We start from the raw sequence: 288,358 nt of genomic DNA on the forward strand, positions 1-288,358 counted from the left end.
GGGAATCATCAACGTTAAACAAGTGAAAAAAAAGCAGTTTACAAAACAGAGAACTGTTAAAATAAAGAAAGAAACACAGTGAATGTGTTTTAGGATTATCTGGATGGTGAAAAGCAGGAAATGCAACTTCTAGGACTGAACTTTAGATGTGGAAAAACATCCCGGCAGATTTCTGTGAAAAACTGAAAGTTTCTCGGAAAAGAAAAACGCTTTAATAAAGAAAACCGGTGCCGTTGAGGCTTCTGTAGTTTTTACTGTTGAATGTTTTTTCCCTGACAGTGGAAAAAAAAAACAACAAAATCACACTTAAAATAAATGAAATGAAATCAAATGAATGAAGTTTTTGGGCCTCAAGCATTCAGTCTTGTCCCAACTTCTGCTTTACACCAAAACAAACCAGATAACACTCTTTACCACTTAAAATGAGAACCTTAAATTAGCATATCACATGCTCCATGCAAATCCAAGCAACAGAAAGCACTCACCTCCATCCCTGCTGCTCAGCAAGCGTCTGCCGCCAGAGCAGCGAAGCTTTTTAAACAGAAGCACGACTCTTCCAAACACTGCCCCATATCTGCACAGCCCGTCCTCACCCTGCATTAATGCAGGTTAATTAGCCCTGCACTTGGCAGACTGTAAAGGCGCTTAAGTGCTTTGTGCTCATTGTGACGGAACTGAAGTTAAACTGAAGGTTAACAGGTCACTCGAGTCGCAAGGCTCTTACACTTTGGTTGACTGTAATCTTTATTTGAGTAGAAAAAAGTATCGCTGAATAAACGTCTGTGTAGTCGAACCGTGTCATAATATCTCATGTTTTCTGTAATTACTGTAAAATTGATTGTTTTACCTCTGACCATGCGTTTCATTTGTTCCCCAAGTTCTGCTGAGCCACGAGGCTTTGGGAGGCAGCCTTGCATGACCTTCAGCGTCTCTGTGGATACATTATGAAAAGGGAATTAAGGGCATAAAACCATAAACTCGGATGCTTTAATTAAGTGAGTTCCTCACGGGAAACCATCCAAGAGTAAAATGACTGGATGAAGGAATGTCATGGTTCGTTTCCGCCGCTACAGCTGGATCAAAAGGACAGGCCAGAAGGAACATTATGTGAAGAGCTCTACGACAAAATCAAACTTGGTCCGGGTTTCATCTCCAAGTGCCCGTAGTTAAATGGATTTTATGACGTTTTGGACGGTTCTTTTTTTTTTTTTTTAATGCAATAAAACATCAAATTCAAAAAAGCTGTTTAGATCTCAGCACTTTTAAAACTGCTGCACTGGGGATACAACCAAAGGCCAAAGCCTCTGAGCAACACCTGCCACACACTGAGTCACCACCGCTCCATCTCTGTTGACCGATCTGCTCCTCGCCTGCATGAACTGACCCTCTTGATGCTGCTGCTGCTGCATGAACTCAAACTATCTGATGAACCACTGCTCCACCCTAACACTAACGCTGTTTGCCATCTGGTGCTGACCAGAGGAGGATGGGTTCCCCTTTCGAGTCTTGGTTCCTCTCAAGGTTCCTTCCTCTTGCCTTTGGCTCATGGGGGCTTGGACCTGGATTCTTCTGTAAAGCTGCTTTGTGAGAACACATGTGGTAAAAAGTGCTATATAAATAAACACAGAGGCCAAAAAACTTCAAGTGCTTTTAACAATCTTCTGTCTTAGCATAACGAGACCTGCGCTGCAAGAAGACGCTTTAATGAGCATGAAGCCGAGTAATAAAAGCTGGGTTTCTTTGCTCGCTTGCCATGTTGCCAGTTTTTTTCTTGTTAAACTCTGGAGTTTGTCTCTGAAAAACCCTCCGTTTAGAGGGTGGTGTAGCCCTAACACTTCGCCTTACCCCTCTATTTTAACAAAAAACGGGACACCCTACTGGTAAGTGTGAACGCGCCAAACTGAGGGGTAAGGGCTAAGTGGATTGGGGAAAAGGCTGAAATGGGATTGGGCCTTTGATGGACGTGAAGCTAAATACGCCCAGAGGGTCAGCAAGTAGCTGCCTCATGTCAATAAATCTTTTGCAGGTATGTATTACATGGGCTCTACCAGTCTGTGTCTCTCTACGCACTAGCATAATTCTCCACAAGGGGGCGCTCTACAGCTTTTCGTGCATTATAAGAACAGCGCGTCACATTTCTGACACCGTGTGCATTTTTAGATCAAAATTAAGACTGAAAATCTCTCTTTTAATAATTTAGCTGTAAATCACCTCAAGCTGTGTTCAAGAACAAGCAGGAGCTCCACTCAATGCACTGATGGAAGCAGTCTTGGCTCGTCCCTGACCCGACCCGACCTGACGCAGCAACACATCAGAAACAGGTTTTCACAAAGTTTTATACATTTATTACAAGTTAAAAAAGAAAAGTGAAATGAGAAGGACAAACTGCTCTGCAGCGCACCACCAATCAGGGCTTCATGGAAGAGTGGCTAAATGTAAAAAGCCACTTATCAGCAAAAGACACATAACCAGCCACTTAAAAACGCAAAAAGGCACCTAAAAAGTACACGATTCGGTCATCTGACACCAGATCTGAACTCCTGGACCTGAATGGAAAGTTCTGCATCTACAGGAAACCAGGCCCATTCAATTTCTACAACGAAGCATGGTGGTGGTAGCACTGTGCTATGAGGTTGTTTTTAACAGCAGCAATAGGGAAGCTCGTCACGGTCAAGGGAATTCATCTTGAATGCAATAATAATAATAAAAGTACAAAGAAACCTTTGAGAGAGAGAGAGAAAAAAACTAAACGTATTAATAGTGATCCTGCATAAAAGATTTTGAGGGGTTCTGTAGAAAGACAGAAAGAAAATGGGAGAAGATTCCTAAACCCTTTTGTGTCAGGGTCTCATAGCAAAAATGCTGTAAGTGCTGCCAAGGGTGCTTCAGCAATGTACTGGGTCAATTTAATATCAGTTTTTTTACTGTTAAACTCTGTGAAAGCACTTTTATTCTTTTTTATTAGAGGCGTTTTTGCCGATCAATGAGAAATAGAGCGATAGCAGGAAAATATTTAAGGTTCTGAACACTTTCTGAATGTACTGTATACACAAAAAGCATCTCAACTGGTTTATACTATTATTTAAATGCATGTCATCTGTGGGCCAATATCACATGACTGCCATGTCTCTCACTCTATGTGCTTCCAATGTGTCCCAAACGCAATCTTTTCATTTCAGGAGACCAAGCCATCAGCAAAACACTGCCTTACCCATAGCGCTCCTCTGGGTGCGCCTGTGGTAAACAAAACCGTACCATAAAACACTAGGAAAAACAATTAGAGTTGACAACCCTTGATTTATTTGCAGATATGAGATATTCTATGCTTTTAGCTTTGACCTGTATCCAACAATTATGGACAACAAGAGAGGTTTTTCTAAAACGGCCAGCAATGCAATTCACTGCATACCACGCACACATCAACATGTATCAAAAAGGAGCACTCGAAATTCCCACCGAATGTTAAGATTTAAGAGTGAATATATATAATAATTTGTTTATATATATATATTTGTTTATTAATACGTATTGTAATTATACATCCAATGTACTATACGGTTAAAATGGACAGCATTGTCCTACCCAGCTCGAATTCTTTTCCTGTTGTCTATTTCCCAACCCTTCACAAAAGAAAAGGAAAAAAGAGCCTGGTAAAATAACATTTCAAGGCCTTTCTGAAGCAAAGGCACATTTGTCAAACATTTAAAAAGGAAAGAAAAACCAAAAAACAAAAGGCAGGCAGAAGGTCAACTGTCGCGGAGGCAGCGCGTGGAAGAGAAAATCCTCCGTGATGACCGAAACCAGCCTTTCTTTCCATGCCTTCCCAGAATTCCTCGGTCCCAAGCAGAAGAGGAAGCTGAGGAGTTGGCGATCAGCAGGAAGCTAACCAGCACTTGGAGAAACGGAGGAGTAGGCAGCACTTGGGGCTGACAGGGTAGGGAAGACTGGGAAAGACAGAAGTGATGCTTGTTCTACACAACAGCCACAGCCCGAGAAAACCATTCTGGCCCAAAACGAGCTTGGGCCCCGGCATCACACTGTTTGTGTACACACTGTGGTTGGCTATGGATCCCGGCTATGGAAGTGTCTGCTTTACAGTTGATTTTGTGGCACAAAGGCCACAAGCACCCAGGCCTGCCTGGATTGTTGTAGAGGAGGTAACTGGGGAACCCAATCACCCTGGACAATGCCCTCTCCTGTCTGGTTGTCCAAAGAGGACTGCCCCATGGTCCATACAGTCTCATCAGTCTCAGAAAGCCTCTCAGCTGAACCATTTGAAAAACAGGAGAGGAGTGGAGATTAGGGGGCTTGGCGTCCACCCACCCTGGCCCAAACGCCAGCTCTCTGCCATTGGCCAGTCCGTTCTGCTGGGGGCAGGGCTAGCGCGAGGCAGGCCGTTCAGTGCTCATACGAAGACTTTAGCGAGGGAGTCGGCTCCGGCACTGGCGATGTAGCACTTAGACGGGTGAAACGCCACATCGTGGATAGACTCATCGAACTTCTTACGGTGTGCCGTGAACTCCTGGATGCACGTCTTGTTCTCCAGGTTCCACAGCCTGATGGAGCAGTCATGGCCTGTGAGGGGGAAGTCAGACGAATTCATTTAACTTTTCATGGATTTTCATGACTAAATGACAAATTATCTACTGTTATTTTCTATCTGCAATATTTCTGGCAAACTCATCTGCCTTGAGATGTGAATGCAAGGCATTTTAAATATTAATTTTATTACAAAATTATTTTCAATGCTCTACAGCTCTTCAATTATTTTGGGGCCAGCCATACAGCTCTATAGCTTTGTTTATCAATTTGGAGCACAGCAGCACTCAGTGAGGATGAGGATACTTCTGCAATCGTCTAACATCCTGGCTCACAGCTGCATTCAAGGGAAAACACTACTGAACACTAAAAAAAGATTGTAGTAGCTATTTTATCAGCCAAGCTTGGTAATAATTCACACTCAAATTCTCTCTCTGTCTGGCCCACTTAAAATCCCATAAAACGGAAGAGATGCGGTGTCCTAGCACTTACTTCCAGACATCAAATACAGTCCATTTGGATCCACAGCAAGGCTTGTAACAGCATCCAAATGGGCCACCATGGAGTGGATCAATTTTCCTGTTAGAACAATGAACGCAGAATCAAACATTTCAGCTCACGCCCAGTTTGGCTCTAATCAGGAACATGAACCAAACCTCAGACACTGCAGCTAAACACAAAGCTTTGCTAGACATATTTAAGAGGCTTAAACAGACTTATTATTATATATTTTCTCCTAAAATTGACCCTCTCTTCATGCCTTAACATTGAACCATTATGTTACTGTTATTTTATTATAGGCAATGCCAGCTCTATGAGCAGCTGCTTAGGTGGCCCGCAACACTGGGGAACCGTAACAACTTCTGAGAATTTACTATACAACTATGTTGTCTAAGATGCCTGAATAGCAGGGAAAAAATTGGCAACAGGGTAGTCATGTCTCAGAAAACAACGTTACGCTATTCGGTGTTAACATTTGGGTGTGGAGCTGGACTCGCTGACGGCCGCGTCGGAGAGGAGGACGCTGTCTAAGCTGAAGGCCATTATGAACAATGGCTCCCACCCACTCTACGACACGGTGGTGAGACACAGGAGCTCATTCAGCTCAAGACTCACTCTACAAAAATGCACCACAGAGCGCCACAGGAGGTCATTCGTACCTCTGGCCATCAAACTCTATAACTCCTCCCTCAGTGTGTGATTCACAAAACTCAATACCAAACTGTTCATATGTGCAATAATAACAATTGTGTGTGCAATAACTCAGAGGGACACTAACTTCATTTAAATAATTTAAATAATTGTAACTGCTTTATACCTGATGTTTCATATTACTATCACAATCACCGCCACCTTACTATATTCTTAAGTACTTAAATCTGGTGTACATACTGTAAATTTCTCTATATTGTCTTAAATTATTAGTAAAGTGTTTATTTTTACATAAATGGCTGCAACTGTAACAACTGCAATTTCCCCCTGGGATCAATAAAGGAATCTGAATCTGTGAATCTGAATGTGAATCTGAATTATGCCATTTGTTTTGGCTTCTGGTGGTCACTGCCACCAGGCTTAGATCCAGCCAAGTTTAAAGTTAGCTGCGTAAGCAAGAACTCGTGGCGTGAGGTGAGGCAGACACCTAGGTCAAGGATGCTGAGATTATCAGTAACTTTAACTGTAATTTGTTAGAACCCCAAACAAGCATCTAATCATCATCATCATCATCATCATCATCATCATCATCATCAATACGCAAAGTTATACGTCAGTTATAAACGTACATACTCTACATCAACTAGAGCGATGCGGGTGTCCCAAAAAATTCTGCTTAGGGCCCTCAAAAGTCTACAGCCGGCTTGGATACATGAGATGGTTTACATGATGTGTCAGTGACATCACAAACACAAATTCCAGATTTTTTTGGCTACAATCCAGGGATGCGCTACTGAGAATCAACCTCGTGTTCTAGCTATACGGCACAGTCAACGTGGCCCAGAAAACCCTGTACCTGTGTTGTTGTCAAAGAACTTGATGTGGCGGTCCTCCTGAGCAGTGATTGTGATGGGGAGAGTGGGGTGACTCAGAACTTTATTAATCTGACAGGATGCACCTAGAGAACAACAAAAGATCAAAAATAGATACACAAACAAAATGTCCTTTTCTGCTTGCACGCTTTAGTTACTGCAACTAAGCCCGAGATACTGTAATTCTCCTTCATACAGGATGCTTCCACATGCAGTACAAATGCAATATAATGGGTTTTTTGTGTTTTTTCCTGAACAAAACCACAAACAGTAAACGTAGCCTTCAACAACTTTTCAATAAGATACTGGACAAACTGGTCCTTCTCAGAGGTTCTGCTTCTCCCTTTACATCCATTATGCTGCATCTTTTAGACACCAATAATTCTGAGTGTCTCCACTGCTTAACATGCATTGTTTCTGCATTGTTAGACAGAGAGAGTCCTTCACTGCATTATGCCGAGTGATCTAATGACAGGCTTAATATCACATGAATACAATTCACTCAAAATCGGGAACTGGTAGAGCATGAATGCCAAGAAAAGCCATTATCCAGTTCGGATTCTAATGAATGCCCTGGTGCCCCTCCACTGTGTGTATGTGTGAGATTTTACCGGGTTCAACAGTAGACTCCAGGTTGAGGACTAGCTGGCGGGTCTCCATGTTGAAGAGGCCTATTCGGCCGCTGGTGAATGAAGTGACCATGTAGGCAGGCTCGCTGGAGACCAGATCTACTGAAGAGGGCAGGCCCAATTCTGGACGCAGACACAGAGGGCACCAAACAGCATATAATGACAATAACAAACAAATATTCTAAAATAAGTGGTCTCAAAGAAAACTTGCTAACTTTATATCAGCTATGTTATTACTTATACTACTACTACTACTACTACTACTACTACTACTACTACTACTACTACTACTACTACTACTACTACTTATACTATATATTACTATATATATCAAACATTACTCACTGCTGCCCTCTGAAGGTCTTATCACACCAATCAGAGATAAAACCTTTGTTTTCATACAACCCATGACGTGTCTCAATAAATGCAGTTTCAACCTTCTTCTACTGTATTTGCCTCAACCAAATTGAGACATGCACCCACATTGGTGAAAAAAGCCTTAATGACTGCAATCAGCTCAAATAATTGTGATCAGATTGTAATTGGCCTAGTAACAAAGTATATACAATGAAATCATGTAATTGTAATGCTTGTGATTGGCCTAGTAACAAAGTACATACAATGAAAAAGTTCATTCCAGATATAAAAGGAGGGGCCTTGAATTAAAGACCTGGCTAAGCGATAACAAGGAATAAATGGAAGAAGAAAGAATTTAAGCTGGTCATTACAAATTAGTTCTCATTTCCATATCTAATAAGACTGGACTACTGTAACATATAAACACTTGCTTGCTCAGCTGATTCTCTAAACAGGCTCCGGTACAGGAGGCAGCAGCTCATGTGCTCACCAGTCAAAGAAAGCTTGAGCATATTTCTACACCATTCTTATTCAGTCTACACTGGCTTCCCGTCACATTCTGCAATGACCACAAGGTCTTGCGTATGACGGTTAAAACTCTCATGGCCTAGTTTTGGTATATCATACTGATTTGTTGAAACGAGGCAGACTTACTGCAACCCCTAGAATCACGTACAGCTCGGCTGGTGGAAGGTCTTTTTGTTAGGTAGCTCCTAAACTGAAGTGGAGTAACTTCAAATAGCCACCAGTCAAACTCCATTCGCTTTCATGCACTGTCAGCATCAGTTGCATTTCTGACTGAGCTATTCTTTAAACACACTAAACGCAGTACAGCACTGCATTAGCTGCTCTTTTACCCTTGTTCTCATTGAAAACGGCAAGAGCCGCCTGAGGGTTAGAAGCGTTCCACAACCGCACGGTGCCGTCAGCTGAGCAGGACAGGAGGCGCTGGTGAGCACTACTGTGGACCAACCCCCACACTGCGTCTGCGTGTCCGCACAGCGCCCCACGCAGGACCGACGGCTCTAAAACAAAGACGACAAGTAGTTTAGCTATTTACCATCCTTTGCATTACCTATAAGACTATAAAACCACTGAGCTGTGAAAAAATTCGCTTTAACTGCAAAATGCCTTAAAACGTTGAGTTCACTGAACATCTAATAATAAGTTTACACAACGTAAGACCCAGATTACTCAACAGACTTAGTGTTAGGGCAGCCTGGTATCTTATATTTATAAATATAAAGTATCTTATCTTTAAATATATTTGCAGTACAATGGAAGGCTGTCACATTAATAACATTTACATCAATTCCAAAAGAGGTGAATGCTCTTCCCATATAATGTGCTAGAGAAAAATGTACAATCACCTTTATTTCTGGCACTTTGGTTAAATTAGATGTCCGTCGTACTGTGAATTGTCAGCTTTAAAATATTTCCAGAGCATACTGCTCAGCTCAAGACTTTTGGCCTGTTGTATATGGCTATACATAACTACAAGACTGGCTAAGTGACTTAATGTTGCAGCTGTTATGAAAGAGAAGCGCCACAGAGAAACACAATGACCAAAAAAAAGACAGATGGATAAAAAAGGCTGCAAGGAGAGAGCAGTAATTAAAGAGGAGAGTTACCGTAGGAGTCATAGGGGTCAATGTTGGGGCTTGGTGTGTTCCAGCACTGGATGGTGCCGTCCTCTCCACCGCTGTAGCACTGCTCTCCTGTGTTACTCATCACCACACACAGCACGGCGCCCCTGCAGACACATTTCAGATGAGAAAAATTTGGATCATTTGTAAATCTACACCTCAATTATTTTTATTTTATTAAAACAAAGGACTGAACAATTTTATCGCTGAAAAACAATCACAACACCACCAAAACTTTACCAAATGTTTTAGAAGTGTCTTTTGTTTTGAAAACTTGGACCATAACTCAAAAACGCTAGCCAGTGCATGACAAAATTTTTTATAAAAACACAAAGGCTTTGGGACAGTCGCTCCCAATAGAAAGTAAGCTATGAATAACGCTTTTGTGTATATTTGAATTATTACTATATCAATTAATGCCTTGGACTTAAATACACCATAATCTTTGTAACTATCTAAGGTCTGACTAGTTACAGTTTTTAATTAGCTTTTTTTTCAGTTAACCAGACAACTTCATTCTAAACCCAGTTAAGATACAGCACCTTACCTATGAGCCCTGAAGGTATAAATAGGTTCCACATCCAACGATGCATTCCTGTTAAGAGAAGAGTGTGTGAAACTCTAAATCACATTAACATGGCAATAAAACAGCACAAACAAGTACAGCTACTGAATATCTAAAGGGACCTTTGCAAATCCTAAGATTTAACGTGTAGATCTGCAGGTAGTAGATAATATTTTCACCTAAGCACCTGAAAGCATCGCATGCGCATATATAGGTATATAAAAAAACCTATATCATAATGTCACTGTTGGGGCAAAAATGTTATATGTCTATTTTATTGGTATTTTTATTATTGTATTACTTTTTCCATTTAGCTAGTTTTAAAACTTTACAATGTGTTAAAATAAAACACTGCGGTTAATCGTTGGATTCATCATGAAGTGACCCAAATTTATTTGGGGGGGGGGAAGAAAAAAAAAAAAAAAACACTCCTCATATTTAATATTGAATATTTTAAAAGCTATACATTAAAAAATTCCTTCTCCTGTAAATTTACCATTTTGGAGATTCAATGCCTTATTAATGTAGATGTAAACAGCTACAGTCTGTAAAATTGTTTTATTTCTCTGTAAAATCTTAAGTTAGTATCCAACCAGTAGAGGGTGCGCATACTTTTTGGCAGGGGTTGTTTTCTGCAGGTTCCACATCTTCAGCGTGTGATCTTCAGAGGCCGTGATGAGGACGGGATCTACAGGGTGGAACGCCAGGCTGCGGATACTGTCGAAGTGGCTGCGCAGAGTGAACTTGGGGTTCCATGTCTTCCGCAGAGCGTCCTTGTTATTGGTGATCTGAAGGCGTACAGATGTTGGGGGTACAATTTTAGCAAAAGCAGTTTATTTCTGAAACTGACTCTGCGTTGTGTTGCGTGTCGGCTACAAGCACATGCTTTGTTCTTTCTCTTCTTTAATTTGTTTACGTCAGAGTCTCTTCCTCTGGTTTGGAAAACTCAGAATTATGGAGTTGTTATTGTCATCGTTATATTTTGCTATTCTATTCAAATATCAGATATAATGCTTTTAGTCACATTATTAATGTTTACATTTTCTGTATTGACAGCTTAAAGCTTCACTTCTGAATCTTTGCCAAATGCTGCAATGTCAAAACAAATGACAACAAAAAGATAAAGGGTTTCTAATGACTACAGGCACAACATCAAATTCAAAAGCTGTCAGAAACCACAGTGAGGACAAATTACTGCTAAGAGTCATTAGTGCTTCAATTAAGGACATGTTCCAGTTAATTATACATAGTTAGCAGATTATGCTAATGCTGCTGAGTCTGCTATAAACAGTGTGTTAATTTGCAGTCGTGGGCTGGAGGTTAGGGAACTGGCCCTGTGACCGGAAGGTTGCCGGTTTGATCCCCAGTGCCGACAGTCCATGACTGAGGTGTCCTTGAGCAAGACACCTAACCCTCAACTGCTCCCCGGGCACCGTGGATAGGGCTGCCCACCGCTCCGGGCAAGTGTGCTCACTGCCCCCTAGTGTGTGTGTATTCACTAGTGTGTATGTGGTTAAATGCGGAGGTGGGATTTCCCAGTTTGTGGGATTAAAAAGTGTCACTTAATTCTTAACTGTGCCCTCTATAAACAAGTCTCCTCTTGCCAGCTTTAAATCGTTCTCTGAAACTCACATCATACGTGAGGTTATCAGCCTCGTTGGCAACAGTCAGCCCAGCCAGCTCGCCCAGCCCCAGCTCCCCCGTCTCCATGGCCTCATCCGTCCCGATGATGAAGGCTTTGCCTGAGGAAGGGGGAAAGGTGATGGCCTCCACTGAAACGTAAACACACATTCTTCATTAAAAACATTTTTCTCCTCCTTTCAAGTTTTCTCTGCAAGTGAAGTCATCACTTGATGAACTGTGCTGTCAATTTCAGAGACGAAGGGAGTTGCATAAGCCATGAAGCCCAAGTTCAAGTCCAGACTCTTCTCTCTTAGACAGCTTTGCTTTACCCAGACACATCTGAGCAAATGTGGGCTGATAAACTGCATAGCAACACTGTCTGACACATTATCAGCATTAATTAATGTCAGGCTTACGATTTAGTTATTAACCATTATTAATCATTAATCTCATTATTAAGGGACTACTATGAATTTAGTAACCACTATGAATTATTCAGTAAATAATAGGAATTATTCAGTAAATGCTATGAATTATTTCTGAATTGCTATCAACTATTCCGTAATCACTATAGATTATTCAGTAATCACTATGAACTGTTAATGAAATACTGTGAATTATTCCTGAACTGCTATGAATTATTCAGTAATCATGATGAATTATTCAGACACTACTAGGAAAATATTCAGTAACTGCTAGGAAGTGTTCAGGAAATGTTGTGAATTATGCCAGAACCACTATGATTTACATTCTACACTGCTCAAAAAAATAAAGGGAACACTCAAATAACACATCCTAGATCTGAATGAATGAAATATTCTCATTGAATTCTTTGTTCTGTACAAAGTTGAATGTGCTGACAACAAAATCACACAGAAATCAACAATGGAAATCAAATTTATTAACCAATGGAGGCCTGAATTTGGAGTCACACACAAAATTAAAGTGGAAAAACACACGACAGGCTGATCCAACTTTGATGTAATGTCCTTAAAACAAGTCAAAATGAGGCCCAGTATTGTGTGTGGCCTCCACGTGCCTGTATGACCTCCCTACAACGCCTGGGCATGCTCCTGATGAGGTGGCGGATGGTCTCCTGAGGGATCTCCTCCCAGACCTGGACTAAAGCATCCACCAACTCCTGGGCAGTCTGTGGTGCAACGTGGCGTTGGTGGATGGAGCGAGACATGATGTCCCAGATGTGCTCAATTGGATTCAGGTCTGGGGAATGGGCGGGCCAGTCCATAGCTTCAATGCCTTCATCTTGCAGGAACTGCTGACACACTCCAGCCACATGAGGTCTAGCATTGTCCTGCATTAGGAGGAACCCAGGGCCAACCGCACCAGCATATGGTCTCACAAGGGGTCTGAGGATCTCATCTCGGTACCTAATGGCAGTCAGGCTACCTCTGGCGAGCACATGGAGGGCTGTGCGGAAATTCCACCCCACACCATTACTGACCCACTGCCAGACTGGTCATGCTGAAGGATGTTGCAGGCAGCAGATCGCTCTCCACGGCGTCTCCAGACTCTGTCACGTCTGTCACATGTGCTCAGTGTGAACCTGCTTTCATCTGTGAAGATCACAGGGCGCCAGTGGCGAATTTGCCAATCCTGGTGTTCTCTGGCAAATGCCAAGCATCCTGCACTGTGTTGGGCTGTGAGCACAACCCCCATCTGTGGACGTCGGGCCCTCATACCATCGTCATGGAGTCGGTTTCTAACCGTTTGTGCAGACACATGCACATTTGTGGCCTGCTGGAGGTCATTCTGCAGGGCTCTGGCAGCTCCTCCTGTTCCTCCTTGCACAAAGGCGGAGGTAGCGGTCCTGCTGCTGGGTTGTTGCCCTCTTACGGCCTCCTCCACGTCTCCTGGTGTACTGGCCTGTCTCCTGGTAGCGCCTCCAGCCTCTGGACACTGTGCTGACAGACACAGCAAACCTTCTTGCTACAGCTCACATTGATGTGCCATCCTGGATGAGCTGCACTGCCTGAGCCACTTGTGTGGGTGGTAGAGTCCGTCTCCTGCTACCACGAGTGTGAAAGCACCACCAACATTCAAAAGTGACCAAAACATCAGCCAGAAAGCAGAAAGGTACTGAGAAGTGGTCTGTGCTCCCCACCTGCAGAACCACTCCTTTATTGAGTGTGTCTTGCTAATTGCCAATGATTTCCACCTGTTGTCTGTTCCATTTACACAACAGCTGTGAAATTGATTGTCAATCAGTGTTGCTTCCTAAGTGGACAGTTTGATTTCACAGAAGTTTGATTTACTTGGAGTTATATTGTGTTGTTTAAGTGTTCCCTTTATTTTTTTGAGCAGTGTATATGCTATGAATTATTCAAAAACTACTATGAATTATTCAGTAACCATTATGAATTGTTCAGTAAGTGCTAGAAATATTGTGAATTATTCCAGAACCACTATGAATTATATTGTAAATACTATGAATTATTCAGAAACTACTACGAATTATTCAATAACTAATAAGAATTATCCCTGAACTGCAATGAATTATTCTTTAACCGCTGCTGCACAGTATCCCAAAATAAACAGAAATATTAGTGACTCCTACACTCCAAGTTGCAATGAAGTGCACTTCTCAGGACTTGTGCTTGAATTACTTTATACATTTGGCCAAGTACTTCCATCTGAGACGTATCTCCACTAAAATTCATTAAGATTACTTAGGGTTTTGAGACTGTTGTGTTCTGGGACTCACTTGTCAGTGAGAAGTGTTTTGTACGTGCTAAAGCTCGTCTGACGGTCAATGAAATTTAATGGAAGTGTACTTTCACAAGAATGCTTCTCTTGTGGGTCACAGTAAGTGAAATGCTTTTAACAGGCGCATTTCTATGAAACTATAAGGTGGTAACTGAGCACAATGCTGTGAAATTACACATTTATGTAGAAATACTGATTCTGTTCTATGAGACTGTGAAAATTGAATCCAATGGACCCAAGTTCTGCCTTTACATTCAAGACCTCAGTGTTGGATAAAGGAATAATTTAGTGTCTGAGCTGGAGGTACAGCACCTTCATCAGTGTTGCTGCTGTCATGTTCGTTGAAGCGGTTAGCATTAGGCCTAGGCGGGGGTGCGATGGACGGCTGCAGTGAAGACGGCTCCTCAGTGTCCCGCAAATTAGCCAACATATCCTGAAGCTTAGTGCGGTTCGGTCCTGAGAGAGAGAGCGAGAGATAGAGAGAGCGAGAGATAGAGATAGATAGTGAGAGAGAGGGAGGGAGGGAGGGAGGGAGAGAGAGGAAGATGGGGGGGACAGAGAGAGATGGGGGATAGAGAGATAGAGAGAGAGAGAGAGAGAGAGAGAGAGAGAGAGAGAAGAGAGAGAGAGAGGAGAGAGAGGAGAGAGAGAGGAGAGGAGAGAGAGAGAGAGAGAGAGAGAGAGAGAGAGAGAGAGAGAGAGAGAGAGGAGAGAGAGAGAGAGAGAGAGAGAGAGAGGAGAGAGAGAGAAGAGAGAGAGAGAGGAGAGAGAGAGAAGAGAGAGAAGAGAGAGAGAGAGAGGAGAGAGAGGAGAGAGAGAGAGAGAGAGAGGAGAGAGAGAGATAGAGAGATAGAGAGAGAGAGAGAGAGAGAGAGAGAGAGAGAGAGAGAGAGAGAGAGAGAGAGAGAGAGAGAGAGAGGGAGAGAGAGAGAGAGAGAGAGAGAGAGAGAGAGAGAGAGAGAGAGAGAGAGAGAGAGAGAGAGAGAGAGAGAGAGAGAGAGAGAGATAGAGAGAGAGACAGAGAGAGATAGAGAGAGAGACAGAGAGAGAGACAGAGAGAGAGAGAGAGAGAGACAGAGAGAGAGGGAGAGAGAGAGAGACAGAGACAGAGAGAGATAGAGAGAGAGAGAGAGACAGAGACAGAGACATAGAGAGAGAGAGAGAGAGAGAGAGAGAGAGAGAGAGAGAGAGAGAGAGAGAGAGAGAGAGAGAGAGAGAGAGAGAGAGAGAGAGAGAGAGAGAGATTAGTCGGTCACTGAATGAACAGCTATTAAGGGGAAAAAAGAAAGCAACAATCATCTACACAGAGCGAAGGAAAGAGAAAGTTCTGTGTGGCAGAAGTTTTCTCTGGAAGAACAAGGCAAAGCACAGCTCTTTCAGCAAAAAGAACATCACTTGTTTTCACCTTTTTCCCTCACTTTTCCTTCCCCTACACAATCTTTAGGCTGTAGAAGCTCTTCTAACAGGACAACTCCACTCTAGTCACTAGTTAACTTTTAAAAACCTGGCTGCAGAGGCGGTCCTGCTAGGACGTCTCCAAGATCGTCTTCTGGAAAGAGAATAATCCTCATCTGTGGTCATTCGGATTGGCTTGTGTCTGAAACATGCTCTTTCCCAAAAGGATTAATGCTCAGACTTTACTGTTGTATACTAAACAATACTAGCGGTTCCACCCTCAATTCTCAAGAGTGTCAATCACATTATGTTTCTTCAACGAGACACATTTACATAAGCAACAACCCAAACACACTACAGCTGCCTTAAGATTTATTTTTAGTATAAATCTAAAATGGTTACAGGAGATCTTTCTCAGGAGATTGGACATACGGTCCTATCTTAAGGGAGATCAAATTCAATAACAAGTGCAAGAAAAGTGAGTTTGCAAAACTGGAGTTAAAATGTGTTAAAAGCTACAGAGAAAAATGGGACCCCTAACAACCAAGCAAGACCACCAAACTGTCACCATCAGATAAACAGAACCTAAAGCTTTCGTCTTTGGGAAAATTGTAGCCGTCAAGAAGCCATCTGACATCTGAGTTATGGAATAAGGTGCACATTCGCCAATGGGATTATTTGGGATTATTTGGATCAGGAGAAGCAGAAAGTGCAACCAACTTCTAAGACTGAACTTGGAAGGTGCTGAAGAATATCCCTGCAGATTTCTTGGAAAGCTTAAAGCAAGTCTCTTGAAAAGAACGGTAGCTGTAATAAAGGTAAAGAGTGCTGAAAATACTACATTTAGTTGTAGCTTTTGTGCCATTTTTTGTTAATTATATTTTCTGCTTCTTGTCCTGATGCTGAAAAATGAATAACTCGTGCTTAGCATCCATTTGGGCTGGAAATGAAATGCATTAGGGGTGGTCTCTGACTTTTTCACAGTTTTATACGTCTCTGGGGGCTGAAACTGAAAAATGGGCCAAATGTGAAGCTACAGGGAAGAAAGCAATGAGCCTGTCCAAAAGAAATAAGTCAAACTGTCTGGAAAACCACAGAGATAAATAAACCACAAACTCTCACTGGCTCCTACAAGCCCTTCGGGGTAAATAGCTTGACCGTCAAGGAGTTTCGCAAAACATAAGTGTTCTATTTGTTGTAAAAGCTGTGCTTAATCAAGTAGCTGATCTGAGAACATGTGGAGCATCAATACTGAGTTCTAAGAAAACTGCAGAGTCCACAAAAGTGCTTCCAGTTCTACTGTGTAGTTCACCTGCACTGCACAATTTCATGGTTTTCCTTGTTAACACACCTGATTTAGCTCATGAAGGCCATACTCAGCTACCTAAATGACTGAAGTTGGATAAATGCAGGAATCTGTAATGTTACCACAGGTTTCTGACCAGTGCACACAGAGTAAGAGATAACTGTACAAACAATAGAGGTGGGTTCCATGAGTTCCATGAGTAGTACGCAGGTTCTGCTGCTCACGAGTAGACACATCCTAAAGTCAACCTGATATCAAAATGGACAGTTTTTCACTATGTTAGCTCATGTCCCTGGTCATATAAATCATATTATTAAAAGGACAAAATCTCCCATAAACCTGTACTGATGTTGTTCTACCACTAAAATCCCTTATTCTTGATTGTCACTGTGCACCAGTGGGCAGGGAATATAGTTAACTAACGATATCACCTCCATACCCACATACTATTCAGAGAAAATCAGTTTCACATTAACGTTAATCATAATTTTTACATATTAACATATATACAATACATCACCCTTTCATTCCAGAAAAATGAGCCAACAACAGGGCAACATCGCAATTTAAAAAAGCTGAAATCTTAATTACATTATTAATTACACTACATTATTTACAGTTATATTAAGCTGTAGGTGGAGAACATAACGCAGAGCTTGTGAACTGTTGGTTTGGAACTACTTTCTTCTTAATTTGAAGACAATAATGACATTTAAATTGCAATATACACTAGAAAACCATTAAGGTTGTACAGAAAGTCTAATGATAATTAGTGTTGTCATTAGGTAGGGAGGTTAAAGCCCCCAGTCAAAACAGTTTCAAAATCAAATGTTTTTTACGTTGTAAATTTGCGGCAGAATATTTACCCAAATGGAAATCCACCCATTTCAAACAACCAAGAGTTATTCTACAGTTCATTTAATATTAGGTGCTGCCATAATCTGTAAAGATGTGGCTTTTAAAACGTAGCTGACATGACAGGGACGGGACTAAAACGACGACGATAATCTGGTAATAATTATTTTACTGGAGAAACCATAAAACTGTGCACTACAGGGAGGCGTCAGGCCTGACATTGGGGGGAAAGCGCTGAATGTTCCAACCCTACAAACCTGATTTCACTAATAAAATCCCCTCTTTTTTTTAGAAAAAGGAAGGTAATTAGCAAAATCAGTTGTTGTGAGGAACATAGCTGTAGTCAGTGCAGCCACTGGTTTATGTATGAGCCTCAGCATCAGCCTCAGTCAACCTCAAGGCAAAGTGAAGGAGGAGAATCAGCATTCAAAGAAACCTTAACAAAAGAGCCGGTATAAGCAACCTGATCATACAACAATCAGTACAGAGGGCCTGACCGATATCAACATTTTGTGCCAGATACTGATTATTTTTCTAGATTTTAAGGTGCTAAAAATTCCAATAACCAATCATAATGGACAACACAAGTTTATCCTGGTAAGTTTTTGATTTTGTAACGCTAGATTTAGGTAAACAGCGCTTTGCTGGCAGATACGAATATCAGTTCTTAACCGTCACCCTTCTTAAACTCTGGATGCTGGTAGAACTTGAACCTTTTTCCAAAGCACTGGGAGCAGAACTAGAAGGTTCTAGTTTCTGTTAGCTCCCCCTTCTTTCAAGTTAAGTGATACTTTGTTTAATCCCACAAATGGGGAAATTCCACCTCCGCATTTAACCCATCCGTGAAGTGAAACACCACATACACACTAATGAATGCACTAGGGGGCAGTGAGCACACTTGCCCGGAGCGGTGGGCAGCCCTATCTACGGCGCTCGGGGAGCAGTTGGGGGTTAGGTGTCTTGCTCAAGGACACCTCAGTCATGGACTGTCGGCTCTGGGGTTCGAACCGGCGACCTTCCGGTCACGAGGCTGGTTCCCTAACCTCCAGCTCATGACTGCCCCGAATTTGATTTATCTTATTAACATTAGCTCAATAAGAGACTGGTGTATATTATTCTCATCCTTAAGGCTTGGATACATTTTAGATGTTTTTTTACACTAATCATGATGATCATGATGTTTTTTTTTATTATTATTGTTATAAATCTGCTCAGTCTGTTTTGCTGTCTTATAGTTAAACAGGTGCTTCACACTGGTTTACCACATGCTACAAACTATCTAAGATTTTGCCCTTATATGTTAATAATGTATTTTCAGCAGATTTTATTGGCCAACTGATATATCGGTCGGGTCCTCACAGAAAGCGAGCCAAGGCCCAGAAGAAGATAGGAAGAAACAGCACATAACTCTAAATTCACCAGCAGCACAGAGAAAAGAAGCTTTAAAAGATACCTCGCAGCAAAATGAATCATCAAGAAAGAGTAGTGTACAGAACAAGCGAAGGCAGGAGGCAGTAAAAAAGCCAACGAGAGAGAAAAGAAAGACAGGAAAAAAAATCAAGTGGAGTGAAAAATGGCAGGATGAGACCAACGCTCTGAGAAGAACCGTCAAAGGACATAAAAGCCATAGGAGAAAAGATGGATGAAGAGATGAAGGTAACGTTGTGATTAGAGAAGCACGGACAGACAGAAACACAGACAAAAGACAAACACGCACGCCGACGTTCCCCACGCATACAGAGCTAACTCAGGAAAAAGAAGCACCAGCAAAGAAATCCAGCCGACAGCGAGAAAAAGGCTAAAAACATTTTCCGGTTTAAAGCACCGCATTCTTGATCTTTTTCAGATTCAGAGAGAGAGAAGAAGAGAAAGGAGAGGACAGAGGTGGCCAGGTCCACTTACTCTTCACCCCCTTTTTGCCTTTGCGCTCCTTTCTGTATTGCTCCTTGAGTTTGGTTATCAGGCTCTGGTCCACGTCCCAGGCCTGCCTGTCCTTCTCTACACGGGGAGGAGACACACCACAGCAGGCGCTTTTAGCCAGTGACCGGTTGCCGTCTACATACATGAGCAAACAGTAGCCTCCAAAAGAGGACTGGTGTTGTCCAGGCCTATAGAGCATGCTGGGAAATCTATGCTATGGGATTTCTGATTAGGGTTGGGCGATGCAATCAAAAAAAGTCTTGCGATATCAATACGGAACAGATAGTTATCAATAATGAAATGAAACGCTGTTTATTGTACAAGAAAATCTCATTTTGAGACTTTGAGTATGATCATACTGGCTCAGCCCCAAGGAATCCAGAGTAAATACATTAATCACAGGGTTCATCATAACAATACATTGTAATTATAAAGCCTAGCATCAAAACACGTCTTCAGCTCTAATAATTCTGGAAGTGATTCTTACAGTGAGGCTATTCTAATAATCTTATACCACCTGATATAAATTACTTATTATGTATTTTGTAACGATCAGTTTTAAAAGGCCCATATAATGAAAAACTACATTTTTGCTCTGGAAGTATGTAAACTGTGGGTGTTATGCTTCTGAAGCAGAGACCAAAACCTCAAAACAAACGTCCACAGCCTTGTGTTGCGATTCTGGAAGATGAAGATTTGGACAATTGATGCAGCCGAATGTATACGATACTGCAAACACTGCTTAAGCTTCAAAACGCATCACTGACCCTGCGGTCCTGTCTGGACAAACAACAGCCTGTTTTTGAATGAACTGCTTTTGCGATGTTATACATGCACCTAATAAGCCTAGAACAGTTTAACTCCTCCCATGCATACTTTTAAATTAGGCCCTGTACAGGGGCGGTTAAACAGTCACGTACTGACATTCATCAGACTTTTATATTAAAAAAAAAAAAACAAAAACACAGTAATAATAATAATAATAATAATAATAAAAAGTCTGGTTAAAACTAAAGGATGAAGAGAGATTGACATATAGTTGCATTTAATTATTATTAAAGTAATTACAACTTAAAACATCACAAGAAAAGAAAAACAGTAAAAATGTAGGATATGGGCCCTTTAAGACTTTTTGAAAGAATTTTGAATTGTGAATAAAACAAAAATGAAATATTTATATTTACTGAAAACAATAACAGTATTTACTAAATAATGTTATTATTTTATTGCCCAGGCCCATTTCTGTCTGACCTTTATTTTTATTTATTTATTTATTTTACAGATTTTGATCCAGTTTAAGCTTAAAACAGAAAACCAGAGGCCAGCAACCTTTTGTGATCAGTGTGGACTGAGGCTTGAAAGATCGACAGTAAAAACAATTAGGAAGAAAATCAATTTCTGGCAGATATAAACACACAAGTGGGTCAGTGGGAGGTGTACGGCTAACACAGAGACGCAGGACAGGGCAATGACAACAAACATGGACACAAATCAAACAAATAACAGTCAAACTAAAACACAGGTGATTAACAATTCAGTTGAAATGTCTTATCTTCTTGTGGATGACGGGTGTCTGTGGACATCTGTGGAAGCTGGAAATTATACACCATTGTTCTTCCAAGTCCAGCAGTGGAACTATACTGCAGTTTCCCTGCCCATTCAGCTCATAAAGGACTAGATAACTGGCTGATAATATTTCTCTGGAGTGCTAAGGCAGACATAGCAAAACTAATGCAGTAGAGCATCCAGGACGAAGACTAAGGAAACACTGCTGTACACATCACTGAAGGTTCAATGAGATGAATGAAGCTTATTTCTTGGATCACTGACAGCCAAATATAGACAGACAAAAATATATAGATATATTTTCCCCTTCATATATAATATAAGTATAACCCCCAACATGACATAATGACACATCTGGGTACTTCTTCCTTTTTGCTGCTCTGTTATGATGTGAAAGAGAAGTTTATCACTTTTGCTCTTATTATTAACCTCATGACTTTTTATTCTATAACTAATGCGAAAGTAATATGTGCACAGTCATATGCAGATGTTTTGCCATCCCTGTCTGTTCTAAGTGAAAATAAATGATCCCCTGAAAATAAAAAGAAAATAAAAACTTTTACATTTTAATACATAATTACTGTTTATTTGCTGAATTTGACACAATAAAAAAATCCAAAAGTTAAAATGTTGTCTATATGTGTATTTTCAGTATGTTGTGTTCAAAAACTTGTGCAGCCAAATTTAAGCCATAATTAAGTTGGCAGAGGATGTGCTCACTTATTTTCCCTTAGAAAATCAACAAAACATGTTGTCTGGCCAAGTTAGCACCTACAGTGTGTAATATACAACTTAAGTAGGACTTAAGTACTCAAGTACACTTTAGTACTTAAAGGGACTAAGAGGTATAAAGTATGGTATGAAGGTATTATTCTCAATGTAACAGAACAGCTTCCATCATAATAATCCATCATATTATATTCTATCTCCTCGTGTGTAAACATGGCTGTTCTGAGTTTCTCACCCCAGTCTGTGCCGTCCCCTGCGCTCCTGGACTCAGGGGAGGTGTCCATGTCCTCAGGGTTGGACAGGAAGTCGAAGCCCTTCAGAGCGTCCTCCGTGTCAGGGTCGTCGCTTGCATGTGTAGGAGAAAACGACGAAGGCTTCTTCCTCACAATCTGCGCAAGAAACAGAAGGTGTTGGACAGAATAGAAGTGTGGACCCACATATGGACCCTCAGGCCATAAAGGGTCAAAAGTAGCACTGTATCATGATTCAGCTGCAGGTGAGCTGATCATGGGTATGGATAACAAGCCAGACATCTCAAAGATGCACTGCAAGCACTCCAAGGGCCAACTGCTCTCACTGAATAACACAGTAATGAATAACCTGACCGTCTGAAATACGCTGTGAGCTCACCGTTCTAGAATCGATGATGGACTTCTCTTTCCCTTCGCTGTCCTCTTCGTCGTCTTCATCGCTGAATTCAGCCGCGGCGCTCTCAATAAATTTAAACACCTCCAGCACAGTGCTCGAGTCAGACAGCTCCACCTTCCTACAGAATGCATACAGTCAGAAAGAAAAGAGAGAAAATATTTCATAAAGGTCAGAAATGTGCTGACAGTGTCTTTCATCTGCTGACAGTATTATTACTGCTAGAACTTTATTATATAATTAAGACAATTTTGAATAATTGGTAATTATTACTAGGGCTCTGTGATACTTTTATGCCAATAATCAATCAGAAAACTGATTGTGTGCTGTGAGCAAATTCAGATATTCCTTGATTCAGGCAAAGGAAATCATTTCAGTCAAAGTAATCCAGGTCCTTCTATAACCTTTGTGTCTTTAACCATAGTACTGAGTTATTACTATAGTTATTACTATAGGCACGCTGCAATCAAACTGAATTACAGTGCAACACCATCTCGTCCAAGTCACACAGCTCTGACTATGACCGTCCTTATCAGGGCCTGACCAATATACAGGTCATAAGCGAGAGCCCAGCAAATCTCCACATCTTGTTGATTTTCTAAGTTAAAAAATAAGTTAACTCATCCTGTACAGAGAGGATGGACAACAAACGAATTAAAAATGGGAATGCACAATGTCGATCCTATTTCTATTTAACATATTGGAAAAAATGAAACCTAAAATATACACCCCCCCCAAACAGATTAAATTCAGCAAATAAATTATTTTCTATGAAATTATACAAAAATGTGTTCTCTGTAGAGTGTGTGTTCACTTATTTTCACTTCTTGTTGAAAAAGCCACAGTTGCTGGGGATGAAGGTAACACGTTATGACAAAAAAAGTCTTTCTATAATGAGAACTGATGAAAAATGAGAAGAGTCCAAGTATTGCACAACTATATGGCCATAAACTGATTAGGCCAGAATCCAGGCGTCTAATTCTGGAATATTTTCTAACGAGTATTTAAATATTCGCTCACAAAATCAACTTTAATGATAACATTTATCTTCCATAATTTAATGTTACTTCTGTTAATTATTCTGTTAACATAATTTAATGTTGCTTCTGTTACTTATTGCTGCTGAGCGAATCATTTATTTCTCATTCTGGCCGACTGCCTCTGACTCACCCTGCTGTGTTGGCTCCCTTGGGTGCAGTGTCTGTTCCATTAAGCAGCGGCTCCTGACTGGACCGGTCACCTGAGCCGTCACCTGCCAAGCCCAGCAGGGCCTTCACTCTCTGAGACTTGACGTCCAGAATGGTGTCCGTATAGCCCACCTCCTGCAGGTACCTGAACAGACAGACAGAGGGTGCTGTGTGAGAGAAAAAGTAAGCATGCCTCACTCGCTGCATTGCTTCTACCAAAATCTCTGAAATTATTACAGCAGGAGAAAGATAAGTATTCAGATTTGTTTTTTTTTTTTTTTCTGAAACATATTTCATATGCAGCTATTCGCTGAGTCTCCTTCGCAGTACGTTTTGGATTATTGTCCTGCTGGAACGTCCAGGCACATTTTATCCTCATAGTCCCGGTGGATGGCAACAGACCCTCCTAATTCATTTCCCGGTACATAGCTCCATATGTCTTCCTTTCGATATATCTTTCCAGTTCACAGCCCCATACCACTTTGCTGCCAGCTCGGAAATGTAGGTATGGTATTTTCAGGTTCATATGCAGAGCCATTTACATTTACAGGCTCTGTATCAAACCTCACATGAGCTAAATGCCTTTTGCGTAGTAAAGGAGTCTTCCAGTGTGATCTTCAATGTTTTTCTCAATATTTTAAATCCAGAAAATCTACAAAACATGTCAAGTGACCAGATGATGACACTCCGTGAACTTATAGAATTTTTATTATTTGGATATCTGAATATCACCACAATAACAGGACCTCCCCCAGCCCTCTACCATGCACATGACTGTAAATACAAGGTATATACAATAAACAGTTTAGCCCAGCCCACTTATGCTGAAGTTATAAGCAGTGTTTCTACTTTTTGAATGAGGCGCAATGCAGTACATCCAATCAAAACATACCTCATTTCTATATACCAGTACAGTATATATACCAGTACACAGTAACAAAAACAATCTGTTTATTTCTAAGGAATAAAGAGAGGTTGGAAAGTGGTCATGTGAAAATGAGCTGTTTTTGGTACATAAAAACCCCTTAAATGGTCAAAATCAGATCTCAACTGGTGGCAGAAAAATGTAAGACATGGGCCCTTTAATTAATTCCAGCTAGAGGTGTGATCCGAGTGCTCACTGTCCGCGTGTATCCAAGCTGTGAGAATGTGGGGGTGGATTACTTTAACAGTCACACTCGCACACAGATCAATGAGCCTCCCGCTGCCCGAGTTCCCCACTCAGCTGACGCCTGCAATGCTGTAGGGGGGGTGGGGGGTAACACGTACTTGTGAATGAAAGGTTAAAGCTGTGTGTTAAGGACGGGGTGAGAGGTGAGAGCAGCACGGCCTGCATCTTCTCATTAACACTGCGGCTCTGTGCCTGACGTGTGTATGTGAGGAATGCGTGCGAGCTATGCTGACTGTGGAACGAATGTGACGTGAAATGTCCAGGAGAGGGCACCGATGAACCATTCAGTACATTTCAGGAGGTCTACAGGTCACGATAGCGGTGTTTAGGCTGGCAGAACATACAGCACACCTCCACACAACTTACTGCAAAACATCTGAGGGACAGCAGTTCTGACATGGCCTTAGCAAATAACAAGGGTACGAAATTAACGCTCGGTTAAGCTCGGAGATGAATTCGTCTCTACTAGGGCTTTTCGCATAATTTATGGGATTTTACCAGCCTACTGATACAGAATAAAGCAGGCTTTATTTTTCCTAGAGTGCGATATACACTCACCAGCCACTTTATTAGGTACAATAAAGTGCAACTCAATGCATTTAGGCCTGTAGAGGTGGTCAAGACGACTTGCTGAAGTGCAGACCGAGCATCAGAACGGGGAAGAAAGGGGATTTAAGGGACTTTGAACGTGGCGTGGTTGTTGGTGCCAGACGTGCTGGTCTGAGTATTTCAGAAACTGCTGATCTACTGGGATTTTCACGCACAACCATCTCTAGGGTTTACAGAGAACGAAAAAGAGGAGATATCCAGTGAGCGGTCAGTTGTGTGGACGAAAATGCCTTGTTGATGTGAGAGGTCAGAGGAGAATGGGCAGACTGGTTCCAGATGATAGAAAGACAACAGGAACTCAAATAACCAACCAAACTCTCTGAGGAACGTTTCCAACACCTTGTTGAAAGTCTGCCATGAAGAATTAAGGCAGTTCTGAAGGCGAAAGGGGGTCCAGCCTTTTACTAGCAGGGGTGTATATGATATATGTGTGGGCCAATAACGATGTATCTGGCAGATATCGCCAAAATACGGGTTTATTGCCAAATACAAAAACACTGCTAAAAATGAGAAACTTTTTTGGTCATAGCATCGCTGAGATTCGAACTGATGAGAGATGAAACAAACAAACTCTCTCCTCATCTATATTATACAATAATAATAATAACAATAATAATAATAAATGTTAAACTGATGAATCTGAGCAGAAAATAGAATAATACAAAATGTAAAGTCTGATTTCACACTCACAACTGACCACTATCTCTCAAAAAATACATATCAAAAACTGATGAAGTATGAAATTCAAATCTAATATTTAAACAAATAAACACAGCTGCTTAAAATCACTACTGGTCAAGTTGGTCGAGCCCTGGTTATTTCCTCAAATTCCTGCAGAGAGCGCAGGGGTCTTATTTTGGATGTTCACGTCTGTGCCACATTCAATAACAATAAAAACACTGCATGTCTAAATCCATTAGCAGGCTTTGCCGTTTTATTAGTAGGGTGTAAGAATACAACATATCATACTGCACTGTACGGTGCCCTACAATGTGTCGTGGCTAAAGCTTTATATCGGAGCACCACATAGTGCAGACCTTATGTTCTTCTGTGCTGCCACGACACCTGTTTCTCCCAAGTCTCAGTGTTAGAACGTTTAAAAAGGTAAATGCTCATAAACTAAAAATGTAAACATGAACATACTAACATAACATTTTACAGCACTTCTTATTTTTGCTGTATCAAAAGACGCACTGAATGAAGACACCATCGCATCGTACTGGACCAAACTACGAAACCTGTGAATTACATACTATGACGGGGTCTGACGTACACTGGAACAGGACTACGTTCATTGAGAGAACTCTGGATTTAACCAGCTACACAAAAAGACCACAATTACTCCACAAATAGCCTACATAATAAAACGACATGCTGCAGATTCACACTGGATAATTGCCCATAACTGTTCCAGTCAGGGGATCTGATCAGCAATAACTGGTCAGTGCCGTTTCAAGTAAAACTAACCCAGTCATCAAACAGGGTTTTCAAGGAAGTTAATGCAGGAGGTGTTGTTTTTGACAGTCACGTTTCCCCGCCTCCTCTCTGGCTACCTCCTTCCTTTTACACAACAGTGACCGGCTTCTGGTCAAGACGACTTGAACTGTACTACAGACACCAGGGCAGCACGTCATGCTTGCTTACTGAAAAGGTCAGTGGAGCCTGCATTCCCTCCGAGGTCTCGGGATTATTAAAAGCGGTCAGTCTGACACAATGACGGACCGCCTCACCACTTTACTGGAACAAGACACGGTTACTGCTTGAAGGTAGCCAGAGGGTGGTTCCACTGACCAGAACATGGGGGAGTAGGCCTTTCGCAATATTTCAGAATCACCTGACCACAACTGTTTGAGCTGACCAATATCATATTCAAGAGTCATTTGATTTCACAATATGCTTATGTAGCAACCAGCAGAATGTGAATTATGGGCAACGTTTGCTTTAGAGCTATGAAACTAACACGCTAAACCATACCAGTCACAGTGGTGAACACTGCACCTCTAAAACCATCACACACTCACCTCAAACCAGGCAGGGCTGTTATTAATCTCAAATGGACACTGTATGACCTACTGTTATCAGCAGAAATGGACAGAAGTACAGACAAAATTCCCACTTCAGATGTTTTCTACTGTTTTAAGCCACGCAATGTACTGTTGTCCACCACGTTTACATAAAAAACTTGTTTCTTGTCCACGGAGGCAGCAAGGAGCACAGCTGTTTTAGCTATACTACATTGTAGGCTGGTTAAAAAAAAAAAAAAAAATTACTATAACTATCTGTACTGTACCCCCCCCAAAAAAAGGACATATACTGCACTGTATCATATAATCATCATGAACATGCAGCATCAGCCATTATACAAAGTGTTTAACATGTATGGATACCTGTAGTTTATTACTAGTATCTGTTTGTAAATAAATAAATAAATAAACAAATAAATAAATAAATACACACATACAACCCCAATTCCAATGAAGTTGGGACTTATTATTATGTTTTACACAATGATTTGCAAATCCTTTTCAACCTATATTCAATGGAATACACTACAAAGACAGTCCAGACCGTCTCCCATTGAAAATGTGTGGCGCATTATGAAGCGCAAAATACGACAGCGGAGCCCCCGGACCGCTGAGCAGCTGAAGCTGTACATCAAGCAAGAATGGGAAAGAATTCCACCTACAAAGCTTCAACAATTAGTGTCCTCAGTTGCCAAACGCTTATTGAGTGTTAAAGGAAAGGTGATGTAACACAGTGGTAAACACGCCCCTGTCCCAACTTCTTTGGAACGTGTTGCAGGCATCAAATTCAAAATGAGTGAATATTTGCAAAAAAACAATAAAGTTTATCCGTTTGAACATTAAATATCGTGTCTTTGTAGTGTATTCAATTGAATATGGGTTGAAAAGGATTTGCAAATCATCGTATTCTGTTTTTATTTATGTTTTACACAACGTCCCAACTTCATTGGAATTGGGGTTGTACATAACAAATCCCACCTGCAATAATAATGCTAAATTCTTCTAGCAGGAATATGAAACGTTCCCTTATATGGTAGCATAAGGGTTCCCCAATACACTGGGTTTGAGTGTACACAGACTACAGACAAATGAAGCTGGAAACGTTACATGATCCAGTGTGAATATCTGGATTTGGAACAGCGATTTATATCACTTACAAGCTCAGTGGATTAAATGTTATGTAAATGGCTCTTCTTTGTCCTAAAGTGTGCATGTGTACAAAACTAATACAACTATTGTATTATGCCTATAATACCACAACAGTGGCTTAAAATGAACAAACAAAGCTATCTGCATTTGTTTGACATCAAATAGGCAGCTAAAACATAAATGTGAAGGGACGGGGTAGAGCTGTACTCACTGTCTGAGCAGCTGCCGGCCTTGCTTCCAAGACAGCTGATTGTTGAGGGAGCCGGAAGTCTCCTTCTCATTCCCCTCATCTGTAAACAAAGAAGGAGAACAAAGGTGGACAGAGAGGGTTAGAAAGTGACATGTATGTGAAAGTGAGTCTATGAAAAAGATCAGTTTCCGTAATCGTGTATGGACAAGAGACGAGGACACAGCGGAGACATTTTATGGAAATATGTTTCTAAAATTCACGAATTTTAAAATGTAAAATAGTTGACGTATCGAAAGTTCAAGGTCACTTTTCAGCACTACAACATCCAATGCTTATTCCTATAGATGAATCAAACTGCATATGCTAATTGTACTTGGATGGGCAGAGAAGCGTACAAGCGCAAGAGGTGTAGGAAAGCATCTCTGCAGATTCGCTTTGAAAAACTGAAAGCGGGTCTCCTGAAATGAGTAGACACACTAAATAATAAACCTCTGACATTCCTGTTAAATTCCTCTTTCTTTTTTTGATTTGAAATTCTGGACTACATGACTGTTTTCGCTGTAAATCGAACTAAAAGAGCTCCTTAAAAGGAGGTCTCGGACTTTACCACAGTACTGCGATACTTCACTATAGAGGATAAGCATTGTTTTTATAGGAAAAAAAGAAAAGAAAAAACAAAAACAATGGTTCAGTGCTGTGCAGTGTTTTGAGTCACTCAAAATCACAACAAATTCCTGGACACAAAATCACACAAGCAATAACAATAACAGAACATGCTGTGGGAAAATACCACACTACCATACATAAAAGACGACTTGAGAGCCTCTATGTGTGGAGATGACAAAGCCCTGCTGCGTCACAAGGCAACACACACACACACACACACACACACACACACACAGGCTTTGATATCTCAATTAATGAGCCGAGCTCAGGGTGAGACTGACGGCTCTCTGAGGGCTTCTGCGGTTTTATGAGGTGAAGTGTGTTCTCTGTAGAGATTCAACAAAACATACTGTAACCAGGGGTACCCAAACTTTTGCAAACAACTATACATGAACATTCATGAAGTCTTATTCAAAAGTGCATAAGCCGTCATAAAACTTTCCAGGTTTCAAGTGATTTATGAGCGTTAATTTAGGTTTACGTCAGCTGGTGTAGGAGTCATTTAGCCTTAAGAGCGTTATAAAAAAGTTTGATATTATTCCAATAAAGGATCTGTGGGGTGTAAGATGCAGCTTACTTCACTGCGTAGTGCTAGCCTCAAAGTTAGTCCACACTAATAATTCACATGACTAGTGATTTCATATGGAAAGGCATTTTTGCTAATCAAATATTAGAATTTTCAAAGATGAAAATTTGCGACGTTCAACATTCGTTTATTTTGTGTGGCCTGCATAAGAAGTTTAACTCACTGCCAGCTGACCCACAGAAGGACTCACTCACAAAACTAACACTTTTATTATGTTTTTGTTTGCGATATTTCCATATGCAGTGGACATCTTACTTAACAGACAATATTTCATCATATATCATGATCTATATCTTCTTAAATCAAACACCACATGCCTTACTCTAGGTACACGCTTAAGTAAACAAATATTAAGATGAATCTAGATATTCAAATATTCATATAACCAAGTCAATAACTTCTAAAAAGTAGCAATCACAGCAGCAGTCCAACAAACAAGACTGAATAATTTAATATGATAAATTTCTACTAAGAACACTAATTTATACGCTACACCATCAGATGACATTACATAACTAAAGAATAGAGCCTGAGCAATACATAGGATGCTGACGATACAGTATCGTCCAATACTGACATACACAACAACATCATGGTTTAAATAACAAAGATGTATGTATTAAAATGAAAGAAAACGAATTAAGAAAAAGTCATTTTCAGAAACCACAGAGAATTCTAACACTTGGCATACCTACAGTATGTACATTATGACTTTGGAAGCTTCTGCTGTTTATAGGGGTAAAAACAGTGTGTAAGCAAAACTCTTAGGTAACTATTTAAAACTACACAATAGTATCAGTTAGTATTATCAATTGAAATTTTTAATATCTTAATATTAAAATATCTTAACCCCTTAATATCGGTATCGGTCACAAAATGTTCATATCAGTCGAGCCCCAACAGAGCAGAGCACTTCCTCTGCAATGTACTTGCTTGAAAACACTTGGAGATCATTTGATCCTCCTTTCTTGGAGTTATGCTTACCTTACCTTTATACGACAGTTCTAGCTGAGCTGCTATTTCGCCAGATTTTTCATAAACACTGTATCACTCCAATGAGATGCTGTTGCTAAGCAGCGAGTTTGACAGCTGTAGGAGACGCTCAAGCCAATTGAACGTTTTTACTTCTTATTTTGCGACAAAACAGAAAACGGACACTTAAGATCACATCTGACCGACATCCGATTTGGTCCGACTCTGAAGACGAGACGACACTAAATTCCCAAACTGCCGTCACCACTGAGCAGCTTTTCAGTCGGCAGCTGTGACAGAAGAACAGCTGAACAACCTGGAATCCCCGAATACCGTCGTCAAACGTGTCTGATCTTCAGAGTCTGACCAAATCGGACTGAGCCATAAAACTGCAGCAGTAAAAAACAGAAAAGCTGCTCAGTGGAGACGACAGTTTGGGAATTTAGTGTAAGGAGCTGGAGAACGAACTGCCGGCTGAGCAGCGAGTGGGCGGAGCTCGTTACTCTGACGTAGCAACAAGCTGCTCGTTAAGGAGCTCTAATTAGGAGGAAGGAACTGAACATTAAACCATATTAAACGCAGTTTATTCATTTCTCACTGTATTTATTTAACTGCTGTATTAAAGCAGTAGAGCACTCGAGGTCATGTGTTATCGCTATAACATCACAGACTCGCCTTCGACTTGCGCCTGCGACCAAATCACAGCCGTGATGTTATTTCTCAACAACACAGTCCCTCTTGTGCTCTATTGCTTAAATACAGCACTGTACGCTCCTTCATACAGACCTACATAAATGTAACCTACACTGTGCAAACAAGATAAAGTTGGACTTACCAGAGTCATAGCTGGGTGGCTTCATGTCACCTTGATTCAAATCTGTTCCATATTTTAACTTGTGGTACTTCGCCCTGAAAGAGAACAACAAACCAGCAATACATGAATCAATAAACCAATGTGCATTATTTTTGTTTACATCACTTATGAAAAAAAAACACCCAAGGCCCCACCATCAAACATTTAGATCACCCAATTTCCCTGACTGCAGAATTCAGGTCATGAGCTGCATGTTTTCAGCATGTCTCCTGAGCATTCGGAATAAGAGATCAGACACAGCGTGAGGGACTTTGCCACCATTAAACTACATTAAATTCCATTCAAGTGAAAAACACTGTGCGTTCCACCCGAGCCTGGCGCTCCTCGCCAAGGCCTTAAGACGAAAGAGCATGTTGCTAGGCAACCCAACACCTCTGTCATCATCTTTGGGTGGTTTTAACAAGGTCACAAGTAAAAAAAAAACAAAAAAAAAACCCAACAAAAAACAAAAAACCCAAGTGCCTGGCCCCCTCGGATAGGTGAGCCCAAAAAAAAAAAAAAAAAAAAAAAGCAAAGAGAATGCCGGATTTAATCAGCCCTCACGGTCATAATGAGAACTCACTCTATTCTGAGCAGTCACACGTCACACTGACGTCAGCAGCATCAATACAACCGAGGTGGCTGCCAGTTCCAGTAGCTCCGTGTCTGCGGCTTCGATTTTTCTTGTTTCTCTTGTACTTTAACTTCTGTCTAGATCGACTCCTCTTTGGAATTGTTCTGCATTAGTTTATGTGTAATTACATGTCTTGCTACTAAAACACTGCAATTTCCCTCTGGGATCAATAAAGTCCTATCTATCCTTCTCTCTATCCATCTAGCTCTGTCTTTCCATCTAGCTCTATCCATCTATCTATCCTTCTCTGTAGCTCTCCATCCTTCTCTCTAGCTTTAGCTCTCCATCCTTCTCTCTAGCTCTATCTTTCTATCTACCTTTCTCTCTCCCTTCCCATGTCTCCCCAACTAGCTCTCTCTCTCTCTCTTCATCTAGCTCTCTCTCTCTCTCTCTCTTTTCATCTAGCTCTCTCTCTCTCTTTTCATCTAGCGCTCTCTCTCTCTCTTTTCATCTAGCTCTCTCTCTCTCTCTCTTTTCATCTAGCTCTCTCTCTCTCTTTTCATCTAGCTCTCTCTCTCTCTTTTCATCTAGCTCTCTCTCTCTTCATCTAGCTCTCTCTCTCTTCATCTAGCTCTCTCTCTCTCTCTCTTCATCTAGCTCTCTCTCTCTCTCTCTTCATCTAGCTCTCTCTCTCTCTCTCTTTTCATCTAGCTCTCTCTCTCTCTCTCTTTTCATCTAGCTCTCTCTCTCTCTCTCTTCATCTAGCTCTCTCTCTCTCTCTTTTCATCTAGCTCTCTCTCTCTTCATCTAGCTCTCTCTCTCTTCATCTAGCTCTCTCTCTCTCTCTCTCTCTCTTCATCTAGCTCTCTCTCTCTTCATCTAGCTCTCTCTCTCTTCATCTAGCTCTCTCTCTCTCTCTCTCTTCATCTAGCTCTCTCTCTCTTCATCTAGCTCTCTCTTCATCTAGCTCTCTCTCTCTCTCTCTTCATCTAGCTCTCTCTCTCTCTCTCTTCATCTAGCTCTCTCTCTCTCTCTCTTCATCTAGCTCTCTCTCTCTCTCTCTTTTCATCTAGCTCTCTCTCTCTTCATCTAGCTCTCTCTCTCTTCATCTAGCTCTCTCTCTCTCTCTCTTCATCTAGCTCTCTCTCTCTCTCTCTTCATCTAGCTCTCTCTCTCTCTCTCTTTTCATCTAGCTCTCTCTCTCTCTCTCTTTTCATCTAGCTCTCTCTCTCTCTCTTTTCATCTAGCTCTCTCTCTCTCTCTCTTCATCTAGCTCTCTCTCTCTCTCTTTTCATCTAGCTCTCTCTCTCTTCATCTAGCTCTCTCTCTCTTCATCTAGCTCTCTCTCTCTTCATCTAGCTCTCTCTCTCTCTCTCTCTCTCTTCATCTAGCTCTCTCTCTCTTCATCTAGCTCTCTCTCTCTTCATCTAGCTCTCTCTCTCTCTCTCTCTTCATCTAGCTCTCTCTCTCTTCATCTAGCTCTCTCTTCATCTAGCTCTCTCTCTCTCTCTCTTCATCTAGCTCTCTCTCTCTCTCTCTTCATCTAGCTCTCTCTCTCTCTCTCTTCATCTAGCTCTCTCTCTCTCTCTCTTTTCATCTAGCTCTCTCTCTCTCTTTTCATCTAGCTCTCTCTCTCTCTTCATCTAGCTCTCTCTCTCTCTCTCTTTTCATCTAGCTCTCTCTCTCTTCATCTAGCTCTCTCTCTCTCCATCTAGCTCTCTCTCTCTTCATCTAGCTCTCTCTCTCTTCATCTAGCTCTCTCTCTCTCTCGCTTCATCTAGCTCTCTCTCTCTTCATCTAACTCTCTCTCTCTTCATCTAGCTCTCTCTCTCTTCATCTAGCTCTCTCTCTCTCCATCTAGCTCTCTCTCTCTCCATCTAGCTCTCTCTCTCTTCATCTAGCTCTCTCTCTCTTCATCTAGCTCTCTCTCTCTTCATCTAACTCTCTCTCTCTTCATCTAGCTCTCTCTCTCTCCATCTAGCTCTCTCTCTCTCCATCTAGCTCTCTCTCTCTTCATCTAGCTCTCTCTCTCTTCATCTAGCTCTCTCTCTCTCCATCTAGCTCTCTCTCTCTCCATCTAGCTCTCTCTCTCTTCATCTAGCTCTCTCTCTCTTCATCTAGCTCTCTCTCTCTTCATCTAGCTCTCTCTCTCTCTCTCCATCTAGCTCTCTCTCTCTCTTTTCATCTAGCTCTCTCTCTCTTCATCTAGCTCTCTCTCTCTCTTCATCTAGCTCTCTCTCTCTCTCCTCATCTAGCTCTCTCTCTCTCTCTCTCTCTCTCTTCATCTAGCTCTCTCTCTCTCTCTTTTCATCTAGCTCTCTCTCTCTCTCTTTTCATCTAGCTCTCTCTCTCTCTCTCTTTTCATCTAGCTCTCTCTCTCTCTTTTCATCTAGCTCTCTCTCTCTCTCTTCATCTAGCTCTCTCTCTCTTCATCTAGCTCTCTCTCTCTCTTTTCATCTAGCTCTCTCTCTCTTCATCTAGCTCTCTCTCTCTCTTTTCATCTAGCTCTCTCTCTCTCTTTTCATCTAGCTCTCTCTCTCTCTCTTTTCATCTAGCTCTCTCTCTCTCTCTTTTCATCTAGCTCTCTCTCTCTCTTTTCATCTAGCTCTCTCTCTCTCTTTTCATCTAGCTCTCTCTCTCTCTCTCTTCATCTAGCTCTCTCTCTCTCTCTCTTCATCTAGCTCTCTCTCTCTCTCTCTTCATCTAGCTCTCTCTCTTTTCATCTAGCTCTCTCTCTCTCTCTCTCTTTTCATCTAGCTCTCTCTCTCTCTTTTCATCTAGCTCTCATCTCTAGAGGATGCTCTCCTGAGGACGCACAGCAGCCAGAAAAAAAGAGCCTTGATTGTTTTTTTTCTCAAACAAAAAAAAAAACAAAACATGAACACTAAAAAAAAAAACCAAAAAAAAAAAAAAAAACCCAACATGATAAATAAGAGACAAGTTTGTGCAGGCCTACTAGAACAGTCTGAATTAGCACGCAAGCTCCACTGAATTACCTGACTTTTTTACTCGTTTACTTTTTTTATTAGTCAAACTCAAATATACTGAAAGAGTTCAATAAACGGCTTGCGCAATACACTGTTAACTGAAATCGCAGCTGACTACAGCTCCACAGGGAGATGAAAGGCATGACATGTGATGAGGAAGTACAAAGTTTTTCCAAAAAAATTCAATAAAATTTTGGGGTCATCCAACAGTTTTTTGTTACTGTTCAGAACCCCTTTGGCTAAGAGCCCTCTACACGGGTTATAGCTCATAAATATAGTTCATATTTATTTTAAAAGCCGTTTGAATGCACACAGTGTTTGGGTTCAGGTATTCTAAGTTGCTCGATCAGAAATTCCAGCAGGGCTTTGGGAACGTATAGGAATGCCACTTCCAGGATTACCAACAGGTCTCAACTAGCGTTAAACCAAACTGCCCGTGTGAATGATGATAGGGATGCGCCTTAGCCACAGACAGCAGCAGCTGTTAGCTGCACCATGCAGTGAAAGAAAAAGGCAGGAAGTCGTAAAGTTTGCTTTTTTGGTAGATCTGACTCATGGCTAAGGATGTGATGTCTGATGTCACCAGACTAAGGGACACCATTTGTTGCCATGGCAATCAGTGGGATCAAGGTCAAAGCAGAATCCCTTTAAAGACAGAATGGGCTCTTATCTGAGAAGACGCACACAAAAAAGCCGTAGACGAGCACAAAGAGGGCGGCTCACTGCGGAAAGCATGTCTGATTCACAGCTGGGGTTGTGGCCAAGCCTAACTTAAAAAAGAAACTAATATTAAGGCAGAAACACGCTAAGGAGTCATATTAGTTATTGTGACAACAACAAATGACAAGTTTGATGACAAATATGATGAACAAGCTCCTTATACTGTCATATACACTGTTTACACCCAGCATCAACTTGTGTTTTTGGTGATCGGATCATGTTCGGGAGTCACTTGATCGCATAAAAAAAATATAAAACACCGTCGGGAGGCACTGCAGGCAGATTACCCTCAGATCACTCAAGCTACATTCAGTCTGACCTCTAGTCAGTCCATAAGCTCCATGACATCAGGTTAAATTTCCCCACTTAACCCCTGTGGGCTTTGAATCTTTCAGCCTTATTATACAGCTACTAAACATAACAATACATTAATATAAAACTAATTTAAGCTCCTAACTTGACTGAGTCTGTTAGAACAAAACCAGGGCAAAGCTACCTTCCCTCAACTGCACTCCACACTCAGTTCCCTCAGTCTCTACTTGGATTCTCTATTCAGTCTCTAAAGCTAAACTGCCCACACTCAGCTCCCAGCTCCCTAGCAGTCTGGCTTCCCGGCCCAAAACATTCAAGTTGCCCTCCATACGGTTCTGAGACATCCACTTCTGCACCCTCTTAATCTCCAGCACCTCCTGCATCTCTACTCTGACAAGGACAGAGCGGTCCCTGGATGTTGCTGCTCATCATCACTTTAATCCCACAAACGGGGAAATTCCACCTCGCATTTAACCCATCCGTGAAGTGAAACACCACATACACACTAGTGAATACACTCACACTAGGGGGCAGTGAGCACACTTGCCCAGAGTGGTGGGCAGCCCTATCCACGGCACCCAGGGAGCAGTTGGGGGTTAGGTGTCACCTCAGTCATGGACTGTCGGCGCTGGGGATCGAACCGGCGACCTTCCGGTCACAGGGCCAGTTCCCTAACCTCCAGCCCACGACTGCCCCAAGTATGCTTGAGGTATGTAGTAAGCCAATTAGCATGCCAGTCCCAAAAACCCAGACTGCTGATTGGCTAAATTACATTCCACATGCAACTGTATTAATGTGAGTGCTTTCTGATGAGTGTGCAACCTAAACACACCCTGGTTTAACTCCTCATGCTCATTTCCAATTTGAGCCATTCACAAAACACAAAAAACAAACGTACCACAGGAATCAGTATCAGAGTATTAGTCCCTGTATTATTCATTATTTAGATAATATTCAAGTGTGCATTAGTAACATTACTGAACTTGCGCTGCTTGACTAGTGGTACTTCACACTAAAAGCCTATCTTGAGTGTTCAGCTCTATTTCCAGCTCTTAATATTATATATTATAATATAAAGAGGACGTAGAAATCGCACTGAGAGAATATTTCGCTACAAACTGGCAGCTTTTCACGTCTGGACCCATCCGTTACGAATACGATAAAAGCTCTAAGTTTGCCTGTGTTCAACAAGCAGCCCGCCGCACATGCGCCCCTTTGCCATTTTCTCCACTTTTCTAGGTCTCTCATTGGCTGTTGCTCAATTCACTCATTCAGCAACACTGCTGACCACCTCACATTGCAGGACATGTGAATGTTCTGAACCAAAAATATCAAACACGTCTGAAAATGCCCCACGTCTGGGGGCAGTCATGGGCTGGAGGTTAGGGAACCAGCCTCGTGGCCAGAAGGTCGCCGGTTTGATCGCCAGAGCCGACAGCACATGACCGAGGTGTCCTTGAGCAAGACACCTAACCCCCAACTGCTCCCTGGGCGCTGCGGATTGGGCTGCTCACTGCCTCCTAGTGTGTGTGTGTGCTCACTAGAGTGTATGTGGTGTTTCACTTCACGGATGGGTTAAATGCTGAGCTGAAATTTCCCCGTTGTGGGACTAATAAGGGTCATGTAATCTTAATCTTAATCTTAAATACCGGAACGCCCCTTGATCACTCCAGAACTTGACCAGAAGGCTAAAGAGGACTCGTTTTCCCTGATCATCCACGCTTTCAGTTGCTTCTAAATGAGCTTGAAAACACCTTCAGATTGGGAGGCTTTTGATCGTGTGGTGCTAAACTAGTCTTTAGTTAAGAGAAAATACAGTTCAATGTTATCTACAGCAGTAGGTCTGCTGTGAGGACGACAGAGGCACGCCAGTGACATCCTTTCTCGCTTTAGGGGGCCATGGCCTTAAAGTGAGGAAAGTTGACTCTAGTCATGTTGTTGCCATGGAAACACTGGATTCAGACCCATATATTACATATATATACTCCACATACTCTTCCATATGATGAAAAATCCAGTATCTCTAGAAAACAGCCATGTATAAATAAGAATCTACACTGGTTGTATTTTCTGCATCCCATACAAAAATCCCAGGAGCATGACCGTTCCTGTTTCTGACATGATTCTGACATGATTCTGACTCATATCCGCGCCGTTTGGGCTGCAGCAATAATAAACCTCAACCCTGGGCTATCGTTTGAATACGTGGGCAAGAAAAGCATCTCCGTAAACCGGAACAAATAAGATCAAATTCAGATGCATAATAACGGCCGTTTTAGTACAAAATCCAAGGTGTCATTGACTGTAAAGCTACAGCTAAACATCTGTCGCATCTGCTATTATCTTGAAAAACAGCCCGTCTACAGAAACTCAAATAACCCAAAGAAGGACCCGGTCTGGCTAAACGCTGTAATTATACCTTTATATCCCTCTTAACTTTCGCACCTGTAGCTTCAAATCCCTGCTGATAATCCTTCGGCTGAGGGAGACTCTAAATGAACCCGAGAGAGGAACGACTCCCCCACCAGCGCAGAGAATGACTGAGACTGATCACACTGCAAACAAGCCTGCCTTCCCCGTCCATTCAGCAGCTAAAATCACATGAAAAACTACCGAAGCCTCACAAAAAAATCTCAAACTATGCACCACAGCACGCTCGACACCCACTACGTAAGAGCATACGAATCCAGAGCTATAATGAGAACTGTGCACATCCTTTCCATATGGTTCGCTCACCTTTCCAAAGAAAAGAACTCAGGAAAAAATTCCCAGATCAACGTTAAAAAAAAGTGTGGTGCAAATATGAAATTGGTGACATTTTATAGGGATGTGCACTCACTAATGCTGTTATTCTTTATCTGCAAGAGTGAAAGAGAGGATATTATGCCTGATATGCATCATAATACACAAATATGGAAAACGCAGTATCAGCAGGTTCAGCAGCACAGCGGAAAACTGAGCGGCTCAGAGGGACGAACATCTGAAAACAGGTCATCTCATTCAAAAAAAGCCAAGAAGAATCTTTCTGGTGACTGCCTCTTCAGATGAGCTGATAAACTGTAACAACAGAGCTAAGCATTGCAATGACAGATGGAATCGACATGTGAGCTTCTGCATGAGGTTTGTTGCTTCTAGCCAAAGCAGCCAGCCTAACTAACAAGCTTTACTAGCTCAAGTTTAATAGCGGCAAAGCGGAACTTAATATTTTTAGTCAATCTTGAAATTGAGCAAAGCTGTCGGACAACACAGCCCCATCAATGACGGTCAGTCAACAGAGTCTGAAACTGAACTGCTTAACCAAATTTTCTCAGTGACTTTCAATGATGCAGTTTAATGAACACCTACATACTCATTTCAGTGTTCAACTGCTGGCAGCTGAACGATAAACTGAGCACTTGAGTGCCTGCGGACGTTTCCAGTGTTACGCTCACTTCTAACTTCAACCTGGAGGACACGGAGAACAACAGCAGAATGATGGGATTTGCTAAAGCAGCCGATCTCAAACATATTACTAAACACTGTGTGGCCTACAGACGTAAAACAACATTAAAGAAACGAGAAAATAAAATTAACTGACTTTTCCAGGAGTGAGGGATCCTTCATTTTAATGAATGCAAGTAAAGGAAGGAGAGAAATAGAGTGTAGGTTTATACCTCTCCTGCTTCAGCGCATACTCCAGCATCTTTATCCTCCTCACAAGGTCCTTCTTCAGGTTCTCCTGCCCCTTCCTCTCACCATGCAGGAAGGCAACCTGAGCCTGTGGGCAGAAAACGTAGTGCAATGAGTTCCCTCAGCAACAAGTACTGTTCACGTCGTCCTCAGGGCTCTTAGCACAACCGTGTCCTTCAAATTCATTAAAACGAGCATATGGCGAAACGCAGCTTCACTCTTACTTTGTTCTGAATGATCATCACAATTTGTTTGAGAAACAAACGAAAACTACCAAGAATTGTATTTTGCTAGTACCCAGCACCAGAGGCATTAGGCAGCGCGTTAGATGCAGGTTGGAACCGAAACCTCCGGGTGGAGGGCTGGTTACGACCAGTGATCCGTGCCATCATAAGCCAATCAGACAGTTCGTCTGTTTCTCTGAGTAATTTGTTAAGCCCCTTTATATCCTGTTCTTCAATGGCCAAGACCACTGAATTTTAAACGCTGTGTCCATTCACTGTCCACTCAATTAGACCTATCTTCTTGGTCCACCTTGTAGATTTAAAGTCAGAGACAGCAGCTCATCTTTTCTTGCACAGTTTGTGTTGGTCATCTTCTAGTCCTGCATGAATGGTCACAGGACGCTGTTGGCTGGTGGACTATTCTCAGCCCAGCAGTGACACCGAGATGTTTAAACACCCCAGCAGCACTGCCTGATCCACTCAGACCAGCGCAACACACACCAACACGTCACTGCAGCGCTGAGAATGATCCACCACCAAAATAAAACTTGCTCTGTAGGGGTCCTGACCGCTAAAGAACAGGCTAAAAGCCTACTTTTGGTGTGGCTTGTCCAAGTTTGCCAATTGGTAAATAAATGTGGAGGATAAAACAGCCCTCAAAAAAGAAATGTACTGACACTCCAGGCTAGTAATGGAAATATCTTCATGCAGTCCTCACACACTTGACTAAAACTGTGTCAAGTTGCTAATTAACCTTAAATAGACTTTATATTTGCCTCTGACCTTGCATGACAAACCAAAACAGGTTTCTATTATTCAGGTTTTGAGTACCAGAGAAAACGTCATCTCTCAGTGTAGACTAGACTGTCTAGTCTAGACTAAACCTAAAACTGGTGATTGTGTAGCTCACAGACTGTTACAGGAGGCAGTGTAATTGCTGGGCCTAAATCCCAACGCTACGCGGAAATAGCCCACCTCTGACCCTTATGATAACTCCGTAATGGTGCAGTTCTTTTACTGTAGCTCGTCCTAAACGTCCTCCACCGCTGGCTTCCCTCATTACTGTGTCTCCCCCTCTTCTCTTAGTACTGTTCTCTCAGCGTGGAGAGGCTGCAGCTGACGCACACAGACTGAGTCACAAATATCACACAAACCCACACACGGACGGCTCAGCTCTCACTGAGAACATGATGGGGTACATCTCAGCCAGGACAGCACGAACAGCAGTAGAAGAGCTCGGTGCCGCTTTCGGAGCAGGTACTCATCTGCTGTTTTCACAGACAGCGGAGGTGTGGGTAACTTCACCTTCAGGTGATCTGTTTTAGTGATGACAGACAAAACCTTATGGCATCATTTGAGAACACAGAATGACAGCAGGGCTAGACTGATTTACATTTATGGCATTTGGCTGATGCTCTTATCCAGAGCGACTTACAATTTGATCATTTTTAGGAAGGTCAAGGCGGTGTTAGGAGTCTTGCCCAAGGACTCGTATTGGTACAGTGTAGGGCGCTTGCCCTGGTGGGGGATTGAACCCCAGTCTACAGTGTAGAAGGCAGAGGTGTTAACCACTACACTATCCAACCACTACGACTGATATCCATCTGGCCAATATTAAGGTCCCATGAATGTACAGGTATCTGTAAAAGGTGCATTAAATGGTGCCTCTACAGTGACTGCAGTCAACAATCACTCACTGCTTACCATCGTCACAAATCTATACTGAAAACAACATATTCTGAAGAAAAAACACAGTCAGGCCGGGGAAGCAGAACGCTGTCCAACAAGGTCTAGCGAATGACCACAACAGATGATGCTCATTTCATTATTCATATTTCGTAAAGCTTATTACGATAAACCCATACCCACAGCCACAGAGCTACAATGCTGCTCACAGACAGCACGGATCCTGAAGTCTGAGAGCCTATCGACACCCCTGGAATGATGAATTCAAACTGTTTTTCCTCCTTAAAATTTAAATGACGTTATTTTTTGTTTGTTTTTAGATCTAAGCCAACTTTCTCCCAATTTAGGCAAGGCCAATTCCACACGCTAGCTTGGTCTCATTCCACCACATAACAGCTACTGACCCAGGAATGTGAGGCCCAGCACACGGTTCCTCCGTATTTTTAAAGCTCCAGCTTGCGCAATCATGAAAATGCTTGGAATGCATTACAGAACATCAGACGAAGAGAATTACAGTGCTATCATTTTGTCAAAAATCAATAATTAGCTGACGCTGCCCAAAGTTTGTGTGTCCCAGCATTTGTCCGTGATTGGCCAACAACACTCTTAGCCGTCTGCTTCACCCCATAACAATCCTGCAAAGGTTGTGAGATTGCTGGGTACCAATGGTGGGACAAGAACCCTTTAAAACAGTCCTAGTGAGTTTTGCATTGACCCTAGAACCCCAGCCACTGTGCCAGCAAATCAACTGTGCGGAATATGGAGAGCAGCGCAAACCAAAACATCAGCAAGCAAGGATGCAGCAAGGTACGACCGCAGCACCGTATCCTCAAAATGACTCACAACCCACCTTTAATATCCCTCATTTAAATAACACAGGCTTTACCCCCCCCTCCCCCCAGTCATCCTACCATCCTTTCTGCAACCTACGCACGAACACCACCACCTCTCATGAGGCCTTGTGAACCATTTTCTTCCCTCCCTTCTCTTTCAGTCCCTCCCATTCGAAACGGAACACATGAATCAGTGCTGCGCATTCACCATCTGAGACGGAGTCCTACAAGTGAAGCTTGCCGGTTTAAGCTGAATGCTCCGGTGGAGTCTCAAACGAACAAAAAGCAGTTAATTAACTCTCGTATTGTGCCACAGCAAAATAGAGCACACTAAAGCATGAACTGCATGTCGAGAGAGGAGAACCTCCCAGAGGCCTGAGCCATTCTTTCAGCGAGCTGGAGTCATTGAGAGAAGTATAAGCTCCTAATAAACCTCCAACTAGTTGAGCATTTAACAGCATCAACCAGCAGCCTCACACAACACTCGTATAGAAACCAAGCAAACGAATCAGACTTAACAGTAGTAAAAGGTCGGACCCCCTTTTGCTTTCAGAGCCCCCTTAATTCTTCATGGCAGGCTTTCAACAAGGTGTTGGAAACGTTCCTCAGAGATTTTGGTTGGTTATTTGAGTTCCTGCTGCCTTTCTATCATCTGGAACCAGTCTGCCCATTCTCCTCTGACCTCTCACATCAACAAGGCATTTTCATCCACACACCTGCCGCTCACTGGATATTTCCTCTTTTTCGGACCGTTCTCTGTAAACCCTAGAGATGGTTGTGCGTGAAAATCCCAGTAGATCAGCAGTTTCTGAAATACTCAGACCAGCCCGTCTGGCACCAACAACCACACCACGTTCAAAGTCCCTTAAATCCCCTTTCTTCCCCGTTCTGATGCTCGGTCTGCACTTCAGCAAGTTGTCTTGACCACCTCTACATGCCTAAATGCACTGAGTTGCGGCCGTGTGATTGGCTGATTAGCTATGTGTGTTAACAAGCAATTGAATTACCTAATAAAGTGGCCGGTGAGTGTATATCTATTCTTTTACTCATCAGCCCATTTCTCAGATGTTCAGTTTTGGCAGCTGAATGAAAGTTTTCCTCGTCCACGTCCTTTCAGACTCAGTGCAGTTGAATCATCACCTGATGCATCACAATATTTTTACATCCCTGACACGAGCACACAATATTTCTAGAGCAGTTTAAAAAAGAACTACTGATATCTTCTAAACAGATTTGGGTAGCTTATGAATAGGAACATCCTAACACACCACGCAACACTTCTATTGGGAAAACTCGTGATTTGGCAGCGGCGCATAATTCATCATGCAGCATGCATTCAGCAGTTGCAGTGCCATGTGCACTAGAGCCCTGGCCATAAACAGAGCGCCCTCAGTTATCTTCTTCCGCTAACGGTCACGTATTAAACAGAGCGAAGAATGTCTCCGCAAGAGGCAAGGACAGGACATGTTCTATTCCAGGCAGACACTGACTGCATTATTGGAGGAGAGCGCATAAGGGGCTCCTCAGTCTCTCTCTCTGGCCTCACTCGGGAACTGACTGCCTATTAACAGCAAATTAGGCCAGTTAGGCTGCAAGCAAAAGTTCAGAGACACCAGCAGGGGGTGGAAGCACTCAACCAAATGCTCGTGTACAACCTGCCTATGTCACCTATTTCCAGACATTCTGATCACTCACACTGAGGAATGTGTGTATTTGGCTGATTTACGCTGCAGTTTCATGATGTAAATGACGTGAGCCGGGCTTCTGTATTTGAATGCTGCTGCTGCTGCTACAGCTCAATTCAATAAGGCATGAATGTATGTTTAAAACGGGCAACTGATTTTTCATTTACTAACATAAAACTCTAGATTGGCCCTTTAAACAGTAAGTAATTTAACTCATATTGTGACCTTTGCTAGCTACAAGAACTGGAAATGTAGTGTTCAATTAAAAAAAAAAGATAAATAATTGCCACGGATCAATTTGACCGTCAAGAAATCAGAACTTGCATTAGCCATAATAACTCCTGCGCGGCGCATCTATGGATAAAAGGACTGCACTTTTAATATACTGCGTTCAATGCAATAAACACTGTGCCTTCAGACTGTGAAGTGGTTTTCCTTTTTTCTGCCAGTAGCGCTTCGTTATGGAGCATCGTGACATTTTACCATCAATACTGTCAACATTTTGCTACCGTGCCAAGCTCGTCTGTACCTGTCGAGCACAGCAGGTGTGAACTGCTCCTGAAGATTCCTACACAGCCTCAGGATGTGACCAACCACACTGTCCTCTGGATCGGCCAACCAGCAAAACCTAACGTGGGGGGGTAATAATCTCCTACAAAGCACCATTTACAATGCAAAAAAGCCGCCTGCTCCACAAACAAGGCCCGTTCTCTCACTGTTACTGCAAACACGCAAGTGCCCAGATGACTGGCTTTGATAAGCAGCCAAGAGGATTCCACGCATTCCAGCGTACAGGCACATACGCAGAGAGACGAGTGGGTGTGTGGTGAAGCCACAGATAGTGTATCTCCGAGTGCGGCCTGTCCTTATCCACGCGCAGGCAAAAGAGGCAAACCGCCAGACAGAGGAACTCTAGTCACACTCTGAGCTTTGATGGAGCACATGCAAAGCACACGCTGATGCGGATTCACCCTGTACTGGAAGACAAACTCCGAGGTGAAACAAGCCTCAAACAAACTTCCAATGCGGGCATCCTGATCAACCTCACACTTTCTAGAAGAGCCGTGTGTAGATTATTAAGATAATCTCATAAATTAGTGTGTTTAAAAGTAAAGCCGGTCAATTTTTGACATAATACAGCGACGGCATTAAAGCGAAATGGTTTAACTAAAGTGAAAACGCCGACTGTATGGTGGTGACGGAAACCAGTGGTTTCAAAGTTTGCAGCACAAAAATAGGCATTTTATTTACCATCAAAACTGACCATCTCAAAACAATGTCTGCGGCATCAGGAGGTGGTTGGTTAGTGTAGTGGTTAACACCTTTGCCTTCTATGCTGTAGACTGGGGTTCAATCACCCACCCAGGTAACCGCCCTACACTGTACCAATAAGAGTCCTTGGGCAAGACTCCTAACACCACCTTGGCCTCCCTGTGTAAAATGATCAAATTGTAAGTCGCTCTGGAGAAGAGCGTCAGCCAAATGCTGTAAATGTAAATCAGGCAGTGTATTCTTAAGCCTTCCTCTTCACAAGCAACTACTGTTGTACGAACAATTCTCACTCCAAGTTTCCATAGGACAGAGAATTTCTCACCAAACCCGTCGGAATTACTTTATTTATTTATGTCTTAATAATTTAATTATGCAGAAATCCTGAAAAAAAGTGGACATCCACTTTAAACATGCCACACAGGGTCATCGATTGGTTTTTAAAACACTGCACAACATATCACAACTGCAACATATGCAATATAATAACCGCGGTTGTGATATAACGGCAACGACATGACAAAGAAAGGAACAAAGTCAGTAACTTAGAGGGGATTTCCATCAATCTTCCTAAATTTCTTACACACTCCGATTCTTCACAGCGGCGGTGACGGGAAACGGGAAAACAACGTCTGCAGCACAAATACAGTCGTTCTACCCACTACCCAGAACCATTAATGAACCTGAGTTTTTATATGTAATGTTAATATTGGGGAAATACTGATGAATCTGAAAAGTTTTCTTAGGAAAACCTCACAAAGTCCTGCATGTAGAATTCTGCCACGAGCGCACTTTAAAAGCACACTTCAGACCATCAAAAACAATCAAGAAACGATGTTTCAGGCACCAGGCAGTGCTACCATAACGGTTTCATGTAATACATTTCTGCGAGGGAGCTTTGAGAGCCATTATCTCAGAGTCTGGAATAGAGCGTTCCAGATCAAACCCCTCCGAATAACTCGCATCTTATCCATTTAATTCCACAGAAATTGTGAAAACACACTGCAACTCCCCATGAAAACCGCTACTTATGAGGACAGAAAGAAAGAAACATCTAGAACGGTTCTTGACATTCTTTCATATATTCGGCCAATCAACGCCGTCATGGAAGCAGGAGGATTGGTGAGACATTGGCCTTGGAAGTGGAGTTGAGGGAAACAAGGCAGGGAGAGGGAGAAAAATGCAGGACTCGACATTCCGTTTCCACCGTGCTCAACTCCTCAAACTCCCACAGCTGACCATCAATAAAGCTCACCCTATTTCACTTCCCCACCTCCCGGCATTCCAGCAGCTAAGCAACAGGCGTGCATGTTAATTCCCCCTTTCAGAGATTCTAAAATCTGATTCGCTGTTCAAAATTATACGTTCCAAACTTATTTATGTATTAATGCGGCAAGTTATGATGCCACCTGGCAACCACAGCCGGCGAACTACACTGGGTGGTGGAAGAACAATTTGAATAATTGAAATAATTTGCATAATTAGGGAACACTGGTGTATTTAGTCACCACTGGCGAGGAGTGTTTTGGGTACGATGTGAAGAGGCAACGTCACCGTTCATCACCTGCTTTATGCTCAGCGTTTTCCACTCCTGACCACCAGTACACACATTCATCCTGTTAGGTTAAAGGTTAAGCAATGCAGCACATTTTTCTTTTCCACTGGTCATTAAGAAGAAACCTGGCACGCTAGGATGTGAAGAGCACATTCAGAAGGCAACAAAACTATAATTTCACAATTCACACGTACAGATCATTTCTCAGCTGCTATCCTGACAGACTGTCATCCTGCTTTTCAGATGGAGACATTTTTCAGTAGGGCTGGGCAACGGGACACTTATTTTCATAAATTATGCCACAATATAATATAATATGCTTTTCTGAATACACTCACCGGCCTGTTCAGTTGCTTGTTAACACAAATAGCTAATCAGCCAATCACATGGCAGCAACTCACTGCATTTAGGCATGTAGAGGTGGTCAAGACGACTTGCTGAAGTGCAGACCGAGCATCAGAACGGGGAAGAAAGGGGATTTAAGGGACTTTGAACGTGGCGTGGTTGTTGGTGTCAGACGGGCTGGTCTGAGTATTTCAGAATCTGCTGATCTACTGGGATTTTCACGCACAACCATCTCTAGGGTTTACAGAGAACGGTCCAAAAAAGAGGAAATATCCAGTGAGCGGTCAGTTGTGTGGACGAAAATGCCTTGTTGATGTGAGAGGTCAGAGGAGAATGGGCAGACTGGTTCCAGATGATAGAAAGGCAGCAGGATCTCAAATAACCAACCAGAATCTCTGAGGAACGTTTCCAACACCTTGTTGAAAGCAGGGGTCCAACCTTTTACTAGCAGGGTGCACCTAATAAAGTGGCCAGTGAATGCAGAACACTGACCAACTGCAAGTTTCATTATAAAGAAAGCAAAATTAGTCCCATTTAACTGGATTTAGTGCAACACACACACACACACACGCACAATTTCTAAGCTGCATCTCCTTCTGGGTCGCGGGGGGATGCTGAAGCCTATCCCAGCAATCATTGGGCAGAAGGCAGGATACACCCTGGACAGGTCGCCAGTCCATCGCAGGGCAGACGGACAGACAGACAGAAACAGGGGCAATTTAGCATCTCCAATTGGCCTGACTACACATCTTTGGATTGTGGGAGGAAACCGGAGAACCCAGAGGAAACCCACACAGACACGGGGAGAACATGCAAACTCCACACAGAGACCCCGGTAGTGCAACACAGTGTGTCAAATATTTAATAAAAATCATTGTGTGCAGGTTTTTATAGTATTTTTATTTTTAATGTAGCAGTAGTGGCTCTTTTCTTCTGTGCCAACTGATCAGATGTCTTGAAAAAGTAAACACCGACGTACTCTAGCTCGAGAAAATTTCCTCAAGTATCGCAATACTATATTTTTGCCGTACTGCCCACCGCTGTTTTTTTTTGTTTTGATATATATCTGATATATAGAACTGCACAAACGCCAGACCACAGTCAATTTATTTTATTTCCAATCAAAAAGGCCATTATGTAAAAATGATTGTCAGGTAAAAAGAAAAACTAATACAGAAGCTTCAACAATGAAATGTATTTTTAACCCTGTGGTTTATTTTTTGGCTTTTTGCCGCTTGCATTCTTTTCAGAGATTGGCTTACGGTGTTTCAAAGGATATCTCCAAAGTTCAGTCTTAGAAGTTGGTTGCATTTTCTGCTTCTCACAATCCAAACAATGGCAAACGCATTGCTATCGTGACGCTGAGGTCTGGACTCTGTGGCGGTCAGTTCATTGTTCTGAGAACACCAGCAGCTTCTCAGTGAGGGCTTCCTGACAGCTACACGTCCTTTCAGACCCAGGTTGTGAAGTTGTCTTCTCACAGTGGAAGGATGGACAGAAACAACCGTGGAGCTTCATTTTCTCCCATTTCTCAAAGATGAACGTTTTAAGTGCCGTTTCTCTGATGGGGACCGTATCGGTGGTTCACCAGGTCTTGCACAGTTTCCCCGGTTCTGCCCTCTGGCTCTTCCACTTATTTTATTCCTGCTTTTCACTTATTTTCTTTTGCCTTTTTCCTTCCTTATACACGTCAGTGGATTATCTTAGACCATACGACCTATGGCGTTTGCACAGTACCGTGACTGGTTGATAGCCGAAATCGTGATTAATAATAATGAACATGATATCTTCTGCAGTCTAACTCAACATTTTCCACAAAAATCAAACGCTCAATTTCTGTACTACGAACCTTAAACTCACACTTCTAAAAAAAAGGGTGAGGAAACATACAAGTACTTGAAGAACTGCCTGCAAAGAGCATCAACAAATCGATTCTTAAAATCGTGACTTCAAGTTGTTCCTGATGCACTAATGAGGTGTAAGACCTGGGGAATTACAAACAATTACAAACAGCTTAAAGGGGAAAACACTCTGGATGGCATCCAACAGGCTCGCTCAGAGTCTGGCATGAGGTACAAGCCGCCAGACAATAAGTCAGCCTGCCTGGATTGTAGAAAAATCAATCTTCACGCCGCTGCAGGGCAGCTTTCAGCATCCTGCAGAGCCTTTGAGAGACAACAGGCAAAAGGGGGACGAGGGACAAAGCCCGGGAGAGCGGAAGGGAAACGGGAAACGGCCTCGTTTACATACATTCAATTCAGTATCAATAAGAAAAATGATGCAGAGCCACATTAACTGCTCAGTGTAGCTCAAACACACCTGATTCAAATCAGGTAATTATGGAGCTTCTCATCAGCAGAGCCACACGTGACGGAGCCTAACTACACCCTCCCAAGGAGGCATTAGTGTGGCATTAGTGATGGGGAAAAAACATCAATCTGAAGGCAGATTAACTGCAACGCTGGAATGTTAAAATGGATTAATACTGATATTAAATCAATTAATAGAATTCGGTTGCATTTTCTGCTCCTCACAATACAAGTAATTCCAAAGATTCAGTGATGCTGAGGTCTAAACTCCGGGGCAGACGTTGTTGGGGGTGGCCTGTTTTTCAGCAGCTATTTTTATTGGCATTTTTGGTCCATTTCCTTTCCTCAGTAAAAGGTTCTTGACCACCTCATGTCCTTTCAGACTCCGAGTTTTCTCACAGCACAAGGATGAACAGAAACACCTGAGGATTTCTTTTGATCTGAATCAAGAGTGGAGCTTGATTTTCTCCTCTCTCTCTCTCAAATTCGACTGTACTGCTTCTCCGATGGTGACAGCTCTGGTGGTCTGTCAGGTCTTGCACGGTTCTTAGGGGTCCTATTTTCTAACCTTAACTCCTCAGAAATATCCACTGAAAAATCAATAACTTCAATAAATGAATAAACTAATTTTGTGTACTGTTTTTATTGTTTGGACTCTACTACTGCACAAACGGGTCCTTCAGCTAATAATCATATGAATCATTTCCTAAAGAATCATCATCAAACCAAATCTTCAAATCTTCAAAAATTCACACCCCTGTTAGATGTAGGCCTACTGGTCAAACTGTAGGAGCCGTGAAGACCACCCAGCAGTGTTATATCTTGGGAAAGACCACTTTTCTGCTGAGCTCAGCCCACGACAACCATCCCAGCTGTCACCGTCTAACCTTAGTATGACCTCGGAGTCACCAGATTGGCTCCAGGTCAGGCCACCAGCTGGGGAACACACTCAAACATCATGCTGGTTGCCCCAGACGATGGAAGCAGTCCAGACAGTCAGAGCCACACCTCCGGGATAAAGGCTGTCAATAGCAATTTCCCTTCAAACAAACGGCTGCGTGACAACAGAAAAGACATCAGCTACCTTCAAAACAACTGCACAAACATACATTAGTGATCAGAAGTTCAGGGTCCAGGTTTACAACCACACTGAACTGATTCTTTTGCAGAAAAACGTATAAGATGATTCTAAAATATCACGACTTCACAGCATCAAGGGTTTCAAACCATTTATAGGAAGCTGTAAATTAAGATTGATTATGATATTGATGACCACTGATGACGACGATTGATGACGATTGATATTGACTATGATGATGATGATGATGATTATTATGATGATTAATGATGGATAATGATGGATATTGTTGATGAATATTGACGACTGACGATGACGATTGACTGCAGATGATTCTAAATGACTTGAGAAAACTGTACATCAGTAATTAAGTCATTATAAAACGAATATCCAGAATGGCCAGTATTTCAAAAGAAATCAGATCTCTAGAGAGACAACCTGACGGATGAAACCCCAAACTGTACATATACACAATTACAGTGTATTATTGATAACCAATTTATCAATAGCTTTACAGGGATGCAATAATAACAATAATAATAATAAATAAAATATCTAAAAATAAAATAACCTAATACTTTAATACATTGTTTAGGTTGCAATTGTGAAAAAATATTATTTAATTATTAATAAAAGACAAAAACAAATGAATATGATTCCAAATTTCTGAATAGCACAAACGCACCTTTAACAACACTTCATCTTGCTCGGAACTGAACTGCTCGTTGTTCATCAGTGGGTCTGCTCCTCATTTTTCGGATTATTCTGTGATTTCATTGCGACGATCTACACTTTTTATCTGCTTTGCTTTCAACTCATTACCGATGAGCACAGAGACTGAGGTCTGAAAGATCAAACTCCGCCTATACTCTCATAAAACAAAGGCTGACCAGGCTGCGCCAGGCTTCTGCCCCCGGCTGTAAGCAGCTAGGTGCTAATGGATGCTACACTGATGGAGCCATTACTGAGATTGAGGGACTCCACCTTCCTCCAGAACGGCACTGTCTGCCTGACCTGTAGCACCTACAGGATTAAGGAAACCGGAGTGAAAGGAGACACAAGAGATTTAAGACTTGTAACCAGAAACGACTGAAACGGCACAATGTCCAGCACAGCGCCCTGATTCCAGTTCCTGGGCGTCTTTCGGGCCAGACATCTCTTTCGCTGTGCTCAAAATAGCAGACTACATACAGCCTGTGAGCTGATCATGCCTAAAAGTAGTAAGTGGTACACAGTCTGTGATCAACACGGATGTCTCCAGCGCGCTAAACATACCCAGATGACGAAGTACTCCGGCAAAATACTCCAGGATGCGTGCGGAGCTATTTTTGTGCTATGCATCATCCTAAAATGCCATGCAGCCGTTTCAGTTCGATGGAACCACTGGCGTAACCCTCGTGGTCCGCTCAGATCAGCTCAGCCCGGGTTCGGTCTTATACACTCTCAGAAAAAAAAAGGTACGACACGGTCACGGGGGCAGTTCCCCTCTTGTCACTGTGGTGGTACCCTCAGGGGTACAAATGTCTACTTTACCACTAGAAAAAATGATTTAAGGTTCACAATTGGACCTTAAAACTGCTGCTGTACCTTTGAGGGAACGTTTACATTGTTTGTAACTTGATGAACGAATCATGTGCCTGCAGAGAAGCTTTACTTAGAACAGTGCATGGATATTTATACAGTACTGTGTGAACGTTTTAGGCATCCAAGCTCATTTTTAAACAGTTAATTAATTGAGTTAATTCAAATAAACAAAAACAATAAAAGGTAACAAGAATTTCTCTGGTCCATATTTTTCCTTGACACCTTCACAGCCGCCACAGAGACTCGTTAATATCATCAATGACATCATGAGCTCAATTTACTGAGCACTGATTGGTCAAACCAGGAGCTGCTTTTTAACTACATATAATACTGGGCTTCCTCGAGGAGCGGCTTGGAGATGGTTAAACACACACAATAACATCCAGAACGTCACTATTTATACATATACATTATTTTATATATATATATATATATATATATATATATATATATATATATATATATATATATATATATATATATATATATATATATATATATATATAATAGGAAGGCCTTTTTCCCGCTACTGCTTCTCTGCTGGTCTTGAAGTATGTTGTTTAATTTGTCTACTTAATAAGTAAGTAACTCACTAAAGCTGGTCTCAACCAAACGCTCCCCTCAGCACCAGCTTTTCAGGCTGCTGCGTGGAGTCACACACTGTATTATTCAGCCAAACTAGCTCATAATACCGACTATGGCTATAATGAAAACGAAAAGACTCGCAAGCGGCGGAAAACAGGCGTGCCTGAAATCCACACAGGTCAACCCCGCAGACGAACAAAAGCGGACACTGTTGAAGTTTATTTGCGGCTTTGGAGAGGAGCGGACAACAAACTCATGTACTCCGTCACAGTCCTTTAGGAAATAACCACTTCTTAAAACTAAAGGCTCCTTAAAAGGGCTTACATGACCAAAATGTAGTCAGACCAGTGCTGAAGTATTTGGACAGTGACAATTACTGCAATTTCGTCTCTACACCACCACGATGGATTTGTGAAGCTGAAGTGTTCAGCTTTAATTCAAGAAGTTCAACGAAAAAATTGCACACGGATGCGATTTGATGATGATGATGATGATGACGACACGTCAATCTCCTCTCAACAGCTTCACTTCAACTTCACTGTGCACAGGGGCAAAATTACAAAAAACTGTCTAAATACTAATGGACCCGACTACATCTACAGGTGTCACAAACCTGGAAAAGAGCTGAAAAGCAGCCAGGATCAGATGCTAAGGGGTTATGGGATAGCTGAGAAAAGCAGGGTGGGTTTTGAGATCAGGCAGACTGATGTTGGCAGATGTTCCAGTTCCCAGGTTTCAGCAGGGAAGGTGGAACTTTGGGGGAGTCGTGGGCTGGAGGTTAGGGAGCTGGCCCTGTGACCAGAAGGTCGCCGGTTTGATCCCCAGCACCGACAGTCCATGACTGAGGTGTCCCTGAGCAAGACACCTAACCCCCAAGGCGCCGTGGACAGGGCTGCCCACCGCTCTGGGCAAGTGTGTGTATTCACTAGTGTGTATGTGGTGTTTCACTTCACGAATGGGTTAAATGCGGATGTGAAATTTCCCCGTTTGTGGGATTAAAAAAGTCTCGCTTAACAGCACACAGATGTTGTCTTATACTGGATGCTGTACCGTTTACCACTGTGAAGAATAGCTATTCTGAATGCAGACACTCTGTATGATACCACACACTAATGTGTATAAAAACAAAAGTCCAGACACGGCTGCAACTAAATGTGGGTAATATGATAAATTTTTATCAATAACTTTTGTTGGTATCAAAATAAACAATATGCAGATCACAGATATTTTAAGCACTTAAAGAACACTGAATAACTACACATCACTGTGCTGAAAAGAAAACCTTATTCAGTCCGTTTTACTATATATATATATATATATATATATATATATATATATATATATATATATATATATATATATATACACACACACACATACATACACATATATATACACACATATACACACACATATATATATATACACACATTATATACACACACACACACACACACACACACACACAGAGTGCATCGTGACAATGTACATTTCAGACTACCCACCCTAAACTACTACTGTTCTTAGTTATGCATAAAGCATTTTCTCATTTATTAAGACAGCTGGAAATCATAGTGTCAGAACCCACTGCTGCAGACAAGGCCACGTCCCCTCGAACAGCCGCCCCACTTCGACATGCTCAAAGGGAATTACTGGGGAACTTTTCAGCTGCACTTCACATCCATGTGCTAACGACGGGGATGGTGTCCGTCAGATAATGTTAACGAGCCCACCATCACCTCCACTCGGCGCTGTGCCTTCCCAGGGCGTTTCGAAATTTCACACCCCGTTTGTTCTCACCCACATTCAGCTCTACATTTCTCACGGCTGGCCCGAGACGTTCCTCTTACAATCCTTCCATACATACAATCCTTGCTCTGGCACTTCTTGTGTTCGTGTAATTCGTTTCATTCACGTGCAACCACTTGACACGTTTAATTCCTAGTCAGTCAAGAGTACCGGGATAGGTTCAGGATACACACAGAGCAATACCGCCATGCTGACCAAGACTCAATAGATCGTGTTGCTCTAGCATCAGGAGAAGTGCACTGCAATCCGGTTTGGCTCTCATGGAGACAAGTGCAAGAAGACTTTCCATCCAAAAAAATAAAGAAAACAAAAGGGGGGAAAAAATAGTTAAAGCTTTAAAAAGTGGGTTTACTGTAAGAAGACGGCAGCTAGAGTCAGACAGCGAGGTCAGACCCAGTCAAACTGGGTAACCCACTTACTGACCAGTCACATCCGCTTTATCATCCAGGCAGGGGGCTGCTTTATCTGGACCTTTAATGAAGGCTGGAATTTGGAGCGGTCTGTCCATCTGGCAGAGAGAGAGAGTGAGCGAGCGAGACCACGAGAGAAAAAGCAAGAGAGATAGAGCGCACACATTTAGGACAGCGTGTGCACGGAAGTGTGCACAGGAGAGATACAGTAGCAGTAACTGGACGGTGACAGTTTGGGAATTTTGGCTCAGCGGTCAAGCATATCGGGTGTCAAATGACACAGTGACTACAATCAACGTGTAAAGAGTCAAACTTCAATTACAGGGCCTTTTCAGGCTGAAGCATTATTATATTAGTATATAGCACCGTATTAGTATCTTATTATTCCTGCCTCTGGGCGGATCTAGACCCAAGTCATCATTTAGAAGACAGAACTCACGTTCACCGTGATCTTCCATGACAACGTAAAGTCTTTTCCCCACCTATTAAACATCCTCGCCACCGTGCACCAGTGGGAAGGGAATATAACATTCCCTAATAACGCGTTTCACCTCCACCTCCCACTTCTCGTGATAAAAGCTGAGCTGGGTCAGAGACTCTCCCTGATACTGTGTTCCGCTTGGGAATATGTCACATTGCTGGGGTGGGGGGAGTAAATCCCCTTCACTTTGGCTGGAACACTGCAGGCCTATACATATGGTCTATATACATATAATAATATATAATAATAATAATAATAATAATAATAATAATAACATTTCAGGGTATTAAAGTCTGTTCTGATTAAAAGACAAAGCCCATGCCACAATAAAAACCTCTTTTCATCACTCTGGCACGTTACTCTGCATCTCAGCTCTCCAGTAGACTCTACAAGCTTGTTTACGTACATTTTGGCGAACTGTAACGTGGCCTTCTGGGTTTTGAGGTTTATCAGCCCTCTGAGGTCATGCTGGTGCATTTCTCTCTTTATGGGAGCTTTACGCATCTGTGTCTACATCCTGGAGAGCGATCTTGAACTGACTAGCAGTTTTTCTTCTGTACTGAATGCATTCTCCTGACGTTTACTGCTAGATGATGATTTGTGCATGGCGTATGAATATCATCCTGTAGGGCCGACAGTCCAAGAGCAAGACGCCTAACCCCCAATTGCTCCCCGGGCGCCGTGGATAGGGCTGCCCACCGCTCCAGGCAAGTGTGCTCACTGCCCCCTAGTGTGTGTGTATCCACTAGTGTGTATGTGGTGTTTCACTTCACGAATGGGTTAAATGCAGAGGTGGAATTTCCCCATTTGTGGGATTAAAAAAGTATCACTTACTTAAATCGTTCATCCCTAGAAACCACCGCCAGAGCGACCAAAATGATACATGCTATCACGTAACAGTGGATCAGAAGGAGGCCGGGTTCATATTAAGCAAGTACGCAGGTTTAAATGACTGGATTTTTTTATCCCAGGTGTCTCCAAGGCCTGTCTGAGAAGTCACAGAACTGTTTACACTGATTTGAAACATTTTAAATGCTTAAATTATCAGAAAATCTAACCATCACATATCAAACTGAAGGCATGTTTACCGCTAAACCCTTGGGTCTAAAAAAAACAAGCAGGGTTACACTTTCTGTATTACCTACACACTGCACTGTAACACACATCACTCCCAGGGCTCATCCTCCAACCCATATGCCCACTCTCCACCACATGACCTCAGCATCACTAGCACAATGACTCAGCCCCGTTCTTCAGGCATGGATCCCCTCCTGTGTGAGAGCTGTTGCAAAACGTTTGTCGTGAAGGCAAAGTCTTGCGTCTGATGACTCTACAGTCCATCCTTAGTCCATCTACAAGCTCTCCGCCTCCAAGCCAAAACTGCTGGTCAATCATGCTTAAGGGGGCCACCCGGGACTTTCCAGACAGTCAGACATTTAAAGGCTAATGAAAAAATAATCAGTCTGCTTCGCAGTCAGTCATAAGCGGCTCCGGTGCTGCTGATGAACCTCCACTGCTTGATCACAGCCGAGACACTGATCATCAGACCACGAAAAAAAGCTTTAAATCATTTCTGCTTTTTAAGTATATACATACAGGAAAATATTACATTGTCAAAAATATTTTAAAATGTATTCTTATAAAAACAAAAGTGTTTTGTTACAAATTAAAAATAAATAAAATTTAAATAAATAAAAATGAAGAGTCATTTAGTAGCCTCGTAAACTCCAGTGGTTCCAAAACGCACTTCATCACATTCTTTATAACTTTTATATTCCATAAGCTCCATTCAGAAGCTGGGCGTCGTGTGAGGCTGTAGCTCTTCTCTCCAGTCTAATAGACGGTGACGTCATTTTAAACCCTTATAATAAAAGAAGCTGAACTCATAAGTTCTTTTGTACTGAAAGTCGACCCGTTTTCCCCCAAATCTGGGCTCTAAACTATAAACAGACGGCGTCTCTTCAGTGAGCCGCTCTGTAAACATTACTTATATAAAATAAAGCATCGAGCGTCTGAGATTTTTGGCTTATAGCAGTAAACTGTACACATAACAATATATGTAATATATTAATTAAGAAGAATAAGAGGTTAAAAGCAAGTATAAGAGGTGGCCCATCTCGGATTGCTAGACTGATTTAGTGATTTATCTTTATATCTCATATGCAAATCACAAACGCTGGCCTTCCATGTAAGATTTTGTTATAGGAACGCTAGTTATGACTATTGTTTTCCAATGAATGGGAAATAAATGGGAAAAAAAAAAAAGATGGAATCAGAGTCATAAATTACTATACCCTGCAATCACTACTACGGGATATGAGCTTCTACTAGCCATGCAGATGCAAACACTTGTGATGCGCATCATGTTTGATTTAGCGTCGCAAATTTTATCACATATTTCATGTACAGTGTTTCGACATGGCTTATGCTCAATATACACTATACTTCCAAAAGTATTCGCTTGTCTGCGTTCACACACATCTGAACTTGAGGGACATCCCATTCTTAATCCATAGGGTTTAATATGATGTCGGCCCACCCTTTGCAGCTATAACAGCTTCAGCTCTTCTGGGAAGGCTTTCCACAAGGGTTAGGAGTGTGTTTATGGGAATTTTTGACCGTTCTTCCAGAAGCGCATTTGTGAGGTCAGACACTGATGTTGGACGAGAAGGCCTGGCTCACAGTCGTCGCTCTAGTTCATCCCAAAGGTGTTCTATCAGGTTGAGGTCAGGACTCCAAACTGGCTCATCCATGTCTTTATGGACCTGCTTTGTGTCATGTTGGAACAGGAAGGGGCCGTCCCCAAACTGTTCCCACAAAGTTGGGAGCATGAAATTGTCCAAAATCTCTGGACTGGTCTCTGGTCCTGAAGCATTAAGTGTTCCTTTCACTGGAACTAAGGGGCCGAGCCCAATGCCTGAAAAACAACCCCACACCATAATCCCCCCTCCACCAAACTTTACAGCTGGCATAATTCAGTCAGACAAGTACCGTCTCCTGGCAACCGCCAAACCCAGACTCGCGCTTTACACCACTGCATTCCACGCTTTGCATTGCGCTTGGTGATGTAAGGCTTGGATGCAGCTGCTCAGCCATGGAAACCCATTCCATGAAGCTCTCTATGCTGTTCTTGAGCTGGTCTGAAGGCCACATGAAGTTTGGAGGTCTGTAGTGATTGAAAGTCGGTGACCTCTGCGCACTATGCCCCTCAGCATCCGCTGACCCCGCTCTGTCATTTTATGTGGCCGACCACTTCGTGGCTGAGCTGCTGTCGTTCCCAATCGCTTCCACTTTGTTATAATCCCACTGACAGTCGACTGTGGAATATTTAGTAGTGAGGAAATTTCACGACTGGACTTGTTCCACAGGTGTGCTGTGGCCATGGAAGTGATTGGAACACCTGAACTCAATGATTTGGATGGCTAAGTGAATACCTTTGGAAATATAGTGTCCTAAATATATGGACTGTATGTAAAGAAGTAAGTTTTTTGTTTCTTAGCATTAATATAAACAAAGAAATTCCACATCAATACAGTCCTACACCACAGAATCGGTGCACTTTGAAGCCGAGGGAAAACGCTGATCAACAGGGGCTGTGCTGTACATGACTGAGCGCTAAAAATCATTCACAGCCTCTTTGGCTGGGAAAGAAGGCAGTCGCTAATTAGCCCTTGTTGGCCTTTGAGAACCGAGAGGCTTTGGCTGTGTCTCATCTTTGACACCTTCCACAAAGTTCGGCCTAGTTAAGATACCACTTCACCCACGCTGCCTCTCACCACACACACACACACACACACACACACACACACACACACACACACACCCCAAAGATTCAGGACTTCATACAGACAAAAACACACTGACTATGTTGAGATGTGATGTAATTACTATACGAGTTTTGCTTTATACACCTGAGGAAACCTTGCTGATTATTAGTGCTGGTCTTATTTTAGCAGTACTGTAAAATCCTCTGATTCTGTAATACATACGAAAAATATCCCGTTATTGAATTTTATCAATTAGCACCAAGCTCTGAAGATCAGCCTCAAAATAAATTCTGAGTAAGAATGGCTTAGCCTGGCCTGGACATTCTTTCCATATTTGTATTCTTTAAGAATTATTTTTAAAGACACTCATATTTCATAGCTCATATTTTTCCTTGTTTGTTTTTATTGTTTTTTTTCCAGTATTGTGGAATGTCTTGAGGTTTGTTGAACAATAAGTATTTCTTTATTGCTTGTCTGCTTTAAAAACTCAATGGACTGCCAAATAATTAGTGGATCATATTATATGTTGGGATTTATATTATTAATCAATAACAATAGGCCTACATAAAATCCGAGTCCTAGCATTCAGAGTAAGTAGAACAGTTGTCGTGGGAAAAGAAGTGCGTCTAAAAGTCTGAAACGTGAAACGAAGCATGTCTCCGTGAGTGACGCAGTGCGTGTGAAAGGCTTCTGACGAGCCTGTCACAGCTCCCTTTGCTGCATTTCATAATAAGCCTGAGTGCTAACCGAGCTCATTTCCTGTACAGCACACTACGCCTTTACACACAGCACAATGAACGCGCCCAGTCTTACGTAACTGGCTTGTTATTTTCAGCACCTGCTGCTACACACACACACACACACACACGGCTCATCTCACAGGTTTGGGTGGAGGATCCCTGACACCTTGGGAAGTTTAAACATGGGCTTGCTGGGTTTGGGGTTACGCAGGAAGGGGGTGTGGTGGGTCTGAATTGATCACGTGACCTTCAGCCTTCTCTACTTTCAGCTTGTGGCTGCTCTGTCGTGCAGACTGGGGGTTAATGATTCAGAGCTCACTGCCTACAGCATAATAGGCAACTTAGCAAGATTGTTTTCATTCCCGTCGTAAGAAAACGGCGCCAACACGGTTGACATTTAATTTGCTTTTATTTTTGAATTTGCCCTCACCAGTTGTCCTTCACATTGCGTGACCTGTTCAGTACCCTGATCAGCGTTGTTACGTGCAACGCTGGCATGTAACAACAGCGCTATAACAAATTGTAAAGCAAACCATACAGGCCTTGTTAAAAGATGTAAAGGATGCTTTTGTTCCATTTTTGGGTTATTATTTTGGAGATAGGTAAGGTAATAACATGTGTGAAAGATAAATAGATTTTCTAAATCTATTTATTTGTGTAGTTTGTGTTTATTTGCTGAGAAGAGTTAAATATTTGCATAAAACAAAATTTATAGAATATTAATTAATAATGATATATACACACACACTTTCTAAGCCGCTCCTCCCTCACACACACACACACACACACATTTTATATATATATATATATATATAAAAATATAAAAGCACTGTCAACAAAATGAGATGCTCTTGAGCAGTTATGAATGAACGTCAGATCCAGAACTATTGGGCAGTCGTGGGCTGGACGTTAGGGAGCTGGCCCTGTGACCGGAAGGTCGCCGGTTCGACCCCTAGTGCCGACAGTTCATGACTGATGTCCTTGAGCAAGACACCTAACCCCCAACTGCTCCCCGGGTGCTGTGGATTGGGCTGCCCACCGCTCCAGGCAAGTGTGCTCACTGCCCCCTAGTGTGTGTGTGCTCATTAGTGTGTATGTGGTCTTTCACTTCACGGATGGGTTAAATGCGGAGGTGGAATTTCCCCGTTTGTGGGATTAAAGAGTGCCTGACCTCACTAATGCTCTTGTGCCTGAATGCAATCGGATCATCACAACAATGTTTTACTGTAGTAAAAAGAGGACAGTGCTTTAGCCACAAACACATCAATGGGTTTTTTTTAGGAAACCCAGTCTAGCGAAACGCTGGCCGAGCGGTCGGGTTTCCTTCATATCCCTCTGGCTGCAGCTGCTCCTGGCTGCGTGACATCACCCCAGCAATAATGGGCTCCAGGAAATCCATCCTGCCCATGACAGAGCAGAAGGAAGCAGGAAGTGTGTCACTAAAAGGGTCCTGTAGATCTTAAAGGGAAGAGTGAGGGAAGGACAGGATGAGGGGACACAAGACTGGACTGAAGGAATCTCCATTAGAGTCCAGGAAGTCCAGAGCACGCAGAATAAAAGATCAGCCAAGCAAATCCGCCTCCGTTATTAAAGACGTGAAGTCCAGCCTAACTGAATGAAGACGTCAGCTCAGTCTGAGTGCAGCTCAAGCTGTGATTATCCGTCTGGACGGAAGATCAAACCTGATTAAACATTTGGCAGTTTCTTCTATTACAACCCGTCCGTCAACGGCATCACATGTAAGCGTTTAGTCCAATTCAGGTGGACTATGGACGGAGAGACAGAGAAAGACAGAGAGAGAGAGAGAGAGAGAGAGAGAGAGAGAGAGAGAGAGAGAGAGAGAGAGAGAGAGAGAGAGAGAGACACAGACACAGACACAGACAGAGACAGAGACAGAGACAGAGAGAGAGAGAGAGAGAGAGAGAGAGCGAGAGAGCGAGAGAGCGAGAGAGAGAGAGAGCGAGAGAGCGAGAGAGCGAGAGAGAGAGAGAGCGAGAGAGAGAGAGAGAGAGAGAGAGAGAGAGAGAGAGAGAGAGAGAGAGAGAGAGAGACAGAGAGACAGAGAGACAGAGAGACAGAGAGCGAGAGAGACAGAGAGCGAGAGAGACAGAGAGAGAGAGGAGAGAGACAGAAGAGAGACAGAGAAAGACAGAGAGAGAGAGAGACAGAGAAAGACAGAGACAGAGAGAAAGACAGAGACAGAGAGGAGAGAGACAGAGAGGAGAGGAGAGAGACAGAGAGAGAGAGGAGAGAGACAGAAGAGAGACAGAGAGAGAGGAGAGACAGAGAGACAGAGAAAGACAGAGAGAGAGAGAGACAGAGAAAGACAGAGACAGAGAGACAGACACAGACAGAGAGTCAGAGAGAGAGTCAGAGAGAGAGACAGAGAGAATGAGGGAGACACAAAAGAGAGCAGAGACACAAAAAGAGCACAGACAATTAGAGAAAAGAGGAAAAAAAAGGAGAGAGAATGAGAGAAAGAACAACAGTGAGAGACTGAAAGAATAAGAAAAGACAAACAGAAAGAGAGAATGAAGGAGCAAGTGAGAGAAAAAAGAAAAAAGACAGAGACAAAGAATGTGGTAAAGAGAGAATTACACCGAGCAAGCGAGAGGGAGAGAAAGACAGACAGATGAAAGAGAAAGACAGATAAAAGAGAGAGGAGGAGAAGAGAGTCAGAGAAAGTGAGAGAAACTGAAACAGAAACTAAAACATGAAGAAAGAGCAGAGAAGCTTAAACAGCACTGGGAGATGAGCCGTAACGTACTGAGTGAGACTCAAAGCTGAGCACTCAGTTCAGTAATAATAACTCCAGCTGTTTGGTTCAAACTGACAGAGAGCGAGACAGAGAGCGAGACAGAGAGCGAGACAGAGAGCGAGACAGAGAGCGAGACAGAGAGCGAGACAGAGAGCGAGACGGTTTCTGAATCCTGTGGTTTACTATGAGAGGAAGTGTTTGAGCAGCGAGCGCCGCTCAGTTTTTGGCGCCACAAATGTACGAGCCAATCAGTGATGAGCATTCAGGTGCGGTTCTTTTTGTATTTTGGCTGAGGGAAGAGAGAAAACACAGACACACACAGACACACACAGACACACACAGACACACACAGACACCTGTCTGTAGTGACTCTGTTCAAAGCATCTCAGGAGCTTCTAGACCTGCGCAGTCAAACCGAGACATTTTCTCACATAATGTTCACAAAAAACACAAAAGGCAGAGCCCATGTCACATTTCTGCACTTTTAAGTGAATTTAAGCTTAAAACTTATTTCAACTTAATTCTGGATTTTCTGTCTCGGGAACACTTTTTACCAACATGCATCACCATGGCTACTTGTGTGCACGCCTACACTGCTCTTTCGGAAAGCAGTACGATCTCCCTTCTACTGCCTACTCGTCATAAACATTAGGCTCGCCTGTGAACACAAACATAAGGATTAATCATAGTCTGAGCATCTAATCTTAGGCTAACAGAGAAAGTTGTTAACCACTGCCATACACCTAGATAGGAACCAGGCATCTGAAGAGAGTTTACAGCCTTTAAAAGCTTCCTTAAAGAAAGTAAATCACATGAAATAGTCAGAAATATGCTTCTGATATTTGTGCTGCTTCCCATCGTCATTGTAAAGAAATACAAATCAGTACGTTTCTCTAACGTGACACGTTTCACGTCAAGCCACTCTGAACGAGTGTGTTTAAATCTCACCCGCTGAACTACACAGCAACGCTGAGACACCAGTGGAACTCTGCTGTAATGCCTATGAGCTGCAACACTTCAGTGCAAATGAGCTACAATATCTACACCAGGAGTCATTAAAATAGTGCCGGGTGCTGTCAGCACAACATTTTCATATCAGAGCCTCCCTTCTGCAAAAGAGAAGTGGCTAGAAATGCAATGGGTGCTGCAACAGCGACTTGACGAAACACTTTCGCTGCACATGCGCTACTCAAAACGCAGCGAACCATCTCTGGTGTGGAATCAAGCGTAACATCAGGACCCGTCCGATCAGAAACCACGCTGGATTTAACATCTGAGCATCAGAGCCAGCGCAGGACGGCTTTTTAAAAAAGCAAACAGAGCCAGTTTGCATGATGCCAGCTGGTGGGATGTGAGCTTCCACTGTCTTTTAGCTATGGAGGCAAATTTCAGACATTAGAAACATCCTGAGAAACAACATTCATAGAAAAAAAATGAATTCATACTTAACATATACATCGCTGTTTCAGGGCACTGTGACTGCGAGGTGCACCGAGTAATGTGTGGGTGTCATTCTGGGGATTCAAGCACTCAGTCAACGTTCAATGTTTGGCTCCATTAGTGTTTTTCACCAGCCTACCACTGAATAAAATCCATTTCCATTCATTATGTTGCATGAAATGAGATACTTAATGTCTCTATATATTATATTATATTATATTATATTATATTATATTATATTATATTATATTATATTATATATGTACACACACACACACACACAGGCCACTTCATTAGGTACACCTGTTCATTGCTTGTTAACCCTAATAGCTGATCAGCCAATCACACGGCCGCAGCTCACTGCATTTAGGCATGTAGAGGTGGTCAAGACACCTTTCTGAAGTGCAGACCGAGCATCAGAACGGGGAAGAAAGGGGATTTAAGGGGCTTTGAACGTGGCGTGGTTGTTGGTGCCAGACGGGCTGGTCTGAGTATTTCAGAAACTGCTGATCTGCTGGGATTTTCACGCTCAACCATCTCTAGGGTTTACAGAGAACTGGCTGGTCCAGGTCTTAAGAGGAAAACTAACCAACACGTATCAGAGCAGAGCTCCTCAAAGGAGCAACTACATCAGCATCTTCCAAGTTTCTCAGATAGACGTGAAAAGCCTCTGAGCTCCACTCACTAAGCCTTCACGCTGTAGTTCATCTTGGAGGCCAATCATGTTGATCTCAACCAGCATTTAACAAATCAATGAGTATCTTGGGGGAGAAAATGAACATGCAGAACATGCAGACTGACCAAACACCGTCAAGTTATGCCACTGTGACGGGGGTCTTTTTGTTTGGCCAAAACAACAAAATTCCAACACCAAACGTCTCCTACCCCAACAAATACATTTGGGATAAACTTCCTTCTAAATTTGCTTCTTTTATTTTGACTTCTGTCTAAACTTTCCCTTTAAGCAAAGTGGTGGAGGCTTCTGAGGTCAGGACATTACGCAGTACAGAAAGTGGGCTGCCTGTGAAGATCTCTGAAGCTCAGATAGGCTCTCGCCTGCTGATACGCCTAGGCTGCCACCATAGGTGTTCCTGTCTTTCTATTTTTTTCCTGCTAACAACTCCCACTCGCAGGTATTTTTAACCTGTCTCAAAGGAAAGCAGCACTTTCATCCAGTTTTCTCCCTCATGGAATGAGTGTGTTCCTGATCTCCATCCACCTAAAGGAGACGTTTCAGGATATCCAAGGACCTATTTTAGAGTCACATACACAAGCCGCTGCACCAATGGTGATCAAGTACGACATGATCAGAAATCAACACTGAAGTATGAAAAAACAACAACATATAAACACAAACAGCCACTTCATTTACCAAACCTTTTTACAAATTGTTTATTTTCTTTGGGGACTATTTTGCCTCACAACCCCCTCGTCATAAAACAACGTCTCCGGCGTCAGGCAGCATGAAATAACTTTGACATAACTTTTAGAGGCATTAAACTTTTTCAGTCGTCTGGTTCCCATCAACACCACAGTAGACAATCCTGAGTCAGAAAGTTTCTCAAGATCGCAGCATTTCACACCAAACCATCTTAATGACTTGCGTCTTAGCCATTTACTCATTAAGAAATAATAAACAATACATGGAGAACCTCAACTGTCTGGGTCAGTTACCAGGTTAGGTTTAGTTTTTTTACTCTTTACACGATTTTCCTTCCAATTCAGGCGTGTCCCATTTATATCCACTATCTAGCTCTCCCAGATCACTCAACGTTCCTAAGCTGGGAGTGTGGAGGCTTGCGCAAGCCACATACACACTAGTGAATACACACACACTAGGGGGCAGTGAGCACACTTGCCCGGAGCGGTGGGCAGCCCTATCCATGGCGCCCGGGGAGCAAGTGGGGGTTAAGTGTCTTGCTCAAGGACACCTCAGTCATGGACTGTCGGCGCTGGGGATCGAACCGGCGACCTTCCGGTCACAAGGCCAGGTCCCTAACCTTCAGCCAGGGAAGCACCGATACGGAAATTCCGGGGCAATGCTGATTTCCTGGTTCAATCCCCACCTGGGTAAGCACCCTACACTACACCAATAAGAGTCCTTGGGCAAGACTCCTAACACCACCTTCACCTGCCTGTGTAAAATAATCAAACTAAGTTGCTCTGGATAAGAGCGTCAGCCAAAATGCCATAAATGTTTAGCCTTTCCCAGCTCCAGTCTTTCAGCTTGAACTGACAGGAACGCCGGACGCATCATTTCATTCAATTAATACAAGCAGAGTGTAAAAATGGGCCCAAACCAAACTCCCAGCTCTCCCTGCCAGTAATTCAAGATCCACAATGCAGCTGTTGCGCTGTTTAAGGTGGAACAGGAACGTTTGAAGAAGCTTGCGAGTTAGAAGCCAACTTCAGTTCTTAAAGCCATCAAGGCCTTATGTACAGAGCTCTCTAGCCAAGCGGCTGCAGGTTTTGCTTGTGTGTGCAGTGCTGTGCGAGACATTTTAGCTGTGCTGATGTAGCACAGCCAGCTTTGTCTAAACATCATGGTGCTCTCCCGGCATACAGTAAATGCATCATTAATGAATGGCTTGAAACGTCAGCTGAACCTAAGTATCGGCAAATATCACTGGACAGCTCAACATGCTTGGAGAAGCACATTGTCAACTCTGCCATGTCAGATAACAGATGTCTAAGCATCCTGCTGAGTGACTGGGGGAAAGGTGGGACCTTCCTGCCCACCCAGAGAGTTACGCTCTCTTGGACTCCCAGTTACGGATGGCTGTGGCATTGCCACGCACAAACTCCTGACAACAGGGCCGATGCTTAGACAGGAGCCTCTGGATTAGCTACATTTAAAAATGACTACAAATGATTCGCCATTTATTTTTCTAGTGGAACTGATCATTTTGCAGTGCTTTTTTGACAACATATGATTACATACACACAGTGTGTTTAAGCACTAAAGCTACACAGGGTACAGAGCGGTCTTATTCTCTGGCTTATTGGCACATATAACAGTCAAATAAGGAACAGAATAGAAATGAAAACGCAGCGCAGGGAAAAGTCCGCTGAATGCGCTTAAACGGTCAGATTCAGTCGAGTGCCGTTTGAACGGTCATTAAGAAAGCTGTGTGAAAGAGAAGGCTTTCAGTTGGTCTGACCAGGGTCATAAAAACATTAAAACACAATAAAAACATGTTAAAAGGACCACTGGGCATCAGCCCTCGGCAAACTGCTCATACTGAGAACTAACCATCATTTTTGTGAGGCCGAGGATCTGGTACAAAAGAAAAGATCAAAGCAACAGCAGCAACTTCACACGAATTATTATACAGTTCCCAAGCATGTCACAATGTTTACAAACTACTGAACAGTTCTTTTTTAATGTGTTCAGCCAACCTCTGAATTCTGGGACCCATACTGTCTCAGAGGCAATTCCACTATTTTGCATATCTACCGTCTCATTTGAATATCCTCTTGTTAGTTTTACCATCTTGTGATTTATGTACATAAATGCTGGCCTGTGTTACTCGAACACCTCCTGGTTGATTCATGCATGGCCCGGTCACTTCGCCTGCGCTCCGATTAGTTAACACCTGCGCCCGTTACTTCGGACATCGACTGACCAATGTTGATCAACCGTCTGATCAGCGGAGACATCTATTCCCAACTGGAAACCTCCTGCTTAATTTACATATCTGCTAGTCAAGTCCTTCGTTCAATGTTCTGGTTAATTTGCATATCTACCGGCCCGGCCAATCTGAATATGCAACAGCTATTTCGAATACTGGGTCGTTCAAGGTTCTGTTTAATTTGCATATCGACCGGTCCAGCCAATCCGAATATCGAACTATTTCGAATACTGGTTCAGTCAAGGTTCTGGATAATTTGCATATCTACCGGTCCAGCCAATCCGAATATCGAACAGCTATTTCGAAGACTGGTTTATTTGAATATCGAAGATATTACAATATGCACCGGTTCTCCGACCTACTGCAGCCTTCCAAGCACCTCGGCTTCGCGCACAGCTGATGGACTTCCGTCCGTAACGTCCTTTCACGCCACAAACTTTGTTCACTCACTAACGCACAGCCGATATTTACAGCCGGCCTCCGCTTCATTACCCCGAGAACGTCGTACCCGGACCCCGCAGTTGCTCCTCTGATAACCGATCAGCAGCCGACTGTAGTTGTAGCTTCGCTATCAAGTGACGTTAGCATTATGCTAACCAGTGCGAGCTAGCCCGCTCCGTACATGGACACCTTTAAAACCCTTTTTTAAAACAAACCCGCGGTTTATGAGCAGCTCCCGGCTTTCACTGACCTGTAATTCGGCCCTTTCGACCTCCCACTGCGCCCTCTCCACCTCGAAACGGGCCCATTCGTGCTGGAGGAAGTGCAGGATCCCCGGGATGCTGTACTGGGCTCTGCCCGCCTCCCCGCCGTCGCTCTCGGCCGCCGCTCCTTTCGCTCCCGCCTGCAGCAGCGAGTTGTTGTTGTTGTTGAAAAACACGCCGGGCCCTGCATGTTCGTCCATGGCCGGGCTCGGTCGCCGAGAAAGAGCTCTCTCCAGCCCCTGAATCGCTCTTTTAGCCGGAGGGTTTGCTCGCTACAGGCCAGCCAAGGCTTCTAGAGCAGCGCTCCGCCGACACCTCACACCACAGACGGCGGTGAGCGAACTCATTTTCTGACAGCCAGCTGTCACTCAGGCCGTGGAGTCGCCGTAGCCACGCCCACCGCTACTGTCGGAAGGGCACGATGGGATTTGTAGTTCAGTAAGATCTGACGAGGCAATTAACAGATTTACAACAACAATAATAATAATAATAATAATAAGTTATACATTTACTTTGCTTTATTAGATGTATGTGCATACAGATAACACTGACCCCCACTTCTTGTTCTGTTTTGTTCTTGTTTAGTTTTGCTGAAAGCCTCAAAATCAGTAACAAAGCAAACAAAACTCATAAGAACGCGGTGAACTACACGGTACTTGATTATAGTTTCATTCATACTTTCGTTTCTTTTACTAAAGCAACCAGGCTCTCCTCAAATTTTCACCTACATTCTGTACATCTGGGGAAAATAACACTAGGGCTCCGCAATGACCGGCCCCCTAAAATCTTTCCTGGGCTCCTCATACAGCTACAGACTCAATTGTACCCTAAAGACTCCCAGAAAAAAAATTTATTATTTATAACTTATAATTATTTATAAGTCTAAAATCCAATATAGGTTGTCTAATGTAAACATAAATGAGAGCCTCAAGTTGTTTGACACATAAAAGCGAGTAAACAAATTACACTAGCCCATATTCACAAAGCTTCTGAGATCAGAAGTTCCGATCCAAGACCTGCTCCTATCCATAAGATCATCGCAAGCGAGAGAGAGGGAGAGATCTGATCCTAGATCAGCACTTCTACTCTGAAAAGCTTTATCCGTACCGTCATATTTTTGTTCACTACAACCAGTTTTCCTTTGATTGGGTTGGGCTGGAGGTTAGGGAACGGGTCCTGTAACCGGAAGGTCGCCGGTTCGATCCCCAGTGCCGATAGTCCATGACTGAGGTGTCCCTGAGCAAGACGCCTAACCCCCAACTGCTGTGCTGTGGATTAAAATAGTATCACTCAACTAGCCTACAATGTATACGCTCACAAATAAGAAGACATTCATGGGTAAAACTTCCTCTTTATTTGGATGATCAGGTCAAACAATATGATTTAACATACAGTTTGTTTACACGGGTCCAGAAAAGACTTCGCCTTGTGATCAGTGTCTTAGTTGTTGCTGCGCAGTACCGTACTTAACATAAAACAACAGCACAACAAAAGCATGTTTACCAGACTTAGTGCAAACCAACCATTCGTGTTGCGACATCGGTGGACATCGGTGCTGCTGCACGGCGGCCACTTAATGCAGAGCGTTTTTAAAACAGGTGTGAATAAATAAATCAGTTGGTCTGTTATTTACATAAACTGTTTAAACGATGAACGTGAACAAAGGCAAAAAGTAAAGACAAGTTACTAAGAGGTAAAAGATGCTTAGAATACATCATCAGAGACCAGGACGAATGTTGAAAAGAGCAGAGCTAATTTCAAGCTGCATGTCGCTGCTGTCGGAACAAAACCTCGTATCTCCAAAATGGTAACTTTCAATGTAAGTCAATGGAACCAGAATTTTTGTACAAGTCATTTTTTGCCCGTTTCTTTCGGTCCAACCTTCATAACATTTACACACATTATAAAAACCAATACGCATTTCCAAATGATGTCAAAAACCGGAAAACGACAAAAATGGAGATACGAGGTTTTGTTCCAACAACAGCGATACGCAGGCTGTGTATATCCACATGTGAATTTACGCAAGGTGGGAAGAAAACAAAAACATTTCGCAGTATATCACAGCTTTCGTTTTTCATAAGTGTGTTTCTTTGTACAGTGTGGGTGATGAACGACACAGAATGCATTATTTCACTTATTTCAATGTTTTGGGTCCAAAAGTAAGTTATATAATACCCACGTTTGGAGCCAGATAATATACATAATAATGCTTAACTTAAAGGAGTGCAACTGTGAGAGAAAATACATGAAGCAACAGACGGGACAAGACTGTGACATTAGACGTATGCTGTACACAGCTGTGCATGTTTTTGGTCTTTACAGGATCAGGCAGCAACAAACACGCTTAGAGAAAGCAGATCGAAAATCAAGAATGTTATGAGAACTGCTGGAAATGACATCGATGCAATGTGACTTTACAAAAAGTGCTTCCATGACCATCTTTTCAGATTAAGGTGCATTTTACAAGCGTCAGACAAAAACCGTGGAAAAATCTAATTATGACAGCAGTAACCGCGTCCCTTTACCAGCGTCTGAAGCTTCTTAAAGCGACAATTTCACTCGGACATCCACCATCAAGCATGATCGACATGATGAAACGTAAACCCTGGAATCCATATTTACAGAAGCAAACCTTCACCAGAAGAGTCCAACACTAACTAAACAACTTCAGTTGATAAATAGCAGTAACTGAGGTTATCAATAAAAACGTATCAGCTGAACTTTCTGTGCTCCGCCCACAAATACGTACTTCTTCAACTGACCACTGGCAAAAAAAAATAAATAAAATAAAAAATAAATAAATAAAACAAATCACATTTGACTTAACAAGTAGTTGCAGCAAACCCAGTTTCTGTCAAAACATGTCAATTATTCACAACAGACTGTTTGCTGACGGTCGTTACAGTCGCTATAGTTACGTTACTGTCGAGTGAGACGGCCTCTGAAAATGTTTTGACAAAAAGCGGTCAAAAATTTCACTTTCTGTTTTTGAGCAAAAGACAAAATCAAACGAAAAAAATAAATCTAAATATAATTTGAATGCTCAGCAATGAAAACCGGGCATTAAAAATGACGTTCGCTGCTTTTACTCTGCAAATCCAAACAATGTGGGCAGCAGCTGACAAAAGAGTGAAAATATCAACCATGTAAAACTATCTCCTGGTTTCAATGAGGAACATTAGAAAAGCAACTTATAATTATTAATTATTGTCCACGTCAAGTATCAAGAGAGGGCACAACGACCAACAACGTTTCCATTACAGGTTTGATGTCACACAAAAACATGCCATCCCACTCCATACTCTTAATTATGCTGAATGGCACTTTTACCCAAATGCTTCACACTTTGTGAAACCTAGAAACATTTCCTTCAAAAGAACACATTTGTGAGTGGAGCATGGAGAGGTCAGTCGAGAACTGATCTTAGAAAAAGCTGGTTTTGAGTTTGATGGTGGGTGTGGCTTGCACAGTGGGTTGGGCCTGCCTGGCCGCGGCCTTGGCTTTGTTGCTTGCCTGATTGGCTCGGATGGCCGTCTCAAGGCGTGTCTTCAGCTCTGGCGCTGCTCCCATCACTGTCTTGAAGGCGGCGGGGTACAGGGGGCCAATACGCATCAGATTCTGAAGGGCAAAATCATGCAGGCCCTTTGAAGAAGGAGGGGCAGTGGAGAAGGCATTTTCATCCAGCAGGTAGGAGATCAGTGTGGGGACCAGGAGAGCCAGCAGCTGAACACCTGAAGAGAAAGCAAGACAGACATTAGAGAAAATAAGATCATTATTTCATCGTCATGTTTCAGCAACACCAAGAATGAATCAGTATCTCTTACCAAGCTCTTCGCTGGGATTTTCAGTTTATATTCGGTTATATTCATTGATCACGATCAAGTGCTTGCTGACTTCATCTATCAATACTTAATGTATAAAAGTTTATTTATACAGAACATCCAGTTTATGAGATCGACTCTGCTCTTTTTTTACGACAGCAAGGTATTTCCAACAGGATTAAAGTCTCTGAGAACATCCCCTCTCTCTCTATTTGGGGCAGGGCGATTAAGCGTAAAAAGTAGACTTCCACAAACTCTTCATGAGACTGGGGGTTGGTGGCGGAGACTGACAGAGCACTCAAATAAAATCATCATTCCTGCACACCCTGGCCTCCTGACTCGCTGCCATGGCAAGATCAAAGATTTACATCAATCTCTATAAGAAAAAACTCTGCTGCGGAAATAAAGGCAGGACCAGCGACTTTGTCCATTTCTGTAGAAAACAAATCAGAGGAAGCAGGTTGGGAATATGCCGGCCAGTTGTGTTTAAAGCTACTCACGATTCTGCTCCTCCCCCAGGGCCACCAGGCCCTCCAGCACTTTGACTCCTTCCTGCACAGCCTGGAGCTCCGCGGGGGTCCCGGGCCGCGCACGCTCCACCCCCTTTAGCTTCTCCACCAGCAGAGGAGCCAGAGCGTGGATGTAGGGAGTGGAGAGAGCGCGGCTAGAGTGCTGGAACACCGACAGCAGCAGCTGATAACACCGAGCTTGTACCTGCAGAGAGAGAGAGAGAGATAGGAACTCATGAACGAGCACATGAGCACGGAAGAGCACCAGTTATATCACAGGTTGGAACTCATAGAGCTTTAATTCCTATGACTAAATCTTCAAGCAGTCCAAATGTTCTCAAAAGCCTAGAAGGACGCCTACACTCTCTGCCTTTAGTTGCTGTGTTCACTCCTCAGAGGCACTGAGTCAAGCAATCCCAACGTCCTCCCTTAGGCCCTATAAATTGAATAGGTTTTAAAGTGGAGTTTAAAGCCTATACTATGATGAAAAATCTGCTCTTCTTCTCCAAATGTATTTGCCCAGCCAAGCAATGAAGGCTAATGTAACTAACAAGTAACAGAAGCCCATTGCGAGTGACGCACCGATATAATGGTCTACTTTCAGTACCGAGCTTTTAGACACAGTCGCTCGAAAATGAGGTACGTCAGTCCAAAGCACAAAATCAATTTCTCACTTTTTTAATAAATGGAAGTGAACGCTCTGCAATACAGTTAATAATTAGAAATGATCACATTACAGGAAAAACTGTTTGAGATCAGAAATGAGTGTCTTTGTAAAGCACAGCTGCCTGTTAAAATAAAAGCAGCTATTAATAAAGCATGACAGCACGTTAGAATACGAGCCTGTTGCGCTTTACACCGGCTTTGTCAGCTAATAACCATTTCAGACTTGAGATTTTTATGAGTTTAATGCAAGCTAGAATAATTAAACTGGGAGATTTCGGGTGATTTTGCTGTAATTAGGTGATAAAATTAAGATAACTACAAAATAAATTAGAAAAAATTAGTTAAACATGAAAAATTTGTCCAGTGTGCCTTCATTTAAAAACTCCTAATAAACAAAAGTTGTTTTTTTTTGAATAACCTCTTTAATTATAACAGTACATTATTTAAGGTAAGAGATTTAGGGAAAAGTATGAAGACATAAAATACAGAATCGTATAAAACTGAACATCAAATAGCTAAAAACAGTAGTTGTCCTCTTGAGCTCTGTACTTTTGTGTCTTTTATACGTAACAGTGCGTCATACAGGGCTAGAAAGATTCCGTAACAGCTCAACAGAGTTTAAGGAAAACATGATGATTCAGGAACGCTAACAATTTAAGCTTCCGTTACTTGTTATGTTATTGTTCTTATGGCTCAAGTGTAAAAGTAAAGAAGCAAACATCTTGTCTGATCAGCTACATTTAGGGCAAAGGAGAAATCATGAACACTTTTAACCAAATGACCCCTTTAAGCCTCCTCTGCTAGATAGTGCATGCCTTTTCCTACGTTGTCAGTGAAAATCTCTGAACATCCAGCTAGTTCAGAAGTCAGCATGACTGAATATGGTTTCAAGAATGCGTGTGGTGTCACCTACCCATGGGTCGCTGGAATTGAGGGCGTTACGGAAGCGCTCCATGCAGCCTTTCTGTAAGGCAGTGACCCCCACTAGCTCAGCGCTGGCGGACACCAGAAAGAGGGTAATGGCTGTGAGCATGCTCACCACATCCATATTGGGCCTGGACTCGTCTGGAGGGGGACAGAGACATTGGTGTGATAGAAAGAAAATCTTACAAGCTTGTTTTGTTTTTACCAAAGTATTTTCATAATGTCATAACACAGAGAGAAGATGTGAGGACATGGTTACTGTTCAAATGCTCTGTTTCCTCAAAACAATCTAATGACAAACAAAACAAACTGAATGGTACTAAAAACCATTTGGGAAAGCAGTGCGTTTTCAAACCTTTGCGAGTAAAGGAATGTGCTGCGTGTTACACGCTTGTGCTACTGCATTACCCGCTTGTGCTGCTGCGTGTTACACGCTTGTGCTGCTGCGTGTTACACGCTTGTGCTGCTGCGTGTTACACGCTTGTGCTGCTGCGCGTTACACTCTTGTGCTGCTGCGCGTTACACTCTTGTGCTGCTGCGCGTTACACTCTTGTGCTGCTGCGCGTTACACTCTTGTGCTGCTGCGTGTTACACTCTTGTGCTGCTGCGTGTTACACTCTTGTGCTGCTGCGTGTTACACTCTTGTGCTGCTGCGTGTTACACACTTGTGCTGCTGCGTTTTACACGCTTGGGCTGCTGTGTTTTGCATGCTTGTGCTGCTGCGTTATACGCTGTTATATTCAGCATTGTTTGTGTTGTATCATGCATGTGATTAGAAATAAAGATTGATTCCCTAGACATAAGTCTGCTCTCTGGTTTGACCAGGGTTTCTTAACATGGCAGTGTCATTTTAGAAAACTATATAGTTGTCAAATGATTTAAATGAAAAAAAATTGTGATTAATTACATTATTTTGTGTCGTTAATCACAATTTACTGCATATGTCTTCTTTGCTCATTTCCTAATTTGATTGTAAAGTATTTTTTTCTCTACTTAAAAAAGATGTGCATATTGTTATGGCTACATAAGCAGAGAAAGCAAAGCTTCATCAGATTTTTATTACTTGTTCTGTTATGCTGTTTACCTACATGGCTGCCTAACTATGTCTAATCTGAGAGATGTGATCAAGATTTTGCACATGACTATATACACCCAGCTCCTCTGTGGTTGTAGCCTCTCCATCTGATAGCACTGATACGTCCTGCTCTCAGAAGAACTTTGCCGTCAGTTTTGTTATTTAGCTGCTCATCGGTTCCCCTACGAGCACTCTCAGCAGACTCTGAGGAATTACCGTTATTGCTGTGGCGAGTTTTGCTTGTAAATGACACTTCAGACTCAATGAACTTTGGTGATGGGAACATTTACAGCATTACAGTGGCTGTGAAAAACTTTGTTGGATCAAGACAGCTGTAAATGGAATTTACCATTTAAAAGCTGTATTTGAGTGTGGGTGCTGCAATCACTGAACCAGTTAAAGTAACATACAGCAGCTGGGCTTCAGGGTGGTACTATGGATGGCTTAATGGGTCAAACTATGAAATGTGAAAAGAACGAGTGGTTTTGATCACTTATTGCCTCAATACTAATATGAGAAAATTACAGAATACTACTAGAAAAAAACTGAATATTTATGACTGCCCGTCATCTCAGGCAGACTATACATCAATAAGTAGCTCAGACTGCTTCTTGTGCATATATGTATGTGCTATCTCACCAGGCTGGGAGTACTCCAGCACAGAGGCCAGGCTGCTCCTAACCAAGCTGGTCCACTGTTGCTGTGTTTTCTCCACACGGCCCAGCGGGGACGTGATGATGGTCTTAATGCCCTGCAGGGCGGCCGACACGGGCAGAGGCACTGAACCCTCAGGCGTCTTCACCGCAGTCTCCTTCAGCACCCCACAAATTAGGAACAGCACCGTGGGCAGGATGGTCATGCTCCCTAAATGAGTTAAAATCATTATAGAAGGCCATCAGTGCCAGGCAATTGATACGATTAGCATCGTTATAAAACCCACGATAAGGAGAGAGACCAAACTTGGAGAAGAAATATGAAATAGCATGGCACACCACATGCTGAAATTAGCGGACTGTCTTTCCAAGCTACTGTCCAAGCTAAAGTCAAAGCTATATGGTTGTATTTTGTAAATATTTCTTTTAAAAAAAAGCTAAGAAATTCTGTCACAAGTATGAATTCTAAACCTTTAATCTAGGCCACATTTGTGTTCACATTTCTGTTTATTTTCAAGAATAAAATAATACATTTTCAGTTTTTATAAAATCTAATACATATTTTATAACAAATTAAATACTTATTACAAAATAAATAAAATGATAGAATAAAAAAATTATATAATTAAAAAAAATTTAATTTCTGTGTATTTTCAAGAATATAATAATAAAATGTTTATTTTCGGTTTTTATAAAATCTAAATATTTTATAACAAATTAAATACTTAGTATAAAATAATAAAATAAAAATGAATAATAATAATAATATTTTAAAAGTAATAAAATAATAAAGTTTACATTTCTGTGTATTTTCAAGAATAAAATAATAATAATTGTTTTTCCAAACAATCTGCAGGGATATTTTTCCAAACCTCTAAAATTTAGTCTGAGAAGTAGGTTGCATTTTCTGCTTCTTAACACATTCAAAGTTTGGACTCTTGTCCTCAGAACTCCAGCAGCTTCATTCTTAGATTTTTTTTTCTCATTATCATCTTCCTGGGACCTACTCATCCTTTCAGACCCATGGGAGTTTTCTGATGGACAGAACATTTTTTCTCCCCTCTCTCACAGATCAAAGCTTAAAGTGCTGTTTATGTAATCAGCAGTCAGTTTTGGTTGTCTACCAGTCCTGCATGGTTGCTAAGGGTCCCACTTTCTCTGTATCTTCTAATAAGTTTCTGAACTACAGTTTTGAAAACTCCTTATTTCCCCTTATTCCTTTCACTTTCTCTTTCAGTACGCAAATGCATCATCTTACTTCTAATCTCTTCAGAAATAACTCCTGAAAAAGAAATCACTGTCAAATATAAGATTATTACGCAATGTAAATCAGATGCATGCATAATTCTAATAACTAGGTTTCTAAGGGTTAGGATGCTGCTCAGATTAACAGAGTGTGAGTGAGCGTGTGTGTTCTGTGGGTGTGTGAATCCAGGATGTGACAGGCCTGAGTGGGAATGTGTGAATCAGTATGCGTTGAAATGTGAGTGCGATTGTGTGCAAGTATGTGTGTACCTGCTGGAGAACACAGCGCAGGCAGTTCGGCCAGGATGCTGACGGTGACGGCCACCAGGCGGTTACTGTGCTCGGGCAGCTGCTGGGGTTTGGTGGGCAGGTGGCTGGGCGAGTCACTCGCCTTGGTGTTGACCTGAGGGAGGTGGCGCACCAGCAGAAACACCAGCAGCTCCATGGCGGCAAACACCAGAGACTTGCCTGGCTGAAGCTCCCCCGTGTCCCCTCCTTCTTCCACTACACAGGCCGACTCCTTCTCCCCACCATCTTCCACGCCTGAGAAACAAAGAGCAGTTTACGCCTGAGCCCAGAGCTTCTGAGGTTGGGATTAATAATCAAGGCAGTCTGTGTAACTGAGTGGATAATGCCTATAACTGGTTATGTAATCAATTAAGATACAAAAGCACACTGTGGTCTATAGACCCTTCCGGCTCTGGAATAACAATGCCTCAAGAAAGTACAAATTAATAGTGAGGAATCAGGAATTCCTAAAAATAATGAGTGAAAAAATGACATTTACACAATTTCTCCCTTACCCCACTTTACAAACTGCTGTACAACTTGTAAATTATTTTAAAATCCATTTTAAATTGCAATTGAAGAAAACATTTATCATCTCAATTGCACAACACACTCAAATACCTCAAATCTATTAATCACTATTTAATCCAATCGGGTTAAAATTAAACATGCATACGCTCTTTGAGACATGGTCCTTGGGTTCTGCTGTCCTTTCTCAGGACCACAGGATCACTAATAGCAAGTTAATTTTATTTGGTGGACTATTCAGAATTAATTGAATACACAAGGCAGCACTTTCGGCCCCATCTTAACAGTTAATCTTAACATTTAATACCAGTAATAGAAATAATATAATAGCAAAACAAAAGAAGGATTATGACCTTGAAATATATCATAAGACTTTATAAGACTTTTCGAAGTCACGTGGGAACCCTGAATTAATGCATCAGCAGAGCTGAGTAATAACAGAACACATCGATCACATAATAGTCATAATCAGATTACATGTACATTATAAAGTAGGGTGCTCACTCATGATTTTCTTGCCTGTGTGCTGCTATTTCTCAACCAAATGCAGATTTTGTGAGTTCATGTGAAGATCACTCTTCATCTACGGTTTCTTTTGCTGTTGTCCAGGCGTTTTAGAGACACTAAACTGTCGGGACATGCAGTAGAAACTGTAGAGTGACCGTGTAATGTCTGCTCACCCTTGGAGCTTCTAAGCTGGTCCAGATGGTCATGGGCTGATCGGATGGTTTCCTGCACCACAGCGGTCACCTGCAGCTGGACACTGGGAGGGTCCCGCGTTAACAACAGTCTGTGCAGCACGTTCAGCAACTCCACGGCAAGCAACTGCAATGCACACACGCACACACACACAAATATATACATTAATACATCATACACATACAGTTATAAACTACACAAACTCATTATGTCCTGTGCCATGTCCATGCCAGCTTTGCTATGCTTGAATCAGGTTTGATTCTTTAGTTTTACATTGAGCTGCAAGGCTAATGTTGCATAGAAAATAATACCAATTTAAAATGTGTGTATTACGAGTATAAATCATCAAACTTGCCTCTCAAAGCACCTCGAGCTGTAAGGTAATTTCAGAACTGTTTTTTTTTAAATTGCTGAGCATGAATACTGTCTGCACTTCAATCAGCTTTATAGAGAGAACAGCAGGCTTTGTCATACACTGTCAGAAATCACAAACTAGTGTAAACTGAGTGAGCCAGTCTGAGGCAACACTAATGATATAAGGTGATTAAACAAGTAACGAGTAAAAACACACTCACTGCTAAGATACACATTTTTAAACAAAGTGCGATGACATATGTCAGATTTTTACACACGTCTATGCACACATACCCTGCATTTAATTATTTTTTACTATTCTAATGTATTTATCAACCCATGTTTGTTGCCTAGTACCCGCACTATACAGTCCCAATTGAGGTGTCTATCCGTACCATGTTGTTTTGGTTTACATGCCATGACATAAGTGACTGTCATTTATGAAAAAAAGGAAAAAGGCACAGGCATGTCTTGGCTGACTGAGCATTATTCTGGTTAAAGGGAAAATCACTTTTATCAAAGGCTTTAATAGTCGTCCTGATCACCTGGTCCTCCGCGATGTGTTTTCGAGCCCGTGGGGATTCCAGCAGAGTGCAGAGGGCCTGCAGGCAGGACATCACTCGCTCAATAGGCTCCTCAGGCCGAGGAAAGCAGAGGAACTCAATACTGATGCCTGAAAAACAGGAGGAAAGCAGACTTTCACAATACATTGCTAAAAACAAGACCAAAACAGAATCAGGTCGACCTCCTCAGCTGTACAGTTAATAATCGTCACTTGACCCTCATTAAACCCTGACCTTTGATGAAAGGTAGGGATGGACCTTTTAATCGTTTTGTTATTTGAATATTCACTTGTCTTTTTTTCATTTGAATTAATTCCATACAGTCACTTTTGCACATTTTAATGCACAATTACTTTTATTTATTGAGTTTAGCATACTGGAAAAAATAAAAACACAATTTATATTCCACTATGTTAAATAAAGTAATACAGTACATAGCACGAACAGTACATAGAAACTGTGCACTAAAATTTGCAGAAAAGTTCTAAAAAAGCCATACTTCTCATTTCATGTTTCTCCATAGAGGATACAGTTCAACCAGGGGTGTTCAAACATTTGCATACGACAGTATGCAGCTTCTCTCCATGTCATAATTTGGACTAATTAGAGATGCAATATATAATATTACACAGTTCCGGCCACGCGATCTGATTGGTTGAGAGGCGTTCTAACCGTGCTGATATTTCACCATAACATCTCGGTTTTTTAACAAACGCTATATCACTCGCCTAAGACGGCGTTGTTAAGCAACGAATTTGACGAGTTTGTACTTCTTACTTTGCACACAAACAGAAAATGAATACTTTAAACATCACATTTGGCCGACAGCCGATTTGGTCCGACTCTGAAGACGAGACGACACTAAATTCCCAAACTGTCGTCACCACTGAGCAGCTTTTCAGTCGGCAGCTGTGACAGAAGATCAGCTAAACGAGCAGGAATCCCTGATTCTGTGGTCTGATCTACAGATTCTGACCAAATCGGACTAAAACATAAAACTGCAGCAGTAAAAAAAAAAACAGAAAAGCTGCTCAGTGGAGACGACAGTTTAGTGTAAGGAGCTGGAGAACGAACTGCCGGCTGAGCAGCGAGTGGGCGGAGCTCGTTACTCTGACGTAGCGACAAGCTGCTCGTTAAGGAGCTCTAATTAGGAGGAAGGAACTGAACATTAAACCATATTAAACGCCAGTTTATTCATTCCTTACAGTATTTATTTAACTGCTGTATTAAAGTAGTAGAGACACTCGAGGAGCGAGTTGTCACCAATAACATCACGGCTGTGATGAAGCAAACAATTACCAAGACAAGTTTGGATCTCCGTATATTCAAATCACAAAGGGCATGCTTCTTGAAAAGTATGTGAAAGTAAATAAAGGGTTAAACAGTATTCAATAATGGATGTACCTAGCAGCAGGTGCATTCTGTCTTTGACCAGCTCATCATGGCTCTTGCTTGGAGCGGGAGGCCCTTGAGGATACACAGCCCCCGCAGGCCCAGTTGTGCTGGTGGCAGTTTGGGGTTCCTCTGGGCCCTCAGAGGCCCCAAAGTCTGTGTTGCTGAGCCACAGAGCCACAGCGTGCAGGACAGGAGCCCAAGAGTTGCGGTAGTGCAGACGTGCCGTGTCTATTGTCTCTGGAGTGTAGAAGGCTCCACCTGCACGCAGACACAGGTTTGATTTAGACTTTATGAGCTCAGTCCTGTCAAATGCTCTTTATGACACAGTCACTCAGGAATGATACTATGAGGCACAAGCTTATTTTACAAGTCTTGACGCGACAGTCCAGCCAAAACGTTTCTCTTCCCTTCAGGCAAGACATGTTTGGTGTCCACTTTTATAACGGTGAGTCATACTGTGCTAGAAACCACACAAGCAAGTCTATTTAAGATCGCTAAACAGCCACACGTCTATTAGGCGTGCAGCTTTTTACATTATTCCAAAAATCAAGGAACGTTCGTTTTTACACAATGTGTGTCCTTTAAACACAACGCATGATCGCTGATCGCTCATTCAACAGCGTCGTTACTACAACAAATGGCAGCATTAATTAACCACAAGCCTAAAGGGACGTTTTACAGCCCTAGGAGCAGATGTCTGAGCCAAATGATCAAAGACTGTGGTTTTCCCACTGCTTTTTTCTTTAGTTGGGGCCACTTTACTACATGACCACTCTCAAGCTGGGTTAGTATCAGCTTACATTATGACGATCTCTGTATCGTTGAGTTCAGGCTGTGTTAAGAGCACAAGATAACTTGCATTTTGTAACATTTCAACTGTCACTAAATGACTTTCTTTTCAGCAGTCAGAAATCCAGCGGGGCCTGGCTTCCAAGTGAGAGCGCCTAGGCGCCCCCTAGGCACCCCTGTAGCTACACCGCTGATCTACATTAGCCTTGTGGCTTCAGTTCAAAACCAACATGCCTCGGCTGGGATGAAGGGAAACCTGTGCCAGTTTGATTTTTCTCCAAATCGTCACTTTAAATAATCCACTCAGAGTGAATTACATTAAAACAATGAAAATCTCCAGGAACCAGAGAAACGTTCTATATATCTCGGCATGTTTTGTGAACTTGTGGTTGCATAGTATGTGCATTAAAGTAAACCCACCTCTGCAAATGTATATTTAACCAATCACGGTCACTTTCCATATTAACCTGTTGGCTCAAGTAAGGGCTTGCTATTTTAAACAGCTGCTGCACCGTTGCCATGGAGAACTCTTTAACGCCAACTGGCTGGTAAAAAGGTAAAGAGTCTCATTTGTCATCTCAACTACAGCCAAAGAGTGTGTCAAACACTCTGATTGTCATGCAGCACATAAAGAACACTGGCCTTATAGAGAAAACAAAGTAGAGAGGCAGCCAATGGATCAAGTCTCATTCCCATATAAAAATGCAATATATTTAAAAGACTATTCTATTCTAGGGAGTTTATGGAATATATCACTGGCATACTGCACTATATTCTACTTCTATATATGTGGGACAGTACGATGCTGAAAAATCAGGTAGAAATGTGAGGATTCTACAAACAGCTTGCAGAAAATGACATTGAGTCGTACCTTCGGGGGGCAGCTGGCTGGCAAACTCAGGTGGCAGGGTCAGCAGAGCGTAGTCTCTCAGAGCAGCCAGCCACAGCCGGCTGAGAGAGGGCAGCTCTGGCTGCACCAGCATAATCAGGCTGTCTGGAGGCAGGATGTCTCCTTCATCACCCATGTCTTCATCATCATCCTCACTGCTCCGCACAGGACGCGCCGGCCTGGACTCTGCTTCTTTCTTTATTTTCATAGCCACCACATAGACCTTAGCGGCAGAGCAGGGGGTACATGAAAAGGTTATAAAGCACATCAGTGAACATACAGCTCTTTAAAAGATATCTTTGTTGTGATGTCAGCACTCATTAGCACTCAAAACTATCATGCCTCGGGCCCAAGAGCATTTCAGTAAGCGCTTTTAATGATAGTTTAAAAAAAAAAAAAGTCACATCACTAGCTAGAGAAACAAATCTGGTGTTTCTATCAAGGAAAACACTGACACAAAGCTGAGTGTTTAATATCAACATGCCTAAAATGCTAACACGTTTAATTTGAATCATTTTTTTCATGCTTAATTAAAAGGTAGTGGCGACCAGTGAGAAAATTTCAAAAGACAGTAAGGTGTCCTCGTTTTACCTCTGCCCAGGCTTTGAGTACAGCCAGCTTCTCCATGGTGGTGGCGCTCTCGCTGTACAGCTGGCTAGACGAGCCCCTGCCTGCCTGCACCTTGTCCAGAGAGGACACCAGCAGGTTGTGGACACGGCGCAGGTCATTGAGATCACTGACCACTCCGCTGCCTATCCACGCACTGCACACCTGGATAGAAGATAAAGGGGGAGTCAAAGAAATGTCTTCAATGACAGTGGACTGCAGAAGGAGTGGGCAAGATGATGATTACTATGGAGATAATATTCATCACAATAAACCTTCCTGAGCAGCAGCTGATACTGCCTACTGCGCGGTGCTTTTCATATGACAACAGTCCCACAGTTGTCTTAAACTGTAAGTACTGACAGGGTCTTAAACTGTAACTTTTAAAGAGCTATCCAACATATAATTGTTCAAATCAACCAAGGAGGTTTTTTATTATTTTTACAGGCGGCTAATATCTCTTCTATCATTTGTTTTACTTTCATTTTACTGTCTTTGGGCACTGATGTGATTACAGTGAACACCTGTTTAATAACAGTAACATCTGTAAAAGATCTTTTTATAATGAGAACTGCATTTCAGAACATTCTTAACTCCTACACTCCTTAGTGCTTATCCTAAGATCACAAACTCGTAAATGTTTCCTAGCAAAACGTTTGTGAAATCGGCCCCAGGCGGCGTCAGAATTTGCCGGACGTAACATGAGAATCATCACCGAGCCAACGTGACGTAAATCACAGCTTTTTTTCTAGAACTCTTTGTACTCTATGACAATAGCTGGTTATTAAACTATAGTTTTACTGTCTGTGACAATGCTGACGACCAAATTAATTGGATCATAAAAAAATTAACTGAATAAAAGATAATGATTTGAAAGATTAGGACGTGCAGAAACAAGTGGGCCGAACAGCCACAGCTTTCAACATGAGCGCGGTCACGGCTAAACCGAACCAGGATGATATCAAATATTAAAAATACACCGTCTTGTCTTTTCACACACTTTTAAATATTGATACCGTCTCAAATTAGTTTTTTTTTTCATATGTATTGGTATCACACACTTGACAGCTGGGATAGGCAACCCTGAGGGAGAAGCAGCTTAGAAGGTGTGTGTGTGTGTGTGTGTGTGTGTGTGTGTGTGTGTGTGTGTGTGGTATCACACACTTTGTAGTTACAAACCCAGGCACAAGATATGTTAAGCAAAATCAGACAAGTCAAGGACTTTTACTGAAATTTTTTAGGTGACTCAAAAGTGAACTTCTCCAACAGCAAGCAGAGGCACACCAAATCAGCAAAGGAGAAAACGTCTCCAGCCCACATGCGACGTGTCCTTACACAGCTACAGAAACCCACAAGCATTCTCTGGCCACTCTACATGTGTATTCACTCCACATTGTGCAAAGATTAACAGCGGTATAAAAAATGCCCTCATGATGAGCAATGCTTCTTCAAAGAGTTACTCAGGTAATATTTCCTGCCTCACCGAGTGCAGACATAAATCACAGACCCTTCTCTCAGGACCGTTTAGCTCAATAAGAAGTTGTTGTTCAATGAAAGAAATGCGGCTAGTTTTAGCTTCTGGCAGATGCTGAAAGAGTGGAGGAACAGCACTGCAGAAAGACACACAGCGGAACCTGTCGGGATGTGAGAGGAATGTGGGAGGTGGGATCTGCTGATTTGGCTTTACCTGGCATGCTTTGGCTGTGATGTCAGAGGGAGTGTCGGGGGAGAAGGCTGGTCGCAGCGCGGCTCCAACCTGAGGGGGTGAAAAGTAAAAGAACAAAAATTAACTTTCCTAATAAAAAAAGGTTCTTCGGCTCTGTTCAGATTGATTTTATTTAGCAGGGGTGGCGTCAGTAATACAGTGTTCACAGTGTATTACCAGAAGGTCGTGCCAAATGTTACCATTTGACCTAAAAAAACTAAAATAAAACACTGATGATCTTGAGCACATCTGCGGATATAAAGTAAGCAACTTTATTTCTGTAGCTGCCGTTATAATCTGCCTTTCAATCAAGTCTCATCAGTTTCAGACTAACTCTGATTTCCTCCTGCTAATGCTCTCCCAGTATTCAGTCAAAGATCTACCACCAAGAACATGTAAATGAAATACTTTTCCAAAGAATCCACTGTTTCTCAGACATTTGTCCAATTAATCCATCATTTTGCAGTTATAGACGTAACACAGTGAATAGCAGCAGCCAAAAAATGTGAGGTGACATCTGTATGAAACATCATGATGACGTGCATCTGAACAGAACTGAAATGATCAGACCACCGAATTCAGTGAAACGCAGTAGGTAATTCAAGCTGTAATGAGAAGAGTGAGGAAAACAACATAGTTTGGACAGAAATAAAATCACAGAGCAGGATGTGTAAAATAATATACTGACCGTGACCCTTATTACATTTAACCCTGTCCGAACTGTCACCTTGAAAGATACATGACGGCTCAAGAAATTACTGAAACATTAGATCATGCTGTTCCCCAGTTATACAACTTATTCAAGGAACAGTTTGGGGAAAAATTAACTTTACACAGTTTTCACCTCAAATGTAAGATCAGCTAAGATTTGTTTGCCTAAAGTTGGCATTTAAGATTTACACTGGAGCGGCGGGGCTAAAGAAACGGTGGCTTACGCCCCACCAGTCAACATGTAAAGTACCTGCCTGAATCATCTCACCAACTGTGTCAAGTAAACTCAAACAGACTTACCTTAGTGTTTTCTGGCACAGGATGACACTGTTATTTATAAAAAAGTACATCGCTAAACCACCAAAAGGCATTCTGAAGCCTTTTTCTTACTTTTACACATTTTTAGATAACTGTAACATACACTCACTGGCCACTTTATTAGCTAAACCTGCTCAATTGCTTGTTAACACTAATAGCTAATCAGCCAATCACACGGCTGCAACTCAGTGCATTTAGGCATGTAGAGGTGGTCAAGACGACTTGCTGAAGTGCAGACCGAGCATCAGAACGGGGAAGAAATGGGATTTACGTGACTTTGAACGTGGCGTGGTTGTTGGTGCCAGACGGGCTGGTCTGAGTATTTCAGAAACTGCTGATCTGCTGGGATTTTCACACACAACCATTTCTAGGGTTTACAGAGAACGGTCAGAAAAAGAGGAAATATCCAGTGAGCGGTCAGTTGTGTGGACGAAAATGCCTTGTTGATGTGAGAGGTCAGAGGAGAATGGGCAGACTGGTTCCAGATGATAGAAAGGCAACAGGAACTCAAATAACCAACCAAAATCTCTGAGGAACGTTTCCAACACCTTGTAGAAAGACTGACACGAAGAATTAAGGCAGTTCTGAAGGCAGAAGGGGGTCCAACCTTTTACTAGCAAGGTGTACCTAATAAAGTGGCCGGTGCGTGTAGTGTCCAAGTGCGAGGGAATTGTGTAATAACTTGGGCAAACAGTTTGCACAGTGCAAATTGATGTACATAAAATTTTATTACTTGTTAGTGACATTAGTCCCGTAGCTCGCCAGACACGTCTTGGCTAATCACCAACATTTGTGGTAAGAGGAAAAATCCAGTAATTTTCTGACCTGCCCCTGTTTATGATTTATTTTTTTTCAATGTGGCAATAATAATCATGAATTAATCCAAGTGAACATAAATTCACAGCTTCCACAAACATGGAGGCTACTTACATTGGCCTGGTACTGCTCCAGGATCACATGACCAGGAAACTCGGGCTCCGGCACGGAGGCAAACTTCTTAATGATGTCTTCCAGGGCCTGTAGGCCGGCCATCCGCAGCTGATTACTGTGGTCGGTGGCGGCCATGAAGGCCATGCGGATCAGGTCCGAGAGATGCAACACCAGCAGATCACCTGAAACACAATTAAATCAAACAGATCGTGAGATTACTAGAAGATCAATCATTTAAAAACTCCCTCACAAGAAGATTTTATGCAGCCAACTTAATGAAAAGTGAGAAACCGATGGCCAAAAGACGGCTTTAAAACAACTCACTGAAGGAATTTAAAAGCATTATTAAGCAGAGGGAGCTGAAAAACAAATGAATATAACTTTATACGCAACGTTTAACAGTAATTATGCAAATTTTAATCAGCAATTGTGCATAACAGAACCATAATTTTGGTCATGATACTCCATGAGTTGTTCAGCCAAGCTTACCTTTGGGGTTTTTGGCTTTGGCAGTACGGGCAGCTGCCAGATCAAAGTGGGTCTTGTCCGCGTTTTCACATAGATGAATGATGCGGCAGAGGCAGTCAGCTGCGAACACCCGTGTCACCCACCGGGGAGCGACAGAGGGCTTCGATTTATCGTCCTCGCCCAGGCCTGTGAACATGATGTCATCGTCCATTTCGTCCTTCTTCTCCGAGTCTTCCTCCTCTTTCTCCACTTCAAATGCCATGGCGCCTCCAACCTCTACAGTGCAAATTAGTGTAATAATAAAAAAACAAATAAATAAATGAAGGAATTCCATCCATTTTTTTTCTAAATCTCCGCTTAATAAAATGGTAAAATGCACATTTCTTTAAATCCATTCACGGTGAAGAGGTACAACTCCATACGGCAAAAACCTCAGCATTACATACAAAAGCTCAGAAGACACATGTAGGTCCACTGGTCATTTCAGACAGCAAACGAAACTTGCATTGTAAACATGGGGACACCAGGTTCCTATGACCACCACTGCCAAGCAATCTCAGTCAGTCATTTCACATTAAACCACTCTGACTGACTTTCTTAACATCTCAACATTATCCACACAATTCATGTAGCCACTCTGATTAGAAAGCCAAGGTTAAGCCTATTATCTAAACTAAGGATTAAACCTCAAGACTGAAGAAAGCGTTTACATTTTCACCAACGTCAGAGGACGAAAGCTTAATCCTGACCCCAGACACTAATTCTCAAGACTCACAGACTAGGTTTACAACCTATTGAATGGATTATAATGACAGGTGATGGAATTTTACATAATAGGAACTGATAAAACAAAACAACAGTTACTGTGTTAAGGCATGATGTACAGTTGATACCTGTGCTGGCAGCCAGTACGTCTTTGCAGAGTTTGAGCCAGTGAGAGAGCTTTTCCACAGCCAGAGAGGAGAGCATGTGGCCCAGTGTGTCATGGATGTCTGAACACAGTTTCCTGTCCGTTTCCCGATCCAGCATGCCAAAGAGCACGCCCTCCAAACCCGTCTCGGTGATGTTCAGGTCTAAAACGAGCAGAAATCATTATCTAATACTTATGTACAAAGACACGGCAAACACACTCAAGCTCTATCCAGATGTTCAGAAGCAGCACTCTGTAAAAATAAATGTGGTTTATTTTTCAAGAGTAAAACAATTACAGAGCTAAAAGGCTTTGACTAAATATCTGAAGCAATGGTACAACTGTGATAATGCCCACTGAATATCCACTGTGCTCTGGTCTACCTGAGCTTGTACTAGTAATAGTATAAAAGTATGTTGTCGTTGAAAGCACCTCAGCCACGTTTTAATACGGAAACTATCCATTCAATAATTCAGAGTTCTTAAATGAATCATGAAATACATGCACCTGTCGAAAGAGCTTGAGAAATGTGTCTGTTGCAAAGAAGCAAAAGAGACGATTCATTCTGTGTTTGGCCCATTTAAACACTGACTGGCTGCGTTTCTATCAAACCACTTTTTATAAAAAGCTTTAAATTTGTTCATTAATGCTTATTAATCACGTCAACACCCTAAAAATCTTTAATATGTAGTTATAACACACTGTCTGATAATTATGCAATTATGAACATCTGATGAATTAAATAATAACCACCAATAATCAAAATTTTAACTATTCCAAAACCTTTATTCAGTCTTACTGTAAAGCGATACCAACCACACCACCAGAGCGATCACTCTAGGGTTCATTTTTAAATCAAAGTGTGAACAAACTTTTATAGCAGCCCCACACAGATTCACATGAGTTTCACTTTCTGAACCGAGTTAGATGCGGTAAATTATAATTACAAAGCATAATGTAAAGGCTGTAAGCCTGACCTGTAATGCTTATTCACTGCCCTGAGGTGACTGGAAGAACTCGACTGATTTTCCGTACGATTGGTCTTTGAGTGCTTTGATGTAAAATGGTTAACTGTAACTGACTGACTCCTACTTCTTTATAGTGGTGGTGATAGGAACCAGACGTCACAATGCTGGCAACACTAACCGAGTCATTTTACTTTCTAGCCAAAACCACCAGCCAACCTACATGTTTCTTCTGAGTTTTTATATGAAATGTTAATGATGGTGCCTCTCTGTCATGAATGGTCTTTCAAGTATCCTTTCAGGCCAAAACCGTCTTCTAACTATGTCAAAACAATGTCTTAAGCATCAGGCAGTGTTTTCATAACCCTAATAAATTTCATATTATAACTTCTGAGTGAGGGTTTAGAGGCATTAAACCACTCAGATATCTGGTTTCCATCATCACCACTGTGAACAACTCTGACTTAAGTTTCTCTAGAATGGAACGTTTCACATCAAACCACTCTGAATGATCGTTTATGACACCTTAATGATTTAATTGTGCAGAATTTCTGAAAACTTTGTGCAATCTGTAAGCGTATGCAGTACGACACATACTGATGGTGGTGCTTTCCTTGCTGTCTCCAGCTTTCTTGGCAAGGCTCATGGCATATGCACACACCTCTGCAGCCTCTCTCTGAGCCAGCTGCCGCAAACAAGCCACTGCAGCCCGCCGCAAAAGGAGATGAGAACTGCACAGGTGCACCTGGGTCAGGCAAACACACACACACACACACACACACACACACACACACACACAATTGTCATTTCTTATATCAAGGAAAAAAAAAAAAAACAGATGTTTAAACATATGCAGACAAAAACAACATGATAGTCAATAAAACCTTAGTAAGGGAAAAAAGTGTAAAGACACTTTAGTTTTTTGCTATTTAATATTCTTCCAGTGCATCTATCCACTTTAAATGTACACACAAACACAGATGTGTTTAAAAACAAAATAATAGAGAAAAAAAATATTCATACACTATATTAAAGCTTTCTAAATTTCCTAGTGACAATATCATTGAACGACACTCAAATGGAAAAGGCTACACAGCCAGAGCAAAGGGCTTAGACATCCCTGTTATTACAACCACTTTATAGGGTTGTTATTACATCCACAAAATATCCACCACGAATTATCCCAAGCCTTGCAAGTGCGTGCCATGCAAGACTTCACATCACGTTCTCAGATGAATGATTATGAAGGTAAAAGAGAAGCCCAGCAGTCACTCAAAGAGCAGGAACATTGGTTATACAGAGAACAATAAGCAGTGTGCTGAACTGCAATCACCTCCGTTCCCACATCCCACACAGAACTCCAAGTCTAAAAAAGAAGCACAGAGCTGCAGATCAACTGCTGCCCTCTAGTGAGATGAAAGATCCCTCTCTAGTCAGAGGAAACAAAATTAGAACTCATCATTTTTGGAGAAAGGAGGTTAAGATCCTGAGAACGTCATACCCACAGCGAAGTATGCAGGTCATGACATGGGGCTGCTGCTCTGCCCTGGGGCAATATACGTTATTAAAAGAGTCGTGAGTGGAGTGATGCACCGGGAGATGTTAGAGGAGAATTTAATCTAATCAGCCAAGAAATGGAATTTGGGGAGAAGATGGACATTTCCAAGATCACGACCCTGAAGACATCAATCTCCTGAATTTCACGGAAAATCTACTGAGGGTTTTGAAATTGTGAGTCTATGAGAGGGACCTTCGTATCCTCGGGAACCTGAAGACAGTTTGAAAAGAGGAATGGACAAAAACTGAACTGAGCAGCCACACGCTTCCTACTGCAGCTCTAATTACCAACATTGGTACCGACTGCAAAAAAAGCTGCTATTATTTATATGTGCTGTCTGTCTTATCTTTGTTTGACTACATGCTTTCGTGAAAAGTTTAAGGACACTAGGTGTGTAAATGTGAAGTGGATTGGGCTGCATTGTGAAGAAATAGAAATAAAAAGTTCCAAAATCAGCATTTAATCGGCGTAGCACAGACACACACACACACACACACACACACACACACACACACACACTCTGATTGCAAACAATGAAAACATATTTTCGCTCCAAACACACATACGCATGCAATCAGCCCAGTGCAATTAGCAACGAGCCTGCACTCCAATCAGCATCAGCAATGCTTAAAATGAGCAGAAGGCTTACACAGAGACAGGGCACCAGGCTGGACAAGTTGACGTGGCGCGGGGCGAACATGTGCAGCTGCTGCAGGCAGGAGATGGCCGCTGCCTGTACCAGAGAGTCCGAGTGGTCCTGCATGATGGCACAGCCTACCAGGCACGAAGATCGGATGGTGGAGATTGTGGCACTGTTGCCTAGAGACCAATAAACACACATCAACAGGCATCGATAACTGACTGTTACTGCAAATAAAAGCGCTGGTTTGGCATCTCATTCAAATGGTTAACACTCTTCTGAGTTGCTTTCAAACTATTTGTGTTTTACTGCATGAAGCCTTCAACTTGAGGGAGGCTCAAGTTCAGTAGAAGTAAGGGTGACCAGTCTGCACAAGGTGGCTGCTGATCCATTAATACATCATTTAATTTCTTTTTATCCATTTTCTTTTTTGTTTTGCGGACAACAAAAAAGGCACTTCATCAAGTACAGTCCAATGTTGAGCAGAGATCTCAAAGTTTATTCTTTTATAAATTTAAAAGCCACAAAATCCTACTAGATTTTACTTCATACAGGCTCTTGAAAAATACCACAACTTATTTATAAATACAGTGTTATAAATAAATACAATACTCATCTCCTTATGATTTACTCGTAACATATAGTAAACTGGATTTACAATAAGATCTACATGTAGCAATACACTTAACTACATCTCACTTAACTACATCTCACTACAAATGATGAATCAGCATTGGTGCGTGAAATGAAGTGCCAGCCTACAAGCACCTCACTTACATATCGTTTAAAGAAGTACTCCCTATGGTCAATGGCTGGGCTCATAGGCAGCTTTGAGGTTGAGCAGCATGTGCAGCTCCTCCTACTAACCAAACATTACAGTATTTAAAATCATGATGACTGCAAAGAATCAAATGTAAAAGACACAAAGTGTCTAGCTTTCATAATAAGGAAGAATGATGTGATGTGTAGTGCAGTTATTTTCCATAAGTAACGTGTCCAAATGCTGTATTATTGTAGTCTGCGTGATACTTCTGCACCAGCTGTGCATTACTGGACAGCCTCTGAAGTATAAAACCAAAGCACAGTGTAATATGCCTTTAAATGGAACATGTAATAGTTCCAGCATTTGTTTATACCAATGTGCATGCCATCTACCCAAACTATGAGTACTACCGGTATCAAAGATGATACTGATCATTTTGGCTAGTTAGGTTTTAGGTTGTTAAACCATTATGCTCAAATTTACAGGCTATCCTACCAGACAAGTGTTTGATTGTACACATATGCCAAAGGTGAGATTGAAGAACAACAAAACAGTGAAATCTCATGTTATGTAGTGACCGCACTGTTAACCAACAAGGGCCTTTGACTCTAAACACACTTAAAACAGAAGCCAGTAGGCAGGTGGTGAAGCAAAAGTTTACTGCTTCTATTATAACTATAAAGTTTTTAGGAAACTTCTATGTGCAGTGAATTACTGGCCAAGGTTATCGACAATATGATGCCAGACAGAGATCAGGCTGAAAAGTGCTGGAGAATTCTTTGGGAATTAAATTCTACTCCAGCCATCTGCAAAATGAAATGTAGAAAAAACTTGTTCTGAAACTTGCACAGATCATTGGTAAAAGCTTTCCCACGAAAGCTCACACCACTGCTCAAAACCACTGATAATGGCCATCATTGGTTATCTGTGCTAGTGTGTAGTACTGATGGTCTCTGAGACGGCGATTTGGCACTGGTACTACAGATGAATGAATGCGAGTAAGTCCGATACCCTGCAGCTCTGGTCCCACGGTGGTGATGAGGGCCCCCAGGCATCGGCCCAGACACTGGTGGACCTCTGTGTGGGATGGGGGTACGGTCAGGAGGAGGGTCAGCACTAGGGACAGAGTGGGCTCTACATAACCCCGGTACATCGGACCACTGGAGTCCACTATTAGAGCCAGAGAGTGCAGAGCCCATGTCTGTGGTAACACACATAAAAACAAGCTTATGAGGCCATGAAAACACAATGTATCATAAAGTTTATTATAAAGGTGGGCAGTGTAACGATATGTAATTCGTATCGTAATAAATTACATCACAACACTCTTTTCTGAGTGGAGCTTGGATTTTGACAGTAGTAGTAAAGCCATGTAAAATAAACAAATACAGATTTAGACAAAATAAAAAGAGCCTTTAAACAACAACAACAACAACAACAACCAGCGTATACTGACTGCATGAACTGCATAGTAACATTTTGTCATTTATTTTATTAATTCATTCCTGGCATTGTTGGTTTTTTCCCCATTTAAATTAATACTAAATTCACATACACCAGTTTTCTCTTTTTTGCTGTTTGCATTGTGTACATTTTAACTTCGGAAAAACAAAATAATGCAATACATACTGTGAATCACAAAGTATGGTAATGTTATAATTTTACTACATCTCCCAGTTCTACTTCATTATGGCTCACTGGTAACGTATGAAACTCTGTTTGTCTTGATCTCTAATGAAAAGATCCTCATGACAACAAACTGGGAAGAATATTTAGGTAAAGTAGAGAATTTTTAGAAAAATTAAAGGAAGTGACCTGCTAAGAAGAGTGGTCAAAACCAAAGGTCTATAAAGCACAACACTTGCTCTGCTATGGATAAAACACAACGGAAAAGTCTGCAAAACATCCTTGCAAGATCTCACCTGAACCTCATGGGAGGTGCCGTCCTGAGCAAGGGCCAGCAGAATGCTCACACTGGTCTTGAGGTGCTGACCTGAACCGATGCCACCCACGTACCGGTGCAGACAGCCCAGAGCCAGAGAGTGGCCCGTTCTGGACACCACATCCCGTGCTGACTTCAGCCTGATCAATACGGCAGATAATCAGACAACTTGTTAACAATTACGCGGCAAAACCTTCAACTTCCCTTTATTTTGTAATGCAAACATACGAGAGACAAGGAATCTAGTGGTATAAGCCACACTGCACTCAGGAACAGCAACAATGAAATGACGTTGAAACTCTGCAGTGCCACCTGCTGTCTGCACGTATTTCGATCTGGCCATTGGATTATGTGGTTTCTGATATCGTATGTCAGACTGTTATCTATAAAAATGGAAAATAGTCAGACAAAATTCAGAGATTCACTTTTATTAGGTGACAGTTTTGTTCATTTTTATAGATAACATTTTTTTTTATATCCATGCCCCCATTCCAGTATTAAAAATCAGATTTTTTTGCGTGAACTGTTGCTCGTAGTGTTTATAAATGCTTCTGTTAAATTAATAAAAAAAACAAAGTACATGTAAACGTATAGCAATCAACACAGCAAGACATCAGATGGAATGTGATCAGACACAATCCATTACAGCGCTTTATCCCAAGCCAGACATTGCCTGAACAGCGGCTGATGCTCTTACTTGTCAAAGCTGTGCTGGGCCATGCTGGCTATGAAGGTGGCTTCTCCCACAACCTGAGCCATGCGGCCCAGAGCTTCTCCAGCAGCGCAGCGCAGGATGGGGTTCGGGTTATCCAGAGCGCCCATCACCAGAGCGAGAGCTGACTTCCGCACCTCCTCTGGGCCCAGCGTGCTCTTATTCTCAGCTAGACCCTACGCACACAGACAGTGGAAGAAATGGCACACCATGAACACAGCCCAGTTTAACCTTTAAAGGGCCCATATCCTACACTTTTCTTGTATTTTATTGTGTCCCACATATGGTTTTGTGTGGTTTAATGTACTAAAACAGTCATAATTTATTTCTACATGACCATTCTCTAACCTCTCTTTATCCCTTTTTACTGTGCCTTCAAGAGTGTGTGGTGCTTTTTTTTGGGCTGTAAAGGCGGATATTTGTAAGTGTGCTGGGTTTCGTGACATCACAAAAAACAAAACAGCTGTTTTCGCAGTTTCATTTCCATAAATGGACTATATAGACTCAAAGTGAACGATATGTTTTGATATGTGGACTTTAACAATGTTTACATGCCACATTAAACTCTTAGCAAAAAGCTAAGAGCTAAATCTGATTTTCTATGACATTGGCCCTTTAACACGTTTGAGCTAAAAACAGATCTCTAAAATAGAGAGCATAGCACACTTGATATTTCTTTTTTTTTTGTTGTGAACACACAAAGACGATAAGAGGGTGTGGCAGACGTACTCAAATCTCCCGTTTTCACATCATACAAACAAAACTAAACTGAACCAGACATGTTTGTGCTTTTATATATTTTATATTTATATAATTTGGAAAATACAGAAATCTCAGGAGAAATATTTTACCATAAATTGGCAGCCGACTTGGAATTGTTAAGAGTGGTTTGATGTCTGGGTCCATAATAATAAATGCTATAAAGGCCGAAGCCCACATTTTTTCACGGGCGCCTTGATTATGAATTAGACTGGCAGATTTGCCTTAAAAGTACAGTTCAGCAAAACATCGAATACACAAAAATCGCCCCCTTTAACTCAAAATATAGGCCATCAGTCAAGTGTCTGAAGTCTGCTTCTTTAGTTTTGCACTGGAGCTATGAGGCCTAATGTCATAAATAATGGAAAATTATACCCTACCCGTTAGCGCTGCACACACACTTGCCTCAAAGTAAGTCAATCTGTTCAATAATCTCAACGTGGTTTTGATCACTGTTTGACATATTGTTAGCTATAAAATCAGAAAAATGTATGTCCATAAACACGCACAAAAGGGCATAAAAACAGCATTATGTCTTAGATTGCACACAACAGTACGAGGTAAGCGGAAAACTGAGCAAATTAGGTTTTTGTCAATCTATTTTCTTATATCTGTGCATTCTGCCAAACGTGGGTTGAGTTTTAAAAGCTCACCTTCAAAGCACTCAGGACAGCGGTAAAGATATTAAGCTGAACAGCCTGCTGTCGGACTCCTTTAGCCTGTTTGATGCACTCAGCAAAGTGATCCAGCATTTGGAGCCTGAAAAACACAGCAGCCAGGTAAACAGGCAGCTCACACAGAAATTCTGACCTCAATTATTTCACATTGGGCTGAAACAATTTGCTCTTAGAAATAGTGTATAGTGTAATATAATCTCTGGGAATCAAATCCCTGTAAACACAGACTGTTATGTCCCTCTATACAGAAAACACTTTATTTTATTCACCTCACCTGTGTTTAAAAGAGACATGGGGGAAGACCACGCCAAAAAGTGCCACAGAGGCATCGATGACAGACACACCCAGAGGCAATGGTCCAGGAATGGCTTCTCCCACAGGAACCCGCAGGTATATCGAGGACGGGTCGTGCTCCAGAGCGCCGCTGCCTGACGCACTATTAGGCTGCAGCTGTTTAAAAAGACACGCTCATTAAACAGCAGGTCAATATTACCAGACAGGTCCAGCCAGTTAAAGGACTGGTTTAATTAAAAGCAATGAGTTTGTTAGCAGCTAATGAGGTCAATAAACATTCAACCTCAACGGTCAAACAAATCTTTTTATGCTGTGCCATATTCCTCCTCAGCTTGACACTTCAAGATTAACCAAGATTTCTAAAAACAAACAACAGAAATCACAGAAGTCTGTAGCGTCCGTCCGTCTAGGTGGAGCCAGAATCCGGCACCACGCCTATTGTTTATAGGGCTCCCCACTGTGTTCAGCTACATGCAGTTTTCACAGTAAGCCATACTGCGTCCTTAACCACACTGACAAGTCTGTGTGACCCTAATGAAGGCATGGATGTGATCTGAGTGGGTAGATTCATTTAAAAGATTTGCGTGCCTATTGCTTGAGTACTATATTAAAGAAGCAAAATTTGGACAACAACATGTCCAGGCAGACCTACTACAGTTTGGGAAAGTGGAAAATCGTGCAATGCTTTTATTAAACTGTAGCTAGGAGAACATCTAATGCCGTGTTTCATGATATTTAATGGTCCAGGTTATAGGCTAGTTTTGATTTTAAAAAATAAATACATAAATAAATAACAAAAAAATAAGTAGGTCCCACATACTAAGTTGGATTTGACAACAACAGCAAAATGATTTTATACACTTGCCAACAACTCTAAATGAACAATTTACATTTACAACATTTAGCAGACGCTCTTATCCAGAGCGACTTACAAGAAGTGCTTTGTCTATCTAGAGAAAGTATCTTTGCTGGTTACCAATAGGTTAGAGAAAAAGACGGTCCTGAGCTCAGATACTGCTAGAAACAAAAGTCAGTGTAGATACCCAGAAAAAAGGAGCTGAGTTGAGCACAGAACTCTGTGCCATACAGTACAAAAAAAAAACCAATGATGCAGATAATTAAGTAGATGCTTCGTGAACTATTATGTCAATGTACTGCTACAGAGAAACGTCACCTGGTCTTCAATAGACTTGTGGTCAGTTTCCTGCAGCCAAGACCCCATGAGGACACTGTCGTCATAGTGACAGAGAGAACGAAGCAAGGAGGTGGTTGTGTTGGCTGAATTATCCGTCAGAGTGAACTCAGCCACCAGCTCCCTCAGCAGAGCACTGAAACTGCCTGTGGATAGCAGGATTCAGATGTAAGTGCAATAATAATACTAGAGACCATCAATGATTACTAAGATATTTCAGACCATTAAAGTATATTACAACATACTTTAAACCATTCATAGTTCAAAGGGTTCTGCAATGGGGTTAAAATAAGACATTTAAAAAAAAAAAAAAAATCAATTGGCGGTCCCCATGGCGCACAATCATTGAATTAAATATGAGAAATACACTTTGCAGTACTTGCCTTCATATGTCTTGGGAGGAAGGAGGGCCAGTATGTCGTAAAGTCTCAGACGCACCATGGCAGCACTGGCCTTCAGGTGAGCCCCATGTACCTTTATAACTGCAGGAATACTGCAAACACAGCAACAATCAGCTTGACCATCCACTGACCTCAAACAGCAACCAGTACAGCCGTCTACTTTATTGATATGTAGAACTTTAGCCCCTGTTCCTTTTCATCCTCTCCAAGCAGACAGTTTAGGTATATAAATCAGGCTAAGGCTAAAAAGTTGAAGGAGGCTTAGTCGAAGCGAGTTCAATGCTTCATAAAATCTGATTTGACAACATTTTAAAAGAACCATTACTTACTGAGACATCATGGTCATGGCACATTCAATAGGAGTCATCAGTCTGCGGATCACATCCTCGGTGAGCAGCTCCGGACAATGAGCCACGAAGCTCCGCATGGCTGCCAAGAGAGGAGCACAGATTGTCATCTTGCTTAAAAAAAACAACAACTGCTCTCGGAAACGCTAATGTAGCTAACATTCAGTAAAAGCTCTTCTCAGTTAAACAATGTCAGCTGGTTTTATTTATTATTTATTAATTAGTTTGGGGAAAAATCTAAATTACTGACAATCAATGACTGATATTTCAAAGCGATATATGATGCATTTGTTGTAGTGCAGAAGAGCAGAATGTAACCCTTGGCTACTGTGCTACAGTTGTCACACAGAGCGAGAAAGAAAGAAAGAAAGAAAGAAAGAAAGAAAGAAAGAAAGAAAGAAAGAAAGAAAGAAAGAAAGAAAGAAAGAAAGAAAGAAAGAAAGAAAGAAAGAAAGAAAGAAAGAAAGAAAGAAAGAAAGAAAGAAAGAAAGAAAGAAAGAAAGAAAGAAAGAAAGAAAGAAAGAAAGAAAGAAAGAAAGAAAGAAAGAAAGAAACTTTTGCACAGATCCTGTTTGTTTTATTACTTTTCCCCAATGCATTAAATGCAGCAAATAAACACAAACTGTGCATAAAAATGTGTAAGAACTGTTTGAGCTTCCTCACTTTTGCTTTTTTGCCTCATTTATTCTTACCCATTTTACTGTGATTGTAATCCTACAGAAATAAATGTTTTGTGCTAATGCAAATTCAGGTAGATGTAGTCCCAAGTTCCCTGTTTTATAAACATCTACACATCGGCTTCTGTTCCCATACAGAATTAAACACCCCACATATACTGACCCATCAGCTACATTTGGAGTAAAGGCACAATTTGTGCAAATAGGATTTTTCGCCAAACTGTCACTTTAAAGTGTTAAACATAGACATTTACTGCGAAGAAGGGCAAGGCAGAGACGCCAAACTCCAGCTCTGAATGACCATAGCAATGCATAGTTTTATTCCATGAAGTAATACACATAATTCACATCAGCGGCTAATTACCAATGTCTTCATTAGACATAAATGAGTGTATTAGAGAACAGTAAACGCTGATGTGCTCAAGCTCCTGAGTTTGACACTTTTCCAGGCTAAGTGTACTGAAGAGGTTTATATAAGCAGAATTACCACACAGCGCCCCAGCTCGGCCTTCCAGGGTAACCTGCCAGGTGAAGGAGTCTCCTCTGGCTTTCTCTGCCTCCAGCTCTTTCTGTGAGCGGGGAAACACGTTTCTCCACAATAGCAGCATCTTCGGCAGATGGTAGCGCACCAGAGACGAGCCTGAACAGACGGGGATGATGTTGGAAGAGTGGGTAGCGTTGCCGTTTAAAGTCTATAAGCTCTTCAGTACGACCCATGCCTATAGAGAATGCATGGCTGTGTGTGCAATGACTATATATGTATGTATATATGTGTGTGTGTGTGTATATATGTGTATATATCATATTTTATACACACACACACACACACACACACACACACACACGAAAGCACAAAAACAATATGACACGTGATTACAAACATTTGAACTCACCTAAAGTCATGAGGGCTCCCAGGAGCAGCCAGCCAGCCTGCGTGCGGTGCAGAGACAGGCGACTGTTCTGAGCTGCAGAACGCAGCAGATCCTCCGCTATACTCACTACCATCTAAAGCAATGACACAGTACAATATTACAGTGAGGAACAATTAACAGCCTGATATTTTTGCAATGCTGCTTTATAGTGATATTTACTGCAAAGATCAATAAGAAAATAAATGAATTCATCAATAATCACATAACATGATACATGAACATGAACATGACACATGCAGTGCTGCAATGCCTCACTGACAAATAAAAGGTGCTACTGCGTGAGTGTAAGTGTAGAGTCTGATAAAGAGGAAATAAAAACTAATTTATTAGCCATTAATCAATTCATTAAACACTGCACACCAGGAGAGGGCATTACAATCAGCAAACTGTGCCAAGTCATCGCAAAAAAAAGACAGCAATAATTAATTACATCTGATTTAAAAGCATATACGATCTGCCATTAGACCTGTTTTTACATTACACAAGCCACAGTATATAATACTATAGCAAAACAAAATCATGTGAGACGTCTGTGAGAAAAGGGCTTTATGGTGATCTTTCTTTAAGACCAGATATACACAAACCCCCCCCCCTCCAAATGTAGCTGATGGACGAGCACAAGCTTGGTGCCTGGTTTGCTTCTGTAGTTTGCCGCTCTGAGGGCTCGTCTAGCTATGGACGTATAAATGGATGTAATTAGAATTGCATACCTAAACTGTCACACACTTGCCCCAAGAGATGTGTTTATGTAGTTTTTGATACTGAAAGAAATGCTGATGTCTTCAGAAACAGAAATGATCAGTTTAAGTGCCAGAAAGAGACCAGTGAATGAAGGGAAGCAGACCTTGCCCTTGGAATGAGGGATACCCAGCGGGCACTGGTGCACTCCGCCCAGCAGAGCGGCCATGGCAAAGCTGTAGCCGCTGACAGCCTCAGGCGAGCTCTTCAGAGTGTTGATGCGTTCAGCACACCGGTCCAGTAGAGGGGTCAGCTGATAGGGCAACGCCACAGCGACACAGCGCAGGCACCAGGCTGCCGCCAGACGGGCCGCCATGCTGGGGTGGAGCAAGACTGATGTCACAGTCTCGAGCAGACCTGAGGTAAACATGGTAGACAGGAGTACAATATATACACGAAATATACATACAAACTAATTCTCAAAATGTTCTGTAACTTTTGCACGTATTTATTCATTTGCTGAATTTAGTAGATTAGGAAAACTATACAATATAAAATGTGCCATATCCTTTGTACATGCCTTATTTTATGTTTCATTTTTTTAATTCAGCAAAACCACAACATCTCTCCACATTAATAAGCAGAAGTGTTCTCTGTAGCATGTGTGTGTGTGTGTGTGTGTGTGTGTGTGTGTGTATATATATATATATATATATATATATATATATATATATATATAATTTTATAGATATATTTCCAAGCCTCTCCTCGAGGAAGCCCAGTATTATATGTAGTTAAAAAGCAGCTCCTGGTTTGACCAATCAGTGCTTCAGTAAATTGAGCTCATGATGTCATTGATGATATTAACGAGTCTCTGTGGCGGCTGTGAAGGTGTCAGGGAAAAATATGGACCCAAGAAATTCTTGTTACTTTTTATTGTTTTTCTGTTTATTTGAATTATGAATACGACTTCATTCTAATGTATATCATGATAAACTCACTGCTGAGGTCAACTGTTTAAAAATTTGCTTAGACGCCTAAAACTTCTGTGCAGTAATGTACGTACAGTACTGCTGAACACATACATATTCTACCATATATAATGTTGCGCAGACGTTTTAGGTACCTGAAAAAATTAGATTATCATTATGCATTTATTTTCACAAACACTAATATTACAATAAATATAAATGACTTTTTAAATAAGTGATTTTATTAAAGAATAATAAAGACCTGTGTTTGATAAACGGTGGGGTTTATACTCGTTTATATATTATGTTCCGTCTATACATTTTCTGAACTGAAGCGAACTCTTGTTGATTGAAGTTAACAGCCGCTGAGCACCCACACCTTACTTATCACATACTTATCACGTTGTAGTGAATGTCATGTACATTCCGCTTAAAAATTCTGCACCCCCAATTTAAAACCTCGTCCTGCATCCCTGCTATCACTATTTATGAGTTGTGTGCATATAGTTATGTTACCGATAGAAGGCTCCTGTATGAGAGGAGAGGCCGTGGCGCTGAGGCTCTGGACCAGACTGCCCAGCTCTTTCAGAGCACACACCATCACATGCTGACTAGCCGAAACGTCCGCTGCCCCGCCTTTATTCTCCCCGCTGCTGTCACTCACTACCGCCTCTGTAATCGCAGCAACAGGACAAAGAGATGAAAAGAGAGAAGATGGCTCTTGAGTTTCTTCAATGAGACCAATTTAGGTTCAGTGGGTTCAAGCAAAGAGGACTCAGAATTAGCATACACTTATGAATAATCTGATTATGTATATGAGTTCCTTGAGATTGGGACTGATTATTCCGGCATTCACTGTCATTGTGGATGTCTTGTGTCTCTCACAAAGTTATAGCTTAAACATATCTGGTCAGATGGTGGGGCAATATTAAAAGAACTATTAAAATATCTCAAAACAGACAAATGTTTCTGATTTAGACTTCTAACATGTCATGGCGTAATGGTAATATTGTGATTTAGGCTTAAACAATTGGACTTTGTTATATATAGACACCACTGAAACACGAAACAGCAATTGTGCATAAAGTGTCAAAGTCATAAGCAACCAGTGAACAGCAGAATAGTACTAAATAACACAGATAAGAGAAAGAGGTGATCAACATGGCAGATTTTTTCAGGTTCAAAGCAAATCACAGAGTAAGAGCCTATAAACAAAAATGTGAAATCACTCAAAATATGTCAAAACAGCAAAAACAGCGAAGAAGACACAAAAGACGTGGTCATGACACGTAAAAAACTAGGCTCGTTTTGGGTCAATACCAAATATGTCAGACGAGACGACGTGCTGGCACTAGTTATGTTGCATGAAATTAGAAGTTAAACGAGACAGAATTGCTTTACTTGGCCCCAAATGTAACATAATCGGTCCTACTGAATGATTTCAGAGCATGACACTGTGCTCAAAGGATTTTCCCATAACTATGTGGCATTAATTATAATACAGATTGATAAAACAGACTATAGAGGCTTCCATTTCTGACATAGTACAAAACTGTATCGTATCTCTATATAGGACGTATTTAACCCCTTAAATGGGACCCATTTCGGATTGAGAATAACATGTAGTTACTGAATACCCAGTCTGGGATTTTAAGGGATTCAGGGAGAATTCTGAACACTAAAATCTACTAATGTATAGGAAGACATGCAGGTTCTGGTTTCAGATAAAATGGGCATATTTGTGTTATAGACATGACCACTGGTTCCTATCACCACCACTGTAAAGAAATCTGGGTCAGTAAGTTTCTCTAGAATTAACCATTTCATACCAAACCACTCTGAACGACTGCATCTCAGCAAATGAATTATAGGAATTTTGAAAATTTGGTGGAAGTCCAGGTATCGATATGAGCTAAATGCTATTGGTACCGACACGATTTGAATGCTCTCAACCTAAAACTAAGAAAGCATTGCACAAAAATGTGAGCATACAGTTTGCCCCAGTTTAGCTGGCTGGGCCAGCTTTTAAAACACTTCAGCGGCAAAACAACGCTCCTATTGGTGACAGCACGACACAGAAAAGTAGAGATCAGTGAGACAGAGAAAAATAAAAATAGAACGAACTGAAGAAAGCAAAAAAAGCAGCACCACACCACCTCAACGCAGCTTAAATCAGGAGATTTAATTCCAAAAAGAGGAACACACAAAATAAAAAACAAACCTAGAAACCCACAGTACTTACTCTGCAATGCTCTGAAACCGGATATTTCCCCCCTATTTTCCTCCTTACCCACTGCCCTCATCTGCTTGCTGATGGCCTGGCAGATCTCCTTGGCGGCAGCAATTTGGGCTTTTTCCCCCAGAAGGCCGCCCAGCGTGGCACGCAGGGCAAAAGAGACGCAGCGGCGCGAATACACTGCCTCTACGTGTGTCTGCGTGGCCCGTGGGTGAGCCACCAGCTCCAGCACGTGAGAGAGGAAGGTGGCGAAGTTCCGCTCCAGCCACTGTCCGCCTAGAGTGGTCACAAACACCACATATGCCTGCGGGGACAGAGACAGCCGCACGATGAGCACATTTTCGCTCTATTTAACCTTTATCAATCAAAAAAACGGCAGAACAAAAGCACGCTGTATTTTAATTTGAAGTAATTCTCGCTTGCCATAAGCAGGAACAATTCTGTCGAACGTGCAGATTCTGAACTTTCTATCAACACCACATTTGTGTTTGTAGGTGAAATAATTATCATGACTTGAATTTTATCGTTCTTTCCTGCTGAAACCAATGGAAAAGTCAGAAAAGCAGATTTGAATTTCAATAAAATGTAAATGCAATGATTTATTAATATAGTAATTATCTAACAACTTTTTTCTAATTCTTCTTCATTTACAGAAGACTCTTCTGATTTCTTTAACTTAAAACTTTAGATTAACCATAAGTTTAATTTTTAAACAGAAAACACATTAATAAAAATAAAAATAAAAAATACCGTCAATGCATGTCAATACCAAAACATGGAGTTTTAGTCCATAGGCAGCCCCCTTGTTTCACCCACACCCCTGCATTTCAGAGCACGAAGTGAGGCTGCATTGCTGTCACTCAAGCCACATGGTGAGCAGTTAGACTCTGTTTTGAAACTACTGTGTCAAAAAAATACAAGTGCTCAAAGCTGCGTTTGCTCAGCATGTGCTGACTGCCGTTTTGAGTTTGAGTCTTCTGGCTTTAGGCTGGAATTTAGGTGCCTTTATGCACAAGAAATTTCCAACATGATGAAACATCAACCCCTCACGTGAAGAACTGAGGTTCCTCAGCTGTGGTCTGCTGTCTCACCTGAGTGACCCCCACTCGAACCTCTCTGCTGACCGAGCCTCCTCCTTTCAGCATCTCTCCGCCACTCTTCAGGAAGCCTGAGCCACCCCGCAGGAAGCCCGTGGCCATCAGCTCCAGTACTTCCTCCAGTGTGGCTCTCTTCACATTCTGACGCATTACTGACACACAACAAACACAATATAGTTAATGCCTTCAAATAACTTATTTAAACACTTTAAAACACTGAAAGCTCTACAACAGTTCTACAACGATTAGTTGACAAGATCAACAATGCATGTGGTTAAAAAAAAAAAGCCACTATAAGAACACACTGTTGACTGAAAAACAAACGCACTCTACAATGGACCATGACGTCCAGGACAGATAGCAGTAAATTATGGGGATGATGGTCAAAATGCCACATCACAGAAAAGTCCTATCTTAAGTTCTTAGCTTAATACAAAAGACTGGGCAAAATTAATAAAGGTCCTCCAACTAATTAAACACTGAGCATCTATATACACTCACCGGCCACTTTATTAGGTACATTATGCTAGTAAAAGTTTGGACCCCCTTTTGCCTTCAGAACTGCCTTAATTCTTCATGGCAGACTTTCAACAAGGTGCTGGAAACGTTCCTCAGAGATTTTGGTTGGTTATTTGAGTTCCTGTTGCCTTTCTATCATCTGGAACCAGTCTGCCCATTCTCCTCTGACCTCTCACATCAACAAGGCGTTTTCGTCCACACAACTGACCGCTCACTGGATATTTCCTCTTTTTCGGATCGTTCTCTGTGAACCCTAGAGATGGTTGAGCGTGAAAATCCCAGCAGATCAGCAGTTTCTGAAATACTCAGACCAGCCCGTCTGGCACCAACAACCACGCCACGTTCAAAGCCCCTTAAATCCCCTTTCTTCCCCGTTCTGATGCTCGGTCTGCACTTCAGTAAGTTGTCTTGACCACCTCTACATGCCTAAATGCACTGAGTTGTGGGCGTGTCATTGGCTGATTAGCTATTTGTGTTAACAAGCAACTGTACCTAATAAAGTGGCCAGTGTGTATGTGTCAGACAAAAAGAAATAATCATTATAATTCAACCATCATTTGATTCGGATAAAAGAGAAAACATACTGTGCGCTCACCTGCAGCTTGTTTGGGCATGAGTGCAGTAGCCATTACCGTCCCCAGCAGATTGGACACAGCCACGCGGACACCGTATGTGGAGCCTTCCAGAGCTTTGAAACACAGTGTGGCCACGTTCTCCAGTTCAGTGGTCCACATGAACACAGCCTCGTTCTGCAGCTCGAGTAAACACTGCAAGGAAAAAAAACAAAACCATGACCAGTCGGTCCTGCTCGGTCTCAATGAACGTATAATAGCTTTTCTGATTTCCCCCTTTCCTTTAGTGTGTCATGTAGCGTTCTGTGCATGTAAACGGTTGATCTGTGATGGACAGAAGCTATTAATCCCTCCTCCATTACAGCTGAAGGCTCACCTTCATATATACAAACATTACTGATGCAGGCTTCCTGAGCGCATTGAAGTGAGTTATATCTGGCAATCTAATTGCCAATCAAAGCAATTTGTTGGTGAGTGTTCAAACTTTCCATCACACTAAAGAAAACAAACCTTAATGCAAGCAGTGGGCTCTCTCTAAAGGAACGATAAATGATCCTAAAAGCTGTAACTGACCTTAGCCACAGCACAGCGTACAGCCATTGACCGGTCAGTGAGTAAAGAACGGGCATTTTTATAGATGTCTCTGTGGCAGGACGCAGCAGCACCGCCCAGGCCGCTCAGAACCTTCTGGAGGCTAAGGAGGATCTCACCACGACCCTGAGACTGAAACAATACAAAAAAAAACAACAGAAGACTTTAGCATTAAGGCATTCAGAGAAGACACTGCCTGTAATAAGTAATTTTCAAGTCATTTTGCATAAAATATTTCTCGCTGATTTTTGAATGTCTTTGAAACAAGCAGAATACCACTCTATATGTCTATACTTTATTATGATTTGAATTTGATAAACTATTGTAAAATTTGGTTGGTGGAAAGAAAAGCCATGGTTTTGTGGCAATGTTGGAGATACAGCTGTATGAGGCTGGGATTATTGAAGTATAGTCTAAGACAGGTTCCCCACAAACTGGGCTGGAGGTTAGGGAACTGTCCCTGTGACCAGATGGTCGCCGGTTCGATCCCCAGGCCCGACAGCACATGACTGAGGTGTCCTTGAGCAAGACACCTAACCCCCAATTGCTCCCCGGGCGCCGTGGATAGGGCAGCCCACGGCTCCGGGCAAGTGTGCTCAATGCCTCCTAGTGTGTGTGTGTATTCACTAGTGTGTATGTGGTGTTTCACTTTACGGATGGGTTAAATGCGGAGGTGGAATTTCCCCGTTTGTGGGATTAATAAAGTATCACTTAACTGTCATAGTCAGATTTATTTTATTTATTTATTTATTTTTAATGTGCACTAGCAGAGCACACTGTGATCAGCCTCTCAGACTTTTTTTCCTCATGTAACATCATGCCTGGCTTTAGTTTTGTTTGTATAGATTACTTCCAGTGATGTAGCAAAGTCCTTGGCATGACATATTTTTCCAGCATGTCACTGTGGACATGCAAATAAACACCTTATTTATTCTTACTGGTGTAAAGAGTTATTTGTACTCAAGTATATTATCACTACAATAACAACAATACAGTAACAATACTCTTACTTCAGTAGGGGTTTTCAGTACTCTTTCCATGCCTGTTTGCTGTGTAATTACGCTTAAATAATTGCTTTAATGAGTATATCCCAGCTGACAGTGTTGAACTGCTGTCATGACAAAATCTGTTGTAAGCTTCATGAATTGAAAGCACATTTTCCCTTTTGATATTTTTAATAGCACTCCTGTAAACAGCTCCTTCTCCACTCCAACATGTCTGATCGACCTCGGGAGCTAATCATTAGGTTCGTTATGAGTCATGAGCTCATGGAGATTCAGTAAGATATGCATACATACCTCTGCATTCTTCAGGGCTTTTAGAAGGTTGTTGATGGTTTCAGGGAAAGAGCTGCCCAACATGCGGCCCATTCGCTCGTAGAAGGCACCAACACAAGCCACTGCAGCGCTGCAACAAGAAAACGCACGGAAATAAACAGGAAAAAATGACATTAGGATAGCTGGTCATGACGATAACTAATATTAAAGTGAAACTAGATTGTTCCAACATCAATATCAACACAGAAATCACAACTATCCGTTTTATTTCCGAACCTTGACGTAAACAGTTTTAGTGAGCCTACTTTCTTTTGAATTTCACCTTTGTTTCTTTTGCTACTGGGCAGTATTGTGGTCAAAAAACTGTCAAGTTGTGTTCATGCACAACACTTTCTGGGAATGGAGAATTGAAAGGGCTACAGGTTTGCTTATGTACTAAAATAGCAGCCATGAACCAATACTAGAAAGCAGCCTCTACTAGTACTGGTCCAATATGAAAATGCTGTGATCTGTGCTGATTTTAGGGAGCTAAACATTCCAACAACTGATCGATTTGGCTGCTATAATGCCGCATCTAAATTTTAGATTCTACTTTTTGCAGTCTACAAGTTTCATTTGAACAGTCCTTCACTGACACATTGGGCTGACCACTCAAAATGTCAAAAAGGCTTGCTGGACTCAAGGTGGAGATCCCTATTATTCTTCGCTGTGTTGGTTTCTGTGTTTTTACATCTTTATTTCATCAGTTCTCTGAAGAAAGAACTTATTTGTGCTATTGCATGTTAGTTTGGATACATTTTGCATCATTTTGTGATTTTAACCATTGTGGTGTTCTGTGTTCAAATTCACCAGATCAGTTTGTATTGCTGTCATGTGGTTAAACAGGGGATGAGATTTAATGGGCTCTGCCCCGTCATCAACAGATAGCAAGTTTCAATTCTGGTGATATCAGTGTTATTCCCAAGTTATCGGCAACATTTCCCTCAACGGAAGCAAAACCGCAAGTCATCAATGAAGATATTATTAGCCACAAGACATATTGGTTGGACCTCAACTTCTACATGACCCTGTCAAAAAGCCAACTGCTGAAATTCTGCAGTATAAATGCAATAAGATTGTGCAGCTGCCCACATACGCAGAAGTAACCGGAAGGAAACAACAAGTGACTTACCGCACCACACTAACAGTCTATTTAAGAAGTAAAGAAGCAGTAGTGGCAGGAAAGTGCAAACATATGTTCGTGTGGCAACAGGAAGGCACAAGCTGCAAACTCACAGCTTGGTGGGCAGATATGCCGGAGTGTCATCCTTGTTCTTGATGATGTCATTGCACTTGTCCAGAGTCTGGAAGACAGTGAAGGTGTCGCCGATGCTGTAGAGAGTAGCAAGATTCTTAGCCAGGAGCTTCCGCGTCGGAGGACCAGGGTTGCTGCTGATCAACCCAGTGAGCTGCTCCACCAGCTTCTTCTGCTTCTCCTTCACATCAACCTGTTCAAAGAGAGTTTTCCTAGAGAGTTTAGATAAACACTAAAATGTGTCCACTACCAAGAACGGCTTTCATTGTTTTCCTTATTTACTAAAAACTATTTTGTCTGGCTGATATTCATTATTCAAGAACGCATTGTTTAAAGCAAATTAGGGCAAAGTAAACTGCTTTTCTGCCGTTTTGCTGTTTAAGAAACATTCTTAAAGAACTGAAACTGAAACAGTTTGTGTATCACTTGCTTCACTTATTTAAATCGTTGTGATGCCAAATGTTCCATTTAAACCTGGGCGGCCCAAAATACAGCAAGCAGGCCTAATTGGCTATGATGATGTTTGATATGGCCCACCAGAAAATTACCCTAAGCCCCTTGCCTCGTTCAATAAGGGAACACATATACACTCGCCTGCCACTTTATTAGGTACATTATGCTAGTAAAAGTTTGGACCCTCTTTTGCCTTCAGAACCGCCTTAATTCTTCATGGCAGACTTTCAACAAGGTTTTGGAAACGTTCCTCAGAGATTCTGGTTGGTTATTTGAGTTCCTGCTGCCTTTCTATCATCTGGAACCAGTCTGCCCATTCTCCTCTGACCTCTCACATCAACAAGGCATTTTCGTCCACACAACTGACCGCTCACTGGAGTACCTAATAAAGTGGCCGGTGAATGTACATATGTACATACCACCCCCCCCCCCCAAACAAAAGCTCAGGACAGTCCTGATTTAAATGGTACCAGTGTTAACTTGTCATCTACCTTCTTCTAACAAATAAGACCTGATAAAGGTGGTATTCATCATAATATGGCGATGATATTTCTTCTCTGTGTAAAGCCCAATCCCAACAACGTATATGGTGAACAAATAAAATGAGGACACGCTAGTGAAGAGTGACAGTGATGCTCTAAACTCCTGACTAGTGTCCACTATTCACCGCTTGTGAAAAGCACAATCTCACCTTGTTGGCAGCTACAAGAACCTTATTGAGGAACCGCAGCCACTCAAATATGAAGACTGGCCTCTTGGCTTCTGTGATCTGGGCCAAGGCATCTTCGTTGAGCAGCAGACTGTGTGCCAGCTCCATCGGCAGGCACTAAAAGTAGTTAAGGGATCTCCCGAATAAGGCAGGACTCAAATACACTGGAAAAAATGATAAAGACAGAAAACACTGGAGTGATGAAGAGGTTCCCTCAGAGAATAAAGGATGATGCTGCTGGATCAGCTGGCAGCGTGACAGGGTCATACAAGTAAGATTTCATTTAGAAGAAAGACAGAACAACATACCCTGTCCACTGCAAGCTACTTCCATCTGACATTACTAACGTTACATGGAAAATGAACGGGAGCGTCGGCACAGAGTAAACCCGAACCGAAGATGGTTAATAAGAGGCGAACCGACGGATTTGTCCGCGCTGAAAGAACAAGGCGTTAGCTTAGCTTAGTTTGTTATCGCTCTCTAATGTCAGGTAACGTTAGCTGGCCAGCTGTTCACCGTCCTTTGTCGAAAGTTTCCGACCCGTTTCTCTTCGTATGATCACGTCTCGAGTCACATATGAGACCAGTGTCAGCCTGAATGACTGGAGCTGTCAAACGGACCAGAACGGTGGGCAGCCAGGTGGCGTCAGGTCAGCCACGAAGCTGCTTCTTTTCACCAGCTTCTTGCTCGAACTTTCCCGTTCCACCTTAAAACGGTGCTGCAGTTCCGCTGCAGCCATGGGCCCCGGAACGTAGGTTCACTGCTGGTCCATTTAAGGTGGAACGGGACAGTTCGAGAAAGCAACTGGCGAATAGCACCGACTTCAGCCTCGTCAGTTAGCGTTAGCTAAGCTAAGCTAAGCTAACAGTAAACGCAGCACCCCAAATAAAACTGACTAGATTAATAATCTGAGTTTATCAACGCCGCTAATCTGCTGAATGGTCGATTTCCGAATTAATACAGAGGCTGTTATGTTAAACTGTACCGTAAATGGCTGAGAAATGACCCAGAGCTGTTCGTTGTTATTACCTGATGTTGCCCTGCAGCGTCTTGGTTAACTTACCTCAGCTAACGCTAGCTGGCCATGTAACTGTGGAACAGGCGTCATTTGGTTGTAGACGCACTTCAAAGTAAAGGCTTCAGCCTAAAATACGGTTATTTGCTTTTTTGAACATGTTTCGTTCACATTTGACACATTTCGAAGTAAATGACTTGTAGAAAACTCGGTTTTCGACAATGAAAGTCTAATGTAACGTAGCTAATGTAGCGTTAATAAAACTCGTCTTTAAAGGGGAATTCCACCAACTTTTCAAAATTTCGGAATAATCCAGTCCTTTTGATGTGAACAAATTCATTCAGAGTGGTTTCTCTGAAGAGCTCACCTGTAGAGAAACTCCCTGGCTCTGATATCTTTACTGTGACGGTGATAGGAACCAGGGATCAAGATGTCTGCAAGACAAATAAAAGTACATTTTATTCACTATACAAAACCACCAGTTTCACATCAAACCACTGACTTTGCTTAAATTTTGACCACTTATTATGCATAAATGTAGATAAATTGGTGGAATTCCCCTTTGAAGGTGCAATGTTCTGGTACACATGGTGTAAATGCTTTTTTCTAAAGCTGAAATGTATTTACACCATGAAAAATGTCTTACCCTCTTAAAGTAGTAGTAGTAATAATAATAGCAATAGTTCCAGGTGACACACACTCAGATGAATGACATAATTTATTACTATTTTATTACACAATGCATCACAAGGTAAGTTCAACAGGCCAAGCAGGCTCAGGTTCTCATAATGCGATCCTTGAGGGCACAGCACGGTTTAAGGAATTCCCTCTTTCTGCACACCTGAGCAAGCGTGTTGATGAACGGAGTTGCATCAGGTGTGATGGAGGACGGAGAGCAATAACCTGCACTATGGACTACATAAAAGAACTGAAGATTAAGCATTAGGTCCAAACTAATGATCTTCTGGAAGTCATCTGCTAACTGGAGCTGGAGCTTTTTGGAGCCATTTACACCCCACCCCCCACCCCATCCATAAATTGAAAACAAAACAGCCCATTTTGAATGATTTGTTTTTGTGATGTCACAAAAAGCAGCACATACCCACCTGTGTAGCCAACAACATTCGCATTCAAATCATTAGGAGTATATCAGCTCAGCTGCTTTCTGAATGAGCCACAATACAAGGCGGCCAATCAGAACAGGGGGCTGGAGGTTAGGGAACCTGACTGAAGTGCCCTTGAGCAAGGCACCCTAACACCCAATTGCTTCCCGGGTGCAGTGGATAGGGCTGCCCAATGCAATGGGCAAGTGTGCTCACTGCCCTCTAGTGTGTGTGTTCACTAGTGTGTGTGTGTATGTGGGTGTTTCACTGCACGGATGGGTTAAATGCGGAGGTCTAATTCCACAGTGTGTAAAACGCAGTTGGCATAAATGATTCAAAATTTTTTAAAAATTGACCTCCGTCTTACTGCCACAGCAACAAAAAACAGTCCGTTTAGCTGGAAAGGTGGAAAGCGGAGCTGGAAAATGCTTGTGTAGAAATGATTTGCAAGTGTGTTTGGTACATGAACTACAGAGGTGGACTTAAAATGTGAGAGGAACGTGGGACACGGCACCTTTAAACATTCACCGTATTGTAAACTGTCTCTGGGTTCATGATACAGATTAGTTATAGCCATAAAAATGTTAACGTCTTTTAAAATTGCTGATTGTGATACTGAAATCTGATTAATTTAATCATGCGCTGTTCTGTTTCTGTAGATCCAGTAAACATGACCTACATAACGTACACCAGCAGATGGAGACTCTAGTAGGCAATGTGATCTATCTAATTAACTCTACGCTGTTACATGCTGTTTGCTCCTGGGAGCACACGCTGTTTAGATTAATCAAATATTTTGCTCTAATCAAACAGCATTAACTTTCTGCATGGTACCAAAGTAATCTACAGGATACATATAAGCAGGGCTGGGATGTAACGCAATGCACGTATCAGGAATACATATCATATTCATAGTCATGGTGGTTACCTGTAAATTATGTGACTGTTTTTTTGATAACCCTATGTTATGATTGCTCAGCGTGTGTATTGGTGTTATCGTCCTAGTCATTTTGCCAACATTGTGGCATCGGCGTAGCAGTGCGGGAGAATTGCCGCACTTCTAACCACACAGCTCTCCTGCAAGGTAAACAATTAACCCACCAAACTACCCCACAACCCAGCACAACCAACAAGCAAACAAGCATCAACAAATAGACAACACTAAATGTCTTTAGGCGCTTCCTGATGGAGTCCTGTTCATTCAGAGCAGATTAAATTATGGAATGACTTAAGTCCCGGTGCTTTTGGACTAAACTGGTCACTTAGTATTGACTTATTGAGAGAATGTAACGCAAGGATGAAAGGTAAGAAAGACCCTTCTTTAATTAATGATGAGGGCATTGAACAGGCTCTGGGGTTTGGTCCCGCTGACGCAATACCCCTCCCTGCTCCTGCGTATTGCTGCTGTCAGAACAAAACCTTGCATCTCGAAAATGTTCTGAAAACTCGTTTTCAAGCCATTTTTGTGCTTTTATTTTTAAAGCCCATTCATCATAAAATTTTAGCATGTTTTAAAGAGCTGCTAATATTTTCAAATTCTGGAAAAAAAGTCCAAAATGTCAAAAACGGAGATGCAAAGCTTTGCTCCGACAGCGAATACAGCTGTTGAAGGGGTCTCTGGGCTGGAACCAGGAGCAGAACCAAGGTTCCACCTGTAGACGTTCATGCTCTTTTCCCAATGGTGGCCATGCCAACCCCAAAGCTTGATGGCACCAAAACCATCCAGGTTTAGCGACCATGGGACATGTCCGAAATGCTGTCTTTGGCACAGTGTATGACCTCCTGAAAAGAACATTTCCAAGTTTCTAGTGAGCAGTGGGCAGATGTCAAGCGCACCTTCGACCCAAACACTTGCCGATGCTTTCTCAGTAAATAGCGGAGTGAAGAAGTAAAGACTGGATGAAATGCTGTAGAATTGTACAGTGGACTTGAAACTCATACTACCAAAGACCAAGGGTCCAAGCAACACTGTTTACAGACTGCTATCTAAAGTAGAAGAGAAAGTCTAATTAACCAGCATAACGTGAGAGAGCAGTGAGATTTTCACCATTCTGGTATGTGGTCTAAACGAGGAAACAAGTCAGCAGAGCAGGAAGAAGAAGGAAAGTGCTTAACCCTTATCTACTGCAAGGGTGAAAAGTGTGAAACCACCACATGGATGGCCTGAACAACTGAAGGAAGTGGAGGAGGAGCAAAGCCAAGGCAGAAGAGTCCTGAAAGAAATAAAGGGGTCTGCTATGCATTGAGCACGAATGGACATATCTGATGCAATGCCAACACCCCGACCTGAGTGGTTCACAGCTGGGGCCTGTCAGATTAGGTAGGAAAGTTAGGCCTAACGCTTTCAGGCGAGGGGCGTTCATGCCAGACACTGCTTAGAAAGCTCTGAGAGATAAGCAGAAATTGGCATGTAAGAAATACGGCCTGTTCTCTAAAAGCAAGCTAGCTTTGGTCATAACTCTTAAATAATTAAAACGGCCCGTTATGGAGAGCCGTAAAAACGGTCATTGTCAGACAAAGCATAGAGGGGTCAAAAAGTAAATTTAACATAGCGAATATAATGATAGCCAATGGGAACCCTAGGATGGTCGGAGAGGAGGAGTGAAGAGAGTGCCCCGGGGAGGAGCACTGACCATATTCAAAAAACATTATAAAAACTGATGTATTGTGTTGGAACTTTCCGGAAGCCGACTTGTCACCTGAAACTTAATAAAAGCCTTTTTCTTTTCCATTCTTGCAACAAAACTGTTAAACTTTTCGGCGGTGTTGCTTTTTATGCTATGCAAGAACGTTTTTAATCTTTTGATTTAATAACCTTTTTAATATTAGAAAACAGATTAAATTAAAATAAGAATATTAATGTAAAAATTAATTAGTTGTAACGTAATACCACGTCCGAGACCCAGGGTGGAGGTTGGACTATGGATCCCGACAGGCCCTAGGCCCGAACTACTGCCTGGACCATTGTGGCTGCTGACCAGAGTGACGACAATGCAGCGTAGGATGAGACGAAGAGGGATGGATCTGAATCTGGGCTTGTTTTAGAAATACTGAATGCATCCAAAACACTTAGGGGAAGTGCACATGTTGTCTTGATAGTCATGGGTGAGAATGTTTCCTATGAACATTGATTAATTTATGATTTAATTTAATCATGAAGTCGACCAGCCAAGGCGTCCTTAGGTTACAACGGGAGATACTAGACTAAGGTTGCTAACAGACACTGTGCTTAGATTGTCACCAGTCTCCATAAATACAAGCCCAAACTCCTTCAAAATGCATCTAGACCTTCACTTGTTTTATGCAGACAGATTGATCTGGTTTAGAACTCAGTCTGTATTACTGTAGTCTAGAAAAACAAAAGTGAGTCCTCCGAACTGAAAATGGTGAATGGTGTTGCTGCGGTTATAGCTAACTTTCACCTCCGCACACTATGTGGTATTATTCCACATAAGATGAGCAAACCATCAGTGTAAGTTTGACCACAATTTCAGTAGTATTGAACCTGAACTGTCTGGGTTTGAACCTGAGTGACACTTGAAGAAATGTGTGAAGTGAACAATAGACCCACAAGTGACTTGCTGGGCATACCTGCGACTCCTCGTAAGGCAGGAATTCCCCCAATAGAGTCGAAGTGCAATGAAAGGTGTTTCTGTAAAACAAGAACGCCCACCTCAGGAATGCCCACTTATCATTCATTCATCTCCCTAATGAGAACATAGAAACCATTAAGAGTTTCTGTTGGTTCTTGGGGGTTTTTTGTAATGCGTTTTGGCTTTTCTATTGCCTTAGTCACAACTCTGACTGGCTGAAGACTACAGTCTTAACAAGCAGTTCCTATGCCGATAAATGCTGGATGTACTAAGAAGTTCCACTGCGGTTCTATAGGGAACCCAGTGCTTCAGTATTTTTTTCTACATCTGTACTTCCACTCAAGTTCTTTTTTTAGAAAGGTACTTCTACTTTTACTTCAGTCATTATTTCATAATAATAACTAGGAGTCTGTGCACAAGTACATGCCCAACATGCTCGACATGTATTCGCCATTCCGGTTGAAAACATGACTTTTTAATAAATGAAATTTTGATTTAACTATGAAAAACACCTATGTTCAGTTATTCATTTGAAATAAAAACAAATAATGGAGCCAAAAACGTTTGCAGCGACACTGTAACCTAACTTAGTTCTTTAAAGGCTAACGACTAGGGCTAGCATTAGCTAGAAAATAGGCGTTCCTTGACCGTTTGAGCAATTTAAGCTCTGTTTAATAAAATGAAAATGAAAGTTCTAAAGAGAAAAGTTAAATATGCTGTTCTGGCTCTCTAGCATGCCCGTGCTCAGCCTGAGAATCCTGTCTGCATTAATCAGGAAACAAACCTGGGCGATGGCAACCCGCACCTTTAAAACCAAGTACCTACCTAACCGGCTCAACAGTTCACATAACAACTAAGCATTAAGATGCAAACTGAGCGCAACCCTGAAAAGCTTTTTAACTAGATACAATCCTATTAAGCTTGCAAAAACATTATGGGAACCATGGCAGGTCATGGCATATCAGTCTTACCTGACAAAGTCTTTGAAGTGTCTAGGAGTCCATCGCCCCTTTTTGAAGGCTACCAGCCCAAGGGCATCTCACAGACTCAACCAGTGAGTTCTCCACTGATACCATCAGGGTGTTGTGATCTTCCTCGACCTGCGAGCCCTGATCCTTAATGTTTCCACATCCCTTGTGGCGTCGCTGGGATCGTCTCTTCGTTGCCACTTTCTCCACCAATTCTGACACCATTGTAACGTAGGGGTATGCAGAAAAACCTTAAATAACTCAAAGTTCGTGCACAGAATAAAGCTTATTATAACTCAGCAGTCAGGGCAGAGGAGAGAATAACTGCTTTATTTTCCGAGAGAAAGATATGCTCTTTTAGCCCTCGAGCACAGCTGTGCTCAGCCACAGAATTTCACCTGGGGTTATTAATGAAGAAACAAAGCTGGGTGTTTTTATCTAACACTGCCAAAAACCACTACCTGCTGAACAGTTCACATAATCTGTGGACTTTATTATGCATACTGAACATGCAACCGAAAGCAGTTACTTGCTTTTTTAATTAAATATAGACCGGCTAAGCATGCACAAAGCATCATGGGAACTGTGTGTGTATTAGTAGAATACTACATTGGTTTGCTTTAATGTGAAAGTTCACACGTTAGACCTGCCTCTTCTGAAGTGCTGCTTAGCCAGTTGACTGTAACATAACAATTGGCATGTCTCTCAACCAATTATTGCTTATCAATCTTGAGCGCATCATTTAAATTAGTCCAAAAAAAAAAAGATATGTGGAAATATAAAAGATGCTACTGAGGAACGTTTCAGACACACAATATTATCATAATCTGACGAATGATATTGTTTTTATTTCATTCCTGTAGCTGGAAACAATTTGGACTGAATTGTCTTTTTAGTAAAAATACTTTTACTTTAGTCATTATTTCACCAAACTGGAAAAAAGCATTATTTACAAAGACAAGTAAGTACCCTGGAATGTGTGCCTTCCTTTGCACTAACAAACTGAGGTTTGTGCACAATACTTAGTATGACGTTGCTTCAGATAGCTCTAGTGTTAGCTTTAGAGTTAGATTATCTGAAGAAACTCTCCATCACTCAAATCTTCCTTATAAGACTGTGCTAAAGAGGAATTTCTCTGGTTTTCCAGTTGACTGTACAATTCAATAATTGCATGTAGACAAAGTAATTCTGAGTGGTTTGATGTGAAATTCTCCGTTCCAATGAGTCAGAATTCACAGTGGTGGGTGATGGGAACCAGGCATCAATGTAAAGCTACCATTCACAGAATGTTGTTACATGAAATGGTTACAAGTACGCTGCTGCCTGATGCTGCAGACGTTGTTTTTCATATTACTAATAATAAACAATATAATAATAATAATAATTATGATTATTATAATATATATAATAATAATAATAATAATAAATAATGTATAATATGTTTGCCTGCTGAAAAAAATCCCAGTCAATTAGTTTCAGGAACCTTTTCCCATTAAAGTGCCCAGAATGACTTTATTTACATCTCAATGATTGGGTTCTGTAGAAATGTGGAACACGTTTTATGAATTGTGTAGAAAAAGTCCGAATTCCCTGTTAGAATCCAGCTAAAAGATCTTATCTGGTTGTTGTTAATATGGATTACAGAAATATTCTTGCTTTAAACGGACCTAAAAGTGGAGTACATTCCTATATTCTCAGTGTATGTCGGCACTGAAAGTCTTTTGAATGAATTTTGAAGGAACACTAACCTTTTAAAACGGACTCCTTTTCCCTTTTGAGCTACTTGTTCCATGTTCCACGGCCTCATGCTTATACGCATATTTTGTCCCTGCCATAGTACTTAATACTCAAACTTGACTACCAAGATAAAAACAGTAGCCACTGTAAGTTAAGTATAAGAGCCTTAACCTACGCTCTCTAAATATTACTTTAGCCTAGCATCTCCCATCGTAAACTAAAGAAGCACAGGTGACCGACCACATCTGGGGTAAGCGATTAATCATGTTAATTTGATTTTTAGACCAACAATTCCTTTTACAAAGTGAGAGAAGTACTTTACCCTCCAAATCCCTCCAACTGACTTTATGGAAAGCGTTCATGTACAGATTAATGACGGCTGTACTGTGGACGCCATGCCAGTAACATATATTTTAGTCGATTGTTGCTTGTCTAATTTGTGGACAAGACAAATTTGCTGGTGATTTATTTTGATGCCTTTTTTATGTATCCAGGTTAGAATAACATAGAATTGTATTTCATTACTGGACTTTAGTTTGTTAGAAAAACTCCTATGGATGTTCCAGGGCCTCATACTTTGCTTATTTTGTCCCTGCCATAGTACGTAATACTCAAACTTGACCACCAGTTGCCACTGCAAAGTGAAAACACCAGTTAAGTATAAGAGCCTTATCTACAATTGATGGTGCTGGATAAAAGCAGCATGACATCAGACCCACGTATCAGAGAGAAGTTTAAACAGTGATTTAACGGCTGTGCCGCATGAGCACCTCACAAACTACAACAGCTTCCCAACAGCTACGGATTTGGATGCTTTTCCTGCAAGCTGCTCAAAACTACCTGAAAAATGAATAATTCTACACTCACCAGCCACTTTATTAGGTACACCATGGTAGTAAAAGTTTGGACCCTCTTTTGCCTTCAGAACTGCTTTATTCTTCGTGGCAGACGTTCAACAAGGTGTTGGAAACGTTCCTCAGAGATTTTGGTTGGTTATTTGAGTTCCTGTTGTCTTTCTATCCTCTGGAACCAGTCTGCCCGTTCTCCTCTGACCTCTCACATCAACAAGGCATTTTCGTCCACACAACTGACCGCTCACTGGATATTTCCTCTTTTTCGGACCGTTCTCTGTAAACGCTAGAGATGGTTGTGTGTGAAAATCCCAGTAGATCAGCAGTTTCTGAAATACTCAGACCAGCCCGTCTGGCACCAACAACCACGCCACGTTCAAAGTCCCTTAAATCCCCTTTCTTCCCCGTTCTGATGCTCGGTCTGCACTTCAGCAAGTTGTCTTGACCACCTCTACACTCCTAAATGGACTGAGTTGCGGCCATTTGATTGGCTGATTAGCTATTTGTGTTAACAAGCAATTGAACATATGTGCCTAATAAAGTGGCTGGTGAGTGTACATCCCATTCATCCTGGCTGGGAATGAAATAAATGAAGGATGGTATCTGGCTTTGGCGTGGTACTTGCACTTAGATGCAAGTATGTGAGTGTATGCGTTTATCAGTATTAACCAGCTCTTGTGTTGATAGACATCTCTGTTAAACATTTTCCCCGTTTGATCCGGTCATCGAGGCCGGAAGTTGATTGAGAAATTTGAGGGGAACATGAACTGGTGCGGAGGTGAATCACTTGGAAAATGTGGTGCTCATGTGTGCGTAATCTTTACTATGAGGTTCCTCGTGGTGTAAGCAGCAAGTAGAGTCACGCTCGTGCACTGATAAGATGCGAAGGCAGCAGATAAGGGCAGATAAGAAGAAAGAGGGAGGAGACAAGGGAGGAGCCTCCCCTCTCTTGAAACACACCACAGTAATTCTGACAGCTACAGAAAGGAGGGCGGAGGACAGAGAGAGAGAGGAATGCGAGACATGAAGGAATACCGAATGTAGAAGACTTTTTTTCAGCGAGGAAAAAGTCCCATGTAGAAGAAACTCCAGAGGAAATAAGAAAACCACCAGCTGTCACCGAGAAGACGAAGCATCGGACCCTGCTAACGTGACATTCCTTCGTTGTCAGTGTATCTCTGTCCTTCATTCTTTCACCCAGCGCTACTACTGACCAGGTGAGAACCAGAACCAGGGTTTCATATTCATTCCCTCATTTAAGCTTTAAGAGACTCCACTCTCCGGTTCACCATCATCATAACATATTTTGCATATTACATAGGAGTCGTTGAACAACTCATAGCAGTTAGGAAATAGTGAGCTCTAAGTTCTGGTCTAATCTCTAGCCACCACATCTGTAGCATATGATCCATTAGCATGAGCTATATTTTCTCTGTACTTAATGAAAGAGCAGTGATGTCACTGACCCGTCTGCCCACTGACTTCTCTTATGCGAAGCAGGTTCTCTGTTCTTGTATGAAGTGCTGGGGTATGTGTCAAAATATGGTCAAATTAGGTATCATACATAGCATTGCCAGTGTAGGAGGTGCCGTTGGTCTTTATTGAAACACTGGTTCTTAATGGGTTCTTTAGAAAATGCCTTAGTTATATAGAACTATAACATCTCAATGAATCATTTGTGTGGTTCTGCTGTAGTTACAAGTCATGTAAATGTTTTTGGCGCGATATAGAACCCTGCTTAAAGGTACATAAGGGTAGCAAATAAAAAAGGAGATTTTGGTTTGGGGGCTCATAAGAAATGTTGGAAAAAAGTGGACAGTACTTGGTTTATCCGTGATCAAGGCTACGTGCAGGAGAACATAGTGTTTGAGAACTCTTTCTAAATGGTACGAGTGATGTAATCATTTTAAATGACATGGTTGGAAGCAATTAGCATCAAATAAATTCCTCTTATAATTCAGGGGCGGGCTGGTTCTGCAAGGAAGCAAGCGGTGTTTTTCTACGGTCAAACCAGTTTAGAAACAACTTGTGTATTGACATCAAAGAAGCTTTCTTAGAGGATTCTCTTATGTCACACTGCTGTACTCTGTTATAATAGCCTTTATACTGTTTGTAATAATAGTTAATAGTTACGTTCAGCAAGTTTAAAATCTTCACGTATTGCCGATTGAGATGATCACGTCATCAGGAGCATCTGAACAAGGAAATCAGGCTGAGGGTCAATAATGTGTCAAAATCAATTGATTTCCTATTGAAAAAATATACATTTTCATTCATTCATTCATTCTGTGATATCTTCTTTATGAAATTTTTTTTCCACCACAGTGCATCAAAATTAAATTGATTTTAGGTATATTTGTCTCCCAAAGTCTGAAAATGTCAGGTGGTACGAGTGTCCAAGTATAAACGCAGATAATTAATCACATAAAATTCTAATTTTCACACTTCACACTTCATTTGTTACAATGTTTGTTTAATTGAAAAAATAGATGTAAAAATATTATTATTATATAATATTAATATTATAAAAGTTTACACGGGTGTCTAAGTACAAAGATTATATACATTTTCAGTAATGGTAAATAACTGGTGATAAAATTGATATTCCTGTTTCAATAGGAATGAATACCAAGTACAACCCCATTTCCAAAAAAGTTGGGATGCTCTGCAAATTTTAAGTACAAACAAAATGTAATGATGTGCTAATCATTTAAACCCTCTATTCAAATGCAAAGAGTACAAAGACAACATATTAGATGTTTATACTGAGACAGTGTATTGTCTTTTGAAAAATGAATGTCCACAGATGTGTTAAAACTCCAAAACATAAAGAAGAAACCAAATATTAACAGGATCCAGAGATGCTGCCACCTTCTCTGGGCCCAATATCGTTTAAGATGGACTGTGGTCAAACAACTTAACATTTTAAATTCTTTTTGGAGATCAGGGACGATGCACAGCATTATTACGAGGTCACAGAGGAATCAACCAATCATGTTTCAAAAATGTATTTATTTATTTTTTTTATGTGTGATTATGCAACCTGACATTTTTTGGATCCTGTTTGAAAATGAGTAAATGCCACGCATATTCTAAGGTGAACTCTGAGGGCCTTCTATGCCTTCAGAGGGTGCATTTACAATTTTATATGATTAAAATCAGTGGGTGTTTAGAAATGACAAACAGTGGCAGCAGCAGCTTTATACTTAGTGTCTCGCGGCGCTTCCCAAGCTGCCAGTGTATACAAGAATAGGGTTCTTAATGGCTTGCCTGGTTAAATGAAAGGCTAAATTGAAAAATGTATAATATATTATTGCTCTGTACTCAACACACAATGAAACAGCTATGAGATCAACTAGATCGTTGCTGTCAGAACAAAATCTTGTATCTCCAAAATGGTCACTTTACAGGAGAAGGAAAAACATACTTTACTTTTAATGTAAGTCAATGGAACCAGACTTTTGTGCAAGTTGTTTTTAGTCATTGCTGTTTGTCTATTCATCATGAAATTTCAAATTTCAAAAACTGAAAAACGTCAAAAAATGGGCATACGAGGTTTTGTTCCGACAGCAGCGAAATGCTGCTTTTTTGTTCCCACAAACGGGGAAATTCCACCTCCACATTTAACCCATCCGTGAAGTGAAACACAAAATACACACCAGTGAACACACACACTAGGGGGCAGTGAGCACACTTGCCCGGAGCGGTGGGCAGCCCTATCCACGGCGCCCGGGGAGCAGTTGGGGGTTAGGTGTCTTGCTCAAGGACACCTCAGTCATGGACTGTCAGCCCTGGGGATCGAGCCAGCAACCTTCCGGTCACAGGGCCAGATCCCTAACCTCCAGCCCACGACTGCCCCATGGCTGTCATGTGTAATATGGCTGTCACAAGCTTTTAGAAGCTTTAGGCGCCCGCGTCTGGAACTGCCAAAAAATCTTAATGTGAAGCGCTGTTATCTTAGCACTAACCAATTGCCAGAGTCCCGTAGGGACAGCATCGTTTTCCTCATCTTTTGACTGAGTTTTCACATTTAAGGCCCAAATTGGAGGTTTAACTCTAAGAGCCATGATTCACCACTGCAAACATCAATATATTAAATATATTCTTACTCACACAGCAATGCGCATCGTATCTTTTTTAAATAAGATGCATTAGAATGATTATTTTTCAATGAGTTGAATGTAGAATTGCATCAAAAGCATGCAGAATCAATCAATTGTACATCACAGTTCTGTTTAATAGCACATACACTGCTGTCAACTGTCTCTTAAACATTCTGAAGTTAATACAGTACTGTGCGCAAAACCTGCTTTTCATCGAGTCGTCCTGACTTGTCCCAGTATGCGCTATATGTTTTGGCAGAGCAGCATCACTGCTGTGCTGCTGAAGGTTGGCAGGGAAGTCCCTGCTAGAGGCTGCTGTTTCAGTCAAGGATTTAGCTTTTTAGTGTTTGTTTACTCTAGTTTTGATGAATTACTGTTGAGGAAGTGCTTTCTGGGCCATTCACCGCCACACACATCCACCCTCTCAGAAGTTTAATGAGATTATTGCACCTTCCTCACAAATACGCTGCATATTGTCTATATTGTGTATGTGCAGTACTCACTTTATTGTGTGAGATTAGTGTAACATCTTCATAAATAGCCTGCATATTGTCGTGTATGTGTGTGTGTGTGTGTGTGTGTGTGTGTGTGTGCGTTAGCAGTGTAGTCATGTTTTTGTACTGTTATTATAGAGGGTGCGCGTGTCAAAGGGTGTGGCGAGTCTGTATTAAGCTGTCAACCACATACTGTGAGGGGAAGCAAGTTTTAGACACTTTTGTTCTTGTTACTTACTGTGCTTCTGGTGCCCTATATCCCCTACACATTTACCCACAATATCTTTGAGCTCTTAGCTGTTCTTACAAATATGAGCAACATGTATTAGCAAGCTCTAACAAAGGAGAAAAAGTATTCAGAAACTATATTAAAAATGTCCATAAATGTGACATAAAGACAAACTGAGCTCTAGATATTGACCACTTAAAATCCCAGCCCTGTTATCTACTAGGGCTAAATACAGGGGCTTCAGTGTAAACTGGCTAGTGAGCGCTGGCCCATTAAACAGTTAATACTGCAAAATGTAGGTCTTATTCAGATCCTTTATAACAGGTATCGCCGTTGCCAGTTGAGTAAGTTAAAACAGATTTGTAGGAAGACCTGAAAGCAGCAGGAACAGCAGTTACACAAAAAACAATAAGCAAAAAAACTGCACTGTAATCATCTCTGTTCCTGCACATGAAAAAGGTTTGCAATTTTCCACACAAATTTGCACACAAACATTTAACCCCTTAGGCGTATTACATACTGAGGCTTCTAGTTCAGTATCTACAGGGACTTGAGCTATTCTTAGGTTGGAGAAGTATGTAATAAAATAAAATGGCCAAATAAAGGGTAAACTGATCCGAACTCTTTCGGAACAATTTACTCTGGTCAGATAAAACAAAATTCAGCTCATCATGTTTGGAGAAAGAAGGTTAAGATCCTGAGAAGATCATACCCACAGTGAAGTATGAAGGTGGGAGCAGCATAACATGGGGATGTTGCTCTGCAAACTGTTCTGGGGCAATATATGTTATTGAAAGTGGTTGGTTAGTGTAGTGGTTAACACCTCTGCCTTCTACGCTGTAGACTAGGGTTCAGTCCCCTGCCTGGGTAAACACCCTACACTATACCAATAAGAGTCCTTGGGCAAGACTCCTAACACCGCTTTCACCTACTTGTGTAAAATGATCAAACTGTAAGTCGCTATGGATAAGAGCGTCAGCCAAATACCATAAATGTAAAATGAAAGAAATATGAAGGATGTACCAGTAGATATTAGAGGAAATTTTAATCTAATCGGCTAAGAAATTGAATTTATGGAGAAGATGGACATTTCCACAAGATCATGACCTTGAACATACAGCCAAAATAACTCCAGAAGGTTCCTAAAGAAAAAAGAAGGTGCTTGCTTACATAGCCTAGCCCAGGGTTCAGCACCATGCAGCTTTTACTGCCCTGTGGAGGCTCAACAGTAGAATTACTCAAATAAAAATGAGTTAAAATTAGATAAATTAGTTAAAATAAAATAATCCTCCTTTGCAGAAAAATCAAGCTTGGCTGACCGTTGTAACATACAGGTCTACCACAGTTTTAGCAATAAATGGTCTTAAATGCTGGAGATAATGTAGCCTATAACTGTTGATTCATCCTTTAACCCTGAAGGTTGGCATGCAGATAATGTAGACAACAGTCTCGCCTAGCTAGTGTCTCATGAAAAGGCAAAGAGAAAGATTTAAGATGAACATGGATCATTTGGAGATGAATGGATTTGCATTCATAATCACTCCAGCTGGTTTTCTGAAACATTTCATCTGCAACGAAAAACTGTCAAACGCTAAAAAGTCGTGAAGTTGAAGTCAAATTCTCATTCGCCAGATTTTTGTATGAATTGTCCAGTTCCACCTTAAACGGTGCAGCAGTTACATTTTGGTGCCTCAGGCATCGTTTAAGCTGGAAGGGGAGAATTTGAACAAGAAGCCGGCCAATGAGAACCTGACTTTAGCCTCATGAAAACGGCGAACGTTGAGAGACATTTTACAGGAACTTTACTACTTTTGGGGAAAAGTTTCCTGCTGGAGATACAAGAAAAGCAGTTATAGCTGAGCTAAAGCTTAAAGGAGAGCAAGGTAAGTCTGCATTGTCCTCACATACTACAATTTTTAGACTGTGCTAGTACATCAGCAGGTACTGAGACATATTTACAGCCAAGATGTTAAAACTGACATAAAACGTTGTGGCTGCCAAGGTAGTTTGGTTTTTGTTCAAAGGGCAAAATGTCTCTTCTTTACATTTGGGCTGCCAGTCGTGGGCTGGAGATTAGGGAACTGGCCCTGTGACCGGAACGTTGCTGGTTCGATCCCCAGTGCCGAAAGTACATGACTGAGATGTCCTTGAGCAAGACACCTAACCCCCAATTGCTCCCTGGGCGCCGTGGATAGGGCTGCCCACCGCTCACTGCCCCCTAGTGTTTGTGTGCTCACTGGTGTGTATGTGGTGTTTCACTTCACGGATGGGTTAAATGCGGAGGTGAAATTTCCCCGTTTGTGGGAGTAATAAGTATCACAAATAAATAAATAAATCCCTTGGAAAATGTATGGAGGATTTAGAAATTGGAAGGGCATCTGCAATTTTGCGGATTTTGAGGAGAGGAACGGGGCTATTTACTCCTTACCATAGATGCTTCAAAGCTGCAGTAGCCAACAATGGCTACTAATGTCGTCAGTATGCAGTGTCTGAAAACTTTTTTCCCTTAACAATTTTGAGAACAAAACCTTTTTATCTCCAAAAAGTAACATTTACAGTAAAGTAACAAGTTTCTTCATCATAAACTTGCATATCAAATTATGTGAAAGTCCCAAAATGAGGAAGATACAAAGAGAGATACAAGGTTTTGTCCTGGCAGCAATAATATCTTTGTTTATGCTTATAAATCACACATATTTATTGTTAAAAGGCATTGCGTGTGTAAATTTGAAGTGGGCATAAGACGTCTAAAAACACTGCGTTCCAGTAGTTTGCTGGGATTATTGTAACATCTTCATAAATACACCGCGTAGTGTTGTGTATGTGTGTGTATTAGCAGCATAATCATGTTTTGTACCGTTACTATAGAGGGTGTATGTGTGTCAAAGGGTGTGTACGAGAAGGAAGACAACATGTAAGAGTTTTCTCAGGTTAAAAGAGCCAAAAAAAAGAAAAAAAGAAAAAGAAACATCTGTTTGCTCTGCTGGGCTCAAGTCTGGTCTCGCCCTGAGGGAGTGGATCACAGCAGGGAAAACTTGTTTCCGTGATGAATGACTCCTCTGTGTGCACTCACACATGAATCTCTGCACTGATTAGTCAGGGTGTCAATCACTGACCTCACACCAATTCGATCTGATTATGATTAATTCGTGGTTCACTTTCGCGATCGGGCTGCAGAAAAAACCATTAGGGCCCAGAATTTGAACGGCTCTGTGATTTCGCCATGATTTCGTTTGCTTTGAGATGATTCGCTTTAACAATATTCTGAATACAAGAGTGTAGACAGGTTTCATTTATCTATATATTACTGCATTATGACATCACGCTATATTTTGTTAAGATAACACTTTGAAAATCCAATTTTAAAAGGGAAACAAGAATTTACCAAGGCATGTATAGTACAGTCCAAAAATGTTTGATTCTTAAACTGAGTAATGGGCTTGGATTAGGGTCACTTTTGGGTGGGCCAAAGAAACACCCCCATGGACTAGCCAGTGGCCACGTTTTGGGCAGTGCTGATTTATACAGAAGTAAAATGTCATCACTGAGATCACAGAAATTCTTTCTGTATATATTTTCTTATAATGTTTGAATGTTTGAACGTAGCGCTATTCCGTCACTGATAAGCAAGAATTTTCTTTTGGCTGAAAAGAGCACAGAAGCGCTCATTGTAAGGAATTCTCAAAGGAGTTCTGATTTGGCACCTTCGGCTAGACACACTTTTATAAGCAGATCGTGGGTATCGCCAGTGCTTAATCATTTTTGATTAGAATGTGAGCCTCATTAATCCTGTTCAATTGCATGTAGTGCAACAAAGTGTGTGAAATGTTAAATAGAAATAACTGGATTCATAGTTTTTGGTAGTATATTTCAAACTTCGTCTGCTGTAATTCAGCACGTCAGAAGAAAACAAATATTCTGGCTTATTGTGTTTAGTGAAAACTTCCTGTATCGTGATATTGCATTTCACCCACCACTATACCCACCTGACACTATATCAAGCACTCTAATAAAAGATTTTATTAATTTAGTCTTATTATTAGCTGGACGAATTGCATTGTGCAAAAGTAAAACCTGGCGGCTTTGACATGGCTCCAAATAAACCCTTCTATATAGAAAGACCTTCAGTGCCATACGCAGTAACTGAGATATTTAAAGGATGGGGGCAAACAACATGAAATGGTCGGTTAGTCTGTAGTGTGCAGGTTAGGTAATAGCTAATCTAGGTTTTCATTTGATGTGTAATTCATTAAAATTAAAGCTAGACCTGATGACCATCATTGTATTCAGGTGTTCCAGTCACTTCCATGGCCACAGGTGTATAAAGCCGAGCCCCTAGGCCTGCAGACTGCTTCTACAGACATTAGTGAAAGAATGGGGCTCTCAGGAGCTCAGTGAATTCCAGCGTGGTACCGTGATCGGACGCCACCTGTGCAGCAAGTCCAGTCGTGAAATTTCCTCACTACTAAATATTCCACAGTCGACTGTCAGTGGGATTATAACAAAGTGGAAGCGATTGGGAACGACAGCAACTCAGCCACAAAGTGGTCGACCAAGTAAAATGACAGCGGGGTCAGCGGATGCTGAGGGGCATAGTGCGCAGAGGTCACCAACTTTCTGCAGAGTCAATCACTACAGACCTCCAAACTTCATGTGGCCTTCAGACCAGCTCAAGAACAGCGTAGAGAGCTTCATGGAATGGGTTTCCATGGCCGAGCAGCTGCATCCAAGCCTTACATCACTAAGTGCAATGCAAAGCGTGGAATGCAGTGGTGTAAAGCGCCGCCACTGGACTCTAGAGCAGTGGAGACCCGTTCTGTGGAATGACGTCTGGCAATCTGGGTTTGGTGGTTCCCAGGAGAACGGTACTTGTCTGTCTGCAGGGGGGGATTATGGTGTGAGGTTGTTTTTCAGGAGTTGGACTCGGCCCCTTAGTTCTAGTGAAAGGAACTCTTAATGCTTCAGCACCAAGAGATTTTGGACAATTTCATGCTCCCAACTTTGTGGGAACAGTTTGGGGACGGCCCCTTCCTGTTCCAACATGACTGCACACCAGTCCACAATGCAGGTCCATAAAGACCTGAGCGAGTTTGGTGTGGAAGAACTTGAGTCCTGACCTCAATCCGATAGAACACCTTTGGGATGAATTAGAGCGGAGACTGTGAGCCAGGCCTTCCAGCATCAGTGTCTGACCTCGCAAATGTGCTTCTGGAAGAACGGTCAAAAAATTCCATAAACACACTCCTAACCCTTGTGGAAAGGCTTCCCAGAAGAGCTGAAGCTGTTATAGCTGCAAAGGGTGGGCCGACATCATATTAAACCCTATGGATTAAGAATGGGACGTCACTCAAGTTCATATACATGTGAAGGGAGACGAGCGAATGCTTTTGGAAATACAAAGTTGCTCACAAAGTTTTTGAGTAGCTACAGACTATAAAAATCATCATTATACCAAATAATATCAGGTAGCCTGACAAATGATTACAGCGAGGGGAAACTCTGAGTCATGTACTGAGAAAATCAGTACTGTAGTCATAAATCCTTGAAAAGGAAACAGATGTGAATTCTTTTCGGTGAAGCTGAAGTTGGCTTGTTGTTTGAATGTTCAGTTCCACCTCAAATGATGTACCAGTTACCTTTAATGGTGATCCGGAACGTATCTGCACCAGCAGTTAAAGTGGAATGAAAAATGGAAAAAAGCATTGTTTGCTTTTGGTTTCCTTTTTTGGTTGTACTGTTTCTAATAGTTGTTTTTTTGCCAGTGTGATCATGAAGCAAATGCAGGGTGGGGTGCAGAGCGATGCTGGACACATCAAAAATAAGCAGTGTCGCTGAGCAGCGCGAGCTCATTTGTGTGTTGTTTCTTCTCTCGGCCTGCAAATCTGTTTGTCTGTGACATCTTTAATCCAGTTACCGTCACAAAGAAGCTGGATAATGAGTTTAATTCTGTATGAGGGGCAGAGCAGGCTAGGCGTGTTGGACACAGAGCTGTCAGTCAAGCTGCTCATTAGCCACACCCACACAGTTCTCAAGCCTGATCAGCTGTTTTTAAGCCATGCTTTAACATATTTATATCTTATATTTTCTATTTAAGCCTTGCTGGATGTTTAATATAGCTTTTAGCATCTTAAGAATATTTTTAATATTTGAACTGTGTTCCCTGGCACTTCCGAGTCGGGTCATAAGTCAGTCAGCCTGAGAACTGAATGCCCATCTCTTAGAAACCCCTTTTACATTTTCAAATCTCTCACAAATATTAGCTGCTAAAATCGTCCAGCTGAACTGCAGCTAAACCCGTTGCATTGAAAAGTGCTGTTCATGTTCATTCATGAGCTCACTTTTTCTGCTATGACTGCAGTGTTACAGTAAATCAGACACGTTTCTCTCGGTTAGCCAAACAGCCAAATCTCTCCTTTTTTTTAGCAACTCTCTTTCCTCAAATGGCCATTGAAGATTGATCCAAGATCAAAACTTGACTGTCACTGCAGGGAAGTATAAGCACAGATGTTTCTCGGGAACGTCTGTTTAGTCTAGTCTGCTGGCTGGAAGATAAGGTCAAAGCTAATATGCCCTGATGACTAAGCAGATTAATAAAGGGAGCTGCGCCTTTACACAGCGAGGCTTCTCGGCTGAAAGACTTCTCCCATTGGCTTCACTTACCGTTTCATGTGTTCAGGGGAAGTAGATGATGTGGTGAAATAGGGACCTATTTTTTAATAATTGAGAATAATCTGATTTTGTATTATGTAGTTTTCCAAGATTTTTAACGGCACAAATGCACATAAGTTTTCTTACAGTACAAACGTTTGAATGAAACTGTATGCAGCCGCTGTATATGGTACTGTGCAGTCAGAGACCACCCAAACCACTCAAAACAGCCACGAAGAACAAGTTATTCATTTCTCAGGACGTACTTCTTAGATTACATATAAGACAACCCACATAAAAACACGAGTTTCAAAAATGGTTAGGTGTTTAGTGATAAATTCACTAAAAGATGTTTAACCCTTTCAAATCTCTGGCTTATTGCAAACTAAGGTGTATTATTCAGTTACTACAGGGACTTCAGTGCAAACCGGCTGAGCTATTCTCAGCTTATAGAAGTGTATAATAAAACCTTGGGCCTACCGGTGGACCCAGGTCATTTAAGGGGTTAACAACCATGCTCGACCTGGTAGACCACCAAAACTGTGTAACGCCAGGGAACGAGGAGGCGGACGCATATGTGGAGATAAGCCTGATTTATTATGGGCAAATCCAGGGTCGTGGTCAAGACAGTCCAGGTTCATGTTGCCAGCACGGATAGATTTGGGTACAGACATGACGCAATAAACACAGACTGAAATCTACAACGGAGAAACAGATCAAGCAAATGAAACAGCGCGAGCTTACAGCCAAACAATTCAAGCACACATGGACCAGACTGGGAGGGACCAATCGTGACAAACTGTCCCCCTCTGATTCGCAGTGGTTTAGTCAGAAGAAAACCACAGGTGTTTCCGTCCGTCTTTCACAAGGAAGATTTGCAAATGAAAGAAGCTGCTGGTGTTCTCAGAAAAACAGACCGTCCACCCCAGAGTCCAGACCTCAACATCCCTGAATATTTTGGGATAACTTGAAATGTGAGAAGCAGAAAATGCAACCAACTTCTGAGACTGAACTCGGCGTAGAAAAATATCCCTGCAGATTCCTCCAAAAAACCGAAAGCACATCTTTGGAAAATAAAGCTGTTATAAAAGTTGGACACACCACACCAAGCTTCTGTGGAAATTCCTATAAGTGTACTTTTGCTTTTTTCCAGATGGCAAAAGGGAATAACTTGCTTTGACTGGGAATTTAATAAATGTAGGACGGTTTCTGAATTTTTTTCTGACACACCAACGAAAGGAGTTTGTAATAGAGTGGAATTTATAATAAAGACCAAGAGTGGACGCACTAAAAAAATCTGACCTTAAAAATGAATGACTTATACTACTTTTAAGCCTGGCTTACTGGCCTAAAACTCCTTCCTGCTTTCCTGAAGTGTTTATTACAAAGGCATCTTGTACTGCATTACAGAGCGCAGTGTACACCAAGAGGCTTAAACCATTCGTGATCTTCACAGTGTGACTGTTCACGTCAATGTGTGACAACAGTGGGCTGTGTTACTTGTCTGTTGTCCATGCTGTAGATGTAGTAGCTGTAGCAGACGTGACAGGATGGCTTTGTAGCAGGCCTGGCATAAGGAAGTCATTTAGTGGGGCAGTGCCCAACTAACCATTCTTCATGGCTCAGTAAACCCACCATGCTATGTACACACCTTTATAGTGGCACGCTGCAAAAAACAAAGTGAAAGTAAACTTCTGCTGACCACACACACCTCATATAAAAGATAAGGAGGATCTGCATGCATCATTTACATTGCCTGCATTTGGGGATGTGCTGTATGATATTTTCCTAAATGGGCAGATCATATGATCTGCTGTAAATGTGGCTCTGTTAATGGTGAGATGAGACAATAAAATGCCTCTCACACCACAGAGAAAAGAGCTTTTTCTTTACAGCTTTTCTGGCCTTGGATTTGTCCATATTGTTTCGAATTCGATGAATACTTAAACATATAAATGCACACTTAAATGCAGAAAGTCAAGTATGCAAAACTTCCATTGATAAGTGAGTTAATTTTATTAATTACCCCCAATAGCCAGACATAATACCTTTTTCAGGACTGAATGTGTCCACTCCTTATCTTTCAGTCTTTCAAAGACATTTGCTGGGATGTCTTTGTCTTAGACGTTGCTTCTCACAATTCAAGCATTAAAATATACACTCACCGGCCACTTTATTAGTACTGTTCAGTTGCTTGTTGACACAAATAGCTCATCAGCCAATCACATGGCCACAACTCAGTGCATTTAGGCATGTAGAGGTGGTCAAGACGACTTGCTGAAGTGCAGACCGAGCATCAGAACGGGGAAGAAAGGGGATTTAAGGGACTTTGAACTCAGAAAGTGTAATATGCTTCTGAGTTATTTAAGTGTGTGTAAATATTAGTAACCTCTGCAGCTCGCTAAACAACTGTAATAGGAGTTCCTCAAAAGCCCTCGGCTCTACAGGGACTGACCTCCTTTAACCCTTTTAATCTCATTGGACACAACTGTGAACGAAATGTTGCTTTCAGTTTACAGTGACTGACCTTCTCAAAGGAAAAGAAAATATATACAGAAGAAATCGGAGCATGGATGTACAGGAAACATCACTTGGTGCAGATTCCAATAAGATAACGATGGCATTACACGCCGCTTATTCGGAAACCTTCTTAAAGTTGTGTTAGGTCTTGCTGTAATGGGGCTAGTAGGTCTTTCAAAGTCAGCCTAATAGAAGTTAAACCTCTCTTGCGCTTTTGAATCCAATGAGCAGTGAACTGCTTCTCTGGTAACGTTTCAGGGTGCTTTCAGTGTTTCAAAGAAATCTGCAGGGATATTTATCCACACCTCTGCAGTTCAGTCTCAGACCTGGCATTTTCTGCCGGAAACAGTTCATTCTTCATTCGATATTGGAGACATGCGAAGAGTTTAGCCACAGCCGCTGAAGTTGCTTCTGGAAGGTAGCGATGAAGATCACGCATTTTGATATGAATCGTGAGTGTGATGGGAGATACAAGCGTAAACTTTAAGCAGATATGTATAAATCAGGAAAACGCCCTGAGACCCCAGAGAGGTAAACATCAAAATGAATCTAATTCAGGGAGATTTTTCTTCACTTGCCAGTGCGTGATGATCCAAAACCACTGATACTGCAAACTGCTCTACATTTCCTTTCTTCAGACTTCTTCTGTTGCGTATGCTCTGACCACAACCTCACAAACCAGTGTGTGTGTGTGTGTGTGTGTGTGTGTGTGTGTGCACTGCAGGCAAGGGGCTCTCTAGACTTTCTTTTTTCTTTCCTCTTTCCTCTTTTCTCTGTGACTTATTTATTTCCCGTCAACTCATTTATCAGCTCTTTTGCCATGCTGACTGCTCATCTTTTATCTCATACACACACTTTTTCACCCTTCATCTTTCCCCCCTTTTGTTCTCTGTTACCACAAATGACCCGGTTGAGGAGTAGTCTGCTTCCTTTCTCTGTCAAATCATGCCACGCTAATGTCTTGTGGCCTCATTTGGTTTATTTCATTTTGTAAAGACCCTGATTGGATGGCTATTTAAGCGGAGTTAAGCAGGTTATGGTGTTCCAACAAAGCAACATTCTGTAATTAGGTTTTTCTTCAGAAGGTCCCACAGGCTGCTGCTGCACATAACAGTGATTGAGTGCTAATGACTATCCATTAGCATCGTTGCCAGTGTCTAAGCAACTTAAAAAAAGAACAAACACCATAATCTGGCTGTTCAAACAAGGAGAAACCATTATGCAGATATTCAGTCTTCCCTGCCTGACTTTGAACAATAATTGCTCATAGAGTTTTGGCTTTAGGAGCTAATGCTTCATTGCTGGCTTTAAATGGGACTACAAAAAAGTACTACAAAAATGTACTAATAAAAATGTACTAATAAAATTGTACTACAAAAAATACTACTAAAAATGTACTACTAAAACTGTACTACAAAAAAGTACAAATAAAAAATGTACTACTAAAAGTACTACAAAAATGTACTACTAAAAATACTACTAAAACTGTACTGCAAAAAATACTACTAAAAATGTACTATTAAAAAAGTACTACAAAACAATACTACTAAAAATGTATAACAAAAATGTACTACTAAAATATACTACAAAAAATGTACTACTAAAAATGTACTACAACAAATTCACTACTAAAAATGTACTAGTAAAAATGTACTACAAAAAAGGCACTACTAAAATGTACTAATAAATAATGTACTATTAAAAGTACTGCAAAAAATTTACTACTAAATATGTACTACTAAAATTACTACTAAAAATGTATTAATACAAATGTACTACAAAAAAATACTACTAAAAATGTACTACTAAAATGGTACACTAAAAATGTTCTACAAAAAAATATTACTAAAAATGTACTACTAAAACTACTACTAAAAGTACTACAAAAATGTACTACTAAAAATACTACTAAAACTGTACTGCAAAAAAAATACTACTAAAAATTTACTATTAAAAAAGTACTACAAAACAATACTACTAAAAATGTATAACAAAAATGTACTACTAAAATATACTACAAAAAATGTACTACTAAAAATGTACTACAAGAAAATTCACTACTAAAAATGTACTATTAAAAATGTACTACAAAAAAGGCACTACTAAAATGTACTAATAAATAATGTACTATTAAAAGTACTGCAAAACATATACTACTAAATATGTACTACTAAAATTACTACTAAAAATGTATTAATAGAAATGTACTACAAAAAATACTACTAAAATGTACTACAAAAAAGGTACTACTAAAAATGTTCTACAAAAAATATTACTAAAAATGTACTACTAAAACTACTACTAAAATGTACTACAAAAACGTACTACAAAAAATGTACTACTAAAAATTCACTAATAAAACATGTAGTACAAAAAAATACTGCTAAAATATACTACAAAAATGTATTACTAAAATGTGTACTATTTAAAATGTACTACTAAAAATACTACTAAAAATGTACTTATAAAATATGTACTACAAAAAATACTACTAAAAATTTACTACTAAAATGTGCTACTAAAAATTTACTACTAAAAATGTACTATTAAAAAATGGGCATAATTAAATCTTTGAGATGTAAACAGTCAGTCAGAGTATGCGTTGTACAGAGGGTGCGTTGTAAAGAGGCTTACAGATATTCTTCACAGTAGAGTCTTGAAGTGATGTCAAAATTCTGTAGCCAGCATCTTGCCCGTTTTAGGAGCTCCTGGCTTGGCCAGATTTCCTTACAGGAAAAATGAAAAGTATTGTCTGAAAATCTGTTGCACCCTAGGATAGAAATGTTCTGAACCCAATATATTTTGTCATACACTGTTAAAAATGAATGTATTATGCAGGTACATGATTCGTTCATCAAGGTACAAACAGTGTAAACGTTCCCTCAAAGGTGCAACAGTGGTTTTAAGGTCCAATTGTGAACCTTAAATAAGTTTTTCTTGTGGAAAAGTAGATATTTGTATCTTTATGTAAAATAAAAGCCTGGAGGTGAGGCGGGGAGTGTGGAGTCAATACAGCTTAGAAAACATCATTTCAGTGGATTACAGTTCAGTTATGTTCCCTGAATTAAGGTACTGGGATGTACCCCTGAAGGTACCACCACAGTGACAAGAAGGGCACTGCCCCAGTGACAGTGTCGTACCTTTTTTTCTGAGAGTGTACATACACTTTTTCTTCAAATGTCACTGGGATCCTCTGAGTTACAAGCTTATAAAAGAGCTGAAATGTATAGGTATATGAAAGCTAAGACTGCTGTGCACTGATACGGATATCATAAGACTGAAAACCTCACCAAAAATATCCAACAAAAATCAGTGAGTGCCAATAAGTCCCAGGGAACATCTAGCCAGGTTCGATTGAAAATTGTACGGTTTTGCTAAATATGATATGATATGCGCTTAAAAACTGCTGATCTGACACAGTTATCCGATAACTGTGTGGGCGTGGCTAACGAGCAGCTTGATTGACAGCTCTCTGTCCAACACTAACCTGCTCTGCCCCTCATACACTATTATACACATACTAAAATCATTACCCAGCTTTTATGTGACCGTAACTGGAGGGAAAAAGTGATGGACAAACAGATGTGTGGATAGACAGATGAACAGACAGACAGATGAAGTGAATGGAATGAAACAGGCGGATGATGTCGGGATAAACAGCTACAAACAGGTGGTCAAGCTTGCTCGCTGTTGGTTTGCTGGGTTAGCTTTAGCTCATTACGTTTCACTGAGTGGAGGTGTTTGTGTGGATGGGGCAGGAGAGGTCAGTGTGATTGTTCAGGGAAAGCTTAGGGAAGCATTACCCAGAATTAGGACCTGCCCGGTTTACATGAGAGAAATATGCTAAAATATATTGGTCATTTATTAGTCACTGGAATATTATTCAAAGGTTACATGTTTACTTCTTACCTGCGAGTAGCAGATTAACCTAATTAGAAAGAAAACACAGATGTAAGTGTTTCATTGTGGCGTGATGATGCTTTGGCAGTTTTATGGCTGCCGTTTGAGCAGCTAGTGTTATATAAGTAGTGTTTAATATTAGACTTAGAAGTTTTAAGCTTACTTGTCATGTTTTTACTACTTAACAACCTTTTAATTCAGAGTTTTCAGTCACATTCAGGGAAAAACATACACATTGTGAAACATATCAGCCTTGGAGATTTTCGAAATCGGCATTCTTCCAGTAGACAATACCAGCTGATACCTGGACCTCCTAATACCTGCATGTTGATGACTACCAAATGAGTGAGGTCTGTAGTGGTGATAGGAACTCACGTCTGGTTCTTCTCACCAATTTGTGAACAATTCTGACTCATCAGGTTTCTCTAGAAACCATTTCACATCAACTCTTAACCCACTTTGTTTTCTTATTAAGACTCAGAAGTTGTTGAAAATCAGCGGCATTCCCATTTAAGATGGTCCTTAAAACTTAAGGAATTGCCGTAGGCTGAGATTTGTAAGTATTCCGGTGAAGATATGTCAGTTACCTTACTGCTGGAGTGAAAAGGAACCAGGAAAATGTCACTGACCACACATAATTACATACTCTCTTAGTCACATAATTATGTGACCACACATAATTACATACTCATGTAGTCACATCCTACTTATTTCTTTGGGCTGAATGCTCACCAGACCTTCTGACACATCTGCAGTTGTAGCTAAACAGTGATGTCTTTAACAGAAATTACCTGTTGTAGTAACATGAGTAGAGGTGGCTCAGTGCTTTGACTAAATCATGACTAGTGGATGGTAATTGGTCTTTGATAATGGCATTATGTGAAGAGAGACAACAATGCAGCTTGGTCATTGTAAACAGTGCATGACTGTGCCTTTAAGTACAAGGTCGTTACATACAAGGTTCAAAATGATAGAAAGAGATAACGAGACCCTTAGAAAAAGCTAATAGACCACCAGCACTCCATCTCCATCAGATAAACAGTATTTAAAGTTTGTATTTTTGAGAGAGAGGAGAAAATCAAGCTTACTGAACCATGAGAAAAAAGGTGCAACCAACTTCTCAGGCTGAACTTTGGAGGTGTGGAAAGAAATCGCTGCAGATTTCTTTGAAAAACTCAATCGAGTCTCCTGAAAAAGACGGGACGCTTTCGGAAAGGTAAAGATAAAGCATCAAAGAGCTGTTGGGTTCAATCCCAGAACAGTCTTTTTTTCTTCTTTGCATTGCGTCCTGCCTCAGGCCACCCGAATCAGCTCATGGCTAATTATTGAGCAGTTCATGTACTGAATTCGGTGTGTCACCGCTGTGTTAGTGGGAGCTGTCCAGCCTGTCCTGCCAGCGAAGTGACATTCTATAAGACACAGCAATAAGGGTAGCACGTTATTTGGTTGGTCCACAGCAGATATCCATCATGTCCTGATGCGTTCATACATATCTCGGCTAAGTATCTGCTAGATTCCCGATACTCTCCTCTAAATCCAAACTTTATACCCATTAAAGCCTAGCCTTAAAGGAGAATTCCACTGTTTCTTCACAAAGTCAATAAATACAAAGCTAACAAAGTAATTCTGAGTGAATTAATGTGAAATGTGTTATACACTCACGCTTGATTACACTCATCTGTTAATTGCAAGGTTTAGCGGATGTGTTTAAGTAGGGAAACCTCCAAACTGTGTTGGACACCAGCCCTCCAGAACTTACTGAGTCGGAATTGTTCACAGTGGTGGTGATAGGAACCAGACGTCTGACGCATTTAGCACCTCTGAAAGCTTCTTCGCAGAAGGTTATTACATGCAATGTTTGCAAGTACGCTGATATAGTTTTGGTGATAAAGTTGATGCCTGAAATATATTTTCTAAAACCACTTAGGCTCTCGACCATGAAGCTTTCACATCAAACCACTCAGAATGACTTCCTTCACTTTAACGATAAAGAAGCAGAAATTATGACCCTTATCTCCCCGTAAACTTCAACCTCAACCATAGAGGATTATTGAAAAGAGAGCTGAGAACAACAGAACCTGAATAACAGTGCCTACGTCATCGCTCCGACGCAGGGGCATCCCGGCTTGATCGAAGCTCCATATACTGAGGAGCACATAGCACATTGTTTCGTGCGGTTTGCTTCATTATAGCCACAGTTATTACAGAATATTCGGGGCCTCTTTCGAGTGAATCTCCCTGTATCTTCTTCTTCTTCTTTCGGCTGCTCCATTTAGGGATCGCCACAGCGGATCATCTGCCTCCATCTTGCCCTATCCACTGCCTCCTCTACTTTCACACCAACCATCTCCATGTCCACCTTCACTACATCCATAAACCTTCTCTGAGGTCTACCTCTTCTCCTTCTACCCAGCAGCTCAATCTCCAACATTCTTTGCCCAAAATATCCACTATTCCTCCTCAACACATGTCCAAACCATCTCAACCTGGCCTCTCTGGCTTTATCTCCAAACTGCTCCACCTTCACTGTCCCTCTGATCTGCTCATTTCTAATCTTGTCCAGCCTCGTCACTCCCAACGAAAATCTCAGCATCTTCATCTCCGCCACCTCCAGCTCAGCCTCCTGTCTTTTAGACAGAGCCACAGTCTCCAAACCACACATCATAGCAGGACGCACTACTGGCTTGTAAAGCTTCCCTTTCACTCTTGCTGCTATCCTTCTGTCACACATCAGCCCTGACACCCGTCTCCACCCACTCCATCCTACCTGCACCCTCTTACTCACCTTGCTGTACCTGCTAAACTCATATACCTGTAGCTTTTTGTACAGACTTAGCGTTACAGTACATAGACATTGTTCTTAAGGGGGACTCCTTCTCCTAGTTTTCCATAATATGGATTTTTTTAACTTTAACTTTACCATATGCCAGTTGTTAAATATTATTTTATTTTATTATTGCTTTATTTGCTTTTATTAACTTTGTATCTTTTCTTGAGCATTCTTTTGTATATCTCTCTTGGGCCTGTAGAGAGCAGTCACTTTTGTTATGTAACGACCCCCAATGGTTAGCCTATTTCACATCTGGTTATCTATAGCTCCCCAAATAGCATTGCCTTTTGTTGAAGAGATGTCTTGAAGACATCCCAGTTTCTCGATGGGGGAGACTGTAAATTCCTAGGTGGTTAGGAAGACGTGCGTTCATTAAACTTCTTTTTCCTCGAGTGTCCACTCCTGCTTTTCTTCAAGAAAAAAAAGCTTGCCAGCAGAAGTCCACTCAGTGATGAAATCATTGTCAAATTATTAAGATAGCTTGATTTTTGACAGTGTGAGAGTTTAAGGCTACGTCAAAAGTCCTTGTCGTCTTTTTCATGCCACCCAAAAACTGCGGACAAAGCTATTTATAAGCCATATCGGTAAACTACTTTAAAATGCTTAACATGTCAAAATCCTGACTTCTAACTCTTTCCTTTAATGCTCCATCTGTTAAACATGATTGCGCTACAAATGCTCACATGGCAAGCTGGCTATCACACTGAGGCCGACCTAGCTAAGGTGGATCATATATATGGTAAAACAAATATATATGTGTTGCATGCCTATGCAAGTCATCGGAACAAAAAGTGATATACAGGGATATTCAGCCAGGTTGAGGACATGTGTTGAGGAGGAATAGTGGATATATTGGGCAAAGAATGTTGGCGATGGAGCTGCTGGGTAGAAGGAGAAGAGGTAGACCTCAGAGAAGGTTTATGGATGTAGTGAAGGTGGACATGGAGATGGTTGGTGTGAAAGTAGAGGAGGCAATGGATAGGGCCAGATGGAGGCAGATGATTATATTACAAAGCACAAAAATAACACCTTTTGCTTCCTTAAAGAAGCTTTTAACCTTAAAAGAAAAGGGATGAGTATGAAGAACCTCACTAACACTTTACTACAACATTAACATTGGCATAACAGTGCCGTAAACATGCCATGCCAGATATCACAGTGTTTCATTAGTTGTCAAGCACAGTGTTAGTTCAGGCAGGCCACAATCACCTGCTGTTATCGACTGATCTGATTTCCAGCTATGCGTACAATTGGCTAAATTCATCAGTATGCTTTTTTAAGCTGCTTTAGCCCGCCCATCCTTGCCACTTACTCCACAACTACCTGCAGCTTGCCTCCACCCCATCTCCTCTCTGCTGTTTTTGACTTGTACAGTATCATGTTTGTTGTTATTGATGCCTGCTCTGTACCTAAGAGGGGTTCATTTTGCTGCTCCTAATGCCATAGGCTTTACCTGTATGTATGTCCATGAATGTAGATAGAAGGGCAGGGAGGTCCCAGAACAGAGCTATAACATTCCCTGTGATAGTAACACGAAATTTATGACAGAATTTATGTAGCAAAATAGACATAAAATGTTACCAGAACCTCTTTAAAGTTTAAGAAACCTACATTAACAAGCAGGTTCTGTTCCAACCCTACAGCCACATATCCAAGCCAGGAACCAATCGGGAACCTTCACTTTTAAGGGCATTGATAAGCTTTGATGGACCATCATGATAGAAAGTAACCCTGATCAGTAATGAAACTTTCTGTGTTGTTTTTCCAGGTCATCATGGCCTTGAACCACGCAACCCTCACTTCAGCCCCTCACTTCAACATCAGCCCTCCTTCGCACGCCGTCTCACACACTCTGGTATCATCCAGCCCCCTCATGTCCTCTACCCCCTTTCCCAACTCCCTCACTTCCTTCAGTCCTATAGAGACCATCATGAGTAACAATAGTGGAACCATAGGGGGTGCCCTTATCCTCACCATCGTCTTCCTCCTTGGTGTTCCTGGCAACCTGTTTGTCATCTGGAGCATCATGGCCCGGGCACGCCGCCGCTCCGTCACCACCCTCCTAATCCTCAACCTGGCCTGTGCAGATGGAATGCTCATGGTGCTGACGCCCTTCTTCATCGTCTACCTGGTCAAGAGAGGCTGGGTCTTCGGCCTTCCCATGTGCAAGGTGACTTTCTACCTCTGCTGTGCCAACATGTATGCTTCCATATTCCTGATCACACTGATGAGCCTGTACAGGCTGGTGGCGGTGGTGTGGCCGCGGCACCTCAGGGGATTGACCTCTCGGAGGATGATGGTACGGGTACTGCTGGTGATTTGGTTTCTGGCCCTAGCTCTGGCTGTACCTGTTTTGATCTTTAGAGAACTGACCCCGAGGACAACTGAGGAGACTCAAAACAGTGGGGTGAAGAGCCTGGTGTGTGACTGCAAGCACAGTCATATGGGATATGTGAGTTGAAATATGTTTTTTTGTGTACTTTTGAGAGAAATAAAACACAAAGCCAAAAACAGCAATTTGTGGGGTCCAAGCACTTATGAACAGTATGAAACATTTTAGCAGATAAAAAACTTCTGGGCATCCTTTTGATAACATTTGTCAAGCTCAATCTGTATATCGTCTAGCACAAATTTGGCAATGATTGGAACACTGCCTTACAAGCTAACACAGAGACACAGGATTCCAAACTACGGTTTAATTGATTGATGCTAAGAAAACCCTGCTTGCGTGTTATAGCAGCTTCTATTGAGAAACATGCACCAGAATGGTAGGCCATCTGAAATTCATGTATAGGCAAGTAAAGTTTTGGCAGAATTAAACTCATGAACTATTGAACTCATAGTCAGCTGTGCAGTGGCTATATTGTGAGCCTGGGCTGAAAAACCCCTGACTACACTTAAAAATGTCTGCTTGCTATAGAAGTAGGCTTCACATATTATGCAATTTTGCTCAAAAGCAAAATAGATGAAGCTTATAGAATGTTGAGGCTTGCTCTACTAAAAGTATAGGGATGTGTTTTTTTAATTGCGTGTAAAAAGAAGTTTCTTAAAATCTTACAATTAAGCTGGCTGTTGTTGTGAATGTGCATTCTTTTGCATTACAATAGTAGAAATTGGTGCAGGATGGCCAAAACAAATGGCGACATTTGAGCCATTAAGGAGTCATATCCTATTTTAATTTTTCGTTATTACCCAGATCCAAAAGCAGCAGTCCAGGAGATCCAAGCATTTGTGTGGGACTGTGTGCCAAAATGGCCATAATTAATTTTGCTTGACTAATATATGTAAATGACCTCAGCTGTGTTTGGCTATTTAGAAGTGTGAATCATTTGAAAAAGCACTGTTTATAACTTCAGTTTGAATGGGTGTAGCTACACTGCTGTAAGCTGTTAACATAGATAACGATAATGACTTCTGAACAACATGAATGGTACATTTTTGAACCTTTAACAGTGTTTTGAACGTTTAACCGTGTTTATGTGCTACACCAAACTCCATGTGTTCCATGATTTCCCTTTAATGAAAAGGGGAGTGGATATGGATAGCTGTCCTACCTTCGTATTGCCAGTGATTAGCGTGGATCCTTCTGTAACACTTTAAGAGGTTCTGCAAACTAAACATTTTCCAGTAATAGTATGTTTGTACTAGACTATATGTGTCCCAAAGCCTTTAGCAGAAGGTGTTTCTATATCAAAGCTCTGATCTTTACATATCATTTCAGCTTTAACCCAGTAAGCTCTCTGTTATGTGTGCTTAAGGTTATAATGCAGTACGGTATGGAGACATTGCTGGGGTTCTTGCTGCCGTATGCGTTGGTCCTGGGCAGTTACCTGTGCATCCTCCGCAAAATTCGCAAGACAAAGTTCCAGAGGCGCATACGCAGCGAGAAACTAATTCTGGCCATCGTCATCACCTTCTGCCTCTTCTGGCTGCCCTACCATATTATCAACATGGTGCAGGTGTGTGCATTTTGGTGTATGTATATGTATATGTATATATATATATATATATATATATATATATATATATATATGAAAAATGATGATTAAATGTGTGAAGCTATATAGGATGAGTTGGATTACAGAGGAGATGTTTCAATAAGGCTCAGAAAAAAAGAGCATAAGACTGGTTCTAACATACTAACATGGCATGAACATGAAAATGTTAAGCCTGTTATTGCTGGTATATGATTGCTTCATTAATGATGAATGTTAGTGCTGACCATGACGAAATATGTTCCACATGCACAGGTCGCGGAGGCGTTATCCCCAGCAAACTCTCCTTTAAAAAAAAAGTAAGTGACACACCCGCTTGCACACACACACACACACACACACACACACACACACACACACACACATACATATTCATGTGGGGATAAATATACATTACAAACAGTACTGTGCAAAAGCCAGAGATCACCCTGCTATTACTTAATTAAAGGTCAAAACAGCCATTAAATGTACATTATCGATTTTCAGGAGAAGATCAGATAAGCTCTGAAAGGATGTGTAGCCGTCAAGAAGCTGTTACAGAGAAAAGTAAATAGATAAAAAGAACATTTGCTTATATCTAGAAAACGGTGTTTTGTGAAGAAAATGCGGGAGTCCTAGAGAGCACAACTGGCCTCGCTCTCTATGGGTGAGTAGGATGCCCCCCCCCCCTCCCCCCCCATCACTCAAGCCAGCACAGGCGTCTGTTAGCTGATGTAACAGATCTGGCGGTTGGCACTTTCCTCCAAGCGTGTTCAACTGTCCAATGATGTTGCATGAGCGGCAGTTCGAAAAGAAGCGGCGTCTGGCTTCACAGGTCTCGTGCGGTCTCTGGCCTTGGTAGCATCATATGATCAGGAGTCCTAACTAGTGGGTGGATTTGGAGACGACTAAATTGGGGAGAAAATTGGGTAAAAATTAAAAAAAAAAGAAAGAAAGAAAAACATTGGACCGACCACTCCAAAGACCTCAACATCATTGATTGTGTTCTTGATTATGAGAAGTATACTTGGATACTTGAAAAGGAGATTTCAGGAAGATTGCATCCAACATCTAAGACTGAACTTTGGAAGTGTGGAAAAATACGCCTGCAGAGTTCAAATCAAGTCTCATGAAAGAATGGAAGCTGTAATAAAGGTAAGAAAAGGAAAGATGTGATATAATCTTTAGTAATTTAGGTTTCTCTGTAATTTCTCTGTAATTGTGGTCCTGACATTTTGCACAGTGCTGTATTTAGGTTTCGTAAGCCAGTTCAACTTTTTTTATGCAAGCAACTTGTGTAAAGTGTACAGGTTTATTTTAATCTCCACATGAATTATACAGAATGGGTTCATGTAAGATAAGACAACACACAGTAATTTATCAGCTAGAATTGAGCCAGTGATGTCTTATAACGCTTAAACCAGCTTAAACTGCTTAAACTGAAAATCGTAAGGAACACAGTTTCAAAATAATATCAACATTTTGTCACAGTCCCTTTAACTGGAAAGCTAAGCGATGGATTTTACAGAGCTTTTCATTTATAAGATGAACATGGCTAAACAGGATAAAACCAGTCAACTTTAAGATGGCCTCATTATGCCTTGGCATTATGACTAACTCGCTTGTTCAAGTTTGAGCAGAGTCCAGCTGCTTACTAGACTGTATGTTGAAATCAGTGTTGATGAATCAAAGGGATATGCCCCCAACACCACTGAAAGGATCAAAATCCAATAGGATATATGAGCTAGACCACCGTTTTGTTTATTTAATTTAACAGCCATTAAGTAAAAGATAATATAGGTAGGTCTATAGTTTGATAGTTCCCAGGGATCGAGCTTCGCTTTCTTAATCAGCGGTCTAATTACTGCAAGTTTAAAAGTTTTTGGGATGTATCCAAGGCTAAGAGGGGAGTTTATCATTGACAGAATAGGCTTGGTTATTTCTGGTAAGATTTCCTTGAGTAGAACTGAAGTGATTGGGTCCAAAATACAGGTAGATGATTTTGCAGAAGAGACTATTTTAACTAGTTCATTTTTCTTGAAGTACGGTAAACGATTCCAGCCTATCTGGAGTGACTCTAATATTCTCAGGGTCTAGACTGGCATTAGAAGACAGCAGGTTTGTGGAATTTAACTGTGTGATCAGAATTTTCTGTCTAATTTTTTCGATTTCATCACTAAAGAAATTCATAAAATCATTGCTGCTATAGGCTGATGGCATCTGGGGTTCAGTGACTCTTTTGTTCCGTGTTATTTTAGAAATTGTGCTAAATATTAATCTAGGATTGTTCTTATTGTTTTCTATGAGAGAGGAGAGATAGGCTGAGCGTGCTGCAGTAAGAGCTCTTCTATAGTCTATAAGGTACATAAAAAGTGCCTTAACTTTCCAAAACTGGACTTCAAAAAAAAGATTGAAACAATATGCAAAAGCTGGCAGACCACCAAACCGGTCCCCTTCAGATAAACAGAACTTATACTTTCATGTTTGTGAGAGGGGAGAAAATCAAGCTCTACTCTTCAGATCTGAAAAAGGGTGTTTTTGTCCATCCTTCCACTGAATAATAAGCCTTAATATGTCATAAGCCTATGATTTTTAGGGGTTGATGGCCAATTTGACTGGAGAAGAAAACAAATGAAGGGGGTACATATACAGAATGTATACATATGTATACATATACAGAAACCAGCGAACCAAAGTAAACCAGACTCACAATTTGGAGCGTTTTGTCCCATTTGAACTACCTCTTACCCTTATCCCCATCCCTTCTACATCTGTCTTATGCGTCAGACCAGACTGCCAAGCCTCCCTCTCTCATTCTGCTCTTCCCTGCATTCTTTCATCCCTTCTCCAGGCTAAATCATTTCTGGACGTCTCTGCGGGCGCTTACTTCCACAGTGGCCTTCGTCAGCAGCTGTTTTAACCCTGTCCTCTATACCCTGGTGGGGAAGGCCTACATCCGATCTGCAGGACTGGCCTTCATGGCACGTCTCTTTGAGGCTACAGGCCTTGACCCAACATCCCGCAAAGCCCGACAGAGCAGCCAGAACAGCCGGGATCGCAACGCGGACAAAGAAGAGAACGAGGAGCTCCGCAATAAAGAAACTGATTCCACCACGAGCGGCAACGCCAGCTCCAGTGTCAAAGTCGTACCCATAAAAAATGGGAAGTAGCTGTATTTAGGACTGGACTGGACTAATGTTCATTCATTGGACTGTAGTGCATACGGTTCACTTTAGTTTTCCTGCCGCCAAACCAGCCAGTTTTCTCTGGCCATTGTTGCACTGTTTTGCAGGAACTGCTGTGAGATTAGACAGACTTTGTAGAATGCTGGCAAAAATCCCGTTCAATCTAATGACAGATCGTAGCACTCAATTATTACAAATAATTGGAGTGATGTCATAGAGAAACCACTTAGAGGTTCACTAAAGCGTCTTTCAGTGAATGATTCTCCATTAAGGAATCAAGAGTGGTTTTTGAGTGGCTGCAACAAAACAGACTGGCTTAGTAGTGTAGAGTTTGAGTGGCAAGTGTGCTACAATCTCTGGCTTTGCAGGGGATTTCCACCATTTTCTGCGTAATTAAATTAAGAGAGGTTTGACGTGAAATCTTCTAGGGAAACCTTTTAAGTCAGGCATTCTCAGATAAGTAGTGTAGCATTTTAGGTAGCATCTCTAAATTTCTGATTTGGTTGAATGAGATTTTTGCCTCAGGTCAATTAGAGTTGTCACTTTAGCTGGTCTCCCTATTGGGTAACATGATGCAACTGTTCTGGCCAGAAAAACATGAATATGCCTGGACATGGATTCTACAGGATGTGGGATGCCAGAAATATTGTACCGTGTAGAAATATTTGCATAACTCAATTGCTGCAAATTGGATGACTCTACAGCCTCCCTGAGGACATTTTCTTCTCAAAGATGTGCCAGAAAAAACACCCACATCTCCAGGCCTGTGCTGTTCACCAAAGAGGACGCTTGCACTGACTCATGTTGCTCTAATTTCCGATCTTTCCATCATCATGATGCACACGGACCCAGGATATGTCAGACCAGACAGTGCTTTCCACTCCTCTGTGGTCCATTTTTGATGCCCTTTAGCCCACTGGAGATGCTGTTTTGCCTTCTTTGGTTCTTAGCATCAACATACAACACTGTATTCGGCTGTTTTAGCCCAATCAGGCCAAACTCTGATATGTGATCAAAGTGCCGTGATGATGTTCTGAACAGGTTGAATGATGTTATTTGCCTGACTGTGGTCCATCTGTTTCATTGCTCAATTCTTTACTACCGTTCTTTGATCCCACTGATCCTCAAGCTGGTAAGTTTGGTAGTTCTAGTAGCTTTTCATGACGTTCTTGGTAAACCATTGAAATGGTTTTGTGTGAAAAGCCCAGACTGGCAGTTTGGAGAATGCTAGAACTGGTATGCCTAGTGTTACCTAGCTAAGGTCACTTGCTTTGCCCGTTTCAATGTTCGGTTGAACACTAACCGATGCCAGAAACACTGGTTTGCCATATTTATACAATATTGCAATCATCATGACTTGTTTAAATGTATATTTTGTACAGTTTTACATGTAGGGTGTGACAAATAAAAGGACATCTCAATTTAGGGTGGGTTTTTTTTTTTCAAAATTGCAGCATCATTATATTGTTCAGATGTAAAAGTCACTCAGATTGGTTTGACCTGAATTGGGTCTTTCTAGAGAAACATTCTTTCACCATAATTTGAGCTTTTCTTTAATACATCTATGGTGCAGAGGTACATGGAAGGTGTTGTACCTTAGGTGAGTCCTTTGGTTTCCATAGGTCCGTAGGTTTCTCTACAATTAAGCTTTCCACATCAAGCCTTCCCTCTTTATTTGCAATATTCAAGCTTGTGCTCTGCCATATAAGCACGACTGGTGGTCTAAAATGCTTTCAACCCTGACTAGCCAAACTATTTATAATTTATTAGACTTATGCATTGGAAATGAGTAAATTGTGAGAGGTTCACAGCTTTGTGGAGGTGCAGTCTGACTGGAACAGGCCAAGGCTGCCCCCTGGTGGATTTTTACACGTATTTGGCCACAAGATGGCACAAATTCCGAACAAACTCTTCTTGCCATTAGAATTTTAACTGAACTGAAATGGAAGTGAAAACAGTGTAAACAAGCAAAGCAACTGCTAAAACAGGCCTTTTTGAGTGCAGCTGTAAAGGGAAATTCCACCGATTTGTGAAAAATTGCTGAATAGGTCAATGGTTGAAACATAAACAAAGTCATTCGGAGTTGTTTGAGGTGAAATGGCGCATTGCAGAGAAAACCTACTGACTCAGATTTATTTACAGTGGTGCAGACACCCTCAGTGAACCGAAACATGCCTTCTGATTTTCTACAACCTTGTTTCCGGAAAGGTTGGCCACTGTGCAGAATGTAAATAAATGTAGAATGCAATGCTGTGCAAACTGTTTAAACCCTGTATTTAATTGAAAAGAGTACAAAGACAACATATCAAATGTTGAAACTGAGAAATGGGATTATTTAAAAAAAAAAAAAGTGTGCCCATCTTTAATTTGATGCCAACCAAAGACTGGTAAAGTCGTGTGATGCTGAAAAACACCTGGTGGAGCAACTAATTAGGTTAATTAGCAACAGCTCATGTGACATGGTTTGATATGTGTTTCAGATGGGAAGGGGTGCAAGACTCTGAAAGACTGTGCGAACAAATAGTGCAACGATTGAAGAAAACCACTTCTCAGGTTGAAATAGCAAAGAACTTGAGGATTTCATCAGCATGTCATGCACAAAATCAATGAAAGCTTCAGAGAATCTCGAGAAATCTCTGTATGCAAGGAAGAAGGCTGAAAACCAGCATTCGCTGGCTGTGATCTTTGGGCCCTCAGACAGCCCTGCGTTAATAACAGGCGCAGTTCTGTGGTGGAAATCAATGCATGGGCTCAGGAAAACCATGTTGTGTGAATAGTTTGTTGCTGCATCCAATTACAGGTTAAAACACTACCATGCAAAGAAGAAGCCACACATGAACAGGATCTATAAATTAAGTAAGTATCTATGTTCTCTCGGCCTGATCTCAATTAAGAAGGACCGAGGTGAAATGAAAAAGTGTCCTGTGGTCTAACAAATCAAAATTTGAAATTTATTTCGGAAATTATGGATGCTGTGTCTTCTGAGCAACAGAGGAGAGGGACCTTCCAGCTTGTTATCAGCACAGCATTGCCTTCTGTGTACATTTATGTTTTGTGCAGCAACTTTTTTGGAAAGGGGGTTGTGTATGTAATGTTGATGATGTAAATTTATGGCAAATCAAAAAGAAAAACAGTTTTCTTTGGGCACTATTTTGCCTAAGAATGTCCTGCATGTACCCCTCCACCATGAATAGATTGAACAAAATATCTTTCACGCCAAAAATCTAATCGCAAGACTATGGTACAACAATGTCTCAGTCACTACGGAGCATATTCATAACCGTTTCATGTAATGACTTTCTGTGAGGGAGCTTTTAGAGGCATAAATGGTTTGGACGTCTGGTTCCAATCACCACCACTATGAATAATTTCACACTAAACCAGTCTAACAATCTAACAGTGCAGAAATGTTGAAAAAGAAGTGGAATTCCCTTTCCAGAGGCATGTTATGTGATGGTCGGGGTTGGGCAATATATAACATCCTATGTAATTTTCCTTACGTTACATGTAAAGACATGACATCTACATAAATATATAACATCCCAACAATATGTGGCCAATATCAGTTGGCCACATACCCCCCACCCCTTATCTTATATCTTATAATGTATCAAAAGTTGTGGTGACGCTTTGTGCCCTATGCTACCTCACCCATCCTACCCACCCAATTGAGGAAACCATAAGTGGTGAAGAAAAAAGAAAGAACAAAATAGCAACAATAAAAACAACAACAGCAGACAGCAGAGCAGATAGGGCAGAAAGAAACACAGACAGCAGAAAAAACTGGACAGATTTAACAGAGAGATGAAAACATTGAATGGGGTATTAGGTGTTGCATTACTGTTCACTTTACACTCGTGTCCAACTTTCAGCATCATTCAGTGAATGTATAACGTTTGCCGTCAGCTGACCAGCTCTTCACAAACTCCCTGTTTTGGAGCTAAACGATACCGGGAGACCGGCTGTCTCTGTCCTTTAAAAAAGATGGCTCTTTAAAGGTTCTCTAGTAGGAATATGGTTTAACCCTAGACTACTTATAGGTAAAACCCCATTATTTTGGAAAGAATGTAAAGAGGCACTAAACGAATAGGTGATCTATACTGCAGTGACTCACAACAGTTTAATCTGACGCCAAACCAGTTCTGGAGATGCTGTCAGATAAGACATCTATTGAAGCAAACCTTCTGACCACATCCTGGAACGCTTTGCTAAAGGCCATGAGGCCACTACGTATTATACCATTCTTAATCCTCTCTTAAGTCAACCTGAGAAACAGGTCATAATGCCAGAGTGGCCTACTGGGACAAGACCCCGGGGTCGTCCTAGGACCCGCTGGAGGGATTATATCTCCAAGTTGGCCTGGGAGCGGCTTGGGGTCTCTGGGAATGAGCTGGAGGAAGTTGCGGAGGACAGGGTTGTCTAGGATTCTCTGCTCTCTCAACTGCTGCCGTGACCTTATCTGGACAAAGCGGTTAACGATGATGATGGTGATGATGATGAGTGGGATAGGATTCTGAGGCTCCCAAAGAAGATGTCTAGAGAGCTGAAGAGACGACTCATTCAGTTTATATATCATTCAGCATATTGGACTTCATCTAGACTGTGTGGAACTGGCCTACTAAATAGGTCCACTTGTTGGCATTGTGGAACCGAGCCAGGCACGCTGATGCACATGATGCAGGAATGCCCTGATATACAGGTTTTCTGGTCTGACATTCAACAGTCTATGGAGGAAATTTGGGGGCAGTCATGGGCTGGAGGTTAGGGGTCCAGCCTTGTGACCGGAAGGTCACCAGTTTGATCCCCAGAGCTGACAGCACATGACTGAGGTGTCCTTGAGCAAGACACCTAACCCCCAACTGCTCCCCGGGCGCTGCGGATTGGGCTGCCCACCGCTCCAGGCAAGTGTTCTCACTGCCCCCTAGTGTGTGTGTGTGCTCACTAGAGTGTATGTGGTGTTTCACTTCATGGATGGGTTAAATGCGGAGGTGGAATTTCCCTATTGTGGGACTAATAAGGGTCACTTAATCTTAATCTTGAATTGATTGTTAGAGAGTAGAGGGCCTCTGCAGCACTGTCTGCATCTCACTGGTATGCAGAAATGGGCAGCTTGGCTGTATTGGAAAATCTATCATTCAGGCTTCACATAAATTTGGAGGTGTTTCACACTAAAACGATTAAAACAGTGTCTTATCTGGACGCAGGAGCACAACATGTGGCTCTGGATGTCAATTAAGTATTACTCTGTGTTTTTTCCTTTGTTTTTACTACCTAACTGTCAAATAGTTTAAATGAAAGTTCCTTCCTATGTTATACCCGTTTCAAAAGTTTAACGTAATAAAAAGTAAACCTTAAAAAAAGTTCTTTAGTAAAGGGAATGGTTCTATTTAGAACCATTATGTCTTTGTAGAGTCATCTCAAGCTTAAATGGCTGTTTGCATGGTGAGATGGTTCTTTAAATTGATTGAGAATGTGCTCTATGGGTTTCCGTATAGAAGCTTTTTGAAAATGGGTTCATCTGCTGTTACAAAGTAAGTAAGTGATACTTTTTTAATCCCCCAATGGGGAAATTTCACCTCCACATTTAACCCATCCGTGAAGTGAAACACCACATACACACTGGTGAATAAACACACTTGCCTGGAGCGGTGAGCAGCCCTATCCACAGCACCCGGGGGGCAATTGGGCGTTAGGTGTCTTGCTCAAGGACACCTCAGTCATGTGCTGTCAGCACAGGGGATTGAACCGGCGACCTTCACAGGGCCAGTTCCCTAACCTCCAGCCCACGACTGCCCAAAGGCATCATCAAAGAACCATTTTCAAAAAGCTTCTATTTAAACCATCTACAATACACTCATCAATCTAAAGAATGGCTTTACCTTGCAAAAAGGTTTTAAGCCTGAAATGGCTCTATGTTGAGCTCATGGTTCTAAACAGAATTCCCTTTACTAAAGCAGTGATTTTCAACCAATGTGCCGCGATAGATCGTTAGGTGTGCCGTAGGAAATTGTACAGTTTCACTTAATTGGTCAAAAAATATTTAGTCACTATAAATGATTTGGCGTTGTTGAGTGTCTGCGCCTGTGCCAAAGTGTTGACTAATTGACTAATTGGCTGACTAATTAATTAAACACCCATCTTTGCCAGCGGGTGGCAGTAGGTAGCGCAATAATAATGACTGACAGTAAGGAAGCCAGGTGCCCTGAAAACAAAAGAAGTGATGCGCGGGACAGCTAACGGTGGCTTGACGTACAACAGCGATGGACAAATTTTTGAAGAGGAAAAATTCAGACTCTGAATTGGCCCCTGGACAAAATTCTAACCCAGAAGAAGAGCCTAGTATTGTTGTTGGTTAAAAGAAAGAAAAAACGATCCGCTCGAGACAATACAACGAAAGTTATATTTCATTTGGATTTACATCCACTGGGAATCCAGCAGCACCCATTCCGTTATGCTTAGTGTGTGGGGAAAAGCTGTCCAATAGTGCCACGGTCCCAAGCAAGCTTCAAAGACATCTCCCAACGAAACACCCTTCCCTTCAAAACAAGAACACTGACTATTTTGTTCGCCTGCGTGAATACAACGAGAAACAGGTAACTTCCATGAGAAAAACCACAAAGGTGTCGGAGAGAGCTCTCAAAGCTATAGCTTAGTGGCTGAATCAAAAAAGCCGCACACTGCGGCAGAGACATTAATACCACCTGCCTGCAAAGCCGTTGTGAACGAGATGCTCGGCCCTGATGCGGTTAAAGAAGTAGCTCAAATCCCTCTCTCAGACAGTACAACTGCCAGACGTATTGATGCCATGTCTGCAGACATCTAAAATGTTGTGGAAAAGATGTGCATCAGCGGGAAACTTGCATTGCAACTTGATGAGTGTACAGACATTAGTGGACCTGCTCAACTTTTGGCCAATGTGCGTTTTGTGAATGGAAACGCAATCGGAGAAAACTTTCTATTTTGCAAAGCACTGCCAGAAAAAAACAACAGGAGAGGAAATTTTTCGGGTCACATCAGAATATCTCGAACGAAAAGGACTTCAGTGGGAAAGATGGAGATGGGAGCAGAGCATACAACCTTATTGCTCCACACAGAAGTCCGATGGCTGTCGCGTGGCAAAGAGCTGGCCCGTGTGTATGTTTCTGACTGATGAGAGGTGGGATAATGCAAAACTGCTTGCAAGCGATGAGTGGTGTGCAAAGCTGGCATACCTGGCAGAGCATTTGAATGAACTTAACACACGGATGCAAAGCCAGAATGAAAGCCTGCTCACAAGCACAGACAAAATAAATGGATTCCGTTCAAAGGTGCACCTCTGGCAACAACATCTTGCAAGTGCCAACCTTGGCATGTTCCCCCTCACCCAAAAATGGCAAGGTGTTGTCAACACTGCTGCACTGTGTGAGGTAAAAGGCAAACATTTGAAAATTCCTGAGAAGTTATTTTATTTCCCCTCAACCTTGACTGGGTTAGGGACCCACACAACTCAGCTGCAGTCAGGGCTTTTCAAGCATGACTGCTATAAAACCTAAAAGCAGAGAGAGACTGAAAGCAGTTGAGGAAGAGCTTCGTGTGACTTCAAGCCCTGCCAGGATATCAGCTTTGTGTTCATCTAAACAGGCACAGGTTTCACACTAAGTGAGTAATTCAGAAATTATATGTGCTGCATTAAGTTACAATGTGTCATTTAGTACCTTTTGTGAGTTGTGGTGTGCCGCAGGATTTTTTTAATGTAAAAAATGTGCCGTGGCTCAAAAAAGGTTGAAAAACACTGCACTAAAGGACACTTGAAGAGCCATCGTTTTAAGAGTGTGAGCTTGTAATGTTAGCTAAGGTAACAGCAGACAGTTAGTGTCTCTGTTTATCTTAAAGACTTTCGACTGGCTGCTGTTCTCTGGGTAAATTTCAAGCCACGTTATCTCCAGCGATGGTCTCGTTTTGGATTTAATTTAATGCGGTAACAATAATCTTGCTGTGGCACTGGGAGAGACTGAGCAGTGCTTGGAATATCAGCAGGGGTGCCTGTATCTTCATCAAAAATAATGTTTTTCAGCTTTACAAGCTGCATGTTGAAGCATGAGTGAAACTTGTTTTTCTCATATATGAAAGCTGCAAGTGCTGTTTATCTGATAACAGGTGCTGGTTTCGGTGGTCTACCCGAACTTGCAGGTACTTGCGAAGAGTCTCATTTTCTATGTAGCTCTTAATCTTTTTTTGAACTTTACTCTTGAAATATAATCTAACATCCTCAGAAATGTCTCCTAAACATGGCCTTTTTGACTAGATGCAATAGAAATGAAAGGAGGCCTCTGATGTTTGCACAGCAATGTACACTCACCAGCAACTTTACTAGGTACACCTTGCTAGTAAAAGGTTGGACCCCCTTTCACCTTCATGGCTGCCTTTCTATCATCTGGAACTAGTCTGCCCGTTCTCCTGAACTGAACAACTGAACAACTGTACCTAATAAAGTGGCCAGTGAGTGTAGGTCCCTGCTTTGCTCACACGGATACTTTCCATGTCCTTAAGGACTTGAATTGCTATATTGCCTACCCCTATTTTGGCATTCAAACCTGAGTGTATGGGTGAAGGCTTAAGAAGCCAGATTGAGGATGTGAGGTTGAAATGAATCGGGCCTTCGGTTTACAGGATGTGGCGAATTGCGGGACCAAAGACAGAACACTTTCTTCTGCTAACATTTCAGTTACTTTCATGCATGTTTGTATTAAACACACTGGGCCACACTGCACATTTGGCTCTCTATTACCTGTTACGTGTACGCTCCTTAGGAAGAAGTGACCGATTCAGATGACCCATGACCCAGAATCACTAATGATGTTAAATTGAAAAAACCATAAAAATGTCCAGAATTCAGTTTTAGTAGAATTCAATTTTAGTGTGAGTAAACAGGATTAAAAGCAGCCCTGCTACTGTGTTTCATGATTTTTAGAAACTGCGACTGCCCAGACAAAACATTGATTAATCTGTGTTATATTTGGTACAATCGTGAAAGTAAGGGGGAGGGGATTAATGCGCGCTCTGTGGTCAAGCCTGAAAGACAGATTGCTGCAGAACATAAAAGGGTTGCAAAAGAATCTGCATTAGCCGTGTGATGGAAAGGAAATGCAAATTACCACATGAATATTCAACACTGCTCTACTGTGCTGGCTTATACTCCATTCATGTAGTGTGAGTGTAAGAGAGAGAGAGAGAGAGAGGTAGGGTGAGTGAGGCTGACCTAAAGGCAGACCTGTTGAGTTTAAGGCTTAAGACATTAACACCAATGCAACCGGTACCACAACTGATACGCAATCAAAACACAATCCTGTGACTTTTACTATTACACCATCTACTGTTCCTCTTTTTTTCCCTGTTGCTGGCAAGAGCACGCTGTGTTCCCCAGCCATATTTGTAGAGGAAGAGAGGGATGACGTAGAAAAGAGCTTGGAAACTCTATGAGACACACCCACAGCTGCTGATCATCCAGAACGAGACCGGCTTCACTCTACAGAGCGCCTTTTGTTCGTCCAGGTAAGCCTTTTATGCTTTTAAATGTATGCATTTGCATGCGTGTATGTGCTTGTGTTTTGATGTAAAGCACTGTGTCAACAAATCATTGTCTTCGCCTTAGAAACTTCTTTCTCTTGTTGTTTTTCTTTGTTTTGACATAAACTTGCATGCTCACACACTTACTGGGATGTTTCATTGGCTAATTCATATAATGCAGCATGTAAAAATAACAGTAGTTCGCTGAATTGTGTAACGTGACATGCAAAACCACCGAAGCGCTTCTTATCTGATCAGCTCAATACAGAACGGCAGCAGCAGATGCTTCAGATACATTAGTCTCTTCACTGTTATGAGGATCAGAATGTTGGGTTATTAGACTTTCATCAAAATAAGACAATGCTGTCATATCCTTCAACAAAAAGTAACATAGATTATCTCAGATTAGTAGACATTACTGCAGTCTACTTGAACAGTGAACAGATAACTTTACAGGAAAGGGGAAAAAAACATTCTTAACTTTGGCTGTTAATCAACATGAAGAGTTTGTATTCTAAATGGTTTGCAGTCATTTTTATTGGTTTTTGACAAATTGACAAACAATGGAATACAACTTATAAAATATATATTATTTATATATGTTATATACTTACACACACACACACACACACACACACACACACACACACACACACACATATATATATATATATATATATATATATATATATATATTTACATTATATAATGTAAATAGATAGATGTATACAGTATCTCACAAAAGTGAGTACACCCCTGACATTTCTGCATATCTTTTCATGGGATAACACTATAGAAATGAATCTTGGATATAACTTAACATTCACCAGCTCCATGATGTCCTCATGTAGGAGAGGAAGAGGATTCCAGAAGCAGCCTGTGAAGCTCTTGGGAATTCCTTGCCCAAGAGGGTTCAGGCAGTGCTAGATAATAATGGTGGTCACACAAAATATTGACTCTTTGAGCACAATCTGGGCATGATCACTGTGAGGTGGACTCACTTGTTTTGCCAGCTGTTTAGACATTAATGGCTGTGTGTTTTCTTTTCAGAGGACATTAAATCTGCACTGCTATATATATAAATATATAATTTCTTAAATTCTCCTTTAAAGGCATAAGATCAGACTCATACGTTTCATGTCAAAATGCTGAGTTATTGCTACATTCCGACAGCAACTTCAGCAGCTGTCTTCTCATGTCCAAAGTATGGTAGAATGGTTTTCAAAGTGATGGGTCACTCCTTAGCGATTTCCTGAGTGTCCATTGGTCAGTTTGACACCAAATGTAGACGGACAAACGACACCACCAATTATACACACTGAGAGGCAGATGACCTGTATCTTAACCCCTCTTCATCACCTTATAACTCCATTTATGAGTCACTAACAACCTCAAAACAACCTCTGCAATTTCTGCACTGTATTGTCACAAACAGAGAAACATATCGCTGAAATGTTTTTCTGTTTTTGACATAATTTAAAAAGGCCTTGTGTGTAAATGTCATGATGAATGGTCATTGAAAATGACTTGGAAAAAAGTCTGGTTCCATGGACTTACATTAAAAGTAAAGTACATTCTTCTGTCTCCTGTAAAGTTCTCAGTTTTGACATGCGAGGTTGTGTTGCAACAACAGCAATATATGGAACAGCAAATCTGACATGCGGGTGTGTTCGTGGACCACAGTGGGTTAAACATAACCGCCATGGGCACATGTAAGCAGCTGATGGAGTATCTGAAACTAAAGATAATTGACTCTTACTAAGCAAGATAAGACTAAAAAAAGAAATAAACACACACACACATACATACACACACACACACACACACATACATACACACACTGGCTGCTTTATTAGGTGACTACATTTATAATAATGTAATGAAAAATTAAATAATGTAACAATATATTGGTTGCTAACTGATGCTTGCTAAAATCAAACACAAGGCCACCGAGATTTTCCTTCCGTCGTTAAAATATCTCATCTTTTCACTACTGAGATCAGCTAACAACTTCCCTGAATCTGAAAATGAATGAAAAGTTCAGAGGGCATGGGTGGATAACTGTGCAGAAAGTGCTGTTTGATTTAGGAAAGAGCAAACTTCTCCTCCATATGGTGTCATAATGGCATGAGTCAAAAGCTGTTGTGTAGATTTTATGCTGTAATGTGGTTTGGTATAGGGTTATGACTCTCAGTGGGGTCACGTTATTGACACTGGATATGTGTCCATACCCATTTCCACACTTTTGCAGTAACCTTGCCTTACGGTAATTATTTAAGCAATAGAGCATGAGAGAGTGTGTTATTGCAAAATAACTTCACGGCTGTGATTTGGTCGCAGACATGATGATGGAAGTAGATCACATTAGTGATCATAACCATTAGATTAAGAGACCCTTATTAGTCCCACAACGGGGAAATTTCACCTCTGCATTTAACCCATCCATGAAGTGAAACACCACATACACACTAGTGAGCACACACACACTAGTGGCAGTGAGCACACTTGCCTGGAGCGGTGAGCAGCCCAATCCGCAGCGCCCGGGGAGCAGTTGGGGGTTAGGTGTCTTGCTCAAGGACACCTCAGTCATGCTGTCGGCTCTGGGGATCGAACCGGCGACCTTTCAGTCACAAGGCTGGTTCCCTAACCTCCAGCCCATGACTGCCCCCTAGCAGACAAAACAAAAGGGCTAGGCAGAAGACGTCGTCAAAAGACAGGCAAAAGGTTCCAAAACAGAGGTCAAAAAGCCCAAGGCAACAGTACAAAAGGGCAAAAACGAAAAACAGGCAAAGGTCAGATAAACAGCAATAACAATCAGAAACAACACTCGGCAAAGTCTACAAAGAAACAACACCTTGTACTGACTACTTCTAAAGCCCGGGCTTATATACTATCTAGCACAAGACATGTGATATGTGAACACAGGTGATCCCTCTCAATCAGGGGATTGTGAACGCTGATAGGTTTTCAACCGAGTGTTAGAAGTCACGTGATCCCCTGTAGCATTCTGGGTAGTGTAGTCAGTCTCAGAGTCTGAATCCGGAGGAAACTGAGAGGTCACATGATCTTCCAAAGTATTCTGGGAAATGTAGTCCGTTACCATTTTGGAATCTGTCTGAGGCGTGACACTTGTTTTCTACTGCTTTTATACACCAGTTAAATGAATAAAGTAAGAAATGAATAAACTGGCCATGAATGTGGCATTTAATATGTTTTAATGTTCAGTTCTTTCCACCAAATTCTTGTTCCTTAATGAACAGTTTGTTGCTACGTTGGAGTATTGAGCTCCGCCCACTCGCTGCACAGCCAGCAGTTTGTATTAGACACAGGATGTACTAAATGCCAATAAAACATAGAGCAGTGATTAGTAACCTCTGTTTGACCTGTGTTAACTGAAACGAGTACAAACGCATAGAATTTGATATTTTATCTTTTGGACTTTATTGGGTTTCTTGTGGTTTCTTTAGTAGCGATGCTGTGAAGGTGTAGGAACAAACTCTTCGGTGACACCCGTCTCTTGCATATAAAGATGTTTATTAGCATTGAGAGGTCGAAGTCACAGACAAGCCTTCACGAAACAGCTTGGAGAGAACAGCCAAAATTCTCTGACACATACGTTTACAACTCCAGGTTTTATACCTGGTGTGGACATCTGGTTTCTGTCAAAATAGCCTCAATTTCAATGTATGGATCTTCTTCAGCCAAATTTGGTATAAACATACGTTCTTGTCCAGAGTAGCCCTAGTCGCCTAACCCCCATATATAGCATTGTTGACGTTCAGGGGGCCCCTTTCCTGTTCAGATGCCTCCTGCATCAGCTCCACCATTTCAGTCAGAGGCCCACAGGATAAACTCAACCAGAATCTACACAGTAATAACCAATATGATAGAAAATAATGTTACGACTATAGAATTAATAAGATCAAATTCACCACAGGTTATTTTTGTAAATATACACCCATTCCAAATTTGATGCCACCAACATGTTCCAAATATGTGCTACATCACATTTCCTTTTAACAAAACTCAATAAAGACAGAAGATGATGCAATTTTCAAATTGGATTTTTTTTTATTGCAATTCTCTTGTTTTACGTCTTCAGTTGTGCAACAGTCCAGGACGTTCATTGCTGTAATCTGCGCTGCATAAAGTGACACACGTTTCCAGGGGGAAGCAGGTCTACACTGCAGACAGGCGGTTCAACCATTTGCACTAGCATTACACAACCATGCTGTTATAATGTGCAGAATGTGGCTCGGCGCTGTCATGTTGAAAAAGCATGGGCGTCTTTAAGAAAGATGACGCTGCATATGTTGCTCCAGAATGTGTCTTTATCTTTTAGCAGTAAAAGAGCAATGAGCACTAATACCCCCATGACAGGCCCTGGCTTTTGAACTTTATGCTGCTAAGAATCTGGACAGTCCTTTCATGTTCACCTGAAATGTTGACTTGGCGGACTACAGTATGTATTCATAGTGTGCCGGTTCATTTCAGATGAGCTCAAGCCCAGAGAAGTGGGTGGACATTGTTTATATATGGCTTCTACAGTCTTAATTTTCATCGAAAATGAGTCAGTATTTTGAGGAAAGAAGTAATTACAAGGTACTGAGTCAGTGATTATGTTGAGATTAAGTCGATATTTTGAGATCATCTTTACTTGGTGAGAAAAATAACATTCTCCTGTGCTTGGTGGAAATCAGCGTCATTGAGTGTTTTATTTCAAATTTCCTTGCAGTGGTGGTGATAAACACCAGAGGTCACAATGTTTACAATGCCATATTATCGAAATGAGAGATGCTATGCATAGTAAGTAAAATGGCTTAACATAAATGAAGACATCAGTGAATCTACACATGTCCTCTGAGTTTTTATGTGTAATGTCGATTGTAAAATTGTGGTAAATTTGTGAAAATGGGTTTGGGTCTTTGAATGACAAAATCGTATCTCTCATCTATTATCTGAAATGTCTTAGACGTTTGGTTCCTATCACCACCACTGTGAACAGTTCTGACTCAGTAAGTTTCTCCTGAACGGTGCATTTCACATCGAATAACTCTCAACGACTTTGTTGCCATCTTTGCGATTTAATTATGCAGAAACTTTAAAATGATGGAATTCCCAAGTATGCGTCACTGTCCTGCACTAGTGTTGGTCCACACTGCTCTAACCCACCCTTTTGTATTGTTGTGTGTATCACACAGTGAGAAATCCTTTTGTTATGCTTTGTTATGGTCCTTATGTTATGGTACAGCTGAATGGTACTGAATTGAATTTCGTTTAATTGAACTTTGTCCTTTTGTTTCTTCTCTTCAGCGTACATATCGGCCAGATCAACCCCCATCCTTCACGCAATCCACGAAACCAATCCATATGGCCAGTCTAGCACTGAACACGCCCATCTCAGAGCCACCTAACTCCTCCATTACATCAACCAATGCCTTTACTATGTCCCAGCAGATCGGCATAGCCATTTTAGTGCTAGCCTTTATGTTTGGTTTCCCCGGCAACGTCTTTGTGGTGTGGTCAGTCCTGTGTCGGGTCCAGCAGCGCTCCGTCACTTGCCTCCTGGTTCTGAACCTGGCAGCGGCTGATGCTTTTGTGCTCCTCAGCGCCCCCTTTTTTCTGCGCCTGCTGGCTGGTGGACAGGGGTGGGAGTTTGGGGATGTCATGTGCAAGACAGTGCACTACCTGTGCTGTGTCAACATGTACGTGTCCATTTACCTCATTTGCCTGATGAGCCTGGACCGCTGGCTGGCTGTCACCAGACCTTTCCTCTCTCAGAGGCTGAGGAACAAAAGGACCATCTATGTGGCCATGCTGTGCATCTGGGTATTGGCCTTTTTACTGGCCCTGCCTATGCCCTTCTACCGCAGGTATGTGCATGTGTAGGTTTTATTCCATGCTATGTATTCTAATGTATGTAAATGTAAGAAAGCAGAAAGGCATTTACTTTATGGATACATTATGGATTTTATGGAAATTATGGAAAAGTTCTGATTTCTTACTACAACCCCAATTCCAATGAAGTTGGGACGTTGTGTAAATCATAAATAAAAACAGAATACGATGATTTGCAAATCCTTTTCAACCTATATTCAATTGAATACACTACAAAGACAAGATATTTAATGTTCAAACGGATAAACTTTATAGTTTTTTTGCAAATATTCACTCATTTTGAATTTAATGCCTGCAACACGTTCCAAAGAAGTTGGGACAGGGGTGTGTTTACCACTGTGTTACATCACCTTTCCTTTTAACAACACTCAATAAGCGTTTGGGAACTGAGGACACTGATTGTTGAAGCTTTGTAGGTGGAATTCTTTCCCATTCTTGCTTGATGTACAACTTCAGCTGCTCAGCAGTCCGGGGTCTCCGCTGTCGTATTTTGTGCTTCATAATGCGCCACACATTTTCAATGGGAGACGGTCTGGACTGCAGGCAGGCCAGTCTAGTACCCGCACTCTTTTACTACGAAGCCACGCTGTTGTAACACGTGCAGAATGTGGCTTGGCGTTGTCTTGCTGAAATAAGCAGGACGTCCCTGAAAAAGACGTTGCTTGGATGGCAGCAGATGTTGCTCCAAAACCTGTATGTACCTTTCAGCATTAATGGGGCCTTCACAGATGTGCAAGTTACCCCTGCCATGGGCACTAACACCCCCCCACACCATCAGAGATGCTGGCTTTTGAAATTTGCGCTGATAACAATCCGGACAGTCCTTTTCCTCTTTGGCCCAGAGGATACGACGTTCATGATTTCCAAAAACAATCTGAAATGTGGACTCGTCAGACCACAGGACACTTCCACTTTGTGTCAGTCCATCTCAGATGAGCTCGGGCCCAGAGAAGCCAGCGGCGTTTCTGGGTGTTGTTGATATCTGGCTTTCGCTTTGCATGGCAGAGTTTTAACTTGCACTTGTAGATGGAGTGACGAACTGTGTTCACTGACAGTGGTTTTCTGAAGTGTCCTGAGCCCATGTGGGAATAGCCGTTACAGAATGATGTGGGTTTTTAATGCAGTGCCACCTGAGGGATCGAAGGTCACGGGCATTCAGTGTTGGTTTTCTGCCTTGCGACTTACTTGCAGATTCTCTGAATCTTTTGATGATATTATGGACTATAGAAGATGAAATCCCTAAATTCCTTGCAATTGAGAAACATTGATCTTAAACTGTTGGACTATTTGCTCACGCAGTTGTTCACAAAGTGGTGAACCTCGCCCGTCCTTGCTTGTGAACGAACCTTTCAGGGATGCTCCCTTTATACCCAATCACGACACTCACCTGTTTCCAATGAACTTGTTCACCTGTGGAATGTTCCAAACAGGTGTTTTTTGAGCATTCCTCAACTTTCCCAGTCTTTTGTTGCCCCTGTCCCAACTTCTTTGGTACGTGTTGCAGGCATCAAATTCAAAATGAGTGAATATAACTATAAAGTTTATCTGTTTGAACATATCTTGTCTTTGTAGTGTATTCAATTGAATATGATGATTTGCAAATCATCGTACTCTGTTTTTATTTATGTTTTACACAACGTCTCAACTTCAATGGAATTGGGATTGTATAACAGTCGTAACACCTTTAGAGGGCCAAGGTGAGCAATGCTTGTTTTATTGAGCTTAACCTGCATTAATCTTCAGTTGAGAGCTCCTGGTACTGACAGCCAAAAAAACAAGTCAGGTTATCAGCCTAGGGTTGTATGTTCACCCCTTAAATGGCCCAACGTTTCATTATACACTTCTATAACCTAAAAATAGCAGTAAGTCTGGGACTTTAAATGGTTAAAGGCTGCATACAATGAACAAAAATGACAAACTGTTCATCACAATTATCTTCATGGCATTTCATTGTCCGCTAAAGTTTCAGGCATAGTTAGCTGTCTAAAGAACACATCATGCCTTAAAAGTGCAGGTCTGGAATTAGTTCTTTTGATGGTATTAATATCAACTTATCTTGCTTGATAATAAACCAAATGTTAAAACCAGTTTTTGTAAAGCACAGGATTACTCAGTGAGACCTAGCAAGCAAAATATTGAGCAATCAGTCTTATTCTAATCTCTCCATCCCCATAGTGTCCTTGTACACAATGGCATGACTCACTGTTTGCCGTACCACTTTAACAAGGGACATAAAGTCTTCCAGTACTTGTTTGAGACTCTGATGGGCTTTGTGGTCCCTTTCACCTTCATCCTGGCATGCTACACCTCCGTCATTTGCCGCCTACGCAGCGCTATGTTTCACGGCCGTGTGAAGGGCAGCCTCCTCATCCTCCTCATCATCATCACCTTTGCTGTCTTCTGGTTGCCCTACCACCTGATAAACGTATTACAGGTAAATTCTACATGTCCTAAGAACAGCAAATGTGTTTCATTAAAGGGGTTGCTTGGTCAATAATGTAGCACAGCTGAAAATGAAAGGAAACTAGGAGGTTATGTCTCATTTTGGCTTAATTAAAACATTAATAGCATCTAAACATCTTAATTAATACATGTTATGAGCGTACAGTGAGGATGCTGAATTCAGGTCATGGCTCTGGTCTAAAATTGCCATTGCATGAAGGCTGGTGTTTTATTGCAGCTCAATAAAACCAATATAGCTACAGAGTGCTGATTGTGAGTTATAAAGCATGGAAAGTAGTCCTGAAAATGTCTGCTAGGATCAGGTTCTAAAGGTTAATATAGATGTTCTTTAACACAGCCATCATAAATGAAAGCATAAAACTACTGAAAACATTACAGGACAGTAATAATCTAACTTGTTAGGGGCCACAGCTGCTTATGTCGCTTATTAGGTAGAGCTGGCTCTGTCTGCTATTAGCGTTGCACTGTTTGATTCCAGCACAAGTGTGATGATGACCACTGATCTATCACTGTACTTATGCACTATGTCAGTGGTTAGCAACCCTTCTCCTGGACACGGATGTACCCTGCAGAGTTCATTTCAAACCACGATCTGCCACATGTGATCCAGTTAAACAGTCTCTTCAGAAGAATCTTGACCAGCTGGGTCAGATTCGGATTTGAATGACCAGCTTTCTAGGGTTTTATGATTACTACACAACATAAACAGTATTTGTCAATTCCTCCCGCTTTCCTCTGTCCTTGTGCAGGTGATTGGTGAGCTGCAGAACAACCAAACTCTTTCCAATCTTGTGATGGTCGCTCGGCCCAACGTGACCGCGTTTGCCTTCCTGAGCAGCAGTGTGAACCCCATACTCTACGTGTTCGCTGGCAGCTCCTACATCCGCCGCGCTGGCCTCAGCTTCATGGCCAAACTTTTTGAAGGCACCCACTCTGACCACTCCGTCCTCAGCAGGCGCGGCACCTCCACAGACAACTCCAACTTTGCAAAGCTGACAATTAAATCGCTCCAGAACAGAGAGCGGGTAAGGAGCAAGAGCTGTGGAGAAGAGGAGAATAAAAAGATGGAGAAGAGCTGTGTGGAGGAGCTTAAGACTCTAACCACAGTGCAGTAACCTCAGACTGACAATGGCAAAGATAAACATTGTGCAGCAGCATAAGGCAGACTGCATCCTGTTCATTCTTAACTACACTGGCGATCTAAAAGAGCAACTGTTTTTGAGGTGTTTATCCTGTCTGTTTACATATGGATACAATTCAATGCAAGATGCCACACAATTCATTCCGTTTTTCATCATTTCTGCATAGTTATCGAAGATGTAAACAGAAAAAAGTGGTGTGATGTGACATGCTGCATTCTAGGCAGAATTGTTCACAGTGGTGGTGATAGAAATCAGACATCTGAAGAGTTTAACGCCTCTAAAAGCCCCCTCACAGAAAGCTATTGCGTGAAATGAGTCACAGATACACCGCCTCCTGATGCTTGAAACATTGTTTTTCAGTAATTTTGAGATGAAGGTGGGCTGATGTTTTTTTCTTACAGGACAGAGAGGCACATGCTGTGCATGTAAAGCAATTTCAGCATATAAAAACTGAAAACATGTGTAGGTTCACAGCTCGTTTTGTTAATAAACGTTATGCCTATATTTCCGTTGTGGACATTGCACCCCCTGATTCTTATCAGTACCACTCGTACTGTACGGTCTGTACTTTTCTCTGTAATGAACTATTTAACTATGAATATGAATGACTTTGTTCACTATGAATGACTTTGTTTACATCTTAATGGTTTAATCATGCAGAAATGTTGAAAAATGTAATTCTGCTTTAGGTGTAATTCCTGTAAGATTTGAAATTCATTAAGATATTCAAACTAATATTGTTAATGGACAGGAGCGAAGAAGGTATGGAAGCGGATAAATTATTTTGAATATCCTTAAGAACGTATAGATTTTTCTCTTCATACATCGACCCACAAGATCTCAAAGGGTTTAAAATGATGCCTGATTTTGACTTAATGAAGAGCGTGGCATCTTGCATGATCTTACCGCATATATCTTATTTACTCCAGTGTCCTTCAAATAGGTGAAGAGACAGGACAAACGTTTCAATAGAAGTTGCTCAACTTTGATGTATGAACATGCATATATGCAATTTGTTTCAACCGCCGGTGTATTTTTGCTTCAGGATGGAGGGTCTTTGTAATGTTCCTGATGCATTTCTAGGTTGAAAGGAAAGAAACCTTGCAGGAATAAGCTGGACCTTCCGAAAAATGGCTTTAAGTGGAGCTTGCAATTTATCTTGATTCTCCGTTTTCTGAGCTTCGGACCCTTGACTGCATTATCGCACTGCGTATTTTTTTATATTCAGAGAATTTTATGTGCTGTGAGTTTTGTTTTCGAAAATGGTATTTAAGTATGTGCTTTCAAAGAGACTGAATACGCACACAGTTACGTAGATTATGTGCAGATGAAAGCTCAGAGCCAGTCGACCTTTAGCAGGTGGTCAACATCTGATTATAGACCCTTTCATTCACATCTATTAGTTCACAGTTCCACAGTCTCCTTTTCTTAGATATAATGTAAAAAGGAAAAACCTTCATTCTTACAGAGGCTTTATATGAAGAGGAGATCTTCAAACTTTAAAAAGGTTCTTTGTACACTTCGTTTGATTCTTTAAAGAATCATCCGCTGAAAAGTCACTGTCCTTTATTTTTAAGAGTGTAATTAAGGTTAACATTTACCCTGTTCAACTCCCACCCTCAACAAACGACTAAGTAGCAGTATTTCTGTTCAAATGCACTGTATGTCCAAAAGTTTGTAGACACCTGCTTAACCAATGTTTTTTTCCTGTGATCAAGGGTATTAATAAGAAGTTTGTCCCTCTTTGCTGCAGTAACAGCCTCTACTCTTTTGGGAATCCTTTACACTGGATTTTGGAATATTTTTGTAGGGATTTGATTGCATTCAGACACAAGAACATTAGTGAGGTCAGGTACTGATGTTTGTCCAACTCGTTCCAAAAGCACTGGATGGAGATCCATCACTTGCGTTGCATCATAGCCCAATGCTGGGGGCTTCACACCCATGTCACTTATCATTGGGCATGGTGACCGTAGGCTGTCCAGAGTGTCCCATTCTATTGGTGATCCTTTTGTATGGAGATTAAACAAGCTGCTTGTGTGCTATTGCAGCAGATGTGGCAACTTCAAGTGTAATGGCAACAGAGTTGCCATTACATCTTAAAAGATGTAAGGGTGTAGAATGAGTGAAACAATGAAGGAAAAGAAAGCTGAAAACGTCTCATTCTCATCTGTACAGCATCTAGCTGAATCTTAGCCGGATCAAAACTGCCACTATGCATTCAACTGTTGTCAGTAATACAATAAAGAGTGTAAAAAACATTAGCTCTGTTGTTTATGTGTGTAAGGAGCAGAGAGGCATATTCAAGGCTTTCTAGGCATTGAGAAGGCCTATTGATTTCTGGAAGTCAGTGACTCTGAATATGAGTCAGGTTTCATTCAGTTGTTAGTAATAGAAAACAGTGGCAGCAGCTCTCCACCAGGGCTCTGTACTGAAATAACCTGTGAAACCGATACATACATACGAGGCATAATGTTAAGGTGGGTTAGAAGCTAGATAGATAAATAGAAACGTCTTCTGCACGTTCAAGACATCTGTGTTTAAAATGTTTTGTGCTGTGAGCTTAGTGATAGCATGCAACTAGAGACCCACAGGGTTGCTCTTAGAAATTGGCATTAGCATAAAGAGTTTTCCCCTTATTTTTTGTCATCAATTTGACATTTATGACATGAACTGAAGGCCCGAACTCATAGCTGTGGTTCACCACTGGTAAGGAGTTACACATAGAACCTCACTGTTGAATAAAACAGCATGTTCAGATGAGCGTCACTAAAATCAACTCGCCAGACGTTAAAGTCCAGGAATATCTCTTGCCTGGGTTTTGTACAGGCAGGCTTTTTGGTAGCTTGAGTTTGGGGTGTAACTTGAAAACAACCATCAATACGGCTGATTCAGAGGAAATGATTTGCATCAAATGAGCAGATATGTTACAAAGAAACCACAAGGGAGAAAGCAAGCACTGTTCACAAAGCAAAGGGCTTTCTGAAAAAAAAATTCAGTTTTCATACAATGCACAATTTGATTATGCCACTTACATGTCACAACTGTTCATAGGAGTGCACTTTCGTGACTTTTTATTCCCAAAGAACAACACTAAAAATAGCCTAGAGCTGAAGCGAGATTTCAGAGGGTTTGAAACTTCTGTATGTTCTTTAAAATGAAGTAAGAGCCGTACAGAGAGCTGCTAAAGGCTTTAACTTTACATCTGTACTGTAACAATTACAGCCCTTAATTTACAGAGACACTCATTTCAGGGTAGCATAAGTATTGGACAGATGAATATATTAATAATAAAAAAATGGATGTGTTTTTTATGGCCAAAATCAGCTCAGCCAGTGAGTCGGTTTGGGTTTCACAAGCATCATTGCTTTCTGGTGCACTACTGAACACCTATAACTCTCATCTGTACTTGCCGCCACAAAACAGGAAGCACTGCTGATCCTATTAAAGACAAGGATTTCGGCAAAGCTCAGTGTCACATTCAGGTTACCCTTTTTCCACTTCAGCTCCTGGCCCCTAAAATGTATTGATACACGCCTGTTGGTCGTTGTTGTGATGCAAGGTGGTCTGTAATGCAGTTTGGACTTCTGAGAAAAGACTCTTTGGTAAATGTATGTATTCTTTTGATCAGAGAAATGCACCAACCAGCTACATCCTAGTCCAGCTACAACAAGCATCAGCTTTACAGTAAAGGGCCTATCAACGCCACATGGTTGTGAATACTGCTTATACACTATCCACTGAGTTTTAAAGGTATACTCTTGAAATGTCCAAACTAATCTCTGTCTCCAGTGATTATCCATTGACTCTAAACACATAAGCCAGTGGTGAACTCTGACTGTTCAAGCTAGGAGTTCAATTCACACAGGCCACGATCACAAACCTAGGCCAAAACCTAAGGAGAAGAACAGCTCTAGGATAAAGCAAATTTCTGCCATTAGCAGTTTCACAATCATTCCTTAGATAGACAGACTTGGTGTAGAGATGCTGCTGCTGTTTACATTTCAAACAGCCCACTGATTCAGTCATTGACGTGTGGTGGACTTCCAGATGGCCTAGAGTGACATTTTTTTCTCACAAAATTGGACCCAACTATTTGAAATCAAAACACGACTGGTTGATTTTTCCGTCACTTTCTAATCATGCTGATAGTTGTTTAAAAACCAAAGCTTTCGCCTGAGCTCTTGAAGTCCTAACCAGTACTTGCTTGGCTGTATCTACTTAGACACCATGGAGAAACATTCTGTGATTGGTCTGTGAATTATCTGCTGGGCTTTATTAGACTTTTGTTTCCATCCAGAACTTAACTATGAAACAAGAGTAATACATGCAGAGTTTATATACAAGCATGATTCTATCAAATAAAATTGATCTGATAGTTACAGATATGCATGTTTTACTTCCCCGAAAGGTATCCTGCTCTGGAGGCCTTGAAAGCCTTAAAGTACCCCCTGATAGAAACCAAGGGTGAAGCAACTTCCCATTGGCTAAAGCACCAGTTCACTGCCTTCTACTTTAAGAGTATTTGGAGGTGACAGTTTTTTGTTCTTTTGCTAAGCGCAGGAAACATGTTGAAATTCCCATTTGTGGTTATTGATCGTATGGTACTAATGGAGCAGACAGAGATTAGGTTAGAAACTGAAGGACTATCCCTTTAAGCCACTTGTTTGGATCTGAGCAGCTGCTATCTTTCTGTCCACGTGGCCTTTCTGCTCTTGAGGTTCACCACTGATTTGCATTTTCTCTATATGGTGTTTTTGGTGCATCCTAAACAACGTTCTTGATGTGTTAGCAGTTTTTCCTCACGACTGAAAGGATTGTTATTTTCAACTGCTGTGGTTTTCTGGCATCTACCAGATTGTTCTGTTTTGCTCACTGGAAATTCTTGCTTCTTAACAAAAGAAAAAAAATGTTTTTTGGTACATCTAATGTTTTTGGCTTACTGTGAGTGATTTGTACTGATTCTTCAGTTTCAGTGGCATTCAATGACACTTCTTTGGTCACCGTGTTGCGAGAAACATCATCGAACTCCAGATGTAAATGCCACATCTGGAAACAACCCTAAACTTTAATTGTTTTTTTGTGCATAAACTAATGATGCATATCGTTTGCCAAGAAACGACTGAGAGGTTCTTTTTCTTGTGCATAAACTTTATGATGCACACAGATTGCAAAGAAACATCTGAGAGGTCTGGTGTTTAATTACAGTCAACACTGCAATTTATTGCCATGCACAGAATGCACGGAAATGAACATCATTAAAGAATCACATATGCTGTAGGTGACTTTTCAGACTGAAACATTTAGTGAATGCTGTATACTTTCACTTTAACACAATGTTCTTTCAAAACATAAGATGTTTTACAATGCCTGCCTGTTTTGGGTGGTTCCTCACATTAGAGGCCCTATGCCTTTTTCCCCCTGGAATATATTTATACGCAAAGGTGTGATTGACAAAAAGCGGTTTACAAATAGATGAGCAAGCAAGTCAACATTTATAAATGTTTCCTTATTGTGTTTAAACGCTGTTTTTTTACTGTGGCAGTTGTACACAATTTTCTGAAATCAGGAAAGTGGCAGCTCTACTGTCCGTTTCCTCTCGGGAGGGCCATCTTTGTGGAGAGGTGTGGAAAGTTTTTACAGCATGGGGTTCTCACCCCTCCCCTTTCCTCCCCCTTGCTCACTAGCAGCTCAACACAGAGTCACAACCTTTCCCACACAGAGCCACCAGTGTCGTAGTTCCTCTAATAACAGAGTTAGAGGGGCAAATATTTTATTTGACAATATTAATTAAAATCAGGGTCAATTTCCATTCCACCAGCGGAACGGCCACTAGGAGGCCTGTTGAAAGACACTGTGAAAAGAGTGGTTTCTCCAAATATCTGAGTGGAACATTTATACACATTATGTATCATCTGCACTGACTGGCCACTTTATTAGGTTATGTTCAGTTGCTTGTTAACACAAATAGCTCATCAGCCAATCACATGGCCGCAACTCAGTGCATTTAGGCATGTAGAGGTGGTCAAGACAACTTGCTGAAGTGCAGACCGAGCATCAGAACGGGGAAGAAAGGGGATTTAAGGGACTTTGAACGTGGCGTGGTTGTTGGTGCCAGACGGGCTGGTCTGAGTATTTCAGAAACTGCTGATCTACTGGGATTTTCACGCACAACCATCTCTAGGGTTTACAGAGAACGGTCCGACAAAGAGGAAATATCCAGTGAGCGGTCAGTGGTGTGGACGAAAATGCCTTGTTGATGTGAGAGGTCAGAGGAGAATGGGCAGACTGGTTCCAGATGATAGAAAGGCAACAGTAACTCAAATAACCAACCAAAATCTCTGAGGAACGTTTCCAACACCTTGTTGAAAGTCTGCCACGAAGAATTAAAGCAGTTCTGAAGGCGAAAGGGGGTCCAACCTTTTACTAGCATAATGTACCTAATAAAGTGGCTGGTGAGTGTATTTTATACAGTCCTTATTTGCCTATTGTTTGAAGGGTCCCAATGGATACCAAAGTGCTAGAGCAGACAGCTAAAGCAACACATACTGTGTTACTGTCTATGTTTAATCTTACATTTTAGCTGCAGAAATGGATCAGATAGACTTCCTCTGATTCCTGTGTTGAGGCATTTCTATTCATCCTAATTTAAAACCCTAATTTCTCAGCCATCAGTCTGCACAAATTCCTCAAATATATCACCAGCAGGTTTAGAGCATCATTTGAGCTAAGCCAGGATCGGCCCTAGGCCAGTTTAGATATTTGTGTCCAGTGATTAGATCACATCAACAACTCATTCCACAATTGCTTAACAGGAAGGCTGGAGCATCTGATTCTGTTTGGGGTATTTTGGCTGACTGAGGGGCAATGGACTGATAAGAAATACCATGAAATAATGTGTTCAGAAGTTGAAGATCAAGGTTAAGGTAAAGTCTTATGTCTCTCAGGCTAGGAAAATTCATGTGGTCATGGTGAATCTCGGTTAACCTGCCTTTGACTATGTTCCTATTTTCCCGACTCCACTAGTGCACAGAAAGAGCATTACACTTAGTGCACAGCTTGAACCTATGAGTTCAACTGTCACTGAGGCACGCAGTTCCTTAACTGGAAAAACAGAGGATCTGCCAGATTTCACGAATGCTTATTTGCACTGGATGAAAAGCTACAAAGGTAATAAGTTCAGCATTGTTAGTTCTTGAGAATACCATAATATGATTATGCACCAGTTCTTTAAAGTTCTACTGAAAATTACAGCCCTCATTTATTCCCCACAGACATATCCTGAAATTTCCTGCTACTATAAATATTGCCGTTTCCATTGAAAGCAGCCTGTGAGTGTATCTGCGTGCTGAAACATGAGACAAAAGCTTACATTGTCAGCTACAACACTGTTAGGAACAGACTTGACTCTTGTAGCTGGATATTTTTACCACAGCAAGGTTTGTTCTTCTTTTGAGAACTGTTCTGTAAACGTACCCAATGCTTTTGAAAACGTGGACTAAAAACAAGCTCATGTAACCGATGTTCAATGTATTGTATAGTTGTATTGTATAGTTATCTTGTTCCCCTTAATACTTTAAAGCAGTGTAAAGCTGCTTTGCAGAACTTTACAGTTCCCAGTTTACAGTATAGCTACCTTGTTATGTTATACAGTTCACAGTGCTGTATCCTTGTTTCTGTTTAACCTACAGTTTACAGTAGCATATAGCTGCTTTATACAACTTTACAGTTCACCCCTGTTGAAAAAAACAGTGCTGGTTTAGCTGGTCAACATACAAAACACGACACATGCTGGTTTAACTGGTTAACAGCCTCAAATATTCAGAATACCAGCATCCAAAACACAACACGCTGGTCTGGACTGGCTTCTCCAGGGACAATACTGCTGATACGTACCGCTTTACAGTATAGCTGCTTGCTCTGCTTTACAGTTCACAGAACAGCTAACATGACTGCAGTCTGCTATACAGTTTACAACTTTACAGTTCACAATATGGCCATTTTGTTCTACTTTAAAGAAGATGGCTCTTCAAGGGTTCTATAGGGAAGGGAATGATTCTATTTAGAACCAGTTCTACGGAGAACCAACCAACCAACCAAACAAAAGCCCTGGCGGTTGTGCATCAGCGCTGCTGAGGGGCTCCTTCTGCCGGGGTTTATACCCACAGCTCCCCAGAGGACCAAAGGTTAGCTAAGCTAACGATTCTCCTGCGTGAGTCTCCTCACGGGTGAGCGCTCTGGGTTACTTATTTTAGGGGTGTTCGTGAAGCACAACGGCTATTTAGACCATTATTAGTGCGAATAATTCAGCACTGAACTAAACAAGGCTCTAAATATTTCACCCAGTGTTAACGTTAGCTAGCTAATTAGTTAGCGTTAGCTAGCTACAGCAGCGAAAACACCAGTTAGACGGTTTCCCCGCCTCTGACACGCTTTCTCCGCGTCTGGTGACTGGATATCTGTTCATTTGTATGAGGCAGTGGATACAGACGTTTTAATCTTGTTCTTATTCAGCCATGTTGGGTTTACATCGCCCTAAACGTAAGCTGGCTAAAGCTCTGAGATAGCACGGCGCTAGCTGATAGCAGTGACAGTTGAAGACGGACGAAGCCGAGTTTCACTTTCCGTTATGGAGCCTGAGGACGAGTCCGCGAGAAAGCGCCCCACAGTTTAAGGTGGAATGTACGGAGCCCCGCGGATGATGTCCTGTATAAATAAAAACAATGCGTGGGAACGAGATCCTAATGCGTGGCCACAACTTAGTAAGGCGTGCGAATGAGATGACTGAGTCATGGCCACGACTTAGTAAAGCATGGGAACGAGATCCCAATGCGTGGCCACAACTTAGTAAGGCGGGTGAATGAGATGATTTAGTTGTGGCCACGACTTAGTAAAGCGTGGGAACGAGATCCCAATGCGTGGCTACAACTTAGTAAGCTGTGATCTCGTGGGAACGAGATCCTAATGTGTGGCGACGACTTAGTAAGGCGGGTGAATGAGATGATTTAGTTGTGGCCACGACTTAGTAAAGCGTGGGAACGAGATCCCAATGCGTGGCTACAACTTAGTAAGCTGTGATCTCGTGGGAACGAGATCCTAATGTGTGGCGACGACTTAGTAAGGCATGTGAATGAGATGATTAAGTCGTGGCCATGACTTAGTAAAGCGTGGGAACGAGATCCCAATGCGTGGCCACAACTTAGTAAGCTGTGAGCTCGTTCCCACGCTTTACTAAGTTATGGCCACAACTTAATCATCTCATTCCAACACCTTACTAAGTTATGGCCACACATTATTTTTATTTATACAGGATGTCACCAGCGGGGCTCCGTAGGGAACAGAAAACTGAGGAATAGGAAGCCAGTTTAATCCTCATACAAAACAAACAGGAAATTATTATTATTATTATTATTATTATTGTATTACTTTAAATAGGCTATAAGACTCACTGGTTAAATGCCTGAAGATTACAAAGGTACTTTTCTGTCCAAGACACCAGCTTTTGGAGTTGGTTAGCTGATACTTCTGTAAGAGGGGGATGGACATCATCTCCGTCACAGGTCACAGGAGATAAAGGGCAGGTCATTCACAGGCTGACCCTGCTGGCTTCTAAGCCCTATTGGATTATATTTAGTAGGAGAGCCACACTGCCCCAGCAGTCCCACCTGGCAGCAGGTAGTGAAGAAATGTCACTTGTCACTGACAAAACGTCAGTTTACTGATGCCGTGTTGATAACCTTATGTTTTGTTTCATATCTGTGCTCCAGAAGAGCTTCCGCCAGTGTTACTGGTCCAGATCTTAAGGACCTCTGAGCCACTTTTCATTTACGCTCCTCAGGCAGGCAGGTAAAGACTGTGGAGTACTGGATGCTGGAGTACTTAGATCTCTTGGCAACAGGGATGCGCTAATATATAATTATATGCTTTATGCATAATCGATATGTGACATCATACTGTGGCAAATATGGACACCAGTAACGGATATTTTTCTTGAGTTTTTGAACTGTTTACATTCTAAGCCGTTTTGTTTTCTTTTTAAAACAAGTTCACGCTATAATTTGTACGTGAAGTGAGCGAGCGTATAATGATATAAGTACCTGTGTCGTTTGTCCTTCAAAACAGTTTGAAAACATGCCAGAGAACATCTGTCTGTTCCGCTCACAGCCGTTTGGCCCGGGCCATTCGTGCTGATGTGTTAGCTCAGACTGGTTTTTGAACGAGGCGCAATACATAGCAGCGAATCAGAACAGAGCTCATTTAAATACCATGACAACACAGAGGTTATAAGTGGACAAAAAAAAATACGTGTTGTTTTTGTTGTGTGTTGTGTTTGTTTTTTAAAACTCTTAAGGTGGTTCATTGGTTAATTTTACATAGTGAAACCACACGATATTTACTGTAAACATTTGAATATTTAATAGACTTGGGACTTTTGTTGTCGCTGGCTAATGCCACATTCAAAAGATGTTACAGTTATAGGAAGTGATGCGCTTATATATATCAACATTTTTTAAAATGCCATTAAAAACTATGATAAGAATGATATTTCATCAATGTTTACATGCTGCACGATAGTAAATCAAGTTAAAAATGATTCAATTATACTATTTTCTCAATAATCATCAATTTGCCCATCAGAGGCAGGACTGATTCCTCTCTAGGTCTCCTGAAAAGGAGCTGTGGGAAAGCCGTTCAAGATTTGATTCCAAGAAATTTGGAAACGCAGCTCAGTTCCTCTACGCATTAACAAATGAGATGTGCTGGTGGGTTGAGTTTTTGTTGTGGAATTGCAGTGTCCAACATTGCCATTTTAGGTCATGAAATCAGGCCAAAAGAACTAGAGCTTTCTTTCTGTAGCAAATAAATAATGCGATCGAATATATTCAAATGATTGTGACCCTCTAGAGAGAGGTTCAACTTTTTTCCACCTTTTTATTCAGATGTTTTATTCATAAGCTGTTACATAAACACATATCTAATATCATTACACATGTTTTACTCCAGATGTGAGTAATCTTCATCCTGGAGATAAACCCCTCTGGAGAGATCAAATCCAGCACACATGGCTGTTTGCCCCTGAAGGTTTGTAATACCTGATGACCTGTTAGTGTAGGTTTGGAGTTAAACTGGGCAGGGTGATAGATCATCAGATTCAGAGTCAGATTTAGGCCCCCTGTTCTAGTCCACTGGAGCCAGACCATGAGCAGGTGTGGTCTTGTCCTTTTCTAAAGAATCAAATCCCACAAAAAGATGTCATCTTTAATGAGAATAAAAACAGTGTCACCGTATGTCACAGAACAGTCAATGTATATTTACATGCATGAGGTTGTATGTAAAAGTTTAGGCATGCGTGGTCAAATTACACGTTTTGCTGATGATTTTCTAAGTACTAATTTAACACACCCTCTACAGAGAAGAACACACTTCTGCACATTTTAATGCACAATTACAGTTTATGTGCTGAATTTAACATCTTAAAACAAATATATATAGTGTAGTGGGATAGTGTAGTGGTTAACACCTCTGCCTTCTACACTGTAGACTGGGGTTCAGTCCCCACCTGGGCAAACACCCTACACTACACCAATAAGAGTCCTTGGGCAAGACTCCTAACACCGCCTTGGCCTACCTGTGTAAAATGATCAAATTGTAAGTCACTCTGGATAAGAGCGTCAGCCAAATGCCATAAATGTAAGGTATAAATGTAAATATATATATATATCGCTGCTGTCAGAAGAAAACCTCGTAGCTCCATGGACCAAAAGAAACGGCCCAAAATTACTTGGAAAGACATCTGGTTCCACTGACTAACATTAAAACTACAGTAAGTTTTTTCCTTCTCCTGTAAAGTTACCATTTTGGAGAAACGAGGCTTTGTTTTGTTGCTAATCAACCACCAGGAGTTTTTTTAACATTACTCAACTTTACCAGCCTTTTGTTGCCCCCATCCACACTTTTTTGGACTGTGTTGTTGGCATCAAATTCAAATGGGCAAATATTTTTTGATACTTCTCAGTTTCAACACTTGATATGTTGCCTTCGTACTATTTTCAATGAAATATAGGGTTTAAATGATTTGCACATTGTGGCATATTATTTACATTTTGCACAGCGTCACAACTTTTTTGGAAATGGGGTTGTATTTTGAATGAGCTTCTATATGAGACGATTCAGGCCTGTGTTTCTTCTCATATACATTCCCCAGTGAATCAGGGAAGCCATGGCTGACCATTCACATGTTCCTAATCGCTCAGACGAACTTACTGAAAGTAAGAATGAGAATAAACGTCAGTTCTTTTTACTTAAAACTTTCTGGGGTGCCAAAAATTGTGGCACACAGATTTAAAAAAAAAAAAAAATTATTTTATGAAAATATTTAGTTTTATTCTTTGTCATTTTAAATGAAGTGAAGTAAATTAAAGTATTAACGGTATTAAAGTAAAGGAATAAAAATATAAAAATAAGAATATTTTTACAGCTCATGGTAACCAGGGGTGCCAGTATTTGTGGAGGGCACTGTATTTGTAATTTTGTATTATTTAATTCAAAAATATTGAAAATGAAATAGAATTTAGACTTCAGAACCTCTAGGGGTAGGACGCACAAAAGGTTTGAGTGAGTGCCCACTCAGCCTCAGACCAAACAAAACACAAAAAACTAAGTAGAGCAGATTGTTTTATTATTCTGAACAGTTCTCGAGATTCACCGATTTCTGAAACAAATAACCAAAAATAGCAGGATTTTAAAAGCTTCAGGATGACCCCAGGCCAAAACAAACAAATCACCTAAAAGAAAGAGATGTTTAACTTACCCTGAAACCAAACCAAAAGAAAATAAATTACAAGGAAACTACCCTGCCTACTCTTTTCCAAAAAACAGAGGCAAAAGTCCCAAAAAAAAAAAAAAAAAAGGCAGGTCACCCCTAAGAATCCTGCTACTAAACAAAACATAAGAAATTTGGTCTGTGCTGGTGGGCATCCACTGGAGCAGCACATGTCGGCTCGACAGGAAAAAGAATCTGTGCAGCTCGCCGACTGCAAGACAAAGGACCCTTTTGAATTTTCACGCCATCAGATCCAGCCAATAGAAACTGCACAACTGGGCGGAGCAACAAGCAACCAATTTAGCAGAGCAGCCAATCACCACCACAACACCTGACCTGAAACAGAACAGAAACAAAACAAACAGACCTACAAGACACAGAACGTAACACCCCCACCACCAAAAATCAACATACCATGTGATTCAAACATAACACATTAAACTCGAGAAAGAGCATCTGCCAGAACATTGTCGGAACCCTTTTTATAGCAAATTTCAAGGTTATACTCTTTAACAATTAACGCCCATCTCATAATGCGCTGATTTGAATTTCTCATCCGAGAACCAACGGGTTATGGTCAGTAAACACCACAAGGGGCAATGGACTAGACCCCACGTACACCTCAAAATGCTGTAAAGCCAGCAGTAAGGCCAGGGCCTCCTTCTCAATTGTGCTATAATTAAGCTGATGTTTTACAAACTTCTTCGAATAATAGCACACAGGATGGTCAATACCGCTCGAATCCTCTTGTAGTAGGACCGCACCAGCACCCGTTGCACTGGCATCCACTTCCAACTTGAAAGGATGTGAGAAGTCTGGAGCAGAAAGCACAGGAGCATTACAGAGCAACATTTTCACCGACTCAAATGAGGTTTGACAGGACATGGACCATACAAATTCACAGGAGGAACGAAGTAAGTTTGTCAAGGGTAAAACGACATCTGAAAAATTTCTGCAGAAGCCACGATAGTACCCCACTACCCCAAGGAACCTCCTGAGTTCCCGCTTGGTGCGTGGCACAGGAAAATCCAGAATAGCCTGCACTTTTGCAGCAACAGGACAAACTTGCCCTTGGCCAACCTGCTTCCCTAGGTAAGTAAATGTAGCCTTACCAAACTCACACTTTACAAGGTTTAGAGTCAAAGACGCTTGATGCAGTCTATTAAATACGGTATGAAGAGTCTTTAAATGCTCAAACCAGCTAGATGAATGAACCACGATATCATCTAAATAAACCTCACAGTCAAACTCCCATCAACACCCGACTCATGAGTCATTGAAATGTGGCTGGGGCATTTCGAAGTCCAAATGCCATGACAGTATACTGCAGAAAACTGTCCGGTGTAACAAAGGCAGACACTTCAGCTGCACGAGGGGTGAAAGGCACCTGCCAGTAGCCTTTAAGCAGATCTAACTTAGACACATATAAAGCAGACCCCACCTTGTCAACACAATCCTCCATTCGAGGTAGAGGAAATGAGTCTGGTTTTGTGACGGCATTGACTTTCCGGTAATCAGTGCAAAATCGAACAGTGCCATCTGGCTTTGGCACAAGAAGGCAAGGAGAACTCCATGCACTGCAACTTGGAACAGCCAAACCATTATCAAGGAGGTAATCAACCTCTCTGCTCATTTGGTGTCGTTTAACAGGATGTACACGATATGGATGTTGCTTTATTGGAACACTTTGTCCCACATCTATATCATGTGACAAAACATCAGTGCGTGAGGGTATATCAGAAAATAAAGCAGGATAAAACTGTATCAACTCAATATCTCTACGAAAATCTTCTGATAAATGAGACAAAAGCGAATCCAGATCTGCCAAAATCTCAGAATTTTGCAAACGAGCACCAGCCACAGGAATGCTACGCATGCCTAGACCATCCTCATCAACGTCTGAACCATCTGTAGACGACAACACAGAGAGTGTAGCAAGAGGGGTGACTGGGTTTTGACTCTGGGATGTCCTCCACCCTACTAACATAAGGCTTGAGCATATTAATATGGCACACTCTAGTCTTACGTTTTCTGTCAGGGGTGCTAATGACATAGACTCACTGAGTTTACCACGAACTTCATAAGGGCCAGAAAAACGAGCTTCTAAAGCAGAGCCAGAAACAGGCAACAAAGAAAGCACCTTATCACCTTGTTGGAATGAACGAGAAACTGCTTTGTTATCAAAAAGCGTTTTCATTTTTGTCTGAGCAGAAGTCAGGGAGGCACGAGCCAACTCACACACGTGATGCAAGCGCTCACGGAATGAACTGACATAATCCAGTAAGTTACCATGTGAAGTGGCGTTATCACCTTTGGAAGTCCACTGCTCTTGCAACAATTTAAGTGGGCCTCGAACTGTATGTGCAAACACCAAGTCTGCAGCACTAAAACCTAGAGACTCTTGAGGTGTCTCACGAACAGCAAACAACAACAGTGGAAGGCCCTCATCCCAGTCTTTATCTGATTCCAAGCAATAGGCACGGAGCATTGACTTCAATGTTTGATGAAATCTCTCTAACATGCCTTGACTTTCAGGATGATATGCAGTAGAAATTTGATGTTTTATCTTAAGTTGGGACAACACTTGTTCAAACAGTCGAGACATAAAGTTTGAACCTTGGTCAGATTGCACTATTCGTGGAAGTCCAAAAGTAGAAAAAACTTAATAAGGGCTTTAACAATGACCTTAGCAGTCAAAGAGCGCAAAGGCACTGCCTCTGGAAAACGTGTTGCTACACACATTATTGTTAGTAAATACCTATAACCAGATTTCGTTTTAGGCAACGGGCCTACACAATCCAAAATCACATGTTCGAAAGGCTCACCCATTACAGGAATGGGTCGGAGAGGAGCTGGAGGAATAACCTGATTTGGCTTTCCTATCAGTTGACATTTATGACAGGATCGACTGTATCTTGCTACATCAGACTTTAAGCCAGGCCAGAAAAAATGACGCAAGATACGATTGTAAGTCTTGGTCACACCAAGATGGCCAGCAAAAGCGTGATCATGAGCAAGACCCAAAACCTGCCTGCGAAACTTCTGGGGAACAACTAGCTGATAAACTGATCCCCATCCGACTTCACTCAGCACCGCCATCCCAAAAATAGGCAACTGGTTTCTTGGGCAAACCTTCCTTATTTACTACAGTAGCCCTGCAGCGAGCCAGAGAGGAATCTCTTTGCTGTTCAGTGACAATCTGTGCTCTGTCAACTGACAGTGTCAGGTCAGAATCGGCAGCACAAGCTGCAGACAGCGGAGGCCCCACCTTAGCAATACGAACAGTAGACCGGATCTGAGGTTCTTTACGAGACCCATGAAGACCTGCCGAAAGAGCACAAGAGTCAGTTTTCACATCAGACTTCTGCTGGTTATCACCAGCGGGGTCAGTATGGGTAAGAAAGCTATCAGAAAGATCGATTACATCCGCAAGCTTACGTGACCGCGCTCGGGTTACAACACAAGCAGGAAAAACTGATGGAAATTCTGAAGCTAGATCCACGGACTCCTTTGTTTGAATCTGTGGTTCAGACACAGGATCATTAACGACCTCAGGAAAAGGTAACACTTTTCCACCAGCCAAATCATTCCCCAATATGAAGTCTACCCCTTTTACAGGTAGCTGAGATCGAACAGCAATTTTACCGTATCCCGTTACCAACCTGGATTGAATGTACAAATTATGTAGCGGAGCTCTCACTATACCCAATTCAATACCTTGAACCAACACGTCTGCACCACTAAATGTGTCACCAGACAGTGGCAAAACACCCTCACGAACAAATGACTGAGCAGCTCCTGTGTCCCGCAGAATTGTTACTGGGACTTGGTCTCCCTCCTGACCAGTCAACGATACTGAACCCTTTAAAATGAAAGGTTCATACACAGAATCAACATCCTGTCTGTCTGCAACAGAATCATGAGTAACCTGAACAAAACCAACCACTTTTGGAGTGTGCTCTTTAGAAAGACGAGCTTTTTTCTTCAACACAGGACAAACTGCAATAAGATGACCAGACTCATGACAGTAAAAACATTCCCGGTTTTCGGACCGAGGAGTCACATTAGCTGTTCTAAGTCTGTGTACGCTTCTCTCTGGACTAAACTTATCACCACCAGGAGATGAAACAAAGCTTCTGAAACAGAACAGAAACAAAACAAACAGACCTACAAGACACAGAACGTAACACCTAATAAACATCAAACAAATAGAAAATTTCATAGAAACTTGCAAACAGTGTTTCTTGAAAATGCCAAAAGAATTTCAAAGAAAGCAAAAAGAGAATATACTCCATTTCTGTGGAATGAGGAAGTCCAGGAGAGTATTCAGAAGAAGAAGGCAGCTAAGAATAAGTGGGATAACCAGAGAGATGAAGGAAGTAGGCAGGAATACTGTGAGGCTAGTCGCATAACAAAAAGAATGGTGGCAAAGGCAAAGGCTCAGGCCTATGAGGAGCTGTATGAGAGGCTGGACAGTAAAGAAGGAGTAAAGGACTTGTATCATTTGGCTAAACAGTGAGATAGAGCTGGAAAGGATGTACAGCAGGTTATGCTGATAAAGGATAGAGAGGGAAATGTACTAGTGAGTGAACAGAGAGTGTTGAGTAGATGGAAGGAGTACTTTGAAGAACTAATGAATGAGGAAAACGAGAGAGAGAGGAGGACAACGGGGGGAGAGATAGTGGATCAGGAAGTGCAGAGAATTAGTAAAGTGGAAGTGAGGGCAGCTTTAAAAAGGATGAAGAATGGAAAGGCAGTTGGTCCAGATGACATACCTGTGGAGGTATGGAGATGTTTAGGAGAGAAGGCAGTGGACTTTTTAACCAGGTTGTTTAACAAAATCCTGGAGAGTGAGAGGATGCCTGATGAGTGGAGAAGCAGTGTACTGGTCCCCATTTTTAAGAACAAGGGTGATGTGCAGAGCTGCAGTAACTACAGAGGTATAAAGTTGATGAGCCACACCATGAAGGTATGGGAAAGAGTTGTTGAAGCAAGGCTAAGGCGAGAGGTCCAGATCAGTGAGCAGCAGTTTGGTTTCATGCCCAGAAAGAGCACCACAGATGCAATTTGTGCATTGAGAGTGTTGGTAGAGAAGTACAGAGAAGGTCAGAAGGAGCTACATTGAGTCTTTGTGGATCTAGAGAAGGCATATGATTTGGTGCCCAGAGAGGAACTGTGGTACTGTATGAGGAAGTCAGGTGTAGCTGAAAAGTATGTTAGGGTGGTGCAGGACATGTATGAGGATAGTGAGACAGTGGTGAGGTGTGCAGTTGGAGTGACAAATGGTTTCAAGGTGAAGGTGGGGTTACATCAGGGATCAGCTTTGAGCCCCTTCTTGTTTGCAATGGTGATGGACAGGTTGACAGATGAGGTCAGGCAGGAGGCTCCATGGACCATGATGTTTGCAGATGACATTGTAATCTGTGATGAGAGTAGAGAGCAGGTGGAAGAGAATCTGGAGAGGTGGAGGTTTGCACTGGAGAGGAGAGGAATGAAGGTCAGTAGAGACAAGACGGAATACATGTGTGTGAATGAGAGGGAGGCAGGTGGAAAGGTGAAGATGCAAGGATTAGAGGTCGTAAAGGTGGATGACTTCAAATATCTCGGGTCAACCATCCAGAGCAATGGACAGTGTAGAAAAGAGGTGAAGAAGAGGGTGCAGTCAGGATGGAGTGGGTGGAGACGGGTGTCAGGGCTGATGTGTGACAGAAGGATAGCAGCAAGTGTGAAAGGGAAGGTTTACAAGACAGTAGTGCGTCCTGCTATGATGTATGGTTTGGAGACTGTGGCTCTGTCTAAAAGACAGGAGGCTGAGCTGGAGGTGGCGGAGATGAAGACGCTGAGATTTTCGTTGGGAGTGACAAGGATGGACAAGATTAGAAATGAGCAGATCAGAGGGACAGTGAAGGTGGAGCAGTTTGGAGATAAAGCCAGAGAGGCCAGGTTGAGATGGTTTGGACATGTGCTGAGGAGGAATAATGGATATACAGGTATTGGTCAAAGAATGTTGGAGATGGAGCTGCCGGGCAGAAGGAGAAGAGATAGACCTCAGAGAAGGTTTATGGATGTAGTGAAGGTGGACATGGAGATGGTTGGCGTGAAAGTAGAGGAGGCAGTGGATAGGGCAAGATGGAGGCAGATGATCCGCTGTGGCGACCCCTAAAGGGAGTAGCCGAAAGAAGAATAAGAAGATTTGATGCGGTTGAACAAAGAAAGAAAAAAAGGATTATTACATTATTAGATCTTTTTAGATCAGTAACATGAGTTTATCGTTATGTTGCTCATTGTTTTGGCGCTAGTCTCAGAACTTCGAATCTAAATCCAGACTAGCAAGCCAGTCTTTAATGCAACCACCAGAAATGACAAAGATATTGAAAAGTGTGCGCCGATATTACTGGAACAATTAGAGAAGTCACTTAGATAACCACTTTGTGCATTTTGTGGTTTGACAGCTCAGTCTGAGTGCTGCACGGTCTGATATGTTTGGTAACTTGAATTTGTGGACGTCGAAGTGCATAAATTAAGCTGCGTGGAAAACATATCAAAGCTTAGGGGCTCAGCAGAGCTGAAGCAAAAACAAGTTTTGTGCACTGGATGATGTGCACAATCATCAGCTGTATATATTTCCTTATCAAAGATAGGCTTACTTGTGTTAAGGGATATAAGATACATTCAGTACTTTCTTACTTTTCACAAGGTTTTTGATTATGTCTGAGGGAATCTGTGCCCATCTAGTCAAAAGAGGTCAGACGCTGATGTTAAGACAAGAAGGTCTGGGCGTTCCAGTCAGTTCGTCCCAAAGGTGTTCAGTGGTGTCACTGGAGTTCCTCAACACCAAACTTGTCAAACTATAACTGAACTCTTTGTGGAGCGCACAGGGACTTAGTCATACTAGAATGGGGAATGGCCTTCTGCACACTGTTGCCACAAAATTGGAAGCATTTACATTTACGGCATTTGGCTGACGCTCTTATCCAGAGTGATTTACAACTTGATCATTTTACACAGGTAGGCGAAGGTAGTGTTAGGAGTCTTGCCCAAGGACTCTTATTGGTATAGTGTAGGGTGCTTACCCAGGCAGGGGGATTGAACCCTAGTCTACAACATAGAAGGCGGAGCTGTTACCCACTACACTACACCACCATTTAATTGTTTAAAATGTCTTTTTACTCAAATTAAGGACCCAAACCATGAAAAATAGCCACAACCTCCTCCACCAAGGTTTACTCTGTATTATGCATTACTGTAGGTATCATTCTTCTGGCATCTGCCAGACCTAGATTTGTTTATTAGGCTGCCAGATAATAAAGTGAGAATACCTTACTCCGTAATATGCCAGATAATAAAGTGAGAATACCTTACTCCGTAACATGCCAGATAATAAATTGAGAATACTCCGTAGGCCTGCTCTGTGAGTTTGTGTGGTCTGCTGCTCCATAGTTGAGTTGTTTTAGCCCCTAGATGCTTCCGTTTCTCAATGATAGCACTTAGAGTTGACCAGGGCAGAAATTTCACAGACTGCCTTGTGACAGGAGCACATAAAACAGCTGACTGAGCAAAGGTCCAATTCATCCAATCAAAGCAGAACATAGAAGCATAATAAATAGAGAAACACAATAAATAACTGACCATCTTCAAAGTCAGCACTATTAGATGGATGACCCCGATAATACAAGTGCTATAATGTAATGTAATTTAAAGGGGGATAATACAGCAGCTGCTGAGTTAAGTTCAGTTCAGTTAAGTATGCTTCAACCACAAAAGACAACAACATGAGTAGGAGTTATTTTTAAAGAAGGTTTTTTTATAAATGAGAGGTGCCAATGTGAACAACCTTTTAAAGTTTAAAGAACAAACCACAGACTGTCGTGAATATTCTGTTCCACTTGGTGTTTTCTTCGAAGCATCCGTTCAAGCTAACTATTTAGGAATCTTTATGTTCAAGAGTGTAGGTGAACTCAACATGGTACGTTTTTTAAAACGCACCCTGATATTACAATGTTTATCTTTATGGTCCTCCTCATGCGAAGTACAGTGCGTGATGTCATTTAAAACACATAATTCAAAATGATGAACTATCCTGCCTCTGAAACATCTTCTGATGTCACTGTGCACTAGCAGGTTCACAAAAATATTACCCAATAATGCTATGTTTTACCTTCTCCTCCCAACACCTCCTCCTATTATTATATCCCTAATATCGCATTTCACTCATGGATAATGTGTCAAAGTTACGCTGACTTTTTATATTTTCTATTAGAGTTTTACAATGACATGCAGTTTTTTTTAAACAGCGCTCAATATATTTTAGATTTGACTGTTTGAGAGATCTAATTTATTTTACTAAACTTGAAAAAGGCCTACAGAAAGTAATGTTATACTTCTCTGTAATCCAAGTGCTGTAGATCTAGTCTCAGTTTCTACATTTCAAGAGTATTGACAAGAAAAATGCCAGATTTGCCCACAGTTCCCACATTTAATTATTATTTAAGCGATTGCACAGTTCTGAAAGTTCATTATTACTTCCCATGTGTCTTACAGTTGGCTAAAAACCTTTTCACAAATTGGTCTTCAGACTAATAGATTAGAGGACCTAGTGCAACTTTCCATTCCCCATGTCTTTGCCAAAGAACTGCATTTTTTTCTTGTTTTTCTTGGGTTGCACCATTTGTCTGATCTGAGTCCCATTGCCTGAATGAGGAATTACTCTGATCAGACCACTCCCAGGAGGCTTTAAACAGGCAGATCCAAACAGTTCCACCTTCTGGATCTGTTTATTTACGCACTGACCAGGTCTGCGATTGTTTCTGCAGCCTGTTCTTTTAGGCTGTGGCCTACTTCACAGAATCATCCTGGTCAACTCTAAGTGCCACATCCGTTGTGGACTGCAAAGTAGTAGTAAAGTAGATAACTAAGTCAGTTAGTCACTGGTGACATCAGTTTTGGAAGGGGCTGACATGTCAGCAAGCACTTAATTCAATTCATTATCTCAGACAGAAGAGAAAAGCATGGGATTGCAGTATCTGCAATTATTCAACAAAGCCATTTAATGAAGTGGGACATAAAAAATGATGTATAATGATATATATGAAAATAATGTTCATATAAAACGCATTCATTCAGACAGATTGTGAAACACTCCTGGAAGCATAGTGGGGGGGGGCTGCATGGCTTGTGTTGTTTTTGTTTCACTGTAAAAGAAGAAATCGCCTGTTGCACAGAGGGATGTCTGAATAATGGTGGATTTGGGTTTCCTCCGGGTTCACCGGTTTCCTCCCACAGTCCACAGACATGCAGTCAGGCCAATTACCCCTGGGTGTGAGTGTGTGAGTGACTGTCTGTGTCTGTCTATCTGCCCTGCGATGGACTGGCGACCTGTCCAGGGTGTCCCTGCCTTCCGCCCGATGACCGCTGGGATAGGCTCCAGCACCTCCCCGCGACCCTGAGGGAGAAGCGGCTTAGAAAATGTGTGTGTGTGTTGGCAGAATGAGAGGAAACAACAGACAGTATCTGCCTGTTATAAGACCATTGGGAGTGGTTTGATCAGAGTCATTCCTCTTTCAAGAACTGGGCTTCAGATCAGACAGACTAACTTAGGTTAGTCCAGCACTCTGATAAAAAGGTAATAAAACAAATTTTTGCTTGCTACAGGTTTTTTTTTTGCACATGCAGGTCCTGCCATCATATTATCTGCAATTTCCCTCTGGGATCAATAAAGGATTCTGATTCTGATTCTGATCTTGTGACCTATGGTAAAGTATGGCCTTCCACCAGCCAGTTTCATCCCTTTCAACATGACTGTCACTGTTATTTGCTTTTCTTTTGCACCAATTTATGTATGTCTGTCATTTTCCAAACATCTTAAAGCCTAATAGACACCATCACTGCTGCCCTGGCTTACTTGACTTCCTCATGCAAGCTGATCTAAAGAGCTCGAGTTTTGCCTTTTACCATCTTGGTAAGTATCTTCATCTGCTTTGTGCTATCCAAGTCAGCGTAGAACAGTAGAAGAGTAACTCTTCATACTAGGACGACTTCTCCATAACAAAGTTATGCTGGTGAGGTGGACAGTGGAGAGTTATATTGCTGTATTTAAGGTTAAGCAAATCAGGAATAGCAGAGATTAGGAATACCTCTGCGTGTTTTAACCTAATCTCTATTTGCCACATCTATACCAGTACTTTTTGACCTACCCAGTACCCAGCAGGCCTTCCCTGAAAATTTCATTATAACACAGCAATGAAATGGTTAATAACGTGCCTGTATTGATCATCACTCGTACTGCAATTCAGTATTTTTAGTGATTACAAAGTGTGAAATTACTACTGCCACTGCACTCTGGCGCTGCTTGTTTATTTAACCTGAGCTGCATCTGCCAGACAGTATAGTCTGCCTGAATGTGTTTGTGGAAGCCAGTAGAAGCACTTCTACTGTGGCCAGGCTTTAATGTGAGTTAATGGCAGATGCTAATACAAGCTGTTTTAATGGAGCAAAGATGAGAGCTTGTTGAACAACAGGCTTTTACAGCGTCATTTTGGGTCCCGCTCGGACACAAATGAGGCTATTGTGACTGCTTTTTGCATATGAAAATCATCTCAGTATTTATAGACGTTATGCCCATGACATAACAGTTGACGGGAGTCACTGCAGTCACACCCATTGAGTGGCATCTTTAGCATTCAGTGTGAATGCCATGTATAAAAATAACATCTACAATGTACAGATTCAGCAAAAACTCAGAGCTATGTTTTTACAGATTGCCAAAAGCTAAAGAAATGAGTGGATTGATCACATAAGGCTAAATTAAGCTTCCTATTTGTCAGCTTCTTGTTAAAATTTTCCCATTAAACCTTAAATAGTGCAACAGTTACATTCAGTTACAGGAATCCAGGTTTCCTTACAAGGGGGTACTCCACAAGGCAAGTTTAGGAGAAACCCTAACGACCACAATGACCACAAGAATTTATATTTTACTGTCGAGTCCAGCTGCCTGCCTCGGCCTGCCGTTTCCCCCAGTAAACACAGCCTTATTGCAGAATGTTTTGGTACTCAGTTCAACTGAGGGGGTGTATTATGGTGAGAAGTGACATCTATGAGACAGCAGGCTTTTACGAATGAACTTCCTTTCTTGCCTGGAAGCTCGCTTCTTGAAACAAACTGTCCAGACTGATTAATTAGATAAAGTGACCCTTATTAGTCCCACAACGGGGAAATTTCACCTCCGCATTTAACCCATCTGGGAAGTGAAACACCACATACACACTAGTGAGCGCGCACACACACACTAGGGGGCAGTGAGCAGTGAGCACACTTGCCCGGAGCGGTGGGCAGCCCAATCCGCAGTGCCCGGGGAGCAGTTGGGGGTTAGGTGTCTTGCTCAAGAACACCTCAGTCGTGTGCTCTCGGCACTGGGGATCGAACCGGCGACCTTCCAGTCACAAGGCTGGATCCCTAACCTCCAGCCCATGACTGCCCCAATGTATGATGTAATCTCAAACTAAAAATAGTCTGCTGTAGAAGATGTGGGAGAGTAGTTTCGAAACTACTAAGACAGGTCAAACTTATTGGCTAATGAATTATATGCATGTCACTGAGGTTGACTGAGAAATTGTAAATGTTAAACATATAGAAACAAACATGCTGTTGTGGTACAGTAACCGTTTGATCCATTTCTGTGGGAGATATAAAATAGAAAGATCAGACATAAAATCACGTAAGTCAAGCACCTCGATAATAATTACGATAATGGCAGTGGTGGTATTTGGTACTGCCTTTTAGCTATTTAATAATAGTAATATAATGGTATTATGTATAAAAAGTTCCATGCTTTGCTTTAATGTAGGCTGATGAGAACAAGTCTCTGGGTATGTTCATGTATCTCATTCTCCGCTTCCTACTGCTGCAGTTTCTTGTAAACTTAATTCTTTATAACAGGATTATTGCCTTCTGAAAGAAAGTTTTGTGCACAAGTTTCTATAAGGAGTTGTTTGGTTTTCATGTATGCAAAAGACCTCATACACTAGTCAGATAACTGTTTTGCATAATTTTACATTTGCCTTCTCAGATGAAATATGCTCTCTCAAATTTAATATAGGTGTTTTTATTAGGCTCTCTCCTCATACATTAACATTATGGTATAAAATATGATTTTTGGTATAGCCTTTATGATCTGTTAATTGTAATTCATGTTGTTTCAAATGCTGATGCTTAGTAGCACCCAACTCATGATAGACACAGTTTCAGCTCTAAAGGGGTTATTAACAAACATCAAATAAGCAAACATTACTCACCGCCCTCTAAAGGAGTTAACATCAAATAAACATTACTTATTACTGTCCTCTAAAAGACGTAAATAACATCAAAGAAACATTACCCAATGCCGCCCTCTAAAGGTATTAATAACAAACATCAAATAAACAAAAACTACTCATTACTGCCCTCTAAAGGAGTACCAACCATCAAATAAACATCATCACCTCCCTCTTAAGGTTTGTACAGACATCGAGTAAACAAACATTACTCACGCTCCCCTTTAGAGATGCTATTAACAAACACCAAATAAATAAACATTACTCATCACTGCTCTCTAAAGGCATTATTAACACACTCTTCTGGGTTGCAGGGGGTGCTGGAGCCTATCCTAGCTGTCATCAGGCGGAAGGCCGGATACACCCTGGACAGGTCGTCAGTCCATCGAGGGGCAGACGGACACATTCACTCACAACTAGGGGCAGTTTACCATGTCCAATTGGCCTGACTGGACTGTGGGGGGGAACCCAGAGGAAGGAAACCCGGAGGAAACCCACACAGACATGGGGAGAACATGCAAACTCCACACAGAGAGGACCCTGGTCGCCCGGCTGGGGAAGCGAACCCAGGCCCTACTTGCTGTGAGGCTACCCACCACGCCACCGTGCCGCCATGCATTATTAACAAACAAATGTTTTCTGCTGTGCCTTTGATGTTAACACATGTCAAAAAGTCAAACAAGCAATCTAACAGCAAGGAGGGCCTGGGTTCGATTCCCCAGCCGGGTGACTGGGGTCCTCTCTGTGTGGAGTTTGCATGTTCTCCCCATGTCTGTGTGGGTTTCCTCCAGGTTCTCCGGTTTCCTCCCACAGTCCAAAGACATGCAGTCAGGCTGATTGGTGCTACATTTCCCCTGGGTGTGAGTGACTGTCTGTGTCTGTCTGCCCTGCGATGGACTGGCGACCTGTCCAGGGTGTAACCTGCCTTCTGCCCGATGACCGCTGGGATAGGCTCCAGCAGCCCCACGCGACCCTGACAGAGAAGCGGCTTAGAAAATGGATGGATGGATGGAAAAATCAAACATCTAGTCACACAAATAAGTTAATGCTGGAGCTCATCGCCACGCTCTAAAGGGGTTCTTTTTTTTACATTGTGTGTGTAAACGGGATGACTATGGTGTGTTTAAACAATACAGTGCTGATTTGTTGAATGTTTGCTGAAATTTTGATAATCAGTGATTATTTAGCAGCATAATGGCTGGTGGAAAAGAGTGGAAGGGACTATCAGAGATGGAGTTTGTGTTCTGCTGAAATTGACCTGTTTTAAATTTATTTCAAAGCCAAACTTGGTTAGAGTGCTGATTTACATATTCGTATCATATGCAGCCAAAAGTCAATGACCCTTTTATAAGCCTCATGATGTGACTAGTGTTCTGCATCACTACCGCAAAGGAGACCAACATGAGTTGATTACTGTCTTTATGTTTAACATTTTTTTAAAGAGCTCCCACAGCAGTCTTTGGTTCTACAGTCTTGATTATACTTGTTTGCTCTCCTCTAGGGTGAGCTGTTCTACTCTCCTTCAAGCCTAAGGTGTCTTCTAACATCTGACCTTGCACAACCCAATAAGAAAAACGGATGCAAGGAGAAAGAGAGGCAGAAAATTTGGGTTCAGTTGGCTCGACATTAAGCTTCGGGATCTAGGTCTGAACAGTTCTCTGCGCAGCTGGATCTTGAACTTCCTGACGGGCTGACGGCAGGCGGCGACATCGGGCGACATCACCCTCTCCTCGCGGACCCTTAACACTGGTCCTCGGGGCTGTGTGCTCGGCCCTCTCGTATTCCCTGTTCTGTGTTTAGAAAATGAATTCTTTCATCTTCAAAATGTTTAAGCACTTATAAGCTTTGAACGCCCTCTAGCTTTGGAGAAACCCTGAAGACGTTACAGGGTGTAACTCTCCCCTCTACAAGGTCTCTGCTGCCCTGGGCTGCTTGGAGAACGACCTGCCATCCATAACTGGTAACGAGTGGCCCCTGCCGTCCCTCTCAAAGCAACCGCGGACGAAGAGCTCCTGAGGGGAAAGCAGTAGCGCCAGAGGGTGATTTTAATCAGAAAAACACTCGTTTAATCACTAGACAGTCTTGACTGACTGTGCTGACCAGTCGACATCCAGGAGAAGCAGTTGGACGGCTGCAGTAAGACCACACACCCAGTGAAGCTTTAAAGGACTAACTTTAATCACTGAAGCAGGTGTAACCCACCCAAGAGAAGGAGAAGAAAAAAAATATATAGCAGATTTATTTTTATATATATATATATATATATATATATATATATATATATATATATATATATATATATATATATATAAATATAAATGTTTTTTTCATTCGTTTTTTTATTATGTTAAATTCTTAATGAAGAAATGGTCTGTCAACTTTACTGAAAAAGGGCTAAGATAAGAGATCTGTTGCAACACACATGGTTACAGTGAGCCTGGTTGTGAAGGCAGCACGTTCATTCCTTCAGACTCACTTATTCTTTCGTTTTGTAATAGGTGAAGGTGCGTGTTATGGGACTGCCCTCCTGGGCTTATGGTGCTGGCAGGTGCTGATGGCATATGGCTGGACTGCTACGGATTGCTTGTTCAGAAGGATTCAAGTAAGAAGGGACATCATCTGCATTCTGTGATTTTGTTTTTTTTTTTTGAAGGCCTTCAGAAATTTTTTTTCCCCTATACAAGGCAGATCACGAGACTAAAGGACAGCACCACTGTGCTATACACACACACACACACACACACACACACACACACAGAACATTGAGTAATAATCAGTTGAGCTTTAAGGTGTACATTCAGAGTTTTATGGTTGAATGAATTTGGTCAGTGATTGTGTACTGATTGATGTATTTTTGCAACACGTTGTTAAGATGGAAAAAAAAGAGAAGGTTATTCAATGTGCTACTAAAAGAAAAGGAAAAAAAAGAGTAAAACTCCTGTTACTGTATGCACTGGCCTGCTTTTTGTTCGGACAGTAAGGTAGTATACTGCAACCTGACCCACAAAGTTCTCTGATTTTCTTCTTTTGTTATGTACGGGGGAGAAAAAGGAGATTTGAAAGGTTTTCCTAGTGTACCAGGTTACAAACACACCCAGGAAAAGTCACTGTTTGGGATGTTTATTGTTAGACTTTTTAAAGGCTGGGAGGTTTATTGTTAGACTTTTTAAAGGCTTTTTAAAGACACAGTGCTGCATGTACTGGGGCTGGTAGAACTAAAGAAAAGTGCTTTTGGTCCAGAAAGACTCTCATTTATTTCATGCTGAAACCAGAAGAAAAGGTAGACGGCACTGAAATCATCAGTTTTCTCTTTTTTACTTTAGTTACAAATACAAATCAGTAGATGTTCAGTCCACACAACAAATGGCTGGAGTTGTTTGAGATGTTTACACAACAAAAAAAAGAGAGAAAATATTAGACATGTAAAAATACATTTTATGCATTTAATTTAGTTTTTAAAAAATTCTATGTACAATTTTAATGCACAGTTACTGTTTACTAGCTGTATTTAATATATAGGAAATAAAAAAGAAACATGTGGCCTGTTCGAAAGTGATGGCACATTTAGTTTTTTACATTTAAATCCGGATGGAAAAAAAAACTGTATAAAATTGCCATATTTTAGTTTGTTCTGTTTAGAGGATGTGTTGACATTTTATACTTTTACATACAAACTTTTGCACATGATTACACATCAAGACAACTTGTGGTGCCCTGACTTTATAGACATGGTCAACTGACTTCACAGCACATCAGCTGCACTGTCATTGCATTCTTTATTGTACTTTCCCACTGTTTCAGATGACAGAGTTGGGCCCTGTGTGTGTTACAGGCTAAGCTGGGAGCACCTTTTTGCACACCAACACGCAGCAGTGTGTCAGAGATCAGTCTCAAACTTGGCAGGCTGGGGGTCACATGCTGTGCAGCCCCCACACTAATACAATTAAATTGGCCACTAAGTAAATGTAAGTACAGGATCACCGAACTAGGCAAATAGAGAACAATCACTGTACCCATGGCGACAGCATGCGCCCACTGTCCTGGCCTTTGGCCTGTCACTGTGTCGTGATGTGAAGGAGAGGCTTTAATGGTGAGAATGAACTTCACCATTAATACTCCAATTGATGGCAGACAGACAATAAACGCTTCAACAATAACAGTCCAGGCAAAAACAAAGAGGTAAACAGAGATAGAAAGAGTGACTGAACATGAACAGAACAGAAAAGGTCTGCAGTGTAGACTGGATGTCTCAGATATAATACGCTCTCTAGCGCCACAAGCTGGTGCAGATAGAGGTCAGTCACACCACAGAGAATAAAGGTGCAGTAACAGTGTCTTGAAGTAAAACTGGGAGGTGTTACAACCTTCCCTGCTCAGTATTTCCATATAAGATATATTAAGAAATCTCTGACTGTATCTGAACTAAAACAGATAAGACAAGTGATAATGAAATGAATGTGGGTGGTGTGGAAGATAGTAGTTATATGGAAGCACAGTCTTATACTAAAAAGGACAAAATCTCCATAGAATGATGCTCATTAACTGTTATAAACTCTTCTCTACTGCGATATGAAGAATTTGACAAACAGCATAATTCCAGGGAATAAATCCTGGCTTATTACATGCCAAGGCTTATTATTCAGTAACTAAAGGGACTTCACTGACTAAGTAAGGTGTAGGAACAAGATTCTAATGTGTGGCTATGACATAGTAAGGCCTGGGAATGATATCCTAAAGTCTTGGCCACGGTTTAATAATCTCAGTCCCGTGACTAAGTTGTGACCACGCATTAGGATCTCATTCTCATGTGTTAATAAGGTGTGGCCACACATTATTTTAATTTAAATGGGATGTTGCCAGCAGTTACCAGTAATATTACTTGCCTATAGTGGGCACATCAGTCAAATATTTAGTTGCCAAATATTAGTTTTCTTGTTTCTTAGCACAAAGATATTACTGAGCCAGCATTCCCAAAACAAAACCCTACATATAGGGGTTCAGTGAATGTAGAGTAGAAAGTGTGTATGTGGGTCAGTGCATGTGTGTCCGAGGAGACGCTGTAGAAGGACAGAATGCCAGCTGGCCAGTCCAGATATACTCCTACTCTGTTTGAATAAAAGGAAAGGGCAGGAATCTCAGTTCTATTGTTATTATGAAATGCACAGTAAGTGGACCCACTACCAAAACATACCAACTGCCAAGACATTCTATTGTTTCCAAAAGTACTGTCATCACCCCTTCCATTTCTTTCAATTCCTTTATATGTCAGTGCTACGCCTGCCAAGTCTTCGCTAAACTGAACCTCCCAATAACAGCGATCAGACAGGCTTTCTCTACACAACACGTAAATACACTGATCGAATCTTTCTGGATTTGGCTCATAACCCTGTAGTTCTAACACACGAGTTGCCGTTTGGTTTCTTTCTGATAGACGAAGATTTCGGTGAGCTGTATTTGGGTCTAGAGTGATCTCACAGGTATCTGCAAAGAGAAAGGATATGACAATAGAGGTGAACACAACAGCACATTTGTTCAAGTTTATGGGCATCGTCAGTTCCAACATACGGTGCTCTCAGTAATGTCTGGGACAAAAGTATATGTTTTTTTGCCTCTGTACTCTGCAGTTTTTAATTTGTGCTCAAAACGTTTACACATGGACAAAGTGCACATTCACACATTTTAATAAAGCACATGTTTATACATTTTGGTATAGACGTGTAGAAATGAGATAGAATACCTACATTTTCTTGGTCCTGATTTGATCCTACACTCTCCTCCTGAATCTATACTATTGGAAAAAAAATAGATACATCTATTAACCATGTATTTTTTTACCTGGGATTTTCTTCATATCTTGTAGTAGATGATAGAATATTGCATAATGTTAGTCCTTATAATAATACATCACGAATGTATGACAATTTGTGAGTATTAGTGCAAATGCACTAATTATAGACATAATGAACATTGTTAAGTGGACTAAATGTGTAGGATTTAAGTTTAATACCTACACATTCTGAAACTTACTTTAGTATCTGCAGTCTACACTGTGGACCTTCCAGTTTGCCAGTGAGCAGTTTTGTTCCCAAGTGTCCTGGGTGGTTATAGCTCAGATCCAACTCTCTCAGGAAGGCGGGGTTTGAAATAAGAGCTGAAGCCAGATGTGAACAGCCTTTCTCTGTGACTAAACACCCAGACAACCTTTAAAAACCAAAGACGATAGAGCATGATTAACATTCCCGAGTATCACCAGCTTTGCAAATTCTACGTTATATGGGTGATTTAAGTGTGAATCTCTCTGGTCTGAATTCAGCATTGTAGACAAGTTAAGTGATACTTTTTTAATCCCACAAACGGGGAAATTCCACCTCCGCATTTAACCCTTCCGTGAAGTGAAACACCACGTACACACTAGTGAATACACACACACTAGGGGGCAGTGAGCACACTTGCCCGGAGCGGTGGGCAGCCCTATCCATGGCACCCGGGAAGCAATTGGGGGTTAGGTGTCTTGCTCAAGAACACCTCAGTCATGGACTGTCAGCACTGGGGATCGAACCGGCAACCTTCCGGTCACAGAGCTAGTTCCCTAACCTCCAGCCCACGACTGCCCGTGGAAAAAGCTTTAGGGAATAAAAATATTTTATTATCTTAAATAATACAAGGTAAAAAGAGTGTATGAGATATAATTTCTGTCACTGTGATCAAATTAGTAAACAAAAATGGGGGTAGATTTTGTGTCACATTGAGGTTTGCAGATGTTCATGTAATAACTCAGATGGTGGATAATTAGTGCAGTGGCTTTAATGAACACAAACTGATAAAGTCAGTGTTAGGCAGGTAGATATGCACACACACACACACACACACACACACACACACACACACACTATAAGACTTCTAGCCACAGGTGATAAAATCTTCCCAATGATCAGGCAAATGCTTAGACAGTTGTACCATTCAGTATTCATACCTACTTTGTATCCAAAGGAAAATATTATTTTTTGAGATTTTAGTATATTATTCTATTACTGACCTCAGTACTTCCAGTTTACAGTTTGGATTCTCCAGTCCAGCAGAGAGGAATTTCACTCCTGAATCCTGCACGTCATTGTTACTCAGATCCAGCTCTGTCAGTGGTGAACTGGAGCTGAATACTGAAGTCAGTGTCTTACAACTGTCTGCAGACAGTTTACACCAGCCCAATCTGTGTGGCAACATTACAGTAAAAGATAAATCTCATTACTTCATTGCTCTTATTGAGCCATTTAGGTATAAGGATTCTTGTATGTATTATTATTATTATTATTATTATGTTGTCATTCTCCACAATTAAATCAAACGTTCAAGCATTTTTCATGATGCTAAAATATTGCACTGTTTTACAAAATAGTTTTGTTTTCCAAATACTAAAACACTTTATTTGTGTTCAAACCAAACATCACCTTAATTTCTCAAGTTTACTGTCAGAGGTTTTGAGCCCATCTGATAGCAGCTTCACTCCTGAGTCCTGCAGGTCATTATAGCTCAGGTCCAGTTCTCTCAGGGGTGACGAGGCAGAGTTTACAGCCAATGCAATAACTTCACACTGTTCTTTGCTGAAATGGCAACTCGCCAAGCTTTAAAAATAATAGAATCGAAAAGTCATGTTAGTTCATTTAAGAAACTAAATCACATGATACAAATGGGTGGCAAATTGAAGGAAAGACCTGCAAAAATGAGAGGGGAAATCAAATTTGTGCACATCCTAGGATGTTAAGCACTTAAACAACAATGTAAACATGCTGCAGGCCCAGCTAGCTTCAATTTCAAATCAAAATGGCAAGGGAAAAAGATCTAGGTCACTTTAAGTGTTTATAATTTGGGCATGAGCAGGCAGGAGCATTTAGATCTGTGGGAAATCAGTAGATAGGTTTAGAAGTGTGGTCAAAAGTGCAAATTCATTGACAGCGATACTTGTGCACTAGTGAGATATAGAAGGAAAAACAGAAGAGCAGCTGTTCATCAGGTGACTGAGAATGTCAGTGCAGCACAAAATCAGACTGTCAGCAAGAACACACCATCCACAACTGTAGACACTGTAGTAGAGCTACACTGCATAAGACCCTCATTACAAGACAAATGCACACTTGAGAGTTCAGTGGTGCATAAAACACAGGCACTGCTCCACAGAGAAATAAGTCAGATACTGTACAGTGACATGACCAAGTGACTCTGTTATGCGGGTGAAGGGCAGACACTAGATGTCAACTCAATAGAGATTTACCACCATCATCAAAACCTTTTAGAGGAATGCTGTTCCATTCACCTGCTTTGTTTGTTTTGTATACCAGGACAACAGCACTTTCAAGCAAACCTACTACAATACACAGTAGATATGATTCAAATGTGCAATGACAGATTGAGACAAATTTTAAGTAAATGTCCTTGTGGAGACACATTTATAGATATTCGTTCTGAATAAAAATCTTTCAGTATATATGCTAACCTCAGTTTCTCCAGCTTACACTGTGGGCTCATTAATCCTTCGGACAGCAGCTTTGCTCCTGCATCCATCTGTGAGTTGTTACTGAGGTCCAGCTCTCGGAGAGGGGAGTTTGGTAACTGCAGGGCTGACGCCACAGTCTCACAGCACTGTTCAGTGAGTCCACAGCTATTAAACCTGATAAGTTACAGAATTGCATTTAAGCATATCATCATAAAAGTAAAGCTCTTTCATGCACGGACAGAGTATGTGATGTCACAGTATTTTTGCATATTCACTACACTTGCAGCCAAAAAGATATCATAATAGTAGTCTTCAGTCATAGACAAGAACCATTTCATCATGCAAAGAACCATTTATGCCTGTGTTTTTAGTTGTCATGGTGAATTGAAATGATTAAAGAATCATTTTAAGGGTAGAGAGAATCTTTGCTTAAATGTCTTTGGCCATTTTCCCAGAACGAGAATTAAGCATAGTTCCATTCAATGTTAAATTTAGAATGCTGTGTAGTCCAGGAATAGGCTTAATCCCTGTCTGTAAAACGGACTGTTATAATTTTTAAATTCCTGAGTTTATGTTTAATCACTCACAGAGCTTTTCTGCAGCATCTCACTGCTGGGACCAGCCTCCTGCAGCCTGCATTTGATGTATTGTACATCTTTGGGTTGAACTCATCCAGTATCTCCTCTGACATTTGAAGTATGTAGACCAAAGCTGAGCAGACTGAAAGTGAGAGTTCTGTTTCTGGAGTCTCCTCTGAACTAAGGTATGTTTGGATTTGTTTGAATAAGGTGCGGTCCTTTAGTTCAAGCAAGCAGAACAGGAGGTTGATGGATGCCTCAGCCGAAATATCTTTCCTTTGTATTTTTGTAATGTATCTAATCGATTTCTCGACAGTCTCTTTGCTATCCTCTGTTTGTGCTAGCAAGCCTTTGAGGAGTTTCTGATTGGAGTCTAGTGTGATGCCCAGCAGAAAGCGCAGGAAAAGATGCAGATATCCTCTCTGACTCCGCCAAGATTTGTCAACTGCCTTGACCAGTAGGTAATATAAGGACAAAGTTTTTGGAGAATCTACAATGAAAGTAAAGCCTTCTGGAAGTGGACCCTCAAGCAGAAACTGCAGCTCGTCCCTGTCCTTGTTCAGGTAGCAGTAGAACACATGGAGTGAGGCAAGGAACTCTTGAATGCTCAGATGTACAAAGCAGTAGACCTTCTTCTCATGAAGTACAGATTCCTGCTTGAAGATCTCTGTGCACATCCCGGTGTACTCAGAGTCTCCCCTGACATCAATACCACACTCCCTCAGATCATCTTCGTAGAACATTATGTTCTCCCTTTTCAGTTGCTCAAACGCCAGTTTTGCCAGTTTGAAGATTATTCCTCTGTTTGATTCCAGGAGCTTTTTCAAGTCTCGCTCAACTTTCTGATCATACTTTTGGTTCTTCATGTTCATCTGTATGAGCAGGAAGTGAATGTACATTTCAGTCAGCGTGGTGGGAATATTTTCTCCGTGGTTTTCCACCAGCATTGCCTGAAGCACAGTGGCAGTGATCCAACAGAAGACAGGAATGTGGCACATAATGTACAGGCTCCGAGAGGTCTTAATATGGGAGATGATTTTAAGGGCTTCAGTCTCATCTGCTATTCTCTTTTTGAAGTATTCCTCTTTCTGTTTATCAGTGAACCCTCGCACCTCTGTGAATAAGCTCACATACTGTGAAGGGATTTTATTGGCGGCTGCTGGCCGGGAGGTGATCCAGATTACAGAAGACGGAAGTAAGTTTCCCTTAATGAGATTCGTGATCAGTGCATCCACAGTTGCTTTCTTTTTTATGCTTCTTACATTTCTGCTGTCAAAATCCAGCGGAAGTCGACTTTCATCAAGCCCATCAAAAACAAACCCAAGCTTGCAGGCCTCATACATTTTTGTTGCATTTAGTTCTTCCAGTTCAGGGTGGAATTCTTGGAGTAGCTCATGAAGACTGTACTCTCCAGGTTTAATTAAATTAATCTCTCGAAATGGAAGCAAAAATATGCAGTCTATATCCTGGTTTGCTTCTCCTTCTACCCAATCAAGAATGAATTTATGTACAGAGACTGTTTTTCCAATGCCAGCGATGCCTTTGGTCAGCACAACCTTGTTCTCTTCATTTTTCCATGGTAAACTGAAGATGTCGTTACAGTTGATTGGAGTGTCCTGACATTTTTGCATCCTGAAAGCTTTGTCAATTCTCAAAATCTCGTGTTCATGGTTGACTTCTTTGAGTTCCCCTTCTGTGATGAAGAGCTCTGTGTACACCTTTTTCAGACGTGTCTTATTTTTTACACCAATTTTACCCTCAAAAATATACTCTATTTTCTTCCTTAGGTTGGCTTTGTGAGTCTCCAGAATTTGTTTGAGTACACTTGCTTCTGTTTGATTGGAGAGAGAATTCAAGCAGACAAGCATTACCTTTGTTGTATATGCACTGCTACTCAGTCAATTAACATTTTATTATAAAATAAAATGCCCAGACAGTGCATGTCATTTTTATGTCACTATGCCTCGTACATCAAATGTGATCATAATCTTTTTAGGTTATTTAACATCAAATTTGAAGATTAGCATTAATATATTATAATATACTCAGAAGTCAATTTCTAGGAGTCAGAGAATTTAAGAGCTTAAGACTGTTAAAGTGCAATGTTACTGTTTTTTGATTTACATTAGACCGATTTGTTGTTTGTTTGCTTGCTTGTTTAAAGCGCTAAACCAGTCTCATATTTACCTGAACATTTCTCTGATTTACTTGCTTCTGTTAAATCTGTAAACCAAAATAATGTATGTTATTTGACTAATCATCTAAATTTTTAACAACATAATCAATAGATGATTCAATTTTATGTTTTTTTTTTATGTCCAGATGGTGAATTTAGTATGATAAGGAAAACTCCCATGGAGCTTGTTCTGATTAGTCTGAGGTGATGAAATTTTGTACACATATACCAAAATTACCCAATTACATTTTTTGATTACACATAATTGCCATAATGTACAATTAAAATAGATTTCTCTCTCTTTTAAAAAAAAAATCAGTAGTCCCATGTGACCAAATAATTTAATAGAGTAAGTTAATGATAAATACTTGCTTTTTAGCCACATGGATTGAAAAATCATACAGAAAAAATCATATTTAAAGTTTCAGATATAGGCGTTAATGGGTTAATCATAGCATACCAGTGTCAGCAGCATTCGTGCTGAAGTTAAAAACAGATGGGCCATAGAAGTTGTTGCTGTTGAGTGTAGGAGCGGTTACACTGGAGCCATGATCTGCATTCAAAACAACAGAGCATCCAGCAGAAGGAGTGGCAGGTGATCTCTGATCCAGCACTCGCTGCACTGAAAGGGAACCATTCCTAAGCAGTGCTGTTAGACAATGAGATCGAGCTGTAGGCAAATTAGAAGCTTAGTAGTTTCTACAGGTTTCTACAGTTTTACCATGATTAACCTGCAAGCTCAGTTTTATAAAATGAAACAGTTCATTTGCAACAGTCATACAATGTGATGTTTCATTTCACTGTTTGCCGAAGCACAAATGAGCAGAGCATGCAACCTTGATTTTACTTTGCCTGATAATCAAAGCAGCCAACAAATAATAACACGCTGGTTTCACTGTTCTGCTGAGAGTGGTTTACCACCCAAGTAATATCTAGTCAATAGTGGTCCAACGGTGGTCCCTTTCCATTGTTGTACAGGGCAATGGCCAATAAAAGTAGATGCAAGGAAGGTGTCAGCACTATCAAATCATTTCCATTTCACAAGTGCAGTTGCTCTATCATGAGCTTCCTCTGTATTAATCGCTCAAGTTTATCTTGATAGCCCACCCTTACCTGTCAAAAACTAGGTGGCGTGCTGTCTTCCCCACTTGCACTATTCTTCTTTTATCTTCACTTTTCTGAAAGACTGAGTTTTTTTTATATATTTAAAATTACATTTTCAATCTTGTCACTGAACGTTACCAGATAGGGTTGGACGATGTCTTCAGCAGACATTAGACTATGGCTTCATAACCACTTATAATAAAGTAAGAAAGACCAGGGGTTAGGGTTAAAATCTCTGTCTATTAAATTATTAAATGCAAACATGATAAACTGTCAGGTCCTAACAGACTCACATTAATTTCTTTATATGTTATATTCTCTTTAGAACTGGCTGCATTTTGCCCTCACTAGCAGGCTGGACAGCAGAAATACTCCAAAAATAAAAAGCAGACTTCAAGTTTAAGCCTTTAAATAAAGTGTTTCTGAAAAACAGACACTAGCAAAGCAAGGGATGTTACTTACACACTTGTTACAAGCTAAAAATATCTGTATTTAAACTACAGCTGGCATAAAAATCCCAAATAGCACAGCTTGATGCCTATATAGGTAGCTAGCACAGTAAAAGGAGCATTTCTATGAAACACTGGTTTAAAAAACTGTTTTCTATATTAGACATTGCTGCAAAGAGGAAATACACTATGGCTCTATGCCTGTACCTGACACTTAGAGTAACCACAGTTGAAAAGTTGAAATGAAATGACTTTATTAGCGTGAATAATACAGATTAAACTTTAGGCTGTAAATAGGATTCTCTGACTAAAGCGTCCTACCGCCAGTAGGGATTGGGGGGGGTTGCAACACAACGATGGCTCAACATCATGATGTCCATCAGCCATCGATGAAGAACGATGCCTTTGTCTATTGGCCCAAACTTGTGAACGGATTAAACCACTTAATGTTCACACTGAAGAAGCAATGCAAGATGCGATGTTGAAAACTAATCTTTAATTAGCACTTAATGAATGAAGAATCTTTCAGTTAGCCTTGGACCTTGGAACTGTCCTAATCTCCGCCCCTTGCAGTGTCCTGGAAGGCTCACCTGCATTGTGTTGAGTGCTTGAAGGCTGATTTAGGCCTCTCCTTCTCCAGATCCAGGTGGAAAGAGCAATCAGCAGAGCAGCCAGCAGCAGCTCCATCACAAACTCCATGTTCAGTCACTGGGGAAAGAGATGATGCTAACGGAGGTGACGAGTGACCTTACGAATTTTACTAACAGGCAAAGGTGCGTCTAAGGTGCTGTAATTACTTCAGCTTGTTCCAGTGCTCAGCTTAAGGGAATGTAGTTGTTTGAAATGGTGCTAATCCGTTGTTCTGTGCTCGTGTTGGTCATTGTGTGTGAGATGGTGGTTTATAGGTGGTGTTTGGATGCGTTGGCTTGTTTGGCTTTCCCTCAGAACAATATTTACATTTACATTTGACTGACGCTCTTATCCAGAGCGACTTACAGTTTGATCATTTTACACAGGTAGGCGAAGGTGGTGTTATGAGTCTTGCCCAAGGACTCTTATTGGTATAGTGTAGGGTGCTGACCCAGGTGGGGATTGAACCCCAGTTTACAGCGTAGAAGGCAGAGGTGTTACCCACTACACTAACCAACCGCTATTTAAGCATGTGCGCTCATAGTTTATGAGAGATTCCACCAATAGAGCACATTTTATGAAATGTACAAATTCAATTGTGAGATCTCTTTTTTGTGTGTCATTTTAAAAGCCAGTGATTTGCTTAGAGGTTGGTGAAATAGCAAAAATCTAATGTTCACACTGTGCAATGTCGTGGTTTCTAGTTTTTTCTTCAGACATCTGATCAGTTGGAACTGAGAAAAAGAACCAGTAGAGCTACATGTTAAAAGAGACTAACAAAAACTGAATACAATGATTTTTATTCAGTGTCTGGCACTAAATCCAGTTAAACAGGACTAATTTTGGTCTCTTTATAATGAAGCAGGTAGATGGTCAGTGTCTGCAAGTGCTGATGATATACACAATATATTGTACACAATGTATTGTAGTCATTACATGTTGTTATCACAATAAACAACATATATATATATATATATATATATATATATATATATATATATATATATTCTTTTTTTTTTTAAATAATAGAAAATCGGCTGCCCTTTTCATTGTGTGAAAAATGTATGATGAACGGACCAATAGAAATGGCTTAAAATGACATCTTTCATAACGTCCATCAAAATAAAGAGCATTTCTACTCTCTCGTGTCACGTTCACATTTTGGAGGTACTTGTTTGCTTTGGAAAGTGCCAAACTGTTAATATTCCTTACGTGGTGTTGATGTGCTTGTTACTGAGTGGTCTGCTGGACCCACCACATTATTGTTTTTTGGTTTTTCTATCAATACAGCTATAACCATTTATGTAACAATACCAGATGTGTAAAATATCACAAGTGTCCAGGGTAGGGTTCTACTTTAGCAGCTGTAGCCAGTCAGCAGCCAGTCCATGTTGTCCACCCTCACATACAAACACACACACACACACACACATTAACAGCAGGCATTGTAGGAGGAGAAGAGAGTGAAGGACACAGCACCTCCACACTTTAACTCCCAACACCACATGTGTTACATGAATGTGTCAGGGGTGGACAGTGTGAAGGCACTGAAATGGGTTATTTTATATGTTCTGCACAGAAATTAGCTTTTTTTTTTTCTTTTGGCAAACATTGAAAATGGGTCCCGCAGACCTGAACACCACACAAAGAGTATCTTAGTGTGTGTGTGTGTGTATATATGTATATGTATACATATATATATATATATATATATATATATATATATATGTGTGTGTGTGTGTGTGTGTGTGTGTGTGTGTGTGTGTATATTTATGTGTCAGTGTACATATTTATATAATGAAACTGTATACATTATGTACTTAAACTGTGTCTCACTGTGTGTGCAAAACGCTTACCTAAGCCTGTTTCCCTTGTGAGGAAATCAATGCTGTTAAATCACATAACTTCCTGTTAATCATGTGACATCTGCTTGTCATGTGCGGAGGCTGTCCCCTTCCTTTAGAAACATAAAGGGCTTTTCGTAAGATAATTGTAACATTGTTAATTCAATCATTGGCATCGTTTGGCCAAGGTAAAACATAATAAAACAATGTCTCAGGCCCCAAAGAGCGTATTCACGACCATTTCACGTAGTATATTTATGAAGGTTTAGCAATAAACAATAAACAATAGACATCAGACGTCTGGTTCCTATCACCACCATTGTGAATCATTGTGACTTAGGAACTTTCTCTAGAACGGAGCATCTCACACCAAACCCCGAATGACTTTGTTTACATCTAATTGATTTTGAATTATACAGACATTGTGAAAAGTTGGTGGCGTTCCCCTTTAATGTAGTGTAAGTTTATAACGTTTTAATGTTTCTTGTCGTGTGTGCGCGCGGTACTCACTGTGTAGGGCTGCTGGGGCGTCGTGTACTTCAGCAGTAGACGGTAGAGACGTTCACTGACACCGTTCACTGGTCTTTATTGGTACCAGCTGTAAGTGAGGCCCTCGAGCGGCGGCGGAGCTGCTTTCGATTTAAAGCCGCTGCGTCAAACCGAAAGTGGGGCAAAAGGCAAGAAATCCGCACCTGCTGCTCAGCTCATCGCCTTCTGCTGCGGACTGACAGACGCAGGGCGGCGCAGACGCTACACGTGTTTATTACCGCTGTGACTTCACTCAGTAAGAACCTGCGCAGAGCAGGCTGAAGGCAGAAGGCGGTTCAAGCTGTTCTTCGGTGTGTAAAGTGGTTCGGGAGCATCGAGAACGCGCTCCATGATGAGTAACACACCGTAACCGTCTTTATTTTACGGTAATTCATTTGTAAATGATCTGTTTTCAGATACAACGCATTCTGGCAGTTTACTATAACTTCATTAAAACTTCATTCTCAGTGCTCTACAGCTTTCTTAGTCATCAAGGGATTTATATGTATATATATATATATATATATATATATTGCTCCGGTTTTACCCTCTGTGTGGGGGCGGGGAAAAGAAAAGAGAGAAGCGCGAAAAAAAATGAGGAACGTAAAATGCGAGACGCAAAGAAAAGCAGTGTGACGCGCAAACAAAAGAAAGAAACGCAAAAGAGGGAAAGTATTGCAGAAACAAAAGAGGAACGTAAAATGCAAAATGCTAATCTTATATTTGCGATATATATTTTTTTCTCGTCACCATTAAAGACCCTAATTTGACTCCATACAAAATGACTTGGAAAGACGTCTGGTTCCATTGACTTACATTAAAAGTAAAGAAGGTTTTTTCCTTCTCCTGTAAAGTTACCATTTTGGAGATACGAGGTTTTCTGTAGACAACAGCGATGTGTGTGTGTGTGTGTATATATATATATATATATATATATATATATATATATATATGTATATGTACAGGGGAATAAGTAAAAGAATTTTTTTTGATGTGGATAGGTAAAATTTACTTACTTGTTATTAAAATGATGTATATTTCTATACATACATGTATATTTACTATAATACTAAAATGATGTATATGACTAAGAAAGCTGTAGAACACTAAGAATGAAGTTTTAATGAACTTGCCTGGCCTCGTGGTGTAGACACATCATCATCTCCATCTGATCATTGAGAAGACGAAGGAGATCGTTGTGGGCTTCAGGAGAACGTGCACCCAGCATGCTCCTCTGACCATCAAGGATGCTGCTGTGGAGAGGGTGAACAGCACCAAGTTCCTGGGCGTGCACGTCACAGAAGACCTCTCCTGGGCCAACAACACAGCATAACTGACCACAAGGGCTCATCAGCGCCTCTACTTCCTCCGCAAACTGAGAAGAGCCAGAGGCCCTGTCTCCATCATGTGCACCTTCCACAGAGGTACCATCGAGAGCATCTTGACCAGCTGCATCACCATGTGGTACGGTGCCTGCAGCGTGTCCTGCCACAAGGCACTCCAGCGCATCGTGAGAGCAGCTAAGAGGATCGTTGGCACCTCCCTCCCCTTCCTTCCAAGACATATCCAGCTGCCGTCTCACCCGGAAAGCCCTTTGCATGGCAGGTGATCACACTCACCCACTACACTGCTTCTTCAGCCTCCTGCCATCGGGGAGTTAGACTGCGGAGTCTCTGGGCCAGGACCAGCAGACTGGGAGACGGCTTCATCCACCAGGCTGTCAGGATGCTCAACTCTCTCCCAGCCTTGCTTGCTTGTTTTTTAGTGTCTATTTAAATTTACACTTTTCCTGTTTACCGTCTGTTTAATGTTACTGTTACACCACAGGGTCTGAGAGTAACGTAATTTCAGTTCACTGACGGAGAAGCGGCTTAGGAAATGGATGGATGGATGGAGGGATGGATGGATGGATGGATGGATATATTGTAGTATTGTCAATAAAAGCTGACTTGACTTGATATTATGGTTTTATTTGTGCTCTCCACTAGATGGCGCCAAAATCAGCATTTTATTAATTCTGCTAGGAGAAGTTAGTACACTGTTCTATGTCAATGGATCCCAACCCCGGCCTAGTTACTCAGTGTCAAAGACAGCTCGTTGGATTTCATTTAATTCAGTTTTTTGTACAAAAAAAAACACTTAAATGTCAACCACACAAATAGTGAATATATGGTCTTTAAAAGCAGGCAAACCATTCAAATGTGCAGGACTCTGCTCCTCCAGGACCAAGATTGGGAAGCACCAATCTAGGGGGGAGTAATTCACACCCCCTAGGCTGGGGGTATATGCTTGGTGGTCTGGGGGTATATGCTTGGTCGTCTATGTATCATATATCATTTCTTTGGGTCAACTCATTGGAAAAGTTGAGAGGTGAATCAACAAATAGTAAAACGATGAACTATGGAGCATTTGCCATGTTCTCCTCTAAAATATGCTGATTTGATTAACTTGAAAAAAACAGAAAACACTTAGTACTTCTCTTCGGATTAAGGTGAACTGAGCATTACCTGACCAAAAAATGTGTTTTGAGGATTTATGTCATTTTTTATTGTGGACAAAAAGTGCAGAATTATAATGTAAATAAACGGTACAGGTGGCTGAGCTGTGGTTGTCCAAGGGGGGCGCTGTGATAAACCATCACCCTCTTTCTGCATGTAACCTGTAAGTGATAATACTCTTTGATATAACAGAGAAGCACTTTCTGAGACCGTATTCCGAGGCTGTCACTTGAGCAGGACACAGTTTCTGATGTATATTGTTAGGCAGTGGTTTGCTGGTATTATTAAGCTAAGTGTGATTCAGTGACGTGTCTCGTTATTGTTCAGTTTGAGGTGATGCCATCCTACAGACAGAGAATACACAGAATATAGAGTAAGAATAAAGTGTCTAGCGCCTGAATTAAAACACATGATGTGACTCCAGCACAAATCACTGCATCAATTACTGCCATTAGTGTTTTGCTTGTTATAAATAACCAGTGGTGGACAGTAACTGAGTAAATGTAATTGGTTTCTGTACTTTAGTATTTTTGGTGTATCTGTACTGAAGTTTCTCCGGAGAGTTCTGGGCGACTTTTTCCTTTCACTCCACTACATTTCAGAGTCTAATATCCGACTTTTTCCTCCTACATTCTGAGAAATCTGTCGTTCCTTTTGGTTTCTGTGTGTATAAAAACGTAACATGTCAAAACGAAAGAAGCGCAAAGCCAGAGCACCAATCAGGGCCCAGCGGTCACTTTGTTTAGAGCTGGTTTTGACCTGTTGGTCATCCCGACCCAGTGCAGCACGCGGTTCAACGTCAGCGCAGCAGCGTAAAACTTTGGGAGAGTCTGTTCAACATAAATGATGAACTAACCTAACTTTGTGTAAATAGAGCTCAATATAGAAATATGTCCACATATGCAGTCGAGACTGACGCAGCTTTTTTCTGAATTTCTACAAACACCATTTCATTTTATAGTAAATGAGTTTGGGCTGGTTTATGTTTATGAACAGACGCCTACAGATCAACATAGTAAAGGAGCTCATCTGTGATCCTGAGTTTAAAGCCAGTTTTTATTCAACTTAAACTTGGAACTAAGTTGTAAATAAATCTGAAACTGAAACTTTGCTTGTGTGTAAAAAGTGATTTCAGAGCCACTCGGTTCTCCCTGATGGAAACTGTTTACCTTCAGTGTTTTGTGCTTCTGATCATTTTAATAGACGTCAGCGTCACTAATTAATGACGTTCTATTAAAAGACTGGTTTACCAAGAGAGACGCTGGAGGACTTTCACCTGAAATGAGTTCATGAAGCCAGTCTGGTTATAAAAATGATAACAGGACATCAGAGCCAGAATTACTCTTTTAGTACTTTTACTTTATACTTAAGTACATTTGAAGGTAAATACTTTAGTACTTTTACTCAAGTGGAGGTCTAAAGGGAGGAACTTCTACTTTTACTGGAGTGATATTTTACCTTCGGCGTCTCTACTTTAACTCAAGTACATGGTTTGTGTGCTTCATCCACCACTGCCACTTATAGAGTATTGAGCAAAAAACCATTGAATGTGGTATCAATATTATCTCCATCCCATACCCATGTGCCACCTATTAGAGTTACATAAATGTGAGCTCCACTCTCTACTACTGTGATGACCCCGTTTGAGCCATTTGCTGCATAACCAGCAGGCTGACGATGAGATGCTGTTGCTAGTCGTTGTCCATTCATGAACATGGACAATGCTGTGCCGTGATCAGTTCCACCATGGTAGAAGAAGCTGAAATAGTACACTCCTCGCACCGGTGCTGTAAATATTCCTACATTAGAAAACAAATAATGAGGGAATGAGCAAATTCCTGTTCCACTTCAGATGTACTGCATTTAACATTTAACAAGTTGGTGAAACCTCACAATTTCAAAATGTAACAAAAAATATAGGCTTAAAATTATAACAATTAAAAGCATATAATTATAAATTATTTGGTTAATTCATGTGTACAGTGCATCTTTAGCTATATGACGTATTTTAATGTGTTACGCTTCACTGTGAGGATCATGCTCTACCTGTAGATGGATTGTAGGCATTGCCCAGATTTGTGAAGACCTTCCTGTAAACTAGGATCTTGTCTGTGTTGAAAGGTCCAATGTTGTCATGCCCTCCCAGCGCGGCTGAGAATGCCACCCTTGGGACGCCTGTTGAGATATTGAAGCAGTGATCCTGTGGCCTGTTATCAAACATGATCTTGCACTCATTCACGAACTGGAAATGGGGTTTAGAGCCCCTTACAGATTGCGTGTATACTGTAGATTCATTAGCAAACTGGGATTAGTGGGAATTTTAGTCAGTTAATCCGACACATGTGCATTCCTTACTGCCAGTCGTACTAAAAGGCACAAGTTATCTTTTTTCAACCAAGGGCTTTAAAAACATTATCAATTAGCCTCTTTCCATATTAAACACTATACATTTGTTTTACGCAAATGTGGTAAATTGCCTTGAAATGTGTGCATTTGCATTGTGTTGTTTATGTTTAATGTGCTATTTATGAGACTTATTGGCTTTGGCTTGGGGTTTCACTTAGACATAAAAGACATTTTATGCACTTACGTGTCAAAGTAAACTTGAAACACGTTAAATGAAGGCAAATGCATATTTAGACACTTTTATTTTTATCGTTTAATATACTTTTTATGCATATATTCACTTCAGAATTACACAGTAATGTCTTTTGACTTTGCGACGTAGTCATAAGCATAAACTGATGTGAAATTGATAGAGGACAAATATATTGATACGCCACAAATGAATAACATTACTGCTTTCCTGCAAAGCCGTTGTTGCCAGTTACAGCTTTGAGCTTTCTGTGGTAAGGAGCAAAGGTGTCAAATTCAGATCCAGAAAGTAAAAGTCCTTCCCAGGATTTTGTTCCAACTGCCTGGCTGCTCTAGTTAGATCAAACCACCAGCACAGCTGTCTGGGCAGTTGGAACAAAATCCTGGGAAGGATTTTTACTTTCTGGATCTGAATTTTACACCTCTGGTAAGGAGTAAATGAGCATAGCGATAGTTCAGACAAGCCACAAAGTAGAGCTCTGGACACAATATCCAATCCCCGGCTGTCACCAGATGTTATGCATACAATTGGCTAAATTCAACAGGAGGCTCATTTAGGCTGCTTTAGCCTGCCTATTCTCACAGTTCCTCTGCAAGCCACTTTGCAGTCTCCTGCTGGCCAGAGGTTTGCCTTGTATGGTCATTTTTGGGGGTCTTTCTGCTGTCTTGGGCTTTCCATATGTGCAACATGGAAGAGCAGGGGGGTCCCAGAACAGAGCCGTACCCAGATATAACTACTGCAAATGGATATACTGATTGAAGGGTATTAATGGTAGGTATGCTGCGTCAGTATCTACGGTAGCCTGCTAGTGATATGGCTGCATACAGTTTATGTTGAGCACAGCCTACAAAGCCAACTCAGCAGGGTAACTATGCTTTAACAACACTAGAGGAAGCAAGTAAGGGCTTGACATTGTACAGTTGTGAAATTGGTATGTTTTGTAAGTGTATCTCGGAAGCATGTGAGGTGAGGCTGGGTTTTAAACAGAGAATGTGTCTGTAGTTTGGCAGGACAGCACATGTGGAACTTGCTGTTTTTCTGTCCTGAGGTATCTGTGGCAGCATCTTTCTGGTGGTGAGTTTTATCTGATTGGATTGTGGCATGTTTAGCATCCAGTGACGCAAGCTTGTCCTCACTGTTTATAAGAACAGGCATATGTCACTGTTTCACTGCTCTAACAAATCCTTTAATCTGAAGTGAAAGTTTTTGATGGAGTGATTTGCGTCGGTGCTGTTGCCCAGTTAGTTCTATGATTCAGTCAGAGCTTAAATTTGCAGTTTAATAAATTAAAAAGCTATTTGAGTTATTTGAGTTGCTCTTTATGCCTCTCAGGGGAAACCTTTCTTTCATTTGTTTGATTATTGACCATTACACATTGGCTAAATTCATCAGAGTGCTTTGTAATCCTCTTCGCAGGAGGTTTGCCTGGTATGGTTGTTTTGGGGTCTTTCTGCTGCTCTTGCTCTGCTGCCTTGGGCTTTCCATCTATGCATATTGAAGGGCAGGGAGGTCCTAGAACAGAGCCGTACCACCAAATCTAACTTATTGCAAATGGAAACAAAATGTTTTCTTTGACAAAGTGGTCCTGGGTCGTGGTCTTGTTGTAATGGCCATCATCTCGCCAGATTCACTTTCTTGGCCAGCAAGATTAGATTCTTCACTAATGTTCTATCCATATTTCCTTCGATGACTTATAATGTCAAGGTACCATTAGCAGAGAGGCAGCTCCATATCATGACCTTCATACTTCATTGTGAGTTTGGTGTTCCTGGAATCATACTGTGATGGCTGGGAGCTTTGAGGCAGACGCATGTGCGAAGAGAAGCGAGATTTATTAAGTACAAATCCATAATCAGGGTCAGAACCATCCATGGTCAGAGAGCAGGAGGGACAGACATGACAAAAATGAAATCAGAACTCCAAACAGGCCAGAAAACTCTTCAAACAATACCTACACTTCAAACACACACCTTACATCTAACAAACATCTGCAAACACACAGGGCTTAAATACATGAGGGTAAACGAGGGACAGCACATGGACAGGACTGGCCGGTAAACACAACACGAGCACATGGACAGGACTGAGAGGGGCCAATCGTGACACATACGCACGACTCTTATTGCCAGAGAGTTCCAGTGTTGTGTCACCTGACTGGACCACATTTTTCTGAAAGATTTCTGATCTGTCTAAAATGGATGTGTGCAAATTTTAGACCTGCACCTATGTGCATGTATCTTTTGTGGCAGAGGAGATTTGTGAAGTGTAGGAATGGATTGCAGTGCAGTCCATCGCTTGTCCTTCTCTGTGTAACTATTTTTGAACGACTGTTGGCTTCTCTCCTGCCTTCCTTATCGTTCCTCTGAGAGTACTTTGTGACATCCTGAATGGTGCAGCTGCCTGGGAAACCTGCTTAGCTGTGGGTCCATGAACTTTCAACATACATATTACGGGACTTTGCCAATCGCCTAAACAACAGGCACTGACAATGGCTGCAAGAATGCCTGAGCCTCGCATGCTGACTGAGCTGCAAGGCTGGGGCACTGCCTTCCTGCCCTCTCCTGTGGCCGTCTTTGGTGCCCATGGGCGGGGTAACTGGTACAGGTACCAGTTGGACTGGCAGTGATGATTGAGGTCTTTGCTACGGCTGTAGCTTCTTCTGTTTGAGTGTTGTTTAATAATGTCGTCCCTGAGAACATTACCACCTTTTTAATGGTAGACGTTTGACATTACCGTCTTCTCAGTCTATGGCAATGTCAACACCAGGTGCAATGCACGCAAGAACATTTTGTTGCAGCGTTAATATCTACGATATTAATCTGGTGTGGGTCATTCTACAGAATTTTCCAATTTTGTGTCCCTGACGTTTACACATATGCCACTTTTAAAAACCATGTTAGTGTTACAACTTATTTACATTTTAAAATAAAACAAGTTATTTTACCAATTACACCTCCTTGAGCCACAATTTAGCAATATTGGTTTTTAAATCAGAATTCCATGCAAGAAGAGCTTGTCCTCACGGTCATATGTAAAGACTGAGGCCATATTTTGAGGTGAAAAACATGTTTTCCTGTTATTTTAACAAAGTGCCAAATTAATATATAATGTAAAAATAAAATATATAATGAAAGTTGTTGTCCCCAGGAGTCGTGTCACTTGTGTTGTTCTCTTATTTTGAAATAAAAGTCACACTGATGACATCACTTGACTTCATTTTACCTGTTTTCTGAGGATCTATGAAGAAAAGCACATGGTGAGTCCACTGCGTCTTTTCAGTTATCAGAAATGTTCTCATTTAGCTCATGATTTCAAATGAAGCTTTTAGCTTGAAGTCACTGGTGTGACCTGGTTTATTCTGAGGCACTTGTGAAAAAACTAGTATACAAATGAATTAAAATACATATTTTAGCTTAAATTCAATGATTGACAACTTGTAAATGTTGTAAAATGCTTTTTTCATTTAAAAAAAAATGTCACTGGTGCCACTTATATTATGTGTAACACCAATGACGATCGGTAACAGCAGTGACTCCTGTGGAGAGACAGAAAAGTGGACGTTTCTGTAGAATGACATGTATCAGTACCAGTAAGCATATTCACCTTTGTCTTCCCTTTTCAGAACTTCGATCTCATCCTCACTGGCCTTCAGTCTAGACATAATCAGATGAAGCTGCGTTTCCATCGTCTCCAGTTTCTCTCTCGTCGCTCCTTCTTCTCTCAGCAGTGAAGCGCACAGGTCTAGTGGACAAACTGATCTGGCCATTTGTTTCTGAAAATCCACTTCAGTGTCATTGCTGAAGCCTTGATCATTTGCACAAGCTGGTGTCAACCAACCACACAAGAAAACAAGAACTAAAGCTTCATTCATTTTCAATATGCGAGCTGAACCTCCTAGTTGTTTTCTAGATTTCTCTCCAGGTGGGACATTTATAGGCAGGTACTTTCAAAGGCATCTGAGATACTCTGTACTTTGGACGATCTGGTTAATATTTCCTTGGGCAAGCCTGTTGGGACATGGGAGGACGGTAGCAGAGCAAAACATGTTTTTATGTAAAATAAAAAGTCTCCCAATCTGTAATATCTATACTATTTACAACACAGCTGACAAATTCAGAAATTTAACCATAAAATAAGTGGCAAATGTTGAATTTCCTTTCATTAGCCCAACATTTTCCATTTTAGTGTATTTGTTAAAAGATGAGATAAGAACAATTCATATAACTTAAAGTGATTATATAGCTACTTCTATTGCATTCTTAAAAGTAAGTGATGGTTCCTTGCTTGGAGAGGTGGTTTTAGGAGAAATCTTTCACTGTATGGAGGTTGCTTTCTGGCACAATGCCAAAGAAATCCTGTTAACACTTTCTGTGAATGTCACATTTGTATGCATCTATGAACACACTCATAGCATGTAATGAAGGCATCATAAGGCATCATAACAGACATCGCTATAAATTTTTATAAAAATGCATTACACATTATAGCCATGCTTATTATGCATTATGCATTGTTAACATAATGCATTATAAGTGCTGTTCATAACACATTATAAGAGCTCATAAGCTGTATTTGTCCGCTCTAAATAAAGTGGAGCGTACTGGACTAAAGCCTCCTCCAGTGTTGAGAGAGGCTTCAAGTTGAAGTATTTACTGAAGGATTTACTGAAACACTAAAACACAATAAAGCTCATTACAGGCTTCAAATTCAGAGTTTAAACTAGAGCTGCCCTCAGTGTTTTACCCAATGTGGGAAAGCCACAGTTAATGTACACCACCGTTAATGTGCACCACCGTTAATGTTCACCACCGTTAGTGTTCACCCTGTTAATGTACACCACTGTTAATGTGCACCACCGTTAATGTTCACCACTGTTAATGTACACCACCGTTAGCCTGACACTAACTTAACACTGCATATCCAATAGAATGCCAGCAGAAATCAGCATTACTGTACTGTAGTATTACAGAGTGAAGAAATTTTGTATGTGTCTTTAATTCACTACTGGCACTGACAGTATAACGTGTCATTAACACTACTTATAATGCATTATAGTATCAGTTCATAATGTATAGTAAACATGGCTATAAAGTGTAATTCAGTGTACTTCATTTTTATAAATATTTATGGCCATGTTTATAATGCCTTATGAATGCATTATTTCGAAATCCTTTTATACCCCTCAGCATGTTTCAGAACATCAGTATCTGTCTTGCATGTGGAGAACTGGTGTCTTAGAGGGTTTTGTATTATGAATGAGTTCCTTAGTTATCACTATGCGGGGAACAGAAAGAAAGCAATATATCAATTTTATTTGCACTACTAATGCTACCTTTAATCTGTATCGTTCATGCAACTGTACAAGGTACATAATGTCAGAGACCGAACAGCAAATCTGCAATGCACCCCATACTCACACGCACTCCAGAGACACACCTCTCATGGACGTTACACGTGAGCTCAGTATGAGCTATAAAAAGTCCCCTTAATAGAGCAGTTTAGTTGAGATTCAGTTATATATGGCAGCTTCAAGGACTAACTGAGGTCAATAAAGGCAGAGCCGAGAATCCCAAACGACCCTGTCCCCTGCAACTTCCTCCAACTCATTTGCAGGGACCCCAAGCCACTCCCAGGCCAACTTGGGGATATTATCTCTCCAGCAGGTACTAGGACGGCCCTGGGGTCTGCCTGTCCCAGCCTGCAGCCAATCTCACGATCCCTCTTCCCATCACTCATGAACAAGAGCCCGAGATACTTACACTCCTCCACCCAGGGCAGGTCTTTTCCCCTTAACGTTTCCGGGCATACCAACTCACCTAGAGCCTGTCCAGTCATGTCATGGACTTTCAACTTCAAGAAAAAATTCGATTCAGCTTGTTTTTAATCATGAATTTTAAAAATTCAGTTTAGAATTGTGTTTAACTGCTTATAGAATGAATGAACAGAGCTGAAATATCAACTGGTTACAAACACAACATTAATAAGATATGAAACATATTGAATTTCAAGTCAGCTGGTCTCATGTTAATAAATGTCTACAAGAGGTTAAAGGATGTAGTTTTGATATCAGATTGTGCTACATTTCAAAATTCCTTGGAAATGACCAATAAGGATGGTTTTGTTTTTGGCTGTCTGGAGCCCTGGCACCAGACTTCACCCTATTTGCTTCGGTTGCTTGGTTTTCATTACACCAACAGTCAGCACGTTACAATATGAAGCAAAGTTTCTGTACCACCAATTAGTATTTCCATGTTTTTGTGATTTAGTTGTAGAAAAATCTTTGACATCCACTGAAAAATATCTGACACAGCTGGTCAGTCTGTCTACAGACTCTTGATCTTAATCTGCTATGACCAGAGATATCAGTTTTTGGTACTTCTAATTTACATTTACAGCATTTAGCAGACGCTCTTATCCAGAGCGACTTACAAGAAGTGGTGATTGGTCAATACGGGTCAGTTTAAGACAGATTTTTCTTGACCTGGGGAAAACTTGGTTGAGTCGGTCAGGTTTGCACAAAATTGTCGCTCTTGGTTCGGGTTTGGACAGAAAGTTCTCCGGCTGTATTCAGGCTTAGTTCAGACTTTCAAGCCTGATTATGAAAACAAGTGCCAGAATTCCTTCTAGAAGGACGTGTATGAGGTCACAAGGTCAAAAAAGGACTCAAGGGCAGCTTCATTGTTTGAGACCAGAACTATCAGTATAGCATCTAAGTGACACAATACCACTGGCAGTCCTTTCGAAATCAAGACTGTTCAAGTTCATTTTCAATTCTTTATTTAAACCATTCATGATAGGATTAACATGGTTTACGTAACTAATGACTGTCAGTACACTGCAAATATAACTCACATTAAGAAGCCCAACATTATTTATATAGACATAAATTAGATAACAGAGTGGTAGATACTTCGGATTACACTCACATACATTTTCTGTAACGGCCCATTTTGTTGGTTTACATTTCTGGTCTAAGCCTAAGAAACACCACACATAATGGGTCTATAGAGTGCAGCAGGTTTGCTTTGATTGTTTCAACATTAATGGCTTTTAATCATACCTCAACAAATCAACATACTGGCATATAATAAGCTGAGGAGAAACTATCTTGTGTATCTCAATGAGTTCCTCATCACTGTGTAATGTCACTGTTAGCTCTCACTAAAGTCTCCTCCTCATCAAACATGGAAACCTACAGAATTAACCCACAGTATCTTGAGAGTAAAGCTATCATCATTCAGATCTGATGACCACTACCTGTCCTGGTAACGTTAAACAAGTTCCATCTGCTCATTGATAGGACTTAATATGTATATTTTGGTAGTGTCAAAGGTAATAAATGAACACATTCAGGTGTTTTTTTTGTCAGTTTATATATCTATAACAAAACAAATGGCTTTTTAGAAGGAAAAAAATTCTGGTCAAATTAGGGCTTATAAAACTGTATAATCTAATGTGATTAATTGCAATTCATTATTTTAAGCATTGAAAGGCCTTGGCTATGTATGTAATATTTCATTTCATATAAGACTCGAAGTTATATCTAAGAGATTTACTTTAAACAACCCTCTACTTTCCAAATGGCCTAAATTCATGATCAGCACAATGTGTGCTCAATTAAGAACGGTTTAAGCCCAATTATGGCTGTTTTTGTTTAACGTTTCAGCACTGAGGGACACAGTAATATGTCTTAAATGTTGTCTTTCAGTTAAACTGGTAACATAGTTACCTGCTTCCAGGTGTAATCTGCTCTCTGGTTCCTCTTCCACAAACGGACCCGAATCGGGGGGTCCTTACACCAACAGAAGTGGCAATGTGGAAAAGTGAAAGAGGCTCTGAGGCTCTGATACTCTGTTGTATCAGATTAACTGATAAAGCCATATAAAAGGTTGTGATGTTGGATATTCTTGGCTTCATGCCTGGTTGAATGGTTGGTAGGGAATCCTGGGTCTACCAAAATTAAGGGCTGTAAGTGCAAATACGTCGTTTATTCAGTAAAATACAAACAGAAGAAAGAAAAACTGGAAGAAAATGAGAAGAAATCTATTATGTAACAATGTTCAGGACCTCAAACACTCATTATCTTGGTCCACACTCTCTGTCCTGGCTTAACCTCAGCACAGGAACTCTTTTTGTCTCAAGGTTGCGAGACCGAAGAGGCTTCCACCCCAACTTCTGCTTCAAATAATGAACCTGACCTCCCCGTGTATTCATACCTCTATCCCCACCCAGGGTTAAACCAATTAACGCCAAGGGTAGGTACTCAGTACACATACAACAATATTTAGGTAATTACTCCACACCCTGCTCAAAACTGACATGTCATCAGATTTGTGCCCATTCTACAAGTATCCTTTTTCATGGCTAACATTGACAACGTTCTTCCTTTTCAGGTTTCCTGACGCCAGGATCACTCCATATGGTTATGGGCCCTTACAACCTGGATAAAAGAGGATGATTACCTTGCGGCAGTTCCCCTTGGAGTCTCAACAGACCACGTGAAGAGATAAGTACATTTATGTGAACATACATTACACATATGTGTCACTCTGGTGAAGAGCTGGATCATGACAAAGGCAGACAGTTATACAGGTTAAAATATTGAACTATTTTATCTTACTTCATATTTACTTTGTTTAGCAGAGCTCTTGCTTAAACAATAGTGTGTCCTGTTACAAAATCAAAAGACAACCTAAAATGTAATCAAATCTAGGATAGGAATATCACAGGATGGAGGGATGCAGTGCTGAACAGTGATTTTTTTTTTTCGTCATCTTCTACTTCATACTTTTCAGGCCATGTCAGTTGACGTCACAGAGCTTGCTGCCACCTGTATTACAGAAGAAAAGAAATGTTTACTACACAATCCAGCAAAAGTTAAAGCAATGAGGCTTCATGAGGTTAAATATGTGTGTGTGTGTGTGTGTGTGTGTGTGTGTGTATGTGTGTGTGTGTTCTAACTGAAAGTACAGCTGTATTGAAACATTTCTCATAGACCCTCCAAGACCCTGCACTACTTATATGTGATTTCATTATTATTAGTGACTATTATGATTGCTATGATTATGTAAGTCTTACTATAGTTGAAAATTACCCAGGTTGGCTAAATTGGCCCATACACAGAAATGCTTATTAATGTGCATCATCCCAGCAAATCTAAAGTGAATAAAATAAAGATTTTCTTATAGTATGTTTGTCAGAAAATGTAAGGAAATTACACAAGCCCTCCTATGTTTCTGTGTCCAATTGCATTTCTTCTCACCACAGAATCTTACAATGTAGACATGTGCCTTTTAAGCTTTAATAATTTTCAGAACTCACAAGTCATCCAAACAAACTGGAACACTATATTGCCAAAAGTATCCGCTCGTCTGCCTTCACATGCATATGAAATGAATTGAGTGAGGGGCCGTCCCCAAACTGATCCCACAAAGTTTGGAGCATGAAATTGTCCAAAATCTCTTGGTGCTGAAGCTTTAAGAGTTCCTTTCACTGGAACTAAGAGGCCGAGCCCAACTCCTGAAAAACAACCCCACACTATAATCCCCCCTCCACCAAACTTTACACTTTGCGCAATGCAATCAGACAAGTACCGTCTCCTGGCAACCGCCAAACCCAGAAGCGTGATTCGTCACTCCAGAGAACACGTCTCCACTGCTCTAGAGTCCAGTGGCGGCGCTTTACACCACTGCATTCCACTTGGTGACGTAAGGCTTGGTTGCAGCTGCTCAGCAGTGGAAACCCATTCCATGAAGCTCTCTGTGCTGTTCTTGAGCTAATCTGAAGGCCACATGAAGTTTGGGCAGAGTTGGTGTGAGAGTCTGTGGTGGCCTGGGCTGCAAACACACTGCAGTCTGTGTGCTGGAACTGTTGCTGAAGAAATGAGTCAGCCCCTTCAGTGAAGATGTTGTGGGTTTCACACGGTTGATGACTGGGGTGTATTTGGGGAGCAGGAACAAAGAGAGGTGGTAAGACTGTCCCAGGTGAGGAAGGGGTGTGGCTTTGTAGGCGTTAGCCTTATTGGTATAAACGTGATCCAAAGTTCTTTGTCCCCTTGTAACGCAGGAGACTGAGGAAAGTTTCGAAAGTACAGATCTCAACTTGCTGTGATTAAAGTCCCCAGATTACCCGTCTTTGTTTATGGTGTTGACATCAGTGCCAGGGTCTTCCAGTTGGTGTGAATGGCTTCTTTTGTCTCGGTGTCCTGGTCAGCTCTGGGGGTAGCTGGTTGAAGTTGAATGGAAGGTCCAAAATGATGTTTGTACAGCGATGATTAATATCAAGCAGTGTCTGTCTGTCATATCTGAAGTTTGCACAAGTGAGTCGAGTGAAAACGCAGGAAATTGTAAGGTAAATAAACACTTTCAAAAAAAAAAAAGGTGAGACACCGCATTTGCCTACACTCCTGAAAAGCGGAGTGCATAACGTTGGTCCTGGAGGACCTGTTTCTGTTTGAGTTTGGTGATTTACATGTTCAAACACACCTGATTCAACTCGTCTGTTAATTGCCAGGTTTAGTGGGTGTGTTTGAGCAGGGAAACTATCAAACTGTGCTGGACACCAGCCGCTCAGGACTGGAGTTGTGCACCCCTGAGCTAAGCACTGAACTAGTTATATAAGACAAACGTGTTGAATAGTTCAGAAAAGATACAACATTCATCACCATTTTTCCTGAACCAGAGGAGCTGCTACGTGTTTTCATATACCAATCACAGGTTTATCTAAATATTGTTCCACTCTGTTTTTAACCGTTTTGCAGAATGAGAACATTTTGCTTTTAATCCAGTTGTAAACAAGGTTCTTATTACATTAGTAAACAAACAAAATAGCATCTTATATTTAAGTGCAGTACATTTGTGACACAGAACACATATTTTCCAAAATAATATGTTTTAAAATTATGAAAAAGAAATCGTATAAATATTACAACTTTAAAGCTAAGTATATAGAGTTAGTATCGCTATCAGTACTCAGGATCATCCAATACTTTAAGTATTGGTATTTGAAGGGAAGCATTGCATCAGTGCATCCTTGGATTCTTCTTATTATTAACAAAGACATTTGAGTCTATAACACATTCTTTCTTATCTTTCATACCTTTATTTTTAAGATCTGGTTTAGGTTGCCATGTCCAGTACAGTTGAACTGCTGAGACTCCTTTCTTGGCCAGAGCAGTTTTCAGCTGTGGAGAAACAGTAGTTGGACTATTGTCTGTTGTCTTTCACAGAACTAGCAAGCTACTTTAACTACTATAACTTCACATAACAATAACAGATCTCTTTCTCTCTGTCACATGTACCTGCTGAAGAACTTTGTCCCCCGCTGTAGAATCTGTCATATTCTCAGTGGTGTGGAACTTTATTCTCAGATTTTCCTTTTTAATGAGCACTTAAAAAGGGAACAATATTCATTTTAAGCATTTGTCATTCATTTTAATAACAGTCTATGATGCTATTGTCACTTCATTAATTACAATTACAACAATTAGGCAGTCCTGCTTTTCCCCTTAACTTTATTTAGCACTTCCATCTGTTACATAATTCATACATAATTCATGCATATATATATGTATATATATATATATGCACACACACACACACACACACACACACACACACACACACACACATATATATATATATATATATATATATATATATATATACATATATTTTTTAACTATATTTCCAAAAGTTTTCACTCATCCATCCAAATCATTGTATTCAGGTGTTCCAGTCACTTCCATGGCCACAGGTGTATAAAGCCGAGCCCCTAGGCCTACAGACTGCTTCTACAGACATTAGTGAAAGAATGGGCCACTCTCAGGAGCTCAGTGAATTCCAGCGTGGTACCGTGATCGGACGCCACCTGTGCAACAATTCCAGTCGTGAAATTTCCTCACTACTAAATATTCCACAGTCAACTGTCAGTGGGATTATAACAAAGTGGAAGCGATTGGGAACGACAGCAACTCAGCCACGAAGTGGTCGGTCACGTAAAATGACAGAGCGGGGTCAGCGGATGCTGAGGGGCATAGTGCGCAGAGGTCACCGACTTTCTGCAGAGTCAATCACTACAGACCTCCAAACTTCATGTGGCCTTCAGATCAGCTCAAGAACAGCATGGAATGGGTTTCCATGGCTGAGCAGCTGCATCCAAGCCTTACATCACCAAGCGCAATGCAAAGTGTTGAATGCAGTGGTGTAAAGCGCCGCCACCGGACTCTAGAGCAGTGGAGACGTGTTCTCTGGAGTGACGAATCACGCTTCTCCGTCTCGCAATCCAATGGAAAAAGCAAGGTCCATAAAGACATGGATGAGCGAGTTTGGTGTAGAAGAGCTTGAGTGGTCTGCACAGAGTCCTGACCTCAACTCGACAGAATACCTTTGGGATGAATTAGAGCGGAGACTGTGAGCCAGGCCTTCTCGTCCAACATCAGTGTCTGACCTCACAAATACACTTCTGGACAAAGGGTCAAAATTCCCATAAACACACTCCTAAACCTTGTGGAAAGCCTTCCCAGAAGAGTTGAAGCTGTTATAGCTGTAAAGGGTGGGCCGACATCATATTAAACCCTAGACCGGGATGTCACTCAATTTCAAAAGTGAATACTTTTGGCAATATAGTGTGTATCTCTCTCTCTCTCTCTCTCTCTCTCTCTATATATATATATATATATATATATATATATATATATATATATATATATATATCACATATATGTATGTGTGTATGTATGTGTGTATGCATGTATGTATACAAAGTAGACTAAGGATTATGTTATGATCCATTTAAACTAAATGCATTAATAGAGATAGTAATAAGCAAAATATTATACAAAATAGATGAGGACATGTTTCATTAAAAAGAAAAAACATAGTCATGTATAACTTTTTTTAGTGCAATGCATAAAATGAAATGTTCAATAAAAATCAGCATACGCAGAGTTTTTGATGGCCCTACTGGTGTGTCTTTATATTGTGATAAGGATAAATTATTGTGATATGATGATAATTTTGCCATGTTGCCTCCCTCTAATACAGAATTATCATTATATACAGTTATTCTGCAAATTTGGTTCTTACGATGCACTTTTACTTCAAAGGCTTTATGCAAATGTATAATGTTATAACAGTGCATTGAATCATTAAAAGTAGGACCACCCACGGTGGCAGTATGCTTTAGCCTAAGGTGTTTAACATTAGCTTAAGAAGTTTAGGTTTTTAAGTTTGCTGTGTTGTTTTTCTTCATCTTTGCACATCTCAGCTGCCATGTCATCATCAGCTGTGCCAGTGTGCATTAGCTTAGTATGGTTAGATTTAGGATTTTAGGTTTGTTGTGTTTTTCCTCATTTTTTCACATTTCCACTAGATGATTTTAGTTTAGTTATGTTGTATTCATTGGGAAAAAGTGTCTGATGTGAACGTATGGATCATTTCTAGTGAAGTGTGTTGCAATGTGAATCCAGTATTCTGGTTGACTGTTATTGCATGATCACCTTAACAAAAGACTTAGGAAGCCTCTAAGCCTATCCCATATAACGTGAGCCTAAATGTATAGTGAGATGCTTTACGTTAAAAATGAACCTGCAATTCCATAGACTTCCACTTCACAGAGAGTGAGAATCCTGTTTGTTTCAGGAATGACCACATTCACGTAACGACCTATCATCGTGCATGCATTTGTAATGGTCAAATTAGCAGGCATGCTGGAGATGACGGCACATCTGCAGAGTGAAGGACAAAAACAAAGAGAAAGAGGGATTAATTAGGCAGATATTATTTTGGTAAATGTACTCATTTGTGTCTACATCCCTAGTGGCCATTCTGACAGGGGAAATGAAATTAAATATTTGAAAATTAAAACTTAAATATATATATTGGAATATTTGCATTTGGATCCATATTTTGTAACTAGGACACTGTTGTCTCTATGTATGTGAAATGTGATTCTATGTGGAGCTGCTAGTGAGCAATGAAGGCAAAAGTGGAGGGTAAGAACTTTCTCCACAAGGACAAGATAAATGGGCAGAACAAGTGTAGATTTTGAATGTATATTTTTTAAAGGTTAAAGAACCTTTACATAGATACTTTGTCTTTTAAAAGGTTCTTCATGCTCAAAAGAACATGAGTCTTTGTGGAACTGAAAGTGGTTCTTCTATGGCATTGCTGAAAGAACCTTTTATGGCACATTTTTTAAAGAATGTATCTATTCAATCTGTAAGATCTATAATACTCTATAATAATATCCTGTAGTTAGCTAAAGTAAATATAAAGGAATTTGCTATAACTTCTTATAAAAAGCATGTAGCATTACTAAAGTTCTTTTTATAAGAGCATTAAGTACATCCTTCCTTCTATAGTGCTCTGACATCTTCTAAAACGAGAATCACCTGGGGTTATTGTTGCCGTTGTTGTCTAAGGCATTTCCAATGCGGATCTCAGCCCCGATGATCCTTTCTGAACAGCAGTCACCTCTGTTAGTAATGACTACACTGCTAATCTCGTACAAACCCAACAGATCCACCCTCCACCAAGGGGAATCAACATAATCAGTAGTTGAACAAGAATAATTGTGAAAGTTTGTATCCTTGTTCCTATCAATAGACCGACTTGCATAGTGCTCAGTATATGACGATACTGATTGTGTTGCATATCCTCCCAAGGCCACGTTAGATGGATTTGAGGTGCTACCTGGAAATGAGGAATACATTTTTTCAGTACTTTCAAAAAGGTCCAAAACTAGGGATTGCTGATATTCTATGTCATTCTTACCTGCATAGCTGCTCGCTGTGACTTGACATGACCAAAAGCAGGCACCTGTGCAACAATTTCCAGTATGTATTTTAGTTTACAAAAATAACATTACGGCCTCTTATCCAAGAGGACCCTAAGCAAACAATAAGCTTTCAGAGGCCACTGCAGTTCCCCCACACCAGACTTGTCAAACCATGACTTTATGGACCTTGCTTGGTGCAGGAAACAGGAAAGGTTCTTCCCTAAACTGTTCCCACAAAGTTGGAACCCTAACCCTAACCCATACAATTGTCAAAATGTCATTATATGCTGTGACATTACCCTTCACTTGAACTAAAAGGCCCAAACCCTGAAAACCAGCCCCAGACTATTATCCCTCCTCCACCAAACTTTACTGTTGGCACCAGGTAGGTAGCTTTCTCCTACATCTGTCAAACCCAAATTCGTCAGACTGCCAGATATTAAAGTGTGATGATTCATCACTCCAGAGGACACATTTTCAGCACTCCAGTCGACACTTGGCATTGCACATTGTGATCTTGGGCTTGTGGGCAGCTGCTCAGCCATCAATACCCATTTCGTGCTCTGGACGCACATTTCTTGTGCTGATATTAGACAAAGCACTTCTTGTAAGTCGCTCTGAATAAGAGCGTCTGCTAAATGCTGTGAATGATATTGCTTCCAGAGGCAGTTTGGAACTCTGTGGTGAATGAGGCCCCAGAGGATAGGTGATTTTTAGAACTCAGAGTTTATCTGGTCTGCTGTGTCATTAATCTGCTCTTGTTGCTCCAAGACACTTCCATTTCACAATACTAGCAAATACAGTTGACAGGGGCAGATCTTGCAGGGCAGAAACTTCATGAGCTGACCTGTTGCAAAGGTGGCATCCTTTGACAGTGCCATGTTTAAAGTCACTGAGCTCTTCAGTATGACCCATTCTACTGCCAGTTTTTCTTTATGGAGACTGCATGGCTATGTGCATGATTTTCTTTACACCTATTAGCAATGGGTGTGGTTGAAACATCTGAACTCAGTAACTAGGAGAAGTGTCCAGATTCTTTTGACCATAAAGTAAAGCTATGGTTATTGTTGCAGATCAACATGTGATAAATATCAATGTCTGGCCTTTTTTAGATATTTCCATACACCTTAAAATCATCAAAAAATCAAAAGTTTCGAGCTCACACTTGTTCTAAACATGTCTTTGTAAATCCACTAAATCTAGCCACTCGGTTAGGACAGTTCATACTGCACATATGTACAACATGGCTCTTTTCACCTGCCAAATTGAGCGGAACATCTTTGTTGTTTTCTTTTCTGCCTCATTTGGGCGTCTATAGTTGTGCATTTGCTTTGCAAAGATGGACAAATTGCACGTGAATGATGGATTACTTTCAGGACATGACAGACATAGAAGCATTGAGCTTAACGTATATTTAAGCAATAGAACACAAGAGAGAGTGTGTTATCGTGAAATAACATCAAGGCTGTGATTTGGTTGCTGGCACGAGCCGAAGGCACATCGACCTTAAGTGTTCTATTGCTTTTCTATAACAGTTAAATAAATAAATAAATAAATAAATAAACTGGCCGTGAACACAGCATTTAATATGTTTTAATGTTCAGTTCCTTCCACCAAATTATAGCTCCTTAACGAGCAGCTTGTCAGAGTAACGAGCTCTGCCCACTCGCTGCTCAGCCGGCAGTTCGTTCTCCAGCTCCTTACACTAAATTCCCAAACTGTCGTCACCACTGAGCAGCTTTTCAGTCGCAGCTGTGACAGAAGAACAGCTGAACAACCTGGAATCAGCCAGAAATTAACCCAATGCCATTCGCCAAACGTGTGGTCTGATCTTCAGAGTCAGACCAAATCAAACGGAGCCATAAAACGGACCCAATATCAGGTTCAGCTCAGTTTTGTCCTTTTGTGCCAGATCAGTATTAATGTTGTTTTGTCCCGGCCAGTCTGTAAAGCTTCTTACAGCCCGTTTAGTTTGGCGAATGGTGTTAGGCTCTTTTCTGGCTGATTCCAGTTTGTTCAGGTGTTCTTCTGTCACAGCTGCCGAAAGTGACAAAGTGAGAAGTAAAAACATTCAAATGGCTTGATAGTGTTTGTGAAAAAAACATGATGCTATAGGGAAATAACCGCACAGTTAGAACGCTTCTCAACCAATCAGCTGTTATATAATCTAATATATACATTATATATAGATAAATTAATTATGTATACATGATATATGTAAAACATATATATAAAGCACAGTTATATATACATGATCTATATAAAACATTTTATATATGTGTGTGTGTGTATATTCATTATAATGTTTTATATATATCATGTATTATATATTAGATATACTGTACTATATATATATATATATATATATATAAGGCAGTAATGAAGAAGTTTAAAACAGCAAGAGCTGTAGTGAATCTGCTTAGAAGAGGATGCGTGTTTTAATTACTCCTATGGCACAGTACCTACTTAATCTCAACTCTTAAGCATGTTTGTTTTTTACATTGATTTACTTTCATGTAATATGCTGACGTGCTTATCCAGAGTGATTTATAATCATTGTTACAAATAATGATGCATGATTTTGAAAAAGAAAAGGAATTAAATTTACTTCAATTACATTAAACATTTCTCTCATACATTTCTGTGTGACATTGATCTTATTGAATATTCATAATAAGATGTATTGTTATGGCTTTTTCATCTTTACCACTGGTGTAGAAACATATATTAGGTCTGGCAAATGATTATAAGTAATGCAGCCATTAAGTGCATTAGTGTCTGTAGTTAATCACGATTAATCACATTTGAGTCATTCTCCATTTGGAGTGGGAAACGTGCTTAAAATATTGGCACAGCTCCAAAACCTCAGTATTTACATTTACACAGTTGACCTGTATTAAATAATATGTCTCCCTTATGATTCTCAGATTTTCTTTTTTCCCCTGTTTCATAGTCGCTCTGCATCTGTAAAACAGTTCATTACAAAACCAATTTTCAACATTTGAAACGATTTAAATAATATTTGTCTTAGGAATTTTGATAATACAGATTTATGCTTTCTTTTTACATCATTAAAGTTTTACTACATTTTAAAAATATGCATTTTATTTTAAAAATGTCAGGGTCACACATTGTGGTCACTGCTGTTATCAGGACTCTTATTTTACATTTTTAACACAGTATTTTCAGCTCTATTAAACTGCTTCTTTGGGTTGAGGCTCATCAGAGGGGAAGCGCCTCAAAGCCTTAGAAGGCAAGTCACACTCGCTCACTATGTTTAATTAATTCATTATTTACTTTGTTTATTAGGCAGCTCATAACTTCTATAGGTCACTGCTGTTTTGTGCTTTAATGGCTGGGTAATCAAAATTTTGTCAAAGTAATGTCAAATATATCGTTTTTATTACTGATTTTAAATTTCACAAGGTCATCTGAACCACCAATGGGTCCGCCAGTTTCCACAATCCACAGATTTAACCAGAATTTCACTGGAGTCATGCTACACCATATTCATACAACACCACCAACTGTGAAATATGTTTGGAGTTCAACCCTCCTTCTACAAACTTGATAATAAGAGAAGTTAATGGAAATATTAAGATTATTTAGTTTTGGGATGAAATAAATTGATTTTGAAAAAAAATATCCACCTCAATTCCCAGTCCAAATGAAGAATGACCCTGAACTTGACCCTAAAACAATTCAGCATTTAAACAGCAGTACAGTTTATTAAGCTTTGTCATAATGTACCTACTGTTTTAACCAATTCAGTAAGATCATTTCCATTGTGTGAATGCATGGTTCAAATGACCCTGAGCATTAAAAAATGACATCCTTTTCATAAAATGAATATAATTAGTAGTTGTCATCAACATCCAGGGACAGCAGCAATGACACCCACCATATATTTCATATCAGTCTGTCCTAATAGAGAAAAGTAATAAACAGTACAGTAATATAATGTTTAGGGTATTTCTTTTTAAGCATCTTAAAGAAAGTCGTGCATTTTCTTATATTTAATTCATTTCTTAACTTTTTTTTCCAGTTTTTGACCCTTTAAACTGCATGCATCTTAATTTGGAAAATATGGGTGCTGAACCCAAGTGCAGACCCACATTTGGCCCCTTGCAGTCCCATATGGAAAAAATATACATGGGCATGTATTTTAATATATTTGAAATACCTTTCAAATACATTGCAGTCAATACCAAAACATGTTCCAAACACTAAAATGCATTTCAGAATATAATTGCCATGTTAACCAAACCTACAGTGAGTCAAAAGTCACAGGACACTGTTTTACTTTTTTTTTTTTTACTGTTTTATTTTTTGTGCTGTCACAAGCCTCCACGATGCGGTGCTGAAGGTGTTTGTTGCAGATTCTCAGCATAAACAATTTGTTTGAGATGACCCCGGAGATAAAAGTCGATAATACAATAAAAAATAAAATAAAGTAAATGTGTCCTGTAACTTTTGACTCATATGATTATATATATCAAATATATATAAATGTACCATACAAAAATAAATGCATGTACTGTATGTGCGTATCAGATACATAAGAAAATGTATGAAAACAGGCAAAATCCTCTCTAATGCACTTCACTGTTTGTTACCTTTTGAAATGAATTTGTACTCCAGTACCTTCATTTTAAATATGATCAAATGAAGCTTTAACATGACAAAAGCGAGTGTTGTAGGTATTGCTGTGCTGTGAAAATGCAGTTATGATTTAATATCTTGATTATTTGAAATACATTGTGTGTGAGCATCTTAGTGTCTTACTACATACGTACATGGTTAATGCAAAGTCAGTATCATTCATTCAGTTCATATATATTTAGTTATACCTGCAACCTTTGTCAAAACTACATAAAATAAAAATTTTTAAATTTATATTGAAAATTTCCCCCCATTTTCATACATTGCAAAAAATGTATTTGGTAAAAACATCTGGATTTTTTTCCCCATATGGGGTTTGGGGCTTTAATATGCTTAAGGCTGTAATATGTAAGACGTTAAAGTAGTTATAGTAGGTATAGTAGATGTTAAAGGATTTTACCTGTTAGAAGAAGCAGGCATCCATAGAGTATCTTCATTGTCTGTAAAGTAATAGCGAAACAACTTTAAAATACTGTAAATTGAGGCAGCTATGATTTTATTCAAAACTAGACAGTCAGGCTGTTTTAACCAGCTTGAAAAGATTTGAAATGAATGCATAAAGATAAAGTTGAATATCACCTTGAGCATCATAGATCAGCAAACATGCAGCGAACGTCTCCGTTTAGCACCGTCACGTCTGATCCAGCGCTCTCTTATGAGTAAAAAAGGTACAGAGAGCTGGATAAATGTCATGATTAGGACGGTGTGAATCGAGCGAGCTGTTCATGCCTTATTTGCCTACCTTTATCTCAGAACTCCAACAGGTTACGCATTCCGCGATTCTGATGTATTTGAAAGGCAAATGCGTTTTACATTCAGTGAAGAGTCAATTCCAGAAGGTCAACAAACCTGAGGTAAATTTGACTTTCGAATGCAAAGGTTAAGCAGAGGGGAAACGTCAGACCCTTAGTGACCTTCAGAGAGGGCTTAGAGATTTCTGGGTACTAAAAATGCTTTATTTATGTCTTATTTTTATTTGTCTTTATTCAATCAAATAAAATGAGATTTACTGTCACATCACATTTACACAGGTGTGAAGGTAAGTGAGAATCTTGTAATCTTCAGTGTGTACATGAAGTGAACTGGAAGGCTGTTATTCACTGCTCTTGTTTGGAGCACGAGATGCTGCTGCCACTCATCGGCAATAAAATGTAGTTACGGTCAAATAAGATCCTGTAGCAATGGATGTCCAAGCATCACATGTTCGGTTCTGGTCTCGTTGTAGAGAGTGGGGGGGGCGGGTATCTGTGTCAGTAAAATATCTTTGAGACTAGACACTGAATCTCAGCTCCAAAGTGTCAAACATAGCATAAAAGCCCTGGTTCTCAAGGAGTACGAACACAAATCCTGGGCAAAAAAAGGAGCTAAAGAGCGTGTAATTTGCTTCCAAGGAAGATGCTTTGACGTCGTTTGCTTGATGGTCCTCTGGTTGGAGCAAGTGGACGGAAAGCAGGTGTAATATGGTTTCGCATATCTGTCATTTCCAAAATACTTTAGTGTGACACAACTTGCATATAGTGCGGCTCTTATCCAGGTCCCTTTTCCCCTGCCGTGCAGAACACACGTCACCTAGCAATGTACACGGTCTCGCCTAGCTAGTCGCTAACGAAAAGGCAATGAAAGGATTTTAAGACGAACATCTCGAGACGAATGGACTTATTTGCATTTATTAGAAGCGCAGATGATTTCCTGGTATGTTAAATCAGCGATGAGAAACTGTCAAGCACTTAAAAGTTGTAAAGATGAAGTTGCTTCTCTTTTTAATTTCCCTGTTCCACCTTAAATGGTGCCAATCTGGCGCCTTAGGCAGAATTTAAGGTGGAACGGGAAAATTTGAATAAGACGCTGGAAAATAAGAAGCTGACTTCAGCCTTGTAAAGCAGTCGAATGTTGAGAGACATTTTCCAAGAAACTGATCTACTTTTGAGGAAAAGTGTCCTGGCGGAGACAGGAGGAAAGCGGCTTTAGCTGAGCTAAAGCTTAAAGCAGAGCAGTCATGAGCTGGAGGTTAGGGAGCTGGCCCTGTGACCAGAAGGTTGCCAGTTCACCCCCCCCCCCCCCCCTCCGGTGGGCAAGCCAGGGGCAACAGTGGCAAGGAAAAACTCCCTCAGAACTGAGGAAGAAACCTCCGTCAACATTACGTTATTGATTAGTATTTAGAAAATCAGTTTTTGACATTTCATAATCGTCCACGTCTTACTCAGCCAGTTCGCAGTTTTCTCTGAGGATACATCATAGCAAGCTCTCCTACTGGTTAGGACTTCAGGAGCTGAAGAGAAGACCTAAACTGTTAGATTAATCATCAGCATAATTACAAAGTGACGCAGGAATCAATTAATCAAGTTTCCAAAAGCCAGGACCAATTTTATGAGACAAAAAAAAACATCTCTTTGGGCCTTGCGAATATAAATGGCAGAATAATCAGTGGGTTGTTCAGAAGACAGCAGCAGCTCCATATCGAAGTTCACTAGTGAAGTAATCAATGTGAAACTCCTCCAAGGTAAACTGTAAGCAACATGGAATGTTTTATTATAGTTTATATATAGTGTTTAATGTAGAACTGCCTTTTTCGAATTTAGATTTTAGAATTTAGAAGGTAGATTAAAAGCTGCAGCAGCCACATGTGCCAATATGTTTGCGTGTGTTTGTGTGGGTCTGTGTAGATGTTATGCTTGTGTGTGTGGGTCTGTGTGGGCATTGTGTATGTGTGTGTGGGCTCATGTGAGTGTTATATTTATGTATGTGTGGGTCCGTGTGGGTGTTGTGTGTGTGGTTGGGGGGGGTGACTGTGTGAGTGTTTTATATATGTATGTGTGGATCTGTGTGCGTGTTATGTTTGTGTGTGTGTGTGTGGGTCCGTGTGTGTTATGTATGTGTGTGTGCGTGTGTGTGGGTCCGTGTGCGTGTTATGTATGTGTGGGTGTTATGCTTGTGTGTGTGTGTGGGTGTGTGTGTGTTATCTATGTGTGGGTGTTATGTATGTGCGTGTGTGTGTGTGTGTGAGAGGGAAAGAAGCCAAAGGAAACGACAAATGCTGCTAAGGCAGGTAAGCTAAGCTGATTCTGGTGGTGATGAAATTGTGTTATTGTTTTTATAAGTGCTGCAACATGTTGCATTAAAATTAATCAGTGAAGTTGATCAGAATAATCAGTGTTCCAGCTCTCTGATGTTCTCCAGCATCTCTCAAAATTACTAATGAATTCATACAATTATGCTGTTTGTACAGTTTTAGGTTCTTTTTCTCCTCTCCGGCTAACGCAGTTCTCAAAAAGTTAATCCAGCCTTCATTTACAATGGAAGAGTCTACTGTGAAGAAAAGCGCCATCAATCCTGCAGTTCTGCCAAAAACTCCATCCGATAGACACACACCGATCCCAGCCTAGTTTTGCTGTCAGCCAGTCAGCTGCTGTAAAAGAAGTGAGGCTTTAAAAGGCTTGAGATCTAAAGTTTTCTCCATTGGAGTGAGCACAAAGCAGTTTAACACTAAAGACTTGTCTACCATAGATGAGAAGAGTAGTGTAACAGAACAAGCGTCAGCAATGTCAGCCTGCCATTTATTATAAAGCACACTCTGACAACTTTATTCTCATTTCCAGCAGCAGATGTCTGGAGTATGTGAGGACCTAAGTAATGGTGTTTATCAACCTTAGTCCAGATGCTCCCAACACGCTTGATCTAATAAATCAGATAATTATTACTTAAATAAAGATGGAGAAAGTACTTTGAAATGTAGGGAGGTAAGCAATTTTAGAGAATCCAAGTGGGAAAGAGTAAATTTGTGTTAATTAGCTCTCCATGAGATCAGTATACCAGTTGAGAATGGTCTTTCCAATAAGGGTAACGTGTCCTGATTGCTTGAGAAGGTGGAGTCTAACCCACCATACATGAGAAGAGCTGAGAAACGCAATAAATATCACCAGCATGACTTACACATTCTCATTTGAAGCGTTCATTAACGTTCAGCATAATTAATGTGCAATATCTGCTGCAGACAGAATGGCACAAGTGCAATACATGCACACGTTCTGTGCAACATCCATAGAACTGCATGTGTAAACTGTAAATTTGTGTAGTTTCTTAATTCTACTTTTTTTATATGTTTCTGCCAACAGACGCCTTGTTTATTTATTTCTATAGTATAGCTTATATTTTGTATGATGCACATCTTTGTCTACTTACTGCTCTTTATCTGCTTACTGTGTATTCTGCTGTAGCAAGGCAAATTTCCCCCAGTGAGATAATAAAAGTCTGTCTTACCTTAATAATACAAAAAGTCTAACTAAACAAAGTGCTTCTACAGCAAATACTTCCATAGCTCAGATCTGCTGTTTCCCCTCTGGGATCAATAAAGGAGTCTGATTCTGATCTGGTGTTTACATTCATGGTAACATCACCCGAGTCTAACCCACCATAGATGAGAAGATGGGAGATGCATGAGGTAATCATCTTATGAAAGGTCATCCAAGACAATGTTTTTAGCATTGATGTATTTCCATCTGCTAAGATTGATATAATTTTTCTCAGTCATTGTATTAATAGTAGCTCAACCCTAGACTAGTCAGGCTCACCTATGCCAAGTGCAGAATACAAAGAGGAGATGTAGGTGTAATTCTGAACTTCACATTATTAGCCTTCAATGGTTCTTTGACCCTTTGGGAAGACAATATACTAAGTGCCATTAACTGTGAGCACCAAGTGAAAGATGACCAGAAGGTGGCGTCGTTTCTTTATCTAGTATTCCGCCGACCAAAAGCCAACATTTATATACACAATATTTTCAACAATTTATTTCATATCACAAATTCTTTAAAACGGGCACAGTGTTCATACCATGCTATCATCCTCATTACATTAGCAATGGACCAATCAGACAATGACATGGTAACAGATCAGCCAATGAGGTGTCGTGTTAGAAGGAGAGCGACTCCAAATGGAGGAAGGAGAGCGGCTCCAGAGTCAGGTAGGCTGATCAGACATTGTTCTGAAATGAAGTGCTGCTGTTATTTTAGTGAACAGTGTGAAAATGTAAAGCTACAAGAACAAAACAGAAGCAGTGAGTCTTCAGCAGGACCAGATCAGCTCAGAGCTCCGTCTACAAACCTCAGGAGGGCTGAACTGCCAATGTTTTCCTCGTTAATGAGGAGAATCTCAACAAGAGCACTAACTGCTAGCACGCATGCTAATAATGTTAGCCCTCAGCTTCCTACATCACTGTTGTGAAGTGTTTATAAAGAGCTAACTGCAGAAATATCAGTGGTGCTGCTCTAGTTTCCGCCCTGGTGCTCTTAGCGCTCTGTTATAGTGATTATAGTGACTTTCTCCTCACCTGGGCGATAGTTTAAGACGGTTGAAGAGAGACTGCAAACCTAAACAAAGACAAAGACTTAAACTCGTCCGCTTTTCTCTCTTTGGGGAGTTTAGTTAACCATAAATATCTTCTTTAATGCTGTGGTTCTCGTGTTGGTGTTCTAGATAAAGATCTTTCAAAGTAGAACTGATCCACAGTCAGAGCTCCAGCTGAGGGCTGTGTAAGCTAAACTGAGGTCATTTCAGGTAAAGGCAATCTTAAGATTTAAACTCAGCGGCGTCTCTTAAATCTCAAAGCCTTTAATTAGTAATCAACTCCACCTGCTGATGGAGATGAGGAGGGACAGTGTAGAACTGCGCCATCTGCTGGTGATGAGGTGGGACAGCATAGAACTGCATCATCTGCTGGTGATGAAGAGGGACAGTGCAGAACTGCATCATCTGCTGGTGATGAGGAGGGACAGTGTAGAACTGCATCATCTGCTGGTGATGAAGAGGGACAGTGCAGAACTGCAACATCTTCTGGTGATGAGGGAGAGTGTAGAACTGCATCATCTGCTGGTGATGAGGAGGGACAGTGTAGAATTGCATCATCTGCTGGGGATGAGGGGGGACAGTGTAGAACGGCATCATCTGCTGGTGATGAAGAGGGACAGTGTAGAACTGCATCATCTGCTGGTGATGAGGGGGGACAGTGTAGAACTGCATCATCTGCTGGTGATGAGGTGGGACAGTGTAGAACTGCATTATCTGCTGGTGATGAGGAGGGACAGTGTAGAACTGCATCATCTTCTGGTGATGAAGAGGGACAGTGCAGAACTGCAACATCTGCTGGCGATGAGGAGGGACAGTGTAGAACTGCATTATCTTCTGGTGATGATGTGGGACAGTATAGAACTGCATCATCTGCTGGTGATGAGGAGGGACAGTGCAGAACTGCATCATCTTCTGGCGATGAAGAGGGACAGTGCAGAACTGCATCATCTTCTGGCGATGAGGGACAGTGTAGAACTGCATCATCTGCTGTTGATGAGGTGGGACAGTGCAGAACTGCATCATCTGCTGATGATGAGGAGGGACAGTGTAGAACTGCATCATCTGCTGGTGATGAAGAGGGACAGTGCAGAACTGCATCATCTGCTGGTGATGAGGGACAGTGTAGAACTGCATCATCTGCTGGTGATGAGGAGGGACAGTGTAGAATTGCATCATCTGCTGGGGATGAGCTGGGACAGCGTAGAACTGCATCATCTGCTGGTGATGAGGAGGGACAGTGTAGAATTGCATCATCTGCTGGGGATGAGGTGGGACAGTGTAGAACTGCATCATCTGCTGGTGATGAGATGGGACAGTGTAGAACTGCACCATCTTCTGGTGATGAGGAGAGACAGTGTAGAATTGCACCATCTGCTGGTGATGAATAGGGACAGTGCAGAACTGCATCATCTTCTGGTGATGAGGGACTTCATCTACTGGTGATGAGGAGGGACAGTGTAGAATAGCATCATCTGCTGGTGATGAGGTGGGACAGTGTAGAACTGCATCATCTGCTGGTGATGAGGTGGGACAGTGTAGAACTGCATCATCTACTGGTGATGAGATGGGACAGTGTAGAACTGCACCATCTTCTGGTGATGAAGAGGGACAGTGCAGAACTGCAACATCTGCTGGTGATGAGGGACAGTGTAGAACTGCATCATCTGCTGGTGATGAGGAGGGACAGTGTAGAATTGCATCATCTGCTGGTGATGAGGAGGGACAGCATAGAACTGCATCATCTGCTGGTGATGAAGAGGGACAGTGCAGAACTGCATCATCTGCTGGTGATGAGGAGGGACAGTGTAGAACTGCATCATCTGCTGGTGATGAAGAGGGACAGTGCAGAACTGCAACATCTGCTGGTGATGAGGGACAGTGTAGAACTGCATCATCTGCTGGTGATGAGGAGGGACAGTGTAGAATTGCATCATCTGCTGGGGATGAGCTGGGACAGCGTAGAACTGCATCATCTGCTGGTGATGAGGAGGGACAGTGTAGAATTGCATCATCTGCTGGGGATGAGGTGGGACAGTGTAGAACTGCATCATCTGCTGGTGATGAGGTGGGACAGTGTAGAACTGCATTATCTGCTGGTGATGAGGAGGGACAGTGTAGAACTGCATCATCTGCTGGTGATGAGGTGGGACAGTGTAGAGCTGCACCATCTGCTGGCGATGAGGAGGGACTGGGACAGTTTAAAACTGCCAGGGAAGATTTCAGGTCACCAGGACATTCAATAAAACTTGTTAATTCTTCATTAATTTCCTCCTTAAAATATATGTCAGATATCCGAGTCAAAAATCTTGTAATCTTTAGAAAATTGTATAGAAACAACTGTAAACTTTAGAATTTGGTCCGACTTCACTGTTGGTGCATAACAGTCATGCCAAAATTGGCCCACATACATAGACACAAGCCAAAGCTGTACTCAGCATTACATGATCTGGCCCTATTCAGGCCTGAATGCCTAACGCCTGCCCCTTACATGACCAACACTCTTTTTTGGGCAGTTTATGATTTGGCCATTTGATCTATTTATTCCCATAGAATGTTTCTGATACTGTTTGAGATATTTCAAATTTAGATTTCCATCATTCATGTACTTTTATTGGCAGTTCTTATCCACAGTATGTTAGGAAATGTAACCAACAGAGAAAAATAATAGATGTTTTTAGCAGCTCTGTTTTTCTTTATGTTACTAATGTAGTTTTTAGGTGGTATCAGTTTTTGGCTGGTCTCTGTTCTGCTTGTTGTCTACTGGTGTTTACCTGATTGTTTTTGTTTTTTTATGAATGACAATTTATGTGTGTATATATATATATATATATATATACACACACACACACACACACACACACACACACACACACACACGTATATATATATATATGTATAGTATATAGTAGCTGAAGAAATGTTGTAGACACGTTTAACTGTTTTGACTTGCTTTGACAGCTCTTATCATGTTAAGACTTTGATGCTTTCAGGAAACCGGGTCTGCATTTTGGCCTCTGGATCTTCATTCCATGCTGAAAAGTTCTTGGTTGTTGCATTGCTTTCATTGCAGTGATGGCCTGAGCCATATGTAATGGCTTGACAACCAGCACAGCCCAAATTTATACCATTAACTGCATCATCTTCTTGTGATGAAGAGGGACAGTGTAGAACTGCATCATCTGCTGGTGATGAGGAGGGACAGTGTAGAATTGCATCATCTGCTGGTGATGAGGTGGGACAGTGTAGAACGGCATCGTCTGCTGGTGATGAGGTGGGACAATGGAGAACTGCATCATCTGCTGGTGATGAGGAGGGACAGTGTAGAATTGCATCATCTGCTGGTGATGAGGACGGACAGTGTAGAACTGCATCATCTTGTGGTGATGAGGTGGGACAATGGAGAACTGCATCATCTGCTGGTGATGAGGAGGGACAGTGCAGAACTGCATCATCTGCTGTTGATGAGGTGGGACAGTGCAGAACTGCATCATCTGCTGATGATGAGGAGGGACAGTGTAGAACGGCATCGTCTGCTGGTGATGAGGTGGGACAGTGTAGAACTGCATCATCTTCTCGTGATGAAGAGGGACAGTGCAGAACTGCAACATCTGCTGGTGATGAGGGACAGTGTAGAACTGCATCATCTGCTGGTGATGAGGAGGGACAGTGTAGAATTGCATCATCTTGTGGTGATGAGGGACAGTGTAGAACTGCCTAACGCCTGCCCCTTACATGACCAACACTCTTTTTTGGGCAGTTTATGATTTGGCCATTTGATCTTTTCATTCCCATAGAACGTTTCTGATACTGTTTGAGATATTTCAAATTTAGATTTCCATCATTCATGTACTTTAATTGGCAGTTCTTATCCACAGTATGTTAGGAAATATGACCAATAGAGGAAAATAATAGATGTTTTTAACAGCTCTGTTTTTCTTTATGTTACTAATGTAGTTTTTAGGTGGTATCAGTTTTTGGCTGGTCTCTGTTCTGCTTGTTGTCTACTGGTGTTTACCTGATTGTTTTTGTTTTTTTTATGAATGACAATTTATGTGTGTATATTTATATAATCTCAAAGTAAATAATAGTATTGCTAGTAATAAACTTTTAACATCACAATTGTTTTTATGTTGTCAACCTGCTGAGTGAATGAGGTGAACAAATTGTGTAGTAGCTGAAGAAATGTTGTAGACACGTTTAACTGTTTTCACTTTCTTTGACGGCTCTTATCATGTTAAGACTTTGATGCTTTCAGGAAACTGGTTCTGGATTTTGGCCTCTGGATCTTCATTCCATGCTGAAAAGTTCTTGGTTGTTGGTCTGAGTTCAGTCTGAAGGGTCGTTTAACTGGATTTTCTGCACCACAAATAACCTTCCCAGAATGCAAGACACCAAGCATCTCACGGACTTCCTCATGCAACATGTGTTGCATATATTTGCATATTAATGAGCAAGCAGCCAATCAAAGAAGCCAATTAAATAAAAATTCAAATGAGTCTTTATAAAGCTAGTGATGTGAACGGTGTTCTCGATGACGGTGTTCACGAGAAAAACGCTTAAAAACAGGTATTTCTACCACGACTGAGAATCCTAGTCCCACACAGTAAATACCAGCATCGCACCAGCATCTCTTTTGTTCAAAGTGCTTTTCAAAATGCTTCCTTTCTTTGTTCAAGCAATGAGTTGATTTCTTCTTTGTCCTCAGGGCTGATGATGCCAAAGCAGGATCGACCCTGGCAGGACCGTGTCCACGAGCCCGGCTCCCGCAGAGGGACGCCGTGGCCGTGTCCACGAGCCCGGCTCTCCCCCCGGCGGCCGGAGAGGGACGCCGTGGCCACGAGACCGGCTCTCCCCCCGGCGGCCGTAGAGGGACGCCGTGGCCGGGTCCACGAGACCGGCTCTCCCCCCGGCGGCCGTAGAGGGACGCCGTGGCCGTGTCCACGAGACCGGCTCTCCCCCCGGCGGCCGTAGAGGGACGCCGTGGCCGTGTCCACGAGACCGGCTCTCCCCCCCGCGGCCGTAGAGGGACGCCGTGGCCGTGTCCACGAGACCGGCTCTCCCCCCCGGCGGCCGTAGAGGGACGCCGTGGCCGTGTCCACGAGACCGGCTCTCCCCCCGGCGGCCGTAGAGGGACGCCGTGGCCGTGTCCACGAGACCGGCTCTCACCCCGGCGGCCGTAGAGGGACGCCGTGTCCACGAGACCGGCTCTCACCCCGGCGGCCGGAGAGGGACGCCGTGTCCACGTCCACGAGACCGGCTCTCACCCCGGCGGCCGGAGAGGGACGCCTTGGCCGTGTCCACGACACCGGCTCTCCCCCCCGGCGGCCGGAGAGGGAAGCTGTGGTCCTGTCCACCTGCCTGGTGTTCCCCTAATGCCTGGAGAAGAGCTTGGCCATTTCCACCAGCCTGGTCTTCCCCTGTTGGCCGGAGAGGAGCGCCATGGCCGCGAGGAGGCCGTGGCAGTGCTAGATTAAATTTGGGCTGATGCGTTGGCTCCACCTTCCACAGCTTAAGAGGCCGTCCTTCAGCTCTGCCCATAACAGCAAAGATTTGAGACAAGCCATTACATATGGCTCAGGCCATCTCTGCAATGAAAGCAATGCAACCAGCACAGCCCAAATTTATACCATTAAAAGGCACTATGAACAATAACTACTTCAAGACTAGTTGATAAATTGATGGTAACTTTTATTGAGTTCCACACAGGGTAATATGCTAATTTCCTAAGCTACCAAAAGAAGAAGCCTGGAGCTCCAAGCATAGACGAACCAACAAAGCTGCTAATTCTCTGTTTGATACTGTGGTAAAAAAAATTAAGTTATAGTAATAACTTATAGTTTTGGAATGAATTGTGCTTTTGTGTTTTCTGCTGTTGGAGTAGTGTTTCTCAATAAACACTAGCTCAGTTATAAACATACTTTTTTTGTTGTTGTTTTTTCAGGCTTTATCATTTCACAAAGGTTGAGCCTCTTCTAATAAACAGCAGCAATTTCAGGACTAGTTCTCAAAATGATGGTAACCTCTAGTCGTTTCTTGGCATGGTAATATGGAAATTCTCCAAATTTTTTAGTCACCATGAATGAGAATCTTAGGCCAAGATTAAGATTGACCAACCAAGCAGGGACTTTGGTTTGTTGTTTATTTTAAGATGTGCTGATTATTTTTTTCATTTAGTTTAGTATTAGAGATGCTGAGGTGCCTTTAGTTTTTGGAGCAGTTTCTTTAGGGCACACAGCCTGTAACAGTCATAGAGACTAACCTCTGGATCATTTTACACAGACATGCTTGTACTGTTTAACAGTTTTTAAGCAGTTTAATACTAGGCTTCACATTGATGGTAGACACTTCAGAGGCTCTACAGAATCTGTAACATAGAGGTTCCTTTCATTTTGCGCTGTAATATAACATCCTTACCCAAACAACACAGATGAAAGTCTTCTCAGGGTTTTTAAATACACCTGATAAACTTGCACAATACAATTCAAAACCACTTGTTTATTTTAAGGCCATAAGCATTTTTGACTAGCCTTCAATACTATGGCAAGAGCTAACACAGACGCTTATGATTCAGCCAGTCAGACAGTTCTGAAGTTATTTAGCTGGAGTGGTGTCCACCACCCAGGCGTTCCCCCAATGACCCAAGTTTGAGAAAAGTGTGCTGGTAGTCTGTGGTGAACTGGAGTGTTCCTAATGGTTCAACGAGAGCAGGATTTGAAATCCATTTAATGGTTTCCTAATGGGATCTAAAGGTGTGATCTCTATTAGAAACAATGAGAAAGTAAAACCACAAGGTTTGAGATCAGCAGGTCCTGTCTCTTTGATCCCTTTATGCTGGACAGTGGAAGGAACGGCTTCTTTCTCATTCCTGTCTCCCAGAACAGCATTTTGGTGTGGAACATTTGTCTTGGTAAACACAAACATGGACTACAATAAAACTGTTTAACTTCCTAAAAACAAACTCAGGTCAAAGGATTTGAGAGCCTTGCTTTTTATACAAATTCACATGGTCAACACACATTTGCCTGCACCTGCTTCAGTGATTAAAGTTAGTCCTTTAAACCTTCACTGGGTGTGTGGTCTTACTGCAGCCGTCCATCTGCTGCTCCTGGATGTCGACTGGTCAGCACAGTCAGTCAAGACTGTCTAGTGATTAAACGAGTGTATTTCTGATTAAAATCACCCTCTGGCGCTACTGCTTTCCCCTCAGGTGCTCTTGGTCCACGGTTGCTTTGAGAGGGACGGCAAGGGCCACTCGTTACCAGTTATGGACGACAAGTCGTTCTCCAAGCAGCCCAGGACAGCAGAGACCTTGTAGAGGGGAGAGTTCCACCCTGTAACTTCTTCAGGGTTTCTCCAACGCTAGAGGGCGTTCAAAGCTTATAAGTGCTTAAACATTTTGAACATGAAAGAATTCATTTTCTAAACACAGAACGGCATCAAACATTTTAGCGCCGCTGTTAAATTTGTAAGAACTTTTGAAATCGAGTTAAAAATGTGCCTCGTGTAAGTTCATGAGGTCTGAGTTAATAACGGACCAATCAGACAATGGCATGGTAACAGATCAGCCAATGAGGTGTGGTGTTAGAAGGAGAGCGACTCCAAATGGAGGAAGAAGAGCGGCTCCAGAGTCAGGTAGGCTGATCAGACATTGTTCTGAAATGAAGTGCTGCTGTTATTTTAGTGAACAGTGTGAAAATGTAAAGCTACAAGAACAAAACAGAAGCAGTGAGTCTTCAGCAGGACCAGATCAGCTCAGAGCTCCGTCTACAAACCTCAGGAGGGCTGAACTGCCAATGTTTTCCTCGTTAATGAAGAGAATCTCAACAAGAGCACTAACTGCTAGCACGCATGCTAATAATGTTAGCCCTCAGCTTCCTACATCACTGTTGTGAACTGTTTATAAAGAGCTAACTGCAGAAATATCAGTGGTGCTGCTCTAGTTTCCGCCCTGGTGCTCTTAGCGCTCTGTTATAGTGATTATAGAGACTTTCTCCTCACCTGGGCGATAGTTTAAGACGGTTGAAGAGAGACTGCAAACCTAAACAAAGACAAAGACTTAAACTCGTCCGCTTTTCTCTCTTTGGGGAGTTTAGTTAACCATAAATATCTTCTTTAAAGCTGTGGTTCTCTTGTTGGTGTTCTAGATAAAGATCTTTCAAAGTAGAACTGATCCACAGTCAGAGCTCCAGCTGAGGGCTGTGTAAGCTAAACTGAGGTAATTTCAGGTAAAGGCAATCTTAAGATTTAAACTCAGCGGCGTCTCTTAAATCTCAAAGCCTTTAATTAGTAATCAACTCCACCTGCTGATGGAGATGAGGAGGGACAGTGTAGAACTGCGCCATCTGCTGGTGATGAGGAGGGACAGTGTAGAACTGCATCATCTGCTAGTGATGAGGAGAGACAGTGTAGAATTGCACCATCTGCTGGTGATGAATAGGGACAGTGCAGAACTGCATCATCTTCTGGTGATGAGGGACAGTGTAGAACTGCTTCATCTGCTGGTGATGAGGTGGGACAGTGTAAAACGGCATCATCTGCTGGTGATGAGGTGGGACAGTGTAGAACTGCATCATCTGCTGGTGATGAGGTGGGACAGTGTAGAACTGCATCATCTGCTGGTGATGAGATGGGACAGTGTAGAACTGCACCATCTTCTGGTGATGAGGAGAGACAGTGTAGAATTGCACCATCTGCTGGTGATGAATAGGGACAGTGCAGAACTGCATCATCTTCTGGTGATGAGGGACTTCATCTACTGGTGATGAGGAGGGACAGTGTAGAATAGCATCATCTGCTGGTGATGAGGTGGGACAGTGTAGAACTGCATCATCTGCTGGTGATGAGGTGGGACAGTGTAGAACTGCATCATCTACTGGTGATGAGATGGGACAGTGTAGAACTGCACCATCTTCTGGTGATGAAGAGGGACAGTGCAGAACTGCAACATCTGCTGGTGATGAGGGACAGTGTAGAACTGCATCATCTGCTGGTGATGAGGAGGGACAGTGTAGAATTGCATCATCTGCTGGTGATGAGGAGGGACAGCATAGAACTGCATCATCTGCTGGTGATGAAGAGGGACAGTGCAGAACTGCATCATCTGCTGGTGATGAGGAGGGACAGTGTAGAACTGCATCATCTGCTGGTGATGAAGAGGGACAGTGCAGAACTGCAACATCTGCTGGTGATGAGGGACAGTGTAGAACTGCATCATCTGCTGGTGATGAGGAGGGACAGTGTAGAATTGCATCATCTGCTGGGGATGAGCTGGGACAGCGTAGAACTGCATCATCTGCTGGTGATGAGGAGGGACAGTGTAGAATTGCATCATCTGCTGGGGATGAGGTGGGACAGTGTAGAACTGCATCATCTGCTGGTGATGAGGTGGGACAGTGTAGAACTGCATTATCTGCTGGTGATGAGGAGGGACAGTGTAGAACTGCATCATCTTCTGTTGATGAAGAGGGACAGTGCAGAACTGGAACATCTGCTGGCGATGAGGAGGGACAGTGTAGAACTGCATCATCTTCTGGTGATGACATGGGACAGTATAGAACTGCATCATCTGCTGGTGATGAAGAGGGACAGTGCAGAACTGCATCATCTTCTGGCGATGAAGAGGGACAGTGCAGAACTGCATCATCTTCTGGCGATGAGGGACAGTGTAGAACTGCATCATCTGCTGTTGATGAGGTGGGACAGTGCAGAACTGCATCATCTGCTGATGATGAGGAGGGACAGTGTAGAACTGCATTATCTTCTGGCGATGAGGGACAGTGTAGAACTGCATCATCTGCTGGTGATAAGGAGGGACAGTGCAGAACTGCATCATCTTGTGGTGATGAGGGACAGTGTAGAACTGCATCATCTGCTGGTGATGAGGTGGGACAGTGTAGAGCTGCACCATCTGCTGGCGATGAGGTGGGACTGGGACAGTTTAAAACTGCCAGGGAAGATTTCAGGTCACCAGGACATTCAATAAAACTTGTTAATTCTTCATTAATTTCCTCCTTAAAATATATGTCAGATATCCGAGTCAAAAATCTTGTAATCTTTAGAAAATTGTATAGAAACAACTGTAAACTTTAGAATTTGGTCCGACTTCACTGTTGGTGCATAACAGTCATGCCAAAATTGGCCCACATACATAGACACAAGCCAAAGCTGTACTCAGCATTACATGATCTGGCCCTATTCAGGCCTGAATGCCTAACGCCTGCCCCTTACATGACCAACACTCTTTTTTGGGCAGTTTATGATTTGGCCATTTGATCTATTTATTCCCATAGAATGTTTCTGATACTGTTTGAGATATTTCAAATTTAGATTTCCATCATTCATGTACTTTTATTGGCAGTTCTTATCCACAGTATGTTAGGAAATGTAACCAACAGAGAAAAATAATAGATGTTTTTAGCAGCTCTGTTTTTCTTTATGTTACTAATGTAGTTTTTAGGTGGTATCAGTTTTTGGCTGGTCTCTGTTCTGCTTGTTGTCTACTGGTGTTTACCTGATTGTTTTTGTTTTTTTATGAATGACAATTTATGTGTGTATATATATATATATATATATATACACACACACACACACACACACACACACACACACGTATATATATATATATGTATAGTATATAGTAGCTGAAGAAATGTTGTAGACACGTTTAACTGTTTTGACTTGCTTTGACAGCTCTTATCATGTTAAGACTTTGATGCTTTCAGGAAACCGGGTCTGCATTTTGGCCTCTGGATCTTCATTCCATGCTGAAAAGTTCTTGGTTGTTGCATTGCTTTCATTGCAGTGATGGCCTGAGCCATATGTAATGGCTTGACAACCAGCACAGCCCAAATTTATACCATTAACTGCATCATCTTCTTGTGATGAAGAGGGACAGATTAGAACTGCATCATCTGCTGGTGATGAGGAGGGACAGTGTAGAATTGCATCATCTGCTGGTGATGAGGTGGGACAGTGTAGAACGGCATCGTCTGCTGGTGATGAGGTGGGACAATGGAGAACTGCATCATCTGCTGGTGATGAGGAGGGACAGTGTAGAATTGCATCATCTGCTGGTGATGAGGACGGACAGTGTAGAACTGCATCATCTTGTGGTGATGAGGTGGGACAATGGAGAACTGCATCATCTGCTGGTGATGAGGAGGGACAGTGCAGAACTGCATCATCTGCTGTTGATGAGGTGGGACAGTGCAGAACTGCATCATCTGCTGATGATGAGGAGGGACAGTGTAGAACGGCATCGTCTGCTGGTGATGAGGTGGGACAGTGTAGAACTGCATCATCTTCTCGTGATGAAGAGGGACAGTGCAGAACTGCAACATCTGCTGGTGATGAGGGACAGTGTAGAACTGCATCATCTGCTGGTGATGAGGAGGGACAGTGTAGAATTGCATCATCTTGTGGTGATGAGGGACAGTGTAGAACTGCCTAACGCCTGCCCCTTACATGACCAACACTCTTTTTTGGGCAGTTTATGATTTGGCCATTTGATCTTTTCATTCCCATAGAACGTTTCTGATACTGTTTGAGATATTTCAAATTTAGATTTCCATCATTCATGTACTTTAATTGGCAGTTCTTATCCACAGTATGTTAGGAAATATGACCAATAGAGGAAAATAATAGATGTTTTTAACAGCTCTGTTTTTCTTTATGTTACTAATGTAGTTTTTAGGTGGTATCAGTTTTTGGCTGGTCTCTGTTCTGCTTGTTGTCTACTGGTGTTTACCTGATTGTTTTTGTTTTTTTTATGAATGACAATTTATGTGTGTATATTTATATAATCTCAAAGTAAATAATAGTATTGCTAGTAATAAACTTTTAACATCACAATTGTTTTTATGTTGTCAACCTGCTGAGTGAATGAGGTGAACAAATTGTGTAGTAGCTGAAGAAATGTTGTAGACACGTTTAACTGTTTTCACTTTCTTTGACGGCTCTTATCATGTTAAGACTTTGATGCTTTCAGGAAACTGGTTCTGGATTTTGGCCTCTGGATCTTCATTCCATGCTGAAAAGTTCTTGGTTGTTGGTCTGAGTTCAGTCTGAAGGGTCGTTTAACTGGATTTTCTGCACCACAAATAACCTTCCCAGAATGCAAGACACCAAGCATCTCACGGACTTCCTCATGCAACATGTGTTGCATATATTTGCATATTAATGAGCAAGCAGCCAATCAAAGAAGCCAATTAAATAAAAATTCAAATGAGTCTTTATAAAGCTAGTGATGTGAACGGTGTTCTCGATGACGGTGTTCACGAGAAAAACGCTTAAAAACAGGTATTTCTACCACGACTGAGAATCCTAGTCCCACACAGTAAATACCAGCATCGCACCAGCATCTCTTTTGTTCAAAGTGCTTTTCAAAATGCTTCCTTTCTTTGTTCAAGCAATGAGTTGATTTCTTCTTTGTCCTCAGGGCTGATGATGCCAAAGCAGGATCGACCCTGGCAGGACCGTGTCCACGAGCCCGGCTCCCGCAGAGGGACGCCGTGGCCGTGTCCACGAGCCCGGCTCTCCCCCCGGCGGCCGGAGAGGGACGCCGTGGCCGTGTCCACGAGCCCGGCTCTTCCCCCCGGCGGCCGGAGAGGGACGCCGTGGCCGTGTCCACGAGCCCGGCTCTTCCCCCCGGCGGCCGGAGAGGGACGCCGTGGCCGTGTCCACGAGACCGGCTCTCCCCCCGGCGGCCGGAGAGGGACGCCGTGGCCACGAGACCGGCTCTCCCCCCGGCGGCCGTAGAGGGACGCCGTGGCCGGGTCCACGAGACCGGCTCTCCCCCCGGCGGCCGTAGAGGGACGCCGTGGCCGGGTCCACGAGACCGGCTCTCCCCCCGGCGGCCGTAGAGGGACGCCGTGGCCGTGTCCACGAGACCGGCTCTTCCCCCCGGCGGCCGTAGAGGGACGCCGTGGCCGTGTCCACGAGACCGGCTCTCCCCCCCCGGCGGCCGTAGAGGGACGCCGTGGCCGTGTCCACGAGACCGGCTCTCCCCCCGGCGGCCGGAGAGGGACGCCGTGGCCACGAGACCGGCTCTCCCCCCGGCGGCCGTAGAGGGACGCCGTGGCCGTGTCCACGAGACCGGCTCTCACCCCGGCGGCCGTAGAGGGACGCCGTGTCCACGAGACCGGCTCTCACCCCGGCGGCCGGAGAGGGACGCCGTGTCCACGTCCACGAGACCGGCTCTCACCCCGGCGGCCGGAGAGGGACGCCTTGGCCGTGTCCACGACACCGGCTCTCCCCCCGGCGGCCGGAGAGGGAAGCTGTGGTCCTGTCCACCTGCCTGGCGTTCCCCTAATGCCTGGAGAAGAGCTTGGCCATTTCCACCAGCCTGGTCTTCCCCTGTTGGCCGGAGAGGAGCGCCATGGCCGCGAGGAGGCCGTGGCAGTGCTAGATTAAATTTGGGCTGATGCGTTGGCTCCACCTTCCACAGCTTAAGAGGCCGTCCTTCAGCTCTGCCCATAACAGCAAAGATTTGAGACAAGCCATTACATATGGCTCAGGCCATCTCTGCAATGAAAGCAATGCAACCAGCACAGCCCAAATTTATACCATTAAAAGGCACTATGAACAATAACTACTTCAAGACTAGTTGATAAATTGATGGTAACTTTTATTGAGTTCCACACAGGGTAATATGCTAATTTCCTAAGCTACCAAAAGAAGAAGCCTGGAGCTCCAAGCATAGACGAACCAACAAAGCTGCTAATTCTCTGTTTGATACTGTGGTAAAAAAAATTAAGTTATAGTAATAACTTATAGTTTTGGAATGAATTGTGCTTTTGTGTTTTCTGCTGTTGGAGTAGTGTTTCTCAATAAACACTAGCTCAGTTATAAACATACTATTTTTGTTGTTGTTTTTTCAGGCTTTATCATTTCACAAAGGTTGAGCCTCTTCTAATAAACAGCAGCAATTTCAGGACTAGTTCTCAAAATGATGGTAACCTCTAGTCGTTTCTTGGCATGGTAATATGGAAATTCTCCAAATTTTTTAGTCACCATGAATGAGAATCTTAGGCCAAGATTAAGATTGACCAACCAAGCAGGGACTTTGGTTTGTTGTTTATTTTAAGATGTGCTGATTATTTTTTTCATTTAGTTTAGTATTAGAGATGCTGAGGTGCCTTTAGTTTTTGGAGCAGTTTCTTTAGGGCACACAGCCTGTAACAGTCATAGAGACTAACCTCTGGATCATTTTACACAGACATGCTTGTACTGTTTAACAGTTTTTAAGCAGTTTAATACTAGGCTTCACATTGATGGTAGACACTTCAGAGGCTCTACAGAATCTGTAACATAGAGGTTCCTTTCATTTTGCGCTGTAATATAACATCCTTACCCAAACAACACAGATGAAAGTCTTCTCAGGGTTTTTAAATACACCTGATAAACTTGCACAATACAATTCAAAACCACTTGTTTATTTTAAGGCCATAAGCATTTTTGACTAGCCTTCAATACTATGGCAAGAGCTAACACAGACGCTTATGATTCAGCCAGTCAGACAGTTCTGAAGTTATTTAGCTGGAGTGGTGTCCACCACCCAGGCGTTCCCCCAATGACCCAAGTTTGAGAAAAGTGTGCTGGTAGTCTGTGGTGAACTGGAGTGTTCCTAATGGTTCAACGAGAGCAGGATTTGAAATCCATTTAATGGTTTCCTAATGGGATCTAAAGGTGTGATCTCTATTAGAAACAATGAGAAAGTAAAACCACAAGGTTTGAGATCAGCAGGTCCTGTCTCTTTGATCCCTTTATGCTGGACAGTGGAAGGAACGGCTTCTTTCTCATTCCTGTCTCCCAGAACAGCATTTTGGTGTGGAACATTTGTCTTGGTAAACACAAACATGGACTACAATAAAACTGTTTAACTTCCTAAAAACAAACTCAGGTCAAAGGATTTGAGAGCCTTGCTTTTTATACAAATTCACATGGTCAACACACATTTACCTGCACTTGCTTCAGTGATTAAAGTTAGTCCTTTAAACCTTCACTGGGTGTGTGGTCTTACTGCAGCCGTCCATCTGCTGCTCCTGGATGTCGACTGGTCAGCACAGTCAGTCAAGACTGTCTAGTGATTAAACGAGTGTATTGCTGATTAAAATCACCCTCTGGGGCTACTGCTTTCCCCTCAGGAGCTCTTGGTCCACGGTTGCTTTGAGAGGGACGGCAAGGGCCACTCGTTACCAGTTATGGACGACAAGTCGTTCTCCAAGCAGCCCAGGACAGCAGAGACCTTGTAGAGGGGAGAGTTCCACCCTGTAACTTCTTCAGGGTTTCTCCAACGCTAGAGGGCGTTCAAAGCTTATAAGTGCTTAAACATTTTGAACATGAAAGAATTCATTTTCATTCATTGAACGGCATCAAACATTTTAGCGCCGCTGTTAAATTTGTAAGAACTTTTGAAATCGAGTTAAAAATGTGCCTCGTGTAAGTTCATGAGGTCTGAGTTAATAACGGACCAATCAGACAATGGCATGGTAACAGATCAGCCAATGAGGTGTGGTGTTAGAAGGAGAGCGACTCCAAATGGAGGAAGAAGAGCGGCTCCAGAGTCAGGTAGGCTGATCAGACATTGTTCTGAAATGAAGTGCTGCTGTTATTTTAGTGAACAGTGTGAAAATGTAAAGCTACAAGAACAAAACAGAAGCAGTGAGTCTTCAGCAGGACCAGATCAGCTCAGAGCTCCGTCTACAAACCTCAGGAGGGCTGAACTGCCAATGTTTTCCTCGTTAATGAAGAGAATCTCAACAAGAGCACTAACTGCTAGCACGCATGCTAATAATGTTAGCCCTCAGCTTCCTACATCACTGTTGTGAAGTGTTTATAAAGAGCTAACTGCAGAAATATCAGTGGTGCTGCTCTAGTTTCCGCCCTGGTGCTCTTAGCGCTCTGTTATAGTGATTATAGAGACTTTCTCCTCACCTGGGCGATAGTTTAAGACAGTTGAAGAGAGACTGCAAACCTAAACAAAGACAAAGACTTAAACTCGTCCGCTTTTCTCTCTTTGGGGAGTTTAGTTAACCATAAATATCTTCTTTAAAGCTGTGGTTCTCGTGTTGGTGCTCTAGATAAAGATCTTTCAAAGTAGAACTGATCCCTAGTCAGAGCTCCAGCTGAGGGCTGTGTAAGCTAAACTGAGGTCATTTCAGGTAAAGACGATCTTAAGGTTTAAACTCAGCGGTGTCTCTTAAATCTCAGAGCCTTTAATTAGTAATGAACTCCACCTGCTGATGGAGATGAGGAGGGACAGTGTAGAACTGCGCCATCTGCTGGTGATGAGGAGGGACAGTGTAGAACTGCATCATCTGCTGGTGATGAGGAGGGACAGTGTAGAACTGCGCCATCTGCTGGCCGATGAGGAGGGACAGTGTAGAACTGCGCCATCTGCTGGTGATGAGGAGGGACAGTGCAGAACTGCATCATCTTGTGGTGATGAGGTGGGACAATGGAGAACTGCATCTTCTGCTGGTGATGAGGAGGGACAGTGTAGAACTGCATCATCTGCTGGTGATGAGGAGGGACAGTGTAGAACTGCGCCATCTGCTGGCCGATGAGGAGGGACAGTGTAGAACTGCGCCATCTGCTGGTGATGAGGAGGGACAGTGCAGAACTGCATCATCTTGTGGTGATGAGGTGGGACAATGGAGAACTGCATCTTCTGCTGGTGATGAGGAGGGACAGTGTAGAACTGCATCATCTGCTGGTGATGAGGAGGGACAGTGTAGAACTGCATCATCTGCTGGTGATGAAGAGGGACAGTGCAGAACTGCATCATCTGCTGGTGATGAGGATAGACAGTGCAGAACTGCATCATCTTCTGGTGATGAGGAGGGACAGTGCAGAACTGCATCATCTGCTGGTGATGAAGAGGGACAGTGCAGAACTGCATCATCTGCTGGTGATGAGGTGGCACAGTGTAGAACTGCATCATCTTCCCGTGATGAAGAGGGACAGTGCAGAACTGCAACATCTGCTGGTGATGAGGAGGGACAGTGCAGAACTGCATCATCTTGTGGTGATGAGGTGGGACAATGGAGAACTGCATCTTCTGCTGGTGATGAGGAGGGACAGTGTAGAACTGCATCATCTGCTGGTGATGAGGAGGGACAGTGTAGAACTGCATCATCTGCTGGTGATGAAGAGGGACAGTGCAGAACTGCATCATCTGCTGGTGATGAGGAGGGACAGTGCAGAACTGCATCATCTTCTGGTGATGAGGAGGGACAGTGCAGAACTGCATCATCTGCTGGTGATGAAGAGGGACAGTGCAGAACTGCATCATCTGCTGGTGATGAGGTGGCACAGTGTAGAACTGCATCATCTTCCCGTGATGAAGAGGGACAGTGCAGAACTGCAACATCTGCTGGTGATGAGGGACAGTGTAGAACTGCATCATCTGCTGGTGATGAGGAGTGACAGTGTAGAATTGCATCATCTGCTGGTGATGAGGACGGACAGTGTACAACTGCATCATCTTGTGGTGATGAGGTGGGACAATGGAGAACTGCATCATCTGCTGGTGATGAGGAGGGACAGTGCAGAACTGCATCATCTGCTGTTGATGAGGTGGGACAGTGCAGAACTGCATCATCTGCTGATGATGAGGAGGGACAGTGTAGAACGGCATCGTCTGCTGGTGATGAGGTGGGACAGTGTAGAATTGCATCATCTTCTCGTGATGAAGAGGGACAATGCAGAACTGCAACATCTGTTGGTGATGAGGGACAGTGTAGAACTGCATCATCTGCTGGTGATGAGGAGGGACAGTGTAGAATTGCATCATCTGCTGGTGATGAAGAGGGACAGTGCAGAACTGCATCATCTGCTGGTGATGAGGAGGGACAGTGCAGAACTGCATCATCTTCTGGTGATGAAGAGGGACAGTGCAGAACTGCATCATTTGCTGGTGATGAAGAGGGACAGTGCAGAACTGCATCATCTGCTGGTGATGAGGTGGCACAGTGTAGAACTGCATCATCTTCCCGTGATGAAGAGGGACAGTGCAGAACTGCAACATCTGCTGGTGATGAGGGACAGTGTAGAACTGCATCATCTGCTGGTGATGAGGAGTGACAGTGTAGAATTGCATCATCTGCTGGTGATGAGGACGGACAGTGTAGAACTGCATCATCTTGTGGTGATGAGGTGGGACAATGGAGAACTGCATCATCTGCTGGTGATGAGGAGGGACAGTGCAGAACTGCATCATCTGCTGTTGATGAGGTGGGACAGTGCAGAACTGCATCATCTGCTGATGATGAGGAGGGACAGTGTAGAACGGCATCGTCTGCTGGTGATGAGGTGGGACAGTGTAGAACTGCATCATCTTCTCGTGATGAAGAGGGACAGTGCAGAACTGCAACATCTGCTGGTGATGAGGGACAGTGTAGAACTGCATCATCTGCTGGTGATGAGGAGGGACAGTGTAGAATTGCATCATCTGCTGGTGATGAGGTGGGACAGCGTAGAACTGCATCATCTGCTGGTGATGAGGAGGGACAGTGTAGAATTGCATCATCTGCTGGGGATGAGGTGGGACAGTGCAGAACTGCAACATCTGCTGGCGATGAGGAGGGACAGTGTAGAACTGCATCATCTTCTGGTGATGAGGGACAGTGCAGAACTGCATCATCTGCTGATGATGAGGAGGGACAGTGTAGAACTGCATCATCTGCTGGTGATGAGGGACAGTGTAGAACTGCATCATCTGCTAATGATGAGGAGGGACAGTGTAGAACTGCATCATCTTCTGGTGATGACATGGGACAGTATAGAACTGCAACCTCTGCTGGTGATGAGGAGGGACAGTGCAGAACTGCATCATCTTCTGGCGATGAGGGACAGTGTAGAACTGCATCATCTGCTGGTGATAAAGAGGGACAGTGCAGAACTGCATCATCTTGTGGTGATGAGGTGGGACAGTGCAGAACTGCATCATCTGCTGATGATGAGGAGGGACAGTGTAGAACTGCATCATCTGCTGGTGATGAGGGACAGTGTAGAACTGCATCATCTGCTGGTGATGAGGAGGGACAGTGTAGAATTGCATGATCTGCTGGTGATGAGGGACAGTGAAGAACTGCATCATCTGCTGGTGATGAGGACGGACAGTGCAGAACTACATCATCTTGTGGTGATGAGGTGGGACAATGGAGAACTGCATCATCTGCTGGTAATGAGGAGGGACAGTGTAGAACTGCAATATCTGCTGGTGATGAGGAGGGACAGTGTAGAGCTGCACCATCTGCTGGTGATGAGGAGGGACTGGGACAGTTTAAAACTGCCAGGGAAGATTTCAGGTCACCAGGACATTCAATAAAACCTGTTAATTCTTCATTAATTTCCTCCTTAAAATATATGTCAGATATCTGTGTCAAAAATCTTGTAATCTTTAGAAAATTGTATAGAAACAACTGTAAACTTTAGAATTTGGTCCGACTTCACTGTTGGTGCATAACAGTCATGCCAAAATTGGTCCACATACATAGACACAAGCCAAAGCTGTACTCAGCATTACATGATCTGGCCCTATTCAGGCCTGAATGCCTAACGCCTGCCCCTTACATGACCAACACTCTTTTTTGGGCAGTTTATGATTTGGCCATTTGATCTATTTATTCCCATAGAACGTTTCTGATACTGTTTGAGATATTTCAAATTTAGATTTCCATCATTCATGTACTTTTATTGGCAGTTCTTATCCACAGTATGTTAGGAAATATGACCAACAGAGAAAAATAATAGATGTTTTTAGCAGCTCTGTTTTTCTTTATGTTACTAATGTAGTTTTTAGGTGGTATCAGTTTTTGGCTGGTCTCTGTTCTGCTTGTTGTCTACTGGTGTTTACCTGATTGTTTTTGTTTTTTTATGAATGACAATTTATGTGTGTATATTTATATAATCTCAAAGTAAATAATAGTATTGCTAGTAATAAACGTTTAACATCACAATTGTTTTTATGTTGTCAACCTGCTGAGTGAATGAGGTGAACAAATTGTGTAGTAGCTGAAGAAATGTTGTAGACACGTTTAACTGTTTTCACTTTCTTTGACGGCTCTTATCATGTTAAGACTTTGATGCTTTCAGGAAACTGGTTCTGGATTTTGGCCTCTGGATCTTCATTCCATGCTGAAAAGTTCTTGGTTGTTGGTCTGAGTTCAGTCTGAAAGATCAGTCTGAAGGGTCGTTTAACTGGATTTTCTGCACCACAAATAACCTTCCCAGAATGCAAGACACCAAGCATCTCACGGACTTCTTCATCTTCCACATGTGTTGCATATATTTGCATATTAATGAGCAAGCAGCCAATCAAAGAAGCCAATTAAATAAAAATTCAAATGAGTCTTTATAAAGCTAGTGATGTGAACGGTGTTCTCGATGACGGTGAAGACGAGAAAAACGCTTAAAAACAGGTATTTCTACCACGACTGAGAATCCTAGTCCCACACAGTAAATACCAGCATCGCACCACCATCTCTTTTCTTTAAAGTGCTTTTCAAAATTCTTTCTTTCATTTCAGTATGCTCTTTGTTTCTTCAGTCATATCCTGGCCAGAGTCCGCCAGGCTTTGCCCCAGGCCTGGCCAGAGTCCGTGTCCACGAACCCCCCCGGCTCGGGCCTGGCAGGAGTCCGTGTCCACGAACCCCCGCGGCTCGGGCCTGGCCGGAGTCCGTGTCCACGAACTCCCGCGGCACGGGCCTGGCCGGAGTCCGTGTCCACGAACCCCCGCGGCACGGGCCTGGCCGGAGTCCGTGTCCACGAACCCCCGGGGTCAGCCCTGGCCGGAGTCCGTGTCCACGAACCCCCCCAGGCTTCGCCCCAGGGCCGGGCCTGGCCGGAGTCCGTGTCCACGAACCCCCCGGGTCAGGCCTGGCAGGAGTCCGTGTCCACGAACCCCCCCCCGGGCTTTGACCCAGGGCCGGGCGTGGCCGGAGTCCGTGTCCACGAACCTCCACGGGTCGGGCCTGGCCGGAGTCCGTGTCCACGAACCCCCCCGGGCTTCGCCCCAGGGCCGGGCCTGGCCGGAGGCCATGTCCACGAACCCCCGCGGGTCAGGCCTGGCCGGAGTCCGTGTCCACGAACCCCACCGGGCTTCGCCCCAGGGCCGGGCCTGGCCGGAGTCCATGTCCACGAACCCCCCCGGGCTTCGCCCCAGGGCCGGGCCTGGCCGGAGTCCGTGTCCACGAACCCCGCCGGGCTTCGCCCCAGGGCCGGGCCTGGCCGGAGTCCGTGTCCACGAACCCCGCCGGGCTTCGCCCCAGGGCCGGGCCAGAGTCCGTGTCCACATTCTCAGTTAGGCCTGAAACACTGTCTGATTCAGAAGAACCTGTCAAGTGTTCTGCCCACGCAGAGAACAGATTAAATTTGGGCTGGCACAGTTGCTCCACCCCCTCACTGCTGAAGAGGCGGTCCTGCTGTGGGCAGGATGTGAGTAGCCTACTATCTCTAGCATGTCAGAGGGGGCATAAAGCAACTTGAGCAGCCAAAATTTATAAAAGAAAAGAAGATGTAAATATTAACTGCTGCAAGACTAGTGTTCACATTGATGGTAAGTTTTTATATCCAGGTATGGTAATAGGCTAATTTCCTGTGTTACCATAAAGGACAAGCTTGAAGCTCCATGTTAAGACTGGCTGATAAAGCAGTTTTCTCTCCATTTGACACTGTGGTCATGAATTTGTAGTTGTTGGGCACATTTCTCAATTAACACACTACTCCTTATTTTAGGAGTATCAGCAGCATTTTCTAGACTAACAAGGCTTTACATGCATTATTGTAATCATCTCATGAAGAACAAGCATCCTCTTATGAACCGCAGCTATTTAAGGACTGGCTCTCAAATTGATGGTAACTTCTTGTCATTTCTTGACAGCAATGTGATGATTATGCAAATTCTTTGAGTCACCATGAATGAGAATACTAGGGCACAGAGTTAGATGTGACCAACAAAGCTGCAGACTCTGTTTGTCATTTTAACTTTATGAAGTATTCTTTATGCTGGGCTTAAGCCCAAATATGTAAAAATCAGTCTTTGAGTATTTTTTCATAACACAGTCTGTAAATTGAGAATGAGGTCTAGACTATTTTGGACAGATGTGTTTTCCATTTTATAATACTTTAGTACTGATCTTCACATTGATGGTAAACAGTTCTGAGGCATAATGGTATGTGCAGCACCACCACTTTTTTACCCACAAAAAAGACTATAAAAGTCCTGACAGCTTTCTCCAAGTGCATAATAAGAAAACGACCAGCGCAGTTTCAGTCCCCAAAGGTTTTTTAACGTGCCTTCAATAGTAGGGTAAGAGCTGATGCAGATGCGTCTGATTCAGCCAATCAGGCATTTCTGAAGAAGCTAATTAGCTGGAGTGGGTGTGGCTCATTACAGGAATCTCCGACCCTATTATTACTGACCTGTTTCACCTGCTAACACACAAAGCTCCTGTTGTGAGGCACCAGTGAAGCCTGGAGTGTGAACTTCCTTCATTGTTGAGTCACATGATCCGCCCAGTTTCCACAGTCAGGCTTCTGGACTTTCGACGGTCACCAGTGCTGCAGATGGAGTGGGATTCCGGATGGTGTCCTGATGATAACGCGCTTGATTTATCACAGTATTCACTTAATCTAATCAGTCAGATCATTACCTGCAGTAATTCTGATTCAGTTTATTTCAGAATGAATAACGTAAAATTGTTGTTTGATACATTTTCATAAAAGACTTCCCAAAAGTTCCATGAATTTGTAGCAGTGTATTAACTTTTTGTCCAACCTTCAGTTTTTTAATTTAGTGGCCGTTCTGTCGTCAGAGCAGAGGTCTCCTCTCATATTTTAATATTATGTAATGAAGTATTTTGTCCTTGTAAGTCTGTAATCAGATAAACTTGGACACTGTTCTCTCACTGGGTGTGAAAAGGGGGGGATGAGAACCCCCTAAACAAAAAATGGGCACTTCACCCATTGGGTATGCAAAATCCTAGAGTGCTTTTGCTAAACGGATGTAAAACTATGCAGTTACTTGGTGTGTTTTGCTTTGTTTCCTTCTCCCATCCTCCAGATTTGTACCAAACAAGACTCAAACCCACAACCTCCTTTATCTGAGGGCAAGGTTTTTCCTTGAAGATTCCAAGCTTCCAAGGTCTCCTCTCATATTTTAATGTTCTTTAATAAAATATTTTGTCCCTGTATTTCTGTAATCAGATTAACTTCGACACTGTTCGCTCACTGTGTGTGAAATGCTGTCACTCTGTGTTGAGCTGCTAGTGAGCAATGAAGCGACAAGACCCCCCCCCAAAACAATTCACATTTGTTAAGCTTAAACAGGCTACACTTTCTTCTTGCAAAATAATAACATATATTCAACTGCCAAAATAAGCCATAATCCTCACAGGTTACACTGATATATGTAAATGAGGTCTGTTCTTATTGGCTGACCTGTGCTGGCTAAACCGTCATAGGCTAAATGAAAGGGGTTAAATTGTTGTAGATTGAATAGGTTGATATATGCAAATGTCTTTACTTCATAACAAAGCATTGAGTTCTAAAGAGTTTGTAGTTTACTTTGCATATATTGATCACAGAGAGAAAGGTGCATTTCCAAAATATGTTTACATACTACATCAAATTTTTTTATTGCATGATATGGCATATTTCCACCTTAGAAATATAAATACACCCCATGCAGTTCAATTATTTGCACATTGATTTTAGAAAATGTAGTTACACATACACAGCTGAATAAGCATTTAGTGAACAGAATTTGAATAATCTGATTTATGCTGCACTTCTTCAGACTAACTAACCAATGGTAATACATGGGTTTAATGTTTTTCTCATTTATAAAATCCCAAAAAGAAAGACAGACACTGTAACACAGAAAGAATATTTTTATTTACAGATCCGTAAGGTGGTGTGTTCATTAGCGACAAGTTTTTAAAAGTTAGCAGTTTTAGTTAGCAGAATTATATTTTCACTTCCAGCATCTGTCTCCATAGTGACATCTCAATTTGACTGGTCCTCCTCATGAAACAAGCCAATCACATTTCAAGAACCTGTGAAAAAGGTTTTAACACGAATGCAAATTTAAGAAAAGAAAAAACAAACATCCTTTTTTATCATGCAATAATCCCCCTTTCTAAGGAAAGAAATAATTAGTGTCCTTAACTGACAAAACTAAGTGGGCACACTAAAGTTTTTCCATTCTACCTTGTGCAGCATGGTGCAGCAGATACACTATACTGCCAAAAGTATTCAGTCACCCATCCAATCATTGAATTCAGGTGTTCCAATCACTTCCATGGCCACAGTTGTATAAAACCAAGCCCCTAGGCCTGCAGACTGTTTCTACAGACATTAGTGGAAGAATGGGTTGCTCTCAGGAGCTCAGTGAATTCCAGTGTGATACCTTGATCAGACGCCATCTGTGGAACAAGTCCAGTCGTGAAGTTTCCTCACTACTAAATATTCCACAGTCAACTGTCAGTGGGATTATAACAAAGTGGAAGCGATTGGGAATGACAGCAACTCAGCCACAAAATTGTAGGGCATATAAAATTGAGTTCCAGTGAAAGGAACTCTTTAATGTTTTAGATTTTGGACAATTTCATGCTCCCAACTTTGTGGAAACAGTTTGGGGACGGCCCCTTCCTGTTCCAACATGACTGCGCACCAGTGTGGTAGAACTCGACTGGCCTGCACAGAGTCCTGACCTCAACCCGGATGAATTAGAGCGGAGACTGTGAGCCAGGCCTTCTCGTCCAGCATCAGTGTCTGACCCCACATTTTGTGCTTCTGGAAGAACGGTCAAAAATTCCCATACACACACTCCTAACCCTTGTGGAACACCTTCTCAGAAGAGTTGAAGCTGTTACAGCTGCAAAGGGTGGGCTGACATCATATTAAACCCTATGGATTAAGAATGGGAAGTCACTCAATTTCATATACATGTGAACGCAGATGAGTGAATACTTCTAGCAGTATAGTGTACATTCTGGCACCTTAGCTTCTTTTCAGAATTTTCCTGTTTCACCTTTAATAGAGCAGCATTAATATTCAGGTGCCCAAGGCACCAGAATGAAACTGCACTTCAGCCTCATCAACTTTTGGATATCTCCCCAACACTGAACCAAACCACCGTCAACTTTCGGATGTCTCTTCACTCTCCCCTTTGTTTAGACCAAAGTACTACACTGTATCTTAATATAATGGTTTACAAAGTATCTAATAGCAGTACTGGACATATTTAGTTTGTGTAATACTGTAAAATGAAGCTATTTTTTAATTTTCCCACTGACAATAACAGAGTAAAAAATGAGAACCGACCCATTTTTCTGTTTTTAAATACTAGTTTTGAAATGAACATAGAAAGACCAGAAAATGCACGGACCATATGGTTTTGCAGTATCTTCTAAATGCACCTGTACTTGTGCATTCTCTCTATCACGATTTATCAAACAGAACAAAACATGCTTGTTTATTGTGAAAACCTATTCAAGTGTCATGATAATACATTTTTACTGTATCGTACCCACCTATAAATTCATGTGTAGTGCTGTACTGTATCTGCTGCAATGTCAACACAAAGCTGCTGTTGGCAATGAAGGAATATGAAAAAAATATTCTCAGTGGTAGGGAGCTCTGAATTTAAGATTCAGGAGTTTTATTGTCATATGCACTGCAGAGACAGGCAGTTACACTGTACAGTGAAATTATGACTTTGCTGTTTCTCCATTTGCCAAATATAATTTTAGGGAAAAAATACACTGAATAAGTAGAAAACACTAAAAACAATAGTAAAAAAATACTGTTATATGTGCAGAGTTGAAAGAAAAAGTTAAAGCTACATGTGTTTAAGGTGGCAGTGCATTTAAGGAATCAGTAATTTTAAGGTGGCAGTAAATAAAGTGGCAATAGATTTAAGGCAGCACTGATGTTATGGTGGAAAATTTAAGGTAGTAGTTAAATTAAAGTATAAGTAAATTTAAAGTGGTAGCAAATTTAAGGTGGCACTGAATGTTGGACATTAGCAAATTTAATGTGGCAGTAGATTTAAGGCAGCACTGAGTAAAAGGTGGCAGTAAGAGGGGATAATCCAGGTCCCAAAAATAAAAACCCTCCTCAGAATTTTGTTCCAACTGCTTGGCTTCTCTAATTTGCTAAAACCAGCAACAAAGGTGTTCAGACAGTTGGAACGAAATCCTGGGGAGGGTTTTGACTTTTTGGACCTGGATTACCCATATCTAGTGGAAGTAGATTTAAGGTTTTATGTCTGTGAGAAAATATAAGTTGGCAGTGATCTTAAGGTGGCAGTAAATTTAAAGTGGAACTGAATTTAATGTGGAAATACATTTTAGGTAGCACTAAATCCAGGGTGGCAATCAATTTAACTTGGAAGAAGTTTTAAGGTAGCACTGACTATAGGATGGCCAGCACTTTCAAGTGGCAGTTAAATTTAACGAGGCAAGAGATTTAAGGTATCACTAATTTTAGGATGGCAATAGATTTAAGCGTGGGCTAAATTTAAATTGTGGGTAAATTTAAAATGACAGTGAATTTAAGGTGGCAGTAGATTTCTAACGGCTGAAATTTACAGTACTGGACTGATGGTGGCAGGGAATTTTAGACATTAGTGATCTTGACTCTGTTCCTACCTCATTCCTTAAGATGTCTATTGATTGTGCTCACAAGAGTAGCATGGATCCTTCTGTACTAAATAACTTTAGACTAATTTCAAACCTACCTTTTCTAAGCAAAGTCTAAGAAAAAGTTGTTTTCAAACAACTAAATGTGCATCTAATATCAACCAATTTATATGAGAAGTTTCAGTCTGGTTTTCGTTCTAACCATAGTACAGAGACAGCATTGATTCACATTATGAATGACCTCAGGCTTAGCAATGATTAACAAAATTCTTTGTTTTTCTTAGATCTTAGTGCAGCTTTTGACACTTGACCACAAGATTTTAATCTAGTATCTTGAATACTGGGCTGGCCTCTCAGGCACAGTTTTAGAATGGTTGAAATCATATTTAAGTAATAGGCAGTTCATGCATCACTTGGAAATCATTCATCACAAAGATTTGCCATTTCTTATGGAGTCCCTCAAGGTTCAGTCTTAGGATCTTTGCTTTTCTCTTTGTACATGCTACCTCTAGATGATGTCATTAGGAAGCATAGTATCCATTTTCATAGCTATGCTGATGACACCCAGTTACACATTTCCATTCCTTCTGAAGATCAATACTCTGTAGACAGACTAACCAGCTGTGCGTCAGATATTTCTTAGTGGTTGTCGCAAAACTTCCTACAATTAAATCATGAAAAAAATATTGACTGTTGGTACAGAAACTCAGAGAAAAATGATTTCTGAGAAACTTAGATCTAGAGCTTCATATACCAAACCTGAAGTACAAAACCTGGGTGTGATCTTAGACTCTGAGCTCCGTTTCATCCCACATGTAAACAATTACTAAAGTAGCTTTTTATCATTGAGGAATATTACTAAGTTCGGCCTTTTCTCTCTCAGAGCGATGTAGAGAAACTAGCTCATGCATTTGTTACAAGCAGACTTGACTACTGTAATGCCCTTCTTACTGGACGTCCTAAGAAAACTTTAAATTAAAGTTTTAAAACTCCCTGTCTCTTGGTATTTTCTTGGTATCTTATTATCTTTTTCATTTTTCTTCAGATTCTAAATGCATACTAATGATTTCTTGTATAACTATGTTTTAGCATCTGTAAAGCACTTTGAGCTGCCACTGGCATGAAAAGTGCTATATAAACAAAAATTATTATTCTTCTTATTGTTGTTGTTTCTATTATTATTATTTAAGGTAGCACTGAATATAAGGTGGAACAGCTTTTAAGGTAGCACTGAATTTAAGGTGGGACTGCATTTATCGTATCAGTGAATTTAAGGTCGAGCTCCATTTAAGGTAGGACTGATTGTCATGTGGCAGTGTGTTTAAGCAGCCTTATGGCTCAGCTCCCTCTTCACCACGACAGTCTAGTACAGTGATCGCATTACTGCTGCCACCTGTCCCAGTCTGCGGCTGATCTCACAATCCCTCTTCCCGTCACTCGTGAACAAGACCCCAAGATACTTAAACTCCTCCACCTGGGGCAAGTCCTTTACCCTTAACTGGAGTGGGCATGCCATCTTTTTCCAGGCTAAGACCATGTACTCAGACTTGGAGGTGCTGATCCACATACCAACCACTTCACACTCTGCTGTAAACCTCTCCAGTGAGCGCTGTAGGCATCCATGTGATCCAGCCAAAAGAACAACATTGTCTGCAAATAGCAGAGACGCCACCCTCCGGTGTCCACACATAATGCCCTCCTGACCTCAGCTATGCCTTGACACCCTGTCCATGAAGATTTCGAACAGGAGTGGAGACAAGGCACAACCCTGGCAGAGACCAACGCTCACACTGAAAGGGTCCTCCCACAGAATATCTTGGGGAACACAGTCATATGCCTTCTCCAAATCCACAAAACACATGTAGACTTGGTTGGGAAACTCCCATGCCCCCTCAACAATTAACTCGAGTTAAAAATAGGCCTCATGTACGTTCATGAGGTCTGAGTTAATAACGGACCAATCAGCCAATGACATGTTAACAGATCAGTCAATGCGGTGTCGTGTTAGAAGGAGAACGACTCCAAATGGAGGAAGAAGAGCGGCTCCAGAGTCAGGTAGGCTGATCAGACATTGTTCTGAAATGAAGTGCTGCTGTTATTTTAGTGAACAGTGTGAAAATGTAAAGCTACAAGAACAAAACAGAAGCAGTGAGTCTTCAGCAGGACCAGATCAGCTCAGAGCTCCGTCTACAAACCTCAGGAGGGCTGAACTGCCAATGTTTTCCTCGTTAATGAGGAGAATCTCAACAAGAGCACTAACTGCTAGCACGCATGCTAATAATGTTAGCCCTCAGCTTCCTACATCACTGTTGTGAAGTGTTTATAAAGAGCTAACTGCAGAAATATCAGTGGTGCTGCTCTAGTTTCCGCCCTGGTGCTCTTAGCGCTCTGTTATAGTGATTATAGTGACTTTCTCCTCACCTGGGCGATAGTTTAAGATGGTTGAAGAGAAACTGCAAGCCTAAACAAAGACCTAAACTCCATTTAGATTAAGCATAAATATCTCCTTTAGTGCTGTGGTTCTCATGTTGGTGTTCTAGATAAAGATCCTCCAAAGTAGAACTGATCCACAGTCAGAGCACCAACTGAGGTAAGCTAAAGTGAGATCACTTCAGCTGAAGGAGATCTTACGGTTTAAACTCAGCGGCGTCACTTAAATCTAAAAGCCTTTAATTAGTGATGAACTTCACCTGTTGCTGGATATGAAAAGGGACAGTGCAGAACCGCGCCGCCTGCTGGCGATGAGGAGGGACAGTGCAGAACTGTGCCATCTGCTGGCGATGAAGAGGGACAGTGCAGAACTGCGCCATCTGCTGGCGATGAGGAGGGACAGTGCAGAACTGCGCCATCTGCTGGCGATGAGGAGGGACAGTGCAGAACTGCGCCATCTGCTGGCGATGAAGAGGGACAGTGCAGAACTGCGCCATCTGCTGGCGATGAGGAGGAACAGTGTAGAACTGCGCCATCTGCTGGCGATGAGGAGGAACAGTGTAGAACTGCGCCATCTGCTGGCGATGAGGAGGAACAGTGTAGAACTGCGCCATCTGCTGGCGATGAGGAGGGACAGTGCAGAACTGCGCCATCTGCTGGCGATGAGGAGGGACAGTGCAGAACTGCGCCATCTGCTGGCGATGAGGAGGGACAGTGCAGAACTGCGCCATCTGCTGGCGATGAGGAGGAACAGTGTAGAACTGCGCCATCTGCTGGTGATGAGGAGGAACAGTGTAGAACTGCGCCATCTGCTGGCGATGAGGAGGAACAGTGTAGAACTGCGCCATCTGCTGGTGATGAGGAGGAACAGTGTAGAACTGCGCCATCTGCTGGTGATGAGGAGGAACAGTGTAGAACTGCGCCATCTGCTGGTGATGAGGAGGAACAGTGTAGAACTGCGCCATCTGCTGGTGGCCTTCAAAACTGTTTAAAATATCCAGGGAAGATTTTCAGGTCAACTGTGCAGTAACTGAAGAAATGTTGTAGACACGTTTAACTGTTTTCACTTTCTTTGACAGCTCTTATCATGTTAACACTGTGATGTTTTCAGGAAGCTGGGTCTGGATTTTGGCCTCTGGATCTTCATTCCATGCTGAAAAGTTCTTGGTTGTTGGTCTGAAAGATCAGTCTGAAGGGTCATTCAGCTGGATTTTCTGCAGCACAAATAACCTTCCCAAAATGCAAGGCACCAAGAATCTCATTGACTTATTCATCTTATGCATATATTTGCATATTAATGAGCAAGCAGCCAATCAGAGATGTCAATAAAAATAAAAATTTAAATAAGTCTTGTGATGTGAACGGTGTTGTCAACGATGGTGAAGACAAGAAAATTGCTTTTTTAAAAAAAACATATTTCTACCACAACTGAGAAGCCTAGCCCTACAGAGTAAATACAGGCAATGTAGCAGCGATCAATTGTGTGTGTGTGTTTATATCAGTACTTACTGTTTTACAGGCTTGGTGGTAACGTCCACCATGCTGGCTTCCACTGCCCAGGCGTGGTTTATTTTCTGTTCTAATAAACAGCAGCAATTTCAGGACTAGTTCTCAAAATGACGGTAACCTCTAGTCATTTCTTGGCATGGTAATATGATAATTCTGTATACATTTTTGAGTCATCATGAATGAGAATCCTAGGCCACTGAACTAAGATTGAAACCAAGCACCATACATGCTTATTACTTTTTGTTTGGTTTAATGTTAAAAACACCAAAGTGTATTTGGTGCATGTACTGTTTAAGTTTTTAAGTAGTTTAGTACCAGGCTTCACATTGATAGTTAACACCTCTGAGGCACTATAGTATATGTAACCTAGAGGTTCCTTCAATTTTGCACTGTAATAGAACATCCTCACCCAAACAGCACAGATGAAAGTCTTCAGAGGGTTTTAAAGTACACCTTATGAACACACAATGCAGTTTCAAGCCACTCGCTTATTTTAAGGCCATAAGCATTTTTTTGACTAACCTTCAATACTATGGTAAGAGCTAACACAGACGCTTCTGATTCAGCCAATCAGGCACTTCTGAAGAAGCTGATTAGCTGGAGTGGTGTCCACCACCCAGGCGTTCCCTCGATGGCCCGAGGGGAGCCGCGGCGGTGTCCACCACCCAGGCGTTCTGCCGATGGACCCAGATTTGAGAAAAGTGTCCCGCACTGTCTGCTGTCAGCAGATGGCACAGATCTACACTGTCCCTTCTTATCACCAGCAGATGGCGCAGTTCTACACTGTCCCTGATCATCACCAGCAGATGGCGCAGTTCTACACTGTCCCTGATCATCACCAGCAGATGGCGCAGTTCTACACTGTCCCTGATCATCACCAGCAGATGGCGCAGTTCTACACTGTCCCTGATCATCACCAGCAGATGGCGCAGTTCTACACTGTCCCTGATCATCACCAGCAGATGGCACAGTTCTGCACTGTCCCTCCTCATCACCAGCAGATGGCGCAGTTCTACACTGTCCCTGATCATCACCAGCAGATGGCGCAGTTCTGCACTGTCCCTCCTCATCACCAGCAGATGGCGCAGTTCTGCACTGTCCCGCCTCATCGCCAGCAGATGGTGCAGTTCTCCACTGTCCCTGATCATCACCATGAACAGGTGGAGTTGATTACTAATTAAAGGCTTTGAGATTTAAGAGACGCCGCTGAGTTTAAACCTTAAGATCGTCTTTACCTGAAATGACCTCAGTTTAGCTTACACAGCCCTCAGCTGGAGCTCTGACTGTGGATCAGTTCTACTTTGAAAGATCTTTATCTAGAACACCAACACGAGAACCACAGCTTTAAAGAAGATATTTATGGTTAACTAAACTCCCCAAAGAGAGAAAAGCGGACGAGTTTAAGTCTTTGTCTTTGTTTAGGTTTGCAGTCTCTCTCCAACCATCTTAAACTATCGCCCAGGTGAGGAGAAAGTCTCTATAATCACTATAACAGAGCGCTAAGAGCACCAGGGCGGAAACTAGAGCAGCACCACTGATATTTTATGATCATCTTCAAGTATTTTTGTCCATAGTTTATAGAAGTCGCATGTTGGTGGTTTATTTACTTATTTAATGATCGAATGATTTAATCAACGCATTGGTAATAAGCCGGGTTTGTAGGGCTAAGCTTCAGTGGAGTGTACGGCCATCAGAAGGACAGTAGGTGGCAGCATTGGGCCAAGCGTCTTCTTCAAAACCCTCAACCCTTTTCCGATAGAAGTGGCTCAGTGGTGTTAAAGCTTCGTTACGACAATCGCTGCTTTGCATTTTCCCACTTTTTACCAAAATAACATCATTTCACTTCACATTACTGCAGTAAAAGGCCTACCTGGCTGTGGAGCCACTCTTCCTTCTTCTCTTAGAGTCACACTCCTTATAACAACACCTCCTTGGCTGAGCTGTTAACATTTCATTGGCTGATTTACTTTTATTTTTTGTTGTCTGTAGGTTTTATTCTAGTTTGGGCAAGAAAATGCTAAATTGTCCATTTCCTCACCAGTTTAGAAAAAGAACACGGATGCACCGAATGCTCACCTGTGCATTTATACCACCTCCATGAATACACACCTGTGCCCTTCATCGCCCCCCAGTGTCGGAACGAGATCACTGCATCATGCAAACAGTTGTGGTTTTGTGTAGCCTCGTTTCTCCTGGTTGTAATCTATAAAATCTCATTCACAGCAAGTAAACGTCTCGTGTCCCTTTGGGGTGGGGGTGCTTATTTCTCACCTGGCCTTTGAGTAAAGAGGGTTTTGACTGATAGATGGTTTCAGTTGACTTTCTTTTTTGATTGCTGTTACAAACAACAATACAGCGCACAAACGACACACCTTCAACAAAGAGCAACATGTAAACAACATACCATGAGCCTACGGAGCTCTTTGGAGCACCAGCCATGCAAGCTCCGAACCAGACACTGTACACAGTGAATAAGACTAAATACAGTAAATGTGAATCTAAACAGTGAATAGATTCACTTTCACTGTATTTAGATTCATAAACACAGTAAATAAGAATCTAAATACAGTCAATGTGAATCTACAGTGAAGACTAAATACAGCAAAAGTGAATACAGTAAATGTGAATCTAAACAGTAAATAAGAATCTAAATAGAGTGAATATGAATCTAAATACAGTGAATATGAATTTAAATACAGTGAACATAAATCTATGTACAGTGAATTGAGTAAATTATCACAGTATTTTATATGCGGCACTTTATTTTGTCAGTTTAAACTTCTTAAATCTTGGAAAAACCAAGTATCGAAACGCATGTAGCACATCGTGAAAATACACTGAACTATTGTGACCTAATATTTTTGCCAGTCCTGTTAGCAGTACAACAAACCTACTGTCCAACAATAGAGGGAAAAATTAGAGGATGCCAAAAAGTTCAGTTTGGATACATTTAATGAATTGTGAAGTCCATGATACAAAACCATCATAACAAATGATAAAATTAATGTTTTATTTAAATACAATTTCTTGCTCACAAGCATAAATTAACTCCCCATAAGAAACCAAACTTTTCACAAACATCTACTCATCGTTGACTGTGCTATCTGATCCGACAGGACTCTCGTGACTCGACCAAATCAAGATAGTTTAAAATGTGGAAAAACCCCTGTAGTAAAATGCTAACATGCTAAGTTCTCGTACCCAACGCCAGGTTGGGTTAGTGTTGTGCATGACGTTGCTATGGCTGAACAAGACAGCATATAAAACCAAAGAAAAGTACAAGGCTGTTTTGTATCAGCTACAATCATATCACACCTGGAGTTCATCTGGAAGTCAAGATCATTGTAATAAAAAATGAACCGTCGTACAAAATGCATGTACTCAAATGGCAACTGACCGATAGAAAACAAGGACTCTAATGCAGTTCGGATGCCAGTCGACCAACGATACGTTTAAATTCTGGTGAACAGCGCTTTTTTTTTTTTTTGCAACATTGAAGAAAACGAGTGGACTTGGGACTTCAATCGGTTCCTCCGAATAAATATTTCATTCTTTTCTGTTTTTATTTTTTTTAGCAGCTACATTTCCAGTTCAGCATCAACAAAGTTAAAATCAAATGAATTGTACTGCGGAAGGACACTGGTAAAATATAGATTTATAGATAAATAATACTGAAAATATACCACAAAGGAGACTTGATTTCATTGCCGACGAACAGAATGCTAAAAATCGATCAAAATCATTTTTGGGAAAAAAAAAGAAAAAAAAAGTGGTAGTACAAAAATAAAAGTGATGAATTCCACATTCACAACAGACTAAAATAAAAACGAAATATCAAGAACAAAACGTAAAAACACTGATATATAGCTTTCTTTACCCCAGACATGAAGGCAAAGGCATATTTAAAGTCATAAAAAAAATAGTGATACGCTGTTGAATGTCTGTCAGGGTGTTGTGAGGTATTCGCGCATTGTTCTTCTGTTCTAACAGGCTATTGAAAGAACTTTAGTCCTGCCACCAGGAAGAACTTCTCCAGGAAAATCTCAGAGTCCAGAACAGCGATGTGGGCCGCCCGGCCGATCAAGGAGTTGGCGGTGTTGGGCAGTGCATGAATGACGTCGTAGCGCACCAGATTACAGTCTTTGTTCTGAAGCACCGGCACCAGCAAGTTCTCGATCATCTCCGCGTACACTGGACCTGAACCACAGACAGATGAAGATGTAAGACAGTTTTACATGTGAAGAAGTAAGTACACCCCATGAAATGTTTCTCTTTTTCTTCATATGTGGACAAATCAGTACAAGGGGTGGGCAAAATTATGCTTTTCTGAGCTCATCATGAAGATCATCAGTGCTTAAAAACACAGACTACATGCTTCATTCCAACCTGAGCATAATTAGGCCTGGTAAACTGGATTTAGTGAAGCAGTTTGTAAAAGAGTAAATTAAGTCATTTTAGTAGTAGTTTTATCATTTCTAGTTTTTAATATGTGGCACTACAGGTTGTTTTGTCTAACAAATGACTTCATCTCAGAAAAAGTAAATATCACGATGCATATCATGTATCGAGATGTCTTGTAGTATCAATTATCACAATATAATATTTTTCCTATATTGCCCACCCCTAATCAGACAGATAAATGTTGTGTAACAGAACAAAAAACTGGAAGTTTTACAATGATTTTGCAATAATTTACCTTAAAAAAAAAAAAAAAAAAAAAAACACGTGTGTAATTTTTGTCTGTTGAGCAATGACACCTCAGGCTTCCGTAACTGGTACCACCCCTTTTGACAAACAACTTTATGTAGACTTTTCCTCCAACTGTCTAACAGTTTCTATCATCCACTGGAAGAAATGCAATGTTTGAGGGACGATTTGAAACCCCCACAGCATTTTAAATGGTTTTAGATCAGGGCTTTGCCTGGGCCATTCCTCAACCCTCCATTTCTCCCTAGACCTACTCCTCAGTGGATTTACTTGTGTGTTTGGGATCATTATCTTGCTGAAAGCTTTACTTCTTCAGCATCAGCTTTTTTTAACAGCTGGCCTCACTTTCTGCTATGAAAGAGAATTCATAGTTGACTCTATGACTGCAAGCTGGCCAGCAAAGCAGCTCCATACCATAACACTTCCACCGCCATGCTTCACAGCTGGCATGGTTTTTTGGTTTCGCCAAAAGAAATGGCTTCTTTGACTTGTCTGTCCAGAGCACACTGTTCCAGAAGTCCTTGTCCTTGTCTAGATATTCATTAACAACATTCAGTCTTGCCCTGATGTTTTTTTTAGGCAAAGACTTCTTTCTGGTGCTCCTTCCATGTAGGTCAAATTTATAATTGTAGATACACTTTTACATCAACAGTGGCAAGAGCAGCTTACGCCCTTTGCTGGGACGGCCTAGTCTGGACAAGCTGGCAGTGGATTTTAATCTTCTCCACTAACGTACTACCTGATAATCTTCCACACAGTGGAAAAACTGATTTCTAATATTTTGGATATGTTGTGAACCCCACTGCCAGACTTAAAGGCACCTATAACCCTCTTCTTGAAGGCCTCGGTCAGCTCTATTGATCTTGGTATGATGAAACCACACACTCCAGTAACAAAGAGCAAACCAGACCAGATATCTGAGGTTTAAATAAGACACGTTCCTCCAAGATGTTCTCTAACGGTGCTCTAATCATTAGCACCTGATGAGGTGCGCCCAATTTAAACTGATGTTTAACGTAGTGATATAAATAGGGGTGCACTTACTTTTTAAACATAAAGAAACTGCACGTCTGTTTATTTCAGTGACATAATTGATGACAAAAATGCTAATTTTAAGTGTCATTTGTTAATATCACCTTGATCCATCAGCCCCATTTAAATGAAGACTTAACATCTGTATCTCCAAATATGTTGCAAACATCTAAAGTTTTCCTGGGATGTATTTTTCACAACTGTGTGCTTGTAGAACAATGTTTTTTGGTCACATTTATTTATAGTTTTAAGAAAAAGCGTAAGCTTTGGTGGATTCTACTATTGAACTTTGTGATTGTGTGTGCGCATACTAATGTAGATCATTTCCTGTCAGTAGGACCTGGTGTTAGCCACAGATTAAAGATAGTTAGGAAGCTAAGTAGCCTGCTTAAACTGCATAGAATAAAGACAAATAGACAATTATATTGTTAATTGCCATTGCATTGCGATTTATATGACAGTTAATCATCAGGCAAACATTTATGATCATGACTGGCCTACAGTAAACAAAGAACCACAGCAGTATTAGCCTCACCTGTCTGCTTGTCTTTTAAGGCTGTCTTGCACATCTCGATGCGAGCCGAGTGATACGGCACATAGCGGTCCTGCAGAGAGCCTACCAGCACCACGTTCTTAAAGAACTGAAGTCCTGCACCACAGAGAGAAAGGTGAGTTTAGTGAGTCCAAAAGAAATGCACATTCTCCAAAACATGCCCAACATTAACCTGCTTTCTTGCTCAGCTTGTAGAGGAACGTTTGCCGAGGGTCTGAATGATCACGGCAGGTCAGCTGAAGCAGCGAGCCGGACTTTTTCCACTTCTGCATGAACCACAGTCCTGATGTCGAGAGGAGAGAAAACGTGGGAAGAAAACTATTCAGCAAGCAGCTGTAACTGGTCGTCCAAAATCTGCTCAGTGTTCAAAGCCTGGGCCAGTTACTACTATGAACCTGTATGGATAAAATAACTCAATACAGATTCTTAAATCTGAATGGCTCAAACACTTTACACGTTTGAGCCAAGATCTCAAATGAATTCTCCATTTCTCCCAAATTCAATCACTGCCAATTCCACCTGCTAGTTAGGTCTCACAGTTGCATGACGGTAAGAGGGAGGACTAGCATGTGCTGAGCATGTTGAATCATCCAATGAAGGTATATTTCATCATTGGATGGTTCAACACGCTTGCAGGAGACTGCTAACTTCCCATTCTGGTACGTTAGCCAGCAACCACTTAGACTAATATCATCCTGAATTATGGGGGGGAAGAAGGGCCAGTTACGCTCTGCTGGACTCCCCGTCATCACTGGGAACTTGCAATTTCACAACGAATAGAGCAACATTTAAAGGTTAATTACTTCAATTCTTAACTGCTGAATAATTAAATCATTGTGATGTAAGCAGAGTCACTCAGAGTGGTTTGGGGTGAAACGCTCCGTTCTAGAGACACTTACAGAGTCAGGATTGTTCACAGTGGTGGTGATAGGAACCAGATGTCCACCTCTAAAAGCTCCTCACAGAAAGTTCCTACATGAAACGGTTATGAATTCACTGCCTGATGACCGAGACGCTGTTTTATGAGTTTTAAGACTATTCTTAACATCCATTCATGGGGGAGGGATACACGCAGGGTGTTCTAAGGCAATACATTTTTTTTAAATCACTATTTTCTATCAACATTCCATATAAACTCAGAAGATTTGTGTCGGTTCACTGGTGGTTTTGGACAGTAGTGTCCCTCTTTGTTGGTCTCCCTGTAAAATCCTCCCTTGTCAAAGCCTTGCGTAACCTGCTCATCCCTACCTCAGAGAACTGCTGACTTCTTACACTCCCTCTCCCAGCACCAGACTTTCCACTTTGGGAGGGAGGTCCTTCAGTGCCATGGCCCCCAAACTCTGGAATTCTCTTAACTCAATCCCTTCAGGACTGCTCTTCTTTTTCCTCTTTCAAATCTGACTTAAAGACTTTTCTCTTTAATGCACATTTTTCTTCCTCCTCCACTGCTTAGTTTTTTTCCATGCTATGTGAAGCGACCTTGGGTTTGTGAAAGGCACTATATAAATGTAACTTATTATTATTATTATTATAATTATTAATATAATTTTGGTGTTATGGCTTTATTAGGCATCAAAGTTCCTGGTTCCCTCTGTAAAGAAATCTGTTTTCTTTACAATTCACCATTTCGCACAAAATCACTCTGAATGACTGCTTACATCGCAATGGCTGAATAATGTGGAAATTTTTAATAATCAGCAGGGAATTCCCTTTTAAGGAGAACAATATTTATTGCCTGACAATCACAGCCTACTGCTAACGAACCTTAATTGGTAGACGGATTGTTCACTGTGTTTACTGTCATTGTTGTATTTCACTGCATTTACCAAAGCCATGTATGTTACAGTGGTCGGTCATAGTTATGGAGGATTTAGGTTTATTGCCGTATTCTGTGTTTGTTTTGTGGAGTGTACTGACATGTGGGCGATCGTATTTCATCATACCGGTATTCACAAGGGCTGAGGTGTTGTAGAGGGTGCCAAGGTGAGGCCCGGACAGCGACAGGAAGGTATGCAGTCTGCTGAGATAGCACTTAAACCTGGGCCTCGTCAGCACCGAACGCACTATCAGGTTCCCCAGAGAGTGACCAACAAAGCTGCGGACATCAGATAAGATTGGTCAGACCGGTTTTGAATGTAATTAAGGCCTTGGATACACAACACATCTAATACACTCTAAAAGACTGTCTATCTCACACTATCTGACTGGTTTCTGGATATTTGTTGGGCGACTATTGGGGATGACACACTTCACAGCTTTAGTTGTTGCAGAACTGAACTGCACTCAAACTTGTGGGAAACTACTCTTCTGTTACCAGGAAACACAGATAAACCGACGAGCTGTAAACATATTTCATTGAGGGGTAATGTGTGTGATCAGTTTTTAAGACTTTTAAATGTACACAAACTTGGTTGTGCTTTAGACTCAGCTCATTAAAAAGCTTCGCTCCACTCGTGAAAGACTTCACCACTTTTCTTGTTTTACTTGCTGTATTTTCTTCTTTCGTGCTCTCAGTTTTCACTGGTCTGTTCGGCTTAAGCTGCTACATTACGCTAGCGGTTCCTCTTCCAACTAGGCTCAGACTGACCCAAAATCTGCAGACTCAGCCAGAATCAGGTTGAGAATCAGGGTAAAAGTCATGCAGTGTAACCCTTAAAACGCATTTATACAACAAGCAAAAGACTACACTCTTAAAAATATGGTTCTTCAAGGGTTATTCAGTAAAGGCTATGGTTCTATTGAGAACCAAGAGTGCTGCACAGGACCACTTCATGCTTTATTGTTTTTTTGCAAGATAATATGGTTTAGAATGTGTTTTATTAGAAAAAAATGTGAACCTTTTTATTTAATTTCTGTGTCCATGAATGAAGTGAGCGTAAGTGTGTGCGCATTACCTTATCTTGGAAACAGTTAGATTGTAGATTTGTATGTATTGCACAATTTCATCCAGAAGACGGTCAGTCATAGACTCAAAATCAGCAAAGGTATCATTCTGCGAAAGGAGAAACCAAAACAAAGTAAATAAATAACAGGCGATGCACATTATGCCAAAAAATACAGTTGAAAAAAACAGTGCAGAATAAAACAGAGATGCACCAAAATGAAAACGCTTGACAGAAAACGATACAATTAAATAGACACAATATGTAGACTACAGTCAAATGTTTTGGACAAAAGAAAGAATGCAGTTGGTCATCCAAAGCAATATTTTCTCTTATTTTTTCATTCATGATTTGGACATTTTATTGCAGGCCTATTTAAAGCTGCATTATGTAATATTTGGGGATTTGGAGCCCTCTCTGGTGTAAATATGTAATTGCAGAACATGCAGAAGAACATTTTGTAGTGTGGGTTGTCCTTCGGCCATCTTCCCCGAGCTGATCACTTGGAGAACTCAAAGAGTTGGTGAAGGAGCATCTTTTGAGTGAATTATCTACTAATGTTATCATATCATCATCAGTATGATGCTGATTTTAAGATCATTTCAGGCCTAAACATCGACCCGGACCTTCTTTTTGAGGCGGTTTGTGACGTTAATACATGAAGACATAAGAAAAACTCAACACCTCTGGCTTTTAAATGATCATTTCAGGCTTTAGAGGCCGACTCACAGCAGCATACGCTGACCACATTTGACCTTTTTCTCACTCTATAACATTTCTTTCTCATTTTTCTCTTTCACAGCATTAAATTTTAAAAAGAAAAAAATCCAGAGACTTAAGCTTTGGTGCATCCCTATGAAATGTCTGGCCTGTTACCTGGTTGCGTTCTGACATTAAGAAGTCTATCCGTGCTCCAGGCAAGCCCAGCTCTAGGTAGGTCTTCACCAACCTTAAATCTGCACTGTTACCTGATGTTGGAAGGGAAAAAAAACACAAAAAACACAAGCCATATGCAAATGCACTGAAACACTGTAGAGTGTGAAGATTTATATAGGACAGCCTGTGAGTAATTTGATGGTTTTATTGTATTGATTTGAGACGACAGAGACTGAAGTGCAGAACATCAGTTTAAAGGGATGATGATGGATAAACCATATAAATCGCAGTCCTTTGGATAATCAATCTTAAGCCCTATTCAGATGGGATTAGTTCTCCATGGGGATGTGGGTGATGCCTGTTTACCACACAACATCTGAAATGTTTATGACCGATTCACACGAGATAAGAAATGAACTGTTATTTCATTAACACTAAACGTCTACGCTTCTGTCTCAAGTGAATGCAGTGCATCATTAGTATCGCAATCGGCTGAAAATTCACAGCCAACTTCACTGCCTAAAATGTCATGTATGACTGGAGATAAGGGCGTAGAGAAGTACAAGAGAAGTGCAGAGTCAGGATATAATGGGGACTAAGATGATATATGACAAGGTAAACGGGAGGAGTGATTATTTCATCGCCCCCAAACAGGATACAAAAAAGGGTGTTATGTGAAGATCTTTGCATTTGGTTGTCCGGGAACCATCTTGCCACCTGAAGCTCAATAAATGAAGATAGGACCTTTTCCTTCCTTCCAAAAGAACTCATTGACTGAAGTTTGTTTTTTCTTTTTGCAGAATTCTGTTTAATTTTACAACCCTTTTTGGATAAGAGATCAGAATAAGTTTAGAATAAAAATAACTTAGAATAATGATTTGTAATAAAACACATGTCCTGACTTGGGGCGGAGGCCGAATCGCTCTTAGTCCCGACACTATAATCTGAGGTTATTTTTTGGTTCGTTTTTACAGAAGGTAAAAGAGCCCGGAGCGTTGCCTCACAGCAAGAATGGTCTGGGTTCGATTCCCGGGCTGGGCGACCTGGGTCTGCAGGAGTTTGCATGTTATACTCGTGTCCATGTGGGTTTCCTCACACAGTCCGTAGACATGAAGTCAGGCCAGCTGGACACGCTTAAAGTGTATCTCTACCCTGTAATGGACAGGCGAACTGTCCAGGGTGTTTCCTGTCCTAATGACATTGAATTCAGAACCATCAGCCAACTGTGTTTGCACACTGTGGAATTAGACCTCTGCATTTAACCCATCCATGCAGTGAAACACCCACATACACACACACTAGGGGGCAGTGAGCCCTATCCACGGCCCCCAGGGAGTGATTGTGGGTTAAGTGCCTTGCTCAAGGGCACTTCAGTCATGGACTGTCAGCCGAGGGGATCGAACCGGCAACCTTCCGGTCACAGGGCTGGGTCCCTAACCTCCACCCCACGACTGACTATATTTAGCTCTTTTTAAATTTTGTCCTTTTACTTTTATCTTGCTTTTTTACAACATAAACAGCACCAGTGAGGCATCTATGCACAGCTTGCCTCAGTTAAAGCAGGGCTTAGGAGTGTGGAGAGAAGAACTGAAGACCCTCTGAAGCAGCAGACTGGGCAGAACCAACAGGTTCAAGGCTTTAAGCTCTCTGGTCTCTTTGTCACCCTCATCACAAGCAATTCTCACAAGTCACCATTTTAAAACTGTTGTTATCCATGTAGGCACTAAAGTCATTAAAAAGAGAGCCAGAAATTCAGAGGAAAAACTATCATTATCAACAGGTTCTGGAAAAAATGCAATCTTGCCTTATCTGGCCTTCTTCCTGGTTTTGTCAGGAGGCCTTTAGTCATCTCCTTGCCCTAAACAACTGACTCAAGAAATGATGCTCTGCCAAGAAAGTGATCTTTGTGGGAAAACTGGGACATGCCAATGTTGTCCAAATTCTGTCAAAATTCTTTGTCAAAGGAATCTCTGGGCTGGGAGTCTGAGAGCACCCACGCTACTACAAGTGACCATAGTCTCCCCCTCCATCACACCCAGAGCCCAATATAACCGACAAGTCTGAGACTTTTGGCTCTCTAGTGTCTTTGGCAACGTTCACACAGCAGGTAAAAGTTGCCCAAAACTGATTTTTGGTTCGGGTGTTTTAAATGTGTATGCAACGTTAGTCTGAACAGATCAGCTCATAAACTGACCCCCAAAAGAACAGAGCTTCACACTGCTATTGTGTGCAATCTGGCAGAGACAGCACTGAATCCCTCAGAATTCAGAATACAGACTGTTCAACAAGCTGACAGAATTCTTACAAAAAGCTGGTTTTACTGCTGTTTCCATGTAGATATCCCTCACATTCAAATCAACCAGTTAGAAATTGTGAAGTAAGACTTTACTTCCTAATCAAGTTTATAAGCAAATATTTCCATCCTGCCATATCTGGCCTGCTTCCTGTTTTTAATCAGGGCATGGAGGCCTTCACTTGTCTCCTTACTCTAAATAGCTGCCTCAAGAAACTCTGTCCTGCCAAGAAAGTGATCTTTGTGGAAAATTGGCACTCATTCTGAGGAAGACCTGCGCTTTTTAGACAGAATATTGCTCATCCCAGCCTGAATGCTACATCTGCTACATCACAGAATGTCACTGCTGTCAGAACAAAATCTTGTATCTCCAAAATGGTAACTTTACAGGACAAAGAAAAAACATACTTTACTGTTAATGTAAGGCAAACGAACCAGACTTTTTCATGATATAATTAGCAGATTTATTTGCCTCATAATCTGAGCACCCCATACTTAATTTGGCTTGTCTAAACACCAGATCACTAAAAATAAAACCACTTTTGTAAATGATCTTATATGATCATCAGTTAGATGTGGTACTTATGTGATAATAGTTGGACCACTTTGGCTGAGAGTTAAACCCAAAGCCATTACCTTTGGAAACTGTTGATTTTCATCGTCCACCTAAATACACACAATTCTTTCTACTCGACCTCTCGAACTCTGATCAGTCTGGGATTCTTTTAACTTTTACATTTTAAATATTATGTTGACAGCCACACTGAATGGAAGGCAATGGATTTTGTGCAAGCCTTAGACATTTCCCAACAGGTTACTGAGGAACATTTTAAACTTAATAATCCTGTGAGGTCTTAGCATTAATGTGCATGAGATTATCAACATAGTGATCTCAGATAATTACGGCTTATTTTTTTTGTAACTTGTATGACTGAAAATTAAATCTTTTACTACTAATTATATTCATTTTTTATCACTGATCTGTTTAACAGCTTTAATTGTCTGCCCTGATTTGTCTTGACACTTTTTATTTTTTATTTTTATGTATATATTTTCTTTGCTGTACTTTAATATCACAAATGTAAATGTACATTTACTCTTTTAACCCCCTCTTTTTTGTATAATGCTCAGCTACACCCTTAATGTAATGTAGTGTAGTGTAGAGTTTGACTAAAAGTTTATTGATTTCAATGATGGCCCCTGCAATAGTAGTGCATTAATTAAAAAAAATGTTTACATCATATTTCTGGATGTATGAATGATATTTGATCATCGCACACTTATAATATAGCATTTTGTCCATGTCCAGCAGGACAGCTCCACTTGCATATTGGATAAATCAATAAAATAAATAAAGTCAAGTGCAATAATGCACTACATTAAACAATCATCTGTCAATATTTGCTGAGGGTGTGTGTGTGTGTGTGTGTGTTTGTGAGGCCTCACCATCCAGGCCATGCACACACACGATGAGGTGGACACCCTCGTCACAGCTCTCGTCCTCTTCCAGGCTAAAATACGGCACAGTGGAAGCCAGATCTGCCACTTCACTGTACAGGAAGCCGGGCAGTTTCAGCTGCTTCAGCTCCTCTTTCGCCTGAACAAACCTAAAAAACATACAGTTAAGCAGAGTTAAAGAGCAACACTGAAGGTGTGATAAACACTGTTTTGAAATGCATTACCTGAAATGTTTACCACAGCGGTATGTTCCAAAAACCGCTGAGCGCTTTACACATGTTTGGGCTTGACTGGCTTCATCTACCAGCAGGCAGAACTTCACTCGGGAGAGAGATTTAATGCTTTGAATTTTTTTGACTATACAGGTATCGTATTACAAATGTTTCCTGACAAACTGTAAACCGATACATGAAAATGTATAATGTAAATTTGAATAATTTTATTATAATTTATAATGTTTTTTGATGAGAAATATAATGCAATTATACACAAATTTAGCAGGGCTGCCATTGTGTGCTTCTCCAACAAACCAAGAAAAACTAGAGCAGGGAAAATGGGCTGGCGGACTGAGCTCGCAAGTCTCATTGGTCTTTTCCATTAATATATAAATATATGAAGCATTAAAAGGGCACTTTCTTGCATCAAGTGAGCAACTGCTTAATTTATGCACCGTCGCCTTTGGGAAATGGTGCTAAATATGGTGATAGATTACCCGAAACTAAAATAAACTCCCCAACATTATTCAGCGCTCTGTGAATTCTATTCATCTGTTTGTCACGTGACTTTCGCGCAGTTGCCACACTAATGACTGTATCTCAAAGGGGGAGAATTAAGAGAGACGTGAATACCAGCACTGAAAAAAAACAGCGTTATGTTCAGAAAACATAACATGGTCTTGATTTACAGACAGTTTCTAGGGCAGGACGATTTTTGTAAAATATCTAATTATGATTTTTGCGAGCTATATTGCGACTGCGTGTAAATTCCGATTGTGTTCGATTAATTGATGTATAGACCTTTCTTGGTAAGAAGACTACACTTTTTCTGGCTTGTGCGCTTAGCACAGGGTGCCAGTCTCCTAGGTATTGTGGTTGTGATGTCACAGCACATAGATGTTTGGCTGCTTCTGATCAGTCGTATTCATATGAAAGCAGTTCACAAGCTCCATGTTATTAGGTCAAATTTCTCTACTCAGAACTTGCAAAGTATCAACACTGTTGATAACAGACTACAATAAGACTAATAAAAATTGCAGCTCTTGCCATTTGAAAATCGCATTTCTTTTCAAGTTGCGATTTCAATATAAAGCCGATTATTAATCTTTGAGCTCTAATAGTTTCCATTAGTTACTTCCTTCAACACTCAGTGGATGCACCAAGCAACACGTGGGAGTTGTGCACTGAACAGACACAAACACTAACGTTATTGTAATATCAATAACAACACTTTGAAAAGCATCTTAGAAACATAAATAAGTTTTGCAAACTCATATGTAGCTGTATTTAGGGCAAAGTCCATCCCTGCACTTTGGTCACTGGACAGGTAAGCGATGTAAATTAGAATAAACAGTAGAGAAATTAAAAAACGGGAGAGAACGTGTGACATAATTTTTGAATAAAACACTGGTGTGGTTACCTTGGTTATCTGACGTTGGCAAGTAAGCCAGTGAACCGAGGACCGGCTGCAGGACTACGCATAGTGAGTGTAGATCGGGTTTTGACAGCTTTTGTACAGTAAATGTTAAGATTAGTGATACTGGTGCTCAAACGCTGAAGTCCTAAAACATTGTCATGTCAGTGAACTTACACAGTAAAATGTAAAATCCACTTTCTGATGTTCTAATATGTAAAGCACACAGATCATATTTAGATCCTTATGGTCATTAAAATGTTGCCGTGGTTACACAGTGACATGGACACAATTTAAGACGTACATGAGACACTTTACAGAATCATTCTATTTTTTGTTGAAACAAAACCTATCCACCAGCAATCTTTGGCAGGAAATGGTATTAAATGGTATACAGTGCTTTTATTATGCAATAAGTTCAACGTTTTAAATTAATTTAATTTAAAGTTGGTGAAAAGCTAGCTAGTGATGCCTTTCTGGAAAACAAATTCATGCATTGCAGATATTAACATGATATTTTTCATGACAGCACACAGATCCCAAGCAGGAAAACTCACATTTTCATTTGGGCAGGGGGGGCGCTCTCATACCAGCAAAGGTTGCTGCTGGTCAGCGCTGTTTCGGAGGGCCGGCTCTGCTGGGTCCGTGGGGAGTACGCTTCCCTAAGATGCTCCAAACCCAGATGCTCGTAGAGGCGTGCCTCTGCTCCCTCGCCACCTTCCCCCTCTCCGCTTCTCCCTTCCTCCTCTGGCAGACCGTTGACGTAGACCGGCCCATCTGTCTCCTCATAGTAGCCGTTCTCGATCATCTCATGCTCCTGCTCTTCCTCCTCGTCCTCCTCCTCTTCCTCAGCGGTGGGGGGGCCTGTTTGGATGCCCAGCGTAATGGCAGCTGTCTCTACGGGGCTGATCTCGGACACGTCGGTGCTTGAACGCGAGCCGAAGTAATTCTCCACCAAACCCTTTTTCACCAGGTCTGTGCTGCTGGTGGCTGAGGTGCTAGACTGCGGCGCAGTCTGCAAATCGCTGGAGACCTCCGGCCCTGTGCCTCCTCCAGCAGGTGGACCAAGCTCGGCAGACTCTGGTTTGGTGGGAGCAACAGCTTCGCAGAGGGACAGAAGAACCGAAGCCTCCTCCTTAAGGAACACCGAATCATCTCCATGGCTGGTGGAGGCTCCTCTGAGAGGCGACGGCCTGGTGGGGATGGTGGCACAGAACGGAAGGCGGATATCAGCCCCTCCAGAGAAAACCAGAGCCTGCTCCTGCACGATGACGCTGGATTTCCTCCCCACAGCCTCACCCTCCACCTCATCATCTGAGGGGAGCGAGTTTATGGAGGTCAGGGAAGACTGGACGCCACTTACGCCACTTGTGCTCTCGGGGTTCGGCACCTCAGGCACCGTAGAAGCTTTGGATGCAGGACTGAGCTGAGGCAACTTGGGGGCAACACTCGGAGGGGTCGGTTCACCCTGTATTGGAACCCAGTCTAGATCCACCCCAGTCAGAGAGGAGGAAGTCTGTGGCCCTGGTGCTAGCTGGGTGGCAGAACTAGGCTCGCTCTCGATGCCCGAATCAGAGAGGCGCGAAGAGGCGCTTGGCACATTGTCACTCCTCAGTGCCATGGCACAACCACCCAGCCGACCCACATCTGTGGTCCCTGCCCCACTCTGATTCTCCCGGCTTTGAGGCTTGGATTCACAGCAATCCGTCTGCGTGATCTCAGGAACGCCCCGCTTGGGGGTAGGATCATAGGAGCACGGTAACAGGATGGTGACCTTATCGCCTTGGTAGGGGTTCTTGTCGCTAGGTTTGACCTCAATATGTCGAAGCCCAGTGGGTGCCACAGTCGAGTCGACTCTGTGGGCTGCTTTGCTCTCTGTGTGTCCTACTCCAGGACCTGCCTGGGGCCTGGCCTGCGCTTGCAAGCTTAAAAGATTCGTGAAATTGTCCCTCTGGATACCAGTGTCAGCTTGGCTATCATTCATAAGACAGTCTAGAGCAAGAGTGGTCGTAGTGTCATTTTGATGAACGTTTTGCCTGCTGCTGGTATCTCCGGGCATGTCTTCCCGCTCCTCTTTCTGATTGCACTTAGGGTCGCCAGCTTGCTCTTTGGGCTTGCCAACGGGTTCACTAAGAGGAACCTTCAGGTTCTTGTAGCCTGTCAGAATCACTGAGTCTTTTGAGCTCTGCCTGATCAGCTTCTTTGCATTTTCCGTCTTGGCGTTCTTCTTCAGCTTGATGGACTTGGCCTTGGATTTGATAGGAGGCTCATTCTGTTCAGGCCAGTTGGTGGCCAGGGCAGCTTGTGGTAGTTCTGGACTTAGGGCACCTATTCCAGCACCCAGATCTTTAGAACTGGGCTTATCTGCTTTACTGGACACAGAACCACTCCTGGAGTTGTGCAGGCCAAGCCACGGACCATCGCGATCTTTGGGAAGATACAGATGCACAGATGAAAATACAACCTATTTTATTGCAAGTGGCACAAAACGTATGTCCTAATGTATATCCTGTATACCCAAATGGTGAAGAAGGGAAAAACATTCTTGTACTTGTACAACTTGTAATAGAAGTTAAAAAGACTGTATACAAGTAATTTTAGACCATTATCATTGGTTGTTTCATTATGAAGCAAAAGGGTAACTGGACTTTTCAAATGAATAAAAAAATAAAAAATAAAAAAATTACAAAAATGGAGACACAAGGTTTTGCATGACATGTTCTGACCAGGTGTCCAAATTTTTGCATATGACTAACATATGATTAAAAAAACCATGGCTATTTCATTTCATCTTCTTCTCACCAGAATCTAAAACTGCAGTCAAATCAAGTCAAATCAATAGTTTCTCATTTCTAATGCCCACAGTGAGGAGACTGTGGAATTACATTCCACACTTACTACCTCTAAAAATATACGAACCCTCTGTAATGGACTCCAGATATCGATCCTCAAAGATGACTGGCAAGGAGTTCACATCTCCGTCCAGGTCAGCACATTCCACGGGAAGCGGCGGGAGGGAAAGGAAGTACGAGGAGTTCTTAATAGCTGCAGTCATCTGTTGGTGGCTATGTGCGCTGTTCATACACAAGAATTGTCACTGAATCAGCATAAATGACAGATTCTGTACGTGCACCAAATGCCAACACCACCATGCTGATACTCACTGCAATTCCTGGAAGGCCAGTGCTGCCTGTCTTGGGTGTTCAAGGCAAAAGAAAGCCTCAGCAAATCTCCGTACCTACAGCAAATGGACAGACACAGGAATAACAACTGGAACAGCTGTTTATATAATCTATATTTGGAAACTAAGCCAGAAAAACAATTTTGAATTTGAATTTCGTTCCCCCCAATAACGCTGAACTACTTTTGAATGAGGCAAAATACAGGGCAACCAATCAGAACAGTTCCTTTGCATTGCAGCCTGAGGTTGCTGTCATGCAAAAACTTTTTTTGCTGTTACATGATAAGAACACTACAGTTACACTTTGCATTGTGTAAAAATTTCATGCAGCAGATTCAAAATGACTTGCATTCCATTACAATTTGACCATGTTTTTTCCTTTTCATGTAATGTTACTATGTTGGAAATACAAGGTTTTACATCAACAGTGCTGATATATACATCTTAAAGGCACAGCACCAAAAACAGTCCTTGCTTGATCCTAAGACAACCGCTTCCAATAGCCTAGCAACCCCCTTAAAAACGATAGAGGCCACCAAGGAACAACCAGAGATACCTCAGCAATCTGCTAGCAATACATTAGCAACCACCTGGAACGCCTCTACAACGACCTATCAACCCCCAAGCAACCACCTATCAAGTCCCTAAAAACTCCCAACCCAACAGCAACACCTAGTAACACCCTAGCAACTACCTGGAATACTATAGTAATCATCTGTAGCTGCTACCCTAGTAATTACATTGAATGCTTCTAAAATGCATCTA

At 41.6% G+C, this 288,358-nt stretch overlaps 8 protein-coding genes and 1 long non-coding RNA gene across 17 annotated transcripts in view; 3 read left to right on the forward strand and 6 right to left on the reverse strand.

The window, feature by feature from the left end:
- Positions 1 to 3,277: 3,277 nt before the first annotated feature.
- LOC108429273 (striatin-like) lies at positions 3,278 to 69,456 on the reverse strand. 2 transcript variants are annotated; one of them, XM_017700915.2, is made up of 18 exons: positions 69,074 to 69,456; positions 40,177 to 40,280; positions 31,913 to 31,986; positions 28,875 to 28,953; positions 23,694 to 23,855; positions 22,509 to 22,644; positions 22,114 to 22,267; positions 19,566 to 19,661; positions 14,420 to 14,563; positions 11,393 to 11,532; positions 10,373 to 10,548; positions 9,743 to 9,790; positions 9,181 to 9,302; positions 8,407 to 8,574; positions 7,175 to 7,315; positions 6,548 to 6,649; positions 5,032 to 5,118; positions 3,278 to 4,575 (listed from the first exon to the last, which is right to left on the reverse strand). In XM_017700915.2, the coding sequence occupies exons 1-18, from the start codon at positions 69,284 to 69,286 to the stop codon at positions 4,406 to 4,408; spliced, it is 2,316 nt and encodes a 771-aa protein (XP_017556404.1). In that variant the 5' UTR covers positions 69,287 to 69,456; the 3' UTR covers positions 3,278 to 4,405. The 2 variants fall into 2 exon arrangements, with proteins under 2 accessions (XP_017556404.1, XP_017556405.1); XM_017700916.2 differs by lacking the exon at positions 19,566 to 19,661.
- Positions 69,457 to 70,417: 961 nt separating this feature from the next.
- heatr5b (HEAT repeat containing 5B) lies at positions 70,418 to 112,530 on the reverse strand. 4 transcript variants are annotated; one of them, XM_017700919.2, is made up of 36 exons: positions 112,455 to 112,530; positions 111,374 to 111,555; positions 110,211 to 110,422; positions 108,957 to 109,065; positions 107,641 to 107,790; positions 107,091 to 107,262; positions 105,971 to 106,128; positions 104,886 to 105,183; positions 103,160 to 103,315; positions 101,839 to 102,089; positions 100,956 to 101,067; positions 100,550 to 100,702; positions 99,368 to 99,467; positions 99,021 to 99,130; positions 98,620 to 98,783; positions 97,426 to 97,601; positions 97,128 to 97,233; positions 95,701 to 95,891; positions 94,984 to 95,143; positions 94,073 to 94,262; positions 92,308 to 92,477; positions 90,698 to 90,845; positions 89,119 to 89,298; positions 88,247 to 88,501; positions 87,758 to 87,939; positions 85,781 to 85,849; positions 84,079 to 84,258; positions 83,470 to 83,710; positions 81,819 to 82,067; positions 80,397 to 80,524; positions 79,479 to 79,623; positions 78,253 to 78,525; positions 76,724 to 76,948; positions 74,999 to 75,150; positions 73,411 to 73,624; positions 70,418 to 72,820 (listed from the first exon to the last, which is right to left on the reverse strand). In XM_017700919.2, the coding sequence occupies exons 2-36, from the start codon at positions 111,497 to 111,499 to the stop codon at positions 72,513 to 72,515; spliced, it is 6,213 nt and encodes a 2,070-aa protein (XP_017556408.1). In that variant the 5' UTR covers positions 111,500 to 111,555; positions 112,455 to 112,530; the 3' UTR covers positions 70,418 to 72,512. The 4 variants fall into 4 exon arrangements, with proteins under 4 accessions (XP_017556408.1, XP_017556409.1, XP_017556406.1 ...); XM_017700920.2 differs by having other exon boundaries at positions 104,934 to 105,183; positions 112,421 to 112,470; XM_017700917.2 differs by having other exon boundaries at positions 112,421 to 112,470.
- Positions 112,531 to 121,613: 9,083 nt separating this feature from the next.
- Positions 121,614 to 149,966, forward strand: ltb4r2a (leukotriene B4 receptor 2a). Its single transcript, XM_017700922.2, has 5 exons — positions 121,614 to 121,875; positions 143,151 to 143,834; positions 145,141 to 145,341; positions 145,633 to 145,676; positions 148,208 to 149,966. Exons 2-5 carry the CDS (start codon positions 143,157 to 143,159, stop codon positions 148,524 to 148,526), a joined length of 1,242 nt encoding a protein of 413 aa, XP_017556411.1. The 5' UTR covers positions 121,614 to 121,875; positions 143,151 to 143,156; the 3' UTR covers positions 148,527 to 149,966.
- Positions 149,967 to 151,314: 1,348 nt separating this feature from the next.
- ltb4r (leukotriene B4 receptor) lies at positions 151,315 to 169,851 on the forward strand. Of its 3 annotated transcripts, none has more exons than XM_017700924.2 (5): positions 151,315 to 151,397; positions 157,926 to 158,072; positions 163,401 to 163,960; positions 166,161 to 166,419; positions 167,198 to 169,851. In XM_017700924.2, exons 3-5 carry the CDS (start codon positions 163,458 to 163,460, stop codon positions 167,561 to 167,563), a joined length of 1,128 nt encoding a protein of 375 aa, XP_017556413.1. In that variant the 5' UTR covers positions 151,315 to 151,397; positions 157,926 to 158,072; positions 163,401 to 163,457; the 3' UTR covers positions 167,564 to 169,851. The 3 variants fall into 3 exon arrangements, with proteins under 3 accessions (XP_017556413.1, XP_017556412.1, XP_037388521.1); XM_017700923.2 differs by lacking the exon at positions 151,315 to 151,397 and adding an exon at positions 156,096 to 156,179; XM_037532624.1 differs by lacking the exon at positions 151,315 to 151,397 and adding an exon at positions 156,096 to 156,179 and having other exon boundaries at positions 166,317 to 166,419.
- Positions 169,852 to 196,020: 26,169 nt separating this feature from the next.
- LOC108429277 (NACHT, LRR and PYD domains-containing protein 12-like) lies at positions 196,021 to 208,701 on the reverse strand. Of its 2 annotated transcripts, none has more exons than XM_017700925.2 (12): positions 208,501 to 208,696; positions 208,003 to 208,103; positions 206,107 to 206,224; positions 204,424 to 204,585; positions 203,975 to 204,010; positions 201,797 to 203,618; positions 201,210 to 201,383; positions 200,167 to 200,340; positions 199,758 to 199,928; positions 198,749 to 198,922; positions 198,463 to 198,509; positions 196,021 to 198,202 (listed from the first exon to the last, which is right to left on the reverse strand). In XM_017700925.2, exons 3-12 carry the CDS (start codon positions 206,213 to 206,215, stop codon positions 197,661 to 197,663), a joined length of 3,411 nt encoding a protein of 1,136 aa, XP_017556414.1. In that variant the 5' UTR covers positions 206,216 to 206,224; positions 208,003 to 208,103; positions 208,501 to 208,696; the 3' UTR covers positions 196,021 to 197,660. The 2 variants fall into 2 exon arrangements, with proteins under 2 accessions (XP_017556414.1, XP_017556415.1); XM_017700926.2 differs by having other exon boundaries at positions 198,114 to 198,202; positions 198,459 to 198,509; positions 208,501 to 208,701.
- A 3,710-nt stretch (positions 208,702 to 212,411) lies between these two features.
- Positions 212,412 to 217,558, reverse strand: LOC108429264 (complement C1q-like protein 2). The gene is made up of 3 exons (XM_017700903.2): positions 217,216 to 217,558; positions 213,063 to 213,191; positions 212,412 to 212,815 (listed from the first exon to the last, which is right to left on the reverse strand). Exons 1-3 carry the CDS (start codon positions 217,481 to 217,483, stop codon positions 212,535 to 212,537), a joined length of 678 nt encoding a protein of 225 aa, XP_017556392.1. The 5' UTR covers positions 217,484 to 217,558; the 3' UTR covers positions 212,412 to 212,534.
- A 3,186-nt stretch (positions 217,559 to 220,744) lies between these two features.
- LOC108429257 (fucolectin-like) lies at positions 220,745 to 233,699 on the reverse strand. Its single transcript, XM_037532814.1, has 7 exons — positions 233,632 to 233,699; positions 233,453 to 233,492; positions 228,387 to 228,431; positions 228,005 to 228,305; positions 227,199 to 227,338; positions 224,912 to 225,000; positions 220,745 to 220,804 (listed from the first exon to the last, which is right to left on the reverse strand). Exons 1-7 carry the CDS (start codon positions 233,641 to 233,643, stop codon positions 220,745 to 220,747), a joined length of 687 nt encoding a protein of 228 aa, XP_037388711.1. The 5' UTR covers positions 233,644 to 233,699.
- A 36,611-nt stretch (positions 233,700 to 270,310) lies between these two features.
- Positions 270,311 to 271,208, forward strand: LOC108429266. Its single transcript, XR_001857990.2, has 2 exons — positions 270,311 to 270,444; positions 271,024 to 271,208. It is a non-coding gene; the product is annotated as an uncharacterized LOC108429266 (long non-coding RNA).
- Positions 271,209 to 271,916: 708 nt separating this feature from the next.
- fam135a (family with sequence similarity 135 member A) overlaps positions 271,917 to 288,358 on the reverse strand; it is a 55,784-nt gene continuing 39,342 nt past the window's right edge. For both annotated transcript variants that reach the window (XM_017700928.2, XM_017700927.2), the window contains 10 exons: positions 287,577 to 287,650; positions 287,332 to 287,486; positions 284,970 to 286,839; positions 282,772 to 282,932; positions 279,033 to 279,124; positions 278,169 to 278,266; positions 277,218 to 277,369; positions 275,447 to 275,557; positions 275,257 to 275,370; positions 271,917 to 273,179 (listed from right to left, as the gene is read on the reverse strand). In XM_017700928.2, coding sequence (XP_017556417.2) covers positions 272,974 to 273,179; positions 275,257 to 275,370; positions 275,447 to 275,557; positions 277,218 to 277,369; positions 278,169 to 278,266; positions 279,033 to 279,124; positions 282,772 to 282,932; positions 284,970 to 286,839; positions 287,332 to 287,486; positions 287,577 to 287,650 — 3,033 coding nt within the window. In that variant the 3' untranslated portion in view covers positions 271,917 to 272,973. The remainder of the gene's footprint in view (positions 273,180 to 275,256; positions 275,371 to 275,446; positions 275,558 to 277,217; positions 277,370 to 278,168; positions 278,267 to 279,032; positions 279,125 to 282,771; positions 282,933 to 284,969; positions 286,840 to 287,331; positions 287,487 to 287,576; positions 287,651 to 288,358) is intronic.

The sequence above is a fragment of the Pygocentrus nattereri genome, chromosome 22, assembly GCF_015220715.1.
Source record: "Pygocentrus nattereri isolate fPygNat1 chromosome 22, fPygNat1.pri, whole genome shotgun sequence".
Lineage (NCBI taxonomy): Eukaryota > Metazoa > Chordata > Actinopteri > Characiformes > Serrasalmidae > Pygocentrus > Pygocentrus nattereri.

Excerpts from the sequence above, each read along its gene's own strand:
- ltb4r (XM_017700924.2), top strand. The coding sequence starts at position 163,458 with ATGGCCAGTCTAGCACTGAACACGCCCATCTCAGAGCCACCTAACTCC. Across the intron at positions 163,961-166,160 it reads CCTATGCCCTTCTACCGCAG|TGTCCTTGTACACAATGGCA; the intron begins GTATGTGCATGT and ends CCATCCCCATAG. Across the intron at positions 166,420-167,197 it reads ACCTGATAAACGTATTACAG|GTGATTGGTGAGCTGCAGAA; the intron begins GTAAATTCTACA and ends GTCCTTGTGCAG.
- LOC108429257 (XM_037532814.1), bottom strand. Across the intron at positions 228,432-233,452 it reads ATGCCTGCTTCTTCTAACAG|GTGCCTGCTTTTGGTCATGT; the intron begins GTAAAATCCTTT and ends ATTGTTGCACAG. Across the intron at positions 225,001-227,198 it reads GGAAGTCTATGGAATTGCAG|TGCTCATTAAAAAGGAAAAT; the intron begins GTTCATTTTTAA and ends TCCCTTTTTAAG.
- LOC108429277 (XM_017700925.2), bottom strand. The coding sequence starts at position 206,215 with ATGGAGTTTGTGATGGAGCTGCTGCTGGCTGCTCTGCTGATTGCTCTT. Across the intron at positions 204,011-204,423 it reads CACGAATGCTGCTGACACTG|ATTTAACAGAAGCAAGTAAA; the intron begins GTATGCTATGAT and ends TTTGGTTTACAG. Across the intron at positions 198,923-199,757 it reads TGTAAACTGGAAGTACTGAG|GTTGTCTGGGTGTTTAGTCA; the intron begins GTCAGTAATAGA and ends TGGTTTTTAAAG.
- ltb4r2a (XM_017700922.2), top strand. The coding sequence starts at position 143,157 with ATGGCCTTGAACCACGCAACCCTCACTTCAGCCCCTCACTTCAACATC. Across the intron at positions 143,835-145,140 it reads AGCACAGTCATATGGGATAT|GTTATAATGCAGTACGGTAT; the intron begins GTGAGTTGAAAT and ends TGTGTGCTTAAG. Across the intron at positions 145,342-145,632 it reads ATATTATCAACATGGTGCAG|GTCGCGGAGGCGTTATCCCC; the intron begins GTGTGTGCATTT and ends CCACATGCACAG.
- heatr5b (XM_017700919.2), bottom strand. The coding sequence starts at position 111,499 with ATGGAGCTGGCACACAGTCTGCTGCTCAACGAAGATGCCTTGGCCCAG. Across the intron at positions 83,711-84,078 it reads TACTCAAAGCCTGGGCAGAG|GTCTATGTGGTGGCTATGAA; the intron begins GTAAAACGAGGA and ends TCTGCCGCTAAG. Across the intron at positions 76,949-78,252 it reads TGCGCTGTGTTCTCCAGCAG|GGAGCATGACCATCCTGCCC; the intron begins GTACACACATAC and ends TAACTCATTTAG.
- LOC108429264 (XM_017700903.2), bottom strand. The coding sequence starts at position 217,483 with ATGAATGAAGCTTTAGTTCTTGTTTTCTTGTGTGGTTGGTTGACACCA. Across the intron at positions 213,192-217,215 it reads TCTGAAAAGGGAAGACAAAG|GCGTCCCAAGGGTGGCATTC; the intron begins GTGAATATGCTT and ends ATATCTCAACAG. Across the intron at positions 212,816-213,062 it reads TGCCTACAATCCATCTACAG|GAATATTTACAGCACCGGTG; the intron begins GTAGAGCATGAT and ends TTTCTAATGTAG.
- LOC108429273 (XM_017700915.2), bottom strand. The coding sequence starts at position 69,286 with ATGGACGAACATGCAGGGCCCGGCGTGTTTTTCAACAACAACAACAAC. Across the intron at positions 22,645-23,693 it reads AAGGGAGCCAACACAGCAGG|GAAGGTGGAGCTGTCTGACT; the intron begins GTGAGTCAGAGG and ends TGCATTCTGTAG. Across the intron at positions 6,650-7,174 it reads GGAGTCTACTGTTGAACCCG|GTGCATCCTGTCAGATTAAT; the intron begins GTAAAATCTCAC and ends GTTGTTCTCTAG.